This window comes from Hetaerina americana, unplaced genomic scaffold (genome assembly GCF_022747635.1).
Source record: "Hetaerina americana unplaced genomic scaffold, ioHetAmer1.1.p SCAF_59, whole genome shotgun sequence".
In the NCBI taxonomy this organism is placed as follows: Eukaryota; Metazoa; Arthropoda; class Insecta; order Odonata; family Calopterygidae; genus Hetaerina; species Hetaerina americana.
Window position 1 is genome coordinate 2,441,145 of NW_027287194.1, and position 266,215 is coordinate 2,707,359.

At 41.8% G+C, this 266,215-nt stretch overlaps 1 protein-coding gene across 1 annotated transcript; it reads left to right on the forward strand.

Annotated features, from left to right (window-relative positions):
- Nucleotides 1-108,794: 108,794 nt before the first annotated feature.
- LOC139694900 (uncharacterized) lies at nt 108,795-243,399 on the forward strand. The gene is made up of 3 exons (XM_071593402.1): nt 108,795-109,412; nt 240,438-240,740; nt 243,376-243,399. Exons 1-3 carry the CDS (start codon nt 109,056-109,058, stop codon nt 243,397-243,399), a joined length of 684 nt encoding a protein of 227 aa, XP_071449503.1. The 5' UTR covers nt 108,795-109,055.
- Nucleotides 243,400-266,215: the final 22,816 nt, after the last annotated feature.

The window sequence follows — 266,215 nt, forward strand, 5'->3', positions numbered from 1 at the left end:
TGCTAGAAAATTTAGGCTGGGATTCCCTTGCACAGCGGCGTTTACAATATAGATTAAACTTGTTAAAACATTTAAAGATGGGTTCTTTTCCGATGACATCAAGAACATAATACGAACCCCAAAGTATTACGGGCGGAGGAATCACGAATATAAGATTAGTCACCATACCGATTTTGAAGGTTTCTTTTGCAGTCGTACGCGCCATTTTAGAAATATCTAGTTATCTGTAAAGTAAATAATTTTAAAACTTGAATATTTAGGGAGAAAAACCCGACCGCTGCGTGAACCCAACGTGTCACGTCATATTTGCATAGCCTAATTTAGGAGACATTTGAAGCAGGTCGAGATGACAGGCAGGGAACTTTTGATAATGATGCCAATTATTATTCAAATCTCTTGTAGACCAAGAGCGAGCCATCCTTGTGACGCAGCACATTCGTGCATTCATGGGTGGAATACGTAGAATGAAGTGATAGGGAAATGTGAAGCCCTTTGGTGTCACCCTATCCACAAACCTATATAGACGCATATTCCGTGCGAATCGACGCTCGGTTTGACTCGTCCACGCCCTTAAATCACGCATTATCTGTCCCCGCCTCCTGAAATACATCCATCTGCATCAATATGCCAGTGCCCCTTGTCCCTTCCCTTTTCCGCCACCACTTTAACTGCCCCCGGTCAATGCGGTACAGCACTCCTCGATGATCGATCCGCTTCGCTCCCTGAAATCTCTTCTCTTATGACTTAAGTATAAGCCTATATCAATGTGTCCTCTCGTCTTATTCCAAGACTCAATACGTGTGAGCCTTATCCACAACACACCACTCCATAAATCTAACATATTTTTCATTCCTCCAATGAATTTTACGGTTTCCCATAAAGGAGTGTTGTTTTCAGGGTCCGTGATTGCTGAGAAAAGGAGACTCTGTTTGAGCTTATCACTGTCGAAAATTTTGCCCATTTTACGGCATAATATATATATTGATACATATATGTTAATGTCTTAATTTTTAATTATTTCAAAATGAAGGCTACTAACTTTGCATGGTCTCTTGTTGGCGAATAATTCAAAAGATAAATAGTTCACCTAATGATTCATATAAATTCTATTATTTTTACTGACATGTAATTGAATTACATGAAGACATTTATTAAAAATCACTCCCTCTTGTTAATTTGCATGGAAAAGTTTCATGTCCATGTGGTAGTGAAATTTCTCCTTCTTACTTTTCAACTCTGCATTACCTGTCTTGTAATATAGCCTGCCGCATAAATTGTGTTCATTTCATCATTTTGGGTCATTTTAATGCTATTTTTTCGTGTGACAAATAACTAATTTATTAGGAGAATTAACCCTTAATTTGAATGAAGTCTTCCTCCAGTATTTATACAAACCTGCACAATATTCAATAGATTTGTACAAAATATTTTCTCTTTTCTTCTTCCTCTCCGATATCCTCCCTAATCACTGAGTGCTCCCAATGCACTCCCTGCCACACACATCTTTTCGGTGGATCGCGGGGTATTTATGTCGATGTCGAAGTTGTTATATATGTAATCGTATGGCATATCTTTAAATATTTTTCAAAATTATGTGTGAGCCTTTTTTAAGTGGTAGGCAACACTAATTGCCCTATGACGCTTAAATTGATTCCCCTGCTCATCAGGCAGACGAGAAGTTCCATGGAATGTGAACACAACTTGAGAGATGATCAAAAATAAATTATTATCCAACCTATTAACAACACTGATACCCCGGACCGTAAGCATAAAAATGTGTCATGCTACTTAAATTTGAATCTCTAATCACCGCCAGAGTAGCCAAGAAATGCAGACGAGCATTGCTCCACAACGCGTGAGTGCATTAGTTCGGTAGTGAACTTTGCAATCTCTTTTAAAACCTCTTCTCCTTTTATTTGCAGTCAACATCTTGGGAGGATTGCATCACTCTTCTCAGTCCCCTCCGGAAAGTGAGTACCAATCCCTCCCCCTTCAAAGTGGTTTTGCATGCATGTGCAATTTCAGCTATTTCTATTTCTGTAATTACGTTTGTAGATCTCTTAATCCGGATAGACCAGTGTGATACTTAATATTATTTGAATTCTGTACGATGTATTTTCGTCAAATATGCGTTAACATTTACGAAATCACTTCTCAAACTCACGTTGAGCAAGAAAATTCTCGTAAGATGATTTTAAAAGTCACAATTTATTGTAAAAATTACCATTACCATGAAGTTAAAATATATTCATAGGTAATGCATGAAATTGTAGCCTCAAAGGTGAGTATTGCTGTTATAACTTGCCCAACGGTCAGATATTTATTACGTCCTATGGACGGATGAATTCTTTTACAGATAACGCACAGGCTGTTTGATCGACCAGAATACAAAGAACGAACTTCGGAGTTTCTAGGCATCTCTCTAATACTTACAGACAATCTCTAATACATCTAAAAAAATCATATTGCTGGATAAATTCTTCTTAAATGCTACTTCCGTCAGGGGAAAGATATTCTATTTAATTTCTACTCATTAACTATTTCCGCTTGATAAGTTTCAGGTTCAGGAGTAAGGAATACGTACAAATTCCCCGAACAACATTTTTTTCTATTCAGCCACACGTAACTGTCGCACTGCATTTTTCGAACTCCTGGTTTTAGAAGTTGAACGTAGTATACTTCCGTACAGCATGCATTGCGTCGCTGGTGACCTAACAGCCCCCGCCACACGCCCTTGCGGCGGATTGAGGGGCATTCTGTAGATGTAGAGGTCTAAAATACAAAACAGTTTCCAAATCAATTTCGCTGAACTCCAAACCTTCATAAGTTCTTAGAAACTATGTGAGTGCGCAGGATATTTAAAGAAATCGCCATGAACTCTCTTCCATATCATGGAGCGTCAAACTCATTTGGTGCCGTTGATCATAAGGTCATGAAGTGTGCGGAGTGCCTAGTATACTCTGAGGGAATTGAACAGCTTCTCATTTTTCTGGGGATTGTCTGATTAATTGAATCGAACCAACGATGGATAAATAGATATCCCGCCAAAAATTGAGTTACGAATGTTAATAGCTAAGGCAAGATAAACAACAAATGTTTACCAAAACAGCTTCATAGTAACCATACCAAAGTAAACTACAATTGAGTTACGAAGGTAAACAAAAAAATTTGGCAAAAACTGTCAAATTAACATATGGCGTTCGGTTTCCTAACTAGAATTTTCGTTTTTACATAGCTATAAATAGATTTTTTGGACGTTAACTAATCACCATCATAGTTAATGTGGAATTATTTCATTTTCTGGTATTATTTCCTTCCTCAGATTTTTTTACTCTAACCAACAATTCCATGCCATTCCAAATGCCTGTTTACATCACTCCTCTTCCCCTCCAACCTAACATTCTCCCTTCTATCGCGACCTACATATATTCTACGCCAAATCTTCTTCGGACTTAACCAAGCAGCAATTCCTATCAATTGGTCCACCATAAGTAAAACTTTGCCGTTTGTCCACCTCTCCCTCTCTGTCCATTTTATTTTCATTATTCCTTAATCTACCTTCATCTAAAAAAACTTGGTTTATGCCGGCGAATTCATCGTAGAGTCACCTTTAAGATTAACCTTTTCCTTTAAAAAATACTGCCTTAATGTAAAAACTGATAAACCTCCTCTATTACGTCCATCATACGCGTTTCATTTCGTAATTTCTTCTAGAACCAATCATCAATTTCCTAACTTTTTTTGAGAATAATACTTTCAATTGAAAACAAAAAGATTGCTTCGAAGGAAAGGGGAAATGCTTAGTCGAATAACGTAGAGAATAAAGAGAAATTTGAGGAATAAAAATTGCTGCGATTGCTATGATGAGGACACGCGTAAACGATGTGTGGTCCATAAACGAAAGTAATTTGAGCTATTTGGAAAGAATTTTATTCCTCCGACTCCATCCATTTAATAACCTCATAATGTAGTCTCAATTAGATACAACTTCGCGGCACCATAATAATTAATCATCACTTATCACTGCCTTCTCCAATCCTCGACACACTTCTGGAATTCATTCTTTGGAATAGCTTTTATAGCTCTCTCAGCGATACGTTTTAATCTCATCCATGTTTATAAAACGACGGCTCTTTAAGGTTCTCTGTATTTTTGGCAACATAAAAAAGACACACGGGGACATCTGCTTCCATGTCTGGCGAATATGAAGGTTAAGATTTGGTGTACAAGGTCACTCACAAAAAGAGATAGGATAAATCTGGGGAAAAGATTCATTGCAGATCAAAGTACCAATTGCTAAAATTCTTAATAAGAGCCCCTTAATGTAGTGACACACCAATCTAGTGCCTCCGCCAGTTGTGGTATGCTTCCTGGAAAGCATCTACAGGACCCTCGTTCAGGCACCTCGTGATGGCCCCTTTGACATAATCCAGCGGTCTAAAATAGTAATGAAAGGGTTATGTACTTGGGTCGTACTCAAAGGCCCATGTCTCGTCACCAGGTACTCCTATTCTAAAAATGTCGCGTCTCTCTCACCGTAGTCCAAGGCAAGATTGTCACACAAGTCATCTTTTGGCATTACCTTGGGGACCATCACGGCACCCCTTCCTCATGACTAAATCTTCCGTAAGAATGCAATGCATTGTGGATTTCTAAATATTGCACTCTTCTGCTAACATCCTGACACTCTTGGCGGTCAATCAGAATTGAGCATGTGTCTCACTTTTTGCACGGTTTCATACACAGTGTTTTTGATGGATGTCAAGGGGATTCCTCGTCGTCAGCCTCCTCGTTACCCTCCCAGAACATCTTGTGCAAGCAGAAAACCATCACTTGGGACATTGCCACATTGCTGTATATCTCCCGTACCCGATTTGCCGAGCTTGGCACAAATTTTTATTTCATAGCGTTCCTCCATGGAGCGTGAAATCGAAAATACGTGATGCCACATTTTAACAGGGGTCCGGATTTGTAGTGATCAGCACACTCTATCGGCCCACACGCAACTGATGCGGATCGCGTTGCTTTCCCAAAACCTCCCCCTGCCTATCCCGCCACTCTACGCCGGAGGGGAAAAATCATTCTCAGTGTGAGTTGGTGGAAGGGAGAGAAGGATTTGAGGGAAGTTGGCAAGGGGCTGAGGAGGGGAAACAAGGCTGTAGGTGAAGATGAGGAGAAATTAACATAACTAATCTCTGAAACATCATCAAAATCAGTATTTCAATCCTTGGGTTGGTTTACTGCAGCACTATATTCTACTCTAAATGCCCTCAATCCTTGAAACCCTCTCTGTTTTACGTCCTTATTAATTTGTCCTCTGTACCATTCTCTTGGTCTTCCTCGTGGTATCTTCCCTTCTATTTTTCCTTCTATTATATTCCTAATAAACCCATCGCGCCTCAATGTGTGTCCAATCCATCTTTTTCTTATTTGCCGTGGAGTTCTCCATAGGGCCCTTTCCTCTTTTGCTCTTCTATATACTTCCTCGTTCTTTACTTTGCCTGTCCATTTAATCTTTAGCATTCTCCTCCAGCACCATGTTTCGAAGGCTTCTATTCTTCGCTGGTCCACTTTTCCAATGTTCCAAGTATCGAAGCCATAGAGCGCCATGCTCCGCACGAAAAAATTGACTAATGGCTTCCTTGTTTCGGGCCTAAAGGTTCTTTGAACATAGTAATTGACTCTTCTTCATGAATGCGTTCTTAGCTTGGGCTGTTCTTCGCTTGATGTCGGTCAAACTTCTTCCATCCCATGTTATGCTGCTACCTAGGTAGATAAAGGATTCCACTTGCTCTAGTTTCACCACTCGTATTGCGATATCTGCATTCAGCTTCTCTCTTCCACACTCAAGAATTTTAGTTTTTCTCTTGTTGATGTTCACCTTATACTATATTTCCCCGGTACTTGATCCGTAGCACTTACAGTTGCTTGTAGGTGCTCTCACGTTTCCGCCACTACTGCGATGCCATCTGCAAACCGGAGCATGTTGATTTTTGCTCCATTTATTCTTGACTCCTTGGAGATCCCGTGGAGACACGAGGGATGGAAGGGAAATCTTAAAAAGATTAAAAGGCAGAACAAACAATACTGTTAAGGGGACTACATTATTTGATGGCATTCTAATGAAGTCATGCGGGAATAAAGGGTTTTACCAACAAAACACACGCGGTTAGCGAGAGCGCATCCATTTAAGTAGAACTAATTATTTTTAGACCCTGAGGGTGGCAAGTGGAATTTTTGCTATCTATCTATCCCTCAAGTTGCTATCCCGTATTGTCCGTGGGAAGACGGAGTCCTTGAGTCGGCTAGTTCTGGCATCTATTTCCCGAATTTTATATGCATGATCAAAGCGACCAATGTATGTAGGAGTGGGAATAACTTGCGAGACCTCGGTGCTGATGAAACATGCGGATCTGAATGTATTTAGTCATTTAAACCTAATGTTGAATGGTCTTTCTTCCAATGATTCCCATCCCAACAATGCAGAGAGATAACTGACATCACAATAGAGAAGGACTTCCGTTCAACCTGCGTAGTACGTGCTACAGTGGCGACAGTTGAACAGCGATGTCTGATGCATGCAGCTCGTGATGCATCCGGAGCGAGGCCAGCGTTTATGGTGCGCGCCTTTGGGCAAATTTTGCTGTTGTGTGCTCCATTAAGCAGTGTGTGATGCCCTGCAGGAGGAGAACGTCGATGTTCCCCTCTCAATAACAGTTACGCATATATATTTGCGAGCCTACGCTTGTTATGAAAGCAATTCAGAATGCGAGGTACCACTTTAGTTCCAACTCAATAAAATGATTAACTCTACCAATTGCACCAAATTTTGAAGAAGACGCACAGCTGGCATGTCTCCGCAGGCTAACGCTCTTACGTTCGATCTCTTACTTCGTAGTTCCCCGGCACTCTGAAGATATTTGCAGTGGTCGGAGTTATTACTTACTTTTTTAATACTACAATTTAAAGGCTAGTTGGGATGTTTCCTAGTTAGTTGATGGATCAGAACTAGGTGTATGGACAAAGGATTACGGACAAGGCGTGGCGATAGTATAAGAAACTTATTAACACAAAATTTCAGAAGATGGAGGATTTGAAGTCTTGGGAACTCATCAAGATTTAACTTTGTAACGAACTTAATGTGGCCATTCCTAAGCAAGTTGCCCCTACTGAGCACGGTGACATGATCCTAAGTTCGCATGATGCGGCCCTTAGTTCAAATTCTTCGTCGGTGCCCTCATGAAGAGTAACCTTACTCAGCGCACAAAAATGGTATTGTCTGTCGAGAGACCACCGTTGGCGTTGTTCACATTGCATCACATGAGTGCAAGTTTGTTCCGGAAATCCTCCACCTGGAGAATAAGGGGATGAAACTGGACACATTGGAACAATTGGAAATACTGCAGGAGGACCACAATGTTCTCCTAAATGAACAAATTTTTGTGAACCATTCACCCCTCCTCAAGATCCCTTTCACGATTAATAAACTCAAGAATCAAAATCCTACTGCCTCTCCTCTTTCATGACTTCACCCTCCTACCTTCTCCTCTCCCCCCCCCTGTCAGGGTCTCTCACTGCCCACTACCACCGGTCATCATATTTTCCAAGAATTAACTAGTGCACTTCCCCCCCCTTCCCCCCCCCCCTCGCAGCACGTGGCTCATCCCTTCCACTAAAACCAGCAGTGGGCTCTGCTTCCCAGAAAGTTACCTGTTTAACCCATCTTCCCCCCCCACTATCTCCTACTGATAATTCCTTCCCTATGTCCTTAAGCCTTTAACCCCCTGCTATACAACAACCCGCTCCCGATACTCCAGCCCCTTGTCCCCCACTTTGCGGTTTTTCCTGTCATTAACCCCCCATTTTTCGCTCTTTATAACCTCTCCGCCTCTCCTCCCCCCCCCCTCCTCCTCTCCCCTACACGACTCTCCCTCCCCAACCACATCTTCTGTACATATAAATAAGGTCTCCTTACTATTTAGTTTGTCTTGTACCTGATGATGACTCTGTGAGTTGAAACGCGTCGTACGTTAAATAAACTGTGGAAAAGTGCAAATTGTCCTTATTTCATTATGATGAACTTCCACGACCTCAAGCCTGAATCTGTTGAACTTAGGAGATTTACTTGTTGCTTCAACTGACGTAACGTTTCCGGCCGTGACTATATTTTCCTGCCGATAACTTCAGTGCGCGCGTATTACCTTACTTTTGCGCGCGTATTACCTTACTTTTGCTGTATCTTACCCTTAGCCAGCTTATATTTTGGTCACATTCACATCTGTATTCATTGTTCACTTAAACAATTTATTGTTCATTTCACTCAATATCTTTGCGATAGGTTATAACTAGCTTTCGAAAAGGTATTCGTTCTTAGGTATCCGTTACACATATATATCTTAATAACTGGTTAAGGATGATTTAGATCGATTTGTCACATGTGATGAGAAGCTAATTCATCATTGTACTGATGGTATGAGTTCCCTACGATCAAGTGTACGCCTATGGTATCATTATAAACCCATTTTAACTATGATTCACTGAAATCTCTTTTGCGTTCCGATGTTGAAAATTTAGTATGTGTCGAAACTAGTGACGTTAAACCCTGGATTCCTTTATAGAATGATGTATATTTTTTTCTGCTGGATGTATCATCACTGAAATGCGTAAGAATTGAACTGCGAAGTGAAAAGAAAATTTAGGTTGTTCGCGGAAGACGCAGTGATCTATCGGTAGATATCTGGGAATGAGGATCGTTTCATTCTAGCATAGGATTTAGATTGCATTACAATATGGTGTTCTACCTGGGGATTGACACTAAATTATAATAAATGTTCGGGGGTAAATTTCTTTAAAAGACCAACGGGATTTGCTAACAAATTAGCTGGAGTTGACTCAGAAGTAGTTGATACGGTAAAATACCTAGGTGTCACATTCACAACAGACTTAACTTGCGGGGCACACATAGATTAAGTCTGCGGTCAAGTATATAAAAAAATGGGATTTGTTGGACGCATTGTCGGCAAAAGTGACTCGAAGGTCAAGGAACGTTGTTACCACGCTCTTGTAAGGCCTCTTTTAGAATACGCATGCAGCGTGTGGGATCCGAGTGAAAAAGGTCTCATTCGGGAAATTGAGAAGGTTCAACGCCGGGCAGCCCGTTTTGTAAAAAATTCTTACGATAAAACGCAAAGCGTCACCGAAATGCTCATGGATTTGGGGTGGGAATCATTAGAAGAGAGACGATTCAATGCAAGATTGAAATTATTAAATAAATTCAGATCCGCATGTTTCACCACCGAGGTCTCCCAAATTAATCGTACTCCTACATATATTGGTCGCTCGGATCATGCATATAAAATTCGGGAAATAGATGCCAGAACTAGCCGACTCAAGGACTCCTTCTTTCCACGGACAATACGGGATAGCAACTGCAGGGTTATAGATAGCAAAAATTCCACTTGCCACACTCAGCGTCCAAAAATTAATTAGTTCTACTTAAATGGATGCTCTTCCACTAACCTAATGTGTTTTGTTATAATTACCCATTTTTTCCGAATGACGTCATTCAAGTTCTGTTCATCTGTTTTAAGTCTCCCTTTCAATCCCTCGTCCATCTTTCAATCCCCCGGGGGAAGTTACTGCTACCTGCGACGTTGGGTCGCATTCCCTGCCTTTTACAGTCTCTTCGGGGGACAGAGTGTTTTGTGGTGCATGTTCATGTGGTAGTGATGTTTCACATTCTTGCTTGTTGTGTCCTGGCTTGCGTGTTGTAGGATGGCTTTCGTGCTGCATTCTGGGGTGCAGTTTTTTGTTGGTTTGCGCTATATGTGTTTGCATGAGTATTGGATGAAGGGTTTTCTGCATGAGTGTGTGCGCTTTTGTGGGTGTAAATTTCCACGTTGTTGTTTTGAATGTGGCATTGTTCCTTTTTACCGGTTGGTGACCTCACACGCCCTTGCGGCGGCTTTCGGGGTATTATGTAGCTGTAGATAAAGTGTAGTGTAGTGTCAACGTATACGTTGCTTCGTTTATATAGTTTTCGTTTTGTGTGTGGTTTGTTAACCGTAGTGTGTGGTAGTAGTAATTTATTTTAGTGGATTGTGGTGGTTTTTGTCCTTCGACTCTGATTGGTGATAGGTGAGTACTTTCCTTTTTCTACTATCTGTTTTTTGTCCTCTGAAAACAAAACCTTACTCAAGCATCGTTTATTCCGCTCAGGCTTCATATTCCATTCCAAAGCGTAACTTATTCATCGAGCTAATTTAGCTAAACCCTTTTAAGAAACTTTAGCATAGTGTGTACAGGTTAGCTTTTGTTGGCAACTCATGGTTGAATTAGAATGGCTACATCTAGGTCCCCTGTTGCCATGCTGGAAGGCACTGGCGAATGCGCGGCTATAAGGGCCCGTGTCGTCTTGCTGGAGACGATACTTGCTGGTGCGTGAGCTTCGATCCGAGATCGCCGGCCGGATGGCTCCCCTCAGGAGAGATAGTGCTCAGAGTGGAAATACGAAAATCCGCCACGCCAAACGGAATGCACGAATTCGTCCGAATGCTGCACGTGGCCGGGCGATTACAGACCAACCTCGTATCCCATCTCTCAACGAGGGAGTGTCTCCCGTCCGTAGGTCGAACGATTGGAGGGTCGTCTCTCGGGGCAAGGGGAATGTAACGCTGCGGCGAGGATTGGACTCTGCGGAGGTAGATACCATCCCCGTCTCCAACAGGTACCAGGTGCTGTCGGATGATAGCACAACCGTACCTGCAGCCCCTATCCCTACTCCGAGGGCACTGCCTAGGGTAAGGCATCAGATAGCGGGGAGGGAGGGAACCGTTATATTAGGCAGTTCCAGTGTCCGGCATATAACGAATCCGCTGCGCCGCAGAGTCTAACAGGAGGGAGGCGTTGGATTCTTGTTGTCCTGTTGTATACCAGGCGGCGGGATACCCCAGGGCGACGATACTCTACCGAGGCATCGCAGTTAGTAGCGCGTAGGTTACACGAACACGTTTCGGGGGTTTAGCATAGCTGGCAGGCAAGAGCGTAGGTCATATATTGGGAAAAATGAAAAAAAATAAAAAAAATAAAAAAACCAACAAAAAAAATATAATGTAATTTAAAAAAACAACAAAAAATATAATATAATTAAAAAAACAGCAAAACCCATTATTAACCTAACACTCACATTTCCTTAATATATCCCCTCTTCCTTGCACTATTCCTAATACTCCATGCCTCCAGTGGAACCAGTTCCGAAGGAGAAGTAATAGGCTTACTAAAATCGACTTGGACTTGGACTTGGGAAAAATGAAGTAGAATCCAGCGTTTTTTGTCAATTCAGATCAAGGTATGCCTCTCAAATCCCCCAAAAAATTGAACAAACAAAAACTTGCGCTAAAACAACATATAATTCACGTAAATTTAATAAATTTGGTACTTTTTAATACATAACAGCTATTAATGCGAGTGAATGTAATTCTTTTGTCTCTTACAACCACGAATCGTCTCAAAACAGTTTTGTTAGCGTACATAAAACCGAAAAAAAGATAAGTAATTGACCTAATTTAAATTATAACATTAAAATGCCGCATCATTAGCACAAAATATTGGATATGGAGCATATTTTTGTGAACACAAACGCAGGACGTAGTAGTTGGAACGGAAAGTTCGCTCACGGGAGATAAAACATAGAATGATGTTTTTCCAAACAACTCTGACAATTTACAGACCAAATAGATTGAGTGGGGGAGTATTCATTGCAATAAAGTCACATCTTAGTAGCCAATGATATGAAAGCGACGCAAATGACATGGAAAGCGTTTGGTGCAACATTAAGGACTACAGTGGCAGACGCTTCTTCGAGTGTTCATTTTTTATACCCACAGATTAGAACACATATGTCCTACACAATCTCGACGAACAAGTATCCACTCTCAGCAGCAGAAATAGCAACAGTATTATTATAATCACCGGTGGCACAAATCAACCGTCAATTGACTGGGACAGCTACTGCGGAGGAAAATCTGCAATAAACCGAGATTCATGCCAAGAACTCCTCATATATTCACAAAACACTCCTTAGAACAAATTGTTAAATCACCAACACGGGGCCAAGGCATACTAGACATCTTTGCAACTTATATGCCCGAAATCATTACTAACATTGAAATAATAGACGGAGTCAGTGACCCAGAGACTATTCTTGTAGAAATGAAAACTTAGTTCGTCAAAATAAACAAAGAAAAGCGTAAAATGTACCTATACAACACGGCAAATTTTAACGGAATACCAGAATATTAAAAAAATAAAATTACTAGAATACAAGACAAAAACAATGACAACCAATAAAAGAAAATGGAGAAATCATTACAGATAGCGTGAAAAAGGCAGATATTTTAAACCAATTTTTCCAGAGCGTCTGCAATAAAAACACCAACGCACCAAACGATCCTCCACACCCACCCGGGGAAAACATGAGCGATCTTACACTGACCAACAAGGGAATGGTATATCTGCTCCTCAGTAATAAAGCACGCAAGGCACCTGGTCCGGAAGAAAAACCTGCTAGAATATAGTATTAAAGGAATTAGCTGAAGACATTGCCCAATTTTACATATTATTTTTCTAAAATCGATAGAAGAAGGCTCAGTGCCTCGTGACTGGAAACTAGCCCATATAACTCCCATCTATAAAGGCGGCGATAGGGATGAGCCAACCAATTACAGACCCATTTCTTTAACATCGATCTCTTGTAAAATATTGGAACACGTTATTGTCACTAACATTATGAAATTTCTTGATAGTAGGAAAATACTAATCCACAACCAGCACGGATTTAGGAAAAGCAGATCTTGCGAAACACAACTTGGTCTCTTCATTCACGATATACTTAGATCGGGAGAAAACAACACACAAGTTGATGCAGTATTCCTGGATTTCAAAAAAGCCTTCGACAAAGTCCCACACAATAAATTGTTACATAAACTTAAATACTATGGGATCAACGAGAAAATAATTAATTGGATTAGACACTTCTTGTCAAACCGCAAACAAATAGTAGTCATAGATGGGTTGTGCTCAACGGTTAGAGATGCAACTTTGGGCGTTCCTCAGGGAAGTTTAATGGGGCCTCTTCTGTTCTTAATGTACATTAATGACTTAAGTACTCACGTTGGAAGCAATCTGAGGTTATATCCTAACAAAGCGGTGGTAAAGAGGGAAATAAGGAGCCAACTAGATCGCGAGCTACTCTCTAGAGACTTAGATTATATCTCGGAATAGTGCAATAAATGGGGATTAACACTTAATATAGATAAATGCGCAGTTTCGAAATTTTGGAACAAAGGAAGCGAGCCACAGGATGTAAACTACGAAATAGAGGGTTCAGTATTAACTACGGTCAATCAAGTTAAATATTTGGGGGTTAAGTAAGATTTAGTGCTTTGGGGGTTGTTCTAACCCCACGCTTTTCATGGGGAGCACATATGCGGACAATATGTGGATCAGTATTAAAGAAACTTGGCTTTATAAATCGGGTGGTGGGGAAATGTAATGAAAAAGTTAAAGAGAGGTGTTATTTTGCTCTAGTTAGACCTCATTTGGAATATGCCGCAAGTATTTGGGATCCGTGGGAGAAAATTCGGCAAAAGAATTAGATAAAGTCCAGAGAAAATCCGCTAGATTCGTTAAAATTGTTATGATACGAACACAAGTGTGACAGGTCTCTTAGGGGATTTAGGCTGGGAACCACTCGAAGTGCGGAGAGAACAAGCGAGGCTTAGACTTTTAGAAAGGTTCAGAAAGAACGAGTTTAACTATGACACTGAAGGAATTATAATGGCCCCACACTACTTAGGTAGATCAGACCACAAAGATAAACTAAGGGAGATAGATTCCAAGACAGATAGGTACAAATACTCATTCTTTCCCCGAACAATCAGTAATCATAATAGCAAGAAACCGAAGTTACTTTTGAAATATTAAAAACATTTAATTTACAAGTCGGAACAAAATTAAAAATTGCAAGGATGTTAGGTATACTTTCAGGTGCATGTGTATGTCAGTTTGTGGTTTGAGTGTTTGCATATGTGTGTGGTGTAATCGTTCTAGCCTGAATGCATGGAATCCTTTTTTGTGGGTGCATGAATTAGTGGTTTTTGCATGCGTTTTTTTTTTCTTTCCTATATTCCGGGTGGTGTTTTAACACCCCCCGCCACAACCCCTTGCGGCAGTATCCGGGGTATTAAGTAGATGTAGATGTGGAGTAGATATTGTACAATATATGCCAGCGTTTTTTCTAATCCTCGAAGCACTTCAAAAAATCATTTTTTGTGTTCTTGTTCAGCTCCTCCTTTGAAGCAGTTTTTATGTCGGAACTTGTGTCGTCCTTTCAAGGGCCTCTTCAGTTTCGGGAACAAGAAAAAGTCACTCGGTAAAAAAAGTGGCTGCAGTGTCATTGGTGTGTCATTTTTGGCCAAAACGTAGCGCATAATTAACGATGTGTTGGCAGGGGCGTTGTCATGGATCAGAAGCCAATTTTTGTTCTTCCACAAATCCGGGCGTTTGTGGTGGATTGCTTAACGCAAATTGCTAATTACTTGCAAGGAATATTTCTTATTTACCGTTCTAAACTATGGTGAGAACTCATGATGATGCACCGCGCCCCTGTGATCAAAGAAAACTGTAAGCAAAAGTTTCACTATCGACCGAACTTGGCGCGCTTTTTTCGGTCTTGGCTCGTGCTGCAGTTTCATTCTATTGGGATGATTGGGAGTTTTCATGTCATAACCATAAACCCATGATTCGTTAAGAGTCATGACCCTCTGGAGCAAATTTGCGTCGTAACGGTACAAAACCTAATGAGCAATGTTAATGCGTTGCTTTTTTTGTCGAAATTGAGAAATTTCGGTACGAATTTCATGGGGACCCGTGTCATGCCCAAATTCTTGGTAATAGCACGAGCCAATTGATTTGGTTAGGTCCTCAGCAACTTCTCGAACGGTGATTTGACGATTAGCAAATAATATTTTCTTCACTTCATCAGTTTTTTTTCTGTGGTTGATGTTCTCGGGGGTCCGGCACGCTTTTCGTCGTTCACATCTTCTCGGCCTTCTGAGAACATTTCGCACCACCGATAAACGCTACTTCGGTCCAAGATAGCACCTCCATATGTCTACGTCAACATTTGGAATACGTCCGTACACTTAATTTCGTTTTTCACGCAAAATTCGATACAGAATCTTTGATCTATTTTTTGAAGCAGGCACAAGTCAATGACATGCCAAAACACGTCCCAGGAAAACATCCTTCGACAATTTAACGGAAAATTCGAAATTGCCGAACTTTTCGGTATAAGAGTGAGACATAAATACTATATATAATGCCACAAAAAAATCAAATATACGTAACCCGCGGAAATCCAAAGTTCGCGATACTTTTTGGACAGACCTCGTATACTGACTATTAGGTATATTCGTAGGTGCATTCACATGCACCTAAGAATATACCTCATGTCTACACAACCCTTAGTATTTTCCTGGATTGCAATTTATTGCATATAATATTTCTATGGTTATTTGGTTTTTTACTATTTTTATTCCTGATTTTCCGGGGCAAAAACAAGAGTTTGTATCTATCTGTACTGGAATCTATCTCCCTTATTTTATCTTTGTGGTCTGATCTACCTAAGTAGCGTGGGGCCATAATAATTTCTTTCATGTAATCGTTAAACTCGCTTGTTCTGGACCTTTCTAAAAGTCTAAACCTCGCTTGTTCTCTCCGCACTTCAAGTGGTTCCCAGCCCAATTCCCCTAAGAGACCTGTCACACTTGTGTTCTTATCATAAATGTTTTTAAGGAATCTGGCGGATTTTCTCTGGACTTTATCTAATTCTTTTTGCCAAAATGTCTCCCAAGGATCCCAAGTTCTTGTGGCATATTCCAAATGAGGCCTAACTAGAGTGGAAAAACGATGAAATAATAAATAGGACTGGAGTATGTTTGAACAATTCTAAAGTAATCAGCAAATTGTCGATCAAATTTGTGGAAGTATAACCCCATAAAAAGAAGAATCCCGCAAAGTACTTTTTTGACTTTACCATGGATGAGGGAGGTTTTGATGAGGGCCATTCGGTGAAAATATTTTCAAGCGATTGATTTCAAACGATAACACTGAGGAATGAATGGATAGACAATGTGAGGCAAGAGGAAGTACCTAGTGGAGCAGAAGAGGAAAAGTCCGCATGGAGAGAACTCCACGGTAAACAAGAACTTGGTGTATATTTGGAAACATAATAGAAGTGAAAATTGAGGGGAAGATCCATCCTACGAATAAGGCAAAGTGAAGCGAACGATGAAGGGCCTAAAAGAGATAGGCTACGGGTGAAAGAGAGAATAGAATTGGAATACTGATTGCAAATCCAATGGGAGAGAAATCAGAAAACGATGGAGGAGAGAATATTTAATTAGAGAAGCTAAGGGATCAAACGCTAATGAGAAAAAGGCCGTGGATCTGAGGATTGGGGTGATTCACGCCCAGATATGAACTTTTAATGCTCATTTTGATTGCTTTAAAATAACGTATCATTATCTTCGGAAGAATTCAAATTTTTTCTCCGACGACATGAGTCTCCGTCATTTTTTCTTCATGTTTGCTCATTGCCCAGGAGACTTTTCAGTTTTCTACAATTCATGCCACGCAAGCCGCCACAAGGGCGTGTGGCAGGGGGTGTTAGGTCACCAGGAGTGCGTGCACAATCCCGATCGTGACGCCTCTACACAAATATTAGTTTGATCATTTTGCAGGGGAAAAAAGTTAATCACACGAAAGAAGGTGCTTGCATGCAAGACTATTCAATAAAAGAATACCTATATTCAAAGCATGCTGTAGAAACGTTAAAGAGAGGGGTTCATCCAATAAAAAAATAACATGCAGGAAGGAACATTGGTATGATAGAAATGGCCAAAATAAATAAATTTCCAATTCTAATTAATTCCTGCGCGATTGCTGTCGTATCTATTTTTCTCTCAATTTTTTCTGCATCACATCCAGGATTATACAAGCGCCTTAAAAATAATTTTAATTAAAGGCTGTTTTATGAAATTTACGGCCGGGTTGATAGTTTTAGGGGAGGCGAGCCGAAGCCAAGGTCATATTAGGGCTTGGCGGGTCATTTAGTGAGGGTAGGACGTTCAGGGAATGAAGGCGGGATGAAGAGAAACCCGGCGTCGACAATAGTATACTGTTAAATTCCGGCGCCTATGGATCACAAAATTAAGCGTTCAATCCAACAGATGGCGTACTTCACTGACGAGGGCGGTTCAATAAGTACCCGTGTTTTACGATAAAGGGCTTTTCTGAGGAAAGTTTATGTTTTCATCGTATGCTGCCATCTATCAAACGAAGGTGAAACAAATTTGGTGGAATATCGGTGGTTATTCATGCGGAGGGAAAGTGCGGTCGTGCATTCGCCCACGTAGAAGGCAGAGCAGAAGTTACAGGAGGGGCGATATATAAATTTTTTTTAAGTACAGGTGGCGAGTGGTTGGGATTTGGTTCTGAGTGAGGGGGAGGGTCTAAGAGGATGACAGCATTTGCAGCGCGGGCGGTTGCATGGTGCGGATAGGGGCGGGGGAGAAACGGGGGTGCTCGCAGTTGGTTTTGTGGACTTGAAGATGTCTCGCAAGAATGCATGACCGCATTTTTCCTCCGCATGAATAACCACCGATACTCCACCAAATCTCCCACCTTTCTTAATTATCACATCCCTACTCACACTGCTTCCCACAATCAATCTTTTGGCGACTGTTTCTCCGTTTCTGTGATTGAAATCCTTCCCAAATCTGCTAGTATAATAGAGGTGGGAGCCCGCGAGATGGCACATATCTGGGTGGCCCAGTCATTTAAATCGCCCGGGCTGAACCAAGCACACTGAATGCATCATATGGCTAGCTACATATCCCCTCCCACCCCCTTTTTCATTTCCTATTGGTCCCTTACCTCTCCTTCCCCCACCTCTCTCCCGCACATGTCCTCTCCGCTCTTCCCCGAGAACGCCATTCTGATGACGACAGCCAAGCTGTCGAAACGTCAAATAACATACTACCTTGATCAAAAAGTTCCCGGAATAACCACCGTGTGGCGCTCCCATCGTTCCGATTTGAGTTCTGTTTTTTTGGTTAAATTGGTACATCTGTTGTTGATATTCCCTTTAAATCTTAGTGTCATAACTTGACATTTGCAAAAGTTACGTAGCCAAGAGTACATCTATCTCTGTGTGTGTTGGCGATTTTTTACAATTGCAGAAATGGATTTAAATTTGCAACAACGAACTTGTATTAAATTTTGCGTAAAAAACGGAATTTAGTGGCGCACGGACGTTGGAAATGTTGGAAAAGTGTTTCGGCAACGATTCTCTAAAAAAAACGGTCGTTTACCAGTGGCACGAGCGGTTCAGAAGTGGTCGTGAGTCAATCGAAGATGATGAACGCAGTGGCAGACCATCGACATCGAAAGTCGGTGAAAAAATTGATAAAGTAAAAGAAATGTTGGTCAATAACCGCAAATTAACCATCAGAGAAATAGCGGAGGACTTGAACATTGCCTATGGATCCGCCCAAGACATTGTGGTTAATGATTTCGGTTTCCGTCGTGTAGCAGCAAAGTTGGTGCCAAAAGACCTCAATTTCATGCAAAAAAGAGACCGTGTTGACGTCGCAAAAGACATGATTTGCGAGGCTGAATCCGATCCCACATTCATCAAAAGGATCATTACTGGATACGAGACGTGGGTTTATGAGTACGACACGCAATCCAGACATCAGGCAAGTGAATGGCGTTCACCAAATGAGCCGAGACCAAAAAAACCACGTCGTTTTCAGTCAAAAAAGAAGGCAATGCTGACGGTTTTCATGGATTACAACGGTGTAGTGCATCATGAATTTTTGCCAGACAGTAAACAAAGAGTATTATTTGGGCGTTATGAGACGTTTGCGTGAAGCAATTCGCCGAAAGAGACCAGAAATGTGGGCAGAAAACTCGTGGATTTTGCACCATGATAACGCACCGTCGCACAGTGCTATCATTATTCGTAATTTTTTGACGAAAAATGCAACAAATACCATCCAACAGCCACCGAATTCACCTGATTTGGCTCCCTGTGACTTCTTTCTGTTCAATCGAGTTAAAAAACCATTACGGGGAACGCGTTTTAGCAGCCGAGAGGAAGTAATGGAAAAATCGCAGGAAGCACTGATGGACATACCGAAAACCGAATATAAAAAATGTTTCGAGGATTGGATCAAGCGCTGGCATAAGTGTGTTGCAGTCGATGGGGATTACTTTGAAGGGGACAATATAGATTTAGATGAATAAACTTGTATTTTTAATTTTCTGAATAAATTCCGGGAAATTTTTGATCAAGGTAGTATTGTGAGTGTCCTTTCTTTGTGTCTATATTCTAAAAATCTACATCTGTGTTTTCATATAGATTTTCGTCGCCGAAGAGCGTTCCATTTCGAAGATATATACATATATATATATATATATATATATATATATATATATATATATATATATATATGTATAATGTATAACACTTAGCACTAGTGGACACAGACGAAAACAGTTCTTTCCCTCTCTTCCTTGATAAAGGTGGTAACGACCACCGAAAATTCGAAAAATAGTGAGTCTCTTTTTTGTGTGTTTCTGTGTTTTTGTCTGTGTCCACTAGTGCTAAGTGTTATACATTATTATTCACGTCCGTGAGAGTTTCAAAAAGTGTTATGTATATATATATATATAATGTATTTATTTATTTATAAAATATAGTTATCTATAGTATCTATGAGAAAGTTATCTAGCTGGAAGACTATATGAGTTCAGTGTTAGTTTATATTCCGAAAAAGGTAAAGGCTATAAAATATGATGACTGCGGAGCGTCGCAGATTTCGAAAAAGCGTTTGATACAGTGAATTGGGGAAAACTAATGAGTAAATTGCAGAAAATAGAAATAGATTGGATGGAAAGGAGGCTTATTCGCAGCCTGTACATGTCTCAGATTGCTCAGGTGCGGGTGGGGAACGGGGAGTCAGGATTGACAGTGTTTCTAATGTGCATTATCACGGTTGCTCTTCAACCTTTGTGTGGAGGAAATGATTAAAGAGGCATAGGAAGAACTGTAAGTGGGAATATATTTAGACACACAAATACTTTTTATTTTCACGTTTATATACAACATTTACGGCATTGAGGACAGGGTGGAGATTATTTTGTCTCATTTTATTTGAAATTACATGCGGGGAACCTTGCTGCGGTATTAATATTCTGAGCGAGCATAGGGGTTGCAGGACTAGTGCCCACGGAATAAAGGAGCATAATGGACAACCGCAGTAAGTAATTAAAGCGTCGACTCCCTCCATTGCTTTGGGGGAGGGGGGTCGGGAGGGCTTCTTTCTAGGCGCGTATGAAAGAGAGGCAGGCCCAATGAGGAGTGCCGGGGGAGTGTTGGTGGAGGGGGGCGGGTTTGGGAGGGGGGAAGGGGGTAGCTGGGGAAGGGAGTGTGTTGGAGGAGGGACTCGACTGCTCACGGAAAAGCGGGAGCGCATTTTGCGCAAGTCGCACCCCTTGTTCCTCCCTTCCTCTCTTCCTTTCCCCCATTTCCCCTCTTTTCTAACGATGATCCCCGGAGGGCGATCACGTGACTCACCCTTTTGCCGAGGCGCTGACCCTAACGCGAACCGCCCTAATCCAACGAAGGCGCTCCCACCTTCTACCCTTCCCCTCCCCCCCAACCCCCCATGCCACAGTTTTATTTTCGGCCCTCTCTTTTTCCTGTCCGCCGCTCTAAGCGGACAGGCGCTCCTTTTACGACATTAGAAGATCACAAGAGCGTATTTTTTTATATCATTACCTCCCCGGCTCACAGGTCTTCATCCACATTCTCAGGACATAGAAAATTCAAGATTGTTGTGGAAAACACTCTTATCTCGCTTATTTTTCTTTATTGATGGATTTAATTTAGTTTATTCTTTTGCGATCTTTCAAATATCGTATTTTTAGTTGGCGAAGATTTGACAGAAATCCAAGCAATGAGCAAAACCGTTTTCGTTTACACCGCATGACACTTGCGACTCGAGTGTCTCCTCAAATGTGCTCGTGTGTAAATGATATAATATAAGTTTTCCAAATACAAAGTGTTGGTCAAACAAACTGCAGCAGATGCGAGAGAGTGTTTTTGGAGGAAATAACTGAGGAGATTCATTTCTCCTAGTGTTTGAAGCCGGGCGAATTGAATGCCCACTAAGGGAAGGACTTTCCATAATCAAGTTCGTGGGCATTAAGTTGTCTCTTGGAGGTCCTTAAACACTAATTAACCCTTGTGATCCTCTGAACACTTCCTCTCCGGTGAATTCTCTTGTTTACCTCTTATTGTTTCCTTCGCAGTCCCTCGTATCTTAGACTTGATCTTTCTACGGTGTTGATAGGCTATGATATTCTTTCATCTTCGCCGCTAACCGTCTCCTTTCTGTAACGACCTCCGATAAACCCCATGCCACTCAAATTTCCCCGCCCCCTTTTCTTTTCCCTTTCCAGCATTTCACCCTTTTCCTTCACCGTATCGGGAACATGATCGTTAGCAAAAAAATCGGAATTAGTCGAAGAGTATTGGGGAAACTGTACGAAAAAGTTCAATGAGCAATCTAATGTTTTGTTAATTAGGCACCATTTAGAATATGCTTCTGGTACATTACGGGCTCGTCATTAAGTTAGATCGATTGCCGAATTAGACACTCCGATACGTACTTAACTAGAATACTGGAATTCATTAAAGTCGTGCGCAGTTACCTTTGGCTCCGAATCTTAGTTGTTGTGGCAAGAAGCATAGATTGGTAGGCCTTTCATATGTGATCGTGGAGAAGAACAGAGGAAATAAAATAGGCAAAAAGGAGAAAAAGCAAACAAGTAAATGAGAGGGGAAAGAAAGAAGGAAGGTTATTGGGAATAATTAAAAGAAGATAGGACGAGAGAATGAAGGAGACGCTGAGCCGCAACGGGATGCTGAAAGCAGTAATAGGGTGTTAAATACTGGGAAATATTGGTAGGGGGAAAAGATGAATAGGCATTTTGGATGGGATTGAGTCAGAATGATGCAATGCCATAGAATGAGCAATTGGGATATGGGGTTTTACGGATATTTTGTTTCATATATGTTAAGGTTTACGAGTAGTAAGTAGTGTCTAGCTCCATGTTTAGAGGATTAATAGATGGTGAAATTTTTGTCGGGGAGATGGGATGGACTTCATAGACTTGCGGCCTGCCCTTGCGTTGTGTCGGGAGCCTATCAATCGTTCGGGAGTGCATTATGCGGCTGAGGCGTCGCAGAGGGTAGCGACTAGTATTTAGGAGCATATGTAGAGAGTTGAGCGAAGGATAGATCTTGTGAGACCCAACTTTATGATTTAGGGAGAAAAGAACGTTCACGTATATTCTATATTTCAAGGCATTCTATTGTTTCAGGCCCTCAAAAAAATCAAGTCCTCCTCAGATGGAGCTGCCGCAATTTCAGCTGTTCTCATACAAAAGTTACTTCCCTTTGTACTTCCTGTTTTAACTTATATCTTTAATTGGTCTATTCTAACTGAAATGTATCCCTTACTCTGGAAACGTGCCCTCGTCCGTCCCATCTCCAAAAAATCCACACCCACTAACATTGCTGAATACAGACCAATCAGCATTTTGCCTCTTTTATCAAAAGCATTCGAGAGACTCATTCACGAACAAATTTCAAAGTTTCTCAATGAAAATAACTTACTTGATCCTCTACAATCAGGCTTTCGGTCCTCTCACAGCACAGCTACCGCTCTCCTTAAAATAACAGATGACATCCGACTATCCATGGATCGCAAAGAGGTGACAATAATGACTCTCCTAGACTTTACCAAAGCCTTCGACTCTATTGACAAAGATATTCTCTTAGCAAAACTTCAAAACGTGAATTTTTCTTCGTCTTTACTGTGGATTCGCTCATACCTAAGTAACTGATTTCAAAGAGTCATTACACCTAATTCATCCTCTAACTGGCTTCAAATACACAGGGGTGTTCCACAAGGATCCATTCTTGGACCCTTGCTTTTTTCTTTGTATATAAACGATATTAGTAAAGGCATTTTAAATTGCAATCATCACCTTTATGCCGATGATTTATAAATATATCACCATTCCCGCCTTCAAGACCTACCTACAATTTTAAAAAAAATTAATTCAGATCTAGCTGCTTTGTCACTATGGGGAATAAAAAATGTATTGAAAATAAACGCAATCAAAAGTAAGTCCATTATAATCGGATGCCATAAACTACATTCTAAAATAAATATTGATAAACTACCACCACTAAAATTGCAAGGATCTATCATACCATACCTAAGGACAGTAAATAATTTAGGCTTAACCATAAATGAAACATTATCTTGGACTGATCATGCAATTGCTATCTGCATAAAAATTAACTCATCCCTGCATTCACTGAAAAGGTTAAAGCACATTGCTCCCCCCTCCTTAAAGATGCTTCTTGTGTCCTCTCTTCTCATACCCCACTTTGATTACTGTGATGTAGTATACCAAGACCTTTCAGGCGAACTGAAAACCAAACTCCAGGGGACCCATAATTCCTGTTTGCGGTTTATATGTGATCTTAGGAAATACGATCATATTTCCGACTCATTTAATAGAATATCCTGGTTAAAGCTAGAAGGCTGCAGGAATTTACATATTCTTTCACTTTCCTACGGAATACTTTCAAACCACACACTTAAATATCTGTACAAAATTTTCTCTTCATCAGCTCAATCCACCACAGAAATACTAGGGGTAATAATAAACTTCTTGTCCCATACCATCGCACGGAAATCTTTCACAAATCTTTTCATGTTACAGCATGCCGTCTGTGGAAATCTCTCCCAGATGACATAAAAAACTCTCCATCAACAACAGCATTTAGAAGAGCACTTCACAAGTTCATTTTCCTCAGATACTTAACATAACCAGTACAACCTCCCTCATTCCACTCAGCTGCTATACAGATCACTGTGTCTACTAGTTTTTCTGCTTTTTTCCTTTGTCATCTCAAGCGGTAGGAGTTTGCATCATTATTTTTAGAAATATTACGCTTCTCATTACTCCGCATGTGTTGTCAATGTATTTAATTTCTCCATTTCAATTTCAGTAACTTAATAATATGTTTACTATGTAAAAATGATTGTTACAATGTACCTGTATCTTTCCTCTAATTAATATGGTTTTCGCAGGTTTTTCACACCCCCCTCTCTCTTCGTGGGTTTTTTTCCTGCGTGGGTTTTTACTAGCTGAGCAAGGCCACGCTCTCCCTAGCTTTTCCCACAAACCTCATTCTTTGCTTGGACTTTCCTTATTTTATTGTTCTTTATCTTCACTGTCATTTTAATTTGAGTGTATGAGTAGGTGTATTCTTAATTTATATATGTATGTGTATGTATGTATGTATGGGTGTGTATGTGTATGTATGTATGTCGGTCGCGGTAGTCCAGTGGGTAGAGCGTTGGACTTCTGACTGGAGGGTCCCGGGTTCGATTCCTGGGCAAGTATCTGGGCACCTGCAGCTTCACCCAAGCTATGTGATTTTTTGGGTACCAGATCTTCCTGGGAAACCATAACCGGCACAGGGAAAGGAACCGGCCCCCCTACCCTGATGTGTGAATTTCACACGCCGTAGGGCTTAGTACAGGGTGAACTCTACCATCAACTACTAAACCGACTTTCGGGTCGATTACTGTGTTTATGGTTTTTTTATATATGTATGTATGGGTGTATATGTGCGTATTTATGTATGTGTATGCATGTATGTGTGTTTATGCATATATGTGTAGGTATGTATGCATTTATGTTTAGTTATGTGTATGCATATATGTATTTATGTGTATGTGTATGTATGTATATGTGTGTGTATATATATATATGTATATACTTTTTTCTTTTCGATGTGCAAATCTGTGCTAAATGAATTTATGTCTGTCTATATGCATTTATGTGTGCATATGAATGTAACTATAAGTTTAAGGCCTAATTTAATATGTATACGACGATGGGTTAAATGGAAGAAGTGACCATTTGGTCTCAATTTTGCCCAGATAAAGACCTCTATCTATCTATCTATATTTCTAGATTTTAGCAATCAAATAGAGTCGCTCATAAGTTAAAAAGTTGGTAAAATATTTGCAAAGGTACGGGATATGTTTAATAGGCTAGATTAGTAACTAGCCGCGAGAAAATGCCCGTGATAAAAGGTATATCATCGGGCACAGCATGCGTTGCATCGGGAATCCCACAATGAAGTGTTATTGGTCCGCTATTGTTCCTGTTATTCATTTGTGACATCGAATTTCAAGTTTCCATCAAACTTCGTCTATTTGCTGACGATGCCGTGATATGTAGGGAAAAGTATTGCCTTGAAGATGGGATATCGTTAGCTAGCGATCTAAATGAAATTCAAAGTGGTGCGAGACATGGAAGCTAGAATTAAATTTGAATAAAAGTGTTTCAATAAACTTTTGGAGAAAAAGTGTTCACCTTGAAACACTTACACCATGTATAGGGATAACCAACATAAGACAAGTAGAATCGAAAAAAATCGCGTAAACTCGGTATATTGTGCGTTTCATTTATTCGGAGGCGTTCACCTTTCCTCTCAGAGAGAGAGAGAGAGAGAGAGAGAGAGAGAGAGAGAGAGAGAGAGAGACAAAGGATGAAATGAGAAGCTTGACAACAAATAAAACTGGACCAGTAATACCGTAAGGAGAAGTAAATTCTGTAACGGCAGTAAAAAACACAGGGGATCAGGTGAAGTGCTTGCATTTGAGTAACACTTATTATAGCATCGACATAAACGTTAATTCTTTCGAACGAGAGCGGATGCGGACTCAGGCCACAATTTAGTTGTTGTGATGCGTTGCGTCCATTTAAAAAAGATAAGGCAGGGGTGGCTGGTTAGAAAATGGAATGCAGAAGCATTAAATGGATTACAAAGGAAAGAGTAACAGCAGACTGTAGAGAAAATCATAAATGAGGGTAAAGAGATACTATCAATGAAATAAAGGAATGCATCAAAAAAGCGATAGCGAAAGCCGCCAAAGAAACTATATGAGCTGTTAACGGGAAAAGGGCAAAGAAATCTTGGATCACGGATGAGATGATTACTAAGATGGATGAGAGAAGAAAATGGAAGAATGGAAACAGATAATTAGGCAGCAGTAAGTACAAAGAACTAAATAATAAATTAACGCAGGCAATAAATAAAGCCAAAGAAGCATGGTGGAAGACGCAGTGCGAGGATATGGAAAGTTTGCAGAGGATGGGTGAATTTTGTGCACTGTACAGCAAGGTCAAATCGCTATCGGGAAGTAAGAAACGGAGATCTATGCTAACAGTTAGAGATAAGTTGGGTAAGATGATATTTGAACAGAAAAGGTCCATGAGAGATGGAAGGAATACAGATTGGAGGGAAAGAAGGCTAATCCGCAATCTGCACATGTCTCAAACAGCTCAGGTGTGAGTGGCGAACGGGGAGTCCGGATGGGCAGTGTTAGGAGGAGGTGTAAGGCAGGGTTGCCATTTATCACCGTGGTTGTTCAACGTATGTGTGGAGGAAATGATTACAGAGTCATGGGAAGAACCGGAGGTAGGGATAAAATTAGGAGGGGGATCCATAGAGTCCGGATGGGCAGTGTTAGGAAGAGGTGTAAGGCAGGGTTGCCCTTTATCGCCGATGCTGTTCAACCTGTATGCAGAGAAAATGATCAAAGAGGCATTGGAAGAACTCGAGATAGGAATGAAAGTGGGCGGGGAATTCGTAAAATAGTTAGGTTAGCTGATGACCAAGCTCTAATTTGTTAATCAGCCAAGGGGTTGCAAGCATTGCTGAGTGAATTGGAAATTCAGTGGGAAGGATAAGGGATGAGAATGAACATTGATAAAACCAAAGTTTTGCTATTTTCTAGAAAGAAAAAGGTTAACCCAAACATTGAAATAGGAGGGAAAAGCTACAACAGGTAGAACAGTTTACATATCTCGGAAGTGTTGTGGACCAACATGGTCGACTTAGTAGAGACGTATGCAGAAGTATTGCGCTAGGGAAGTATGCCTTTCATAAGGAGGAGGGAGTTGATGACAGGGACGTAGAGTAAGGATGTTAAGAAAATACTCGTAAAAACTTTTATATGGAGCGTGGCTATGTGTGGCGCGGAAACGTGGTCATTGAAGCAGGAGGATAGACGTAGACTGGAGGCTTTTGAAATGTGGGTGTGGAGAAGAACATAGAAGGTGAAATGGACGGAGAAGAAAACAATTGAGGAAGTACTTGGTATGGTGGGCGAAGAGAGCGGTTTGTTGGGAGAAATCCTATGGAGGCAGGAAAAGTGGATGAAGGGGGTGTTGACCGGCAGTGGGATGTTGAAGACTGTGATAGAGGGGAGAATGTTAGGCAAACGAGGAAAGGACAGGAATAGGATGAGTTAGGCATGATGAGGGACTTGATGTAGAGTAGGATGTGGGGTTCTATTTTGTTAGGAGAAACAAAATATTTATTGGTATTTGTGTACATCCAAAACCTACCTTGACCAGTAAATTACATAATGGCTGTGTGTGTATGTATGTGTTATGCTACTCAGAAATTAGATAGCTTCTTTCTTGCCAACTTATTCTTTATCAATTATTTATGAGCATTTTGTGCATTAAATAGTAAGATATTGTTATAATTACATGTATCTATTCCGGCTTATTCCCGCTGAGAGGTGTGGGAAGGGGCGTTTTTGCGAGGGAGCAAGCCTCTGCCCGTGGGATAGCGATGCCTTTCCCTGTATAAGCGATGCCTGGTCAGACATTGGTACATGTTGTGCGTGGAAGTACATGTTGTTCTGTGTTTGCCGTGGAAACGGGGCGGCTGTGGAGCTGCAGCACCACTTCATCCACCCGCCTATTCCCCACTCCTCCGTCCCTCATTATATCCGCCAGCGCTGGCAGTCGGCTTTAGTTTTCTTCAAGCGATCCCAGAAGGGCTTTAAAATGGCGGGAGTCCCCGCCTTTTCACCCGGTCGCTCCCGTGGAAAGCGGATCAGGATGTTGCTCGGGCATCCTTACGTCGAATCAAGGTGATTGTATACGTAAGCTTTCGGTTATCCTGTGGTATTAATTGCTGTCTTCGGTATCCTTATCAATGGATCAATCATACGGATTGGTGGGTTTTAGTCGGTCCAATGACTTCAGTCATATTTCTTTACGGAATTCAGAAGATACATCCATGCTTAAGATCTAGGTTGTTCCCAATTGCATCCTCTTTCAATTTCTTCGTACTTTCTGCTCTATTGGCTCAAATGGAATATGTTTGCTTATATGAAAGCAGTTGCTTTGTAAACGCGCTATTTTTTCATCTGGGATTCCGTTACAGTCTGTATTGTAGCCATGGATAAAACGGATAGGCTTATTATTAATTCATTAAACTTCTATGAGACAGGAATAATTCTAATGCCATAACGAAAACGAAAGAAAATAAAACTGCAGGAGGAAAAACTGTGTGTTTGTAAAAAAATGTTTCAATTGAATAATTGATATCAATTTTTATCTTATTTCAAGGTATATTGTTTCTGTTTATTTATATAATAATTTTATTTATTTGATCAGTTTAGAGGAGCTAGATTTTTAAAAAGTTGTTTAGATAAACGTAGTAGTCCATCCAAGATATTAGAGCGGCTAGGCTGGGAATCACTCACGTAGCGAAGGTTAAATTACAGATAAAATCTCTTGCGTAAATTGGAAGGACGTCTCTTTAGCAGTGACGATGACAATGTTGTGTTTACCCCATCGCACTACGGTAGGAAATATTATGTCATTAAAATGAGAGAGATTAAGTGTAAAATGTATAGATTTTAAGATCTCTTATTTTCTCACGAGCGATAAGAGATAAGCATAGTATGGTGTGTAATCGTCCCCTTCCAAACACACTAAGGGTACTATGTTAACAAAAGTGGACGGTGATTTAAAAATAAAAATGCCACTAAAACTATTTCCACTGCGATAATTTGATCGGACAAAAATGTTGGACGCAATCATGTTTTCACCAGCCATACTTCTCAGGGTCGGAATCCTACATTAAAGTACTTCAGATTACCCGTTGCAGGTCAATTGAGTGATTTCTAATGACTCCGGGGGTAATGATCAAGCGGCGTTAACCACTCGGTGTAATAATAGCGTACAGACCTAGGGCGAGAATAGACGAAGGGAACGATCTATTCAATCGTTTATACACTTGCGATAGAAACGGGACGAAAAAATTAAAATAACGGAGAAGGCAATGAGAACTCGAGTTTTGAATAAGCGGATCGATACGACGGAGTGTGTAATCCTTCACGTCGCCGTTAGTTAATCACACTTCATGTGCACGAGTGAGTTTGCGCAAATGTGAAATCCGGGGAATAAAGGGGACTGCCTGTGTTGTGATGCTTTCGATGTCCTAAATCTAACGAATCCTAAACTCTTGTGAGCCTTTGAAAAGTTTCCACAACCCTCACACTCATACTTCTCCGTAGAAACTGGGCGGTAGTTGTTGATTGGACCAAATCGGAGTATTCCCATCGCATTGCGAACAAACGGAAATTACACGAGCTCGGAAGAGGTCATTGCAACCTTCCGCGTGTTGTTATTCATTGCGATTACGTGCATAGTTTCACGAATTCTTGCATTTCGACCCATTTCCATTTCAGGGTAACCAGGCGATAGCTGCTGTAAATCCGTAACAATAGCATTCCCATTGATCCATCCCATTAAATTGCCACTCATCTGGTTTGAATATTCCAGTCTCACGTTGCCAAATCTGCTGAATCTTGTGTAATTTCATTCCTAGGTAGTTGAATAACTTTTAGCTATTAATAAGGGTGTTATTTTCAAGGATTAGCTTTTTTAACTCTCCATCTGTTCAAATATATACGAGGGTGGTCTGAAAAGTTTCCGATCTCAGAAAATTTCAGGAAAAATGACTTTTATCTTGTAAGGTACCTAAATATGTACTGATATAGACAATTCTACTCGACTCATGTGTGGAGGGTGTGTGGAATGCCGTGTACTACTAAGCCCTGAATAACATAAGGCGAAATATCCTTAAATCCCATATTACAATTCCTTATTTAGTCCTTCTTAAATTCTAGCTTCCTTGATCCCGGTTAAAATAACCATTACATTGTACATAAATCACCTCGTATTACAACGTTTGAGCGAAGAAATCAAGCCAAAGCGGCCGCATTTGGCTCAGAAGAAAGTGTTTGTTCATCAAGACAAAACACCAACTCACAAATCCGTTATTGCAATGGCCAAAATTCATGAATTAAAGTTTCAACTGCTGCCTCAATTACTGGCTATTCGCCAGATTTCGTACCCTCGGATTATTTTCTGCTCGCAAACTTGAAAGAATGGCTTGATGGTCAAAGATTTTCCAGCCGTGAAGAAGTGACGTTGGCTGTTAATGGCTCTTTTGAGGAGCAAGACAGTTCTTGCCATAAACATCACTGGGAAAAGTTTATAGAGCTGGAAGGAGACTATTTCGAAAAATAAATACATTATTTTCCACAATGTTTGTGTTTTCTTTTTTGGATCGGGTACTTCTGGGAGTATCCTCGTGTTTCCTCCTTTTACCTCAATTCCCCAGCAGCCTCCACTCTGTTATACATCATTGTCTTCAGCATCCCATTGCCTGCCTCTTAATTATCGCCCGTGCCCAATTTTCCTGCCTATTTCATATTTTTCTTTCATTCCCGTACATTTTATTTTCCCCATTCTTCTACACGCTCACATCTCGAAAATCACCTTCAAAATATTCCAAAACGCCAACAAGAATGTCCAAGTGATTGAAACGTCGTACTAATTATTTCATATTTCAGAAACATTTACATCTACACAATACCCCATAAGCCACCGCGAGGGCGTGTGGCGGGGGGTGTTAGGCCACCGGCCATGCATGCACAATCGCAATCATGTTACCTCTACTCAAATATTAGTTTCATTAGATTAATCATCCACTCGACTAGCCCTAATCGCACAAAAGAAAGTACTTACATGCCAATCTATTCAGGAAAGGACACGTATGCACAAATCATGCTGTATAACTTAAAAAAGAAATAAAAAGGATAAGATGCAGGATATCGACAAATATATGCACTAGCAATTATAATTATTTCCCACACGATTGCTGTAATATCTATTATGATCTCTTATGGTTAGAGGAAAAACGGCATTTTAAATCTATTCGTTCTACTATAAATCTCTATGATTTTACGTTGGTTGTCTGATCTATCATAGTAAGTACCTGTAATATGTCCGAAACATCCCCAGATAAGAAACCTGCCTCAAATGTACGCAGTAAATTTTACCTGTATTTAAGTTTACGTTCATCTATTTGGTCCAATCTTAATTCTTCCAATAGTGCGGTGAGACTGTTATCTTGTTCATAACATATTTTCACAAGCCTAGCTGCTCTACGTTGCACTCGATCTAGTTCCAAGATTAAGAGCCTACTTCACGAAGGATTCCACACACTTGCGGCACGCTCAAGGTGGGGCCTAACTTACGTGAAATAACAAAGTGCCTTGCAACTCTCATTGCAATTCCAAAGTAATCTTTTTATGAGTCCTAACTATTTATTTGCTATACCGCAAAATTCACGAATGTGTTGTCGTTCTACACATCTCTATAGTTCTATCGCATTACACATCTGTGGTTATAGTAACACCCAAGTATTTGACAGATTCCACGTGTGTTATGTTGGGTCCCTGTATTGTGTGTTTTCTGGTGAAGTACTTTTCCTCCAAAAATTGATCCAAACATATTTATTCAAATTTACTTCTAGAGTTACAAATCAGCTGGTTTAATTCTTCTGGGAAGCTCCATTTATTTAATGATTTCATATGCAAAATATCGTTTTCCTCCTAAAAGTCATCGTTTTGGCATCGAAAATCGTCTCCTTGGCTAAAGCTTCATGCACGAGTAGGAGCGATTTTAACTGGGGAATCAATCAAATAGTAATGAATTCCGCGTCCCCTCGAATGTTCTCTTGCAACAGGCTGAGATGTTTGTTTTCAGAAAGTTAAATTATAAAGGTTTTTCTTCCGAGTTAAGCGCAAGTTATGTAAATATTTGAGGAGATTTTATAAATGCAGTATAAAACACATGTAATCAAGTGAATCTTCCAGAAATCAATCCGCAATAAACATTCCGTACATATTGCTAGTTCTCGCAATACATTTGGCGATCTAAAATTATAAAATATATTTCAGTATTTTATCGTTGCGTGGGACTACTGACCGGAGGGCCCGGGTTCGATTCCCAGTCAAGTCTCTCTGGCACCTGCAGCTCGACCCTAGCTGTGCGATTTTTCAGGTACCAGATCTTCCTGGGAAACCGTAGCCGGCACAGGGAAAGGAACTGGCTCCCCTACCCTGATGTGTGAATTTCATACGCCGAATAGGGCTTAGTACTGGGTGACCTCTACCATCACCTACTAAACCGACCTTCGAGTTGATTTATGTGTTTATGGTTATGTTGTGGTTATTTATTGTCGGAATAATGCATCCTATTTTTCTGATCTTACCATGCATTACATTTTCTTTTTCAATCACAGTGATATTTTCGTTTAATTTTAGATATCATATTTAGTTTTTATTTAACGCATCCTTTCCTTATTTCTTCAACCTGAACGACGTTTGTGTCTGATGATATTCGAACGTATTCAAGGCGGAGGTAATCCTTCGCAGTGGAGTGCTTGTCTATGAAATGCTTGTGATCGATTTACATTTTTTATACCAAAGTTATTTGACCTGCATACGAATCATCATCCTCCAAAAACAAACCGTTTTCATGCACTTTTCCACCAATCACAGTGTACCAAATATAATTCGCTGTGCCTGCGATTTATCTTAGAAAAACTCAGTCCAGAAAATTACGACTAACTTCATCATGTAAATGGATAAAAATCCATGATTTAAGATCTTCCACACTTTGAACTTGATATATTTCGATTTTTCTGGACCCATCTCACAATAGCTTCTAATATGTTTCAAATATGTATCTCGACTCTATTCGAACTCTACCTATTTCTTCGTGTTACTTATAGCGGGATTTAATAACTAAAACGTCCTTCGACGAGGTAATTAAATTAATTACTTGATTAAAATATGTTACGCAAATTTTTAGGAGCATTATTTCGCTGTGAAAAACTTGTACGTGATAGAATGTAGTTAATGATTTTACCTGTAGGTGTCTCCTCTCGCGAGCAACAATCATCATGTGTAATGGCTTTATTCTGTCACCTAGTTCTGAGACCTGAGGCCGAAATAACATGTTTGCTCTTATTAGGCCTCGTTATTCGTATTATTTATTCCGTTCCACGACATCCAGACTTCGCATGTATTAATATTTATTAAGATTCCGTCTGAAAAAACAGGGTGTGGCTACTATTCCGCGTTAGTAGTTCCGTGATTCGACGTTAGATGCCCCCTGGTTCATTACGAAAATCCCCGCTGGTGCTTCGGGTGGGTGCATTGTGATTAGGGGGGAGGGTGGTGCTCGGGGAGGGGATGGGTTGGCAAATATCCTGCCTTCTCGTGATTTCCCACCAGCCGAGTATAGTGTGCATATCCACCCAACGGTTGAGATCCGACTTTCCACCACCCCAATCCCTTCAGAGGCTTCGAGATCTGGAAGGAATATTGAGATCGGCCGATTTTGAGGTCAACATGGGTCGCGACACGCTTTAATTTCCTCCCCTCTGCTCAGGTAGATCAAAAGGGCGGGCACAAATTTAATGCAAATACCGTTCCATTATTCTCCGTGTGCAGTCCATATTTTTATATGAATGAAATACTTTGAGAACAGGGTCAAAAGTCTGAATAAATGGACTGATTTACGATGCAAACAGGGTCGGAAACCTGTTTCATTCATCCAAATTTCGGATTCAATGTTCCAAATTTTTGATCGTTCCAACCCACGTCTATTGTACCGAGGTTTCGGATCAAAATGTGTTAGGATACTTGATATGTGCCCAGATTTCAGATCCATTTTTTCTTGTTTGAATTCTTCACATGTATCTGGATTTGGATCCTTGGCAATCCTGGTTTCGGATCCAAACTGGATGGGAAACCTGGCTTAGGCATCCAGATTTCGGATCCAGTGTTATACATTTTTTATCCCAATCATTTATCTGGATTTGGATACTTTCAAAACCGAGATTTTGGATCCCAAACGTTTTGTGTCCCTGATTTATTTATCCGCGTTTCGGAAAGGGCGAAAGAAAGAGAAAAAACAACTTAGCACTTCCACACACTTTTAATACAACACGACCATGGTTTCGATGCTGCGCATCGTCATCCGGCGATACGCGTTTCGGATCCTATATTTCACATTTTGGATCCTTTCCTAACAAAGCCTTGGGATCCTAACTGGATCAGAAACCTGGCTGTTGAGGAAAAAGGATGAGTGTGGATTAGTGGCTATAGAAAATTGGCTAATGATACGGTAAGGTTATATAAAATAAACAAAGCGGAGGGCTAACTATTATGTTTTAAATGTAGAGTGAGAAGATAGAAATATTCTACGAGAACTCTGAAGATGGTATAAACAGTGGGTGTTAGAGATGATATATATGTTGATATCAAGATGTCGAAGGCCTTGGTAGAAGAAAGAAATGATAAGCGGAGTCGAGGAATGTAATTAGTACTTGTATGTGTACGGGCGGTTTTTTAAATGATATAATACGTGTATATAAGTATCGTATAGTCAAATATGGGCAAAAATAAGAGTTTTGCATTTATGCAGGATGATTTGCCTCATATGTAGTTTAAGATAAAATTACTTCATTTTTTTAACATATCAACCGGTAATTCTATGGCCAATAACGACTGAGTTGTTCTTCCACGCGTGCTCTAGTGATATAGGGGGGTACCATGGTATCGGAATGTCATCGGCCGTAGATTATGACTGCTTGAATAACTGTTTTTTTTCGGAAACCTTTTAATCCAAATATTCGGCTGTCTTGTCGTATGAATTTTGTTTGTTTTCCAAGGAAGAAATGGTTTTCAGACTAATAGCAAGTTATGAGGCGCATTTAAAGAGTCGAAGGGCAGAAAGAAGTGGTAGTGGCGTTGGAGGGCGAGGGAAGGGAAGAGGGGATTGCAGGGAGGAATCCAAAGGAGGCAGGAGAAAAGGGGATCCAGAGAGTTATTATTAATAATGTTATGTTAAAGACTTCGCTTCAATGCCTAGGTATTTTCAAGTGGGATGAAGATGAATGCAAAAGAAAATGGACTATTAAGATCTCAAAAAGGAATAAGGTTATATTCTACTTTAAATTTTAATTTGAACAGTACGTCTATCTTGTAAGTGTTTTGGACCAAGGTGGTCAAAACTTAAATAATATCAGAAAAATAATTACTTTTGGCAGAGAGTATTTTACGTGGAGGAGGGAAAGGATGACCGGCGGAAACTTGCTCACTGAATCAAGACGATAGGGAATAGGATAGGCGTATTGGGCGCAGTCAAGGGAGGAAGGTAGTATCATGTTACGCCTGAAACTGTGTCATGTGGTATTATGTGTAATTTACCCCCTATCACGCATACCCGTAGTGGCTTGGTAGCTTGCTAAAATATCTATCGGGCATGCGTCGTCATTTGTTTTTGCGTCTATTGTGAGGAGACAAGCGAATGAGCCGGATGCGAAACTCTGGACGAGACATCTGTCGGTGGCTAATTTCAATCGGTAAGAGTGGACTTTGGAACAAAATTCAATCTAATCTAAAATCGCCAGAAACGTAGGACGATGATATTATACGTCAAAGCAATTTGGTGTTCCGGTGGAAAAAGCCTTTCGCCTTGAATTCGTGGGCAAATCTCGTAAAAGTTTGAAGTATAATATCATCTCCGAATCCTCCATTTGTTTACGTACGCCGCAACAGCTTTCAGATTTTGCGGGTGTGATCCGAAATTTCGCACGAAGAGCGCTCCAAGGTGAAAGGAAAACCCGGAAATGGATACTTAGTCGGATGCTACGTTGTCGGCTATAACAGGATCCCCCACTGCCGTATTATTGTGTCCTGTTGCATTATTCTGGAGCATCGTCCGGAACTGAAAATTACTGCCACTCCCGGAAATTGAACCATGCGAATACTGCCCTCCCATTTGCTCTTTTTCGCTTAGTGTATACCTACATTCGTACCTCACCGCTTTCCAATTTCAAAGACCGAATCACCCAGGTAGTGTTTTTTTGAAGTTCCGCAAGGCATCCTCTTCCAAATCTGTTAATTCCTTCACGTTTCTCCGCATCTTCCATCAACTGATCCTCGTCGATGTATTCCCCGCCCACCCTCGTATATAATGTTTCCATCGCAGTGATATTTCCATTCCTATCTCCGATCGCACATTGTGCCTTGCTGTTTGCGTGGGACGTTTTTTATTTCCATTCTTCGGTCCTTCGTTGTCTGTAAGCTTCGATTGTCGCCTACTCCTCACATTTCTGACTTATTATTCGGGATGCTAGAAAGGGTTCCTTGAAATGTAACTTGAGTGGCGTCATTTTTCTTTCCATTTTAGGTTCGCCCTGCGCGGTATTCACCTTTTAAGAGGATGGACATTTTGCGAATTTTAATACTTATTCGAAAGCTTTTGAAGCTCGCGATTACTACAATATTACTGGCTATTACGCCGGCGGCAACGATCCCTAGACGATTTCTTTATTTTTGAGTTTCGCTCATGTAAACCAACAACTTATGAAATTTAAAAATAACAATGATGCATTGCCATTCCAAAAGGTGCGCATCGCAGCGCGTGTTGTCCTGGCGTGAACTCTGATTGGTTGACTCCATTCAACGGTAATAATATACAAAAATTAAATGATCAAATTATATAGTGGCAGCATTATTTTGCGTAATATATAAATACGTTAAATTTTATTAAATGATAGAACTTTTACGCAGTAATATAACCAAAGACATTTCCAAATGAAAATCTGTTGTAAAGACATCGCGTATCGAAACTTTGATGGAAATACGTGAATGCGTCTTAACCGTCCATGTCGATTATACTGAACACGACCATGTCGTCAGTTGCATAGAAGTTGTTGCAAGATATAAACAAGCTATATGCGAGTAAAAACTGATAAATTTCTTGAACAATATTAGGTTAAAAATTGTGCATGTGAACGGAGATTTGGCAACAAAGATGTGGCTTCACATATACCATAAATATCCCGGGCAAATGGTTTATTTATGCCATTCACAATGAAGAATGCACTTCATTGAAAATTTTCTTATAAATAACGAATCTAAAATTTTTCTGCTAATTTTGAAACGTGATTTTATAGAAATTAGTGCGTTTTTATCAAAAAATTTAAACTGGGGTTACACCATTTCTTTTTCCCAACTTTCCTTGGAAACTTTTTCATTGAAATGGGAATAGTTTATCCTTTCCGGTTAGCATCTTATAAAGTAAAACAATGAAATAGAAAAATAATTTCCGCAAATGTCAACCTATAGAAGTGAATGAATCATATTACTCTCGAAAATTCGTATTTTTTTCAGCTTTCAGACCCCTCGAAAGTCTTATAATTCGATTTTCATATTTATAGAAGCATCAGAATGTCATTGATAATTGTCGCGAACATATGCAATTCTTCAAATAATTCCAAACTAAAATTTATCCTGCCTTTATCTTCTTTTCCTTTGAGAAAAAAGATGTTTGCTCAAGAACTCAAATAAATAACTTTCTTCTGGAGATTTTCCCTTCTGTTAAAATTACATTAAAATCAAATTGAGTAGCTGCAGGCGTAATGTGGTGGAAATCGAATTTTACATTATTTCACATTAATACAAACAATAATTAAGCATAAATAAAAATATATTAAAACAACCTTGACGTGGTGGAAGGGCTTGTGCGTTCCGATGAACCCTATAGCTGTGCTGGCGGGAGTAATAATAATTGCTCCTGGTAGGCTCCCCCATGCCAGATAGGTCGAAGGTTAGAAGCCAGACGAAAGGTAGTCCACGCAGCGTCTGTTCCTCAGTGAGGCGGCTGCAATGTCGTCTGACCCCAGTGGGGCGGCCAGTAAGTGATGGTGTCACGTTAAAAACACTATTGAGGAAGCAACGGGAAACCACCTATTTATCATTCCCAGGAATAACATGATGGACTATACAGAGATATTGAGTCCTGGCAACTACGGGGCTCGGCCCAATCGGCCAAGTGTCGTGCCCGGCATCGGGGGAGGCAAGGCTTCCGCGGTCGTCATCCCACGAAACCTATGCAAGGGAAAACCAGCAGCAGCAGGACAGAAGACGCAGGAGAAAAAGACCAAATTAGTGAGAATAGGAAGATGGAATATTAAGACAATGATGAGGAGAGGGAAATTGGAGAATGTTAAGCGAGAGATGGAAAGGGGATATATAGATATTTTAGGCCTATGCGAGGTGAGATGGAAAGATAGCGGGGATTACTGGAGTGATTAGTATAGAATAATATACAGCGGCGGGGACGAGAGCCAACGAGGGGTTGCCATAGTATTAAATGAAGAGGTAAGGAGAAGCGTAGTCAATATAGAGCAGGTAACGGATAGAATACAACCAGTAGAGATAAAAGCAGAACCAACGAACTTGGGTATTATTCAGGTATACATGCCACCGAGCAACCATAAGAAAGAAGAGGTCGATAGGATATACGATCAGTTAGAGGTAATAATCGCGTGTGTTCCTGCAGGAAAATATTTGAAGTGATGGACGATTGGAATGCGACGGTAGGCGAAGGAAGATATGGTGACGAGGTCGGGGCCTACGGTTTAGGCAAGAGGATAGACCGCGGGGAGAAAGCAGTTGAGTTCTGCAGGAGACAGGGGCTAGTCATCACCAAAACTTGGTTTAGACACGACAAAAGACGCAGGTATATTAGGAAAATGCCAGGTGACTAAGAAAGGTAACAGCTAGATTATATCATGGTTAGACTCAGGTTTAGGAACTGTAAGAAAAATTCGCAAGGCTTCCCGGGAGCGGATGCGGACCCTGACCACAATTTAGTGGTTATGAAATGTAGCGTCCATTTCAAAAAGATAAGGCAGGGGCGGCGAGTCAGAAAATGGAATGTAGAAGCATTAAATGGTTTGAAAAGGAAGGAATACAAACAGGCGGTAGAGGAAATCATGGAGAATGGTAAAGAGCTAAGTACCATCGAAGAAAAATGGGAAAGTATTAAGAAAGGGTTGTCTGAAGCCACGAAAGACACTATTGGAACCGTTAACGCTAAAAGGACTAGGAAACCATGGATCACGGATAAGATGATTACAAAGATGGACGAGCGGCGGAAATGGAAGAATGTAAATACAGAATAAGGAAAAATTAAGTACAAAGATTTGAACAATAAATTGAGGCGGGCAACAAATAAAGCAAAAGAAGCATGGTGGAAGATGCAGTGCGAGGATATGGAAAGTCTGCAGAGGAAGGGTGAAATCGGTGCGCTGTACAGCAAAGTTAAATCTTTATCGGGAAGTAAGAAAGAAAGATCAACGATAGTAGTTAGAAATAACGCGGATAAGGTGATATTTGACGCAGGGAAGGTCCAAGAGAGATGGAAGGAATATATAAAAGAACTGTATAGTAAAGAGCTTAGACCAACAAAGTTGGACATAGAAAAGGAATATGACGTAGAGGAAGACAGATTAGGTCCAGGCATACTAGACAATAAGATAGAAAGGGCATTAAGGTAGATGAAACTAAATAAGGCCGTGGGGGTGGATAATATTCCCACGGAAATTTTAAATGCCTTAGGAAAATGTGGGAGGAAGAGGCTATATGGGCTGATCCGTAGTATTTACGAGGAAGGAATCTGGCCGGAAGACTTTGTGAAATCAGTTTTTGTTCTATTCTGAAAAAGGTAAAGGCAACATCATGTGAAGACTACGGGACGATAAGTTTGATATCCCACGCAGCTAAAGTTGTTCTCAGGATCATAAACAAAAGGATAGAGAGTAGCGCAAATGATTACTTAGGAGATGATCAGTTTGGGTTTAGGAAGGGGAGAGGTACGCGTCATGCCATTGCAGTAATGAGTTTATTAATCGAGAGGAATATAGAACACAACCAGGAGGGATTTGCCTGTTTCGTAGATTTCGAAAAAGCGTTTGATAGAGTGAATTGGGAAAAACTAATGAGTATATTTCCGAAAATAGGAATAGATTGGAGGAAAAGGAGGCTAATTCGCAACGAAACTGGGCGGGGAATTCGTAAAATCAGTTAGGTTTGCTGATGACCAAGCTTTAGTTTGTCAGTCAGCCAAGGGGCTGCTTAGTGAATTGGAAATTAAGTGCGACAGGTATGGGATGAGAATCAATAATAATAAAACAAAGGTTTTGCGATTTTCTAGAAAGAAAAAGGCCAAGCTTTACATTAAAATAGGAGGGAAAGAACTAGAGCAGATAGAACAGTGTACGTATCTCGGAAGTGTTTTGGACCAACATGATCGACTTAGTAGAGACGTAAGGAGAAGAATTTCGCTGGGGAAACATGCCTTTCATAAGGGGGAGGGAGTTGATGACGGGGACGCTGGGTAAGGATGTTAAGAAAAAACCCGTAAAAACTTTGATATGGAGCGTAGCTATGTACGGCGTGGAAACGTGGTCATTGAAGCAGGAGGATAGACGTAGATTGAAGGCTTTTGAAATGTGAGTGTGGAGAAGAATGGAGAAGGTGAAATGGACAGAGAAGAAATCAATTGAGGAAGTACTTGGTATGGTGGGCGAAGAGAGGGGTTTGTTGGGAGCAATCCTATGGAGGCAGGAAAAGTGGATGAAGGGGTTATTGACCGGCAGCGGTATGTTGAGGACTGTAATTGAGGGGAGAATGTTGGGTAAAAGAGGAAAGGGATGGAAAAGGATAGGGATGCTAAATGGGATGAAGGGAGGAAGAAAGTACTCAGAGCTGAAGAGGGACCTGATGTAGAGTAGGATGCTGTGTTTTGCTAGGGGCCACACATTTTTTAATTAGTAATCACGTCCATCCAAAAACCTACCTTAACCTGTAGATTACCTAAAAATATAAAATAAATTTAAGAGATATGAAGTGGAAATGTGCTACGATCAGTTATTCATTACATTAAAATCAATAGCATGGCTCATTAATTGGATCATTAAGTTTACTGTAGCGATATTCCGTACGTATAGATTTTTATATCAATTAAAAATTAAGTCTAAAACATTTACATCTGCATCTACAGCTACATAATACCCCGCAAGCCGCCGTAAGGGCGTGTGGCGGGGGGTGTTAAGTCACCAACCGCAAAAAGGAAAAATAAAACATGCAAAAAAAACAACACGGAAAATTACACCCACAGCATCGCACACACTCATGCAAAAATGCCTTCATCCAATACTCATACAAACGCATATACCGCAAAACAACTAAAAAACTGCACCCCATGCTTTTACTTTGAAATTAACATTGAATGTGTGACAATTAATGGGCATAATTAGAAATTCAGGAAACTAAAACATTTAGGTAGGGAAAGAAGGGTCAAAAGATTTTTCTCGTCTTCCATATCACCGATACGCCATACGCCATCACCGTTTGGTCTTTTTACGATGCGACGAACAGCAATATTTTGTTAATCGTTTCGGCATTAAGTCTCCGTAGGAATCGAGAAGAGGAATTTATCGAGGTCAACCAACTGATTGACGCTAAAGATTAAGGATCAGCTCAAGGAGTTGCTCGGCAGAGGAACACATATATTTCTCGGCGGCAGCACGTGCGCTGCCATGCCTCCTTTGTTTTCTTGTTTGCTCGTGACGATTGATGAGTCATTCTCTCGCAGCCCCCCTCCCCCTCCGGTCCATGACAGGCCGACGACCTCCGACGGCGACTGGGGTCCACGGACCACCGTCGCCTCCCAGCTCTCACACAGTCGAGGCGTTGTCCAATGTTAGGTTTTTTAACAAAGGTTCTCATAAAAAATCGATGCACAGCTGAGAACCGTCGTATTAGGAATAGATGACATCGAAATATACATAAATAAATTTTCGAAACAGAATTTCGATGAATAATCTTCGATTTTTCTCATTCTTGTATCGGAAATGTTATCGATACGAATGTTTCGATCAAGTTTTTTGGAAGAAGCCTAGTGGTTTAAGCTAGGTTTTCTATTAGCCCAAGTATTAAATACTACTGCACTTTAAAACCTTGATTAGCATTTCGCAATTGTATTCTTAAACCACAATCTAAAGGTTACAATAACTCATTCCCAAGTTCTGCCTGCCCTTTACTTCCCATGAACTCCGTCCAAAGTGGGCACTCTCTATTCCTCCCTCCACCTGGCCACCCCAACATTCGCCCCTCCTTTATCATAGCCATTAGCATCTCATTGCTAATCTGAAGCGCCTCCTCCTCCACCCACTTGCATCCTTCGCATTCCTCCCATCCAGCGTCTGTCTCCCTCCATTCCGCCACCATGCCCACCACTTCATCCTTTCTCTGTTGTTCATCTATTCTTCTCAATGCCCTGTACGTGAAATCAAGCCGCCGGCGTAACTTTGCGTACGGGGATAATCGGAAAAGTTTCCAAACCAGCAAATGAACGAGGAATTTTTTCTTCAAATTTATTTTTATTTTTCAATGTACAGGGTCCGTTCCAAAAGTGATGCAATTAAATTTCCTGCGACGCTTCTATTGGTTGGAGTGGCTGCAAACCACTTGAAGTAGGTGGGGGGAACGATAAGCTTTGCCGCGAAACCGGTCTCAGTGCTCTCCAAGCTGTGGAAGCTGCAGGACGTCCGTTATTGTGAACCTCTGCGCGCCGACCGTGTCACGAAACAAATGGAATCGACGATTGAGCAGCATTATGCGGTTGCTAAGTTTTGTGCTAAACTGAAAAAAATCTCTTGAGGAGACTAAAAAATGATTCGTGAGGCTTACGGGGGCTCTGCTCTGCCCTACTCACAAGTTTCGAGGTGGTCAAAGGCCTTTAAGGAGGGCCGGGAAGAGGTTCACGATGAACAACGCTCTGGGCGGCCATCAACCAGCGAAACCGACTACAATGTTGCTCGTGTTCGACAATTGTAGGACTCAGAGCGTCGATTGAGTATGAACATGGTTGCCAATGAACAGCACTTGACTTGTACTTTTGTATTTCGCTTTCTCACTGAAGATGTAGCGATACAGAAAGTGTTCCCGAGCTCGTGCCCAAGGTGTCTTTCACAACGCGCTACGAATCCACGAGTTCCTGGCCAAACATCAGGTGCCCACGCTGCCCCCCCCCTTATAGTCCTGACGTCACCCCAGCAGACTTTGTTCCCTCGGATTGAGGCAGCCCTGAAAGGAACCCATTTTTCGTCCATTGAAGAGATCCAATCAGCCGTGACGAAGACCTTGTGAGAGGTCCCCGAAGACGCCTTCTAGGGAACGAACCGGTCATGGCAGAGTCGCCGGAAAAATCTGTAGAGGCACTAGGACAGTACTTTGAAGAATTTTGAGAGTTTGTGAAAATCTATTCAATTAAATACTTACTTTTGAAACGGACACTGCATTATCTCAGAAGTCGTTACTTATTCCTTAGCGATGCTCTTAACTCTTTTAACCCTCCCAAATAGTGGTTGACGTCTTTCTCCGCAAACTAGGCGTTTATGTACTTATGGCGGTTAGCTTCTCGACCGACGAAAATCTCTCTCATTCAAGTGAAATGTTAAGGTTAGAAAATAGGGAATAGTTCCGGTGGATCAGATCTGGTGAATACGGTGGTGAGTGGTCAAGCAATTTGAAGTGGAATTCGTGAATGTTAGATATGTTGACGGTCGAAGTGTGAACATGTGCTTTATCCTAATGGGGAAGCACTTTCTTCCTCTTCAAATGCAGTCTATTTTGCAAATTTGGCACCTTCAGGTTGTCAAAGTTCGCTATACTCTTACGTTATTGATTTACCTTTTTCAAGGCAATCAATCACGATTGTTCCAATCCGTGACAATCACGAGGTTTCCACGATATTTGATTGTTTATCAACCAATATTTTTCCCTTCCCCTCTCATATCCTCCCTTATCACTTACGATCGAAAATACGACCGTATTTCCGACTCATTTGCTAGAATATCCTGGCTAAAGCTAGAAGGCCGCCGGCAATGACATATTCTTTCAATTTTCAACAGAGTACTTGCAAACCGCAGACCTAAATATCTACGCAAAAATTTCCTCCCCATCAGCTCAATCTACACCAGATATACTAGGGGTAATAATAAACTTCTTGTCCCACACCATCGCACGGAAATCTAGCACAAATATTTTCATGCTACAACATGCCGTCTGTGGAACTCTATCCCAGATGATATAAGAACTGAAACTGGAAATTGGAAATTCTGGAACTGGCCAGATGATAAAAAAAAACTCTTCAACCACAACATTTACGAGAGCACTGAACAGGTTCATTTCGCTCAGGTACAACACTCAACCAGTATGCCCCTCCCTCATTCCACTCGGCTGCTTTACAGTTCACCCTTTCCACTTTTTCTTTTTTCATTCAGGATTTGTTGCTACTTGTTTTCAGGATTTTTCATTATTATTTTAATTCAATGTTATGTTTCTCATTACTCTTCATGCGTTGGCAATAAAATTGATTTTTTCATTTCAATTTCAGTAACGTAATAATATGCATACTATGTAAAAATGATTTTTATATTGCACATACATTTTTACTCGAAATAATAGGAATTTCCAGGTGTTTCAAACCCCAATTGTCTTCAAGGATGTTTTCCTGCTTGGGTTTTTAATAGGTGAGCAATGCCAATCCCTCTCTAGCTTATCCCACAAACCTGATTCTTTGCCAAGACTTTCCCTATTTTATTGCTCTCTTTCTTCGCTGTCATTTACTTTGAGTATGTGGTTATGTTTAGGTGTATGCTTAATTTAAATATTCGCCTTCGGCCTTCTCCGAGGCCTTCTTCAAGACTTAAAGAAGGCTGAAAGCTCAAACAATCTACAATGTGAGCGTCCTTTTAAGTACCACTATTTTATTTGTGTTCTATTGTTCCGTCCAAATATTAAATTTATACATTATTTTTCAATGTGTAAATATGTGCACAATGTATGTCTCTTTGCATTTATGTGTATGCATATAATTATAACTTTCATGGCTAATGCAATAGGTATAAGACGATGGGTTAAATGGAATACGGGATCATTTGGTCTCAATACCACACACATAAAGAACTCCATCTATCTCTCTCCATTGAACTCACTCCCTGACGCCATTGATTCTTTCTTGATTTACTCCGACACAATTACTGACCTTACTCGTTCCTTTACCTCGATCATTAGATAATATAATTGTCTATACTTGTTATTTTTGTTGATAATCGTTAATATATGTTGATTTTCTAAACACGCGTCCTTGTTCGAACGTTGTTAAATATGCAGTTGTATACAAGTCACATGGGAAATGAGGAAATGAGGAAATGCATAACTAGGTTTTGCTATTGATAGAGGACATGTGTTACCTCATGTGCAGCAGTTTATTGGCGAAATTAGGAATGCCAGCGTCAGATCGTGGAATGCGTTCAATCGAGAATTGGAACGTGGACGTGAATATTATCGCCATAATTTAAACCAATCAGTTCAAACGAATGTACCCCTGCTAAACCCCCAACAGAAGGAAGAATACGATACATTAATGATGGCAATTGAAGATGGAAATGGTGGCTTATTTTTCCTGGATGTCCCTGGTGGAACTAAGAAGACATTCCTCACATCATTGCTTTTGAACACTGCTCTTGCTAGATCGGACATTATGGTAGCAGTTGCTTCTTCTGGTATGACGGTTAAATTGTTGGATGGATGCCGTGCGGCTCATTCAGCGTTAAGGTCGCCGTTAAACCTATGAAATTATGAGCAAGTGACATGTAACATTTCGAAACAACCCGCAATGGCCAAACTTTGGTACCATCTAACATCATCATACTACTTTCCACGTGGGTCCATTTTATAGGACGGCAGTTTGGCCAGCCATGCAATTGACCTCTCTTTAGTTCAATTCTGACCTGAAAACATCGAGCGATATATAACCTCACGGAGAGATGTAAGCATTCGATTTTCCTTCTCACAGTCCGTAATTTAGACAAACTCAATGTCATACACCTGAATACACGTACGTGTAAGTATATGTATACATATATGTGTCTATATATGTTTATATATATGTATATATATACATATATATATATGTGTGTGTATATATGTTTATATATATATGTATATATATACATATATATATATGTGTGTGTGTATATGTATATATATATATATATATGTATATATGTATATATATATGTGTGTGTATATATGTATGTATATACTATATATATGTATATATGTATATATGTATATATGTATATATATATATATATATATATATATATATATAAGTATATATATACATATATGTGTCAATATATGTATATATATATATATGTGTGTATATATGTATATATATGTATGTTATATGTATAGTATGTATATGTCTGTTTGTGCCCTTGTGTTAGATTAGCTATTGAACACTAATTTTACCTCGAATATTTTGGTATCATCCGGAGAGATCAGTACTTTGATTTGGCGTTCAGAGGATCTCCTTTCTCTCTCCCGTTTCTGAGTAACTCCAACAAAGCTCATATCATTGACGCACTCAATACCCATTTGCGTCGGTTTTTACCCTGGGGCTTCTCCTCCCCCCTTGTATATACCTTCTTATCATGGCCAACGTTGTCCCTCAGGATGTGTCCAATTTATGTCCTTTTACTTCCTTTTTAAGGTATCTTTTATCTCCTTATCCGGTCTTCCAAGCGACCACCACCTCATTTCTCCCTCCATCCATCCATTTTCATCATTCTACTACGTTTTAATTCTGAGAGGAACAAGTGACTATTGCTGAGTCACTTGCACTCCATATTGTAAAAAGCCTTTTGGTAGTGGCTGAATTTATACAATGATAATATAGTATTTTGAAATCCTCGCTAATATCTCAAGCATCTGTTTCCGTTGGTAATTACAATTCGAGAGTGCCCTGGGGATAAACCTGACGCGGATCAAACGTTATAAAATAATGCAAGTGCCATAAATTTCATCCTTCACTCCAATCCCCATAAGGCATTCCTGCCTTCATTCCCTCAAACCTATTGTACCAATTTCTTGCTGGTCGTAGGTTTCCCCTCTATATCATGGTCTTCATCATTCTATCGACAGTGAAGCAATACTTTGCCTCCTCTGTTCAATTTTTCCCAATAAATCCTTATCCTTCCCCGCTATGCCTAGCGATTCCTCGTGTATATTCCTAACAGTGCACTTCACAATTTAATTCCTTCTCAACACCCACATCTATTACACTTGTAAACATCTACTTTACAATGAATACATACGATACAGGAAACCAACATAACACACACAGAATCGGCAGTAGTAGTTTTAGGGGAGGCGACCGACATCTGAGGTCATTTGCATCGTTAGGGATGGACAGAAAAGGATGAAGCGTGGAGAGAAATGCGGCCTCGGAATTAACTTATTGTTAACGAAAGGCGCCAAGGGGTCCGCAGCAAAAAATCCCATCCGACGGATGGCGTACTCACTCAAAGTGCCCTCCACAAAGCACCACATGTAGGGATCGAGATAGGACTGAAAAATATTCAACTTCGTCGGGATTTGAACCAGCTGGGTGGGAAGCCAGTACGATAGTCACCGCACAAACCAATGGGCGGTGTTATATCACCAACTGTAAAGCAGATTAAAACCTCGCGCAAAACTGACAAATTCATGCCAATTCACACAGAGGCACTGCATTTATATTCATGCAAATACTATTTTAACTTACTCGCATGTAAAGACATATACTAGCAGCTAACAAATGTGCACATGCAGACGCATCTGCTAAGATACCTTTTGTTTACGCAGCGTAATATCATGTCCACACGTGTAAATTAAATGTCTTAAATATTTATATAATGACTCCGGTTTCTTACTATTATGATTCATGATTGTTCGGGGAAAGAATGAGTATTTGCATCTATCTGTACTGGTATCCATCCCTCTAATTCACCTTAAAGGCCTGCTCGACTTGTCTTCTTAAGTAATAGAAATTATATTCCATGTCTCTAGATCTTAGGTGGTGTTAGAACTCGTGGTCTTGAGACCACCAGGCGAGCGCTTCCCCCAGTCCACTGAAAAGGTCAATTAAAATTCACTTGCGCCAAAAAATAGTCGCGTTTGTAGTCACTGAAGATCCCATTTTTTCAACACTCTTTTCCCAAGGCTCATAAATGAAAGTCTAACGGTTTCGCCTAAAAGCAGAAAGCAAAGCAAAGCGGCGACGATCGGCCCTAGGGTCGTGGACACCGGAGTGAGTTGTAAAGCGCGAAGACCGCCCAGTCGTCATCTTTCTCGCTCTCCAAGAGATGAAATAATCCGAAATACTCTCCCCCGTTCAGTCCGGTTCAACCCCGTTTCGTTCCCACGAGAAAAACCGCTCACAATCGGCAGTCGTGCATCGAGCTGCCGACGGTGCTGATCTATTTGCGGAGCAACTCCAACCAGTGATTTTGTTCGGTAAATGACATATCGATTCCGAGTCGATAGGTCTTTATTTTTGTATCGGTAAAGTTACTTTGAAAGGTTGCATTTCATCGAGTGACCGTGATTATCTTTATCCACTTCTTTTATATGGTATCCTGAAAGCCAACATTAGGGTGTGTGGCAGGGGCTGATAGACATGCAACATTACAAATTAAGATTTCTTTAAGTTCAAATGTGGGTGTAAAATAATCCAAATAATAAATAGATCGTGATAACTGAAGTTGCAGGAACTCCTGTATCTATGTAAGATGCGTGTACTTCCCTGCGTTCGAGAGAGGAGTTGTTTTTGACAAGAATGACCACAAATTAAAGGCAAGCTGAAATAATAGGAACGCGCTTACTTTGAATGAAAAAAGAAAAATCCTTTTTTCTCTCCCTGGCGAGGTCGAATGAAGTCAGTCTGATCAATTACATGATTTGTGGGGAATATGGCATCTTAAATAGGTCGGTTCTACACTTGATCTCTTTACTTTCATTTATACGACCTCTCCTACACTAGGACGATGGGGCGAATGGTACATTTCCAACATAATTACTAGGAGACCTACTGAATTTTTAATTCTGCAGACCCATCGCTTCTCGGGTAATTCCCAACATATTTTATCTCGTGTTCTTGAAACACTATTCCGTTTGTCGTAACAACTTTTTACGGATCTAACTCCCCTACGCTGCGCCCGAAGAGATTCGGTAATCTATCCAACTTCAAGGGGATCCCTACCTATACCAGCAGCATACCCTACATGAGGCTTTTGTTGCGAGGTATAACATTTCCCTTTTACCTTCCATCCATACACCACCCAGCAAGCCGTCCTAATACGATCTCCGAATAGGGTTCTTCTTTCCTAAAACGGCGACAATCGTTTATTCCGTTCGAATGATTTCGTAAAATTTCTTCAATTAAGCATGTAAGCAACTGAATCCACCCTCCAGTTACTGTTTTGTTTGTTTTCATATGCAATATACAAAGTAGAGATATGGGCATCGTCGAGTTGCAATCATTTTGAAGATGAAAAAGTGAGCCGTGGGCCGCATACGAGATATTCCTATGCGATCCTCGGCCGCGTACGGAGTGAAAACTCCTAAAATGTACTGCAATCATGGGTACATTTTCAAAATTCAAACTCCATTAAACCTCATTACGATGAGGTTTAAAATCTTTGAAGCCGACCGAGGTACTGTCATAAAAATTAGGAACATTTTAAGTGATTAATTTTCAATCATAGTCTATATCATTCGTCGCGCACGTTTTTTCTCAGCGTATTCGGTGTATCTCATCACTTCGGTATTTTTCAATTTGGTCGATATGATTCGATAGATACAATTTTTTCACTATACGTGGTCGATAGTTATACCCGATACTTAGCGCCCCCTCGATTCATTTATTCCTATATCGACGGTCGAAATTGGAAAGTGAATATCACGCCTGCGCAGGTATCATATTTTCGGGGGCGGAGGTTGGTATATGGGGCGTGTGGGCATGTTAGGCGCGGGAGGGCTTCACTTTCTCCGCCCGAAACGCTGACCCACTTCCCGTGGACTGGAGTGACTCGGCGTCCCTAAATGCGCTTCCACGAACCACCGCCTTCCTTTTTCACTGCCGGTGCAAGCAGTGAGTATACCTGCTTTACGCTCGGTAGACCTTCAAGAAATGAAAAAATAGTAATCACGGCTTCAACCTGCCCTCAGCCCCACTGCCACTCCCTCATCCCTCCCCTCACCACCCCCACAGCCTCCGGGCTTCGGTTTGGCTGACTGCTCCCTCTTTCGTTCCACGGACGGGAAGGGGAGAATCGTTTTCATCTCGGGACATATTTTAATCGTCAAAATGAGTGGTTGTTTGCGGTGAGAAACTGAACATATAATTAAATTTTACACTACGAATTACGAATGCGTAAAATGGACTGGTAGGAAATGAAACTAAGAAGTATTAGACATGGAAAGAGGGAAATAAAGATAAAAGATTGTTTGGAGAAATCCAAAGTAGGCGGGGAAGCTGAATCTGTAGCAGTGGTTCACAAGGTGGGCGCCACCGCCCCCCGTGAGGCGGTCCTCTAGTCTATTGGGGCGAAAAAAGTGTAAATGCACTCATTGATGAACGCCATGAAGGTGTTATCTTGACATTAAATATTATAAACATTCGAACACACATTTAAAAGACAAAAACCCGCCAAGAGCGATTGACTTCCCGGGCCGGTGCCCTGGCAGTCGAAGGTCAGTGGTTCAAGTCCCGGTCAAGAAAACCTTTTAACGGTTGCGATCTGCTCGATTCTGCCCCCCCTCTTCTCCTGTGTCCGTCCTTCATATGTGTGCTCATATCTATTTATCTACATTTATCCATGTGAATGTGTGGGTGGGGTAGTGGAGAGATACAGCGTTGGACTACCGACCGGAGGACCCGGGAGAGCCTATCTGGCCGCCTGCAGCTCCACCCAGGCTTCGTGATATTTCGGGTACCAGATCTTCCTGGGAAACCATAACCGACACAGGGAAAGCAACTGGCCCCCCAATTCTTATGTGTGAATTGCACACGCCATATAGGGCTTAGTACTGGGTTCTCTACCATCACCTACTAAACCAAAGGTCAGGTTGATTACTGCGTTTATGGTTTATACATGGAAAAGGAATATGACGTAGAGGAAGATAGCTTTGCTCCAGGCATACTCGACGATGAGATATGAATGGTATTAAGAGAGATGAAACTAAATAAGGCCGTGAGGGTGGATAACATTCCCGCTGAACTATTAAAATTTTTAGGAAAATGTGGGAGGAAGAGGCTATATGGGCTGATTCGTAGTATTTATGTGGAAGGAATCTGGCCGGAAGACTTTGTGAGATCACTTTTAGTTGCTATTCCGAAAAAGGTAAAGGCTACATCATGTGAGGACTCCAGGACAATAAGTTTGATATCCCACGCAGCTAAAGTTGTTCTTAAGATCATAACAAAAGGATAGAGAGTAGGGAAAATGATTACTTAGGGGATGATCAGTTTGGGTTTAGGAAGGGGAGAGGTACCCGGGATGCATTGCAGTAATGAGATTATTAATCGACAGGAATATAGAACACAACCATGAGGTATTTGCCTGTTTCGTAGATTTCGAAAGAGCGTTTGATAGAGTGAATTGGGAAAAACTAATGAGTATATTACAGAAAATAGGAATAGATTAGAGGGAAAGGCGGCTAATCCGCAACCTGTACTTGTCTCAGACTGCTCAAGTGCGAGTGGGGAATGGGGAGTCCGGATGGGCAGTGTTAGGAAGGGGTGTAAGGCAGGGTTGCCCATTGTCATCGTTGGTTTTCAACCTATATGCAGAGGAAATGATTAAAGACGCATGGGAAGAACTGGAAGTAGGAATGAAAGTGGGCGGGCAATTCGTAAAATCAGTTAGGTTTGCTGATGACCAAGCTTTAGTTTGTCAGTCAGCCAAGGGGCTGCAAACATTGCTTAAGGAATTGGAAATTCAGTGCGACAGGTATGGGATGAGAATCAATAATAACACAACAAAGGTTATACGATTCTCTTAAAAGAAAAAGGTTAAGCTAAAGATTAACATAGGAGGGCGAAAACCAGAGCAGGTAGAATAATTTACGTATCTCGGTAGTATTTTGCACCAGCACGGTGAAAGTAGTACGGACGTAAGGAGAAGAATTGCACTAGGCAAAGAGGCTTTCACAAGGAGGAGGGAGTTGATGACAGGAACGTTGAGTAAGGATGTTAAGAAAGGACTCGTAAAAACTTTGATAGGGAGCGTGGCTATGTACGGCGCGGAAGCGTTGTCATTGAAGCATGAGGATAGACCTAGACTAGAGGCTTTTGAAATGTGGGTGAGGAGAAGAATGGAGAAGGTTAAATGGACAGAAAGAAAACAAACGAGGAAGTACTTGGTATGGTGGGCGAAGAGAGGGGTTTGTTGGGAGAGATCCTATGGAGGCTGGAAAATTGGATGAAGGGGGTTTTGACCGGCAGCGGGATGTTGGAGACTGTAATAGAGGGGAGAATATTAGGCAAACGAGGAAAGGGAAGGAACAGGATTGGGATGTTGGACGGGATGAAGGGAAGAAGAGAGAACTCAGAGCTGAAGAGGGACCTAATGTACAGGGGGCTGTTGTGTTTTTCTTGGGTCACAAATATTTGAATCAGCAATTTTGTCCATCCAAAAACCATCCTTAACCGGTAGATTACCAAATAAATAATAAATATGTATATATATATATAGGTATGTATATATTCTTCTTTCCTATATATACGAGGGTCATCCGGAAAGTAGTACCCGTTCGTGCCGCATGAAGTGCTGACGACGCGAGTAGCCGCTGGACGAGGTCAGATAGCTTCAGTGGCTTGTCTGCCTTCTCTGAGCCAAGTTGCGTGACGCTAGCATTGCCTGTGTTGTTTCTGTGATTGTTTACAATGTTTAAAAAAATTGAGAACGCCGCCAGTTGTGAAGTGAGGGCAGTGATTAAATTCCTCAATGCAAGAAACGTTCGCCCATGTGATATTCATCGCCAATTAAAGGAGGTGTATGGAGACAATGTAATGGACGAGCCGTCTGTTCGGCGGTGGTGTCGCAACTTCAACATGGGGAGGGGGAACACACACGACGATGAGCGTTCGGAGAGACCGTCTGTCATTACAGACCAACTGGTGAGCTCAGTTGACGAATTCGTGAGGAACGATCGGCGCGTCACAATTGATGACATCTGTGAGCATTTTCCCAATGTTTCTCGAACAATTGTTCATGAAATTGTTAAACACCATCTGCATTATGCAAAAATTTGTGCAAGATGGGTCCCTCGCGTATCTCAATGAGCTGGCGGCGAAGGACTATGCAGCAGGAATACAGAAACTTGTCACACGTTATGACAAATGCCTTAATTTGCTTGGAGATTATGTTGAGAAGTAGTTTAAAGTATCCTCTTTCAAATAAAATTTTTTATGTTTGTTAATATTTACTTTTGTGTCTTTATTTCACGAACGGGTACTACTTTCCGGATGACCCTCGTATATATAGGTAATAATTTTTCAATCTAAGCCCTACTTAAACATAAGCTGTTTCTGTGCCTCAAATTTTTTTCGTAATTACATTTTAAACTTGGAAATCAATTCTTCTAAAAATGAATGATCTGGTCTTCAGTAGTAGTTTACCTCGTCTCGCATTTGCTGCCACTTATTATTTAAGGGTGTCACATGATTGCTCACGTAAAATAATGATTACAATTTCCTTAATTGATTGTTCAATTTAATATTTTGATTGAAATCCTAGATTAGCCTTTGATAACTGATTTCTTTAATAAGAGGTAATTTAATTCGGCCTACTCCAGTTATATTGCCGTTACACAACGTAAGTTATCAACAATACTTTTGTCGCATTGAGAAAATTCTGGGGAGTTACATTTAAAAGAGGGATTTGGGAAACTCGAGACGGGTTACGGGAACATGGACCAATAAACCAGTCGATTCGCGAATTTTTTCGGACGTCTCAGTGTCCATTAGCAAGCGCTTCGTTCCTGTCACCATCACACCTCGATTCCCTTTCTGCAGGCTCAGCATGTGGCGGCCCCATCGGCCATTATTTGGAGGGAATCCGCGGAAGACTCTTTCATTCGGAATGCTCCCTCCCTCTTGTGCCTTGAGAAATCCTCCATGATGGGGAGCTTTTGGGGAAGGGGGGACTTCGAGATTGAACGGAAAGGGTGGGGTCCCTCCATCCAGCATCTTGCGACGTAAGAGAAAATGAGGATCTTCGGAGGGAGATTTATTTTGGGGCCGAGAAATTATTCTTTCCACCTCAGACTCTCTAAGTGCTAGTCACTGTACTAGTTGCACATATCAGGACAATAAGCGGATCTGCTTAAAAGAAACTCTGCTTCATTAAAGGGATGGTGGAGAAATATAATGCTGAAGTAAAAGAAAGGTGTAATTTTAACTCTACTTAGGCCTCATTTGGAATATGCCGCGAGCATATAAAATCTACCGGATTCGTGAAATATTGTAATTATAATAAGAGGAGTTTTCGACGGAGTCCCGCACCATAAACTGTAAAAGAAACTTTAATATTATGGAATCAATGAGAAAATAATTAATTGGATTAGAATAACACCTCTCTTTTACTTTTTCATTACAATTCTCCACCACCCATTTTATGAAGCCGAGTTTCTTTAGAGCTGATCCGCATATTGTCCTGATATGTGCTCCCCATGAAAGGCGTGGTGTCAGAAGAGCCCCAAAATATTTAACTTGATTAGCCGTAGTCAGTACTGAATCCTCTATTTTGTAGTTTTTGTCCTGTTCGCCACTTCCTTTCTTTCAAAATTCCAAAACGGCGCCTGTCCACATTAATCCCCATTTCTGACACCAATCCGAGATTTTGTCTAAGTCTCTAGAGAGTAGCTCACGATATCGTTGGCTCCTTATTTCCCTGTTTACCACCGTGTCGTCAGAAAATAAGTCATTAATGTGTATTAAGAAAAGATGATGCCCTATTACACTTCCCTGGGGGACGCCCGAAGTTACATCTCTATCCGTTGAGCAGATAATAGTAGGAAAACAGGGTCACTACAGAACTATTTAAGTCATTCAATGTTGAAGTCAGGACAAGATTAAACGTTGCATAAACATAATGTATATTCTTATTTGTATTAGTATGTTAGTTGATAATATATGTATTTTTATGCGTGTAGGTTACAAAGGTTTTTGCATGAATGGATAAGGCTATGGGTTTGTGCATAGGCATGAATTTGTTGGTTTTACATCATTTGTGGTTTTATTCTCTTTTACTGGTGGTGACTTGAAAACCACCCGCCACACGTCCTTGTGGCGGCTATACTTTGTGTATATTTTCTAAAATGCGCTTGCATTGCCCGCCCTTTCATCATTTGTTCGTCATCTGAAACATCTGATTGCTTCTTTGATCAAAACCGCGCTAAGGAGCTGACCTAAATCGAACTCATCGCCTCAGCGCAGAAGTGATTTGCACTAGGTGGACACTTGGTATATTATAGTGCTAACATAATGATATATTCATGTATTGGGGTTTGTCCGTTTTTCTTGAGACCAAAAGGAGAGCGTAGAATAGCATTGGGTAATGCGCTGTTCTACTGAACGCCAAGTTGGCTTGGGTCGATTCCAAGTGATGCTTAAGTTACCCTGTACTTGATAAATTAATTTGTAAAATTTATTTCAGGCATAGTTATAAAGTGAAAATTTTTCTAGGAAAATCGCCATTAGGTTAGGCGGTGATATTGGCCGTTTTCTGAAGTGAAGGTTCTCTGGGCACCTGCTGCAAATGAAAGGATTCGAACTTTGGGCACGGCAGTCCGGCAAGTTTGCAAACATGTCACTTGGCTGCATTCGACTGAAAATTTGTAGAGGAGGTCAACAGGGGGGGGGGAAGGCCTCCCCCGCCAATCCCTGCTTCCTTCTTTGGCGAAGGACCTTGCAACTTCTTGAAGTTTCGAATATTTGCTTTTGGGTTAAACGTGGTGACTCTGTCAAATGAAGCGCAAAGCTCCCTTCCAGCTCGCGTCGGTGCGCCTGGCTTGGAAAACGCGGCTGACGAACGAATGCAGCCCTTCGTTCAATAAGTTCCGGGACTAATTAAGAAAGCAACACTCGATTCGCAAATTTCATTTCTCTTCATCAACATATTCAAGAGCTATACAATCATTCAAACGCTTCTCTTCCTTTTCGATATCATGCTTCATCTACATCTACTTAATACCCCGCAAGCCGCTGCAAGGACGTGTGGCGGGGGGTGTCAGGACACCACTCGTAATTTAGAAAATAAAAAGAAAAAAAACCGCATGTAATAACCACAAAATCATATATCCACAAAAAACATGGCATAGTACATTCATGCATGAACACTGACACCCCACACACATGCAAACACTCAAACTACATCTTACATACACATGCACCTAAAAGTATACCTAACAGCTATGTAGTGTTTAACTTTGTTCCGACTTGTTAATTCAATGTTTTTATTATTTCTAAAGTTACTTCGGTTCCTTACTATTATGATTTCTGATTGTTCGGGGAAAGAATGAGTATTTGTACCTATCTGTCTTGGAATCTATCTCCCTTAGTTTATCTTTGTGGTCTGATGTACCTAAGCAGTGTGGGGCCATTATAATACCTTCAGTGTCATAGTTTAACTCGTTTGTTCTGAACCTTTCTAAACGTCTAAGCCTCGCTTGTTCTCTCCGCACTTCAAGTGGTTCCCAGCCTAAATCCCCTAAGAGACCTGTCACACTTGTGTTCTTATTATAACAATTTTTAACGAATCTAGCGGATTTTCTCTGGACTTTATCTAATTCTTTTTGCCAAATTTTCTCCGAAGGATCCCAAATACTTGCGGCATATTCCAAATGAGGTCTAACTAGAGCAAAATAACACCTCTCTTTAACTTTTTCATTACATTTCCCCAGCACCCGTTTTATGAAGCCAAGTTTCTTTAAAGCTGATCCGCATATTGTCCTGATATGTGCTCCCCATGAAAGGCGTGGTGTTAGAACAACCCCCAAATATTTTAACTTGATTTGCCGTAGTCAATACTGAACCCTCTATTTTGTAGTTTATATCCTGTTCCTCGCTTCCTTTATTCCAAAATTTCAAAATGCTTGTAAAAAGATTTGTCTTTCTTGTCCTCAAAATAAGCTTCAATTACAGCGATGACCTGGAGCCCAATCGTTTTCCCTGAAGCATCTTTTTGAGGTCACATCAAACAGCTAGTAGTCTAGCTGGGGGCTAAATCTGGAGATATAGGCACGGTGGGTGGGGAAGCAGATTGAAGCCCAACTCGTTCAATTGGGCCATTGTTTTCATTGACTTGTGGCACTGTGGTGCATTGTCTTGATGAAAGATGATTGTTTTTCTTTTTCATGTGCGGTCGTTTTTTGCGATATCCTCCTTCAAAATCACCAACAACTCAATGTAATAGTCGCTCATTGATAGATTTTCCCTTTTCAAGGTAGTCTATGTAAATTATACCATGCGCATCCCAAAATAATATCCCGTTTAATAAGTCCCGGGACTTATTGAATCATGAGTTATCAGTAAGACTGTACAAACTTATGCTTTGATACTCGCATACTTGCAGATGCACCTAGGATTATTGTCGCAGATTGATGGAAAGCCGCTTTGTGAGACGTCTTATTAAAAACGAGGGTAATTTTTGCATTTGAAAATAATCTTGTTTACTTAATTCTAGAGGCATGATTATCAACAATTGTCATTTCCACTATAGTGGAAATTAAAATTGTTGATTATCATTTCTCTCAAATGTGGAAAGTTTCCACAAAGATATGCCTGAAACTATACGGTTATTTATTTAAATTTACTTGAAAAATTTTACATTTTCGTATGCCTTAATATTGAAGGTTTTTGAGGTGTCGATGTGAATGAGGATAAAAAGGTGAGATGAGCAGAATACGAACCGACACAAACGCTCCGTAAGAGTAGAAGAAATGACTGTTTAGAGAAGAGCAAAGAAAGCTGGAAAACTTGCGGATGCACAAAATTTTGATTGGCGATGTTGAAAGACTGTGATGCAGGGGGAACGCCGTTCCAAAAGCGAATTGGGGGCAAGACAATTAGCGAATTGGGGGCTGAATGGAGCGAACAGCAAGTAGATATTGAAGAACATTTTATGGTAGTGATGGGGTGTCAGGTTGTGTCTTGAGGGGCGAAGCTAATAAACGTACGGATAAACGGTGTGCGTCCATGCAACACCTACTTAAAAACAGTAGACTACCATTAGTCATCAAAAAATGGGGCGAATAAAAATGTATGTTTTTTACGCACTGGAGTAAATAAATATAGTATAAATAAAAATTCCCCATGACTGACGTTTTTGATTAATGATAGAAATAAAATGATTCTCAGCATTTTTTTCTACGTCTACGGAATACTCTGAAAACCACCAGAAAGATTGTGGCAAGGGGTGCATCCATACTAGGAAATGGATCATGAGCGAACAAATGAAAATGCGTACCATGGCTGAGACAACTATAAAATCAGTTCCTCCGAGATAGCAAATCATTTTATGTGTATAGTTTAGTGGGAAAGGAGAGCAAGTGCTGAGAGAAATTCTAAGAGGATAATTGAAATTGCAAAGGATATTGTTTAACAATGGGGTGTTGAAGGCAGTTATAGAAGGGAGAATGTTGGGAGAGCGAGGAAGGGTCTAGGAAGGGTCTAGGTCCCCTGTTTCCATGCTCGAAGGCACTAGCGAATGCGTGGCTTTAAGGGCCCGTATAGTCATGCTGGAGAGAATGGTGCGGGAGCTTCGATCGGAGATCGCCGGCCGGAGGGCTCCCCTCAGGAGAGATGGCGCTCGGGGTGGGAATACGAAAACCCGCCACGCCCATAGGGGTGCACGGATTCTTCCGAATGCTACACGTGGCTGGGCAATTGGAGACCTACCCCGTGTCCCATCTCCCAACGAGGGAGTGTCTCACGTCCGTAGGTCGGAAGATTGGAGGGTCGTCTCTCGGGGTAAGGGGAAGGTAACGCTGCGGCGAGGATTGGACTCTGCGGAGTCAGATACCATCCCCGTCTCCAACAGGTACCAGGTGCTGTCGGATGACAGCACCACCGTACCTGCAGCCCCTACCCATACTCCGAGGGCACTACCTAGGGTAAGACGTCAGGGAACGGGAAGGGAGGGAATTGTAGTAATAGGTAGCTCGAATGCCCGTCGTGTAATGGTTCAATTGAGGGAAAGGGCGCGATGAGTAGGCGCCGATCAACGGGTGACCGCCTGGTGTATACCAGGCGGAGTCCCTCAGGTGACGAAGGCGATCGAGGCGGCGGTCAAAGGCACGAAGTGCTCTAGGCTGCAGGTCGTGGCCCATGTGGGCACCAACGACGTCACGGACCGTGGATCCGAGGAGATCCTCCGTTCCCTTAGGGAACTGAGCTCCGAGGTGAAGCGCGTCCAGGGCGTCGAGGGGGTTCGGCTGGGACTAACGGTCTGCAGCGTCGTTCTGAGGGAGGATCGCGGGTCTCTGGTTTGGAGCCGAGTGGAGAGCATAAACCAGAGACTATCGAGATTCTGCTCGGACATAGGAGCCTCCTTCGTCGACCTGAGGCCAACCCTCCGATTTTCAGGACTCTCCTTAACCGATCTGGGGTACATTACACGGTGGAAGCGGCGAGTAAGGTAGCGGATAGGATACTCGACCACTGTAGGCCTTTTTTAGGATAGAGGGCAGGTCACTTAGTGGCTCAGTAACATCCGGAGGAGGGGTTTTCGTGGCAGTTAAAATCATTTTAAAAACAGGCAAGTTTCATTTGAAAATAATAATAAAGAAAGCTTTATCCTCCTCCTTCTTAGTTCCTCCCTCCCCGGCCGCTGATGCCTTATTTTAGGCAGTGCCCTCGGAGTAGGGGTAGGGGCTGCAGGTACGGTGGTGCTGTCATCCGACAGCACCTGGTTCCTGTTTGAGACGGGGAAGGTATCTACCTCCGCTGAGTCCAATCCTCGCCGCAGCGTTACCTTCCCCTTGCCCCGAGAGACGACCCTCCAATCGTCCGACCTACGGACGTGAGAGACTCCCTCGTCGAGATATGGGACACGGGGTAGGTCTCTAATCGCCCAGCCACGTGTTGTATTTGGACGAATCCGTGCACTCATATGGGAGTGGCGGGCTTTCGTATTCCCACCCTGAGCACCATCTTTCCTGAGGGGAGCCCTCCAACCGGCGATCTCCAATCGAAGACCCCGCACCATTCTCTCCAGCATGACGATAGGGGCCCTTAAAGCCGCGCATTCGCCAGTGCCTTCGAGCATGGCAACATAGGACCTAGATGAAACCATCCTAACTTAACTAGCGAGTTCCCAGCAAAAGCTAACCTGTATACACTATGGTAAAATTTCTAAAAGGGGTTAGCTAAATTTAGCTCAATCAATAAGTTACGATTTGGAATTGAATATGAAGCCTAAGTGGAAAAAGCGATGCTTGTGTAAGGTCTGGTTTTCAGAGGGCCAAATAAAGATAGTAAGAAAAAGGAAAGCACTCACCGGTCACCAATCAGAGTCGAAGGACAAAAACCACCACAATCCACTAAATAAATTACTACTACCACACACTACAGTTAAAAAACCACACATAAAACGAAAACTATATAAACGAAGCAACGTATACGTTGACACTACACTACACTTCACTAAAACCAAAAGCACCAAGAATCAAGCTGGCAGGCAGGTAGTCTCTGGTGGGTCAAACCGGTTACCAAGAGCGCTCAGTAGACAGGTCCGCTCAGGTTGAGGGCCAGAGAGAGAATGACTTCGTTGGTCAGAGGCCCGTCCTCTCATCGTGTCGGGTACCCCTTAATCAGTCCGGGGTCCATTATACTACCGAGGCATCGCAGTTGGTAGCGCGTAGGTTACACGAACACGTTGCGAGGGTTTAGCATAGCTGCTAGGCAAGAGCGTAGGTCATATATTGGGAAAAATTAAGTAGAATCCAGCGCTTTTTGTCAATTCAGTTCAAGTTATGCCTCTCAAATCCCCAAAAAAATTGAACAAACCAACACTTCCGTTAAAACAACATATAACCCACGTAAATTTAATAAAATTGGTGCCTCTACATACATAATAGATAGCAATGCAAGTGAATGTAATTCTTTTGTCTCTGTTCACCACGAATCGTCTCAAAACAGTTTTGTTAGCGTACATAAAACCGAAAAACAAAAAGTTATTAGCCAAATTAAAATTACAGCGTCAAACTGCCGTAGAATTAGAAACAAAATATCGGATATCGAACAAATTTTTGTTTGTACAAACGCAGACATAGTAGTTGGAACGGAAAGTTGGCTCACGGGAGACATAGCAAGCAATGAGGTTTTTCCAAACTGTTTCACAATTTACAGAGGGGACAGACCAAATAGGTTGGGTGGGGGGTATTCATCTACATCTACATAATACCCCGCAAGCCGCCGCAAGGGCGTGTGGCGGGGGGTGTTAGGTCACCAACCGTAAAAAGGAAAAATACCACATGCAAAAAAACAACACGGAAAATTGCACCCACAGCAGCACACACACTCATGCAAAAATCCCTTCATCCAATGCTCATGCGAACACATATACCGCAAAACAACTAAAAAACTGCACCCCATGATGCAGCACGAAAGCCATTCTACAACACGGAAGCCAGGACACAACAAGCAAGAAACTGAAACATCACTACTACATGAAAATGCACCACGAAACACTCTACCCCCAAAGAGTCTGTAAAAGGCAGGGAATGCGACCCAACGTTGCAGGTAGCAGGAATTTCCCCCCGCGGAGAGAGACGAGGGATTGAAAGGGAAACTTACATATACATCTACATCTACATAATACCCCGCAAGCCGCCGCAAGGGCGTGTGGCGGGGGGTGTTAGGTCACCAACCGTAAAAAGGAAAAATACCACATGCAAAAACACAACACGGAAAATTACACCCACAGCAGCGCACACACTCATGCAAAAATCCCTTCATCCAATACTCATGCAAACACATATTACGCAAAACAACTAAAAACTGTACCCCATGATGCAGCACGATGGCCATCCTACGACACGGAAGCCAGGACACAACAAGCAAGAAATTGAAATATCACTACCACATGAAAATGGAAAAAACGAAGGAGGCTCCTATGTCCGAGCAGAATCTCGATAGTCTCTGGTATATGCCTTAAATAAGTTTATAACTTAAAAACAGATGAACAGAACACGAATGAGGTCATTCGGAAAGAATGGGTTATTATAACAAAACACATAAGGTTAGTGGAAGAGCATGCATTTAAATACAACTAATTTTTTTTTAGACGCTGAGGGTGGCAAGTGGAGTTTTTGCTATCTATAACCCTGCAGTTGCTATCCCGTATTGTCCGTGGGAAGAAGGAGTCCTTGAGTCGGCTAGTTCTGGCATCTATTTCCCGAATTTTATATGCAGTATAGTCATTCATTGCAGTAAAGTCACACCTTAGTAGCCAACGATATGAATGCGACGTAGATGACATAGAAAGTGTTTGGTGTAACATTAAGGACTACAACCGCAGAAGCCTATTCGTGTGTTCATTTTATAGACCCCCAGATTCTAACACATGTCATAACTTAGGAAAAATAATATCTTTTCTTTCTACAAAATAAACTTTAATCGTCGACCAGCTTTGTTACTCTGTAACATCATCAGGACTAGTGGTACAATATACATTTTTCTGAGTTATATACCGGGCGGGTAGAGGTGGCGGATGGGAGATGGGGGATTGTAATTAAGGAAAGGAGAGGTTTAAGAAGGGGGGAAAGGGTGAAGGTTGGGAAGGGAGCGTTTGTCTGCGTCATGGGGACTTTTTGGGGTGTAGAATAGGAATGTCCAGGAGGGGTGAGTGGAAAGGGAAGGGGTGGTCATTAGTTATCTTTTCCTTCTTCTTAACCATTTTTAGAATTTCTAACTGCTCTCGGATATCCAGCTGCGTCCCTTTCTTCAGTCTGTGCAGTAATTCGGGGGTGAAATCCGCTCGGTGGCATTCCTTCGAGGGATGAGTATCGAATGGGGACATCCCAGTGTTCTTTATGAAATCCCTCCGGTGTTCTTCCGCTCGAACCGTTATGCTTCTCCCTGTCCGACCAATGTATTCAGCATCACAGTCGCCACATTGCAATTGGTAAACCCCGCTCTGGAGAGTTGGTTTCATGGGGTCTTTGACTGCCGGTAGCACACTCCTTAGGTTTTTATTATTGTAGATGCAGGTTTTATGTTCATATCACTGAGTACACGGCCTATTTTAATGGAGGGTTTTCCTACATAATTAATGCGTCGCCACGAAGCTAGGTCTCTGGGTGGGTGACAGTACATTTCTCTGAATAAAAGTTTTTGAATAGAATATTTTGAATTTCCTAGATCTAACTATTTCTATTAAATAGGAAAAACACAAATTTTCTATTTTCCGCAAGCCCACTTGTACAGACCAGGTCATCCATGCATCATCAAAACATGCATTTCAACAAAAACTTGCAGACTTTCAAAGCATGATGCACAGAGCATTAGCAATCCCTTTAGACCCCTCAGCCTTCACGTTGGAAATAACCAATATTAAAAAAATTGCTTTGGCCAATGGGTACACAGAAAAATTGATTGATGACTTGTTAGATAACAAAAGGAAATAACTATTATTTAGAGAAATGTACTGTCCCCAACTCAGAGACCTAGCTTCATGGCGACGCATTAAATATGACATCAGTACATCCCGTCCAAACTCAAATGCGACAGTAAGGAACCTAGATGGTACATGGTCAGGCATAAACCAGAGACTATCGAGATTCTGCTCGGACATAGGAGCCTCCTTCGTCGACCTGAGACCAACCCTCCGATCTTGCAGGACTCCCCTTAACCGATCTGGGGTCCATTACACGGCGGAAGCGGCGAGTAAGGTAGCGGATAGGATACTCGACCACTGTAGGCCTTTTTTAGGATAGAGGGCAGGTCACTTAGTGGCTCAGTAACATCTTGGGATAGCGCGTATAATATTATTAATAAAAAAGTAAAAGTACCCGACAACCCTGGCATTGATTTAAAAAGACATGTGACCCGCCCTTTCCCACAAAGGCGCCCTAAATTACAGTCAGTCACAAATAAGGACGTTATTCAACATCAAAATAATTTAACTATACTTGTTATAAATTACAGAAGCCTCAAGAACAAATCAGCGGATCTACAACACATAATCCAAACTCATTCCGCTGATATAGTATTAGGCACAGAGAGTTGGCTGTGCAATGACATAAATGACCAAGAAATTTTCCCAATAGATTTCAAAGTTTACCGACACGATAGAGATACAAGACCCGGAGGAGGGGTTTTCGTGGCAGTTAAAAGTCATTTTGAAAGCAGGCAAGTTTCATTTGAGAATAATAACATAGAAAGTGTTTGGTGCACCTTAATACGGACCAATCAACCCAACATAAATTTATGCTCTTTCTACAGACCTCCAGACTCAGATTTGAAAACACTTCACACCCTCAACGATCAAATTTACAATTTTACACGTAAATATAATAACAGCATAAACATAATTGGTGGTGACTTTAATCTCCCTGGTATAGATTGGGACAACAATATCGTTAAATCTGGGACCCGCGATCGCGAATCTTGCAATTCCATGATAAAATTGGTTCAAAGGAACTCCCTCCATCAAGCAGTACGCATGCCCGCCCATGGAAAGAACATATTGGATCTATTTCTTACAAACACGCCTGAACGTATTATTAGTGTATCAACTGATGAGGGCTTGAGTGACCATAAAGCAATTAATGTCCACTTGGACATAGAAATAAAAAAGATCATTAAACAAAAAAGAAAAATTTATAATTACCATAAAGCAGACTTTGAATCCTTTGCCAATCAATGAAACTCTTCACTACCCGAGTTCAAAACCCGCTTAAGTCATGTCAACGTGGAAGAAACTTGGACAGAATTTGTCAATATCATGCAAAAAGGAATCGTAGATTTCATACCTATAAAATACGTTAAAGCAAATCGCGACCCCAGGTGGTACAATAAAGACGTTAGAAAAGCCCTTCGAAAGCAGAGAATGCTACACTCTAGGGTAAAGAGGGCAGGCGTGAACACATCATCCCCTGAGAATAAACAATTATGGGACACGTATAGATCCTCCAAAATTGAAACCAAAACACAATTACGTAGCGCTTTACTGGACTTAAACGCAAAGTACTTTGCGAGCACTTGGACACTGACCCCAAAGCTTTCTGGTCATATGTTAGGGAAGTAAATGGGAGTAAACAAACCGTGGCTTGCTTAAGGGATTGTAGCAATATAATTCATACAGACAGTGAGGGTAAAGCTAACATCTTAAATTCATTCTTCCAAAGCGTTTTCTCGAATGATGTTGCCACCGCAAATCTCCAAGAAACAATACATACTCCACCCATGGAAAAAATAACAGTGGACCAACAAGGAATTCTAAAATTGCTTAATGAGATTAAACCCAACAACTCCCCGGGTCCCGAAAATATACCAGCTAGGGTGATAAAACATTTAGCTCCAAACATTGCCCCGTACCTTGAATTTATATTAAACAAATCCCTCACAGAGTGCAAAGTACCTAAGATTTGGAAAACCGCGCAAATAACGCCTATTTTTAAAGGTGGTGACAGGGAGGATCCCAGTAATTACAGACCTATATCTCTCACTTCTATCTGTTGCAAAATCTTAGAGCACATAATTGTCAGTTCAATAATGAGACACCTTGACAATATTAACTTTTTAAGTGACAATCAACACGGATTCAGGAAAACCCGCTCCTGCGAGACCCAATTAGGATTATTTACACATGACTTACTTTTATCGGGTAGAGAGGTAGGCAAGTGGATGCCATCTTCTAAGATTTTCAAAAGGCATTTGATAAGGTCCAAAATGGTAAACTCATTCATAAATTAAAGGTCGCGGGTATAAACAAGGGCGCAATAAGTTGGGTAAAAGATTTTCTTTCGGAGCGGGAACAGAGGGTAGTCCTTGATGGCGCTAGTTCCGACAGCGTTCGAGTCACGTCGGGGGTACCTCAGGGAAGTGTGATCGGGCCGTTGCTTTTCTTGATTTTTGTTAACGATTTGAACCGCGAAGTGAAAAGTAAAATTAGGATGTTCGCGGATGACACGGTGATCTATCGGGAGATATCTGGGGATGAGGATCGTTTTATTCTAGAGCAGGATTTAGATTGCATTACTAAATGGTGTTCTAACTGGGGATTGACTCTAAATTATAATAAATGTTCAGTGGTAAATTTCTTTAAAAGATCAACGGGATTTGCTTACAAATTAGCTGGAGGTGACCTGGCAGTAGTTGATACGGTAAAATACCTAGGTGTCACATTCACAAAAGACAACTTGGGGGACTCACATACGTAAAGTCTTCGGTCAAGCATATAAAAAATTGGGATTCATTAGACGCATTGTCGGAAAAAGTGACTCGAAGGTCAAGGAACTTCTTTCTTTCTGGTCATATGTTAGGGAAGTAAAAGGGAATAAACAAACCGTGGCTTGCTTAAGGGATTGTAGCAATATAATTCATGCAGACAGTGAGGGTAAAGCTAACATCCTAAATTCATTCTTCCAAAGCGTTTTCTCGAATGATGTTGCCACCGCATATCTCCAAGAAACAATACATACTCCACCCATGGAAAAAATAACAGTGGACCAACAAGGAATTCTAAAATTGCTTAACGAGATTAAACCCAACAAATCCCCGGGTCCCGAAAATATACCAGCTAGGGTGATAAAACATTTAGCTCCAAATATTGCCCCGTACCTTGAATTTATATTAAACACATCCCTCACAGAGTACAAAGTACCTAAGATTTGGAAAACCGCGCAAATAACGCCTATTTTTAAAAGTGGTGACAGGGAGGATCCCAGTAATTACAGACCTATATCTCTCACTTATATCTGCTGCAAAACCTTAGAGCACATAATTGTCAGTTCAATGATGAGACACCTTGACAATATTAACTTTTTAAGTGACAATCAACACGGATTCAGGAAAACCCGCTCTTGCGAGACCCAATTAGGATTATTTACACATGATTTACTTTTATCGGGTGAGAGAGGTAGGCAAGTGGATGCCATATTCTTAGATTTGCAAAAGGCATTTGATAAGGTCCCACACGGTAAACTCATTCATAAATTAAAGGTCGCGGGTATAAACAAGGGCGCCATAAGTTGGGTTAAAGATTTTCTTTCAGAGCGGGAACAGAGGGTAGTCCTTGATGGCGCTAGTTCCGACAGCGTTCGAGTCACGTCGGGGGTACCTCAGGGAAGTGTGATCGGGCCGTTGCTTTTCTTGATTTTTGTTAACGATTTGAACCGCGAAGTGAAAAGTAAAATTAGGATGTTCGCGGATGACACGGTGATCTATCGGGAGATATCTGAGGATGAGGATCGTTTTATTCTAGAGCAGGATTTAGATTGCATTACTAAATGGTGTTCTAACTGGGGATTGACTCTAAATTATAATAAATGTTCAGTGGTAAATTTTCAGGAAGTTCTCTCGGGTTTCCCACCGGGTCAGCGTGGTGTGCACCGACGTTTCGACGGCTAACTCTGCCATCGTCTTCAGGGTGAAGTGCAGAGCAATGAATTCGCCATGTATTTATACCCTGTCGTAGGGTCAGGTGTCCTCCGATTGGTCCGATGTGTTCCCAAGTGCCGAGCCGCCCCGGTGACGTCTCGTACTTTCAATTTTTCTCAGCACAGGTCTCCACGTGCTGCTGATCTGGAAGCCAGTGTCCCTGTTGAAGGTATTCTGTCCTTCCAGTCGGATTTCCACGGCTTCCTTCGCCACTCGGTCCTAGTAGCCGTTCGTGTGACAAAGTCTTTTGGTGCTCCCCCAGTCAATCCGATGACCATGCGTGATGCTGTGTTCGGCGACTGCAGACTTCTCAGGGTAATGGAGTCTGATGCATCGCTCATGCTCCGTTAGTCGCTTTTCAATTGTGCGGCCAGTCTCCCCAAGGTATACCTGGCCGCACTCACACGGGATCCGGTATACCCCCGGCGCCTTCAAACCCCGTTCGTCTTTTGTCGTGCCAAGGAAGTTCTTCAATTTTCCTTGTGGCTTGTGGATGGTTTCCACTTTATGTTTCCTTAGTATCCTGGAGATCTTATGGGATACCTTGGAAACAAAGGGGATGCTGACCCTGGCAACGGGTTTTTCTCTTTCCTCTCTCTGACGGTCGTTTCTGGTGAAGGCCTTTTTAAGGGCCAAATTGACCTCCCGGCTTGTGTATCCATTCTGAAGGAAAGTATTTTTCAGGTGATGAACTTCTGCCTCCAAACCTTTCTGGTCTGACACGCATTTTGCCCGGTGGATGAGCGTTGACATAACCCCTCGTTTTTGGGCAGGGTGATGGTGGCTTTTCCCGTTCAAATAGAGATTGGTGTGGGTAGGCTTCCTATACACCTTGTGGCCTAAGCTCCCGTCCGCTTTCCTTTCAATTAGGATATCCAGGAAGGGCAGCCGACCGTTGCTCTCAATCTCCATGGTGAACTGGATGCTGGGATGAATGCTATTCATGTGGCCAAGGAAGTTGGTGATGGTGTCCGGTCCGTGCGGCCATATGATGAAGGTATCGTCCACATACCTGAAGAAATGCCTCGGTTTTTGTGGCCAGGTATACATTGGGGAGACTGGCCGCACAATTGAAAAGCGACTAACGGAGCATGAGCGATGCATCAGACTCCATTACCCTGAGAAGTCTGCAGTCGCCGAACACAGCATCACGCATGGTCATCGGATTGACTGGGGGAGCACCAAAAGACTTTGTCACACGAACGGCTACTGGGACCGAGTGGCGAAGGAAGCCGTGGAAATCCGACTGGAAGGACAGAATACCTTCAACAGGGACACTGGCTTCCAGATCAGCAGCACGTGGAGACCTGTGCTGAGAAAAATTGAAAGTACGAGACGTCACCGGGGCGGCTCGGCACTTGGGAACACATCGGACCAATCGGAGGACACCTGACCCTACGACAGGGTATAAATACATGGCGAATTCATTGCTCTGCACTTCACCCTGAAGACGATGGCAGAGTTAGCCGTCGAAATGTCGGTGCACACCACGCTGACCCGGTGGGAAACCCGAGAGAACTTCCTGAATACAATACGCCGGGAAAAACTGAGATCCTTCAGTGGTAAATTTCTTTAAAAGATCAACGGGATTTGCTTACAAATTAGCTGGAGGTGACCTAGCAGTAGTTGATACGGTAAAATACCTAGGTGTCACATTCACCAAAGACTTAACTTGGGGGACTCACATACGTAAAGTCTGCGGTCAAGCATATAAAAAATTGGGATTCATTAGACGCATTGTCGGCAAAAGTGATTCGAAGGTCAAGGAACGTTGTTACCACGCTCTTGTAAGGCCTCATTTAGAATACGCATGCAGCGTGTGGGATCCGAGTGAAAAAGGTCTCATTCGGGAAATTGAGAAGGTTCAACGCCGGGCAGCCCGTTTTGTAAAAAATTCCTACGATAAAACGCAAAGCGTCGACGAAATGCTCATGGATTTGGGGTGGGAATCATTGGCTGAGAGACGATTCAATGCAAGATTGAAATTATTAAATAAATTTAGATCCGCATGTTTCAGCACCGAGGTCTCGCAAATTATTCGTACTCCTACATACATTAGTCGCTTGGATCATGCATATAAAATTCGGGAAATAGATGCCAGAACTAGCCGACTCAAGGACTCCTTCTTCCCACGGACGATACGGGATAGCAACTGCAGGGTTATATATAGCAAAAATTCCACTTGCCACACTCAGCGTCAAAAAAATAATTAGTTCTACTTAAATGCATGCTCTTCCACTAACCTTGTGTGTTTTGTTATAATAACCCATTCTTTCCGAATGACCTCATTCGTGTTCTGTTCATCTGTTTTTAAGTTTCCCTTTCAATCCCTCGTCCCTCTCCGCGGGGGGAATTCCTGCTACCTGCAACGTTGGGTCGCATTTCCATTCCTTTTACAGACTCTTTGGGGGTGGAATGTTTTGTGGTGCATGTTCATGTTGTAGTGATGTTTCAATTTCTTGCTTGTTGTGTCCTGGCTTCCGTGTTGTAGGATGTCTTTCGTGCTGCATCATGGGGTGCAGTTTTTTTAGTTGTTTTGCGGTATATGTGTTTGCATGAGTATTGGATGAAGGGATTTTTGCATGAGTGTGTGCGCTGCTGTGGGTGTAATTTTCCGTGTTGTTTTTTTGCATGTGGTATTTTTCTTTTTTACGGTTGGTGACCTAACACCCCCCGCCACACGCCCTTGCGGCGGCTTGCGGGGTATTATGTTGATGTAGATGTAGATGTACAACGGCGAAGTCAGATCGGCATTAGGAAGGCAAAGAAAGCTACAGTCAAATTTTAAAAAGAGTTTAAAAAGTGACGATATAGTTTATATGAATACATCCAAACAGCAACTAAAACAATGTCGTAGTAAGACGAAAAGTATTATGCGCACAGCACTACACTCTTTTAAATCTAAAATGCTTAGCGAATATCTTGCGGAAAATCCAAAGTCATTCTGGTCCTATGTTAGGGAAATACAGGGTAAACGTCCCACTGTTCACTCTTTGAAGACTGAAAATGGAAAAATCATTACAGATGAAAAAGGCAAAGATTTTAAACCATTTTTTCCAGAGCGACTAAAATAAAAACACAAACACACCAAACGATCCTCCACACCCACCCGGTGAAAACATGAGCGACATTAATCTGACCAAGCAGGGAATAGTACATCTGCTCCGTAGTATCAAAGCACACAAAGCACCTGGTCAGGAAGAAATACCAGCTAGAATATTAAAGGAATTAGCTGAAGACTTTGCTCCATTTTTACACATTGTTTCTCTAAAATCGATAGAAGAAGGCTCAGTGCCTCGCGACTGGAAGCTACATCTACATCTACATAATACCCCGCAAGCCACCGCAAGGGTGTCTAGCGGGGGGTGTCAGGTCTCCAACCGTAAAAATGAAAATTAACACATGCAAAAAAAACAACACAGAAAATTAAACCCACAGCAGCGCACACCCTCATGCAAAAATCCCTCCATCAATACTCATGCAAACACATATTACGCAAAACAACTAAAAACTGTACCCCATGATGCAGCACGATAGCCATCCTACGACACGGAAGCCAGGACACAACAAGCAAGAAATTGAAATATCACTACCACATGAAAATGCACCACAAAACCCTCTACCCCCTAAAGAGTCTGTAAAAGGCAGGGAATGGGACCCAACGTTGCAGGTAGCAGGAATTTCCCCCGCGGAAAAGGACGAGGGACTGAAAGGGAAACTTAAAAGCAGATGAACAGAACACGAATGAGGTCATTCGGTAAGAATGGGTTATTACAGGGCTCGTCCGGAATATAAGTGTACTGATTTTTTACCGCCGCTCCAGGCGCGCCCAGCACCGCTCTGACGAGCTGCGATTGGAGGGGGGTATGTTAGCAAGCGACGCTGAAAAACGCAGTCGGCTCTGAGCTGAGGTGTAGTGAGGAGCTCTGTTAACGCGAACCTCCACGCTCGACCCACGTCACGGAGTCAAGCAAGAGTCAAGTCAAGTTTTTGGAGCAGGGTTATTCCATCAAATTTGCGGTAAAGCTTGGGAAATCGTCTACCGAAACTTTCGGTATGATTAACCAGGCTTACGGGGAGTCAGCCATGTCCAGAAACATGATCTTTCGGTGGCACAAGATGTTCGTGGAGGGCAGAGAAGAGGTCAACGACGAACCACGGCCTGGACGCCCATCAACGACACTCACCGACGAAAATGTACGAAAAGTTCGCGATGTACTGAACTCTGATCGTCGTGTTAGTATTCGAATGATAGCAGAGCAGTGTAATGTTCCAAAAACAATAGTGCACGAGATTATTAGGGAGCAATTACAGATGCGAAAAATTTGTGCAAAGTTGGTGCCGAAAGTGCACAGTGAATATCAAAGACTCAATCGTTTGGAAATCGCGACACAACTTGCGGATCACTGCAAAAATGATCCACATTTTTTCCGGACTTCTTTCTGTTCCCGAAGATAAAGAGGAGTTTGAAAGGAACGCGATACGGGACATTGGACGCCGTCAAAGAGGCCGTGACGACGTGTCTTCGAGAGGTTCCCGATGATGCCTTCGCGGGAGCGTTCCAGGAATGGGAACGCCGCTGGAACAAGTGTATCGACTCAAAAGACTCCTATTTTAAGGAATATTAGCTTAAGATATGTAAAAGTATAATAAATTTTTTTTCTTGAGCTCAGTACACTTATTTTCCGGACGAACCCTGTATAACAATACACATAGGTTAGTGGAAGAGCATGCATTTAAGTAGAAGTAATTAAATTTTTGACGCTGAGTGTGGCAAGTGGAATTTTTGCTATATATAACCCTGCAGTTGCTATCCCGTATCGTCCGTGGGAAGAAGGAGTCCTTGAGTCGGCTAGTTCTGGCATCTATTTCCCGAATTTTATATGCATGATCCAAGCGACTAATGTATGTAGGAGTACGAATAATTTGCGAGACCTCGGTGCTGAAACATGCGGATCTAAATTTATTTAATAATTTCAATCTTGCATTGAATCGTCTCTCAGCCAATGATTCCCACCCCAAATCCATGAGCATTTCGTCGACGCTTTGCGTTTTATCGTAGGAATTTTTTACAAAACGGGCTGCCCGGCGTTGAACCTTCTCAATTTCCCGAATGAGACCTTTTTCACTAGGATCCCACACGCTGCATGCGTATTCTAAATGAGGCCTTACAAGAGCGTGGTAACATCGTTCCTTGACCTTCGAGTCACTTTTTCCAACAATGCGTCTAATGAATCCCAATTTTTTATATGCTTGACCGCAGACTTTACGTATGTGAGTCCCCCAAGTTAAGTCTTTTTTGAATGTGACACCTAGGTATTTTACCGTATCAACTACTGCTAGGTCACCTCCAGCTAATTTGTAAGAACATCCCGTTGATATTTTAAAGAAATTTACCACTGAACATTTATTATAATTTATTGTCAATCCCCAGCTAGAACACCATTTGGTTATGCAATCTAAATCCTGCGCTAGAATAAAACGATACTCATCCCCAGATATCTCCCGATAGATCACCGTGTCATCCGCGAACATCCTAATTTTACTTTTCACTTCGCGGTTCAAATCGTTCACAAGAATCAAGAAAAGCAACGGCCCGATTACACTTCCCTGAGGTACCCCCGACGTGACTCGAACGCTGTCGGAACTAGCGCAATCACGGACTACCCTCTGCTCCCGCTCTGAAAGAAAATCTTTAACCCAACTTATGGCGCCCTTGTTGAAACCCGCGACCTTTAATTTATGAATGAGTTTACCATGTGGAACCTTATCAAATGCCTTTTGAAAATCTAAGAAGATGGCATCCACTTGCCTACCTCTCTCACCCGATAAAAGTAAATCATGTGTAAATAATCCTAATTGGGTCTCGCAGGAGCGGGTTTTCCTGAATCCGTGTTGATTGTCACTTAAAAAGTTAATATTGTCTAGGTGTCTCATCATTGAACTGACAATTATGTGCTCTAAGGTTTTGCAGCAGATATAAGTGAGAGATATAGGTCTGTAATTACTGGGATCCTCCCTGTCACCACTTTTAAAAATAGGCGTTATTTGCGCGGTTTTCCAAATCTTAGGTACTTTGTACTCTGTGAGGGATGTGTTTAATATAATTTCAAGGTACGGGGCAATGTTTGGAGCTAATTGTCTTATCACCCTAGCTGGTATATTTTTGGGACCCGGGGATTTGTTGGGTTTTATCACATTAAGCAATTTTAAAATTCCTTGTTGGTCCACTGTTATTTTTTCCATGGGTGGAGTATGTATTGTTTCTTGGAGATATGCGGTGGCAACATCATTCGAGAAACCGTTTTGGAAGAATGAATTTAGGATGTTAGCTTTACCCTCACTGTCTGTATGAATTACAATGCTACAATCCTTTAAGCAAGCCACGGTTTGTTTACTCCCATTTACTTCCCTAACATATGACCAGAAAGCTCATATAACTCCAATCTATAAAGGCGGCGATAGGGATGAACCAACCAATTACCGACCCATTTCTTTAACATCGATCTCAGTTAAAATATTGGAACACATCATTGTCGCTAAAATTATGAGATTTCTTGATAGTAGGAAAATACTAATCCACAATAAGCACGGATTTAGGGAAAGCAGATCTTGCGAAACACAACTTTGTCTCTTCATTTACGATATACTTAGATCGGGAGAACACAACACACAAGCCGATGCAATAATCCTGGATTTCAAAAAAGCCTTCGACAAAGTCCCACACAATAAATTGTTACATAAACTCAAATACGATTGGATAAACGAGAAAATAATTAATTTGATTAGAGACTTCTTGTATAACCGTAAACAAATTGTAGTCAAAGATGGGTTGTGCTCAAAGGATAGAGATGTAACTTCGGGCGTCCCCCAGGGAAGTGTAATAGGGCCTCTTCTGTTCTTAAAATACATAAACGACTTAAGCACATACGTTAGTAGCAATCTAAGGTTATTTGCTGACGACACGGTGGTATGCAAATAAATAAGGAGCAAACTAGACTGCGAGCTACTCTCTAGGGACTTAGACAATATCTCAGAATGGTGCAATAAATGGGGATTAACACTTTGTATAGAAAAATGCGCAGTTTTGACATTTTGGAAAAAAGGTTGCGAGAAACAGGATATAAACTACAAAATAGAGGGTTCAGTATTGACTACGGCAAATTAAGTTAAATATTTGGGGGTTGTTCTAACACCACGCCTTTCATGGGGAGCACATATCAGAACAATATGCGGATTAGCTTTAAAGAAACTTGGCTTCATTAAACGGGTGGTGGGGAAATGTAATAAAAAAGTAAAAGGGAGGTGTTATTTTTCTCTAGTTAGACCTCATTTGGAATATGCTGCAAGTATTTGGGATCCTCGGGAGAAAATTTGGCAAAATGAATTAGATTAAGTCCAGAGAAAATCTGCTAGATTCGTTTAAAAATGTTATAATAAGAACACAAGGGTGACAGATCTCTTAGGGGACTTAGGCTGGGAACCACTTGAAGTGCGGAGAGAACAAGCGAGGCTTAGACTTTTAGAAAGGTTCAGAATAAACAAGTTTAACTATGACACTGAAGGAATTATAATGGCCCCACGCTACTTAGGTAGATCAGGCCACAAAGATAAACTAAGGGAGATAGATTCCAGGACAGATAGGTACAAATACTCATTCTTTCCCCGAACAATCAGAAAACATAATAGTTAGAAACCGAAGTAACTTTAGAAATATTAAAAACGTTGAATTTACAAGTCGGAAAAAATTAAACACTATAGAGATGTTAGGTATACTTTCAGGTGCATGTGTATGTTAGTTGGTAGTTTGAGTGTTTGCATGTTTGTGGGGTGTCAGTGTTCATGCATGAATGTATGCCATGTTTTTTTTTGTGGATGTATGATTTTTTGGTTATTGCATGCGGTTTTTTTCTTTTTCTTTTCTAAATTACGGGTGGTGTCCTAACACCCCCCGCTACACGCCCTGGCGGCGGCTGTCGGGGTATTAAGTAGATGTAGATGTAGTTTGAGTGTTTGCATGTGTGTGGTTTGTAATGTTCTTGCATGAATGTATGCCATGTTTTTTTTGATGTGTGAATTTGTGGTTCTTACAATCGGTTTATTTTCTTTTCTTAATTACGGGTGGTTTCCTAACACCCCCCGCTACACGCCCTCGGGGTATGAAATAGATGTAGATGTAGAGATTGTGTAGTAATTTCAATCTGCAATTGAATCGTCTGTCTTCTAATCATTCCCAGCCCTACTCCATAAGTATTTCATTGACGCTGGGGGTCTAGATGGTGCGGGGGCTAACGTACTGGCTTCCCACCCAGAGGGCGCGGGTTCAAATCCCGGCGGTGTTGAATATTTTTCAGAGGTATCTCGATCCCTACTTGAGGTGCTTTGTGGAGGGCACTTTGAGTGAGTACGCCGTCGGTCGGATGGGACGTTAAACTGCGGACCCCTTGGCGCCTTTCGTAAAGAGTAGGCTAATGCCGACGCCGGGTTTCTCTCCACCCTTCATCCTTTCCTATCCATCCCCTATGGCGCAAATGACCTTAGCTGTCGGTCGCCTCCCCTCAAAACTACTACTACGCCGTCCGTCCGTCGGAAGGGACGTTAAACTGCGGACCCCTTGGCGCCTTTCGTTAAGAGTAGGCTAACGCCGGGTTTCTCTCCACCCTTCATCGTTTCCTGTCCATCCCCTATGGCGCAAATGACCTTAGCTTTCGGTCGCCTCCCCTCAAAACTACTACTACTTCATTGACGCTTTTCGTTTTATCGTAACAGCTTTTAACGAAACGTGTTGCCAACGTTAAAACGTCTCGATTTCCCGAACGAGGCATTTTCGTCGTCGTAGAAACATAGAGTTCAAGGATATTTCGTGTCTTTCTAGTCATGGCCGGAAATATAGCTGTGCGCAGTGTCTGCATCCATTTCAGACCTACCTTAGCCGGTTCGACAACTGATGACTATGATGACCACAACCATCTCGGTGATGGTGCCTTCAATAAAAGAGGCGGGTTATTCTCCTCTTCATCATATTTTATCTCCCTGGTGACGCACTTGACGACAAGGTCAGGAGCGTTGACTATTTTCGACACGGGCGACAGTTTGTAATGGCATGGATGGGTGATGTAACTGGGTGAATCAGTGGCCGGCTTAAGGGCGAATGGGTCCGGTTAATCTTCCAATTGGCCGTCCGGCGTGACTCCGTCAGCGGAAGCGGGACGAGGGCCCGGTCGAAGAATCCGAAAGTGCTCCACGCATCTATCCACCAGGAGAGCGAGCCCCCTTTCCCTGTCGACCCACATCACCCCGTCGCCTCCCTCCCTCTCCAGGGTAGTCCCTCTTTACGGCCAGGCACGCGAAGGGGCATTCCTCGGAAGATCATATCCCCCCACCCCCGGCAGACGCAGCTGCGCCCGAGAGACGTACATGGAAAATCCAATGCAGCTGCGTGCTCCTTTCTGTTCCTGGGAGGAGTGATGGAAAGAAATTCGCTAATTGACATTTGATAAGACGATGAATCTGATCTTTGTATTCCAGTCCATTTCTTAGATTCGGAGAACTAGTTCCCCATCGCGGGTAGAGAGGCCGCTTACCGAAAGACGCGAATGAACTGGGGTTCATATCCTTAAAATACATGTCACCCAGGACGTCTGGCAGATTATTAGTCAACCCCAAGTGCACATCACCAAAAAAACGTTTTTGCTACTTTTCAGTTACTTATCAATGTGTTAAATAATTCAAGACCGCGCTGTTTTTTCGATAGATCCAACTCCACCATGTCACAAGTAAATCAAAACATAAATCCGCATTCCCACAAATTAATGATATTTTTACATTCATAGATTTAAAAAGAATTTACAAAACTCACGACATTTTAAGATAATCATCTACATCTACATCTACTTATTACCCCGCAAATCACACAAGGTGCATGCGTGCATGCAAGGTGCGAGAAAGATCATGCATTTAAGTAGAACTAATTATTTTTTAGACACTGAGGGTGGCAAGTGGAATTTTTGCTATCTATAACCCTGCAGTTGCTGGGTTATAGATAGCTCCCGTATTGTCCGTGGGAAGGAGTCCTTGAGTCGGCTAGTTCTGGTATACTCCTTACCAGACCTTACTCATGCCTTTACTTCCTTGACATATGACCAGCAAGCTTTGTGGTCAGTGGCCAAGTGCTCGCAAAGTACTTTGCGCTTAAAGTCCAGGAAGGCGCTACGTAATTGTGTTTTGGTTTCAATTTTAGAAGATCTATATTTGTTTATTCTCAGGGGATGATGTGTTCACGCCTGCCCTCTATATCCGAGAGTGTAGGATTTTCTGCCTTTGGAGGGCTTTTCTTACGTCTTTATTGTACCACCTGGGGTCGCGATTTTCTTTGACATATTTTGTAGGGATGAAATCTGTGAAGCCTTTTTGCATAATATTGACAAATTCTGTCCAAGTTTCTTCCACGGTGGCACGACTTAAGCGGGTTTTTAACTCCGGTTGTGAAGAGTTTATTTGATTGGCAAAAAGTTTAGTCAACTTTATGTTAATTTTAAATTTTTCTTTTTTGTTTAGCAATGTTTCTTATATCAATGTCCACGTTGGCATTAACTGCTTTATGGTCACTCAAGCCCTCGTCAGTTGATACACCAATAACTTGCTGGCGTGTTTGTAAGAAATAGGTCCAATATATTTTTTCCACAGGTGGGCATGCGTAATGCTTGATGAAGGGAGTTTCTTCGAAACAATTGTATTAAGGAATTGCAAGATATCCGATCGCGAGTCCCAGATTTAAGGCTATTACTGTCCCAATCGATACCAGGGAGGTTTAAGTCGCCACCAATTATGTTGATGCTTTTATTATTTTTACCTGTAAAATTCTAAATTTTATCCTTAAGGGTATGAAGTATTTTCAAATCTGAGTCTGAGGGTCTGGAGGAAGAGCCTAAGTTTATATTGAGTTGATTGTTTCGTATTTAGGTGGTCCAAACCCTTTTTCTATGGTATTATTTTATAATAAAACTTGCCTGCTTTCAAAATGACTTTTCACTGCCACGAAAACCCCTTTTCCGGTATTAAGTATGATGGTCGTAAACTAATCGTCATCTGGAAGATTTGAGCGGAAATTGTTAATTTAGAGAAGGAAGTTTTTGATCGAAACGTTGGATCGGAAATCCGTTCTTTAAGGAATTGGGATGAAGAGATATTATGAGACAATGGAATATCGTAGCGAGAGGAAGAATGGACTGGAAAAGGCAGATAAAGTAGGTGGAGGTAATATGTTGAGATGAATGAAATGCAGGCAAGGCGACGCTGGAGGGAAGAATACGTTGGATTTGGAATTTGCGGGTGTGAAGTAAGTGAAACTGGAAAAGAAATAAGGTTCAAACATGAGCAAGTCAATTTGAAATGTAAGTACGTGGTAGCTGTAAGTTGATATCTGAAGCGTTTCCTTAGTAAGTATATTACACAAGATGAAGGCCAATTTTCTGTAGAATCGAATTGGAATCATCTGTCTTTTGGAGGCCGAATGCAGCGGACCCTTCCCCGCGCGCCTCCCCTCCCCAATCCGTTTAAAGCCTCTTCGGGATTAGGGGCGGATCCCTCGGTGGGGCCATATTTTCTCGTCTCACCCCCAATATCCCCCACGCCACTCCCAACCCCTCCACCCTGCCTCTTGCACCTTCCCTCCAAACCACATTTACCGACCGTTCTTACAATTTGTTCTCTTTCTTTAAAAAAAAACCTCCTTAACGAAGCTAGATACACATTCCCCTCTTTTCCTTCCCTGTTTGTTAACGTCACGTCGTGAGGGTTGCCTTCGTCGAGTTCTTTTCGGTTTCGCGCTTTCAACACTTTTTTGTCTACGCAATAGAATATTTGGTTCAAAACTGGTTTTTAATATTTTATGCAAGGCTACATTTCATATTTTATTGTATTTCATCAATTGAAAATTGATAACAAAAACTTTAGACGCATAAGCCTTAATTTTTAAATACAATTATGATTTTCAGTCTATTTTATTGCAGTAATCAACCGGCCAGTTTTACGTTAATAATTAATTAAAAGGCTCAGCTAGGGACACGAACCTTCCACCTTTTGAAAGCTAATAAAAACCCTGAATGCTTCAATAGTTTTTTTGGCCCTGCAAATTATACAAACATACTTTTTAATCATTGAAGCATACATTTTTTTAATTTATAGTTTAAATTTGTAAGATTTTGAACTCCAATTATTGCTGTAGCTAAATAATTATGGATTTTTTATTATTTATATATTATTATTATTAGGTGATCTACCGGTTAAGGTAGGTTTTTGGATGGACACAGCTACTAAATAAGTAAACATATTGTGACTCCTAAAAAAACATAAAATCCAGGATCCTACTCTACATTAGGTCCCTCTTCATCTTTGAGTACCTTCTTCCTCCCTTCATCCCGTCCAACATCCCTATCCTGGCCCTTCCATTTCCTCGTTTTCCTAACATTCTCCCCTCAATTACCGTCTACAACATCCCACTGCCGGTCAATACGCCCCTCATCCATTTTCCTGCCTCCATAGCATTTCTTCTAACAAACCCCTCTATTATCCCTACATACCAAGTACTTCCTCCTTAGTTTTCTTCTCGGTCTATTTCACCTTCTCCATTCTTCTCCACACCCATATTTCAAAAGCCTCCAATCTACGTCTATCTTCCTGCTTCAATGACCACGTTTCCGCGCCGAACATAGCTACGCACCATAATAAAGTTATTACGGGTCTTATTGTTTAGCTTACCCATTTTCTTTCTACAAAAACGAATAACCTTTATCTAATTAATAAATTCTCATCCCATACCTGCCCCACTGAATTTCCAATTCACTCAGTAATGCTTGCAAACCCTTGGCTGATTGACAAACTAAAGCTTGGTCATCAGCAAACCTAACTGATTTTACGAATTCCCCGCCCACTTTCATTCATGCCTCCAGTTCTTCCCATGCCTCTTTAATCATTTCCTCTACATACATATTGCAAAGGAAACACTTGGTTTTTCCACATAAAATATTTATTCACGACCTAGGTTTCGACGCTCAGCGTCATCTTCAGGATGCTGAGCGTCGAAACCTAGGTCGTGAATAAATATTTTATGTGGAAAAACCAAGTGTTTCCTTTGCAATATGTATCGTTTCCACAAAGTGACGCCTGAAGCTATCTCCTCTACATACATGTTGAACAGCAACAGTGATAATGGGCAACCCTGCCTTACACATTTTCCCAACACTGCCCATCCGAGACCTCCGTTTCCCACCCGCACCTGAGCAGTCTGAAACATGTACAGGTTGCGGATTAGCCTCCTTTCCCTCGATTCAATGCCTATTTTCTTCAATTACCTCATTAGTTTTTCCCAATTCACTTTATCGAACGCTTTTTCAAAGTGTACGAAACAGGCAAATACCTCCTGGTTGCATTCTATATTCCACTCCATTAAAAATCTCATTACTGCAATGGAATCACGCGTACCTCTCCCCTTTCTAGATCCATACTGGTATTCCCTAAATAATCATTTGCCCTTGTCTCTATCCTTTTCCTTATGATGCTGAGAACAAATTAAGCTGCGTGGGGCATCACATTTATTGTCCTGTAGTGCTTATATGATTTAGCCTTTACCTTTTTCGGAAAAGGAACTAAAACTGACCTCACAAAGTCTTCCGGCCAGATTCCTTCCTCATAGATACTACGAATCAGGCCATATAGTCTCTTACTCCCACATTTTCCTTAGCACTTCAGTAGTTCCGCGGAAATGTTATCCACCCCCACGGCCTTTTTTAGTTTCATCTCCCTTAATGCCCTTTCGTTCTTATCGTCAAGAATGCCTGGGCCTAAGCTGTCTTCCTCTACATCATATTCTTTTGCAATGTCTAACTTTGTTGGTCGAAGTTCTTTTCTATACAGTTCTTCTATATACTCGTTCCATCTCTACTAATAATAATCTATCCGTTACCTGCCCTATGTCGACTACGCTTCTTCCTACCTCTTTATCCAATACTATGGCAAACTTTCGTTGGCTCTCGTTCCCGCCGCTGTATATTATTCCATAATTATCACTCCAGTAATCCCCGCTATCCTTCTATCTCACCTCGCATGGACCTAAAATATCTTTATTTCCCCGTTCCATCTCTCGTTTAATATTCTCCAGTTTCCCTGTCCTCATCATTGTCCCAACATTCCACGTTCCTATTCTAACTAATTTTGTCTTCTTCTCCTGCGTCTTATGGCCTGCCGCTGCTGGTTTTCCCTTGCAAGGGTTTCGTGGGATGACGACCGTGGAAGTCTTGCCTCCCCCGCTGCCGGGTACGACACACGGCCGATTGCGCCGAGCCCCGTAGTTGCCAGGACAAAATATCTGTTTTGTCCACCATGTAAATCTTGGGAATGATAATTGAGGTGGTTTCCCGTTACCTTCCTCAATTGTGTTTTTAACGTGACACCATCACTTACTGGCCGCCCCACTGGGGTCAGACGCCATTGCAGCCGCCTTACTAATGAACAGACGCTGCGTGGACTACCTTTCGTCTGGCTCCTAACCTTCGACCTATCTGGCATGTGTGACCATACCAGAAGCAATTATTATTACTCCCGCCAGTACAGCTCTGGTGTCATCGGAACGCACACGCCCTTCCACCACGTCAAGGTTGTAGTCCGGGGAGGGACTAAGCCTTATACGGCGTATAAATATTCATACATCAGGGAGGGGGGGCGGTTCTTTTCTCTGTGCCGGTTATGGTGTCCTTGGAAAACCTGGTGCCCAAAAAATCACAAATATTCGTTGGAAAATGTGGGAAGAAGGGGCTATATCGGTTGATTCGTAGTATCTACGAAGAAGGAATCTGGCCGGAAGTCTTTGTGAGATTAGTTTTAGTTCCTATTCCGAAAAAAGTAAAGGCTACATCATGTGAGGCCTACAGGACAATTAGTTTGATATCCCATGTAGCTGAAGTTGTTCTCAGGATCATAAACAAAAGGATAGAGAATAGGGAAAATATTTACTTAGGGGATGATCAGTTTGGGTTTAGGAAGGGGAAAGGTACGCGTGATGCCATTGCAGTAATGAGATTATTAATGGAGAGGAATATAGAATGCAACCAGGAGGTATTTGCCTGTTTCGTACACTTCGAAAAAGCGTTCGATAAAGTGAATTGGGAAAAACTAATGAGTTAATTGAAGAAAATAGGCATTGAATCGAGGGAAAGGAGGCTAATACGCAACCTGTATATATCTATGACTTCTCAGGTGCGGGTGGGGACCGGGGAGTCCGGTTGGGCAGTGTTTGGAAGAGTTGTAAGGCAGGGTTGCTCATTATCACCGTTGCTGTTCAACCTGAATGCAGAGGAAATGATCAAAGAGGCATGGGAAGAACTGGAGGTAGGAATGAAAGTGGGCCGGGAATTCGTAAAATCAGTTAGGTTCGCTGATGACCAAGCTTTAGTTTGTCAGTCAGCCAAGGGGCTGCAAGCATTGCTGATTGAATTGGAAATTCAGTGCGACAGGTATGGGATGAGAATTGGTATTAATTAATCAAAGGTTATGCGATTTTATAGAAAGATAAAGGCTAAGATAAACATCAAAATAGATGGGCAACAGTGAGAGCAAGTAGACCATTTTACGTATCTCGGAAGTGTTGAGGACCAACACGGTCAAAGTATTAGGGACGTAAGGAGAAGAATTGCGCTAGGAAAAGAGGCTTTCACAAGGAGGAGGGAGTTGATGACAGGGACGTTGAGTAAGGATGTTAAGAAAATACTCGTAAAAACTTTGATATGGAGCGTAGCTATGTACGATGCGGAAACGTGGTCAATGAAGCAGGAGGATATACGTGGAAGTGAGGCTTTTGAAATGTGGGCGTGGAGAAGAATGGAGAAGGCGAAATTGACAGAGAAGAAAACAAATGAGGAAGTACTTGGTATGTAGGGCGAGGACAGGGGTTTGTTGGGAGAAATCCAATGGAGGCAGGAAAAATGCATTTCAATCCTGATTGAAATCTCTTTATGGGTAAACTAGAACACTAGAATTTCTGCAACAGCAAACCCTCAAACCACTCTTCTGGGCCCGCTATATCGATGATATTTTCCTCCTTTGGTCCCACGGACGGGAAACTTTATCCTCTTTCATTTCCTCTCTCAACTCCTCCTCCTCAGTATCGTTCACTTCCTCTATATCCGACTCGAATATCACTTTCCTAGATATCGACATTTACCTCCAAAACAAAACGTTTTACACCTCAGTCCAAATTAAACCAACTAATAAGCAACAATATCTTCATTTCGACAGCTGCCATCCACCTCACACAAAGCGCTCCATCCCATTCTCACTCTCAATCCGAGGCTTCCGTCTCTGCAACAACACCCCCTCCCAACAGAAATACTTGGATCAGCTACATGACTCTCTCAGAAAATGTGGGTACCCTGAACGACTATTAAACAGTAAAATCCTCAAACCGTCAACTCAATACACTCCTCCCCCCAGATCAAACTACCCAAAATGCCCTAATCTTATCACCACTTTCTTCCCCGAGACACACAAAATTAAACATTTAATCCGTGACCTCTTCCAAATTATTAATAACACTAAGTCCACATCACGTTTATTCCCACATTGTACCTCTATTTAGTTTAAACGCCCGTCGAACTTGCAAGATATCTTCAAGTCAACAAAACCAACTGCGAGAACCCCCGTCTCTTCCCCCCCTATTCTACCCTTGCAACCGCCCACGCTGCAAATTTCTCCACCACACTTTCCCTCCGCATGTTTAACCACCGATATTCCTCCAAATCTCCCACCTTCCTTAATTATTCCATCCCTACTCACACTGCTTCCCGCAATCAATCTTTTGATGAGCGCTTCTCCGTTTCGGTGATTGAAACCGTTCAAAAACCTGCTAGTATAATAGAGGTGAGAACCTACGAGATGGCGCATATGCGCCACCCAGATATGCGCCATCAATCACAACTACAAATGACGTCATCCACCTGGGCTGAACCAAGCCCACTGAATACATCATATGGCTGCCTACATATCACCTTCCCCCCTCCCCAATTGTTAATTTCCCATTGGTCCCATACCCCTCCTTCCCTCACTTCACCCCCGCGATCCCCTCCAGGGAAAAACTAATGAGTATGTTACAGAAAATAGGAATAGATTGGAGGGAAAGGAGGCTAATCCGCAACCCGTAAATGTCTAAGACTGCTCAGGTGCGAGTGAGGAACGGGGAGTCCGGGTGGGCAGTGTTAGGGAGAGGTGTTAGGCAGTGTTGCCCATTATCACAGTTGCTGTTCAACCTGTATGCAGAGGAAATGATTAAAGAAGCATGGGAAGAACTGGAGGTAGGAATAGCGGTGGGCGGGGAATTCGTAAAATCAGTTAGGTTTGCTGATGACCAAGCTTTAGTTTGTCAGTCAGCTAAGGGGCTGCAGGCATTGCTTAGTGAATTGGAAATTCAGTGCGACAGGTATGGGATGAGAATCAATATTAATAAAACAAAGTTTATGCGATTTTATAGAAAGAAAAAGGCCAAGCTTAACATTAAAGTAGGAGGGCAAAAACTAGAGCAGGTAGAATAGTTTACGTATCTCGGTATTGTTTTGGACTAACACGGTCAAAGTAGTAGGGACGTAAGGCGAAGAATTACACTCGGCAAAGAAAAGAGGCGTTCACAAGGAGGAGGGAGTTGATGACAGGGACGTTGACTAAGGATGTTAAGAAAACACTCGTAAAAACTTTGACATGGAGCGTAAATATGTACGGTGCGGAAACGTGGCCATTGAAGCAGGAGAATAGACGTAGACCGGAGGCTTTTGAAATGTGGGTGTGGAGAAGAATGGAGAAGGTGAAATGGACAGAGAAGAAAACCAACGAGGAAGTACTTGGTATGGTGGGCGAAGAAAGGGGTTTGTTGGGAGAAATCCTATGGAGGCAGGAAAAGTGGATGAAGGGGGTGTTGACCGGCAGTGGGATGTTGAAGACTGTGATAGAGGGGAGAATGTTGGGCAAACGAGGAAAGTGAAGGAACAGGATAGGGATGTTGGACGGGATGAAGGGAGGAAGAAAGTACTCAGAGATGAAGAGGGACCTGATGTAGAGTAGGATGATGGTTTTTTTTGTTTTCTTAGGAATAATAAAATATATATATATTTATATATATATATGTGTATATATATATATATATATATATATATATATATATATATATATATATATTAGGACACTCTCAAAATCCCCTCACACCCCCAGAGCCATACCCACTCCATGTCATCGAGCAAGATGCAAAACATGCCCTATTTTCACCACTCCACCCCACTCCATCCCACCATTCAACTCTCTCCCGCCCTTCCCCTATTCCTCTTGCACTTCCAAGAATGCTGTTTATCTTCTTACCTGTAAACTCTGCCCGTCCTTTTACATAGGCCAATGTTCCACACCACTTAACATTAGGATTAATAACCACCGCGCCTCGTGCAATCCCTCCTCCCCGTCCGCGGGTCTCCCCATCCCTAAACATGCTTCCCATCATAATACCCCCTTCAACCAGTGTTACAATGTTTCCGTCCTAGCGTCCCTTCCCACATCCGATAACCCTATAGAATTAAAAACCCTTGAATTGGCATTTATTTACATCTGTATGGCCTATCAACATCCGGGCCTCAATGTCGTTCACTGATGGGAGTGGCCTAAAATTGTTATTTATTTATTTATGCAGTATAAGTCCGAAAACAGCGCATTCTGGCCTTTACAACGAACTATTAACAACGATAACAATGATCACATTTACAAACACCCAAGCCCTAGGTGGAGGAAAACTCACCCAGGCGGGAATCGAACCCGCGACCCTTGGAATGGTAGACGAGGACGTTACCCCGCCGCCACCGGGGTCGGCGGTACTTCCACCCCTTCCCTCTCCTTTTCCTCTCCCCAACCATTCCTTCCACCCCTCCTTCACCTCCCGTTCTCCCCTTCCCCTGGCCCCCTTCCCTTTCTCTCGCACCCCTCACCTCAACAATTCCAGCAGTCATTACTTATATATCTTCAGAGGAAGACGGATTGTTTCCGTCGAAATTGTATTGTACTATATATATATATATATATATATATATATATATATATATATATATATATATATGTATATATATATGTGTGTGTGTGTGTGTGTGTGTGTATTGTAAATTTTGAGTTCGCTCAAGATTTACATCTCTTTGAAAATATGGAAACATGTTAGTGTTTTAATCGTTAGCCGATAAGTGGAATATCAATAGTGGGAAATACCTTTAGTAATGATCATTAGATATTTTAGTCCCCTGCAGGCCACCACTAAGGTGTGTGGCAAGGGTTTGAATGTACGGCAGACTCATTTTGACCCGAATATGACCTTACCGCGGTCGATCAATGTTATAAGGATCCCTAATCGTTAGTGGCAAAAATGACATCTTAAATCTATTTGTTCTACATCTTAAATCTCTCTACTTTTACAGATATTTGCTCCTACCGTAGCGAGACTGGGGTAATAATACATTTTCAACGTCATTGGTAAAGATACTCCCTTGCAGTTTACGCTAGACATGTAATCTGTAATTTTACCTTCGCTCCATTAAGTGTTTCCCACCCTAGCTGCTCCAATATTTTCGATATGGTACTAAAATTATCTTAAAAACGTTTTAAAAATCTAGTTCCTCTACGATGCACGCGATTCAAATCGACAATTAATCCAACTTCATGAGATTACCCCATGCACACACTAGCAGCATATTCAATAATTGAGCCCTAACCAGCGAAAGGTAAAATTACTCTTTGACCTTCTCAACGCATTTACCAAATAATCTTCCATCCAAAAAATCCTAATTTGCTTGTTAGCTCGTCCGCTTATATTTCCTGCCCATGTGTTTCACCCAGGAGAGATCGTGAGCGAGCGAGGGTAACACCCTGGTATTCCAGTCTTAACATTTCATTTCGGCGGTCCCGATACAGTAGCCCTTCGGAAGGGAACGCCCTATTTTAAGTTCAATTCCGATTGCCAAGTTTCGAATCAGCGTTGGGTAACCTTAAAATCATATGATAAAGCTACTGCGCCAAAAATATCGCGGATATCACGGTAAACCATTGCATCGTCGGCAAATAAACGTACCTTACTAGTGACTACGGAATGTAAATCGTTAACGTAGAGTAAGGCTTGCTATGCGGTACTTTGTCGAAGGCTTTCTTAAAATCCTGAACTATCACGTCGACTCTCACACACTGCTTTCTTCCGAATTAAGGATTTCATGAACAAAAAGCGATAGTTGTGTCTGGCAGGATCGGAAATTAACAACGGAAATCTATGCATGTTGGTGCATGGAACAAATTGAAAGTATAACATAGCACCGTTTAAGAAAACATGATTTAAAAAGTAGATAATTTATCTGGTATGCAATTTATCGAAAGAATAAGGAAAAACACATTGGAAAACTGAAAAATAATTATAAAAAAATAATTTGTCATATTAGCCATGACCTGGGATCGAACCGGCGACCTTCTGGTACACGGTTAATCTCAACAATGGCGGCTTACAAAATTATGTTATTTTGGCCATTTAATGAATGTCAAAAGCACTTTAAACAAAGGAGAAGGAAAGAAGAAAAAAGAGCAGCTGCCGTGGACCCCAACCACGGCCTCGGGACTTTGGCATGGTCACTATGGCTTGGACACCAATCCACCGTGAGCATGGGTCTGGGTCCTCCACCCCAAGCGCCACTTGGAGAACTGGGGGGAATTTATTCGCCTTTTATGTCTTTCTTACTGCCCGTTATGCGCCATGTCCTCGCCTTTTTACTCTTGAGACAATGTATTTCTTCTAATGACATCATTAAATCATACTTTGTACATTGAGAGGGAAGGTAAATGGATCATCCTCAATGCTAGAATAAGTGTAATACGTATTTATTCGCCTAAGAAATATTTTAAATTAATTGCGATTTTCTGTGAATGTTCATGATTAAATATGGCAGAAACTCAGAGAAGACAAAGTGCCATCTAACTGAATTCCGTTGACATCCAATTGATTTCAAAGCATTTTTATTTCATTTTAGTTGAGTGGTCCGCCACTCATATTTATTATTTATTTTGAACGCGGTTGCCATGGAAAGACGTGCCTATTGTCGCCTCCATTCAAATTAAAGCGTCAACACATTATAAACGGTGTGTACTATTTTCGATGAGTACCTGCTCATCCTTGCTGTGGAGAACCTAGTTGTTACATCATGTCTCTTATCTTTTCAGCCGTTCCATGGACATAAGGGAAGGTAGCATGCGTCGTCGGCCTCTCTTTTCCAGGCTTTTTCTCGCTCTGTTTCTTGGCCACAATCCCGTCTTCCATGAACTGCTTTTCTTTTTTGGCGACCCTTTGTTGATCCAAATGTTCCGGATATCAGTTTCTCCTCATGCGCTGAGATCAGATGACTCTTATCTGATGTGAAGGATTCGGCAATTCCCGGAATGACCGGCTCGCTCGCCGATTAGGACGATGATTCCCGGAATCAGCATGGACCCTTAATCAGATAGACGTCGCGGAGGCCTAAGGATTAAAAATGCCCAGTGTTTATGATAATATTTCGTGCATTAAAAATTCAACCGCGTATGTCACCTAGTTCGCAGTTCTGCGAGATTAATCAGGTAATTTCTGAAAAGGAACGCACGCAGCAGGTGGACCTCATTCGAATGTGGATGGACCACATTCGGAAAATAAAATTGTCCCATTTCCACTTTTTTCAAGTGTGGAGGAGGATTTAAATGCCTGCATAATTTCTTGTAATTTAACCCCACGGCATGCGAAACCATAATTATATACCATCTGGCACTTCTAAGGGAAAATATAGTATTTTGCAGTTCCCTCCGCCGTGTTTTCACCGGGCACTGCGCCGTGGAGTTGGCCCAAGTTTCGCCGATTTACTGCGGCACCGTCGGGGTATTAAGTAATTAATTAATGTATTTATTTATTTATTTATTCATTTATTCATTTATTCATTTATTCATTTATTCATTTATTCATTTATTCATTTATTCATTTATTCATTTATTCATTTATTCATTTATTCATTTATTCATTTATTCATTTATTCATTTATTCATTTATTCATTTATTCATTTATTCATTTATTCATTTATTCATTTATTCATTTATTCATTTATTCATTTATTCATTTATTCATTTATTCATTTATTCATTTATTCATTTATTCATTTATTCATTTATTCATTTATTCATTTATTCATTTATTCATTTATTCATTTATTTGTTTATTTATTTATTTATTTATTTATTTGTTTGTTTTACAATTACGTTGCAATTAGGTGATTTTCCTGGTGGCAACGATCAATTTTGATGAAAGATAACTCTTACAACGAAAATTACATACGTACAGGCACTATAAAAACAGATGAGAGACAAAATATTTTTACATACAAAGACACTTCCGTACACATCACGCACAAAATGCCGTCCACATCACATATGAATTTTTTCATTACTACAATGAAGTTTATTACCCAGTGGCTGCTTTACATTTATACTTTAAACTTCTAAAATTGGATGGAAAGGGCTCAAGCAAACCTCCAGGCAGCTGGTTCCAATCAATTATAGTTCTATTCAAAAAAGAGTATTTTTTCTTATTTGTTTTTTGCGTCCTTATTTTTTTTGAAACTATGGTCGTTTTTTCCCTAAAAATTAGGCTTTTCTATCCCTTGCCCTAAATCTTCCCACGCTTCGTCCTTTTTAACAATTCTATACATCGCGCCTAACCTACTCCTTTTTCTTCTATTTTTCAAACACCACCATTTCAGTATATCTAACATTTCTGTGACACTATCTGTTCTTTTGTACCTTCCGAGTATATATCTTGCTACCTTTCTTTGAACTTTTTCTATCTTTTTATTATGTCCCACCTCATATGGATCCCATACTATGGAGGAGTATTCTGGGATAGGGATAACCAGTGCCTTATATGCTTTTTCTTTTGTGGCTACGCTACTTCCTTTTAAATTTCTCATCACCCAATGCAATACTTTAAATGCCTTCCGTGTCAAATTATCTACTTGGACTCCCCACCCAAGATCCCTAGTTAAATAAATGCCTAAATATTTGTATTGACTGGTACATGGGATTCTTTATCCGAAGAGTGTGTAACTTTCCTTTTCTGCATTCTTTTTATTTGAAAAATTTATATGCTTAATTTTACTTATATTAATGCCCATATTATTATTTGTAGTCAAGTCACCGAGGCGATACATGTCAATTTTTAGTATTACGTGGTCATTTACATGCTCTATCCGTCTGTATATAATGCAGTCATCAGCAAAGAGTCTTATTTGGGAATGTAAATTGTTTGGTAGATCGTTTACGTAAATTAGGAAGAGTAATGGCCCTAGAAAAATACCTTGTGGAACTCCTGCTAAAACGCTCGCCTCATTTGAAAATATATTCCCTAATTTTACTTTTTGAGTTCTGCCTCTAAGAAAATTTTTAATCCATTGTTTTGCCCTCAAGTCCAATGGTAACGAATCCAACTTTAACAATAATTTATCGTGAGGCACTCGGTCAAAAGCTGCCGAAAAATCAACAATTACTGTATCCACATCCTTTCCTTCGTCTATTGCGTCGCCGATATATTGGCTAAATCCCAATAGCTGCGTTTTACACGAGTATCTCGTTCTAAACCCATGTTGGTGTTTGAATAGCCATCTATCTCTTGTCCACCATTCCCGAATGTAGTGAGTGATTCTTTTTTCCATTATTTTGCAAACAACTGAGGTTATGCTAATCGGTCTATAATTGTTGGCAATTGTTTTATCCCCTTAATCTGCCGAGGGAGCAGGTGCTACCGTGCACCGTACCGTGGTTGGAAATTCTAATTCTAATCCCTTACCTTTCGTGGGGAAAATAAAGTGTTTAACTTGTTCTACACCTAATCTCTAATTTTTTTGACATGATCTCTCCTACCGTAGAGCGATGAGGCCAATAATGCATTTTCGACATTACTGCTTAGACGTTCGTCCAATTTTTGCAAGAGCTTCAATCTGTAATATAACCTTCCCAGCCTAGCTGCTCTAATATTTTGAATGCGCTACCAATTTAATTAGAACAAAGTTCCACAAATCTAGCTCCTCTGCGCTGCACGCGATCCAATTCGGCAATTATTTCCACTTCGTTATGATCCCATATACCTGCAGCTTATTCTAATAAGCCCTATCCAGTGAAATAATACACTTATCTTTGACATTTTCATCGCATTTATCTAGTACTCTACCGATTATTTTCATGCTAGTTTATACCACATGCTGCCGTAGTCTGTGGTACGGTATCAAACATTTTAGAGGATCTAGTAGGTTGCGGGTCACTCACGGACAGTAAAATTACAGAAATAAGTGTTGAACAGATTTAAGATGTCATTTCTTCCACGAACGATATGGGAGCAGAATAACGTTGTCCGACCGCCGAAGGGGGGAAAGGTATTTCGGGTCCAAAGTAGTATTGTGTGCGACCACTCCCTGCCACACACCCTAGTCGTTACTTGCGTGGTATTGAGAGACTAAACGATGATAAGGACGAGCAAAAATTTGAGCCACTTACTCAAACGTGTTGACTGTGACGTCAGTAGACCGAGAGACATCATCATGGTCCCTCTCTTTCTCTTTGGGTCACTTGATGCGACAATTCTGTTGATTTGCGGCGGCCGGGGTTGAGGTTGACCGCTGCCGGAACATCGGTCGACCTTCCGAGGGCCAATCCCGGGCCCGACAGCAACTTCTCCTTGAGGGCCCCGCAGTGCATACAAATGGCCGGGTGTGACCCTGGTGCGGTTCACAGAGGGGGTCACGCCCTCCCTCATCCGCGAGCACATCAAAAGGAAGCGAGCAATTCGAAATGCAGTCGTTATCATCAGATAATGTAGATATATTTTAGATATTTTTGTGCCATGCAAGCCACCGCTAGGGTGTGTAGCAGGGGGTGAATATACAGCAGACTAATTTCGAACCGAATATTTAACCCCTACAGTGGTTGGACAACTCTAATCTGATCTCTTATCGTTCGAGGAAAAAATGACATCTTAACTCTATCTGTTCCACTCTTAATCTCTCTAACTTTATTGATATGAGATCTCCTACGGTAGTGTTATGGGATAATAATAGATTTTCAACATTACTGCACCCGTAAAAAGAAACACAACCACATGCAAAATCTAAACATATGCAAAACAATACCCACAATGACCATTCATGCAAAAAGTCTTTCATTCTACACACATGCAAATACATAGACTATCATCTAACAAACAACGGCACCTTAGGATGCACTATGCAATTCATCCAATAATGTGCAATTTAAGAAGTAGGAAGGCAAAACTCTGCTACCACATGAACATGCAACATGCAACGCTCTCCTCCCCAAGGAGAAAGGTAGAGAATGTGACCCAAGGCCACATGTAGCGGGAGGGTCCCCCCACGGAGAGAGACGAGGGATGGAAGGGGAAACAGACAAAGCGGAGCAAGCAATACTGTTAAGGGGACTACATTATTTGATGGCATTCCAATGAAGTCATGCGGGAATAAAGGGTTTTACCAACAAAACACACGCGGTTAGAGAGAGCGCATGCAATTGACTAGAACTAATTATTCCCTAGACACTGAGGGTGGCAAGTGGAATTTTTGCTATCTATCTATCCCTGCAGTTTCTATCCCGTACTGTCCGTGGGAAAAAGGAGTCCTTGAGTCCGCTAGTTCTGGCATCTATTTCCCGAATTATACATCCATGATCGGAGCGACCAATGTATGTGGGTGTGCGAATAATTTGCGAGACCTCGATGGTGAAACATGGGGATCTGAATTTATTCAGTAAGTTAATCCTAGCATTGAATCGCCTTTCCTCTAATGATTCCCACCCCAACTCCATAAGCAGTGACGCCTTTCGTTTTATCGTAAGAATTTTTAACAAAATTGGTTACCCTGCGTTAAACCTTATCAACTTCCCGGATGAGGCCTTTTTCACCCGGATTCCATACGCTACATGCATGTTCTTAATGAGGACTTACAAGAGCGCGTAAATATAAATTACCTTCCAATTAATGCAAGACATTTAATCTGGTATTTAAACTTCGCTCCGTGAGTGATGTCCAGCCCAGCTGCTCAGATATTTTTGATACGCTACTAAGTTTATCATAACAGTGTTTTACAAATCTATCCCTTCTACAATGCAATTCGACCATTAATCCAACTTCGTGAGGATCCCATGTACTTGCAGCATATCTTAGAGCACTAACCAACGACATATAACATTTCTCTTTGACAAACATGTATTGAAGAAGCATACCTAACCAGAATCTTTGACTTCGCGGGCAGTTCCTGAGTTTTTCACCCTGCTCCACAAATATATTTGAATAACTCTTGATAGATGATCATTTCTGCCAATTAGGGTAACTTAGTACTTTGCTCCGACAACACTAGTGGACCTGCAGTGCAGCCACCGCAGGAGTTAGGCAACCATCCCTTCAGCCGCACTTATTTCTGAGAAAAAACAGTTAAGAATAAGTGGAGAAAACTGCTGAGGGCGCGATTGGTTTGTACGGCGACCATTACGGAAGATTTTCCTTTGCCGTAACAGGGTTGTAATTAATTCAGCATTCTCTTCGCCCCTCCGCTTTTTTTCGCTGGAAAGTGTCATTTGTGAATGCAATCCGCGGGGGATCGTTTGATGGACCGTCAACGTCGCGGCATTCTTCGATCGCTCCGCTTAAGCGAGCGCCGGGAAGAAAATAAAGTGGCGGAAAGGGGATGGGTGGGTGGGGGATGAGACGATGACCCGAAGATGGAAAGAGCAGAAAAAGCGGGTGGAGGTAGTAAGTGGGGCGCTCCCCCTTTCCCGGGGGCTATTACGAGAATCACTGACGATTGGTCTATAATAATGGGAGGACAGAGAGGGGAGAAAGGTAGGGATAGAGGAAGAGACGTGATGAAAGAACGCCTTGGGGAAGGGAAAATACCCGGACTGCTGGGCGCCCGACCCCTGCTTATAGCAAGGGAGAAATCTTAGGGACTGTGGGAGGGATAGGGTATACTTGATATTACATGCATAGTTATGTATGTTTATATATTTATGTATACATCTGATATTATACGTCCATTTATCATTTATGCATGCCTGAGTATTTTTGTAAAGGTTATCTACCGGTTGGATGGACACAACTACCAATAATTAATTAATTACTACTAGCAAAACACAACATCCTACTCTACATCAGGTCCCTCTTAATCTCTGAGTACTTCCTTCTTCCCTTCATCTCGTCCAACATTCCTATCCTGTTCCTGCCCTTTCCTCGTTTGCCTAACTTTCTCCACTCTATTACAGTCTTCATCATACCACTTTCGATCAAAACGCCCTTCATCCATTTTTCTTGCCTCCACAGGATTTCTCCATACAAACCCCTTTCTTCGCCCACCATAAAAAGTAATTCCACATTTCTTTTTTTCTTGTTCAATTACACCTTCTCCCTTCTTCTCCACACCCACATTTCAAATGCCTTCAATCTACGTCTATCCTACTGCTTCAATGACCACGTTCCCGCGCCGTACATAGCTACGCTCCATATCAAAGTTTTCACGAGTCTTCTCCAAACACCCCCACTCAACGTCCCCGTCATCAACTCCCTCCTCTTTGTGAAAGCGTCTTAGCGTAGCGCAATTCTTCTCCTTACGTACCTACTACTTTGACTGTGATGATCCAAAACACTACCGAGAATCGTAAACTGTTCTAGCTGCTCTTCTTTTTTCCCTCGTATTTTAATGTTTAGCTAAGCCTTTTTCTTTCTAAAAAATCGCTTAACCTTTTTTTTATGAATAATGATTTTCATCATAACTGGTCGTATAACCTATCGGCCTCTTCTTCCTTATGGTTGCATGGTGGCATGTATACCTGAATAATAACCAAGTTCGTCGGTTCTACTTTTATCACTACTAGTAATATTCTACCAGTTACCTGTCTTATGTTGACTAAGCTTCTTCCTATCTCTTGATTTATTACTATGGCAACCTGCTCTAGTGCTTGCCCTCTGACCATTTCACCTTCTCCATTCTTCTACACAACCCACAACTCAAAAGCCTCCAGTCTACGTCTATCCATCTGCTCTAATGACCACGTTTCCGTGCCGTACATAGCTACACTCCATATCAAAGTTTTTACGAGTATTTTCTTAAAATCCTTACCCAAAGTCCCTGTCATCAATCAACCTTCTCCTACTTGTGAAAACCACTTTGCCTAGCGCAATTCTTCTCCTTACGTCCCTGCTACTTTGACCGTGTTGGTCCAAAATACTACCGAGATACGTAAACTGTTTTACCTGCTCTAGTTTTTACCCTCCTATTTTAATGTTTAGCTTAGTCTTTTTCTTTCTAAAAAATCGCATAACCTTTGTTTAATTAATATTGATTCACATCCCATACATATCGCACTGAATTTCCAATTCACTAAGCAATGCTTGCAGCCCCTTGGCTGACTGATAAACTAAAGCTTGGTCATCAGCAAATCTAACTGATTTTACGAATTCCCCGCCCACTTTCTGCCTTACACTTACTGCCTTACACCTCTTCCTAACACTGCCCATCCGGACTCCCCGTTCCCCACTCGCACCTGAGCAGACTGAGACATGTGCAGGTTGCGGATTAGTCTCTTATCCTCCCGATCTATTCCTTTATTCTGCAAGATAATTATAAGTTTTTCCCAATCCACTCTATCAAACACTTTTTCGAAACTACGAAACAGGCTAATACCTCCTAGTTGTATTCTATATTCCTCTCGATTAATATACTCTTTACTGTAATGGCATCACGCGTACCTCTCCCCTTCCTAAACCCAAACTGATCACCCGCTAATTAATCATTCGCCCTAATCTCTATCCTTTTTTTCAGGATAGAGATTAGGGCAATTTCAGTCAGAGACATGTACAGGTTGCGGATTAGCCTCCTTTCCCTCCAATCTATTCCTATTTTCTGCAATATACTCATTAGTTTTTCCCAATTCACTCTATCAAACGCTTTTTCGAAACCTACGAAACAGGCAAATATCTCCTGGTTGTGTTCTATATCTCTCTCGATTATCTCCATATTTCCGATCCTCTCCTTCAAAGGCCTTTGTTAGAGTTTAGGGTCTTCTTAGCGTTTTCAGAGCGCGGAATAAGTTCTTAAATACGCACCACTTTCAGTTTCTTTCGACTCTCACTCCTGGCTCGTTCATTTCGTCTTCCTTGAGTAATATAAGATTCCCGTAGTTCCCGAGGGGAAACTAAATTCGAAATTACGGTAGGCCTTTGTCTCGCTGACTGATTGAAATCATATTAGAGGCACTTAAGACTCGAAATTGAAGCAGTCCCACGCGTCGTAGTAATGTTCGCGGTATGTCTTGGACAACACTTGGTTCATATTAATAACGCCTGATGAAATTTCTCTTCGGAGCGATTGCGATTTTGAAAGTTTTTATTTAAAAACCCAAAAAGTTTTAATTTTAAGGTAGCCCTGATACCTTCACCTTTTACATCATCTTTAACTTTGAATTTGGCAATGCTTTAATTTTCGAAAATTAATTACGAAATAAAATATTTTCGTCGAAGTTAATAAGGAGTTCAGTGTTATCCCAAAGTCTTAGGGCTAATTGCTTACAATTGGAATGGTTAGTGCAAAGCTCTGGTATCATTTTCGAAGGAACAAATTACGCTAGCTCTAAAGAAATATTCCAGTATCAGATTTCCGATTGCAAAGTCATGCTCTTAGGGGCCTAAATGTAAGATGTTGAATGATAATGAAATTAACAAAAAGATTTTGTACGAACTCAAAAATTTTGACAATACAAGGTTGTGCAAAATTTGTGTGTTTAGTGTTAAAAACCATTTAATGATTTTTTCGAAATTATGAGTCACTTTACAATCCATTAGTTATTTGTTTAATATTTCTACTTTCTTATTTAGTATCTCCGGCGAATTTCGGGACTAGTGTCTTAGGTGCTTCCTTTGATTGTACTCTTTATACTCTTTATAGTTTCTCCGTTTGTTTTAGAATTTGGTTCAATTTATCAGTTCAGATAATATTTTGTGGCAATAATTTTAGATTTTTTATTATTTGTATAGTATTTGTCTCCATGGTAGTTTTTCGGTCATTAAATGTTTCAAAGGTTTCGTATTGTTTAATTTTAGCTTAGCATCAAGTAGTTGCTTATCATAAGATTAGTTTTTGTCGATTCTTTTGATGTTTTGTGGTTTATAATTTTTTAGGTATGTTTTTATTTAAATGAATGGGTGACTACTTTTGCCTAGCTTCGGCAAGCGGTATACGATTACCCAGTCGCATGAATGTTGACAGTTATAGTTTTACTAAGGGCATCACTAAATGCATGCATTGTCCAAACACAACATTACGCCTGAAGGCGTCCACTAGAGGTTTCCGTAATGTTTTGATCCCAAAAAAAAATACTTAGCAAACACACAAACGGGACATGAATACGAGATCTGTACAATAAAAAGACGAACTGGTGCAATCTGGCGGCCATGACGCCCCACTCACCAGCCAGCGGCGCTAGTTGCCCGAGACCCAATGAGCAGCCGTCTCTGTTGTTGGCGGATCGTCGAGCTGTGCGCCAGTTATGCTAGTTTGTGTTGTCCTTGCTTTGACTGTTTGTCGTCGAAAATGGAAATTGGCGAAATCATAGGGCATCGAAGCAGCATGAGGTTTTTCGGTGAAGTGCAGTGGTAAAAGTTATCAGGATATTGCAATTGTAGACAGCTTTTTATGATGGTGATGCTCTGAAGAACACATCCGTTTTCAAGTGGATTGAATCAAACCAAAAAACAAGAAAAAGCCGATCGAAACTCAAAGTCATGCTCCTGGTTTCCTTTGATGTCGAAGGTGTTGTTGTTCATCGTGAATTTCCTCCGAAAGGACAAACGGTTAATGTTGAGCTCTATGTTACAGTTCTTACGCGTTTGAGAGATCGCGTGCTTCGTGCGCGACCAAATTTGACACAAGGCGATGAATGGATCCTTCACCATGGCAACGTACCTGTACATTCAGCTTTGATTGTCCGTCAGTAGCATAGGCAAAAATGCAATTTACCATCCTTGATCGTCCTCCTGAATCGCCAGATCTCGCCCCCTGCAGCTTTTTCCCATTCCCAAAAAGCAAACATGTGATGAGGGGACATCACTGGGAAGATGTGGACACAAGCTAGAATCGACGGGAATATTAAAAAGCCTAACTGGCGAGGACTTCCAAGCGTGGTTTAAAGAGTGGGAAAGATGATGGCAACGAATTGAGAGTACGTTAAAGGAGAAAAGTATCATGGATGAAGACTACATTTTGCAAAATAAATCTTTTAAGGTCTCAGTTTGAGTATTTATGGGAGATAAATCGTACAGTGACAGTTTTATCCCGGGAAAGTACATGCGTATCAGATTAAGCAAAATAATCTAAAAATACTATTGTTTTCGTCATTAAAGTAAGCACCAAACCAGGGCAAATGCACTTAAACAGCTCCTGGGAAACACCAAAGACAAAACACCCACAATTGAGAAGTCTGGTATTATCAATTTAACTGTGGGACATGCCAAGCATCTTACATAGGCCAAACACGCAGAACATCATCATTCTCTGCCTGGCTTCTGCCGAGAACAGACGTGCTCGAGCTCGCTCCCGAGAACCGGTTCGACCCTACCTGAAACTACCTGCGCGCCTGCTGTTACTTCTGTACCTCTGTGTTTGTTCTTCCCTAGTGAAGTGTAGTTTAGTGTTAGCTTTAATTTTGTGAAATAATTAAGTTTATTTAGTTTTTGTGTTCCTTGTTATTAGTTTTTAATTGTTTGGTGGTATTCCTAGTGGGTACTCTTAGTGGCTTGCAGTGGTTTTTGTCCGTCGAATCTAATTGGTTATCGGTGAGTGCTTTATTTTCTTTACTATCTTTTTTCTTTCCATTCTTTACTATCTTCCAAAGCGTAACTTATTGATTAAGCTAAATACAACTAACCCCTCTTAGAAATTTTAGCGTAGCGTATACAAGTTAGCTTTTGTTGGGAACTCGGTTGTTATTTAAGATGGCTTCATCTAGGTCCCCTGTTGCCATGCTCGAAGGCACTGGCGAATGCGCGGCTTTAAGGGCCCGTATCGTCATGCTGGAGAGAATGGTGCGGAAGCTTCGATCGGAGATCCCTGGCCGGAGGACTCCCCTCAGGAGAGATGGTGCTCGGGGTGGGAATACGAAAGCCCGCCACGCCCATAGGGGTGCACGGAGTCGTCCGAATGCAACACGTGGCTGGGCGATTAGAGACCTACCCCGTGTCCCATCTCCCAACGAGGGAGTGTCTCACGTCCGTAGGTCGGACGACTGGAGGGTCGTCTCTCGGGGCAAGGGTAAGGTAACGCTGCGGCGTGGATTGGACTCTGCGGAGGCAGATACCATCCACGTCTCCAACAGGTACCAGGTGCTGTCGGATGACAGCACCACCGTACCTGCAGCCCCTACCCCTACTCCGAGGGCACTGCCTAGGGTAAGACGTCGGGGAATGGGAAGGGAAGGAATTGTAGTAATAGGTAGCTCGAATGTCCGTCGTGTAATGGTTCCATTGAGGGAAAGGGCGCGCCGCGTAGGCGCAGATCAACGGGTGACCGCCTGGTGTATACCAGTCGGAGGAGTCCCTCAGGTGACGAAGGCGATCGTGGCGGCGGTCAAAGGCACGAAGTGCTCTAGGCTGCAGGTCGTGGCCCATGTGGGCACCAACGACGTCACGGACCGTGGATCCGAGGAGGTCCTCCGTTCCCTTAGGGAACTGAGCTCCGAGGTGAAGCGCGTCCAGGGCGTCGAGGGGACTCGGCTGGGACTAACGGTCTGCAGCATCGTTCCGAGGGAGGATCGCGGGTCTCTGGTTTGGAGCCGAGTGGAAGGCATAAACCAGAGACTATCGAGATAGTCTCTGGTTTATCGGACATAGGAGCCTCCTTCGTCGAGCTGAGGCCAACCCTCCGATCTTGCAGGACTCCCCTTAACCGATCTGGGGTCCATTACACGGCGGAAGCGGCGAGTAAGGTAGCGGATAGGATACTCGACCACTGTAGGCCTTTTTTAGGATAGAGGGCAGGTCACTTAGTGGCTCAGTAACATCTTGGGATAGCGCGTATAATATTATTAATAAAAAAGTAAAAGTAACCGACAACCCTGGCATTGATTTAGAAAGACATGTGACCCGCCCTTTCCCACAAAGGCGCCCTAAATTATAGTCAGTCACAAATAAGGACGTTATTCAACATCAAAGTAATTTAACTATACTTGTTATAAATTGCAGAAGCCTCAAGAACAAATCAGCGGATCTAGAACACATAATCCAAACTCATTCCGCTGATAAAGTATTAGGCACAGAGAGTTGGCTGTGCAATGACATAAACGACCAAAAAATTTTCCCAATAGGTTTCAAAGTTTACCGACACGATAGAGATACAAGACCCGGAGGAGGGGTTTTCGTGGCAGTTAAAAGTCATTTTGAAAGCAGGCAAGTTTCATTTGAAAATAATAACATAGAAAGTGTTTGTAGCACCTTTATACGGACCAATCAACCCAACATAAATTTATGCTCTTTCTACAGACCTCGAGACTCAGATTTGAAAACATTTTATACCCTCAACGATCAAATTTACAATTTTACACGTAAATATAATAACAGCATAAACATAATTGGTGGCAACTTTAACCTCCCTGGTAATGATTGGGACAGCAATATCGTTAAATCTGGGACCCGCGATCGCGAATCTTGCAATTCCATGATAAAATTGGTTCAATGAAACTCCCTCCTTCAAGCAGTACGCATGCCCACCCGTGGAAAGAACATATTGGATCTATTTCTTACAAACACGCCTGAACGTATTATTAGTGTATCAACTGATGAGGGCTTGAGTGACCATACTGCAGTTAATATCCACTTGGACATAGAAATAAAAAAGATTGTTAAACCAAAAAGAAAAATTTATAATTACCATAAAGCAGAAGTATTCTGTATTGTCGGGTTACACCGCTTCGTTGTTTGATTCTGACAACAGTTTCGCCGAAGTTGCATTCGGCGTCTTCAGGTCGAAGATGAAGGACTCGGAATTTTGCCACCCTTATATAGGTGGTCCCGTCTAGTGGCTGCTTGCTGATTGGACCAAGAATGGTTGCCGTATGAACCCCCTCGCCTACTACGGTGGCAGAGATCATGTAAATAATATTAGAGATATCAAGTACGAAACTGATAGATTCAAGTGTCATTTTTATCCAATAGGTGACGACGCTTTTAAAATCAGGGTGGCAGGACAGGCTAGCGAGAGAATGTATGCCTCGCGAAGGATGGCGTTTTAATTTGGGTTGATGGTTGAGTGTTGGACGGAGGGAGAGAGGGCGGGATATTTTAAATCAATGGATCTAAAACGTTTGCAAGAGATTGGGAGGAGGGAAGAAATAGGTCGGAGGGTGACGAAATGAAATTCTGTCGACCGTTTCGATTTCCGGACTTGACGGAAAGTCGTATCCTCTCTCTCTTCGAATTCAAAAAACCTCATTCTTTTTTTGGCTCGCTTGTGAATTGCGAATCGACTGCCAAACCTCGTTCGCTCCGTTCCGTCCGTGGACGAACGGAGCGAACGTCTAAAAGAACTATCTCGATTTTCTCTCTCACTAATATTTGATATTTAGTGCCTCTTAGTTCTATAGTGGTGCGTAGGTTTTAAGGGTCGCTCTGTTTCGAGTGAGCCCTGAAAGCACGCTCCGAGTTAAACAAATATTACAAACCACTTTTCCACATGGCCAATATTAAAATTAAGTGTCGTTCGATCATTCACCGACATTTAGAAAAAAGATATACGCAAAGGGAAGGTAATTTTTATAGAGTACGCAACCATTGTTTGGAGGCAATACTTCTGACAGAGCGACGGGGAATTATTGAAGCCCTATTATAATGCAAAGATAGTAATGAAGTGATCGCAAAGTGAAAGGGGTGCCGACTGCTGGAGGTAAAACAAGAATTAGTCAGGTAAACTCTGTTATAATTCTTGAGGCATGGAGAGAGTGGGTGGGTACTCTAGAGCCAGGCACTACATATATGAGTACTTACTCTGTGCTAAGCAGAAAATTAATTTTATCACTGGGTAGTTAAAGGTGAAAATTGGTAGGGTTGTTTCCACTCATTAAATGATTTATCTTTTGAAATATAAATATAGCATCAATATTAATTATTTTTAAATGGAAAATGTACCTGTATATATTCTGCAATTGCACCGTCAATTTCATGGGCGACTAAGGTTTGTGACACCTACTTATCCTCCGGCTCCGTTCCCTGCCTGCTGCGGTGTGTCGCAATCCCTACCTCTTTAAGGGCGGAGGCCATGAGTTTCATGTCCATGTGAAAGCAGAGCCACATTATTCGTTAGATTTTTGATAAATTTGTATGAGCATATGTATGTTGGTTGATGTTACATGTAGTTGCAATCTTTGGATGAATACGTAGGTTTTGCATGCGGCTTCATTTTGTTTAACGGGTGGTGGCCTATCAACCCCTGCCCCTTCCCCTGGTGGCGGTGTACGATTCATCATAAAGATGTATATATGGTACAGTTTAATGTGTAGATCTCTTGCATTACAAAGCAATCAGAATTTCACAAAAATACTCTTGAAATAATATGTTTGTGTGTGAAAATATACGAGTATACATACATATATATATATATATATATATTACTATTAGGTGATCGACCGGTTAAGGTAGGTTTTTGCATGGACATAGCTACCAATTTAATAATTTGTGACTACTAGCAAAACATAATCTCGAATTCTACATCAGGTTCCTCTTCATCTCTGAGTTCTTTCTTCCTCCTTTTATCTCGTCCAACATCCCTAACCCGTTCCTTCCCTTTCCTTGATTGCCTAACATTCTCCCTTCTATTACAGTCTTCAACATCCCACTGCCGGTCAATACCCTCTTCATCCACTTTTCCAGCCTCCATACGATTTCTCCCAACGAACCCCTCTCTTCACCCACCATACCAAGTACTTCCTCATTTGTTTTCTTCTGTGACCATTTCACCTTCTCCATTCTTCTACACACCCACAACTCAAAAGCCTCCAGTCTACGTCTATCCTCCTGCTCCAATGACCACGTTTCCGTGCCGTACATAGCTAACCTACATATAAAAGTTTTTACGAGTATTTTCTTATTATCCTTACCCAAAGTCCCTGTCATCAACCTTCTCCTACTTGTGAAAACCACTTTGCCTAGCGCAATTCTTCTCCTAATGTCCCTACTACTTAGGCCATGTTGCTCAAAAACACTACCGAGAACGTAAACTGTTCTACCTGCTATAGGTTTTGCCCTTCTATTTTGAGGTTTAGCTTAACCTTTTACTTTCTAGAAAATTGCATAACATTAGTTTTTTTACGATTGATTTTCATCCCATACCTGTCACACTGAATTTCCAATTCAATCAGCATTGCTTGCAACCCCTCGGCTGATTGGCAAACCAAAGCCTGGTCCTCAGCGAACCTAACTGATTTTGCAAAATCTCCGCCCACTTTAATTCCTACCTCCAACGCTTCCCATGCCTCTTTAACCATTTCCGTTGCATTTAGGATGAACAGCAACAGTGATAATGGGCATCCCTGCCTTACACCTCTTCCTAACACTGCCCATCCGGACTCCCCGTTCCCCACTCGCACCTAAGCAGTCCAAGACATGCACAGGTTGCGGATTAGTCTCTTATCCTCCCGATCTATTCCTTTATTCTGCAATATACTAATTACATTTCCCCAATCCACTCTCTCAAACGCTTTTTCGAAATCTACGAAACAGGCAAATACCTCCTGGTTGTATTCTATATTCCTCTCGATTAATATACTCTTTACTGTAATGGCATCACGCGTACCTCTCCCCTTCCTAAACCCAAACTGATCACCCCCTAAGTAATCCTTTGCCCTAATCTCTATCCTTTTTTTATTGTCCTGAGAACAACTTAAGCTGCGTGGGATATCAAAATTAATGTCCTATAGACCTCACATGATGTAGCCTTTACCTTTTTCGGATTAAAAACTAAAACTGTTCTCACAAAGCCTTCCGACCAGATTCTTTTCTCATAGATACTACGAATCAGCCCATATAGTCTCTTCCTCCCACATTTGCCTAATCATTTCTATAGTCCCGCGGGAATGTTATCCACCCCCACGAACTTATTTAGCTTCATCCCCCTTAATGCCCTTTCTATTTCAACGTCGAGTATGCCCGGACCTAAGCTATCTTCCTCCAAGTGATATTCAATTTTTGTGTCCTACTTTGTTGGTCTAAGTTCATTTCTACATAGTCCTTTTATATATTCCTTCCATATCTCTTGGATCTTTCCTGTGTCAACTATTACCTTACCCGCCTTATCTATACCTGTTATCATAGATCTTTCTCTCTTACTTCCCGATTAACATTTATTTTTGCTGTACAGCGCACCGATTTCACGCTTTCGCTGAAAAATGTCCATATCTTCACACTGCGTCACCATGCTTCTTTTACCTATTTGTTGCCCGCCTCAATTTATTATTTATTTCTTTGTAATTCATTTTGCCTAATTCTGTATTTACATTTTTCCATTTCCTCCTCTCATTCATCTTTGTAATTATCTCATCAGTGATCCATGGTATCCTAGTCCTTTTCGCATCAACGGTTCAAATAGTGTTTTTTGCGGCTTTAGACAACCCTTTCTTGATAATTTCCTATTTTTATTCGATAGCACTTAACTCTCTACCATCCTCCATGTTTTCCTCTACCGCCTGTTGGCATTCCTTCCTTTTCAATCCATTTAATGCTTCTAAATTCTATTTTCTAACCCGCCGCCCCTGCCTTATCTTTTTTAAACTAACGCTACATTTCATAACAGCTAAATTGTGGTCAGAGTCCGCATCCACTCCCGGAAAGCTGTGCGACTTTATCACACATTTCTTAAGCCTGTGTCTAGCCAGAATATAACCTACCTGATTAATCTCTGAGTCACCTGGCATATTCCAGGCATACCTGCGTATTTGTGGTGTCTAAACCAGGTGTAAGTGATAATTAATTCCTTTCTCCTGCAGAACTCAGCTGCTTTTTCCCCGCGGTCATTCCTCGTGCCTAAACCGTGGTCCCCCACCTCATTACCATCTCTACCTTCGCCTACCATCGCATTCTGATCCCCCATCTTTATCAAATGTTTCCCTGAAGGAACACATGCGATTAAATCCTCTAAATGATTCTATATCCTATCGACCTCTTCTTCCTTGTGAAGAATAACCAAGTTCGTCGGTTCTGCTTTTATCTCTGCTAGTAATATTCTATCCGTAACCTGTTCTATGTTGACTCCGCTTCTTCCTACCTTTTAATGTAATACCATGGCAAAGCCTCGTTGGCTTTCGTCCCCGCCGCTGTACATTTTTCTATAATTGTCACTCCAGTAATCCCCGCAATCCTTCCATCTCACCTCGCATAGATCTATAATATCTATATTTCCCCTTTCCATCTTTTGCTTAACATTCTCCAGTTTCCCTGTTCTCATCATTGTCCTAACATTCCACGTTCCTATTCTTCCTAATTTTGTTTTCTCTCCTGCGCCTTCTGTCATGCTGCTGCTGGTTTACCCTTGCAAGGGTTTCGTAGGATGACGACCGCGGAAGCCTTGCCTCTCCCGCTGCCGGGGACGACACACGGCCGATTTGGCCGGGTCCCGTAGTTGCCAGGACTCAAAATCTCTTCACTGACCATCATATTTATCTTGGAAATGATAATTGAGGTGGTTTCCCGTTTCCTTCTTCAATAGTGTTTTAACGTGACGTCATCACTAATTTTCCGCCCCTCTGGGGGCAGACGCCATTGCAGCCGCCTTACTGAGGAACAGACGCTGCGTGGACTACCTTTCGCCTGGCTCCTAACCTTCGACCTATCTGGCATGGGTGACCCTACCAGGAGCAATTATTATTGCTCCCGCCAGCATTAGCAACATATAAAAAGTGTAGTTATGCTAATGGTCAAAATTAATGTATATTGATCTCATCAGTCGTAAAAACAATGGTGACAGAATCTATTTTAAAAGCCAGGATAACCTGCCAGGCTCGTAAAAAAATTGCTACGAGAAGTGAGTAAGCGTGATAGGTATGCTGCAGGAAATTGGTTTGGAACCTTTAAATTCGCCAAGATGACCAGCAAGACTATAGAATTTTAGAAAACTATGCAAGGATACCTGAGTTTTCTTGCGACACGGTGAGAATCATAATGGTACCAAATTATATTGGTTGATTCGACCAAGAAAATAAGAAATGGATTGACACTGCCATTTATTTTTCCTTGCGTGGCACGTAGTCTTGACAATTTCGAACCCAGGAAAGGTGCCAGGAATAATGAAATAGGGGAGTAAAATTGAATTTTATTGGTCAAACACACCATTCTTTGGACGATGCATGTAGGTATGTTTCTACATCTACGCAATACCCTGCCAGTCACCGCAAGGGTGTTTGGCGGGGGATGATGTGTGTACGTATGTGTTTTCAAGCCAAAGTGTTTTTTCATTGGCTAAAACGTATTCAAATGTATGTATAAACTAAATACTCAGTCAAACACCGTCTTTGTAGCGTGTGGCAGGGTATTTTGTTATGTTATAATCATCATCTTATAAAAGCAGCGCCTTGCTGTTGCAGCCATTGGTCTCTCTCTCTCTCTCCATTGCCGCTATTTTCATTGTATTTAATTGTATCTTGCTAGCCTTATAGTAATTTTTACATCATCTATGCATTTCTTTCTCGACCTTCCTCTTCATTTTTTCGTATTACTTTCCCATCAAGTTTATTTTCTAGGAAAATCTTGTTTAAGATCCTTAAGAGCTTGTCCAACAAATTTAATTTTCCTTTTCTCCATCTCTTTGGCTAAATTCCTTCCCTCTTTAATTCCTACTCAATACTTCTATGCTGCTTTCTTTTTCGTCCATGTTGTTCTTCTCCTTTCCTTCTCCAAATGCACATTTCCATTTCCTCCTGACCGAGCCTTTTTGCTCTTTCCTAATATCCAAGCTTCGCATACATAAAATAATGTACTCCTAATAAACGTTTTTGCAATGTATTTTCTTTTTTCCAATGGCACGTGCTGGTTTCCTAAAAGATTCTTTTTTTTCATGTGTCTTCTTCGCCAAAGGTTTCCTTCTTTTCAGTGCAGAAGTGCATCTGCCGTTGTCCCTTGTAATTGTACTTCCAAGGCAGCAGAAATCTTCGGCTTGGTTTATCCTCGATTCCCCTCTCGTTATATTTACCGGGGGTTCTCTCCTATTTCTATAAATTATCATTGTTTGGTTTTCTTCACATTTATTTTCAGTTTTCCATTTATTCTGTGGATAGAGTTTTGAGCATTCTATTCATATCGTTGGCTGATCTTGTCACGGTCATGATATCGTCAGCAATCCTAATGTATGTATCTTTCTACCATTTATCTTTATATCATTTCTTTTCTCCTTCATCGTCTCTGTAGACTCTAAAATATATAAGATAAATAAATAGATAAGACGATTGTGGACATCCTTGTCTTACTCCTTTTCTAATCTTTTTTTAGAAAATATTTCTAAATTCTTGATATGCCTGTAGAACTTTTACATTTTTGTAATTTACCGAAAACACATGATAAACGATTGTTTCTTTACAATAGAGTCAAGTTATCGATTTGGATGAAAGTAAAAGATATGAAAAGGGAATCGGCTCGTGGTCGTAGATATTGTGTTTCCCTTTGATTATTTCTCTGCCACCCCCCTTTTTTCCTTCCGCAAGGGTGCGAAGGGTGCCGAGGGGAAGGGAGGCTCTGAGGGCCCAAGATTATGATATCCTCTTGAGAGGATTAACATTCTTACCCGCCCCCCCCCCCTGGACATTTCAGGACGGGCAGCTATCCCGCCGGGCGCCATCTTGGACCGCGTTTCGCGAGGCTGACGCAAAGTGAGAGGGCGACGCCGGCCCTGGCGAAGGTCAATGGATGCCGCGAAGGGAGAGGGGGGAGGCCACCCCTGATGCGGAGGTGCAAGCATAAACCAGAAGAGTGGTGGAGCCTGCGTTTACAAGGGCAGTGATGAATTGGACATGGGCGGCATTTGACTATAATTCAATCGTGCTTCAGCGCACTACGCGGGTGATCTGGTGAACTCTGGAGTGCCCTGGAGGTGGAGGCATGATGACGGGGCTGCTGGAGCTGGAGAGGACGAGCGTTGGAGGTAAAGGTGGGAGCGAAAGCGGGAGTGAGGCCAGGGGTGGCACCGTCGTACAGGGGGGGGTAGAAAAGGGCCCAGGTGCTGTCGAGGAGGTAAAGTCACCCACCTCCCCGAGCACCAAACCAGTGGTGCCGAAGCTACCAAGGACAACGCCGACCACAAGACGCGGTGCGGGTTGCTCGAGGGCGGCGGTCGGGTCAGAGGTCAAGGGTGGTGCGGATGAGAGAAATAGATTGAAGCGGAGGCAATTGCACCAGCAGCAGGAATTGGCCGCGCACGCAAGGCGCCTGGAGGAGAAGGTCAAAGGGCTGGAGAAGGTGAGTGCCGATTGGATAGTCGAAAGGAGTACCCGGAAAGTGAAATATAACATCGAATTTTGGGGGGAATTCTACATAGACGGATGTATCGGAATATGACTGGTAATTCTACGTTGGAATTAGTTAAAGCGTGAGCATAAATTTGCAAATAACTCTTCACGTTTAAAGAGGTTTTGGGATTTGGGAATAATATTCTGACATCTTACATCCTATAGACTTCCGGAAACAAGAGTGCATACATATATATATTAATATATATATATACCCATATATATAATTATTATTATTCGGTAATTTATCGGTTAATGTAGGTTTTGGGATGGACACAGCACCTTAATAAATAATATATTTGTGACTCCTAGCAAAACATAAAATCCAGGCTCCTACTCTACATCAGGTCCCTCTTCATCTTTGAGTACCTTCTTCCTCCCTTCATCCCGTCCAACATCCCTATCCTGGCCATTCCTTTTCCTCGTTTGCCTAACATTCTCCCCTCAATTACCGTCTACAACATCCCACTGCCGGTCAATACGCCCCTAATCCATTTTCCTGCCTCCATAGCATTTCTTCTAACAAACCCCTCTATTTTCCCTACATACCAAGAACTTCCTAATTTGCTTTCTTCTCTGTCCATTTCACCTTATCCATTCTCCACATCCACATTTCAAACGCCTCCAGTCTATCTCTATCCTCCTGCTTCAATGACCACGTTTCCGCGCCGTACATACCTAAGTTTCATCTCAAATTTTTTACGAGTCTTTTCTTAATATCCTTACTCAACGTCCCTGTCATCAACTCCCTCCTCCTTGTGAAGGACCCATTGCCTAGCGCAATTCTTCTCCTTACGTCCCTACTACTTTGACCTTATTGGTCCAAAACACATCCGAGATACGTAAACTGATCTACCTGCTCTAGTTATTGCCCTTCTACTTTAATGTTAAGCTTAACCTTTTACTTTCTAGAAAATTGCATAACATTAGTTTTATTACGATTGATTTTCATCCCATATCTGTCACACTGAATTTCCAATTCAATCAGCATTGCTTGCAACCCCTCGGCTGATTGGCAAACCAAAGCCTGGTCCTCAGCGAACCCAACTGATTTTGCAAAATCTCCGCCCACTTTCATTCCTACCTCCAGTTCTTCCCATGCCTCTTTAATTATTTCCTCTGCATACTGGATAAAAAGCAGCGTTGATAATGGGGAACCCTGCCAAACACCTCTTCCTAACGCTGCGCATCCGGTCTCCCCGTTTCTTACTCGCACCTGAGCAGTCTGAGACATGTACAGGTTGCGGATTAGCCTCCTTTCCCTCGATTCAATGCCTATTTTCTTCAATTAACTCATTTGTTTTTCCCAATTCACTTTATCGAACGCTTTTTCGAAGTGTACGAAACAGGCAAATACCTCCTGGTTGCATTCTATATTCCTCTCGATTAATAATCTCATTACTGCAATGGCATCACGCGTTCCTTTCCCCTTCCTAAACCCAAACTGATCATCCCCTAAGTAATCATTTGCCCCACTCTCTATTCTATTGTTTATGATCCTGAGAAAAACTTTAGCTGCGTGGGATATCAAACTTATTGTCCTGTAGTCCTCACATGGTGAAGCCTTTACCTTTTTCGGAATAGGGACTAAAACTGATCCCACAAAGTCTTCCGGCCAGATTCCTTCTTTATAGATGCTACGAAGCAGCCCATATAGCCTCTTTCTCCCACATTTGCCTAAGCATTTCAGTATTTCTGTAGGAATGATATCCACCCCCACGGCCTTATTTAGTTTCATCTCTCTTAATACCCTTTCTATCTCATTTTCGAGTATGCCTGGAACTAAGCTATCTTCCTCTACGTCATGATCATTTTCTATGTCTGACTTTGTTGGTCTAAGTTCTTTACTATACAGTTCTTCTATATACTCCTACCATCTTTCTTGGATCTTTCCTGTGTCAACAATGACCTTACCCGCCTTATCTCTAACTGTTAGCATAGATCTTCCTTTCTTACTTCCCGAAAAAGATTTAACGTTACTATACAGCACACCAATTTCACCCTTCCTCTACAGACTTTCCATATCCTCGCACTGCGTGTTCCACCATGCTTCTTTTGCTTTATTTGTTGCCCGCCTCAATTTATTGTTTAACTTTTTGTACTTCATTTTGCCTAACTCCTTGTGTACATTTTTCCATTCAGTTCCCTCATTTATCTTTGTAATCATTTCATCCGTGACCCATGGCATCCAATTTTTTTCGCGTAAACAGTTCCAAAGGAGCCTTATACGGCTTTATAAAACCCTTTCTTGATACTTTCCCATTTTTCTACGATAGTACTTAGCTCTTTATCGTCCTCCATGATTTTCTCTATAGCCTGTCGGTATTCCTCCCTTTTCAATCCATTTAATGCTTCTACATTCCATTTTCTAACCCGCCGTCCGTGCCTTATCTTTTTGAAGCGGACGCTACATTTCATAACAACTAAATTGTGGTCAGAGTCCGCATCCGCTTCCGGGAAGTTGTGCGAATTTATCACACTGTACCTAAACCATTGTCTAACCATGATATAATCTAGCTGATACCTTTCTGAGTCACCTGTCATTTTCCATGTATACCTGCTTTTTTTGTGGTGTCTAAACTAAGTGTTGGTGATTACTAACCCCTGTCTCCTGCGTTGAGTTAAATTTGGATAATGTGATATTATTCGCGGATATTGATTCAGGTAATGTATATTGTCACAAAATTGTTTCATATTATTTCGCCATTAGCCAGGAATATTCTTCATTTGCTTCTCTACCTTTTTGTGAGCACTTTCGCCTTATTTAGCATATTGTGGCTTATTTCGGTTAAATTTCAATACGAAAGGTTCGTACTGAATTTCAGTTCCATTTTCCTAAATTCCCTGGGGTGATTCATCATTATGACGTTAAAGTATCTCTCATATTTCTCGTCTGTTTTTATTTATGAGGCATGAATTTTAAATATCTTCATGTATATGAAATCGTGATAAGTTTTTTTATACTCGGTGGATCCCTTAGAGGTTTCTTCGCTAAACTTCCCACCCTGCCCCCTAAATAAGTTTGTGTAATTATTCAAACGAATTTTCAAAAATAAATGAAACCTTTCATTCGAGGGTAAATATGCGGGTGCAAATGTGTAATTCAATTTTGTTTGGCGACCGTATTCAGTTTAGTCTGGGTGAGACACTTGAGGTGGCTGTATTTCATCGCAACGTTTGCTTGGAAAGCCAAAACTAGAAAACTCCACGTTATATTCAGGATGGAGTCACCTCGGAGGCCTTGCCAAAAAAAATGGAAGCAATAATAATATTCTTTATCCCTCACTTATCTCCTTTTGCATAATTCACAAATGATAATTTATATCTCCGCAAATGTAGCTCGTTCCTTCGCAACTCTTTTTCCTTTCTTGACGTATTATGTGCGTCGCATTTATGTAATTGTTTCTCTTATTTTTCCAATCGTCTTCTCACCGCAGGTATTTAATATCAGAGGCAGCAATGTAACTACTCCACGGTATTAACTCCTTATTTTTGTCTTGGCATCTTCTTTTCTTTCAAGACATTTTTATCTGTGCTGTAAGCTCTTGTTTATGTAAACTGTTTACCGGTCTCATATCGACAAAGTTAAATCCAACTCTTTTTGTTGGTGAGTGGGTTGCATCTTATTCGGGTACATTTTATCAAAATCTTCCTTCGCATCCGTAAATACATTTTGAGGTCGGTCGATCCGTCAGTGCACGCCCTTTCTCCTCTTTGAGTTTAACAGCAAAAATGCATATTATATTGTTCCTCGGCTTTTTTATGAACTCTGAAACTGGAACTCGTATACTCTTGCACCTCTCTTTCCCATTTCCCTGAAATATGTTTTTGTCTTGACATTAGGTACACATATCGAATTACTGCTTCCACGAAAGAATTCGATTATGCCTCCTTAACTTATTTCACTCCCTTTTAAACCTATCTGGGTTTCTACTTTCGTCTAAATATATCACATCGTCCTTTCTATCGGCGCTATTCATTGTGATCAGTATTTAAATGGGCCCTAAACGCGAGAGTGTAAATCGTGGGCATTCAGCTACAAGTTGGGACGAATGCAATTTGATAGAAAGCAGCTTTTCATGGCACTTGTATTTACAATTTGTGACAAAGTTATCAACAATTTCAGAATGGAATGAAAATAGTACTCCCCGATCGCGAATCTTCGAGGCACAAGGTCATATAATCTCAATTCAGTCTGCATGTACATCTGCATAATACCCCGCAGGCCGCCGCAAGGGTGTTTGGCGGGGGGCGGCCGGTCGTCTCCACCCGTATCAGAAAATAAAAACTCATGGAGAACCAGCATATTCATGCAAACCCAAACCCGCAGTTGCGTATTTATTCTTGCAGTTACCATTTTGGCTCATACGCATGCAAACACATACACTCTCAACTAACATACACATGCACCTTAGAATGCAGTAAATTCACTGTACTATTCGGCTACCACCCTACTTAACCTTAGAATGCAGTAAATTCACTGTACTATTCGGCTACCACCCTACTTAACCCAATTCACCCGATCCGATTTTGAAAACATTCAGTGATGATATATTGTCTTAAAACAATTTCTAAAACTTCAGAGCTATCAGGTTGATATCTTGGTCATTTAAGAGTCTAAAAACCATTGAAATATGATTTATAAGTTGGTTCGTTGATGATTTTTATATTAGGAATGAGATTTGAAAGTAGTTAATAATTAAATAATATTAATGACGGATTATTAGTCATAGCCTCAAAACACGTTTGCTATTTTCCGTTTCTATTGTGGCATAATTTTTAAACTGGACTTTTATGATTGTTTCCATCATTGAATGGAATAAAAAGTCAAAATGTATGCTATCAGTAAACCTTGACACGTTATAGGTTATATCAAAAACCTAACTCCAGCCTAAATATTATGTTTATCACTCGGATAATTGTATTCCCCTGGAGGCTCCTTCCATTATTCTAGAAATCGTTTAATTCCCGTCGATGATCAGTCGTGGTGTGACGTCGACACTTTTGGCCGTAATACATTTTATATTGTCGTGCAGCGTGATTATTTGAAAAAACCTGCCCTCTGTCGATGGCTTTGATTGAATTCTGCGGCTCGTTGGAATTTTGCAATAAAGTTTATTGTTCAACGATGATACTCAGTTTTGAAACAATGTTTGGATAGATCACTCTTCGAAGAGAGATCGCCATTAGAGAGGTATAAAGAGGACGGTTTAGCGATCAAATTAGGGAATTGTTAAAATAACAAACGGAGGAATCCAAGGTGTCACTGTAACGAGCAACTCTTGGTTCAGTACGGTGGGGGAACTTGGCCGTTGAAGCAAAACGATAGGAGTGGGTAGGAGGCTTTTGAAATTGGGTTTGTTGAAGGATGGAGAAGATGAAGTGGTCAGAAAGAAAAACAAGCGAGGAAGTGCTTGACTTTTGTGGGAGAGGGGGGAGAAATCAAAAGGAGGCGAGAAAGATGGATGCGGGACATTATGATTGGCAATGGGATGCATATTGAGGGCTGTGATGCAGAGTTGATAGATATATAAGTAATAGAGCGTTACGCTGAATGGAGTAGTCAGGGGTTGAAAAAGGATAGACGTGTTGAACGGAAAGAAGTTTTTGCAATTGAAGAGGCGTTTATTCCACACATGGGTGTCAGGTTGTGTCTTGCTAGGCCTGGCTAATAAATCCAGACACGTTCACTCTGTAACTATTCATAAATCGTCTTAATCGCTAGGCCGTCAAATAATGAGTCGTGGTGCTTTCGGGTGGCGGATTGAAATGAACATATTTATGAACACAAATTTCTAGAGAACCTCCTTTCTGAAATCACTTATGAATTCACGTTGACAGGAAATATCGTTAAATTGTTTGATCCATCAGACTATTTAAAAATCCATAATATTTAACGTTATGCATTTAAATATACTTATTTGTTAATATCACATGCCATATTTTACCTGCATAAATCACTCAAGTAATGCTTTACCAGGTTTCCAAAAAAAACTCAATCAGATCGATACACAGAACTTTAAAAGCAGGCATGACCATTTTTACGTAATATACGCTACCTTATATCGACCTAAAAAATCTTCAAAAACGTAATAAAAAATTGCTATTAAAATATCGGTACTCAAACAGGTAAATTTAACTCTCCCGGATATTTACAAATGCATCAGGAGGGTTAATTAACTATAAATTAAACGATGCAGATGAGAAATGGTTGACATTCAGGTATTTTTGCTATTTTGGGTAATATTTGGCATTAGGGTAAAAGGGAATTACGGCAAAATATAGAAAAATCATCGGGAATACAAGACAATTAAGCAAAATACATGGATAAACGTCTTTATTCGGGCAAAATTGAGACCATAAGGTAGGCCCCTTTTTCCATGTAACCCTTAAAAAATACGGTAATTCACAAACGAAACACTATTATTCCCTGAGTAATGTCAATTAGGCTTCAAACGGAGCGCATGCGATGAATTCGTTTAGGCTCAATTCCACGAATTAAAACATTATCTTCGGTTGGAAGAACATTTCAATTCAGATGGCATGTTTCGTCCTTTTCAACAACTTATATTTCCATGGCGTTCGTCACTTTTGATATGGAAACGGTTTCTCAGGCGGTCAACACAATCAATCTTGCTCTGTCAAAATACTGTATAGGTTTTTAAATATGATTTTATATAATAGAGGAATGCATTCCTACGTGAGAGCATGGGATATACATAATGTTTTAATCGGTCCGTCGGCTAAGCAGGGAAAATACATCGCTCTTATTTTTTTTCCTGCGTTAGGTAGATATACTAAATCTTCCGTAAAATTATCCGTTTTCACTTGGAAATCGCGAGGAAGAGACACATTGTGACGATGTGCTGTCTGTTGGATTGCATACTGCATTTATCTATATTTCCAGATTCTCTTAACTTTTTATTTTATTCTATTATAAGGCTGTGCAGATGTTTGTAAAAAGTCTGGAAAAAAATGCTGGTGGCGCCTCTCCCGGCCAAATAGTGAGATTTTTATGCCCCCGCTGGCGACAGGGAAGTCGCATCATGCGGCAGGGAAAGGGTTACTTAGGGATCGTGCTCTTTTGAAAGAGCGGTCGAGGGTTTTCGAGATTTTCGGACTGCGGAATAAGAGTTGAGAGGGACACCTTGACAAGGCAAAGGGAGAGGCGCCATGGTGTCACACGGGTTAACACCCCATTCGGCGGACAGCGTGCCGATCTCGGGGTCAGATCTTTGAGCGGCAATCGTAGAAGGGTTTAGTCTATGTCTGAATGCTCGATTTTATAATAGGCTCCCGCCTTGTAAAATAAGACCACCTTCTTCTAATTTATTGTCTATAATAATGTGAACCAGGTGGACTTTTCTAGAAACATGAAGGCCCGGCTAGACTTAACAAATTGGAGGTCGGAAACTAGAGCTGGTGTAACAGTTGACTTGATTAGGAAATATGTTGCAATTATATGGTTGGTATAATATATGACGCGGTGGTTGAATTATATGGTATAATATGGTGTCTTATGAAATTAAATAATACTTGGAATTTAGTTAGACGAGGAAGATTTTACAAAGAGGCGACAGTTGGCGATATTACGGCCAAAGAAAAAGATATGAAGTAATGGCCAGTGATGACTTTGGCATGGAGCGTAGTTTTGTATGACTCGGAAAAATGACTTGCCTGACAAGAATCAAGGGCAGTTGAAAGTGTTGGGCACGTTAGTGTAATGAAGGAGAGAGGGTTGTTGGGAGAAATGTAAATTAGACAAGAAAAGTGGAAGGAAAGCATTTTGATTGGCGACGGAATGTTGGACAATGTGATTGAAGAGAGAATTTTGGGCGGTGAGGCTTTGGAAAAGTAAAGAACAGTCTTGTTAAGCGGAATTAAGGTGAGCAGAAAATATGGATATTTGAGAAACTGGTGTGCTGAAATGTCTATGTTGCTACATCTACACAATGCCCCGCAAGCCGCGACAAGGGCGTATGTGGCGGGTGGTGTTAGGTCACCACCCTAATAAGAGAATAAAACCACACGTGACTCATGTCAATCTACACCAACAAAGTCATGCATAGAGGCTGCATTCCGAAAGTAGTGGAATTGAATTTTCCGCGCTGCTTCTATTGGTCAAAGTTGGATCGAACCACTTGGAGTAGGATGTATTTTGCTAAGCTTTGCCGCAAAACTGTAGTCTAAGTGCTCTCCAAGCTGTGGAAGCGGCAGGACTTCAGTCATTGTAAACCTCTGCGCGCCGACCGTGTCATGAAAACAATGGAATCGAGAATCGAACAACGTTACTTGATTACTAAGTTTTGTGCTAAACTGAAAAAATCCCTTGAGGTGCCTAACAAAATGATTCGTGAGGTTTACGGGGACTCTGTTCGGTCCTACTCGCAAATAAATTTTGAGGTGGTCGAAGACCTTTAAGGGAGAGGTTCACGACGGCCGCCGAGAAGAAGTTCACGAAGAACAATGCTCAGGGCGGCCGTCAACCAGATAAAGCGAAAACAATGTGGCTCCTGGTTCGACAATTGTTAGACTCTGACCGTCGATTGAGTATCAAGACGTTTGCTAATGAACTGGACTTGTCGTCTATTTGCATTGTTTTGCATTCTTACTGAAGATTTAGCGATGAGGAAAGTGTGCGCCAAGCTCGCGCCCAAGGTGTTCGGTCAGAAGACCAAAGAGCAACCGAGCGGAAATTTCGAGTGAACTTTTGCAACGTATTGAAAGTGAATCTGATTATTTGGATTTACGTCATCACTGATGATGATACCTGGGTTTTTTAATACGACACAGACACAAAACGACATAGCTCTGAGTGGCTGAGAGTCCCCCAAGCCCAAAAACACAAGAATGAGCCAATCAAAAAAGAAAACAATGCTTAATGTATTATTCGACGGTAGAAGAGTGGTCCATAAGGAGTTTGTTCCTCTAGGGCAGGCAGTTAACGCTGCCTACTCCGCGGAACACCAGAAGTAACATCTACTGCATTTGAGCTTTAAACTCCATTTATGACTACTCACTGTACCCGACCATTCAAAAAGTCTTTGATCTAACCCAGGATATTATTATATATTCCATATGCTTCAAGCTTTGTGAGTGGTTTACTATGCAATACATGGTCGAAGGCTTTCTTAATATCCTGAAATATCACGTCCGCTCCAAAATTGCTTTCTTCCGAACTAAGGATATGATGAACAAACAGCAAAAGTTGCGTTTCGCAGTATCTACTCTGTCGGAAATTTATACATGTTGTATTCATCTCGATAGGTTGGCATATGGAGTAAATTGAAAATAAAAAATAGCCCTGTTTAAGAAAAGGAGGATTAAAAAAAGATAATCACACCTAACTTGAAACTTATTGAGAAATCGAGAAAAAAAATACATTCAAAAACGGAAAAAGAATTATAAAAAAATAATTCATCATATGAGCCATGACCTGGGATCAAACTGAAAATAAATTTTTAAATTTAAAAGGCTAAAAAATAAATTTTTTTTGAGAAAACCGAAGTATTTAAAACTGTATTTTTTTATAAATGGTTTATTGAATTTTATATAGAACTAGCTGACCCGGTGAACTTCGTACCGCCTAAAATTCAAGGAACAGTTTTGTTACACCATATATAAATCAAGAACGGCTGGAATAATTTTAATCATATATGACCTTTTATAAGGAAAAAAAATCAATAAAACCACAAAAATTAGTATTACCATAGCTTGTCAGAAAGAAATTTTTTTAATTCAATCTATATATTCACTCGGGTTTATGTTCCTGAGTCAAGCACCTTCCGATAAAGAACATTTTTGTTTTGTTATCAAGAACAAGCGCATGGTTTACCAACGCGTTAACACGATACACATTATCGACCATGAGAAAATTATGCGTTTGTTAGATTCAGACAACAACACTCAACGATTAATCTTTTGATTTGTTAAATTAAATTGGGAATTGAATTCGTTTAAACTCAAAGAGCATATCGGTAGGGATCGTGAGAATCCTCGGAATGAGAACTTCCTCATCTTTGAATTTTCCTTTGATTAAAGTCGCGTGAATCACATTGGTCGTTTTTTGTCGCCAAACGCGTTCCATTGCATGATTTTGGTTGGCTTAGGTTCCACAGTATCATGACCTCCAAGCCGACTTTCAGCAGTAAGTTGTGCGGTGGTAAACCAAGCACATTCAAGGAGTTCAAAAATTCAGATGCATAGTTGGTGACTTCGTCTACGTTTGTTACAAAGTCAATACATTTGAATGAATGCAGAGTGCCAACGATTTAATTCTGAATTACGAAATTTAAGTCATCCACATCACTGTGCTTAGCCCCCATAATTGCTCGCTCACTCGAACATTTATGTTTTTGTGGTTATCAATGATGATCGGGTATACTTTGTTATTTAGCTCATATTTCGATGAAACGAAATTGCAAAAATTCCGAGGATATCTAATCAATCCGCTCGATTTGTCGTCAGGAACACGGCCATTACCGATAGTCAACAATTGCTGGTAAAAATCTCCAGCAGATGGATCGTTCAGCAATGCAACTCTCATGTTCGTTGTCAGTTGAAGTTTCTTTAAGTAGCGCCACAGAGATGATAATTTGAGGTAAGCGTTTATTTCATCGGCAGCAGTCGATCCTGGACATACTGGCAGTGCCTGGCGAAAATCGCCAGACAGTGCAATAATTACGCCACCAAAGCATCTCGAGTCATTGCCAAGATCTTTCAATGTCCGGTCAAGTGCTTCCAGTGCGCGTTTGTGCGCCATCGTGCATTCGTCCCATACTACCTTGATCAAAAAGTTCCCGGAATAACCACCGTGTGGCGCTCCCATCGTTCCGATTTGAGTTCTGTTTTTTTTGTTAAATTGGTACATCTGTTGTTGATATTCCCTTTAAATCTTAGTGTCATAACTTGACATTTGCAAAAGTTACGTAGCCAAGAGTACATCTATCTCTGTGTGTGTTGGCGATTTTTTACAATTGCAGAAATGGATTTAAATTTGCAACAACGAACTTGTATTAAATTTTGCGTAAAAAACGGATTTAGTGGCGCACGGACGTTGGAAATGTTGGAAAAGTGTTTCGGCAACGATTCTCTAAAAAAAACGGTCGTTTACCAGTGGCACGAGCGGTTCAGAAGTGGTCGTGAGGCAATCGAAGATGATGAACGCAGTGGCAGACCATCGACATCGAAAGTCGGTGAAAAAATTGATAAAGTAAAAGAAATGTTGGTCAATAACCGCAAATTAACCATCAGAGAAATAGCGGAGGACTTGAACATTGCCTATGGATCCGCCCAAGACATTGTGGTTAATGATTTGGGTTTCCGTCGTGTAGCAGCAAAGTTGGTGCCAAGAGACCTCAATTTCATGCAAAAAAGAGACCGTGTTGACGTCGCAAAAGACATGATTTGCGAGGCTGAATCCGATCCCACATTCATCAAAAGGATCATTACTGGAGACGAGACGTGGGTTTATGAGTACGACACGCAATCCAGACATAAGGCAAGTGAATGGCGTTCACCAAATGAGCCGAGACCAAAAAAACCACGTCGTTTTCAGTCAAAAAAGAAGGCAATGCTGACGGTTTTCATGGATTACAACGGTGTAGTGCATCATGAATTTTTGCCAGAAGGCCAGGCAGTAAACAAAGAGTATTATTTGGGCGTTATGAGACGTTTGCGTGAAGCAATTCGCCGAAAGAGACCAGAAATGTGGGCAGAAAACTCGTGGATTTTGCACCATGATAACGCACCGTCGCACAGTGCTATCATTATTCGTAATTTTTTGACGAAAAATGCAACAAATACCATCCAACAGCCACCGAATTCACCTGATTTGGCTCCCTGTGACTTCTTTCTGTTCAATCGAGTTAAAAAACCATTACGGGGAACGCGTTTTAGCAGCCGAGAGGAAGTAATGGAAAAATCGCAGGAAGCACTGATGGACATACCGAAAACCGAATATAAAAAATGTTTCGAGGATTGGATCAAGCGCTGGCATAAGTGTGTTGCAGTCGATGGGGATTACTTTGAAGGGGACAATATAGATTTAGATGAATAAACTTGTATTTTTAATTTTCTGAATAAATTCCGGGAAATTTTTGATCAAGGTAGTATGATGATGTTAGATGGTACCAAAGTTTGGCCATTGCGGGTTGTTTCGAAATGTTACATGTCACTTGCTCATAATTTCATAGGTTTAACGGCGACCTTAACGCTGAATGAGCCGCACGGCATCCATCCAACAATTTAACCGTCATACCAGAAGAAGCAACTGCTACCATAATATCCGATCTAGCCAGAGCAGTGTTCAAAAGCAATGATGTGAGGAATGTCTTCTTTGTTCCGCCAGGGACATCCAGGAAAAATAAGCCACCATTTCCATCTTCAATTGCCATCATTAATGTATCGTATTCTTCCTTCTGTTGGGGGTTTAGCAGGGGTACATTCGTTTGAACTGATTGGTTTAAATTATGGCGATAATATTCACGTCCACGTTCCAATTCTCGATTGAACGCATTCCACGATCTGACGCTGGCATTCCTAATTTCGCCAATAAACTGCTGCACATGAGGTAACACATGTCCTCTATCAATAGCAAAACCTAGTTATGCATTTCCTCATTTCCTCATTTCCCATGTGACTTGTTTACAACTGCATATTTAACAACGTTCGAACAAGGACGCGTGTTTAGAAAATCAACATATATTAACGATTATCAACAAAAATAACAAGTATAGACAATTATATTATCTAATGATCGAGGTAAAGGAACGAGTAAGGTCAGTAATTGTGTCGGAGTAAATCAAGAAAGAAACAATGGCGTCAGGGAGTGAGTTCAATGGAGAGAGATAGATGGAGTTCTTTATGTGTGTGGTATTTAGACCAAATGATCCCGTATTCCATTTAACCCATCGTCTTATACCTATTGCATTAGCCATGAAAGTTATAATTATATGCATACACATAAATGCAAAGAGACATACATTGTGCACATATTTACACATTGAAAAATAATGTATAAATTTAATATTTGGACGGAACAATAGAACACAAATAAAATAGTGGTACTTAAAAGGACGCTCACATTGTAGATTGTTTGAGCTTTCAGCCTTCTTTAAGTCTTGAAGAAGGCCTCGGAGAAGGCCGAAGGCGAATATTTAAATTAAGCATACACCTAAACATAACCACATACTCAAAGTAAATGACAGCGAAGAAAGAGAGCAATAAAATAGGGAAAGTCTTGGCAAAGAATCAGGTTTGTGGGATAAGCTAGAGAGGGATTGGCATTGCTCACCTATTAAAAACCCAAGCAGGAAAACATCCTTGAAGACAATTGGGGTTTGAAACACCTGGAAATTCCTATTATTTCGAGTAAAAATGTATGTGCAATATAAAAATCATTTTTACATAGTATGCATATTATTACGTTACTGAAATTGAAATGAAAAAATCAATTTTATTGCCAACGCATGAAGAGTAATGAGAAACATAACATTGAATTAAAATAATAATGAAAAATCCTGAAAACAAGTAGCAACAAATCCTGAATGAAAAAAGAAAAAGTGGAAAGGGTGAACTGTTTGTGGCTCATGTCGGGACAAACGACGCCTCGGAACGTGGATCTGAAGAGATCCTGCGCTCCTTTAAGGAGATGCACTCGGAGGTGAAACGAGTCGAGGCAGAGTTGAAGGTCCCAATTAAATTAAGTATATGTAGTATTGTGCCGCGTTCAGACCGCGGAAGGCTCGTTTGGAGCCGCATTGAGGGTTTAAATGAGAGATTGCTGGGATTTTGCCGGGGAATCGGAGCGGACTTCGTTGATCTGAGGCCCGTCCTCTCATCGTGTCGGGTACCCCTTAATCGCTCCGGGGTCCATTATACTGCCGAGGCATCGCAGTTGGTAGCGCGTAGGTTACACGAACACGTGTCGAGGGTTTAGCATAGCTGGTAGGCAAGAGCGTAGGTCATATATTGGGAAAAATAAAGTAGAATCCAGCGCTTTTTGTCAATTCAGTTCAGGTAATGCCTCTCAAATCCCCAAAAATATTGAACAAACAAGCACTTGCGTTAAAACAACATATAACCCACGTAAATTTAATAAATTGGTGCTTCTACATACATAACAGATAGCAATGCAAGTGAATGTAATTCTTTTGTCTCTGTTCACCACGAATCGTCTCAAAACAGTTTTGTTAGCGTACATAAAACCGAAAAACAAGAAGTTATTAGCCATATTAAAATTATAACATTAAATTGCCGTAGCATTAGAAACAAAATATCGGATATTGAACATATTTTTGTCAGTACAAACGCAGACATAGTAGTTGGAACAGAAAGTTGGCTCACGGGAGATATAGCAAACAATGAGGTTTTTCCAAACGGCTTCACAATTTACAGAAGGGACAGACCAAATAGGTTGGGTGGGGGAGTATTCATTGCAGTAAAGTCACATCTTAGTAGCCAACGATATGAATGCGACGTAGATGACATAGAAAGCGTTTGGTGCAACATTAAGGACTACAACGGCAGAAGCCTATACGTGTGTTCATTTTATAGACCCCCAGATTCTAACACAGATGTCCTACACAAGCTCGACGAACAAATATCCACTATCAGCAGCAGACAAAGCAACAGTATTACTTTAATCGCTGGTGACACAAATCTACCGTCAATTGACTGGGAAAACTACTGCGTGGGAAAATCTGCCAAAAACAGAGATTCATGCCAAGAACTCCTTCATATATTCACAAAACACTCCTTAGAACAAATAGTTAAATCACCAACACGGGGCCAAAGCATACTAGACATCTTTGCGACTTCTATGCCCGAAATCATTACTAACATTGAAATAATAGACGGAATCAGTGACCATAAGGCTATTCTTGTGGAGTTAAAAACTAAGTTCGTCAAAATAAACAAAGAAAAGCGTAAAATATACCTATACAACAAGGCAAATTTTAACGGACTAAGAGAATATTTAAAGATAAAATTACCGGAATACAAGACAAAAACACTGACAACAAATACAGAGAACACTTGGAATAATTTCTTAAATATTTTACGCGAAGGAATAAAGACGTACATCCCGTCCAAACTCAAATGCGACAGTAAGGAACCTAGATGGTACAACGGGGAAGTCAGATCGGCATTAAGAAGGCAAAGAAAGCTACAGTCAAATTTCAAAAAGAGTTTAAAAAGTGACGATATAAGTTTTGTGAATACAACCAAACAGCTACTAAAAGAATGTCGTAGTAAGACGAAAAGTATTATGCGCACAGCACTACACTCTTTTAAATCTAAAATGCTAAGCGAATATCTTGAGGAAAATCCAAAGTCATTCTGGTCCTATGTTAGGGAAATACAGGGTAAACGTCCCACTGTTCACTCTTTGAAGACGGAAAATGGAGAAATCATTACAGATAGCGTGAAAAAGGCAAATATTTTAAACCATTTTTTCCAGAGCGTCTACAACAAAAACACAAACGCACCAAACGATCCTCCACACCCACCCAAGGAACACATGAGCGATCTTACACTGACCAAGCAGGGAATAGTACATCTGCTCCGTAGTATCAAAGCACACACGGCACCTGGTCCGGAAGAAATACCTGCTAGAATATTAAAGGAATTAGCTGACGACATTGCCCCATTTTTACATATTGTTTTTCTAAAATCGATAGAAGAAGGCTCAGTGCCTCGCGACTGGAAGCTAGCCCATATAACTCCCATCTATAAAGGCGGCGATAGGGATAAACCAACAAATTACCGACCCATTTCTTTAACATCGATCTCTTGTAAAATATTGGAACACGTTATTGTCACTAACATTATGAAATTTCTTGATAGTAGGAAAATACTAATCCACAACCAGCACGGATTTAGGAAAAGCAGATCTTGCGAAACACAACTTGGTCTCTTCATTCACGATATACTTAGATCGGGAGAAAACAACACCCAAGTCGATGCAGTATTCCTGGATTTCAAAAAAGCCTTCGACAAAGTCCCACACAATAAATTGTTACACAAACTTAAATACTATGGGATCAATGAGAAAATAATTAATTGGATTAGGGACTTCTTGTCAAACCGCAAACAAATAGTAGTCATAGATGGGTTGTGCTCAACGGAGAGAGATGTTACTTCGGGCGTCCCCCAGGGAAGTGTAATAGGGCCTCTTCTGTTCTTAATATACATAAATGACTTAAGCACACACGTTAGTAGCAATCTAAGGTTATTTGCTGACGACACGGTGATATACAGGGAAATAAGGAGCCAACTAGATCGCGAGCTACTCTCTAGAGACTTAGACAATATCTCGGGATGGTGCAATAAATGGGGATTAACACTTAATATAGATAAATGTGCAGTTTTGAAATTTTGGAATAAAGGAAGCGAGGAACAGGATATAAACTACAAAATAGAGGGTTCAGTATTGACTACGGCAAATCAAGTTAAATATTTGGGGGTTGTTCTAACACCACGCCTTTCATGGGGAGCACATATCAGGACAATATGCGGATCAGCTTTAAAGAAACTTGGCTTCATAAAACGGGTGGTGGGGAAATGTAATGAAAAAGTTGAAGAGAGGTGTTATTTTGCTCTAGTTAGACCTCATATGGAATATGCCGCAAGTATTTGGGATCCGTGGGAGAAAATTTGGCAAAAAGAATTAGATAAAGTCCAGAGAAAATCCGCTAGATTCGTTAAAAATTGTTATGATAAAAACACAAGTGTGACAGGTCTCTTAGTGGATTTAGGCTGGGAACCACTTGAAGTGCGGAGAGAACAAGCGAGGCTTAGACTTTTAGAAAGGTTCAGAACAAACGAGTTTAAATATGACACTGAAGGAATTATAATGGCCCCACACTACTTAGGTAGATCAGACCACAAAGATAAACTAAGGGAGATAGATTCCAAGACAGATAGGTACAAATACTCATTCTTTCCCCGAACAATCAGTAATCATAATAGCAAGAAACCGAAGTCACTTTAGAAATATTAAAAACTTTGAATTTACAAGTCGGAACAAAATTAAACACTATAGAGATGTTAGGTATACTTTCAGGTGCATGTGTATGTTAGTTGGTAGTTTGAGTGTTTGCATGTGTGTGGGGTGTAAGTGTTCATGCATGAATGTATGCCATGTTTTTTTTTATATATGATTTGGTCGTTATTGCATGCGATTTTTTTTTTATTATTTTTCTTTTCTAAATTATGGGTGGTGTCCTAGCACCCCCCGCCACACGCCCTTGCGGCGGCTTGCGGGGTATTGAGTAGATGTAGATGTAGATGAACTGTAAAGCAGCCGAGTGGAATGAGGGAGGGGCATACTGGTTGAGTGTTGTACCTGAGCGAAATGAACCTGTTCAGTGCTCTCGTAAATGTTGTGGTTGAAGAGTTTTTTTTTATCATCTGGCCAGTTCCAGAATTTCCAATTTCCAGTTTCAGTTCTTATATCATCTGGGATAGAGTTCCACAGACGGCATGTTGTAGCATGAAAATATTTGTGCTAGATTTCCGTGCGATGGTGTGGGACAAGAAGTTTATTATTACCCCTAGTATATCTGGTGTGGATTGAGCTGATGGGGAGGAAATTTTTGCGTAGATATTTAGGTCTGCGGTTTGCAAGTACTCTGTTGAAAATTTAAAGAATATGTCATTGCCGGCGGCCTTCTAGCTTTAGCCAGGATATTCTAGCAAATGAGTCGGAAATACGGTCGTATTTTCGATCGTAAGTGATAAGGGAGGATATGAGAGGGGAAGGGAAAAATATTGGTTGATAAACAATCAAATATCGTGGAAACCTGTGTTTTTTCGAGACAGGCAGTAAGTCTATTGATGTCATGCCTGTTTCCGACCGTAACATAGATTTTATGGTAGACTACCAAATAATAACACCGATATGCTAGTTTTAATGGTATTTGTAGCCAAGAAGGTCTTTTATGTGAGCAGCATTTATCACAATCTGAGAGCTTTTGGCCCGGCGCCCGTCCAGAAAGGGGATCCATGCAAATACGACGGTTCGCTGGATTTCTTATGAGCGTGCCAAAATAAAAAAGGATGCTGTAGCGAAAGAGATGAGAGTAAAAAAAGAAGGCAGATCTACTAGGAAACAGGGAACGAACAAATTCCCTGGATTTTTCTTAATCTTGAGAATCGTTTCTGGATTATGGAAACGTGTGGCTTTTGGATTACATCGGGAAATATTGGTAGGTAGGTTGCCACTTTTCTCGCAGGCTCTTCGTTCCACTTTTTTATTTCACCCTGGCACTGGTATGTAGTATTACGGCTGTTCCGTGTGCACACTCTCCGAGGTGCTCCTCTCACCAGCTCGCCTCTCATGGTGTGATTCCCTACCATATGAAACGATCATGCACCATTCGGGAAAGAGTTTTATAATAATTAATGCGCCTAAGATTCGACAGGAACCCACCTCCTTGTAACTAAGTAAGCGAGATATGGGATCGTGTTAAATTATATATTAATAAAAACCATAAAAAAAGTAATCAACCCGAAGGTCGGTTTGGTAGGTCATGGTAGAGTACACCCAGTACTAAGCCCCACAGCGTGTGAAATGCACACATCAGGGTAGGGGGGCCAGTTCCTTTCCGGGTCATGGTTTCCCAGGAAGATCTGGTACCCGAAAAGTCATAAAGCTTCGTCGGACCTCTGACAGACGTCAGTGTTGCTTGCCCGGGAATCGAAACCAGGAAACTCCGGTTGGTAGTCCACCGCTTAGGATAGGATTGCTCCCAACAAACCCCTCTCTTCGCCCATCATACCAAGTAATTCCTCATTTGCTTTCTTCTCGGTTCATTTCACCTACTCCATTCTTCTCCACACCCACATTTCAAAAGCCTCCAGTGGGCGTCTATCCTCCTGCTTCAATGACCAAGTTTCCGCGCCGTACATAGCTACGCTCAATATCAAAGTCTTTACGAGTCTTTTCTTAATATCCTTCCTCAACGTCCCTGCCATCAACTCCCTCCTCCTTGAGAAAGCCTCTTTGCCTAGCGCAATACTTCTCCTTACGTCCCGACTACTTTGACCGTGCTGGTCCAAAACACTGCCGAGATACGTAAACTGTTCCACCTGCCCTAGTTTTTTCCCCCTATTTTAATGTTAAGCTTAGCCTTTTTCTTTCTAGAAAATGGCATAACCTTTGTTTTAGTAATATTGATTCTCATCCCATACCTGTCGCACTGAATTTCCAATTAACTCAGCAATGCTTGACCCCTTGGCTGACTGACAAACTAAAGCTTGGTCATCAGCAAACCTAACTGATTTTACGAATTCCCCGCCCACTTTCATTCATGCCTCCAGTTCTTCCCATGCTTCTTTAATCATTTCCTCTACATACCTGTTGAACAGCAACGGTGATAATGGGCAACCCTGCCTTACACATTTTCCCAACACTGCCCAACCGGCCTCTCCGTTCCCCACTCACACCTGAGCAGTCTGAAACATGTACAGGTTGCGGATTAGCCTCCTTTCCCTCGATTCAATGCCTATTTTCTTCAATTAACTCATTAGTTTTTCCCAATTTATTTTATCGAACGCTTTTTCGAAGTGTACGAAACAGGCAAATACCTCCTGGTTGCATTCTATATTCCTGTCCATTAATAATCTCATTACTGCAATGGCATCACGCGTATCTCTCCTCTTCCCAAACCCAAACTGATCATCCCCTAAGTAATCATTTGCCCTACTCTCTATCCTTTTGTTTATGATCCTGAGAAAAACTTTAGCTGCGTGGGATATCAAACTTATCGTCCTGTAGTCCTCACATGATGTAGCCTTTACCTTTTTCGGAATAGGAACTAAAACTGATCTCACAAAGTCTTTCGGCCAGATTCCTTCCTCATAAATACTACGAATTAGTCCATATATCCTCTTCCTCCCACATTTCCTTAAACATTTCAATAGTTCCCCGGGAATGTTATCCACCCCCACGTCCTTATTTAGTTTAATCTCCCTTAATGCCCATTCTATCTCATCGTCTAGTACGCCCGGATCTAAGCTACCTTCCTCTACGTCATATTCCTTTTCAATGTCTAACTTTGTTGGCCGAAGTTCTTTAATATACAGTTCTTCTATATACTCCTTCCATCTCTCTTGGATCTTCCCTGTGTCAACTATTACCTTACCCGCCTTATCTCTAACTGTTAGTATAGATCTTCCTTTGTTACTTCCCGATAAATATTTAACTTTGCTGTACTGCGCACCGATTTAACCCTTCCTCCGCAGGCTTTCCATATCCTCGCACTGCGTCTTCAACTATGCTTCTTTCGCTTTATTTGTTTCCCGCCTCAATTTATTGCTTAATTCTTTGTACTTCCTTTTGCCTAACTCTGTATTGACGTTTTTCCATTTTCTCCGCTAATCAGTTTTTATTCCTTCCTTTTCAAACCATTGAATGCTTTTACATTCCATTTTCTAACTCGCAGCCCCTACCTTACCTTTTTGAAACGGACGCTATATTTCATAACAACTAAATTGTGGTCAGAGTCCACATCCGCTCCCGGGAAGCTGTGCGAATTTATCACACTGTTCCTAAACCTGTGTCTAACCAGGATATAATCTAGCTGATACCTTTCTGAGATCAATGAGGCAGGAGGATAGACGTAGGCTGGAGGCTTTTGAAATGTGGGTGTGGAGAAGAATGGAGAAGGTGAAATGGACAGAGAAGAAAACAAATGAGGAAGTACTTGGTATGGTGGGTGAAGAGAGGGGTTTGTTGGGAGCAATCCTATCGAGGCAGGAAAAGTGGCTGAATGGGGTATTGACCGGCAGGGGGATGTTGAAGACTGTGATAGAGGGGAGAATGTTGGGCAAACGAAGACAGGAAAGGAACAAGATAGGGATGTTGGGCGGGATGAAGGGAGGAAGAAAGTACTCAGAGATGAAGATGGACCTGATATAAAGTAGGATGTTGTATTTTGCTAGAGGTCACAAATTATTTAATTAGTAATTATGTCCATCCAAAAACCTACCTTAACCGGTAGATTACCTAATAAAAAATCTTCCCTGCGCCGTGCTAGATCCAATTCAGCAAACAATCCAACTTCGTGAGGATCTCATAGACTACTTTCATTACCTAAATGTGGGCTAACCAACGACGGATTATATTTCTCTTTGACCCTTTCGTCACATTGACCCAGTACTCTTCTAATAAATGCTAAATTTTGGTCAACGATCTTACACGACAAATGATGCATTGTTTCTTTTTGTGCGCAATATATGTTATCGACATATGTTTTATTCGTATACAACGTCTTAAAAACATGGTGCCGCTTGATGCACTGAATGGTTGAGGCCTTAACTTTGTAGAATTCCATTTTTTAACTTTGGAAAAATAATATCTTTGCTTTCGACAAAATAAACTTTATTCGTCGACTAGTTTCGTTACACTGTAACATCAGATTAGTCCTGATGATGTTACAGTGTAACGAAACTAGTCGACGATTTAAGTTTATTTTTTAGAAAGCAAAGATATTATTTTTCCTAAGTTAATGGTGCCACTTGCTTGGAGTGTCCCTAGATCGATATAATTCTGATGTTGTACATGAAGAAAATGAAATAGTTCATGACTTTCCCTGAATCTTCAGCCGTTCGGAGCCGAGTCGCCTTTAAAGGGAGGGAGGCACGCACACTTTAGGGATGGATTTCGTTGGAGGCAGTCCGGTATGGGTGAGCGTCGGCCCTGCTGCCCCTTGACGAAGTTCGTCGTAGGTACTCTCTGTTCGATAAATCATAGACTTGCGGGGCGTGATGAAAGGATTTAAGGAACCTATCCTTAATTAGGGGAACTTGAAAAAGTCAGCCTCTCCATTTTAATCCGACGCACAGTTATAAAACATGGGGAATTGTTTTTATTATTCGCTACGGGCATTTCAAGGAAAATAAAAAAGATATGGGAATAAAGAAAGGCATTCGATGGCAGTGGCTCGGGAGGAAAGTATTTATTACCCCTTTTACCGTTATTAAATAACTTTTTCCGCCATTGTAAAATTGAAGGGCTTAGCAACGTTTTGTCTCACAGAAAAAAACCTCCTCATGATCGATCGTTTTAAAATCCCATATTAAATTAGTATGAGCGGGAAATTGGCTATTGCTCAAGTAATTATTAAATTCCATCTACTTAGAAGAGGGCTTTCTTCTGAGAAGATTTCATCTTGGATACGGAAAGGATGGTTTTTTTGAAATGCCGTTTTCTTTCGTTTGGAAGTGCGAGACAGCGATTTAGCTCGTTTTTTGTATTTCGGAAAATTCAAACCGACGGATGATTCTCGATGGATGAATGGAACTCGATGGATGTTTCAATGATTTAAAATAATCTTTGCGCTTCCTTTTGTTTCAATTAGATGTATGAGTGGATGTTCTTGTAGCTTCATTTTGCCGAGCAGCAGTGCCAAAAGTAGATATGAATAATAATTGAAAATGCTTGACTCTACTCATTCTGCTCCCTCTTTATATTTTTGGTGATGATTTTTGTTTTAATTTAATTATTCTCCTTATTATTTACAAAAAATTAAAATTAATCTTCAAATATCTTGTTTGATCTGTATTTTCCTCCGATTCCTCTGACATTATTAGAAAAGAAACTTTTATCTTTGTATTATTTTTTGTTTTTAATTTGTATTCAAAGGAAGAAGCTGTCATAAATATATCGATGGTCTAATATTTTTTACGTTCATTTGTTTACGCTAAGTGTGGTGACTTTGATTGATGATACGACAATGACTGTTGAATGGTAATGGATATGCAACAAAATGTTGTGTAATTAAGTAAAAGCTAGTTGACACTTACGACACTTTTGAATTAATTAAAAAGAAATAAAGATAATCCATTACTGCTCTGTAACACTGTGGGACTAGTTTAGTTAAATTTAAAGTATTTAATTGACATTGAATTTAACCGTGAACCCTACTAAAACAGGATTCCGGTTAACGCCATCTTTTTAAACTGGAATAAATATGTATGTTGGTACTTAGAATTGCTAATTTATGAATTAGCTCCAATTATATGATGCAAATAGTTTGAATACGCCACCCGTATAACCATTCCTTGCTTCTGCATGTTGTTTTACCTGGAATGGATGTAAATATACTCCATCAACGCGTGAAAACTTTCTTTAGTCATTATTAACGTTTAAGAGGTGGCAGCACTAGCTTTCTTTTGGGGGCGGATTCAGAAATTTGTGACCCCAGCAGTCGGAGACTGAAGTTCTGTAAGTAACCGCTGCGGCATTCCTCGAAGGTCCCTTTCAATTATCAAAAATGCAAAGACCATTTGATTTCGAGCAACGACTTTGCGGGTTGCGGCGCCAATCCAAGTACCACGAATGCGCACTTTGTTACAAACCATATACCGTAAGTGTCCAGGGCGTCATCGTATTACTTTGAAAGCCTTTATCGATGCCCAGAACTGACAGTTGTCGAAGAGCTAACTAGCTGGAAGAGCTCGGCCGTAACAAGGGCGATAAGGTTCATTAGCTCGTTGAATGAGCTAATTAAATTTATGTTGGCATGTCACACAGTCGTTAAATGAGAGTTTAAAAGTTTGCTGTTTGCACAATAAGGGGGAAATCTCATGCTACGATAAGAAGGGAACTGTCGCTTTTTGGAAAAAGATATTATTTGCTAGTGTTATTCTAAAGGTTATGGTATTTTTTTATTATATTTGCATAAGACCCTACTATCTATCAGCATGGCGTGTCGCAAGGGGTATTAGGGTACCAGCCAAATATATGAGAGAGACTCTCCATTCTCGGGCATTTTGGGCGGTTTAGTTTGGGGAGAGGAGTATATTGGGTTGACGGTTTGAGGATTTTACTGCTCAGTAGTTTTTCAGAGTACCCACATTGTCTGAGAGACTCATGTAGCTTGTCCAAGTATCTCTGTTGGGAGGGGGTGTTGTTGCAGACACGGAAGCCTCGGATTGAGAGTGAGAATGGGATGGAGCGCTTTGTATGACGTGGATGGCAGCTGTCGAAATGAAGACACTGTTGCTAATTGGTTGGTTTAATGTGGACTGAGGTGTAAAACGTATTGTTTTAGAGATGAATTTTGATATCTAGAAGAGCCAGATATAGATGAAGTGAAAGATACCGAGGAATAGGAGTTGAGAGAGGAAATAAAAGAGGATAAAGTTTCGCATCCGTGGGACCAAAGGAGGAAAATATCATCGATATAGCAGGCCCAGAAGAGTGTTTTGAGGGTTTGTTGTTGCAGAAAGTTATGTTCAAATTTATCCATTGAAAGGTTGGCATATGCTGGAGCCATACGCGTTCCCATTGCAGTGCCTTTTATTTGCAAACGTATTTTGTCGTTTTGGCAAGGACGATTTGGCTCAGTTCGACGAGGAAATCTGTGGATGGGGTGTGTGGTGTGGATCGTAGGGAGAGGTATTATTGCAGGCCTTCTAAGCCTTCTTCGTGGGGAATGGAGGTGTACAGAGATGTAACGTCTATCGTGGCCATGAGAACGGTTGGTGGGGGTTGGAGGTAGTGGTTCATTGATGTTGAAATTGTCTCAGTGGTTGCGTTGATGCAGGACATAATGGGGCGTCCGGGGTCATTTGTTTTGTGTAATTTTGGTGGCAAATAGAAGGTTGGGGGTCTTGGAATTAGTTGGAGAAAGAATGAATATGTCCGCAGGTGAGAGGCCCTCTTTGGGTCCAAATCTGAATAGGAAAGTTAGTGTTGCGCATTGGTATGTAGGATTAGGATCATGGACCAGGAGGCATGGCAAGCGTTTAATTGGCGCAAAGCCTCAGTGACGCAGCATAACTCTGAACATTGTAAGGTTGCACTAATAAAAAACAATTAAGAAGGACCTAAATTTTGATGTTTCATACCTAGTGTGTGATCAACACTTGCCACACACCCTAGCGGTGACTTGCAGGGTAATATGTAGAATAAAATAGATACTTGTGAGTATAAGAAAACTACCAAGGCCCTTAGAAAACCAGTAAAAATGAATTAGTAAACTATTAAAGAGATTTTAGAGTTTTCTTTGACCCTTCCTCTAATATCTGATCGATAACAAGTACTCTCTTAGGATTAATCGTTATTCATCATTTAGGTATGTAATTGATTAGCTCTGATGAGCATTACGTATTAGTTCGGTGTAGGCCCAAGGCAGTTAGATATCGATAAAATTAGCATTGTGGGGGATATCAGTGGTAGGCCTCCAGTCGCTTTCTTAGCCTCACTTACCACGGCAAAACATATCTCCCGACATTTATTTTGTTAATATATGGAACTTAATTGAAACAAAGGGCGAAGCTTCAAATTTCGATTCTATTGTAAGCAATCACCGAATGCATTGGCAGTGACAGCTATCGTCGCCCGTTGCCATCTGTAATATTCAGCACACTTGCTGAGAAAATGTTAAGCGTAGCATGGCATTTGCTTGAGTTGGTAACACTGTGAGTGGGTGGTGAGGTTATTTAGTCAGCGAGGAGTGCAAATGATCAAGCAAAAGTGGTGTAATTGCTATTATCGTTGAGTACTTTGAAGAAACAATTTTCAAAAGAATGCCATGAGAAAATTTAATAAAAGAGACTAATTTAATTACTTCTTCGACAGAAAAAAAAGGAATTAGATTCTCGCTCATTCGGAAAGCCAAGTTAATCATTAAAGTAGGTGGGAATTGGTTTTACAAATCTAGCTCCTCTACACTGCTCGCGATCCAATTCGGCAAACAATCCAACTTCGTGAGGATCCCATATTGTTGCAGCATATTCCAAATGAGGTCTAACCAATGAAGGAAAATATTTCTCTTTGACCTTTTCATCGTATTTACCAAATATTCTTCTGATAAATCCTAATTTATTGTAAGCTTGTCCACTCATATGCCTTGTTCCACCTAAGAGAGATCGTGAGTGAGGGTAACGTCTGGGTGCTGAATTGTGAGTGCACATTCCATTTGGGTGTTCCTGATGCTATTGGTCTTTGGGAGGGAATTGCTCTTGTTCCAAAAACTTATGACTACACACTTCTTAAAGTTTACTTCTGATCGCAATATGTCGCCCCAGATTTGTATAGCATTAAATTCACGTTAAAGCTGCTGCATCATTAATAGTTAATTAAATAATTAATTTTGAAAAACAACATAAATTAAACAACAAATATTTAACCGAAACTCCGTTAAAGACACTAACAGGCTTCCGCTTCCTGAAAAAAACAAGCTCGGATGCGTTTTCATGCATCTACATCTACTTAATACCCCGCAAGCCGCCGCAAGGGCGTGTGGCGGGTGGTGCTAGGACACCACCCGTTATTAAGAAAGAAAAAAAGCGCATGCGAAAGCCACTAACAAAACATGGCATACCTTCAAGCAAGAAAACGTAAACCCCACACACATGAAAGCACTCTGACTACCAACTAACATATACATATACCTACAAATTCACCTAATATCTTAGCAATGTGTAATTTTGTTCTCACTTGTAAGTTCAACGTTTTTAAAATTTCTAATGTGACTTCGGTTTCTTACCATTATGATTTCTGGTTGTTCGGGGAAAGTATGATTAGTGGTAATTATCTGTACTGGAATCTATCCGAATCTAAAAAGTTTTAACGAATCTAGCGGATTTTCTCTGGACTTTATCAAATTCTTTTTGCCAAATTTTCTCCCAAGGATCCCAATTACTTGCGGCGTATTCCAAATGAGGTCTAACTTGAGCAAAATAACACCTCTCTTTAACTTTTTCATTACATTTCCCCACCACCCGTTTAATGAAGCCAAGTTTCTTTAAAGCTGATCCGCATATTGTCCTGATATGTGCTCCCCATGAAAGGCGTGGTGTTAGAACAACCCCCAAATATTTAACGTGATTTGCCGTAGTCAATACTGAACCCTCTATTTCGTAGTTTATATCCTGTTGGCCGCTTCCTTTGTCCCAAAACTTCAAAACTGTGCATTTATTTATATTAAGCAATCATTCCCTTTTTATTGCACCATTCCGCAATTGTGTCTAAATCTTTAGAGAGTAGCTCGCTAGGCTGGTTCATCCCTATCGCCGCCTTTATAGATAGGAGTTATATGGGCTAGCTTCCAGTCCCGAGGTACTGAGCGATTTCTATCGATTTTGGAAAAACAATAGGTAAAAATGGGGCAATGTCTTCAGCTAATTCCTTCAATATTCTAGCTGATTCTAGATGTTCTATTCCCTGCTCGGTCCCTGTTATATCGCTCATGTGTTCCTCGGGTGCGTGTGGAGGATCGCTTGTTGTGTTTGTGTTTTTACTATAGATACTCTGGAAAAAATGCCTTAAAATATTGCCGTCAATATCTGTAATAATTTCGCCGTTTTCCGTCTACAAAGAATGTACATGGACGTTTTCCCTGAATTTCCCTATCATAGGACCAGAATGACTTTGGATTTTCCTCAAGATATTTGCTTAGCATTTTAGATTTAAAAGAGTGTAGTGCTGTGCGCATAATACTTTTCGTCTTACTACGACATTCTTTTAGTTGCTGTTTGGATGTATTCATATAAACTATATCGTGACTCTTTAAACTCTTTTTGAAATTTGACTGTAGCTTTCTTTGCCTTCTTAATGCCGATCTGACTTCCCCGTTGTACCATCTAGTTTCCTTACTGTCGCACTTGAGTTTGGACGGGATGTACGTCTTCATTCCTTCGCGTAATATATTTAAGAAATTATTCCAAGTGCTCTCTGCATTGGTTTTCAGCATTTTTGTTTTGTAATCTGGTAATTTTATTTTTAAATATTCTCGTAGTCCGTTAAAATTTGCCTTGTTGTATAGGTATATTTTACGCTTTTCTTTGCTTATTTTGACGAACTTAGTTTTTAACTCTACAAGAATAGCCTTATGGTCACTGATTCCGTCTATTATTTCAATGTTAGTAATGATTTCGGGCATAGAAGTCGCAAAGATGTCTAGTATGTTTTGGCCCCGTATAGTGATAGACCAATTTGGTCTAAGGAGTGTTTTGTGAATATGTGAAGGAGTTCTTGGCATGAATCTCTGTTTTGGCAGATTTTCCTACGCAGTAGTTGTCCCAGTCATTTGACGGTAGATTTGTGTCACCAGCGATTATAGTAATACTGTTGCTTTGTCTGCTGCTGATAGTGGATATTTGTTCGTCGAGCTTGTGTAGGACATCTATGTTTGAATCTGGGGGTCTATAAAATATACACACGAATAGGCTTCTGCCGTTGTAATCCTTAATGTTGCACCAAACGCTTTCTATGTCATCTACGTCGCATTCATATCGTTGGCTACTAAGATGTGACTTTACTACAATGAATACTCCCCCACCCAATCTATTTGGTCTGTCCCTTCTGTAAATTGTGAAACCGTTGGGAAAAACCTCATTGTTTGCTATATCTCCCGTGAGCCAACTTTCCGTTCCGACTTTGTCTGCGTTTTTAATGACAAAAATATGGTCAATATCCGATATTTTGTTTCTAATGCTACGGCAGTTTAATGTTATAATTTCAATTGTGTCAATTACTTTTTGTTTTTCGGTTTTATGCATATTCGCAAAACTGTTTCGAGACGATTCGTGGTTAACAGAGGCAAAAGAATTACATTCACTTGCATTGCTAGCTATTCTGTATTTAGAGGCAAATATTTTATTAACTTTACGTGGGTTATATGTTGTTTTAACGCAAGTGTTTGTTTGTTCAATTTTTTGGGGATTTGAGAGGCATAACCTGATCTGAATTGACATAAAGCGCTGGATTCTACTTTATTTTTCCCAATATACAGGGTTCGTCTGGAAAATAAGTGTACTGATTTTTTCCCGCCGCCCCAGGCGCGCCCAGCACCGCTCTGACGAGCTGCAATTGGAGGGGGGTATGTTGGCAAGCGACGCTGAAAAAGGCAGTCGGCTCTGAGCTGTGGTGTAGTGAGGAGCTCTGTTTACGCGAACCTCCTCGCTCGACCCACGTCACGGAACGCGATGCCGAAGTTTTTGGAGCAGCGTTATTCCATCAAATTTGCGGTAAAGCTTGGGAAATCGTCTACCGATACTGTCGGTATGATTAACCAGGCTTACGGGGAGTCAGCCATGTCCAGAAACATGATCTTTCGGTGGCACAAGATGTTCGTGGAGGGCAGAGAAGAGGTCGACGACGAACCACGGCCTGGACGCCCATCAACGACACTCACCGACGAAAATGTGCGAAAAGTTCGTGATGTACTGAACTCTGATCGTCATCTTAGTGTTCGGATGATAGCAGTGCAGTATAATGTGCCAAAAATAATAGCGCACGAGATTATTAGGCACCAATTACAGATGCGAAAGATTTGTGCAAAGTTGGTGCCGAAAGTGCTCAGTGATGATCAAAGACTCAATCGTTTGGAAATCGCGACACAACTTGCGGATCACTGCAAAAATGATCCACATTTTTTAGAGAACGTTGTTTCGGGTGACGAGACGTGGATCTTTGAGTACGACCCGGAGTCGAAGAGACAAAGTGCGGAGTGGCACACCCCATCATCACCCCGTCAAAAGAAAGCTCGCATGAGCAAATCTCGGATCAAGGCGATGCTCATTGTCTTTTTTGACAAAAGGGGAGTCGTCCACTACGAATTTGTACCTGAACGACAAACTGTAAATGCTGCATTTTACGTCCAAGTGCTCGACAGGCTTCTAAAACGAGTCGCCCGCGTCCGGCCAGCGATCAAAAACATCTGGCGGCTGCATCACGACAATGCGCCGTCTCACACCGCGCTTGTCGTGTCGGACTTCTTGGCCAAGCACGGCGTGGCAACGCTGCCGCACCCGCCCTACAGCCCGGACTTGGCACCACCGGACTTCTTTCTGTTCCCGAAGATAAAGAGGAGTTTGAAAGGAACGCGATACGGGACTTTGGACGCCGTCAAAGAGGCCGTGACGACGTGTCTTCGAGAGGTTCCCGATGATGCCTTCGCGGGAGCGTTCCAGGAATGGGAACGCCGCTGGAACAAGTGTATCGACTCACAAGTGTCCTATTTCTGTGGAATATTAGCTTAAGATATGTAAAAGTGTAATAATTTTTTTTTCCTGAGCTAAGAACACTTATTTTCCGGACGAACCCTTTATGACCTACGCTCTTGCCTACCAGCTATGCTAAACCCTCGAAACGTGTTCGTGTAACCTACGCGCTACCAACTGCGATGCCTCGGCAGTATGATGGACCCCGGAGCGATTTAGGGGTACCCAACACAATGAGAACAAAGGCCTCAAATCAACAAAGTCCGCTCCGATTTCCCGGCAAAATCCCAGCAATCTCTGGCTTAAACCCTCAATTCGGCATCAGACGTGCCTTCCGCGGTCAATACGCGGCACAATACTACATATACTTAATTCAATTGGGACCTTCAGCTTTACCTCGACTCGTTTCACCTCCGAGTGCATTAAAGGTGAACGGAGATTTTAAAAAATTACTGTTTTGTGTATTTTCTTCGTTTCATGTCTTGACGCACGGCGAAGAAACGGTCTGGACTCATGCGTCACACTCTGTCTCCTCCCTTTTTTAGGTCCCATCTCCTCTCAATTCGTAATCTCCCTCGAACCATCTCGCCCCCCTCCATCGGATGCAAGGCCCCCACCCACATCGCCTTTGATTCCATGCCTTCAGCGGGGGAGATGTCTTCAAGTGCCTCTCATTGCGGCCACGGTTGGGTGCCGTCTCCCTCTCGCCGTTACCGGTGTGAACCGGTTCGGACCTCCGCGACTTCAGCGCTGATGACGCGATCCGGGAAGGGCGCGCGTGATGTTTGAACTGGGAACGATAAACGGACGCGCGGGAGCGCCATAAATAATGCATTTAGTGCGACCATAACATTCTCCTCGTTCGGGCGTTAGAAGTGCCCCCCCCCCCCAACTCCGACCGACTCCGGCCATCTCTCCTTCGTGCAACATTCCATTCCTAGCCTTCCAATCACGACGCCAACCGCGTCTGTTGATTGCTGATGTCTAATCCATGAAACATACGTTCGGCAAACAATAAGATCGACAAATATAATGCTGTTTTTTATCAAATTGCTCGGTAACAATTGCATTAATATTAAACATCGGTGACCTTCATTGCGATAATTGCCATTTCACTTTAAATAAACAGGATGTGGCATATTTCTATCGTGCCTTCTTTCGATAAGTTTTGCGAAGCGAAATTATCACCAAAAGATACGAGTTCGTTATTTTTTTCAACCTTATGATTAGCTGAAGCTTATGAACTTTTATGGATTTAGTATATGTTAGAAATGCTCTTAATAAAATGTGTTACGTAAGGCATACCTCTATGGAATTTTCATAGCATGTGGAGGTGGAATTACTGACTTTGTAATTCCAACACACTCTATTTTTTACACGCCAACCAGGTTTCGACGTTGAGCGTCATCAATAATCATCGTTCAATGATGACGTCCAGCGTCGAAACTTGGTTCGTGTTAGAAATGGAGAGTGTTGGAATTACAAAGGCAGAAATTTCATTTCAATACATTACAAATACTCAATCGTTTACCTGAAAATCAGGAATCATAATAGTAAGAAATGAAAGTCACTGCAGAGCTATTAAAGCCATTCAATTTAGCAGTAAGGACAAGATTTAGCGTTGCATAGACATAAGGTATATTCGTAGGAGCATTTGTATGTTAGTTGATAGTATATGTATATGCATGCGGGCAAGTTATAAAGGTTATTACATGAATATATATATGACTTTGTGGGTGTGGATTGGCATGAAGTTGTGAGTTTTTAATGCAGTTTTATTCTTAATTAATGGTGGTGGGCCTTACATTAGGTAATTTCGTATTCATTTTTCAATAGTCAGGTTTTCCTTGTTCTTCCCATTATTTGTTTCTCTAACTGCTCATTTTCCACCATTAATAGAATGCGTTTTTGATGGTAGATATGGTTGTGATCATTTTTAATGAAGAATTTCATGTGCTGTCAACTTTCATTTGAGTTGTTACCAACCCATTTAAATTAGGCAACCCAAAACGTCTTCCTTTGGTGGTGGAAATTTGTTTTGGGTAAGTTTGCTAGTTCAAGTTGTTAACGGAATTAATCAATTATTTGTCGTTAGCTTTCATCGAGTTGTCCTATCCCATCGACGAAAATAAAGAACGCATTCTGGGAAATGTGCTGGAAGCTCCGCGCGCTTTCGGCGTTGAATACGACCTCGTGTAATTACGTGCATTTCTGGTGTGCGGTGCCCGCAAGTAACCAGCTTCTCTCTCCGTGGCTAGATGTGCATTTCCTTTGCCCTCCCCCGCAGTGGCGTGGTCTCGTGGCTTATTCATCGAACGAGCAGGTCTTGCTGCAATTGGTATCATGTACGCTTTTGCTAATTTATCTACAGAATAAATCTAGGAAAAAAGCCAATACATAAATATTACAGAAAAATTACGTGTCCCGAGTAAGAAACCTTCCAGGATTTGAGATTCACTCGTTCCGATGGATAATACGGACCCGTAACTTTACAACTTTGTCCTTGTTTAGACCGGCAAAGAGTTAAAAAGTTTATGAAACCGGGAGTGATTTTAAATATATCATTATTAGAACTTATTGGAGAAATGAAATAATAGTATAATGAAGCAAACACGAGCTAAACACATCTACATACATTGTACCCCGCAAGCCGCCGCGAGGGCGTGTGGCAGGTGGTGTTAAGTCACCAACCGCGTACAAAAGAATAAAACTGCATTCAAAAACCCACAAATTCATGCCAATATACCCCCAAAAAGTCGTATATATTAAACAAATACCTGAATATTTTCTACAAATGCAGATACATTTATACTGAGTGAATACATAAAAATATGGAGTGTATTTCTAGCCAATGAAATCCGACTCCAAATGACGCATTTAATGTTATCGGCTCATATCAGCCATGCGCATTTCATCATATATTTCTAAAATATCTAGTCGATAGGTGCGCCTTATGCATGGTGCGTAACATTGTCTGTTCGTGTGCTGCTGTGCATGTCTGGTGTGGATACAAGGTGTGATCAAAAAAAGACCGGACTGGCTGTATTCTGCGCAAACCGTTCAACGCATCGAAACGAGACAAAGTGCGCCATCTAGCAAAAAAGCTACGGAAATATTTGGAATGATTCAGCAAGACTTTTTTGATGAAGCTAGGAGTCGAAGCCAGTGTTTTGAGTGGTGCCGTCGTCTTAAATCAGGCAGAACCGCGACAGATGAAGATTCGCGGCCTTCCACTTCGACAAACCCCAACCATGATTATTTGGTGAACGATTTGGTGCGGGAAAATCGCCCTTTAAATATTAGGGAGATAGCCGAGGAAGTGAAAATTGGTTTTGGATCCTGTCAGACAACTTTGACAGATATTTTGACATTTTGGCCATGACACGCGACTGATGAACAGATACAAAAACGAGTGGAAATTTGGCAGGAACTCCTGGATCGAGCCAATTCCGACCAAGAGTTTCTTAAAACCTTCTTTTTGTTTCCAAAGTTAAAATCAACCTTGAAAGGGTGCCGATTCGACTCTATTGCGGGCATTATAACTAATTGTACGGCGGACCTGAAGAGGATCCCTATGGCGGCTTACCAGGTAGGGTTCGAGAGCTGGAAGAAACGTTGGCAAAGGTGTGTCGTCGGCCAAGGCATGTACTTTGAGGGCGACAAGGTCATTTAAGCTGTATCCGTCGAAATAGACAAGTTCAATGAAATCAGTCCTGTCTATATTTGATCACACCTTGTACACCCCCAGCCACACACACCCTTTAGCTTGCAGGGAACTATGTTGCTATAGACGAAATATCGGAAAACCTAAACCTAGTACTTAGTAAACTTAATAATGTCTCGAAGTTCCAAGTTGGTATCTCAAACATACAGGTATATTTGAATCTAATGCAAAATCTGTGCATTTTCACAAATCGTTCAATATATGCGACCCTTCTTCCGTCACGCCGCAATCTCTTCAACTCGGGTCAAATGTCAACTAAATTATTTTTGCGGGATACAAAGTTGCTACTTCGATTCTAATTATTTCTTCGTACTTACTTCATAGGCAAACCGATCCAAATCAATTATCCTGCATCAATCGTTTCTGTTAAACGCTTTATGTATACATAAAATCGAAATTCTCTTCAGTTACATTAATATGATGCGTTTTGATCTGTACACTGATCATCATCTCTTCAGATATTGATATCTGGAGAAAAATGAAAAGATCAAATATGACTCAGCTACATCTACAAAATACCCCGCAAGCCGCCGCAAGGGCGTGTGGCGGGGGTGTTAGGTCACCTCGTAAAAGGGAACAAAACGAAATTCAAAATCAACATATTTTTCAAAACCTACACCCATAGTGATGCATACATTCATGTAGAAAACTTCTTCATAAACGCCTACTTACTTAAATACGGTTGTCATTCAAAATAAAAATAATCTACCAATCCTTGTACTAAATTGCAGAAGTAAAACAGCGGATCTCGAGCACATAATCCAAAGTCATTCCGCTGCTATAGCATTAGGCACAGAGAGTTGGCTGTGTAATGATATAAACGACCAAGAAATTTTCCCCTTAGATTCCACAGTTTACCGACACGATAGAGATACAAGACCCGGAGGAGGGGTATTCAAGGCAGTGAAAAGTATTCTTGAAATCAGATAATGCGTATTTGAAAATAATAACATAGGAAGAGTTTGTTGCACCTTACGCGATCTTATCAACCCAACATTAATTTATGTTCTTTCTATAGACCTCCAGACTCAGATCTTAAAACACTTCATAACCTCAATGAACAAATATACAAATTTACACGTAACAATAATAACAGCATCAACATGATTGGTGGTGATTTTAACCTCCCTGGTATCGATTGGGACATCAATAGCATTAAATCTGGGACCCGCGATCGCGAATCTTGTAATTCTTTATTAGAATTGGTTCAAAGAAACTCCCTCCATCAAGTACTACGCATGCCCACCCGTGGAAAGAACATATTGGATCTATATCTTGCAAACACGCCTGAACGTATTATTAGTGCATCAACTGACGAGGGCTTGAGTGACCATAAAACAGTTAATATCAACTTGGACACAGAAATAAAAAAGATTGTCAAACCAACTAGAAAATTTGTAATTGCCATAAAGCTGACTTAACCTTTTGCCAGTATATTAAACTCTTCACTTCCCAAGTTTAAAACGCGCTTGAGTCGGTGACATGTGTTTGTAAATATGCGGAAATGCATCCCAGATTAAATCGCTATAAAATACGTTGAAGCAAATCGCGATCCCAGGTGGTACAATAAAGGCGTTAGGAAAGCCCTTCGAAAGAAGAGAATGTTACAGTTTAGAGCAGGGGTGGCCAACCCTGAGCCTAGCATGCGCCAATTTTTTCACTGACGAGTTCAGATGCGTCAGACAACTGAAGCAAATTTTTTACCTTTTTACTTTCACGTTTGGTGTTATAAAATAGGGATAGGAGTAGGATACGCTTTCCTTTATGGAAGGAAAAGGAATACTGGGTGCTTTCCGAAAGTAATGCAATCGAATATCCCGCACCGTTAGGAAGGTTAAATTACAGATTGAAGCTCTGGCATAAATTATAAGGATGTCTCTCTATAGATGACATTGAAAGCATATTATTACCCCCATCGAACTACAGTAGGAGAGATCATGTCAATAAAATTAGCGAGATTAAGTGTAGAAAAAACATAGTTAACATACCATATTTTCCACGAGCGGTTAGGGTTCATAATAACATTGTCTTACCGAGGTAGGGTCATGTTTGGGTAAAAACTTGTCAGTTGTGTATTCACCCCCTTCCTCACACCCTGGCGATAACTTGCGGCTACGTAAATAAATTAAATTAATGATTTATTTCAAGTTGTCAGCTACGCATAATTTTCATAGTTTTCCAATCCGTGTGGCGTCAATTCATTCACGTTTTAATATATTTTATGGAGATGAATTTAGTGAACGAATTAAAGGACAAATCGTCAGTAAGACGGGGAGGTTCTGCGCTACAAGCCTTCGCGGTGGCATGCGGTAGGAAGTATAATGACTAAAGGCATGAGAGTGTTTGGGGGGTAATTGTATCCATAGCTCCTCAACTATGAATTAATGTTTTCCAATATTGTCGTGTCAACATTTTCGGGAGGGCTGGAAATGATTGAAATAATTATGTACCGAAATACTGTGAATTCAATATGTTATGTCAGTATGACCTCACCTACCAATGTACTCCGCCTATTCCTCTAAGGCTATTCTTTCCATGCCTGCTCGAAATGTATTGAATATTTAATTATCTACTGGTTGCGTGGCGCAATATCGAGTTACTATTGGCTCTCAATAAAAACTCATATTATTTCACCTGTGTCAACGGTTAATGCGAATGATTTTTATGCTTATATGAAATATTAGAATTGCGTATTGGTTAATGAATTGGTTAATATCGGTAATGATACTCATCCAAATGGCAAATGCTATTATATTGGGATTGATCACTTTTCCATTCTTTTCCAAAGTAATCTATTTCTTTGATATACTATAATTATTATTGGGTAATCTACCGGTTAAGGTAGGTTTTTGGATGGATATAACTACTCATTAAATAGTTTGTGACCCCCAGCAAAACACAACATCCTACTCTGCATCAGGTCCCTCTCCAGCTCTGAGTACTTCCTTCCTCCTTTTATCCCGTCCGATATCCCTATCCGGTTCCTTCCCTTTCCTCGTTTGCCGAACATTCTCCCCTTAATTACAAACTTCAACATCCGGCTGGCGGTCAATACCCCCTTCATCCACTTTTGCTGCCTCCATAGGATTGCTCTCAACAAACCCCTCTCCTCGCCCACCATACCAAGTACTTCTTCATTTGTTTTCTTCTCTGTCCATTTCACCTTCTCCATTCTTCTCCACACCCACATTTCAAAAGCCTCCAATCTACGTCCATCCTCTTGCTTCAATGATCACGTTTCCGCGCCGTACATAGCTACGCCATATCAAAATTTTTAAGAGGATTTTCTTAAAATTCTTACTCAAAGTCTCTGTCGTCAACTCCATCCACCATACGAAAGCCTATTTACCTAGCCCATTCTTCTCCTTACGTCCCTACTACTTTGACCTGGATGGTCCAAAACACTTCCGAGAAACGTAAACTCTTTTACCTGCTCTAGTTTTTGCCCTCATATTTAATGTTAAGCTTAGCTTTTTCTTTCTAGAAAATCGCATAACCTTTGTTTTATTCATAATGATTCACATTCCATACCTGTAGCACTGAATTTCCATTTAACTCAGCAATGCTTGCAACCCCTTGGTTGACTGATAAACTAAAGCTTGATCATCAGGAAACCTAACTGATTTTACGAATTCCCCGCCCACTTTCATTCCTACCTCCAGCTCTTCCCATGCCTCTTTAATCATTTCCTCTGCGTACAGGTTGAACAGCAACGGTGATAATGGGCAACCCTGCCTTACACCCCTTCCTAACACTGCCCATCCTGACTCCCCGTTTCCCACCCGCACCCGAGCAGTCAGAGACATGTACAGGTTGCGGATTAGCCTCCTTTCCCTCCAATCTATTCCTATTTTCTGCAATATACTCATTAGTTTTTCCCAATTCATTCTATCAAACGCTTTTTCGAAATCTACGATACAGGCAAATACCTCCTGGTTGTGTTCTATATTCCTCTCGATTAATAATCTCATTACGGCAATGGCATTACGTGTACCTCTCCCCTTCCTACACCCAAACTGATCTTCCCCTAAGTAATCATTTGCCCTACTCTCTATCCTTTTGTTTATGATCCTGAGAACAACTTTAGCTACGTGGGATATCAAACTTATTGTCCTGTAGTCCTCACATGATGTAGCCTTTGCCTTTATCGAAATAGAAACTAAAAGTTATATCACAAAGTCTTCCAGCCAGATTCATTCCTCATAAATACTACGAGTTAGCCCATTTCGCCTCTTCCTCCCACATTTCCCGAAACATTTCAATAGTTCCGCGGGAATGTTATCCACCCCCACGTCCTTATTTAGTTTCATCACCCTTAATGCCCTTTCTATCTCATCGTCGAGTACGCCTGGACCTAAGCTATCTTCCTCTACTTCATGTTCATGTACTATGTCTTAATTTGTTGGTCTAAGTTCTTTACTATATAGTTCTTCTATATATTCCTTCCATCTCTCCTGGATCTTTCCTGTGTCAACTATTACCTTACCCGCCTTATCTCTAACTGTTAGCATAGCTCTTCTTTCTTACTTCCCGATAACGATTTAACTTTGCTGTAGAGCGCACCGATTTCACCCTTCCTCTGCAGACTTTCCATATCCTCGCACTGCGTCTTCAACCACGCTTCTTTTGCTTTATTTTTAGCCCGTATCAATTTATTTTTTAATTCTTTGTAATTCATTTTTCCAAACTTTGTACTTACATTCTTCCATTTGCTCCGCTCATACATCTTTGAAATCATCTCATGCGTGATCCATGGTTCCCTAGTCCTTATAGCGTTAACGGTTATAATAGTGTCTTTTGCGGCTTTCGAAAACCCTTTCTTGATACTTTCCAATTTTTCTTCGATAGTACTAAGCTCTTTACCATCCTCCATGATCTTTTCTACCGCCTGTTGGTACTAGTTCATTTTCAAACCATTTAATGCTTCTACATTCCATTTTCTAACTCGCCGCCCGTGCCTTTTCTTTTCGAAACGGTCGCTAATTTTCATAAAAACTAAATTGTGGTCAGAGTCCACATCCGCTCCCGGGAAGCTGTGCGAATTAATTACTCTGCTCTTAATCCGGTGTCTAACCAGGATATAGCGTAGCTGATACCTTTCTGAGTCACCTTGCATTTTCCACGTATACCTTGAATCTTTTTTGGTGTCTAAACCAAGTGTTGGTGATGACTAGGCCCTGTCTCCTGCAGTACTCAACTGCTTCCTCCCCGCGGTCATTCCTCGTGCCTAAAAGGTAGTCCCAGACTTCATCCTTATCTCTTTCTTTGCCTTCCGTCGCGTTCCCATCCCTCATCACTATCAAATGTTTCCCTGCAAGAACACATGCGATTTATCCTATAACTGATCGTATATCCTATCGACCATTTTCTTCCCTATGGTTGCTCGGTGGGATGTATACCTAATTAATAACCAAATGTGTCGATTCTTCTATTATCTCTACTAGTAATAATCTCTCCGTTACTTGCTGTATGTTATCTATGCCTCTTACTACCTCTTCATTTAATACTACGGCAACCCCTCATTGGCTCTCGTCCCCACCGCTGTATATTATTCTTAACTCATCACTCCAGTAATCCCCGATATGTTTCCATCTCACCTCGCATAGACCTAAAATATCCATATTTCCCCTTTCCATCTCTCGCTTAACAATCTCCAATTTCCCTGTCCTCATCATTGTCCTAACATTCCACGTTCCTATTCTAACTAATTTGGTCTTCTTCTCCTCCGTCTTCTGTCCTGCTGCTGCTGGTTTTCCCTTGCAAGGGTTTCGTGGGATGACGACCGCAGAAGCCTTGCCTCCCCCGCTGCCAGGCACGAAACACGGCCGATTGGGCCGAACCCCGTGGTTGCCAGGACTCAAAATATATCTATTGTCCATCATATTTTTTCTTGGGAATGATAATTGAGGTGGTTTCCCGTTGCCTTCCTCAATAGTGTTTTTAACGTGACACCATCACTTACTGGCCGCCCCACTGGGGTCAGACGCCATTGCAGCCGCCTCACTGAGGAACAGACGCTGCATGGACTACCTTTCGTCTGGCTCCTAACCTTCGACCTATCTGGCATGGGTGACCCTACCAGGAGCAATTTTTATTACTCCCGCCAGCACAGCTCTAGGTGTCATCGCACAAGCCCTTCCACCACGTCAAGGCTGTAGTCCGGGGAGGGTCTTTATATATATATATATATATATATATATATATATATATATATATATATATATATATGAAAATAGGAATAGATTGGAGGGAAAGGAGGCTAATCCGCAACCTGTACATGTCTCAGACTGCTCAGGTGCGGGTGAGAAACGGGGAGTCAGGATGGGCAGTGTTAGGAAGGGGTGTGAGGCAGGGTTGCGCATTATCACCGTTGCTGTTCAACCTGTATGCAGAGGAAATGATTAAAGAGGCATGGGAAGAACTCGAGGTAGGAATGAAAGTGGGCGGGGAATTCGTAAAATCAGTTAGGTTTGCTGATGACCAAGCTTTAGTATGTCAGTCAGCCAAGGGGCTGCAAGCATTGCTGAGTGAATTGGAAATTCAGTGCGACAGGTATGGGATGAGAATCAATATTAAGAAAACAAAGGTTATGCGATTTTCTAGAAAGAAAAAGGCCAAGCTTAACATTAAAATAGGAGGGCAAAAACTAGAGCAGGTAGAGCAGTTTACGTATCTCGGTAGTGTTTTGGACCAACACGGTCAAAGTAGTAGGGACGTAAGGAGAAGAATTGCGCTAGGCAAAGAGGCTTTCACAAGGAGGAGGGAGTTGATGACGGGGACTTTGAGTAAGGATGTTAAGAAAAGACTCGTAAAAACTTTGATATGGAGCGTAGCTATGTACGGTGCGGAAACGTGGTCATTGAAGCAGGAGGATAGACGTAGACTGGAGGCTTTTGAAATGTGGGTGTGGAGAAGAATGGAGAAGGTGAAATGGACAGAGAAGAAGACAAATGAGGAAGTACTTGGTATGGTGGGAGAAGAGAGGGGTTTGTTGGGAGAAATCCTGTGGAGGCAGGAAAAGTGGATGAAGGGGGTATTGACCGGCAGTGGGATGTTGAAGACTGTGATAGAGGGTAGAATGTTGGGCAAAAGAGGAAAGGGAAGGAACAGGATAGGGATGTTGGACGGGATGAAGGGAGGAAGAAAGTACTCAGAGATGAAGAGGGACCTGATATAGAGTAGGATGATGGATTTTGTGTTTTGTTAGGAGTAATAAAATATTTGTTTGGTAGTTGTGTCCATCCAAAAACCTACCTTAACCGGTAGATTACCTCAAAAAAAAAAAAAAAAAAAAAATATATATATATATATATATATATATATATATGTATATATATATATATATATATATATATATACATATATATATGTATATATATATATATAATGGGCTACCCAATATAACACAAATAGAAAAGAATGGCAACATTTAAAAGAACACATACACGGTAAAATGTGCGAGCTTTTTGCCCTCTCAGAGGCCTTCTTCAAGAGAGACTGAAAATATGCTGTTGCTTTGGAGAGGGGTAAGAAGTATGGGCGGGGGGGGAGGTGTGGAGGGAATCTGGGAGGGAAATTAAAGATGGCGGTTAAGGGTGGGAATTTTGAAAGAATGGAAAGCTAGTATGTAGGCGGATTCACGAGTTCTCACCTCTATGTTGGTGGCTGAATCAGGTAGGGATTCTAGGATGCTGAGAGCAAAACACTGGTCGAATGAAAGGTTGTGGGAATTGGCGTGTAAAGGGCCTTTTAAATGTTGCTATTCTATTCTATTTGTGTTATATATATATATATATATATATATATATATATATATATATATATATATATATATATATATATATATATCTATATAAATATATTATGTCATTGTCGATAGTACCACGATCATCTCAAAACATGTCATCTCAGCATTGATATTTTATTTATATTATTCGATGTTCCATATTGAGCATCTCGCTTGGTCCTGCGCTCCGCACTTCTCAGTGCCGGGGACGATGAAGCAAGGAAGAAGAAAGTATCGCGAGTGGGATGATATAAAATCCCCAATTTTCTCATCCAATAGACTGTAATCCCGTCACTTTTCACCATCCCGCCGACAATCGCCTTCAGCGTGTACCTCTAATCCACGTACAGTTGCCGGGTTTATGGCCAGGGGCGGGATCTTCCCAGCTTCTGAAGGGGGCTCCGGAGAATTCTCGCGCGTGCCCAGATTCCCATAGGCACAGTATGACCTTGAACTTTGTGGTCTTTTGGAGCGGCAGGTGGGCCATTCGCTACCGCTTACCTTCTGATGCTAAACCTCTAGGTTACGAGGAAGGATAATCGTTAAACCACCCGAAGTCGTAAATTGACCCTAAGGCTGCCTACGATGACTAAACTTAAACACTTTTAATGTGCTTGCTATAGCACCACGTGATGTGAAAATGAAATAATATATGACGTGGTGTGATTATTTCTTGACATAGTTTGGTATGTCATGAGTCATTTGGCATGTGACATTACAAGCAACACGACGCGAGAAGAATGCGTGGCGTGAAATTGTTGGAATGAAACGTGACGGGTGACATAACGTGAGGCACGTTAATTGATGTGATCGGAGATTGTCAATGAATTACGAATAACTTCTTTGGAGATGGTCTTCATGTGTTATGGTAGAGCTCATCTTTATTCGCAATATATCTTTATTTATTTATACCAATTAATGATACAATTTGTGTAAAATATTTTTTATGCAAATAGTATGTAAAACAAGATTACTAAAATCATTTTACATAATATTAGCCCCCTTTGAGCCACTATGCTTGTCAAATCTACTTAAAAGTAGCCTTGTTGGCTATACACGCAATCCCCTACCATAGGAGTTATTTCATGTTATCTCAATAGTTTCAGCCTCAACTTTGTGGAAGTTCATTTTAATAAATGAAAAAGAAACACTTTGTTCCAATCCACCACTTTATTTCAGGTACGACTAGTTTCGACGCTACGGCGTCATCCTTAGGTACCTGAGGATGACGCCGTAGCGTCGAAACTAGTCGTACCTGAAATAAAGTGGTGGATTGGAACAAAGTGTTTCTTTTTCATTTATTTGTTATTTCATGTTATTCACTCCATTTGTCTTTTGCCTAATCTAATATTAATATTTTACCAACTTTCCATCGACTTGATATTTTCTTTATGTCGGGGTATTTCTTATGCATTATTTTCAAAAGTGTTGGCACTTCAGCTCATAAACGTTTCTCTCCATATTCGTTGAGTTTATTTGAAAATCGGTGGCAATGCTTAAGTCATTTCATGCGAACGTACATTCTGTTTTCAACATAATTTTAAATTCTTTATTCAGAATCAGCACATAATACACGATTCTGCTTTTGGTCGTCCGTGGACACCGTCGGGACGAGTATAGCTCAGATCCTTCGAATCACCAAATGTTCAGTGGTAATGGTGTGTGCACTGTCATCTTATCAATACCATAATACGATCTGCGAACATGCGTACACTTAACCGACGATGGTATAATTTCAGCACACTTTACGTACACGTTGTCCTCAGCTATTGACGCTGACGGTCGTCCGACGCGCGGCTCGTCCTCCACTTTCTTGGTCATCTTTGAAAGGCTTATACTACGTAAAACATGCAATTTGTGACATCCTTGGCGAACCATGAGTAGCCGATTTCCGTAGCCGATTTCCCAGTCCAACAAAACATTTCATGGCGTAACACTGTTCAATTGTTCGTTGAAATTTGCGCTTGCTCCGAATTACTTGACAGGGGTTCAGTAAACAAACGATGAAGCCTGAACGAACCTTTGCAGGCGATTGAAGCTTGGTGGATGTTGAAGGTTAGACCCTCACCACCGGGTCCGCGTGGTTCAACGTACAGTCGCGTCAGAAAAACATTGCTCCCGATACATTTCATGCAAACCTCACGTCACAATCCATCGATCCGTAGCAAGTTGAGGTAATTATTCATAAGCCGCATCCATGTTTTCAAATGCAACATCATTCCCTAGATGATTGTCTTTCTCGAAAACCTTTTGAAACAATTATTCGTGTTACATATTAAATACAGGGAGTGCTCCGAAAGTAATGCAATTATTTTTTAAATTTATTTATTGAACAGATTGCTCAAACACTTAAAATACTTCAAAGTAGTGCCCTTGGACATTACACATTTTTTCCAGCGACTCTGCCGTGGCAGGTACGCGCCCTGGAAGGCGTATTCGGGGACCTCTCCAAGGTCTTCGTCACCGCTGATTGGTTTTCTTCTATGGACGAAAAACGGGTTCCTTTCAGGACAGCCTTAATCCGAGGGAACAAACAGAATTCTGCTGGGGTGACGTCAGGACTTATAGGGGGGGTTGGGTAGCGTTGAGACCTGGTGTTTGGCCAGGAACTCGCGGACTCGTAGCTCGTTGTCGTGATGGAGTTGCCAGGTAGCAGAGATATCTTTTCTCGCCCTGATGACCCTTTTTCGGAGTCTTTCCAGCGCCTCCACGTAGTAGGCAGCGTTGACTGTCTGTCCCTGAGGAACAAACTCCTTATAGACCACTCTTTTACTGTCCAAAAAGACAATGTTCACTTTTGATTTGCTCATTCTTGCCTTTTTTTGGCTCGGGGGACTGCTCGGTGTGCCACTCAGAGCTTTGGCGTTTTGTTTCTGGGTCGTATTAAAAAACCCAGGTTTCATCACTAGTGATGACGTTTTCCAAATAGCGAAGTTCATTTTCAATACGTTGCAAAAGTTCACTTGAAATTTCCGCTCGGTTGGTCTTTCGTGACACGTTCGGCGCGCTGAGGTTTACAATAATCGGTGTTCTGCCGCTTTCACACATTGGAGAGCACTGAGACTGTTTTTGTGGCAAAGCTTAGTATCCCTTGCGCCCACCTCAAGTGGTTAGATCCCACTTCGACCGACAGATGCGGCAAGGAAAATTCAATTGCATTACTCTCGGAACGCACTTTTTATATAATTATTTGTGTGCATTATTTTTATTATCCCTGAAAGTTTAACCTAATCAAATTAATAATTTGACAACAGCATGGAATACCGCTTATATTGCTTCAGAAATAACCAAAATGTGAGATATTAATAGAAAGTTAATGTGAAATAATGTCATATGAAATTTTTCCAAGTTAGCTATTCAGCTTTTGAACATTTACTTGGAATTCAAAACTAAAACATTATACATTACTTAAACATTAATAAGTCCAAACCTTTGCTAATAAAACACGGATGCAACTGAAACTAAATTGGTTATTGTAGACACTTGCATGATATTAAAGAACAATTTAATATCTGTCAGCCCTCTTCGACGACGAGTGAGATTCCATGATCTGGGTAAGGGGTTCAGCTCATTCATTCCCCTGTGCTCCCTGGAGTTTTCTAAGTTAATCACGCCCCCGTCAATTAACCCAACTTGGATGAGGCTTGACTGGTGCCCAGTGAAGACACCCGGCATAAAAATAATTCGGGGCCTTCAGACAGTGGACCTTTCCACTCCACCATTGCCAGAGTTTATAGGATACGATAATATTTTTAAATCTTTAATGTCTTTAAGCCTGTCCGTTGATCATGTAGCCTTAATAACTCGGTAATGTGGCATCAGATTGAAATAAGGTGTACCGCAAAGCAAAAGGCAGGTACTAGTGTATGCCAGATTAACTAGACTTGGCATTAGGGTAGGTGAGCCTATTTTCGGCTGATAGAGTGAATATGTATCAAAATAAAAGCTGGTAAACGATTAAAAAAAGACTTTAATCATTCCAACATTTCATCATGCAACGAAAAAGAGCAGCAAGAATCAAACACGATCATCCCTGTAAGATTTAACAAACCGATAGGTATCAAAACTTCAAGTGAACATCGTTATTACTATTGAGTTGTCATATTTACCACTTGCGCTAGCAGAGTCTATATTTATTGATTGCTATGCTTTCCTGGAGATTTAAAAATGTGTATCATTATTGATGAAAATTATTGAAAGTTTACAATGAGAAATGAAGGAATATGGCATACAATGCTTTATATAAGGATGACTTACGTTAAATAATATTTCAATCGGATTCAATTCCATTGCCGGGAATTGAATTTATTTATTTACGCATCTTTACAATTATTTACTACATTTATATTGCCACAGTGAACAAAATAAATTAGCCATTTGCAGGCAATAAATATATTTTGTTGCTTAGTAAAAAAATGCATTTAAAACGGTATTATTTCAGCCGACTATATTTTCTAACAAAGATGAGGGGTATTATTCAGATTAACACTTAACTTATCATTGATTCATTTCAACCTAGCCCATATATAATCTTTATGTAAAATAAATAATCGAAACGAATCTAAGGCCATAATTACCGTCCACATAATGATACAGGCGATAAAGTAGATACAATCTTGAAGACATTGACGACTTGAAGTATGCAGGATATATGCGAAGGAGATGAAATTTTTTTTAAAGTAATCTACCGGCTAAGGTAGGTTTTTGGATGGACAAAACTACCAAACAAACATTTCATTCCTCCTAACAAAACAAAAAAACCAGCATCCTACTCTATATCAGGTCCATCTTCATCTCTGAGTACTTTCTTCCTCCCTTCATCCCATCCAACATCCCTAACCTGTTCCTTCCCTTTCCTTGTTTGCCTAACATTCTACCCTCTATCACAGTCTTCAACATCCCGCTGACGGTCAATACCCCTTCCATCCACTTTTCCTGCCTCCATAGGATTTCTCCCAACAAACCCCTCTCTTCGCCCACCATACCAAGTACTTCCTCATTTGTTTTCTTCTCTGTCCATTTCACCTTCTCCCTTCTTCTCCACACCCACATTTCAAAAGCCTCCAGTCTACGTCTATCCTCCTGCTTCAATGACCACGTTTCCGCAACGTACATAGCTACGCTCCATATCAAAGTTTTTAAGAGGATTTTCCTAACATTCTTACTCAAAGTCTCTGTCGTCAACGCCATCCACCATACGAAAGCCTCTTTTCCTAGCGCAATTCTTCTCCTTACGTCCCTACTGCTTTGACCGTGTTGGTCCAAAACACTATCGAGATACGTAAACTGTTCTACCTGCTCTAGTTTTTGCCCTCCTACTTTAATGCTAAGCTTAGCCTTTTTCTTTCTAGAAAATCGCATAAGCTTTTTTTTATTAATATTGACTCTCATCCCATACCTGTCGCACTGAAGTTCCAATTCACTAAGCAATGCTTGCAGCCACTTGGCTGACTGACAAACTAAAGCTTGGTCCTCAGTAAACCTAACTAATTTTACGAATTCCCCGCCCACTTTCATTCCTACCTAGAGTTCTTCCCATGCCTCTTTGATCATTTCCTCTGCATACAGGTTGAACAGCAACGGCGATTATGGGCAACCCTCCCTTACACCTCTTCCTAACACTGCCCAACCGGACCACCCGTTTCCCACTCGCACCTGAGCAGTCTGAGACATGTACAGGTTGCGGATTAGCCACCTTTCCCTCCAATCTATTCCTATTTTCTGCATTATACTCATTAGTTTTTCCCAATTCACTCCATCAAACGCTTTTTCGAAATCTACGAAACAGGCAAATACCTCCTGGTTGTGTTCTATATTCCTCTCGATTAATAATCTCATTACTGCAATGGCATCACGCGTTCCTTTCCCCTTCCTAAACCCAAACTGATCATCCCCTGAGTAATCATTTGCCCTACTCTCTATCCTTTTGTTTATGATCCTGTGAACAAGTTTAGCTGCGTGGAATATCAAACTTACTGTCCTATAGTCCTCACATGATGTAGCGTTTACCTTTTTCGAAATAGGAACTAAAACTGATCTCACAAAGTCTTCCGGCCAGATTCCATCCTCATAACTACTACGGATCAGCCCATATAGCCTCTTCCTCCCACATTTTCCTAAGCATTTTAAAAGTTCCAAGGGAATGTTATCCACCCCCACGGCCTTATTTAGTTTCATCTCCCTTAATGCTCTTTCCATCTCATTGTCTAGTATGACTTGACCTTGACAGGACTCAAAATCTCTGTATAGTCTATCATGTTAATCTTGGGAATGATAACTGAGGTGGTATCCCGTTGCCTTCCTAAATAGTGTTTTTAACGTGACACCATCACTTACTGGCCGCCCCACTGGGGTCAGACGCCATTGCAGCCGCCTCACTGAGGAACAGACGCTTCGTGGACTACTTTTCGTCAGGCTCCTAACCTTCGATTTATCTGGCATGGGTGACCCTACAAGGAGTAATAATTGTTACTCGCGCCAGCACATCTCTGGGGTTCATCGGAACGTACAACCCCTTCCACCACGTCAAGGTTGTAGTACGCGGAGGGATATATAAATATATATTTTTTTAAGGTAATCTACCGGTTAAGGTAGGTTTTTGGATGGACACCACTACCAAACAAACATTTTACTATTACTCCTAAAAAAACACAAAATCCATCATCCTACTCTATATCAGGTCCCTCTTCATCTCTGAGTACTTTCTTCCTCCCTTCATCCCGTCCAACATCCCTATCCTGTTCGTTCCCTTTCCTCGTTTGCCCAACATTCTCCCCTCTATCACAGTCTTCAACATCCCGCTGCCGGTCGACAACCCCTACATCCACTTTTCTTGCCTTCATACAATTGCTCCCAACAAACCCCTCTCGTCGCCCACCATACCAAGTACTTCCTCATTTGTTTTCTTCTCTGTCCATTTCACCTTCTTTATTCTTCTCCAAACCGACATTTCAAAAGCCTCCAGTCTATGTCTATCCTCTTACGTACATAACTACGCTCCATATAATAGTTTTTACGAGTCTTTTCTTAATGTCCTTACTCAAAGTCCCTCTCATCAACTCCCTCCTCCTTGTGAAAGCCTCTTTGCCTAGCGCATTTCTTCTTCTTACGTCTACAAATCATAAAGGGAGATTTTGAAAAGTTCCTCACGACTGTTCATTCTTAACTATCGTGGGAACTTCCTTTTTTTTACAGTCCCCCCGAGTTAACACCAAAAGAGTATTTCCTATCCCCTTAAGTGAAATCCTCCCTCATAGGACACCGCCATGGAACCCTAATTGCCGTCAAAGAAGCAGGCACGCGTACCCTCAAGGACCTTCCGGAATCCGCCTTCCAGGGAGCCATTGAGTCGTGGAAAAGCCGCTGGAAGGTGTAGCGACGTTCAAGAGATGTACAGGGTTCGTCCGGATAATAAGTGTACTGAACTCAGGAAAAAAAATGCATTACACTTTTACATATCTTAAGCTAATATTCCTCAAAATAGGACCCTTGTGAGTCGAGGTAGAGCTGAAGGTCCCAATTGAATTAAGTATATGTAGTATTGTGCCGCGTATTGACCGCGGAAGGCACGTCTGATGCCGAATTGAGGGTTTAAGCCAGAGATTGCTGGGATTTTGCCGGGAAATCGGAGCGGACTTTGTTGATTTGAGGCCTTTGTTCTCATTGTGTTGGGTACCCCTAAATCGCTCCGGGGTCCATCATACTGCCGAGGCATCGCAGTTGGTAGCGCGTAGGTTACACGAACACGTTTCGAGGGTTTAGCATAGCTGGTAGGCAAGAGCGTAGGTCATAAAGGGTTCGTCCGGAAAATAAGTGTTCTTAGCTCAGGAAAAAAAAATTATTACACTTTTACATATCTTAAGCTAATATTCCACAGAAATAGGACACTTGTGAGTCGATACACTTCATCTACATCTACATCTACATAATACCCCGCAAGCCGCCGCAAGGGCGTGTGGCGGGGGGTGTTAGGTCACCAACCGTAAAAACGAAAAATACCACATGCAAAAAACAACACGGAAAATTACACCCCAGCAGCGCACACACTCATGCAAAACTCCCTCCATCCAATACTCATGCAAACACATACACCGCAAAACAACAAAAAACTGCACCCCAGGATACAGCACCAAAGCCATCCTACAACACGCAAGCCAGGACACAACAAGCAAGAATGTGAAACATCACTACCACATGAAAATGCACCACAAAACACTCAACCCCCCAAAGAGACAGTAAAAGGAAGGGAATTCGACCCAACGTTGCAGGTAGCAGGAATTTCCCCCCGCCGGGAGGGAAGAGGGACTGAAAGGGAAACTTAAAAACAGATGAACAGAACACGAATGATGTCATGCGGAAAGAATGGGTTATTATAACAAAACACATAAGGTTAGTGGAGGAGCATGCATTTAAGTAGAACTAATTATTTTTTAGACACTGAGGGTGGCAAGTGGAATTTTTACTATCTATAATCCTACAGTTGCTATCCCGTATTGTCCGTGGGAAGAAGGAGTCCTTGAGTCGGCTAGTCCTGGCATCTATTTCCCGAATTTTATATGCATGATCCAAGCGACCAATGTATGTAGGAGTACGAATAATCTGCGAGACCTCGGTGCTGAAACATGCGGATCTGAATTTATTTAATAATTTCAGTCTTGCATTGAATCGTCTCTCTTCTAATGATTCCCACCCCAAATCCATGAGCATTTCGGTAACGCTTTGCGTTTTATCGTAGGAATTTTTTACAAAACGGGCTGCCCGGCGTTGAACCTTCTCAATTTCCCGAATGAGACCTTTTTCACTCGGGTCCCACACGCTGCATGCGTATTCTAAATGAGGCCTTACAAGAGCGTGGTAACAACGTTCCTTGACCTTTGAGTCACTTTTGCCGACAATGCGTCTAATGAATCCCAATTTTTTATTTGCTTGACCGCAGACTTTACGTATGTGAGTCCCCCAAGTTAAGTCTTTAGTGAATGTGACACCTAGGTATTTTACCGTATCAACTACTGCTAGGTCACCTCCAGCTAATTTGTAAGCAAATCCCGTTGATCTTTTAAAGAAATTTACCACTGAACATTTATTATAATTTAGAGTCAATCCCCAGTTAGAACACCATTTAGTAATGCAATCTAAATCCTGCGCCAGAATAAAACGATCCTCATCCCCAGATATCTCCCGATAGATCACCGTGTCATCCGCAAACATCCTAATGTTACTTTTCACTTCGCGGTTCAAATCGTTAACAAAAATCAAGAAAAGTAACGGCCCGATCACACTTCCCTGAGGTACCCCCGACGTGACTCGAACGCTGTCGGAACTAGCGCCATCAAGGACTACCCTCTGTTCCCGCTCTGAAAGAAAATCTTTAACCCAACTTATAGCGCCCTTGTTTATACCCGCGACCTTTAATTTATGAATGAGTTTACCATGTGGGACCTTATCAAATGCCTTTTGAAAATTTAAGAAGATGGCATCCACTTGCCTACCTCTCTCACCAGCTACAAGTAAATCATGTGTAAATAATCCTAATTGGGTCTCGCAGGAGCGGGTTTTCCTGAATCCGTGTTGATTGTCACTTAAAAAGTTAATATTGTCAAGGTGTCTCATTATTGAACTGACAATTATGTGCTCTAAGATTTTACAACAGATAGAAGTGAGAGATATAGGTCTGTAATTATTGGGATCCTCCCTGTCACCACTTTTAAAAATAGGCGTTATTTGCGCGGCTTTCCAAATCTTAGGTACTTTGCACTCTGTGAGGGATTTGTTAAATATAAATTCAAGGTACGGGGCAATGTTTGGAGCTAAATGTTTTATCACCCTAGCTGGTATATTTTCGGGACCCGGGGATTTGTTGGGTTTAATCTCATTAAGTAATTTTAGAATTCCTTGTTGGTACACTGTTATTTTTTCCATGGGTGGAGTGTGTATTGTTTCTTGGAGATATGCGGTGGCAACATCATTCGAGAAAACGCTTTGGAAGAATGAATTTAAGATGTTAGCTTTAACCTCGCTGTCTGTATGAATTACATTGCTACAATCCCTTAAGCAAGCCACGGTTTGTTTACTCCCATTTACTTCCCTAACATAAGACCAGAAAGCTTTGGGGTCAGTGTCCAAGTGCTCGCAAAGTACTTTGCGTTTAAATTCCAGTAAGGCGCTACGTAATTGTTTTTTGGTTTCAATTTTAGAGGATCTATATGTGTCCCATAATTGTGTATTCTCAGGAGATGATGTGTTCACGCCTGCCCTCTTTACCCTAGAGTGTAGCATTCTCTGCTTTCGAAGGGCTTTTCTAACGTCTTTATTGTACCACCTGGGGTTGGATCTTTATTGTACCAACTTGTTCCAGCGGCGTTCCCATTCCTGGAACGCTCCCGCGAAGGCATCATCGAGAACCTCTTGAAGAAACGTCGTCACGGCCTCTTTGACGGCGTCCAAAGTCCCGTATCGCGTTCCTTTCAAACTCCTCTTTATCTTCGGAAACAGAAAGAAGTCCGGTGGTGCCAAGTCCGGGCTGTAGGGCGGGTGCGGCAGCGTTGCCACGCCGTGCTTGGCCAAGAAGTCCGACACGACAAGCGCGGTGTGAGACGGCGCATTGTCGTGATGCAGCCGCCAGATGTTTTTGATCGCTGGCCGGACGCGGGCGACTCGTTTTAGAAGCCTGTCGAGCACTTGGACGTAAAATGCAGCATTTACAGTTTGTCGTTCAGGTACAAATTCGTAGTGGACGACTCCCCTTTTGTCAAAAAAGACAATGAGCATCGCCTTGATCCGAGATTTGCTCATGCGAGCTTTCTTTTGACGGGGTGATGATGGGGTGTGCCACTCCGCACTTTGTCTCTTCGACTCCGGGTCGCACTCAAAGATCCACATCTCGTCACCCGAAACAACGTTCTCTAAAAAATGTGGATCATTTTTGCAGTGATCCGCAAGTTGTGTCGCGATTTCCAAACGATTGAGTCTTTGATCATCACTGAGCACTTTCGGCACCAACTTTGCACAAATTTTTCGCATCTGTAATTGGTGCCTAATAATCTCGTGCGCTATTATTTTTGGCACATTATACTGCACTGCTATCATCCGAACACTAAGATGACGATCAGAGTTCAGTACATCGCGAACTTTTCGCACATTTTCGTCGGTGAGTGTCGTTGATGGGCGTCCAGGCCGTGGTTCGTCGTCGACCTCTTCTCTGCCCTCCACGAACATCTTGTGCCACCGAAAGATCATGTTTCTGGACATGGCTGACTCCCCGTAAGCCTGGTTAATCATACCGACAGTTTCGGTAGACGATTTCCCAAGCTTTACCGCAAATTTGATGGAATAACGCTGCTCCAAAAACTTGACTTGACTCTTGCTTGACTCCGTGACGTGGGTCGAGCGTGGAGGTTCGCGTTAACAGAGCTCCTCACTACACCACAGCTCAGAGCCGACTGCCTTTTTCAGCGTCGCTTGCCAACATACCCCCCTCCAATCGCAGCGCGTCAGAGCGGTGCTGGGCGCGCCTGGAGCGGCGGGAAAAAATCATTACACTTATTTTTTGGACGAACCCTGTACTTAGAAGAATTTAGAGAGGAATTGTACCGATATCGGAAATATATCTCTGTTCCCGATAGTTTTCATACAAACCACGTAAAAGGATTCACCATTCATCAACTCCACATGCATTCCTTTGGTTCACTTCATTTCGTCCGACTACTTCCTCCCTCCTTTTGTCTCGATTTCCTAACATTCCCTCCTTTTCGTCACTATCTCCCAGCTTCCACTGACATTCAAAATCTCTTGCATCGGCCTTTCTTACTTTCTTCGGATTTCTTCGAGCGAACCTTATATATTACATTCCAGCAAACTATAATTCCTTCCATCCATTTCACTTCCTTTACATCCTTCTCCACGAGCACATGCAAGAAGCGTCGAAACTGAATAACTATATTCTTTATATGTTTTCCTTATTAACAATTTATTTAGGCATTACTTAATGGAATATTTTCAGGTTTATTTAATGGGAAATGAAACCTTTTACAATCCCATACGATATCGTTTCCTAACAATTGATTCCAACGCACATACGTCATTTTCAACAGTAAAAGTACATTCCACTAAAAATTACGTAATAACGTTTAAAATCGCTTGATTGAAATTAAAATGTCGTCTGGAAATGTTTACTGTTTCGTTCTAATTTGACATTGGCACAATATTATCGAGCATGGATGGTCAAATTAATAACTACAGTGAGTAACTACATACCTGTATACCACACCTCCAAACCGTACCATACATTACCTCTTCACTGGCCATTGAAGGAATCGCGTGCTATGGTCAACGTGCATTCGAATACCTGAGATCATTCTCTCGCTAATGAGCCCTCCAGCCCGGCTTAAGGTCCCCGCACACATCTCCCTTCGCCCGTTTTCTCCCGCCTTGGAAGGCGACAGTCGTGGCGGACGCGCCGCGGGCAATCGTAATGGCGTCTCTTCCTCTTCCGTTGTCCACCACCAACTCCCCCATTCACCATGACGCAGGTGCAACCCTCGCTTCAGGGTCAATCGACGTTCAACGGCGGTCACCGCACTCCTTAAAAAAAAGAATAGGCATCGCTATTGAGCGCTCAGCCATTCGCAGCAGGTATTGAATGAGTATTCCCCTCCTTCTCGGTCGAGCTCTCAGGAAGAGAATTGTTGCGTCATTTGAAATTGAGATTGCTATTAGGCCGGCTTCTCATTGGTCCGATGCTTTACCGGCCGCCGTAAAAAAGGCGTCACATATTTGGTTTTAATTAGCAATGAAAAATCACTATCGTTTTTATAACTATTCTTATAGCTCACAGGGGCGATTATTGTGCTTGCGGACTCGTGACCAGTCGCTTCGTGGCCCACGCGTCACGCCGCGTGGCGCGGCGTGTCTTTAAATGGCACATTTCACTGCTTCGCCGGAATGGAAAAATTATGATAATGGTTTCGGCACCCCTTTCCCACCCACGCAAAATTGATACGCATCTGCAAAAAAGACTTCTTCACCACATTGGTCTGACTGCCTGCAGTAGGGTTACAAAACTGAAATCTGTGTTCCTCTTACCTTATGTCTTACAGCTTCGAATAAAAGAAAAGTAGAAGATTTTTAGTAGTATTCATATATGATCGAATTAATTCTGAAACAAAATATTTTATGACAGATTTAATTTATTGGAAAACTTCCATTTTGAAAAATGTATAAAAAATTACTTGCACTTAGTTCAAACTTTTTCCTTTTTCATAACCCGTGTTTTTTGGTTACATGAGTCATTTTCAGTTCTTATTAGGTCACTTAAAGTTTTAAGGTCAGCCTAACTTGACTCAAGTAGTTGAAACCTTGGTTGTGGTAAAAAATAAGGTAAAATAATTAACTGTCGCATAGATTCCAATAATTTTGACTTACTGGAAATCAGTATTCCTACCGCAAAATTAATTCGTGGTTATGCGAGATTGCAATAAGAAGTTCACAATAAAATCATTACAATAACAAAGGATAAATAGGAAAAGGCCTGACAAAGCATACGACATGACCTTTCGACCCACAACATTTTCTATTACTCCAATAGGTTAGCCAAATTAACGACTGATACCTGCAGTATTACCCAATATCGTTGTAAATTTCGTAAACAAACTCCATTTTTCCATTAATGACCTTCCACCCCCTCAGCCCGGAGTTGACCTGGCCCTTACGTTAGATTAAGGTTTAGAAGCAAGGTTTGATATAGTTTGAATGTTTTCATAATATCTTACTTTAAATCAGAAAACTTCAGGATAAACAAATCATCGTTGAGTTTTAAAATAATTCTCTCCCTTACAGTTCTCTATTCTATACGTGCCTAGTTTTAAAAAACACTGGAACTTCTAGGAATAAGGTCCTACCCCTTTCTTTTTCCGACATTCTTGGGTAAGACGGCCTTGAGTTTTCCCTCGAGTCATGGATGTTAGTCATTTTTCTAAGTTTTCTTGTCACATTAATAATTAAGTTTTCGGTTTTCTGTCTGTGAAAAGCTACAGGACGGGAAATTAGCTTCCTTTAAAGAAATGACCCAAGACTTCGGTAAAGCGATTTAAAATTTCCTAAGACTTGGCCGGGCGGAGCAGACCACTGAAATATTTTGGCCTCTCCCGACCAGGGGGAACCAAGCACTCAACTCAGACCCCCCCCCCCCTCAAACAACAGGCCACTGCGGAGGCGTCCACAAGAATACAACCGGCCTCTACATATATCCCCTCAGGAGCATGTGGCGGGGGGTGATAGGGCACCAGGAATACATGTAAAGATATTACCTCATTCATATATTTCAATATATATTTGCCAATAAACTAAGTCCTCCCGTTGTAAAACACAAAAATGTCCGTAAATATCATGCTAGAACTGATGTGTTGACTGAATCATCAAATGTTACTAATTTCGTTTAATTTATTTGGGTAATTCTTGTATTTTATCTATTTACTTATGTACCCTGCAGGCCGTCGCTATGGTGAATGGCAGGGGGTGAATACACACAAGACTAATTTTTACCCGAACATGACACCACCGAGGTCGAACACTTCTGATCCCCTATCGATCAAGGAAAAAAGGGCATCTTAAATATATCTGCTCTACTCTTAATCTCTCTTAACTTTATTGACATGATCTCTCCTGCCGTAGTACCAGGGGGGTAATAATATATTTTTAGTATCACTGTTAAAGAGACGCCCCTTCTGTCTGTAATTCCACCTTCGGTCGGTGGGTGATTCCCATCCTAGCTGCTAATATTTTGGATACGCTTCAAAGTTTATCGTGACAACGTTTTAATTATCTATCTCATCCACGCTGCTCGCGATCCATTTAGGAAATTAATCTTACTCCATGAAGCCCCCTTAGAGATGCAGCATATTCTAAGTTATGTCTAATCAGTGGCGGATAACATGTCTCTTTCACCTTTTCATCTCACTTACCAAGTGCTCTTCCAATCAATCCTGGTTTTTGTTAGCTTGTCCACACACTCCCCGTATGTGTTATAGCAAGGAGAGATCGTGAGTGAGGGCAACGTTTGGGTATTTAATTGAGTCTACACACTCCATATCGGTGTTCCCGATGCAGAAGGCGTTCGGGAAGGAATTTCTGTTTTCAAAAATTCATCTTTACGCACGTTTTAAGTTTAATTCTAATGCCCAAGTGCCGCACTTGTGTTGTATAGCATTAAGGTCATCTGATACAGGCTGTGTGTCCTCAAGATCACGGTAAACCACTGTATCTAGCTAATGATTACGGAGTCAATATCGTTAACGTAAAGTAGGAATAAAAGAGGTCCGATGACATTTCTCGAAGGATATCCTAAAAAACTTCTAATACATTCGAGCCAACTCTATCTACAGGGACGCACCCAAAAGTGGTAGGACTCATTTTCTCTGGCGCGGACGGACGGTGGAGGGGGGTCTGCCTGGTAGGGTAAGGTGAAGGGGGCTCTTAGCAACAGACCAACACAAACCTCAGTCGCCTGCGGGCTGTCGTTGAGTGAGGACACCGTTTTTAGTGAAGCAAGTTTTTTGTCCGCGTCGAAAAACAAAATGAATCTGAATTTAGAGCAACGTTATTCCGTAAAGTTCTGTGCGAAACTCGGGAAGACGGCAACTGAGACCCTCGATATGATCAAGCAGGCTTATGGGGACACTGTCTTATCCCGTTCCACAGTATTTGAGTGGCACAAGTTGTTTAAAGAGGGTTGGGAGCTCGTTGAAGACGGCCATCGCTCCGGACGGCCGTCGACGGCAAGAACCGACACGAATGTGGACAAAGTGAGGACACTGCTGAACACAGACCGACGCTTAACCAGTGAAGAAATTGCAGACTAGTTGGGTCTGTCTGTATCCAACGTCCAACGCATTATTTCACAGGATTTGGCCATGCTCAAAGTGTGCGCCAAGATGGTGCCGAAAATTCTGAGTGTCCACCAACAGCTCCTGGCCAAATACGGCGTTGCCACGTTGCCGCACCCGCCCTATTCTCCCGATCTGGCACCACTTTGACTTCTTCTTCTTCCCCTTGATGAAAAGACAGCTCAAGGGACGACGTTTTGACTCGATAAAGGCCGTTCAAGAGGCTTCGACGAGTGTCATCATCGGCATCCCCAAAGAAAATTTCCAGCGGGCGTACGGGGAATGGGAGCAACGTTATACTAAGTGTGTAGCAGCTCAAGGAGCATACTTTGAAGATTATTAAGTCGATGTAAGTATATAGTCAATAAAATTCTTGTAAAAAAATCAGTCCTACCACTTTTGGGTGCGAACCTGTATCCCTACTATTTGTACCCGACCATTCAAAAGGTCTTCATACCAACCCCGGACATTTTTATCTAAGCCATATAATTATAAGCCATAACATAGCTTTGCGAGTAATATACTTTGAGGTATTTTATCGAAGGCTATCTTAAAATCTAGAAAAATCGCGTCCAATGGTACATTGATCCCTCCCGAAATAAGAATATCATGAACATAAAACGCAAGTTGTGCCTCGCTGGATCTACCAATTCGGAAACCGTGCTGATTTTCCATTAATGACTTCCGATTATCGAGGTGCCTCACGATCCAACATATTCCATAACCTTGCACGAAATGCGTTTGAGGGAAATTGGTCTGTGATTATTCGGTTCCTCCTTGTCTTCGTTTTCAAATATTGGTTTAACGTTAGCCGTTTTTCAATCTCTGAGAACCTTGTGATCTGCGAGCGACTTCTTTAACATCATTTCAAGATACGGCGCAATATCCAAAGCTAGGTCCTAAAATATACGAGCGGATATTTCATCGGGCCCGGAGGATTTACTAGGCTCGATATTTTTCAGCAAACGTTCTCAGCGATTTCAGTTTTGGGCATCGGTTGACCGGCACGATTTGGTAAGCTATCGGAGGCATTGGGTGGGAAACTGGTGAAGGCGCTTTGAAAGAAGGAATATAATAAGTTAGCATTTTCCAAACAGCTGGTTACTCATTCGTCTTTATCATTTTTGAGTGAATTAACAGCTGACTTATTTCCCTGACCTTCTCTGACGCTAAACCAAAATGCTTTTGGATTCTCTTTCAAATATTCCGCCAAACGTTTCTTCTTGAATTCCCTTGGCGCTTGCCGCAATCCATTTTTCGTGTTCACCCTAGATATTTTTTGTCGCAGGAGACATCATCCCCAATAGTTTTCATCTGGGCGTGACATAGCCTTTGGCGTCGCCATCCGCGATGTACCATCTAGGTTCCCTTTTATCTTTTATAAATTTACTGGGAATGAACTTGTTGACTGCTGACCGCGTGATCTCAAGGTAGTGATTCCACGCATCCTCATTGTTTCGGTGATTATTATCTTTCTTAAAAGTAACCAATTGATTCTGTAGCTCGCCGCTAGGCCATTGTAGCGCCCTTTTTTATACAAGTAAATTTTCCTGTTAGGCCTCTTATTTCGGACCCCATGATGCGAAAACTTAGCATTTACTTACGCTGTGATCACTAATCCCTTTTATAGTTTCTGTAGTAACGACTTTTTCGGGAATATTGGCTGCTAACAAATGAGGAATATTATTATTCCTAGTTGGTGAAGTGACAAGTTGATCCAATGACTTCAACGTAAAAGAATTCATTAGTGATTCCCAGATATATTTGTCTTTACTCCCAGTTTTAATACTATATGTGCTCCAGTCAATAAATTGGACATTAAAATATCCACCGATTATAACGTCGCGATCATTGTGCTGCGATAATAAACCTTTGATTTTCTAATTTAGTTCTTGTATTGAATTGTCCTTTTCGACTGGCAGTTTTTAAAAACCATATAATCAAATTCATTTGCATTGAGGACTTTTAATTGAGCACCAAACGCTTTCCAAACCATTACCCGGAATAACCTCAGCCCTGCTGGCGTCAGAATTTTTAACTACAATAAAGACACCACACCCGATTCTATTTGTCCCGTCATTTCTATAAATGAGAAAAGATTTTCATTTTCATACATTTCCAGAAAAGAGAAAAAAAAATTGACCGTCGACAATGCAACTGGGTAACCAGCTTTTTGTCCCAATCATTTAAACCTCTGCCTGTGCTTTCAATAAGGTAATGTTATCTTACCTTATCTTATCTCTTCTGATACCTTGTTTTCTAAACTTTGGTAATTTGCGGCCAATACAGATAATGATTCCTTAACATTATGGTTTTATGAATTTTAAACGAAGATCGTCCTCGTATCAATATTGAATACCTAATATAATATTCAGCTAGATGCTATCTGATTCGTGTTAAATGAAATATTGCTAGGACTGAACCTCAATTCATTTAAAGCTAAATAATTTGGCAAAGAAGACTTTATAGACCTACTTTTGACCTACACGCTGACCTACACTTGAATCTAAATGGAGCCCTGCAGTGGTCGAATATCCTACCCTCTACACACTTGGCGGCCTCAGACGTGTAGTGAACACCAGAACGGTTCAGGAGGTTCTTACACGATTGGATCATCGTCTGAAGGTCGACGTAGGACGCCCCGATATCCCTGCAGAAAGTGCGCAACCTCTGATTGATGCCTTCCACTCGGCTCCAAATCAGCGGTCCACGATCAATCCTCAAGGGAACAAGGCTGCAAATCGAGAGCGTCACATCAACCCCCTCGACACAGCCCACCCGCTTCACTTCCGAGTTCAATTCCCTGAAGGAATTCAGGATCTCCTCAGATCCACGGTCCACGGCATCGTTGACGCCAACATGAGCCGCGACCCGAAGCCTGGAACACTTCGTGCCCGAAGCCGCCGCTCCAATCGCCTTCGTCACCTGGGGAACGCCGCCACTAGGTATGCGCCGTGGCGCCACTAGGTAGGCGCCGGCAGGCGCTGGCTCACACCCTCATGGTCTGCACTCACTTTGGGTCTGAACTAGTCGGATCTTGGCAGTCGAGGCTACCAATATAATTTGGCGTCACAATGATTCCCTCGGTGTCGCTAGAAAACTCTCGTACCCCGGACCTTTCTAAAAATCGTAACACTGACTCGTGACTCCAGCCTCTTTTTGAAAGAAAAGCATACGTGTCACGCGTGCTTTCTTCTGGTTGCAATTTTTAACAATCCTAGTTGATTTTCTCTGAGCTCAAAGAATCCAAATCTTTAATTTACGATTTTTCTTTTGATACTTGCTCTTGTCATGATCCCAGATACTCGCCGCGTATTCTGTATCCATGAAATAGTAAAACTTCCCCTTCTTACTTCACAATTCTGTATGGCCTGTCTTGCTATGGTGGAGGCCTGGTGTCGTATCAATAGGCGTGGTTCATTTTTATTCCCTTTTTTCGCTAAACGATTGACTAATTTATTTGGTGAATTAACCTTTATATTGAATTAAATCAGCCTCTAGCATGTTTACAAGTGGGCACGTTATTTGATAGTTTTTTTAACGAATACTTATCCCTTTTACCTTTCTCTCCCATATCCTCCTTTATCACCAGCCTTTCCCACCTGGTGCTTGTACCCCCTGCCACACACCTTTTCGGTGGATCAAGAGGTATTTATATGGATATTGATATTGAATGTCACCCGGCTAAAGCGTTGCTAAATACCAATCACAATCCTGGCTTTTTAAATTACATTTTCACTCAAATCGTTTGTAGAAACCAAGGTTCTTCAAGGCTGTTCCACATATTCTTCTAATGTGTGCCCCCAATGAAAGGTTGCAGGATGCAAGTTTAAAACACAAAGTATTTTAACTTTTTTGAGATTCAGTGTGCGTTCTGAAAGTAATGCAATTGAATTTCCCGCGTCGCTCCTATTGGTCGGAGTGGCATCAAACTAATTTGAGTCGTCCATAAGGAGTTTTTCCTCAAGGGCAGACAGATAACGTTGCCTACTACGTGGATATGCTGGACAGACCCCGAAAAAGGAGGACTCACCAGGACGAGAAAAGACATCTCCATCAATCTACCTGGAAAATCCATCACGACAACGCGCTACGAGCCCGCGAGTTCCTGGCCAAACACCAGGTGCCAACGCTGCCCCCTATAGTTCTGCTGTCGGCCCAGCAGACTTCTTTTTATTCCCTCGGATCAAGGCAGCCTTGAAAGGAACCCGTTTTTCGTCCATAGAAGAGATCCAATCAGCCGTTACGAAGACCTTGCGAGAGGTCCCCGTAGACTCCTTCCAGGGAACGAACCGGTCATGGTGTAGTCGCTGGAAAAAATGTTGAAGCCCTGGGACAGTAGTTTGAAGAATTTGAAGTGTTTTTGCAAATCTGTTCGATAAATTACTTAAAAAAATAATTGCATTACTTTCGCAACGCACCCTGCATTGAACTCGGCTTAACCTATTTGATAATTATTATTATGTTTTTATTTTATCCCAAAGCTTCAGAGATGCTTACTTTCTGATGCCCCATCCCACGCCGTTTCCTGGACTCAATGGCGGGAAAGTGGCACGCCGTCTGTCGCCTAGCAATCAAAGATTGTTGAAATACAGCGCAGGCGGATGAATCATTATTTTGTCTCTAGGGAGCTGAAGAGAGTTATAGAAGGATGGGGTTTTTGATTTATTCCTCTACTCGTTATTTTTTAACGAAGTGGGCCAGATCGCTTATGTGAATTTGCCTATTACCATGTTCATTTGCGGGGATCGAGATGGTGCGGGGGCTAACGTACTGGCTTCCCACCCAGAGGGCGCGGGTTCAAATCCCGGCGGTGTTGAATATTTTTCAGAGGTATCTCGATCCCTACTTGAGGTGCTTTGTGGAGGGCACTTTGAGTGAGTACGCCGTCCGTCGGATGGGACGTTAAACTGCGGACCCCTTGGCGCCTTTCGTAAAGAGTAGGCTAATGCCGACGCCGGGTTTCTCTCCACCCTTCATCCTTTCCTGTCCATCTCCTATGGCGCAAATGACCTTAGCTGTCGGTCGCCTCCCCTCAAAACTACTACTACTACTACGAAGTGGGCCAGATCGCTTATGTGAATTTGCCTATTACCATGTTCATTTGCGGGGATCGAGATGGTGCGGGGGCTAACGTACTGGCTTCCCACCCAGAGGGCGCGGGTTCAAATCCCGGCGGTGTTGAATATTTTTCAGAGGTATCTCGAACTCCTACTCCAGGTGCTTTGTGGAGGGCACTTTGAGTGAGTACGCCGTCCGTCGGATGGGACGTTAAACTGCGGACCCCTTGGCGCCTTTCGAAAAGAGTAGGCTAATGCCGACGCCGGGTTTCTCTCCATCCTCTCTTGTCCATCCCCTATGGCGCAAATGACCTCAGTTGTCGGTCGCCTCCTTCCCCTAAATGCAACTACTACTACATGTTCATTTGCGAAATGCACACTCCTGCCGATTGACAGCATTATTCACGCAATACTCACCCAATAAACCAACAATCATTCTGTTTTCATTGTAGCATTACCATCCCCTCAAATTCACCCCTTCCATTATCAGTCCTTGGTGCGCGACGTCTTCGGCCTCAGGTTATCACGGGCAAACTTCGTCGTCCGATTAAAACGACGTGGTTTGGGCGAGTCAGTTTGAAGGATAGCATTCAGAAGGGGTTTTGGGAATGTTGAAGACAGCCATAACCACAGACGATCATTGTGTGACGAAAGAGCCACGCAATCATTAGCTGGTTAGGACTCCGTCAGAATAGCAATTTGCCAGTGTATGGGATCCTCACGAAGTTGGATTGATTGCCGAATTGTATCGTAGGCAGCGTAGAGGAGGTAGATTTGTAAAGCGTTGTTTGTGATAAACTTAGTAGCGTATCCAAAATAATAGAGCAGCCAGGTTGCAGGTGGAAGCTCTTGAATACATTGGAAGGACGTCGTCTCTTTAGCATGATTTTTGAGAATTCATTATTACCCGCATCGCTCTACGGTAGGAGAGGTCTTGTCAATGAAATTAGATAGATTGAGTGTAGAATTGAAAGAGTTAAGATGCCATTTTTACAACGAACGATAAGACATCAGATTAACGCTGTTCGACCTCGGTAGGGAGTAAAAGTATTTTGAGTCAAAATTAGTCTGCAGTGTATTCAAACCCTAGCGGTGACTAGCAGAGACTAAAAATAAACATTTTAAACTTCACCTCCGACCCTCGCTGTTTGGCCCGCCTTAGTTTCGGCCTCTTTGCTTGTTGATCATCTTCCTGAGGGGAGGTAGAGGAGTTACTCTGCAATGTTTTCAAATTTTCATCCATCAAAAATACCTATGTCGTTACGTCAGGGTCCTGATTATTCCCAATTGTTGTGTTGTTCATCGAGACCATTTTATCCGTTTTATGTCATTTTTGAATGGCCACGATTCTGATTCCTTAGCTGAGTAGCCATATAATAGGGCCGCACCTATTAGGACCTCTAAACAAGCAATTAGTGTATACTAATGCGTGTCAGCAGAAATGACGAAGCCAAAAGAGCTCCTGATCTTATTCTGTTTAGAATCTGAGCTTACGTAAGGATTTTTAGCGCTCGCAGGATGATCCCTGGTGAAAGGGCAAACGACCAGTGACGGCTGCGGGGGTTGACAGCCACCCGGGAACCCTTATCACCTTGCGGATGTTGAAAATAGGCATGGATGTCACGTGCCGTGAGCTCCCGAGTGGTAAGTTTTCGGAAAGCCGCGGTAGGTTGCGACTGCCAATTACTTCTACAAACCCGAGAAAACTTCTGGTTTACCACCTTTGGGGACCCTTGACTGGAGGAGAGGGCGGAAGGGAGGAGGTGCCGCGCGGATTCCGAGCATCCCCCCATCCCTCCCCCCCATTCCTCCCCCCCATCCCTCTACCCCCATCAATCCCTCCGTTTTGGGCGAGGAAGTGGGGATGGGCAAATGCCTCGCGTCTCTACGAATCCAACAGCGCCTGAATTGCCGTATCCTCAAGGGTTAAGGTAGGTTTTTGGATGGACACAACTAACTACCAACAGATATTTTATTGCTCCTAACAAAACAAAAAATCCATCATCCTACTCTATATCAGGTCCCTCTTCATCTCTGAGTACTTTCTTCCTCCCTTCATCCCGTCCAACATCCCTATCCTGTTCCTTCCCTTTCCTCTTTTGCCCAACATTCTACCCTCTATCACAGTCTTCAACATCCCACTGCCGACCAACACCCCCTTCATCCACTTTTCCTGCCTCCATAGGATTTCTCCCAACAAACCCCTCTCTTCGCCCACCATACCAAGTACTTCCTCATTTGTTTTCTTCTCTGCCCATTTCACCTTCTCCATTCTTCTCCACACCCACATTTCAAAAGCCTCCAATCTACGTCTATCCTCCTGCTTCAATGACCACGTTTCCGCACCGTACATAGCTACGCTCCATATCAAAGTTTTTACGAGTCTTTTCTTAACATCCTTACTCAAAATCCCTGTCATCAACTCCCTCCTCCTTGTGAAAGCCTCTTTGCCTAGCGAATTTCTTCTCCTTACGTCCCTACTACTTTGACCGTGTTGGTCCAAAACACTACCAAGATACGTAAACTGTTCTACCTGCTCTAGTTTTTGCCCTCCTATTTTAATGTTAAGCTTAGCCTTTTTCTTTCTAGAGAATCGCATAACCTTTGTTTAAGTAATATTGATTCTCATCCCATACCTGTCGCACTAAATTTCCAATTCAATCAGCAATGCTCGCAACCCCTTGGCTAACTGACAAACTAAATCTTGATCATCAGCAAACCTAACTAATTTTACGAATTCCCCGCCCACTTTCATTCCTACCTCGAGTTCTTCCCATGCCTCTTTGATCATTTCCTCTGCATACAGGTTGAACAGCAACGGTGATAATGAGCAACCCTGCCTTACACCCCTTCCTAGCACTGCCCATCCTGACTCCCCGTTCCCCACTCGCACCTGAGCAGTCTGAGACATGTACAGGTTGCGGATTAGCCTCCTTTCCCTCCATACTATTCCTATTTTCTGCAGAATACTCATTAGGTTTTCCCAATTCACTCTATCAAACGCTTTTTCGAAATCTACGAAAAAGGCAAATACCTCCTGGTTGTGTTCTATATTCCTCTCGATTAATAATCTCATTACTGCAATGGCATCACGCGTACCTCTCCCCTTCCTAAACCCAAACTGATCATCCCCTAAGTAATCACTTGCCCTACACTCTATCCTTTTGTTTATGATCCTGAGAACAACTTTAGCTGCGTGGGATATCTAACTAATTGTCCTATAGTCTTCACATGACGTGGCCTTTACCTTTTTCGGAATAGGAACTAAAACAGATCTCAAAAAGTCTTCCGACCAGATTCCCTCCTCATAAATACTACGGATCAGCCCATATAGCCTCTTCCTCCCACATTTTCCTAAGCATTTTAAAAGTTCCACGGGAATGTTATCTACCCCCACGGCCTTATTTTGTTTCATCTCCCTTAATGCCCATTCTATCTCATCGTCTAGTACGCCCGGACCTAAGCTGTCTTCCTCTACGTCATTTTCTTTTTCAATGTCTAACTTTGTTGGTCTGAGTTCTTTACCATACAGTTCTTCTATATACTCCTTCCATCTCGCGTCAACTATTACCTTACCCGCCTTATCTCTAACTTTTAGCATAGCTTTTCCTTTCTTACTTCCCGATAACGATTTAACTTACAGCGCACCGATTTCACCCTTCCTCTGCAGAATTTCCATATCCTCGCACTGCGTCTTCCACCAAGTTTCTTTTGCTTTATTTGTTGCCCGCCTTTATATATTGTTCAATTCTTTGTACTTCATTTTGCCTAATTCTGTATTTATATTCTTCCATTTTCGCCGCTCATTCATCTTTGTAATCATCTCATCCGTGATCCAAGGTTTCGTAGTCCTTTTAGCGCTAACGGTTCCAATAGTGTCTTTTGCGGCTTTAGACAACTCTTTCTTGATCATTTCCCATTTTTTCTTCGATAGTACTAAGCCCTTTACCATCTTTAATGATTTTCTCTACCGCCTGTTTGTATTCCTTCCTTTTCAAACCATTTTATGCTTCTACATTCCATTTTCTAACTCGCCGCCCCTGCCTTATCTTTTTGAAACGTACGCTACATTTCATAACAACTAAATTGTGGTTTGAGTCCGCATCATCTCCCGGGAAGCTTTGGGAATTTACACACTGTTCCTAAACCTGTGTCTAACCAGGATATAATCTAGCTGATATCTTCCTGAGTCAGCTGGCATTTTCCATGTATACCTGCGTCTTTTGTGTTATCTAAACCAAGTGTTGGTGATGACTAACCCCTGTCTCCTGCAGAACTTAACTGCTTTCTCCCCGCGGTCATTCCTCGTGCCTAAACCGTAGTCCCCGACTTCATCCTTATCTCTTTCTTTGCCTTCCGTCGCATTCCAATCCCCCATCACTATCAAATGTTTCCCTTAAGGAACACACGCGATCATGTCCTCCAACTGATCGTATATCCTATCGACCTCTTCTTCCCTATGGTTGCTCGGTGGCATGTATACCTAATTAATAACCAAGTGTGTCGATTCTTCTATTATCTCTACTCGTAATAATCTATCCGTTACCTGCTCTATGTTATCTACGCCTCTTACTACCTCTTCATTTAATCCTACGGCAACCCCTCATTGGCTCTCGTCCCCACCGCTGTATATTATTCTTTACTCATCACTCCATTAATCCCCGATATGTTTCCATCTCACCTCGCATAGACCTAAAATATCCATATTTCCCCTTTCCATCTCTCGCTTAAAATTCTCCAATTTCCCTGTCCTCATCATTGACCTAACATTCCACGTTCCTATTCTAACTAATTTGGTCTTCTTCTCCTCCGTCTTCTGTCCTGCTGCTGCTGGTTTTCCCTTGCAAGGGTTTCGTGGGATGACGACCGCGGAAGCCTTGCCTCCCCCGCTGCCGGGCACGAAACACGGCCGATTGGGCCGAGCCCCGTGGTTGCCAGGACTCAAAATATCTCTATAGTCCATCATATTTTTCTTGGGAATGATAATTGAGGTGGTTTCCCGTTGCCTTCCTCAATAGTGTTTTTAACGTGACACCATCACCTACTGGCCGCCCCACTGGGGTCAGACGCCATTACAGCCGCCTCACTGAGGAACATACGCTGCGTGGACTACCTTACGTCTGGCTCCTAACCTTCGACCTATCTGGCATGGGTGACCCTACCAGGAGCAATTAGGGGTCATCGGAACGCACAAGCCCTTCCACCACGTCAAGGTTGTAGTCCGGGGAGGGATATATATATATATATATATATATATATATATATATATATATATATATATATATATATATATATATATATATATATAACACTTTTTGAAAGTCTCACGGACGTGAATAATTATGTATAACACTTAGCACTAGTGGACACAGACAAAAACATAGAAACACACAAAAAAGAGACTCACTATTTTTCGAATTTTCGGTTGTCGTTGGTTGTCGTTGCCACCTTTATCAAGGAAGAGAGGGACAGAACTGAAGGGAATACGAGGGCTGGAGCGTTGGATGGAAGGGGAAGGTGGGGAGAGAATTCCGAAGGGACGGGTTTGGAGGGGCAGCGTTAGAAGGGTGGGGAAAATGTAGAAGGTGATGGGGGTGGAAGGGGGAGGAAAATATAATTAGAGCAGGGTAGTTAGTGTCTAATATTGATTCCTGTCCAGTTCCAGGACTCCAAGAGCCAGATGAAGGATTGCTCTAATGTCTTGAGTTTCAGTGGAGGATCAGAGGGTGGGAGGCATGCTATGATGGATACACTATAGCATTTATCAAAGGGAGTGTTGTGTTCAGAGGCGTGTATGGGGATAGGGAGCATATCAATTAAGGAAGAGTTTTTGCATGAGGCTCGGTGGTTGTTGATTCTGATATTGAGGGGTGTGGTGGACTGCCCAATATAATAGGCAGGGCAAAGTTTGCACTTCAGAAGGTACACTAATTTGCTAGATGTGCAAGTAGAGGAGGGAATTGGTGGGAGAGAGTTAAAAAGCGGGTGGGAGAGGGATGGGATTTTGGTTTTGAAAATAGGGCATGTTTTGCATCTGGGTTTATTGCATGGCGTGGGAGTGGTTTTGGGACGGGTTGGGGATTTTAGGAGTGGATTTGTGGATTTGAGGAGATCGGATAGTTTTGCGGGGCGTTTGAAAGTAACAGAGGGACATTTGGGAAAAAGGTTGGCTGTGGCATTATGATTTTTTAGGATAGGGTAGAGGTCTTTTAGGATTGATCGTATAGATTCTAAGCCCGGGAAGTATGTTGTGCAAATTGAGAGAGGGTGGGGTTCCGCGGTGGAGGAAGGTTTGGGAGTGTACGCATGTTTTCGGATTCTTTTTTTCAGGAGGGATTCGGGATAACCTCTTTTGAGGAGGGAACAGTGTAGACTTGAAAGGAAATAATCAAGGGAATCAGGGTCACTGCAAATTCTGTGTCCTCTTATGGATAGGGAGTAAGGAATGGAGCGTTTTGTGTGAAATGGGTGGCAACTATTGTAGTGTAAGTATTGCTGTTTGTTTGTGGGTTTAATATGTACAGAGGTGTGAAATGTTTGGTTTCTTAATGTAACATTTACATCCAGGAAGGTGATTTGTGAGGAGGAAACTGTAGAACCAAAGGAGACAGAGGACAAAGCATTGACGTCTGAAATGAAAGCTTTCAGGGAATCGGTACCATGTGGCCAGAGGAGGAAGATATCATGGCGTGCATCACATTAGGCATTATTCCCAATGGTTTACGTACAAAATTCCCACTTTCGGGCTTACCTACCCAACTGCGTCCTTCCTTGAATATACTAACATTCCAACACTCATTTTCCTCTGTCACTTTATACGAAATCAGTACTATCATCTCATTGCCGCATATCAAAACTCAATAAACTCCCTGATTAAAATCATTTCCTTGGCCGCGCCACATCTCCTACACAGAGTAGAAGAGACTCTTAGGGCGTCCGCGCGCTCGCTACAACATCGGCGTCAAAAATTACTCAGGAAACTTTCCAACCTCTGCATGTCGCACTTCCGAGAAGGTCTCCAATTACCGCTATGCCTGGCCCCCCTCCCCCCTCCTCCCACACCACTACACCTCTTCAAACCGGACCTTGCTTCTACATCTACATCTACTTAATATTCCGCAACCCCCCGCAAGGGCGTGTGGCGGGGGGTGTTAGGACACCACCCGTAATTTAGAAAGGAAAAAAAAACCGCATTTAAGAACCACAAATTCATGCATCCACACAAAAAAAATATGCCATTCATTCATGCAAGAACACTTACACCCCACACACATGCAAACACTCAAACTACCAACTAACATACACATGCACCTGAAAGTATACCTACAGCTTTGCAGTGTTTAACTTTGCTCCGACTAGTAAATTCAGTGTTTTCAATATTTCTAAAGTTACTTCGGTTTCTTACTATTGTGAATTCTGATTGTTCGGGGAAAGAATGAGTATTTGTACCTATCTGTCCTGGAATCTATCTCCCTTAGTTTATCTTTGTGGTCTGATCTACCTAAGTAGTGTGGGGCCATTATAATTCCTTCAGTGTCATTGTTAAACTCGTTTGTTCTGAACCTTTCTAAAAGTCTAAGCCTCGCTTGTTCTCTCCGTACTTCAAGTGGTTCCCAGCCTAATTCCCCTAAGAGACCTGTCACACTTGTGTTCTTATCATAACAATTTTTAAGGAATCTAGCGGATTTTTTCTGGACTTTATCTAATTCTTTTTGCCAAATTTTCTCCCACGGATCCCAAATACTTGCGGCATATTCCAAATGAGGTCTAACTAGAGCAAAATAACACCTCTCTTTAACTTTTTCATTACATTTCCCCACCACCCGTTTTATGAAGCCAAGTTTCTTTAAAGCTGATCCGCATATTGTCCTGATATGTGCTCCCCATGAAAGGCGTGGTGTTAGAACAACCCCCAAATATTTAACTTGATTTGCCGTAGTCAATACTGAACCCTCTATTTTGTAGTTTATATCCTATTCCTCGCTTCCTTTATTCCAAAATTTCAAAACTGCACATTTACCTATATTAAGTGTTAATCCCCATTTATTGCACCATTCCGAGATATTGTCTAAGTCTCTAGAGAGTAGCTCTATGCATAATCCATCCAGCTTCCATGTATAATCTGCCTCCACCGAACCCTCGAGGGCCTTTTCCCCAAAGACACCCCCGCTCCAGACCCTCCAGACCCACCACCCCCATCCCGCCAGACGAAGACACGGACGCCGCAAGCCACGTGGTTAACCTTTCTTCCAAACCCCTTAGCCCAAATATGGCCTCCCTTTTGAACAAGGGCCTCTCTTTTACCCCAACCCCCAGAGTAAACCACGTGACAATCCTCGCGGACGTATTGCATTTCTGCCGGAATATCCGGTGGAAGGCATTTTGGGAGCTGTGGTGTAGTGTGGAGCTCTTTTAACGCGAACCTCCACGCTTCGACCCACGTCACGGAGTCAAGCAAGAGTCAAGTCAAGTTTTTGGAGCAGCGTTATTCCATCAAATTTGCGGTAAAGATTGGGAAATCGTCTACCGAAACTGTCGGTATGATTAACCAGGCTTACGGGGAGTCAGCCATGTCCAGAAACATGATCTTTCGGTGGCACAAAATGTTCGTGGAGGGCAGAGAAGAGGTCGACGACGAACCACGGCCTGGACGCCCATCAACGACACTCACCGACGAAAATGTGCGAAAAGTTCGCGACGTACTGAACTCTGATCGTCGTCTCAGTGTTCGGATGATATCAGAGCAGTGTAATGTGCCAAAAACAATAGTGCACGAGATTATTAGGCACCAATTACAGATGCGAAAAATTTGTGCAAAGTTGGTGCCGAAAGTGCTCAGTGATGATCAAAGACTCAATCGTTTGGAAATCGCGACACAACTTGCGGATCACTGCAAAAATGATCCACATTTTTTAGAGAGCGTTGTTTCGGGTGACAAGACGTGGATCTTTGAGTACTACCCGGAGTCGGATCAAGGCGATGCTCATTGTCTTTTTTGACAAAAGGGGAGTCGTCCACTACGAATTTGTACCTGAACGACAAACTGTAAATGCTGCATTTGACGTCCAAGTGCTCGACAGGCTTCGAAAACGACTCGCCCGCGTCCGGCCAGCGATCAAAAACATCTGGCGGCTGCATCACGACAATGCGCCGTCTTACACCGCGCTTGTCGTGTCGGACTTCTTGGCCAAGCACGGCGTGGCAACGCTGCCGCACCCGCCCTACAGCCCGGACTTGGCATTACCGGACTTCTTTCTGTTCCCGAAGATAAACAGGAGTTTGAAAGGAATGCGATACGGGACTTTGGACGCCGTCAAAGAGGCCGTCAAATGCCATCCCGTGACGACGTGTCTTCGAGAGGTTCCCGATGATGCCTTCGCTGGAGCGTTCCAGGAATGGAGACGCCGCTGGAACAAGTGTATCGACTCACAAGGGTCCTATTTTGAGGAATATTAGCTTAAGATATGTAAAAGTGTAATACATTTTTTTTCCTGAGCTCAGTACACTTATTTTCCGGATGAACCCTGTACGTAATACTGTTAATAAGCACTCTACTGGCGACACTGAGAGCACAAACAATGTAAACCTATAGTGCTCAAATGCAGGGTAGTGGGTAATTACCTATTAGAATTCTGCTCATGCAGGGCTGACAATTCATAATTGCATTGCATTACAAATTAATTCACATGACACTCGGTCACTCGCTCCAAGGGCGCGTGGTGGTTAAGGTTAGGACGCGAGGTTTTGGAGAGTTCCTCGTTTACGCGTGTAGCAGGGGGTGTTAAGTCAGTAGACATCGGTATAAAAGAAGTATGGATCAAGAAATTTTCATGTACTCGTAGTGACAAATATATTAATTCATCCTAGTTTACGTGCCTCAGTTTTCAGTTAATGGGATTTAGAACCCCTGGCTTTGAGAAATTAAGTATATTGCGTACATAGGGTTAAATAAGTAGAAGATAAGACTTAACATTTGGGGCATGTCGGATCTAATGTAAAATTGAATAAGGATTAAAATGAAGGCTAACAAAAGATACACCTTAATGTGTAGCATATACCACTAGCCCCTTGGGGACCGTCCAAAACCTCAGTATGAATCGATGGATCACCTTGTCTTGAGAAACCTAGCCTTCCAAATGGCGTGTCCCACGGTAATCACCGACAAATGAACCGATGGTTGAAACATCAGGGCTCAATTACTGTGCCTGGGTCGAATGAGTGGTTTCGTCTCTTGAAATCGGCACTGACTTTCCGTGCGTTCCTCAACCATCCCGTGACGGTGTCCCGTTCATGGGGGAAGGGAAGTGGGAGGAGTCGTTTGGTGAAGTCCACTCAATTGAGAAACGGTTGCCAGGCGGAGGAATCCCCATTCGCTTCGACAAATTGTCCTCTTCCTCTCTCTCTCTCTCATCTCCGCCGACCCCATCCCCCCCCCCCCGGCGTAGTGGCCAACCGAGACCTTCCTACGTGTCGCCCAATTACCGTGCCTCCCCGTCCCATCCCCCTCCCGATCGCAACAAAGCCCTCCCTCCTTACGACGCTTATGCGTCTGAATCGGGTTCGTCGACGGAAAGTCCGCCTGAGGTGCCGTCGAGGTCTCCCTCTTCCGAAAAAATGAGTTAACAGTCCATATTTGTCAACAAATGTTTTCCGTTAGGAAAATCCGAGCGGAGGTCGAGGCGGTGGATCTTTTTTAGAACCTGGAATTATTTAGGTCCAATTTTTTTTAAAAGTTCTCTTGCACTCATGATAGGGATTATCTTAAAAAAGGTATCTTTATATTACTTATTATATAAGGTGTGTGGAAGGAATTGGTTGCACACCAGGCATGCCACACCAAACACTAAAATATATGGAGACCGCTTGTGTGTATGCATAAATAATGAAATAAATATAAATACACAAATATATATATAATTATATATATATATATATATATATATATATATATATATATATATATATATATAGCTGTGCTGGTGAGAGTAATAATAATTGCTCCTGGTAGGGTCACCCATGCCAGATAGTTCGAAGCTTAGGAGCCAGACGAAAGGTAGTCCCCGCAGCGTCTATTCCTCAGTGAGGCGGCTGCAATAACGTCTGACCGTAGTGGGGCGGCCATCAAGTAATGGTGTCACGTTAAAAACACTATTGAGGAAGGCAACATAAAAACCCCTAAATTATTATTCCCAAGATAAAGATGATGGTCACTAGAGAGATTTTGAGTCCTGGCAACTACGAGGCTCGGCCCAATCGGCCGTGTGTCGTGCCCGGCAGTGGGGGAGGCAAGGCTTCCGCGGTCATTCATCCCACAAAACCCTTGCTAGGGAAAACCAGCAGCAGCAGGACAGAAGACGCAGGAGAAGAAGACCAAATTAGTTAAAACTGGAATTTGGAATTATAGGACAGTGATGAGAACAGGGAAATTGGAGAATTTTAAGCCAGAGATAAAAAGAGAAAAATAGATAATGAAAACTTCGTTGCAATTTTCCACAGTTAAAACTTTATTGCCGACCATGGTTTCGATACACTGTATCATCTTCAGGTGAGGAAAGGAGGACAAGGAGAGCCCAATAACTACAAAAGCCCCTTCTTGTAGCTTGGTATATATATCCCTTCTCCTTGTACTTTTCCTCACCTGATGATGATACAGTGTATCGAAACCATGGTCGGCAATAAAGTTTTAACTGTGGAAAATTGCAACGAATTTTTCATTATGTCTCAATTCCAACCACATAACGCCTGACTCTTCACTTTTCGTAGAAAAATAGATATTTTAGGTCTTTGAGATGGAAGGAAAGCGGAAATTACTGAAGTGATAATTACAGAATGATATAGAGTGGCGGGGACAAGAGCCAACGAGGGGTTGCCATAGTAATAAATCAAGAGATAGGAAGAAGCGTAGTCAACATAAGACAAGTAACTGGTAGAATATTACTAGTAGAAATAAAAGCAGAACCGACGAACTTGGTTGTTATTCAGGTATACATGCCACCATGCAACCATAAGGAAGAAGAGGCCGATAGGTTATACGACCAGTTATGATGAAAATCATTATTCATAAAAAAAAGGTTATGCGATTTTTTAGAAAGAAAAAGGCTTAGCTAAACATTAAAATAGGAGGGAAAAAACTAGAGCAGATAGAACAGTTTACGTATCTCGGTAGTGTTTTGGACCAACACGGTCAAAGTAGTAGGGACGTAAGGAGAAGAATTGCGCTAGGAAAAGAGGCTTTCACAAGGAGGAGGGAGTTGATGACGGGGACGTTGAGTAAGGATGTTAACAAAAGACTCGTAAAAACTATTATATGGAGCGTAGCTATGTACGGTGCGGAAACGTGGTCATTGAAGCAGGAGGATAGACGTAGATTGGAGGCTTTTGAAATGTGGGTGTGGAGAAGAATGGAGAAGGTGAAATGGACAGAGAAGAAAACAAATGCGGAAGTACTAGGTATGGTGGGCGAAGAGAGGGGTTTGTTGAGAGAAATCCTATGGAGGCAGGAAAAGTGGATGACAGGGGTATTGACCGGTAGTGGGATGTTGAAGACTACGATAGAGGGGAGAATTTTAGGCAAACAAGGAAAGGGAAGGAACAGGATAGGTATGTTGGACGGGATGAAGGGAGAAAGATGGTACTCAAGAGATGAAGAGGGACCTGATGTAGAGTAGGCGGTTGTGTTTTCATAGGAACCACAAAATATTTATTTAGGAGCTATGTCCATCCAAAAACCTACCTTAACCGGTAGATTACCTTATAATAATAAGAAAATATATTCATATATTATTAGCTATTATATCGATTTTCGAATTCACACAGCAATTAAATAAATATTTTGTGACTCCTAACAAAACACAAAAATCCATCATCCCAATGTACAATAGCTCCGTCTTCGTCTCTCGCTACTTTCTTCCTCACTTAATCCCGTCCAACATCCCTATCCTTTTCCTTCCCTTTCCTCGTTTGCCACTCATTTTCCCTTCTATTACATTCTTCATCATCCCACTTCCTGTCAATACCCCCTTTATCCACTTTTCCTGCCTCCATAGGATTTCTCCCAGCAAATATCTCTTTGCGGCCACCATAGCAAATACTTCCTCATTTGTTTTTTTTCTCCGTCCATTTCACCTTCTCCATTCTTCTCCACATCCACATATTAAAAGCCTCCAGTCTACGTCTATCCTTTTGCTTCAATGACCAAGTTTCCGTCTTTCTGAAGACGACAGCCGTGCTGTCGAAACGTGAAATAACAAATTGTGCCCTTTCTTTGTGTCTCTTTATTCTAAAAATCTACGTCTGTGTTTTTATATATTTGTGCGTCGCCGAAGAGCGTTCCATTTTGAAGATTTTATATATATATATATATATATATATATATATATATATATATATATATATATTAATTATATTAATATATAATATATATATATAGTACAATACACCGTAACACACAATATAGAAACACAAAAAAAGAACACTCACACGTATTTTCTTGATATTTCGACGGAAACAATCCGTCTTCCTCTGAAGATATAGAAGTAATGATTATTACTTAGATATATAGATTAAATCGTTATAGATTTATAGACGGATTGTTTCCGTCGAAATATCAAGAAAATACGTGTGAGTGTTATTTTTTTGTGTTTCTATATTGTGTGTTACTGTGTATTGTACTATTCGTCACTTCCGTGTTACGTCTACGAAAGCATATATATATATATATATATATATATATATATATATATATATATATATATATATATATATATATATATATATACATATATAATCCCTCTCACCCTACTTTCCAGCCTGTACCTTCAACCCTGTACGACCAGAAGCTACATCGAATGGTTCCCTCCCTCTTTATTAACAAGGGCATTAGTTCTTAGGGTGTTCGCGCACCCTGGCCTCCCTTTAATGAATCGTTCACACCGCACACGTTCGGCTTTAATTGCTCCCAGCATCCCCTCAATACGTATATCATCTCGTTACCGCCCCCTCGACATTCTTGCTTAGCGGCGTAATCCTTGAGTAATCTCTTCGGCGAACAATAAAGTACCTTACCAAGTACCGCAAGTTTCTTCCTCCTGATATATCCCAATTTTCCGCAACCCTTTTCAAATTTTCATGTAGGTTTTTTCAAGTTATGTGTACCCATTATTTAGTTACCCTGAACATTTTATAAATATAAATAAATATAAATAAATATATATATATATATATATATATATATATATATATATATATATATATATATATAAATATATATATATATATATTCGACCTTTTGGACGTTTCAACAGTTTACTGATATGATATCTCTAAGTTTTATGATTCTTTCCATGCATGTTTGTCCATGGTATATTTATGTTAGCGACGATAACTCGAAAAAACTTCTCAGTTCATATTTTCGTTAATACTCTAAGCCATGTAATTCTAGCTTGCGAGCAATTTACTTTTAGGTATTTTGTCGAAGGCTATCTTAAAATCTAAAAAAATCGCGTCCAATGGTACATTGATCTCTCCCGAAATAAGAATATCATGAACATAAAACGCCAGTTGTGCCTCGCTGGATCTACCAATTCGGAAACCGTGCTGATTTTCCATTAATGACTTCCGATTATCGACGTGCCTCACGATCCAACATATTCAATAACCTTGCACGAAATGCATTTGAGGGAAATTGGTCTGTGATTATTCGGTTCCTCCTTGTCTTCGTTTTCAAATATTGGTGTAACGTTAGCCGTTTTTCAATCTCTGAGAACCTTGTGATCTGCGAGCGACTTCTTTAACATCATTTCAAGATACGGCGCAATATCCAAAGCTAGGTCCTAAAATATACGAGCGGATATTTCATCGGGCCCGGAGGATTTACTAGGCTCGATATTTTTCAGCAAACGTTCTCAGCGATTTCAATTTTGGGCATCGGTTGACCGGCACGATTTGGTAAGCTATCGGAGGCATTGGGTGGGAAATTGGTGAAGTCGCTTTGAAAGAAGGAATATAATAAGTTAGCATTTTCCAAACAGCTGGTTACTCTTTCGTCTTTATCATTTTTGAGTGAATTAACAGCTGACTTATTTCCCTGACCTTCTCTGACGCTAAACCAAAATGCTTTTGGATTCTCTTTCTAATATTCCGCCAAACGTTTCTTCTTGAATTCCCTTGGCGCTTGCCGCAATCCATTTTTCGTGTTCACCCTAGATATTTTTTGTCGCAGGAGACATCATCCCCAATAGTTTTCATCTGGGCGTGACATAGCCTTTGGCGTCGCCATCCGCGATGTACCATCTAGGTTCCCTTTTATCTTTTATAAATTTACTGGGAATGAACTTGTTGACTGCTGACCGCGTGATCTCAAGGTAGTGATTTCAAGTATGCTCAGGATTTTTGTTATTACTCTCTTTCTTAAAACTAGCAAATTTATTCTATTGCACGCGCTTTAGGCCATTGTTGCCCACTCCTTTAAACGAGTTAATTTTCCTTTTAGGCCTCTTATTTCGGACTCCATGAAGCGAGAACTTAGGATTTACCGCCCTATGGTCACTAATTCCTTTTATAGTTTCTATAGTTGGGACTTTTTCAGGAATATTCGTTGCTAACAATTCAAGAATATTATCGCCCCTAGTTAGTGGAGGGATAAGTTGATTCAATGAGTCTAACGTAAAAGAATTCAATAGCGGTTCGCAGATATCTTTGTCTTTACCGCCCGTTTTAAAACTATATATGCTCCAATCAATAGATGGGACATTGAAATCTCCACCGATTATAACGTCGCGATCATTGTGTTGGGCCAAAAACCTTTGATTCGCAGACCTAATGTTCGTATTGAATTGTCTCTGTCGACTGGCGGTCTGTAAAATGTGCATTCATAAATTCTTTTCGATTTAGTACTTTAAATTGTGCATGATAAATATATATAGGAGGGGATTAAATTGAGCACCACCCATTTATACGATAGACTGCCTCCATACTAAGGAAGTCGTTACTGGAGATCAAGAAGGGGAAAACATTGATTAAGGTACGGCAAAAGAGGGCTGGTAGGGGTCCATTCAAAGTACAAAGAAATACGTAGCAACGTTCTTTTGACCTTAGTTCTCTCGTGCCAACAATACCTTCGGTGAATACAAATTTTTTATTTCTTTCCCCGAAGATTTCAGTTCAATGGGGATCTTATGATAAGTGGTCGGTGATTGTTGACCGCGCCATGGAATGCGTGGTTAATTTTATTATTACAAAGTCAAATAAATTTTATGGTACATTTTATTTTCTATTTTTAAAGTGGGACAATTAATTCATGGAAATGAAACTGGATTAATTGTACAAATCATCATCCTTTATATTTCCAACCATGAGATTGGTTGATTGCGGCCCTTCAATTCATATCTAAACAGTCTTTACTAATTCCCTAAACACCCCCTGATAGCCTCTCTGCTTCTTATGCCTTATTTATATTGTCCTATTTTCAAAACCACAATCTCATCCCTCTCCCACTCGCTTTTTAACTCTCTCCCACCAATTACCTACACTTAGTGTACTTCCAGCAATTTAGTTTATCTTCTGAAGTGCCGACTATGCCCTGCCTTTTACATTGGACAGTGAACACCCCCCCTTAATTTTAGATTCAATAACTAACCGGCCTCATACAAGAATTCTTCCCTGATTGGTATCCTCCCAATCCCAACACACGCTTCCGAACACAACACTCCCTTTGATGAACGCTAAAGTGTCTCCATTTTAGCATTCCTTCCACTATTTGACCCTCCACTGTAACTAGTAACTAATAATAATATAACAGGCGTTCATCTGGCTCGTGGATTCCTGAAATTGGCCAGTTATCAATATCATACACTAATTACTCCAATACAAAGATATTTTCATCCCTCCTACGCTTCCAAACTCTTCCATTTCAATCCCACCTTCCGCTCACAAACCTATCCCAGCTTTCCCCTCCCTTCCAGCAACCTCATACTCTCCTATTGAAGCCCTCTCCTTAGTTCCTTCTCTTCCCAAAGTAAGGTGGTTGTCGCCATCGAAAATTCCGAGTACGTGTATTTTTTTGTGTTGCTGTGTTTTTTTGGTTCGCCAAAGCTATCATTACATCGGTGTACATTATTATTTACATCCGTGAGCATTTCACACAAGATATATATACAGATGTATACATGTGGGTGTTGGTAGCCCAGGAGTAGAACGTTTGACTACGAACCGGAGGGTCCCGGGGTCGATTCCCGGGCAAGCCTCTCTGGGCACCTGCAGCTCCACTCAAGCTATGCAATTTTTCGGGTACTATATCTTCCTTGGAAACCATAACCGGCACAGGGAATGGAACCGGCCCCCCTACCCTGATGTGTGAATTTCACACGCCGTCGGGCTTAGTACTGGGTGAAATCTATGATCATTTACCAAACCGACCCTCGAGTTGATTACTGTTTTCATAGTTACATGTTATGTGTGTATGTGTGAACCCCTGCTGGGCGTCCCGCTGCGTACAGCTGTTTTTGCATCAAGAGCAGTATAATATTCTTTAATATATCCCGCATCGATTTCTTCCTGAAGTATGATGCGTTGAACCCCTCTAGCGGGTCCATCTCCAGCTAACTCCTGATTTCTCTGCCTTATATAAGGTGAATTTCCTCCCACGTTCCTCACTATCCTTCTTGTTAAGCCATTTCATCTTCTGCCCTTCGTCACACTCCGTAAATTCCGGTTGAAATTATGGAACGACAGACACGTCCCTCCCTCAAGCTGGCAACTTCACGTGAGTTCCTGAGGGAAGCTGATGAAACAGGATAGAATAGGTTTAGATCTTCGGGAACGAACACAGTCCCTACACGACTATTGCCATGTCTGCATCCGCTATTTAAATGAAGTTTTTCAAAACCACTTAATTCTAAATTCTCGAAGAAGTTACCATTATTTAAGGAGGGACCGTTGAAATTGTTTAAGACCACTGAAATGGAACAACCATTTTTACAACGATGTGGTAATCACTTAAATCCATGTCAGAAAGCACCAACTCACACTTTGTCATTAATACAAGAGGGCGCAAAGTATGCATGGGTTCGATGAAACCCATATGCCTTCAATTTTGTCATTATTGGCGATGATTTAAGTTTGAATCCTATCTTCTTCAAGCACTTCTATTTACGTTTACATGCAGTCATGGCTGATGTTCAAACACACGCACTTGTAAGGTGGCTTGCGGAGTATTGCCTAGATGTGACGATATTTTAAAAATACATCGATGTTTCGATGGTATCGACGTTTCGCTGGCATCCTTGATGTCACCACGCTCTCTGCCCGCGTCACTGCCCTCTCCCTCCCCCTTCCAATCCTCGCCCCCACCCACATCCCAAGGAGCGAATCTTCGCCGCTGACCACAGCGTTGACAGCGCCGCTCCATTTGTTACCGCGGCGATTCCTGCGGTGACTCGCCTCTGCTCTTCCTCCACACCGCCTCCTTCCCCCTCCACCCCCCCTTCCCTCTCCACACCCTCTTCCGCTCCCTCTCCTCCGCATCCCCCGCTTCGTGTCCACCCGCCGTGTTTTTGGGATGTGACAACCGTTAAAGGGGTGGGGGTGAATCCGCCGGCAGTGGAGTGGTAATCGGGAGATAGCGGTTTCCGTTCTTCATTTTTTTATCCTCCCCCACAGCCACCTGCGAGACGGGGCGAGGTTCCCTCGGCCGGGAAGCTCCCCCTTGGAATGACGTAACCGCCCTGCGAGAGGGGATGGAGCTAGTTTCGCCCTTCTCACTCAGGATTATCCATTTTTTTTACCGTCAAAAGTCGGGAGTAATGTATCACGCGGCTGCATTTCACAGTCCCTGCAGTCAGCCCGGTTGGGTTTTGTTTCTCCCGGTGGCGCCCCATGGACATTCCATTCGAAGTCCTCGAGTTTTGCTCATTTGCGCCTCGCCGCAGAAATGAAATTATGAAAATTGGAGGAAGACGGCTAAATAGATGGATGCCCCCGATATTGACTTTCGTCTTAAGATGCTTCGCCGGATTCACTTGTCCTTTGCGAAAGGAGCGGTTAGTGCGGAGAGCATTGGCATCCCAAACTGCAGCTCCCACCTGGTGATTGAGCGAGGGGATGGCGAGTTCTTTCGAGATGTGAGCAGTGAATGCGACGCTCAGACGGACGGGGGAGGCGTCTTCGGTTCGAGGTTTTAGACGGCCTTCGAAATGATCAATCGAAGCAAACCGGATCCCAATCCGGAGTTTGATTTCTTTTCCTATTTCTTGCCTTTTCGAATTCGAGTGAAAAAATCTCCACCCGCGGCAGCAAGTCCGGAGTCAAAAAAGAAAACGGATGAACGCGAGACTGAAGGGGAGAGGAAGCTCCCAGGGGGATAATGAATTTAAACAGTTCAGCCACCCTCGAGAAATACGAAAAGACCGGGGCGTAAAAGAAGGAGAGGGAGGGAGAGAGAGCGGATGTTGTGGAGGTGAGGACGGTCTGAGGGAAGGAGGGCGGGAGAAGGACGTAAGTTGATGAAAGGGTTAGGAAGAGGTGGGTGGGGTTGGGAGAAAAAGGATTAGAGAAGGGATAGGGGAAGGGATAAGGACGTTAAGGGAGATCAGGGAGCAGGGGCAGGGTAAGAGTTGCCCAGGGAGGGATTGGGCAAGAATAGTGGACGTCTAGGAATGGACAGGGGGGCGGGGGAGGGCAGGACGAAGGGCAGGTCGAAGGGGGGAGTGAGTTAAAGGGTGGTGGGAGGAGAGGATGGAGGTTAGGGTAGGGGTGTTCCGGCTGGGAAAATAAGAGCTCTCCCCGGAGGATGAGCAAAGCGTGTAAGACCCGCTTCTGTCGTCATGGAAGACGAGCGTAAAAATGGTCACTGTTTGAGCGTAAAAAGAATAAAAGAAAAATTTGAGGAGGAAAGTGGCGCATGGCGACGCCGAATAACTGCGGAAGAGAGGGTAAGAACCCTTTTCTAGCGAACCCCCACAAGGGAAACGGCTTGGTTGACGTAATAAAAGCCGGCGCGCGGAAACATACTGAAGGGGTGTCGGAAGTAAGGACGGAAACAATATGAGAACCTTTGTGAGTCGTAAGCGGGAATGGAGGACAAACAGGGATAAAAAGGATAATGGGCGCTTGTGGACGTAACGAAGAAGTGGCCGAATGCATAGATGGACCACGGAAAATTCCTGCATCTCTACAACCATTTAAGCGTGGCCCCATTTAAAATATGCTGCTAGTAGATGGAATCCCCACGAAATTGGATTGATTGCCGAATTGAATCACGTGCGGCATAGAGGAGCTAGATTTGTAAAACGTTGTTTTGATAACCTCAGTAGCGTATCCAAAATAATAGAGCAGCTAGGTTGCAGGTGGAACCTCATGCATGATTTTAAGGACGTCTCTTTAGCAGTGATATTTGAGAATGTATTGCTGCCCCCATCGCACTACGGTGGGAGAGATCATGTTCATACAATGAGCGAGATTAAGTGTAGGACAGATAGATTTAAGATGTCACTATTTCCACGAACGATAGGGGATCAGAATAACAGTGCCCGACTGCGGTAGCGTCATGTTCGGGTACAAATTATTCTGGTGTGTATTCACCCCGTGCCACACACCCTGGCGGCGGCTTGCATGGTATATATAAATAAATAAAATAATTAAAACCACAACCTGTAGAGCTCTTTTAGCAAAGAAAAGATTGTGATTTACCATATTTAAGTGGACCTAATGTTTTCGGTTTAAATAAGTTTGAAGCTGAGAATGAGAAAGAATTGTTCATCGATGCGAAGTCAGTGAATTTCGCAAAACTTGAAAAGATACTAAAGTATCCTAGAGTGAGATGGTATTGGCTGGAGCATTGGAAATGCCAATGCCATTGGATGATATTGTTGAACCGACGCTAACTAACAACCCAATTCTGAGAACACGATTCATAATGGAAGGAATAGATTCCTTTCTGTTGTTGCATTAGCGTGAATAAACAATTTCTACTTATATAATATCATAAAAGTAATCGGATGAGTATGCGAGCGGTCAGAATATTATCTAAGGCTTCGAAACTCAAAGTGAGGTGAACCTCATGAGAAGATAGGTTAACCGAAAGTTGGAGAGAGTTGGAGAGCAAACAATGGGAGGTGGAGCTTTCCAGCTAGAATGGAAATAGGGTTTTACGAGAACAAAGATTCAATAGTAATGGGCTACATACATTCAATTATTGATTTCCGAAAAAGAATAAAAATTGTTTCGTAATTTGATGTTTTGATTTCTGAAGGAAAATTTGGTATGAGAGTAAGCGAAAAAATTGTCCTGTGTTGCAATAATATATTTTGACCTTATGTTTATGCATAAGAGCAAGAATCAGTGTTGACACGAAACAAGAATCTTATAGTACTTATTAGTTTAATAAACTTATTTTTGCTTAACTTAACAATCCACTCTGGTCTAAGCATGGCACGGTTCTGCCAACATCCTCACATCAATGTTTAGCTTAGACTTTTTCTTTCTGGAAAATCGCATAACCTTTTGTTAATTAATATTGATTCTAATCCCATCCCTGACGCACTGAATTTCTAATTCCCTCAGTAATGCTTGCAGCCCCTTGGCTGACTGACAAACGAAAGCTTGGTCATCAGTGAACCTAACTGATTTTACGAATTCCCCGCCCACCTTCATTCCTACCACCAGTTCTTCCCATGCGTCCTTAATCATTCCCTTTGCAAAAGGGTTGAACAGCAACGGTGATAATAGGCAAATCTGCCTTACACCTCTTCCTAACACTGCCCAACCGGAATCCCCGTTCCCCTCTCGCACCTGAGCAGTCTGAGGCATGTTAAGGTTTCGGATTAGCCTCCTTTCCCTCCAATCTATTCCTATTTTCTGCAATACACTAATTAGTTTTCCCCAATACACTCTATCAAACACTTTTTCGCAATCTACCAAACAGGCAAATACCTCCTGGTTGTGTTCTATATTCCTCTCGCTTAATAAACTCATTACTGCAATAGTATCACGCGTACCTCTCCCCTTCCTAAACACAAACTGATCATCCCTTAAGTAATCATTTGCCCCACACTTTATCCTTTTGTTTATGATCATGAGAACAACTTTAGCTGCGTGGGATATCAAACTTACTGTCCTGTAGTCCTGACATGATGTAGTCTTTACGTTTTTCGGAATAGGAACTAAAACTGATCTCACAAAGTCTTCCGGCCAGATTCCTTCGTCTTAGATACTACGAATCAGGCCATATAGCCTCTTCCTTCCAAATTTGCCTAGACATGTCATTAGTTCCGCAGGATTTTTATCCACCCCCACGGCCTTATTTGGCTGCATCACCCTTAGTGCCCCTTCTATCTCATTGTCTAGTATGCCTGGACCTAGGCTATCTTTCTCTACGTCGTATTATTTTTCATTGTCTAACTTTGTTGGTCTAAGCTCTTTACTATACAGTTCTCCTATATATTCCTTCCAACTCTCTTGGATCTTCCCTGCGTCAACTATTATCTTACCCGCCTTATCTCTAACTGCTATCGTTGATCTCCCTTCTTACCTCCCGATAAAGGTTTAACTTTGCTGTACAGAGCACCGATTTCACCCTTCCTTTGCAGACTCTCTATATCCTCGCACTGCGTCTTCCACCATGCTTCTTTTGATTTATTTGTTGCCCGCCTAAATTTATTGTTGAATTCTTTGTTTTTAATTTTGCCTAACTCTGTATTTACATTCTTCCATTTTCGCCGCTCATCCATCTTTGTAGTCATCTCATCCGTGATCCATGGTTTCCTAGTCCTTTTAGCGTTATCGGTTCCAATAGTGTCTTTTGCGAATTTAGACAACCCTTTCTTGAAACTTTCCCATTTTTCAATGATAGTACTTAGCTCTTTACCATCCTGCATGATTTTCTCTGCCACCTGTTTGTACTCTTTCCTTTTCAAACCATTTGATGCTTCTACATTCCATTTTCTAACTCGCCGCCACTGCATTATCGTTTTGAAACGGGCACTACATTTCATAACCACTAAATTGTGGTCAGAGGCCGCCACCGCTCCCGGGAAGCTGTGTGAATTTATCACACTGTTACTAAACCTATGTTTAACCAAGATATAATCTAGCTGATACCGTTCTGAGTCACCAGGCATTTTCCATGTAAAACTGCGTATTTTTTGGTGTCTGACCGAAGTGTTGGGGATGACTGACCCCTGTTTCCTGCAGAACTCAACTGCTTTCTCCCCGCGGCCATTCCTCGTGCCCAACCTGTAATGCCCCACCTCATCACCATCTCTTCTTTCGCCTACCGTCGCATTTCAATCCCCCATCACTATCAAATGTTTCCCTGCAGGAACATATGCGATTATGTCCTCTAGTTGATCGTATATCCTATCAACCTCTTCCTCTGCATGGTTGCTCTGTGGCATGTATACCTGAACAATAACCAAGTTTTTTCGGTTCTGCTTTTATCTCTACTAGTAATAACCTATCCTTTACCTGTTCTATGTCGACTACGCTTCTTCCTACCCATTTTTTTAATAGTATGGCAACCCCTCGTTGGCTCTCCTCCCCGCCGCTGTATATTATTCTTTACTCATCACTTCAGTAATCCCCGATATGTTTCCATCTCACCTCGCATAGACCTAAAATATCCATATTTCCCCTTTCCATCTCTCGCTTAACAATCTCCAATTTCCCTGTCCTCATCATTGACCTAACATTCCACGTTCCTATTCTAACTAATTTGGTCTTCTTCTCCTCCGTCTTCTGTCCTGCTGCTGCTGGTTTTCCCTTGCAAGGGTTTCGTGGGATGACGACCGCGGAAGCCTTGCCTCCCCCGCTAGTGAGCACGACAAACGGCCGATCTGGCCGAGCCCTGTAGTCGCCAGGACTTAAAATCTCTTTAGTGACCGTCATATTTATCTTGGGCATGATAATTGAGGTGGTTCCCCTTTGATTCTTCAATAGTGTTTTTAAAGGGACACCATTACTTACTGGCATCACTTAGAGGCTTTTGATATGTGGGTGTGGAGAAGGTTAAATGGACAGAGAAGAAAACAAATGAGGAAGTGCTTGGTATGGTGGGCCAAGAGAGGGGTTTGTTGGGAGAAATGAGAGAGGGACCTGATGTAGAGTTGGATGTTGTGTTTTGCTAGGGGTCACAAATTATTTAATTAGTAATTATGTCCATGTAAAAACCTACCTTAACCGGTAGATTACCTAATAATAATATGTATATATTTATGAATATGTATATATAATTTTTTGTATGCAGGGCTTATTGTTTCAGTGGTGGCAACCTTTACCGCACTTCTTTGGCTCGCCATTCGCCATTGTTCCGCGAAGTGATGTAGTACGAATTCGCAATTGGAGGCGGCTTCGGAGTGGTTCCTGGCGAAGGGAAGGTATATGATGATGACGCGCACCCGTGAAGAGATAATATTTTTTTGAGACTTGAATTTTGGAAGTTTGACGAAGCTGCTTGAAATCATCATCCGATGCCTCGTAACGTCGATCGTTAGCGTCAATTCCGGAATGACGTAGACCGAGTGCCAAACAGGGCTGTCATACTTCCCAAGGGTGCCTGGCCCGCCATCCTCTCCCTCAGCCGCACACCTGCTCGCCACACCCCGCCACGGCTCATTGCAGTGTGTGTTATGCCGTCAGTCATCACTCCTGCCGTATTTTTTTCTCCTACTTATTCGACCTAGGTTAGTCAATTTACCAAAGTTATTGTCCATATTCACGCACATATCGGGAGACGGTGTTCAGTGGGTAATAATTGGGGTGTTTGACTGAACCATTCATTTTTACTCTGGTGCTTATTGTGTTCGGACACTTGATTTGATTATGCTGCATTTGCGTATCGTAAAAGAAATAAACCCATTCCCGCTAGCGACGTCCATGTTGTTTTTTAAGCTTCTCCTCCCGCCCCTCGTCTCTTGGGGCACGCCCCAGCCGTTTGCGGTGAGCCACATCCCGTACCAGTCTTTGGGGGTAGGGACCATGATTCCATGTCTATGTATTGCTGGAATTTCCCCTGTTTACTTTTCAATTCTGCATGACCTGTCTGTTTTGGTAGAGGGCTCTCGCATAGTCGTATACTGTTAGCCCTTCCCACCTGGTAACTACACCTCCTGCCACACGCCATGTTGGTGGATCGCCGAGTATATTTGCAGATGTAGAGTTAGAAATGTGCTATTACCTGCCAAACTTACTGAAAATGCTGGCCTCATATTAGGTGTAGCTTCTATTTTAGCGGGAGTGAATTTTACTCACGGGTTAATGTTAAAAGTTATGGGCATATATTAAGGTTAATATCTAATTAGGGTGAATTCAGATTTATTTTCGCCAATAATTATGTTCACGTAAAATCTTATAAAGCTTAGGTAGCGCCAATTCTTTGCTCGTAGAGGCCTGAGGCCACAGAAAAACTGAAACTTATTGTAAGATCAATAAATGCAATAACGACGTTGACTAATCCTGAGAGTTGCTAAGAATAAGTAACATTGATGGTCAAAATTCACCTAATCTACCACTTTTGTGACCAATCAGTTGTACTTGCCAAAAATGCTTAGCCTTTTTACCAAAGAGCAGCAGAGGCTATCAGAAATTAAGACAAAGGGAAATTTAAATGTTTTTGGTCCATTTTTATTCTATTTTTTCTTATAACAAATGACTAACTCATTAGATTAATTTAAGCCTTGTTTTGAAGTAGGTCTTCCTCCTGCATGTTTGAGAAATTGCACGTTATTTGATAAGTTTTTTAACAAATATTTTTCCCTTCCTCTCCCACATATACTCCCATATGTCACTCACCCTTCCCATTTGATGCCTGCAGCACACCTCTTCGGTGGGTCACGGGGGTATTCATATGGATGGAAGTTATCCTGATCCCTTTTGAAGCGAAGGAAAAACGATTACTTGAATTCGTCTATGGCGGGGTCTTCCTCTCATATTTTCTCGTCGATTGAATCAACCAATTTAATATGATGGCAAAGTAATTGTCTCTGTGTTGCTAGCAAATAAAGTTGTCCTGTACCTATCAAATAGCCTATTAGTCTTGCCTGCAACTTTCGCGAATCAGGATGCATTCAACCTATTCCCTCCGGTATGCCAGTCACGATGTATCTCCCCCTCTCATATCAACTATCAACAAGCTTGTCGGTTTTTCTCCGAGCTTATATACACATTCATGTATTTTATATGAATGTACTTAGTTGAGTTATTTAATTTTTCCAATTTTTCATATAAATTTTACCAGTTTTAGAATAAATGTTTAATTATTCATAGCTATTCTCCCTAGCTTTCTATCTCTCAGCACCAGAATACTCTAGGTGATTTCCTCCTCCCCCCGCTATAACTTTATTATTTGATTGAAATTTTAAGTGCATTATTACCCCATCATACTATGGTTGGAGATATGATGTGAAGAGAATTAGAGAGATCCAAAGTGAAACTAGCATATTCATGATGGTATTTGTCTCACGAAGGATAGGGGAACAGAATAGCTGTTAAGTCCGCACTAAGGTGGCCAGAGATATTTTTCTTTTTCACTCACAGTGCCTTATTACGTTGTCATTATTTCATCTAAACTTAATTATTGTCCTTATTGTTGTTAATGACTCCTCTCGTATGATTAGAAAAGTATTTCTCACTTAGATACCGTTCTTTCAAAGAAACTGCAGGAGATGCCGCAATAGTAACTTTTAACGGAGTCATCCGCTAATATGCATTTCTATGCAACAATTTCAGAGTGTTAAATCATTCGCCTTGACTGGGATTAGAAGCCAGATCCCTCAATATCCGGTCGAGTGCTTTAGCCAGTTCAGCTATCGAGACAAAATTGTTCTTTGGAGATAACTGCGGATTTGAATAAATAAAGGAGGCAAAAGAAATAAAATTTGTCCTGTACCTACCTTTCAATATTTCTCTCTTTCACGCTCTGTTGACCTGATCTGAAGAAAAAACTCGCGAAATTTGAATTTAAACGTAGAATAATTTATGGTCTTACGGCCGAGGGCCTGGATGTCATTAATCCTTACCATTCGCTTTCCAATCTGACTGCTTCGATAAAGATGTAAAAAAGAATTATTTCATAGTGCAAGCAGAAGAAACCATCGCGTCATATAACCATTGTTTGGAAAAGAATGGCAAAAAAATCTTCGTTGATATGATTTTTGCGAGTGGAAAACTTCTCTGAATGAAAATACGGGAAAGCGATGGAAAAAGAGGAGAGGGAAAAAGGGTTCCGCGCATATTTGCTCTTCCCGGAAACGGCCTTTCTACCCAAAGAGATTAATTCTCTCCTTCTGTGGATCGATGAATTCCACTGCGCCTGTGTTTCGCAGAGGTGAGAAGGAACCCGTGACCTCGGAACAGGTCCACAAAGGTGTCATCTGATTGATCCGCTTTTGGTTTCAACTGCATCTCCGATACGCGCATCTCAAATTGTTCGAATGTGGAGCTTAAAACACTTGTTATTCCTGATTTAATTTACGCCAATCGCTTATATTTTTGAGTCGCCGAACGTAGTCTTTAGTATAGGGGCCGCGTTTGCCAAAATAGGAGTCTCTGCTGTCTACATCCACACTAGGCTATCTTTCCTGCTCCTTAATCGATGAGTGATCAATGTCGAACTGTTGGGCCTTAATAGTTATTATTTGATGTTATGAGTAAATAAAAGAGCGTCCAGTACATTTGTTAAATTGTTAGTCTTGCTTTATTCCTTCATGTTCAGAGGCACTCCTACTTAGATTTTCAATCCGAAGTTACAACACCATTAGCCAAAAGGTGAAGTGGACACAGACTCATCAAGGATACATTTCATTACCTCTTTTAACAAAACACCACCATACATTGAACACCAATATGAATATTCCTTCAATTCCGCCTGTCTCTTTCCTCCCTTCATTCCGTCTGCCCCTGGCCGATGGGAAAACAAATGAGGGGGCCCGAGGCATGGTGGGGAGGAGAGAGGTGGGGAGGAGAGAGAAAGGGGGAGGGTGATTGTTGGGAGGAATCAAAGCGAGCCAGGAGAGATGGATGCAGAGCGTTTTGATTGTTAACGGGATGTTAAAGATTGAGAGAGAGGAGAGAAGGCTGGGACAGGGGCAGACGGAATGAAGGGAGGAAAGAGACAGGCGGAATTGAGGGAATATTCATATTGGTGTTCAATGTATGGTGGTGTTTTGTTAAGAGAGGTAATGAAATGTATCCTTGATGAGTCTGTGTCCATCCGAAACCTTTCTTAAAAGGGTAAGATATCAATTATGTAATAATTGATTGGATTTGAGGTGTCACGTTAGTTTTCCAAGGCAGGTTTGATTGTAATACTTGGAACTTGTGTGCAACCTGACGTTGTCTATCTGCACATGTGAATTTTAATAAAAAAAAAATAATAATACGTATTTACTTTATTTCTCAACCACTTTCTAGCTGGCTAATTCGTTTGCGAATTTAACAACCGTCTGTCGCCTAAATCGCACTTGTAATGGATTTTTTGGTAAGAGAGATTAATTACACGCACAGGTTACCTCCAATTGGCTAACGATAATTCATCGATGAGTCACAGAATAGCGCTGAAGCCGGCAAACTCCCTGATCCTCGTGAACAAAGAGCGATTCGAGCGTGGGAATATTTGGGGTCGTTAGGGTGGGCGCCGTGGAAACCGCGGACGTCTCGCCACGGGCTGTCGCTGCTTCCCGCACCGTGCGAAGTGGGTCGCTGTCGTCATCAATCTGTGCCAGCACTTTTTCTTTCACTGGTTGATTCATCGATGCGGTTCACGCGCACGTTAGAGTGGGGTGTCCAAATGATTGGCTGCTCGGTAACAGCATCTTGGGTTTGCAACATCTTGTTTGAATTCTTTTGACTCCATTTTTGGCACTACTTTATGCTATCTTGTGCAAGGCTGCAAAATTAAGACTAAAACTGTTTACCGATCACTGTGTCAAAGCCCTCCTGAACTTTGCATTTTTATATGCGATTGAAAGCATAAAACTTTATTATTCTTAAATAGCTTACTGTTTAATTTATGTGTTTAATAAACACAAATATAACACCACCATATTTTATAGCCTCGCCCCAGACGTAACCTGAACTTACACTAAAATAAACCCCTCCTCAATTCCGCGTACTTAACTTTTCTCTTATTCCCAACCAACATACCTAACATTCTCCCCTCTATTACAGTCTTCAACATCCCACTACCGATCAATACGCCCCTCATCCATTTTTCCTGCCTCCATAGGGTTTCTCCCAAAAAACCCCTGTCTTTGCCCACCATACCATATACTTCCTCACTTGTTTTCTTCTCGGTCCATTTCACCTTTTCCATTCTTCTCCACACCCATATTTCAAAACCCCCAGTCTACGTCTATCCTCCTTCTCAAATGATCACGTGTCTGCGCCGTACATAGCTCCATATCAAAGTTTTTACGAGTCTTTTCTAAATATCCTTACTCAACGCCCCTGTCATCAACTCCCTCCTCCTTGTGAAAGCCTCTTTGCATAGCGCAATTCTTCTCCTTACGTCCCTACTACTTTGACCCTGTTGGTGCAAAACACTTCCGAGATACGTAAACTGTTCTACCTGCTCTAGTTTTTCCCTCCTATTAAAATTTTAAGCTTAGCCTTGTTCTTTCTAGAAAATCGAATAACCTTTGTTTTCTTAATATTGATTCTCACTCCATACCTGTCGCACTGAATTTCCATTTCCCTCAGCAATGCTTGCAACTCCTTGGCTGACTGACAAACTAAAGCTTGGTCATCAGCGAACCTAACTGATTTTACGCATTCTCTGCCCACTTTCATTCCTACCTCCAGTTCTTCCCATGCCTCTTTAATCATTTCTTCTACATACAGTTTGAACAGCAACGGTGATAGTGGGCAACCCTGCCTTACACCTCTGTCTAACACTGCCTATCTGGACTCCCCATTCCCAGCTCGCACCTGAGCCGTCTAAGAATGGTACAGGTTGCTGATTAGCCTGATGTCTCTTCAATCTATTACCATGTTTGGAAATACATTTATTAACACTACGCAATCCACTCTTTCAAACGCCTTTTCAAAATCGACGATACAAATTAATCCTTATTTACATTCTTTGTTCCTCCTGAATAGTGCCCTCATTACTGCCCATTTGTACCTCCTTTGTTTGAGCCCAAACTGATCATCTCCTGAGTAATTGTTTTCACTTCTCTCGATCCTCTTATTAATGATAATCCTAACTTATACCTTGGCTTCATAGATATCCTTCCATCAAGCAAGCGCGCTGTATTTCAATTTCTGTCCATTTTTCTACCTGTTAGTTCAAATTCAGTGCGATCAGAGGAGTTCTAGGGAAGGACATCTCACTCCCTCACATAATCGGGGGAGAGACATTTTATCTTCTCGTTGCCAATAGAAGAACATCTGCTTATTCCCAATTCCGAAAAAAACTTAAGTTCCGACGATAAAAGCCGCAGAGTAATAAGTAGTTCGTTTTTGGAACCATTGCACTGGTACGATTGGAGCCTTCGCGAAACGTTCCTTCTGGGAAAAGCGTGGGACAAGTGCTGCGGTGGATTTGGCGAAAGGAAGGTGGTGCATTGAGGTGGGTGGCTGGTGCGTAACGCCCTGGCTTAGTCTTGGGGAAGGGAACGCCTTTCTGAATGGCTGAGGTGTCGCCGTTTGCGGTATCGTGCTAACAGTTCCCAGTCCACCGATGCCAAGATCACTCGCCCCCCGGTGGATTTAGTCTGCAGCCATTCTCTCCATGGTAACCGTATGACATCCTCATTAGGGCGAAGCACATTATCTCTGAACGAGGACACCGGAACACTCGAAGAACAATCAAGCGAATTGTTTCTGCTGTCTCGGAGACACGATCCTTTTATGTCATATTTTAAAGAAATCTTTATTTGTTATGAATTGACGATCACATTCTGCTCGTCAAAAATTTTTGCTCATTGCTCCTTGTTAATATTTTTATAATGTTTCTTCAAACAGTTCTTTATTGATAAGCCACCTCAGGATGATAAATTAAACTCTGATAAGCGACAATGTTTTAATGTTCACGTGTGTAACATATACACATGCCTATAAATCCACAAAAATATCTCTCGATCCAGCAAAGGGTATGTGGCAGGGGATTCACGCAGCAGGTGGAAAGGGTAAGGGAGTGGAAGGTATTTTAAGGGGTTACAAAAAGAGGAAAAATATGCACTTAAAATCCTTAAAAATTGTTCATGGTTGGGCAAAGCCGTATGTTGGAATAGGCCTTAATTCCAAAAAAGTGTAAATTTTACACTCTACAATCGTTCTCGGGTACAGTAAATAGGAGCGAAGAAAAATTAACGCGATGGACCTCCACAATATTAAGATAAATCATGTAGAATAGGAAATACCTACCTAAAGCGACGATAACTACCACATCTGCGTGGCAAAGTATTAATTTTCCGCGGAATACCTCAGTTACGTCACGGAGATCAAAATACATGTATTTGGGTACACCAGTGCACTTTTTGATGCTTGAATAATTTCCTCTGCGAAAACATTAAACTCGATGTTTATGGATGCATGTTACTCTGATTAATTTTAGACTGTCACTTCGAATTTTTGCGTCCGACGGACTTTAAATTTGAAGAAATATCTGAACATTGTCAAACGCGGAAAAAATAAGTTATCACCTTCTAGTGGTATCTAACGGGTCGTGTTTGGAATCCGGATGGAGTAAGGCATCTCGCACAGCTGGGCGATATTCAATTTCCAATATCGAGCGTCGTTGCAAGAGAAATTTCAAAACGTAGTGCATCGGTCACACCCGCCACGTGCCCTTGGCATGTTTCTTGGGCTGTTGTGTAGATGTAGAATGATTTTAAACTAGTGTTAAATTGACAGGCTTGAACACATCGAAATGGCACGGAGGAAATTGACTGCCCTTTAGATCGATATACGTGGAATTCCTTATTTCATTTCTTGAGAAAATAATGCGTGCCATCAATAAAACTATGCGGTAATTACTGCTGCCTCACCCTTCTGGAAGGTGAAGGTGGCAACTTTTCCCAATGACTGGTGGCCAAACGCTCCCTGTCACACAAGATTGTTGTATCTTATGGGATGATGTATTCAGACGGAATGCATATTTTCTGTATCTCTCAATCGTGTTGGTTGCATTTTTGGCCCTCCGTAAAAAAAGCCTCCTTCTGTTTCCATGGCGAAATAGAAACGCGACCCGACAAAAAATATTAATGATTCGTCCGTTTGCACGCCACTTGATGGCCACGTTATTGATTTCAAAGACGCGGTCTGCATGGGGGAAAAATTTAATTATTTTTTCAACACTCGATGCGGTTTCTGAGATATTTGGAGGGACTATCGCATGTTGCCCCCGGCATCAATCTTGGCGTCGTAAGCGTTGTCGAGAGAGTTCCCTATATTTTTTAGAATCGATTCCCGCCATCCGAAGGCGCCAATTAAGACTAATGGGTTGGAAGGGGCGGGGGGAAGGGAGGAGGCGAAAGGGAGGAGACGACGATTAGGGGAAAAAACGGAATTATTTTGAAAAATTCCGACACAATGCCATCTTTCAATCTCCGTAGCATTCTAGAAAGTTTCCGGAATGGGAAGAGTTAGGGCGTCAATTAATGCCACCCTCCTTAATTATCTCCCCGGTTTACCTGATTTATTCCCGAATGGAAGTTCGAAGGAGTGTTTCAAGAAATGAAACTAAGTCATTCGTTTCATTTTTTCCCGGATCTTGTAGAATTTTTCAAAAGGTTAATTGATTTTCATCATCGCTTAAAATCATTTGGAAATCCTATGAGTGACGAAGGATTTATTCGTGATCGAGACATTCCAAGTGACGATTTATTCAAGTTTTCTGGTTACTTTAGACACACCTTGAGACATACGATTGGAATAGGTAATTAATATAATCGCAGTTTATGTTTTCCGTATTCGGGTGAGTCGTAACATTTCATCCTGCTGTAGGGTTCGTTGTAATTTAAAATAAGATACTTTATCGAAAGAGGACATTTTTTCATATATACCATTTTGAAACCGAATGGAGAAAACGAAGAGGAAACCCACTTATATGTATATGGTTATTTCTTCGTAGTATTGCTCCTAAAATACATTTTTAGATTACGTATTTATAAAACAAATATATTATGATTTTTATAAAATTTGCTCATCAAAAAAACTTAAAATTAAAACAGGGCATCACTCCAGTTGTTAGCGGTTACATCGAGTTGCACCAAACCCAATATGCAGCAATGTTTTAACGAAAATTGTATCACAACACTCACATTGTAACGTAAAAGTTTTTACAGTGACATGTTGAAAAGAATTTATTGCTTTGGGGGGGGGGGAGTAAATTTAAAATAGTCGTTTCTTACTCGGTAGCCATTCCATAGTCCTTGACTGATGATCGGTGTAATTACAAAATAAATATTGGTTATTCTTGAACAGCAGTCACTTTTACAGTGTTTTTAAGCATCTTTTCAAAGCGAAGTGAGGAACTATGTAGAGACAATTTACTTCTAGCGCACAAATAGAACATCCATTGCTTAAAAAATTCCAATCAGAAATTTTTCTGGTAATTTTTTCGCACTGAAAAGATTGATTGATGACGTGAGGATTTGAACATTCTTCCTTTCATGTAGGGTAGGTGTAAAATTTAGCGATCTTTCCTCTTAATATGACTGTAAAAATCTTCCGTTTGAAAAAGCGATTGCTCATTCCGGTTCCCCCGTGCCTGTAGAAGTGACAAAGAAAAGTGTTTTGCGGTACTTTTATTTTGAGATATCTCATTTCCAGTTCATTCCTTCGATCGATGAACCGTGAATTGCTTGGGCACCGACGACGTTTTAAAGTCTAAGGATACTGATGTCGGTTGATATGAGACGACAATTAAAACGTCATAATATCAGTTCAGGGAATCCAATTGGCTGAGTGCGATATCTGGAATGGCATCTGAGCCTTGCGAATCCCCTCTCTCTCTCTCTCTCTCTATGAGAGTATTCCCATATTTCACCCGTGTTTTCACTATATTGACCCAAAAGGTATGTGGTAGTGTTAATTTGTAATAAAATCTATCCCCTTGCCCTCACAAATGGCTTGATCTTCTGTAGAGATGATGAGAAAGTATATTTCCGCAAAAATAAGTATTTAAATACTTACATATGAATATAAAGCGAGGTGTAGTCGAACAATAAAAAAGGAATTGATAACACTTACGGGCCTTATTTTATTGAATGAAATTCCTTCATTGCATTGAACAAAAACACACTTAAACGACAAAAAATCATTTATTGCCACATGGCCATAATTAAGTTGCTGATAATTGTCAAATAATGGTGCTCAGCTTAGAAACCGTCTTTTCTTGTGCAATTAAATTATTTATTAGAATTTCAGTGTGTGTTTTGAAGCTTCTTAAAGAAGTAATGACAGATTTCGTGTAAATGATTTGTAAACATTTTTAAGAAAGAAGGAAGGTGATAAGTACGGTACCTGTTCCCCATTGAATGAGATATTACAGATATTTTCAAAACTTAAGGCGTCGAATATTTGAAAAATGTCGATGAAAAACTATTGGCGTATCCCTGGAGGTTGAGCTTCAAACAATAAAGCGCAGCTGGCAGTTAAATGCATTGTCTGTAAATAAATGTAATAATTTCCTGTTTTATTTCCTAAAAATTCAATTAATAACGCGATATAACATAGGTATACATTGAAGGTTTATTCAAAAAGTATCGCGAGTTTTCAATTTTCGTGGGTTACGTATGACTGTCGATTTTTTGTGGCGTTATGTTGGTATTTCTGTACCTCACCTACTCTGGCACACACTCATAGTTCGGCCATTTTGAAGGTTCAGTTAATTGTTGACAGCTGTTTTGCTGGGACGTGTTTTGGCTTGTCTTCGATGTTTGCCTGTTCCAAAAAATGGATCAAGAATCTGTATCAAATGCTGTGTGAAAAACGAAATAAAGTGTGCGGACGCATTACGAATGTTGACTGCGGCATAAAGAGAAGCTACCTCGGATCGAAGCAACGTTTATCAGTGGTATAAAATGTTCTCAGAGGGACGAGAAGGTGTGAACGACGAAGAGCGTGCCGGACGCCCGAGCACGTCAACAACAGACGAAAACATTGATGAAGTGAAGAAAATAGTATTGGCCAATCGTAGAATGACCGTTGGAGAATTTGCTGAGGGCCTAAACATATCGATTGGCTCCAATTCGATTTTTACCAATGATTTGGGCATGACACGGATCGCCATGTGCGAAATTCGTACCAAAATTGCTCAATTTCGACCATAAACAGCAAGGCGTTAACATTGCTAATGACTCTGTCCGCGACGACCCAAATTTGCTCCAGAGGGTCATAACTGGTGACGAATCCGTGGTTCATCGTTATGACGTGGAAACTAAAGCTCAATCATCCCAATGGAAGCTGCAGCACGAGCCAATACCGAAAAAGCGTCGGTCGAATGTGAAAGTTTTCTTCGATTGCAGGGGCGCAGTGCATCATGAGTTGTTACCATAGGGTAAATACGTCAATAAGGAGTTATGCGCAATTTGCGCGAAGTAATCCGCCACAAACGCCCGGATTTGTGGAAGAACAAAAATTGGCTTTTGCACCATGACAACGCTCCTGCTCACACATCGTTACATGTTCGCGAATGTTTGGCCAAAAGCAACAAACTAATGATGCCGCGGCTACCGCATTCTTCAGAACTGATTTCCCCAGTGACTTTTTCCTGTTCCCGAAAATGAAGAGGCCCACGAAAGGACGACGACGCTACGCTACGATGGACGAGATAAAGACTGCATCGAAGGAGGAGCTGAACAAGATCATAAAAAATGATTTTTTGAAGTGCTTCAAGGATTAGGAAAAACGTTGGCACAAGTGCATAATATCTAATGTGGATTACTTTGAATTGGACTAAGTAGTTATTCATGAATATATAAATAATTCTTGAAAAAACACAAAAGTCGCGATACTCTTTGAACAGACCACGATTAATGTAGTACTATAATTTGACGTATAAAGAATGTCCATCGATGCGGGTCATATAGATCGATTTAATTTTGATTGAATAATAACTTGTACAGTATTTAAATATTCAATTTATAATGATGTTTTTTATCAGAATTCTTTGAAGGTCAAAATATGTGAGGATGTACCAAAATATTGGTGGCTCTAATAAATTGGTGAGTTATGTTTTAGCATTCCCATTGCGACTTAGTGTAGGAACCTAATAATCGATGTATCCATCTACACAATATCCCGCAAGATACCGAAAGGACGTGTGGCGGGGGATGTTATAGCACTAGCCGTAAACGTAGAAATTTATTCAACCGAATATATGTTAGCCCATATGCAAAAGCACTCGTTCATATAGATATGAATGAACAATAAAAGTTGTTTAAATAATTCATTGAATTTTATTAATTAAATTGATATAATATATTCGGGTGCCTGGGTTTGATTTATAATGACTGCGTATCGTTTTAATGGAATAACGAGCAATATAATTTGCCTGTGGCAGTTTCTCTTATTTTATTTCCCCGGTGGTCCAGTCTATCCATATACGTAATATGGGGCCATAATAATTCTCTCTGTGTCTCAAGAAAACCTCAGGTGCCCTATACCTTTCTAAATGCCTTTTAGGTCTTGCCTGTTCTCCCTCCGTGAATCAAAAAAGAGGCTCACTCCAAATCTTAATTTATCCTACATGCCCTCCACCTTCACTTCCATTTCGGAGCAATTTTTCACAAACTCGGCGAATATTCATTGAACCTTTTCCAGAACCTTACTTTTTAACCCTGCATCCCAAGCAATTCCAAGTATTTCAATAGTAGTCTAGCAAAAGCGTAGTAAGCACTTCTTGTAGTTACAATGATTTTGTCTATATATTTATTTAACCAAAGCCAATCGAAATGGTTCTTATTGTTAAATGCAACCTCATATTTCGAAAAGGTTTCATCAAACTGAAAACGTGGCCAAATTACTTCCTTCCTGAGGATAAACTGACCACTTTTATGAACATAATTTGGTCCATTTACACATTGTTCAAAAAGGAGATCATTTTAAATTCATCATTTTCTTGTGAATTTCATCGTCCGTTCTAATTTTATCAATAATAATGACAACGATTTTTTATTCATCAACCCTTCATTTTATCCCGTATATCACTGAATGTTTATTGCCTGCCATTTACCTTGAGCACAAAAGAACGACCACTGATTTGGAATCATGATCGAACGACGGTGGCAAGTGGTTGTGCTCCATTTGACGGAAGGAGTAAAATGGCGCCAGGATGTTCACAGACGTTTCTCGCCGCGACCATTCTTCTTCCGCGGCGATCGTAAATATCACCTGGGGCATATTTTTTATTGAGTGCGGAAAGGAAGAAATAATAAAAAATTCAACAAAAAAACGCGGAATCGCCCGCCGTTTCCTTCCCTTCTCCCCCTCCCTTATGCTCTCTCTCGCTTTTCTGTTCGCCTCGTCCCTCCACGGATTCAAGGGATTAAAAAAGTAAAAGAACAGCTGCCTGTGAACACAAACTCCCTCTTTTAAACTACCTCCCAGAGACGAACGTTTATATTAGCGGCCTCACGTTTTATCATGAGTCGTGTGCGTTTGTACTTGTATTTTTTCCGCCTCTTTCCCCTCCCGCGAGCGTTCGCTCCGCCGCCCGTGGAAAAGGGAGAACAAAGGAAGGGCGGCCCCGCCACCAACCAATGCACCTGTGTGTGTGTGTATTTCCAGCGAAGGAATAGGGCGTGCACCCCAGCCTCCATTGCCCCCCCACCGCATTCACCGGTTTGCCCCCTGCCTTTCGCGCTCCAATTGCGCTCCGGCCCCCATCCTTCTTCTTCATGCAGTCACTCGACCAGAACACCCGGGGTATTCAACACGAGGGTGTCCTCCCCCCCCTCATCAACCCTTCCCCCAATCATACCCATTATAAAGCGCATTCTCCCAAAGCAACCATTACCATCGCTAACGTAGTACATTGGTTATTTTTTGCGTGCGGGCACAGGGACTGAGCTATGCCGCAATTCTAAACCTCGCCCAACGCGACAACCAACACGGCACTGACCCACCTCAATAGACCATCCCACTGCCTGTCAATACCCCCATCATCACCATGTCCTGCCTCAATAGGATCTCTCCTAACAAACCCCTCTTTTCTTAGTCTCTGAGTCGTAGAGTCTTTTCTTAACATCCTTAATAAACGTCCCTGTCATCAACTCCCTCCTCCTTATGAAATACCCTTTGCCTAGCGCAATTCTTCTCCTTATGTCCCCACTACTTTGACCGTATTGGTCCAAAACACTACTGAGATACGTAAACTGGTCTATCTGCTCATATTTTTGTCCCTCCTAATTTAATGTTTAGTTTAGCTTTCTTCTTTCTAGAAAATCGCATACCCTTTGTTTTATTAATATTGACTCCCATCCCATAACTATCGCACTGAATTTCCAATTCACTCAGCAAATTTTGTAACCCCTTGGCTGACTGACAAACTAAAGCTTGGTCATCACCAAACCTAACTGATTTTACGAATTCCCCCCTACTTTCATTCCTACCTCCACCTCTTTCCATGCCTTTTTAATCACTTCCTCTGCATACAGGTTGAACAGCAACGGTGATAATGGGCAACCCTGCCTTACAACTCTTCCTAACACTGCCCATCCGGACTCCTCGTTCCCCACCCGCACCTGAGCAGTCTGAGACATGTACAGGTTGTGGGTTTGCCTCCTTTTCCTCTAATCTACTCCTATTTTCATTAATACACTCATTTGTTTTTCCTAATTCACTAAATCAAACGCCTTTTCGAAATCTACGAAACAGCCAAATACCTCATGGTAATGTTCTACCACGCACACCTGAGTAGTTTGAGACATGTACGGTTTGCGGATCAGCCTTATGTCCCTCCAATCTATTCCTAATTTCAGCAATGTACTCAATAGGTTTTCCCAATTCCCTCTATCAAACGCTTTTTCGAAATCTAAGAAACAGGCAAATACCTCCTGGCTGTTTTCTATATTCCTCTGGATTAATCTCCATCGATCGAATCGATCCATCTCTCTTGGATGTTTCCTGTGTCAACTACTCCCTTACCCGCCTTATCTCTAACTGTTAGCATCTACATCTACTTAATACCCCGCAAGCCGCCGCAAGGCCTTTGGCGGTGGGTGTTAGGACACCATCCGTAATTTAAAAAAGGACAAAAAACCGCATGCAAGAACCACAAATTCATACATCCACAAGAAAACATGGCGTACATTCATCCAAGAACACTTACATCCCACACACATGCAAACACTCAAACTACATCTACATCTACTTAATACCCCGCAAGCCGCCGCAAGGGCGTGTAGCGGTGGGTGTTAGGACACCACCCGTAATTTAAAAAAGAAAAAAAAACGGCATGCAATAACCAAAAAAACATACATCCACAAAAAAACATGGCATACATTCATGCATGAACACTTATACCCCACACACATGCAAACACTCAATCTACATCTTACATACACATGCACCTGAAAGTATACCTAACAGCTTTGCAGTGTTTAACTTTGCTCCAACTTGTAAATACAATGTTTTTAATATTTCTAAAGTTACTTCGGTTTCTAACTATTATGTTTTCTGATTGTTCGGGGAAAGAATGAGTATTTGTACCTATCTGTCCTGGAATCTATCTCCCTTAGTTTATCTTTGTGGTCTGATCTACCTAAGTAGTGTGGGGCCATTATAATTCCTTCAGTGTCATAGTTAAACTCGTTTGTTCTGAACCTTTCTAAAAGTCTAAGCCTCGCTTGTTCTCTCCGCACTTGAAGTGGTTCCCAGCCTAAATCCCCTAAGAGACCTTTCACACTTGTGTTCGTATCATAACAATTTTTAAGGAATCTAGCGGATTTTCTCTGGACTTTATCAAATTCTTTTTGCCAAATTTTCTCCCAAGGATCCCAAATACTTGCGGCATATTTCAATTGAGGTCTAACTAGAGCAAAATAACTAGAGCTCTCTTTAACTTTTTCATTACATTTCCCCACCACCTGTTTTATGAAGCCAATTTTTTTTAAAGCTGATCCGCATATTGTCCTGATATGTGATCCCCATGAAAGGCGTGGTGTTAGAACAACCCCCAAATATTTAACTTGATTTGCCGTAGTCAATACTGAACCCTCTATTTTGTAGTTTATATCCTGTTCCTCGCTTCCTTTGTTCCAAAATTTCAAAACTGCGCATTTATCTATATTAAGTGTTAATCCCCATTTATTGCACCATTCCGAGATATTGTCTAAGTCTCTAGAGAGTAGCTCGAGATCTAGTTGGCTCCTTATTTCACTGCATACCACCGTGTCGTCAGCAAAAAAACCTCAGATTGCTACTAACGTGTGTGCTTAAGTCATTTATGTATATTAAGAACAGAAGAGGCCCTATTACACTTCCTTGGGGGACGCCCGAAGTTACATCTCTATCGGTTTAGCACAACCCATCTATGACTACTATTTGTTTGCGGTTTGACAAGAAGTCTCTAATCCAATTAATTATTTTCTCATTGATCCCATAGTATTTAAGTTTATGTAACAATTTTTTGTGTGGGACTTTGTCGAAGGCTTTTTTGAAATCCAGGAATACTGCATCGACTTGTGTGTTGTTTTCTCCCGATCTAAGTATATCGTGAATGAAGAGATCAAGTTGTGTTTCGCAAGATCTGCTTTTCCTAAATCCGTGCTGGTTGTGGATTAGTATTTTCCTATTATCAAGAAATCTCATAATGTTAGTGACAATAATGTGTTCCAATAATTTACAAGAGATCGATGTTAAAGAATTGGGTCGGTAATTGGTTGGTTTATCCCTATCGCCGCATTTATAGATGGGAGTTATATGGGCTAGCTTCCAGTCGCGAGGCACTGAGCCTTCTTCTATCGATTTTAGAAAAACAATATGCAAAAATGAAGCAATGTCTTCAGCTATTTCCTTTCACATTCTAGCAGGTATTTCTTCCAGACCAGGTGCCTTGTGTGCTTTGATACAACGGAGCAGATGTACCATTCTAGGCTTGGTCAGTGTAAGATCGTTCATGTGTTCCCCAGGTGGGTGTGGAGGATCATTTGGTGCCTTTGTGTTTTTACTGCAGACGCTCTGGAAAAAATGGTTTGAAATTTTTGCCTTGTTCACGCTATATTTAATGATTTCTCCATTTTCCGTCTTCAAAGAATGAACAGTTGGACGTTTACTCTGTATTTCCCTAACGTAGGACCAGAATGACGTTGGATTTTCCTCAAGATATTGGCTTAGCATTTTAGATTTAAAAGAGTGTACTGTTGTTCGTATAATACTATTCGTCTTACTACGACATTCTTTTAGTTGCTGTTTGGATATGTTCAGATAAACTTATCGTCACTTTTTAAACTCCTTTTGAACTTTGACTGTAGCTTTCTTTGCCTTCTTAATGCCGATCTGACTTCCCCGTTGTACTATCTAGGTTCCTTAATGTCTTATTTTCCTACGCAGTAATTGTCCCAGTCAATTGACGGAATGTTTTTGTCAAAAGCGATTATAATAATAATGTTGTTATGTCTGCTGCTGAGAGTGGATATTTTTTCGTCGAGCTTGTGTAGGACATCTGTGTTAGAATCTGGGGGTCTATAAAATGAACACACGAATAGGCTTCTGCCATTGTAGTCCTTAATGTTGCACCAAACGCTTTCAATGTTATTACGTAGCATTCATATCGTTGGCGACTAAGATGTGACTTTACTGCAATGAATACTCCCTCACCCAATCTATTTGGTCTTTCCCTTCGGTAAATTGTGAAACCGTTTGGAAAAACATTGTTGGCTATATCTCCCGTGAGCCAACTTTCCGTTCCAACTACTATGTCTGCGTTTGTACTGAGAAAAATTTGTTCAATATCCGATGTTTTGTTTCTTATACTACTGCAGTTTAATTTATATTTTTAATTTGGCCAATTACTTATTGTTTTTCGGTTTTATGTACGGTAACAAAACTGTTTTGAGACGATTCGTGGTTGACAGAGACAAAAGAATTACATTCACTCGCATTGCTAGCTGTTATGTATTAAGAAGCACCAATTTTATTAACTTTACGTGGGCTATATGTTTTTTTTACAGAATTGTTTGTTTGTTCAATTTTTTTTAGGGATTGGAGAGGCATAACCTGAACTGAATTGACAAAAAGCGCTGGATTCTACTTTATTTGTCCCAATATATGACCTACGCTCTTGCCTACCAGCTATGCTAAACCCTCGAAACCATAGCATAGATATCCGTTTCCTACTTCCTGATAAAGATTTAACTTTGCTGCACAGCGCACCAATTTCACCCTTCCTCGGCAAACATTCTATATCCTTACACTGTGTATTCCACCATGCTTCTTTCGCTTTATTTCTTGCCCGACTCAATTAATTGTTTATCTATTTGTTCTTAATTTCGACTTCTGCTTTATTTGTGGCCCGCCTCAATTCATTGTTTAATTCTTTGTACTTTTTTTGCCTCAGTATTTACATTTTTTTATTTTCTCCGCTCATCCATCTTTGTAATCATCTCATCCGTGATCCATGGTTTCCTAGTCGTTTTAGCGTTAACTGTTCCAATAGTGTCTTCTGCGGCTTTAGACAACCCTTTCTTCACCCTTCGCCATTTTTCTTCGATAGTTATAAGCTCTTTCCTATCTTCCATTATTTCCTCTACCGCTTTTTTGTACTCCTTCTTTTTCAAACCATTTAATGCTTTTACATTCCTTTTTCTAACCCGCCGCACCTGCCTTATCTTTTTGATACGGACGCTAAATTTCTTAACAACTAAAATGTGGTCAGAGTCCGCATCCGCTCCTGGGAAGCTGTGCGAATTGATCACACTGTTCCTAAGCCGGTGTCTAACCAGGAAAAAATCTAGCTGATAAATTTCTGTGTCACCTGGCATTTTCCATGTATACCGGCGCCTTTTGTGTTGTCTAAACCTATTGTTGGTGATGACTAGGCCCTGTCTCCTGCAGAACTCAACTGCTTTCTTGCCGCGGTCATTCCTCGTGCCTAATCCGTAGTTCCCCACCTCATCACCATCTCTTCCATTGCCTATCGTCGCATTCCAATCCCACATCACTATCAAATGTTTCCCTGCAGCAACACGTGATTTTTTTCTTAACTGGTCGTATATCCTATCGACCTCTTCTTCATTATGGTTGCTTGGTGGCTTGCTTCCTAGTGGTGCTTGGTTATGTACACCTGAATACCCCCCGCCACACCCCCTTACGGCGGCTTGCGGGGTATTAAGTAGATGTAGATGAATAACAACCAAGTTCCACTGTTCTGCTTTTATCTCAACTAGTAACAATCTATCCGTTACCTGCTCTATCTTGACTACACTTCTTCTTACCTCTTCATTTAATACTATTGTAACCCCACATGGGGCTCTCGTCCCCGGCGCTGTATTTTATTCTACGAGGGTCATCCGGAAAGTAGTACCCGTTCGTGAAATAAAGACACAAAAGTAAATATTAACAAACATAAAAAATTTTATTTGAAAGAGGATACTTTAAACTACTTCTCAACATAATCTCCAAGCAAATTAAGGCATTTGTCATAACGTGTGACAAGTTTCTGTATTCCTGCTGCATAGTCCTTCGCCGCCAGCTCATTGAGATACGCGAGGGACCCATCTTGCACAAATTTTTGCATAATGCAGATGGTGTTTAACAATTTCATGAACAATTGTTCGAGAAACATTGGGAAAATGCTCACAGATGTCATCAATTGTGACGCGCCGATCGTTCCTCACGAATTCGTCAACTGAGCTCACCAGTTGGTCTGTAATGACAGACGGTCTCTCCGAACGCTCATCGTCGTGTGTGTTCCCCCTCCCCATGTTGAAGTTGCGACACCACCGCCGAACAGACGACTCGTCCATTACATTCTCTCCATACACCTCCTTTAATTGGCGATGAATATCACATGGGCGAACGTTTCTTGCATTGAGGAATTTAATCACTGCCCTCACTTCACAACTGGCGGCGTTCTCAATTTTTTTAAACATTGTAAACAATCACAGAAACAACACAGGCAATGCTAGCGTCACGCAACTTGGCTCAGAGAAGGCAGACAAGCCACTGAAGCTATCTGACCTCGTCCAGCGGCTACTCGCGTCGTCAGCACTTCATGCGGCACGAACGGGTACTACTTTCCGGATGACCCTCGTATAATTATCACTCCAGTAATCCCCGCTATCCTTCCATCTCCCCTCGCATAGACCTAAAATATCTATATTTCCCCTTATTATTTCTCGCTTGACATTCTCAAATTTCCCTGCCCTGATCATTGTCCTAACGTTCCACGGTCCTATTCTAACTAATTTAGTCTTCTTCTCCTGCGTCTTCCATCTTGCTGCTACCGGTTTTTCCTCGCAAGGGTTTAGTGGGATGACGACTCCGGAAGCCTCTCCTCCCCCGCTGCCGGGCACGAAACACGGCCGATTTGGCCGGACCCCGTAGTTGCCAAGGCTCAAATTCTCTGTATTGTCCACCATATTTATCTAGGGAACGATAATTGACGTTGTTTGGCATTACCTTCCTCAATAATGTTTTTAATGTGACACCATCCCCTAATGGCCGCCCCACTTGGATCAGACGCCATTGCAGCCGCCTCACTGAGGAACAGACGCTTCGTGGATTACCTTTCGTCTGACTCCTAACCTTCGACTTATCGACTGGCATGGGTGACCCTACCAGGAGCAACAATTGTTACTCCCGCCAGCACAGCTCTGGGGTTCATCGGAACGTACAAGCCCTTCTACCACGTCAAGGTTGTAGTCCGCGGAGGGATATATAAATATATATTTTTTTAAGGTAATCTAACGGTTAAGGCAGGTTTTTGGATGGACACCACTACCAAACAAACATTTTACTATTACTCCTAAAAAAACTTAAAATCCGTCATCCTACTCTATATCAGGTCCCTCTCCATCTCTGAGTACTTTCTTCCTTCCTTCATCCCGTCCAACATCCCTATCCTGTTCCTTCCCTTTCCTCTTTTGCCCAACATCCTCCCCTCAATTACAGCCTCCAACATCCCACTGCCTGTCAACACCCCTTCCATCCACTTTTCCTGCCTCCATAGGATTTCTCCCAACAAACCCCTCTCTTCCCCCACCATACCAAGTACTTCCTCATTTGTTTTCTTCTCTGTCCATTTCACCTTCTCCATTCTTCCCCACACCCACATTTCAAAAGCCTCCAATCTACGTCTCTCCTCCTGCTTCAATGACCACGTTTCCACGCCGTACATAGCTACGCTCCAAATTAAAGTTTTTACGAGTCTTTTCTTAACATCCTTAGTCAACGTCACTGTCATCAACTCCCTACTCCTTGTGAAAGCCTCTTTGCCTAGCGCAATTCTTCTCCTTACGTCCCTACTATTTTGACCGTGTTGGTCCAAAACACCACCGAGATACGTAAACTGTTCTACCAGCTCTAGTTTTTGCCCTCCTACTTTAATGTTAAGATTAGCTTTTTTCTATCTAGAAAATCGCATAACCTTTGTTTTATTACTATTGATTCTCATCCCATACCTGTCGTACTGAATTTCCAATTCATTCAGCAATGCTTGCAGCCCCTTGGCTGACTGACAAACTAAAGCTTGGTCATCAGCAAACCTAACTGATTTTACGAATTCCCCGCCCACTTTCATTCCTACCTCTGGTTCTTCCCATGCCTCTGTGATCATTTCCTCTGTATACAAGTTGAATAGTAACGGTGATAATGGGCAACCCTGCCTTGCACCCCTTCCTAACACTGCCCATCCAGATTCCTTGTTTCCCACCCGCAAGTGAGCAGTGTGAGACATGTATAGGTTGCGGATTAGCCTCCTTCCTTCCAATCAATTCCTATTTTTTGCAAAATTTTTTTTAGCGTTCATTTTTCGAAGAATTATGCAGACATTCATATTAACGCACTCTAGGGCCACCAAAAAAAATAATTACTTGGTAATAGTCGACGATCAATATATTAGAGCGAGCAGATGTTTTTCCTCCTGGTAGTAGATTGAAAAGTGGTTTCCCATGGGAGACGCGTCGCGCGAGAAGCTGAGCGCCAAGCGTCAAGGGAGCAGCGAATCGTCACCTCACGCACGTTTGGCCGTGACAACGCGCGAGGGAGCGCGTTCCCACCCCATCATGATTTCCGCCCCCTAGGGGATCGTCACGTTAGCTCTCCCGGCGCCCACTCCCTCTCCATGGGTCACCTCCTCTCTACCCTGCCCCCGGGGCCTTGTCGCCGTCAGACAAAAAGGTCGCTAGGGTCAGAATGAATGATCAGGGTTCTCTGTTGAAGCTGCAGAAGTTTGGGCGCACCCCGATGGAAATCAAAAGTGATTTCGTTCCGACCTCAAATGTGGCCTCTTCGTTGCGAAAACATTGCCTGCCTTGTTAAGGTGATTCAAGAAAGTGATTCATCCCTTTTAAGAATTGGATGAACTAATTGAATGATTAGGGGCAATGTTTTGTTATGAATAATGGACTCATAAATGAAAGACCTAAATACGGTGTGGATGATAAGGGGTGAGGCTGTATCTCAAGTAACTCCGAGGGACCTGAGGCCAAGATAAGGGGATGATTGTTTAGCAGAACAGCAACTATCTCGTCGTGGAATGGTGTCAGCACTAGAGAAAGGAAAGCCTTAAAGGGCTCCAGTCGGCAAATATTCAGTGAATAAGGAAGGAGAACAAAAGTGAGATTGCAGGCATAATTCTCTCTTTAAGCTTTGGAATCTACAATCTCACGGATTTCCGCGTCTTTCTTCAGGAATTAAGTGAGTTGAAAGGGAATCCAAGGACGGGTAAATAAACACTACGCCCCAGTTTTGCGCAACTGCGTTCGTCTGCTGTTTCGTCCGCTCAAGATTGGCGTCGTGATAATGGAAAAGCAAACTTGATGTCATTTTTTCCCAGGCTGGTTACGTCCTTGGGAGAAATTTTCCAATTCAAAGCGGCTTTGTAAATTTTGAGAATAATTTTACATCTACATAATTCTCCGCAAGCTACCGCGGCGGCATGTGGAGGAGGGTTATATTTTATTTTTTAATTTTATTTTTATACAACATACAAGCCACCACTAGAATGTGTGGCAGGGGGTGAATATACAACAGAATACTTTTACCCGAACATGACCCTGCGGTGGTCGAACAATGCTATTATGGTCCCCTATCACTTGTGGAAAAAATGTCATCTAAAATCCATTTGTTCTACCGTCAATCTCTCCAATTTTATTAGCATGGCATCCCCTAACATTGTACGATTGGGGTAATAATACATTTTCAACATCTATGCTAAAGAGACACCCTTTCAATTTATGCAAAAGCTTCAATCTGTAATTCAACCTGCGCTTTGTAAGTGATTCCCAGCCTGGCTGACCTAATATTTTGGATACGCTACTAAGTTTATCACAACAAAGTTTTACGAATCTATCTACTCTATGCTGCTTGCGATCCAATTTGGCATTCAATCCAACTTCGTGAGGGACCCATAAACCGGCAGCATATTCTAAATGAGGCCAAACCACCGAACGATAACAATTCTCTTTGACCTTTTTATCACATTTACCAAGCACTCATCAAATAAATCCTAAATTGTTGTTACCTTGTCCGCATATTCCACGTATGTTTCACCCAGGGGACATCGTGAATGACGGTTACTCCTGGGTATTTAATTGAGTCTGCACATTCCATTTCGGCGTTCCCAACGCAGTAGCCGTTCGGAAGGGAATTACTATTTTTCCAAAAATTAATGACTACGCACTATTTTAGGTTTGATTTTAATTTACAAGTGTCGCACTAGCGTTGTATAGCGTTAAGGCCATCCAGCAAAGCTGCTCTGTCCTCACGGATACCACGGTAAACCACTGCATCGTCGGCAAATAAACGTGTGTTACTAGTGACTTCGGAATCAATGTCGTTAACGTAAAAAAGTAATAAAAGAGTTCCGATGACACTTCCCTGGGGAACACCTTAAGTAACTTCTACTGCATCTGAGTTAACTTCATCTATGATTACTCTTTGTACCCGACCATTCAAAAAGTCTTTAAACCCAGGGTACCCTGGGATCCCAGGGACCCAGGGTATTTTTATCTATGCGATATGCTTCCAGCTTTGCAAGTAGTTAACTATGAGGTACTTTATCGAAGACTTCCTTATAATCTGGAGAAATCGCGTCCAATGGTACATTGCTCTCTCCCGAAATAAGAATATCATGAAAAAAAGCGCAATTTCTGTCTCGCTGGATCTACCGATTCGGGAACCGTGCTGATTTTTCATTTGTTACTTCTGATTAGCGAGGTGCCTCACGATCGAACTATCAACTACATGTTTCATTGCCTTGCACGAAATGGATGTCAGGAAATAGTTATGTAATTACTCGGTTCTTCCTTGCTGCCGTTTCTAAATGTTGGTGTTATGTTAGCCGTTTTCCAATCTGTGGAAACCTTGTCATCTACCAGCGACTTCTTAAATATTATTTCTAGACACGGCGCAATATCTGAAGCTAGATCCTTAAATATACGAGTGGATATTTCATCGGGCCCGGAGAATTTATTAGGGTATAATATTGATCAGTAAACGTTCTGTTAAATTATATGAGATTGCAATTTTGGGCTTCGGTTGACCTTTGAATAAGGTGATGATATTCTGCGACTGTGTTTTTTAAACGTAGGCAATTTAATGCCCATACAAATAACGATTAATGGCATTACGGTTTTTTGAATTTTTAACGAGGATCGTCTTCTTATTGATATTGAATTCCTTAGAAAATTTTCTGTCCGAAGCTCTCTGATTGGTATTAAATGAACTAATCCTAGCGCTCCTAACTTCATTTAAAGCGAAATAATTTGGCAAGGAAGACTTAAGAGACCCCCTAATTGACCGTACACTGACCTACACTTGAATCTAAAAAAGTCTTGCAGTGGTCGAATATCTTTAATATGACATGATTCTCCAAAAGCAACAACCATTCATTTTTGCAAATCCACCTATCATCATTCTATTTCAACAATCAACCATGCGAAAACATGAGCACGTGGATGAGGGGAGCAACGCATGCCGTAACGCCAGGCTCTACCTTCAGCAATGCCTAGATTGTGACGTAACGGTATCGGTGATTAACGATTTGTTCAGCACTGGAGCATGCGATTCGTCGAGATGGTGTGCGTCATATGCCTCATGTAACTTGTCATTGTCGAAACTCGACATTGGCGCGTACTTGTTTGATTTGGGAGTCCTGATTTAAGGAGTGAGATGGTCTCTGCAGTTTTCACTTATCACTCACTAGCCTTTCCCACCTGGTGCTTGCACACCCTGCCATACACCTTTTTGTTTGGTGGATCGCGGGGTATTTATGTCGATGTCTAGTGTTGCATCCATGGCGAGCGCCAACTTGCACCACTCATTCCGCCCCTCCACCGTCCATGGCTCCTTTTTCGACGAGAGCAGCGAAGCGTCTTGGTGCTTCGTCTTCCCTTGCTCCTCGCTTTGCCGACCACGTTCCCCCCGCACTCTGGCCCCCTGCTTGTTCGATAATTTCTTTTCCCAGCTCGTTTGATTGCGCACCGTCAGCAGAAGCGGAACAGAGTTAACTGGGGATATCCCGGGAACACCTTAATTAGTTAGCAGGAACTGCGATGACTGTAGTTTGAAAACTTACGGAAGTTAATATACATTGCTGCTAATTTCGGACTTGTCTTCCTAAGAATTTAAAGATCGCAGTAATCAACGGAGGTTAATTGACGATTCTCAATTGGATTTTAACTCAACGACTTCCCACTTATCTTAACTGGAATGAACACGTAGAATTAGGTTTCGGTGTGTGTCGTACGGAACGCTAATAACGTCATAAACTTCTTGTTAGTCATACGCATTTGCTTTTTTAGTATTTCTCTCAACTTCCCTTCTTATATGGTAATTCCTGCGTGGGCTTCCCTCGTGTCGTTTTTCTACTGCGCCGTTACAATATTTTTCACGACTCATTTTCTTTCTCTTTCCCCTCACCGAATAAGTGTTGAGATTGCAGGGAATCGGGTTGATGCGGTGATTGGTGTACGGGGTTCCTCAACAAAGGGTAAGGATTCGAATCCTTATGGTTGCTGAATTCCTCATACAATATCACGATGCCTCAAGTGACTTCATGTAGTATTCCAAGTACAGTGTACTCCATCCGTAGGGTAGGACATTTATATGTAGTGTGGGGTGCCTTTGGTGAAGCGTAGGTTAATGTACAGGTACATGGTCTGCTCCAAAAATAAGTAGAATAAATTGGGGGAAAAATTTATTGCAGCTCAAAGTGCAAATGACTATAACTCTTCAAAACAGCACCACCCTGGTGCATCAACACACCGATGTCAGCGCTTCTGCCACCACGCTTCTGATGTCAGCGCCTCCCACCACGCTTCTAGTACGCTTTCTGGAAGGCGTCGACGGGAACCACGTCAAGGCACCTTGTCACGGCCTCCTTGTTAGGCCTCTTCGTCATCCAGCGATCCAAAATAGTTGCCTCTCAAGCCCCTTTTCATTCTTAGGTGCAAAAGTAAGTTCGGCGGTGATAAATCGGGGCCCTAGGGCGTCTGGGTCAGCGTCCAAGAGATCATGCGAAGCCTTCTGATCTTCCGACGGCACCTAGGGGACCATCTTGGCACAAACCTTTCTTATGTCTATATCTTCTTTAAGAATGCGATACAATGTAGGTGCTGGAATATTTCCTCGTAGATACGTGTCTCTCTCCACCCATTTTCATTCAATTCCATGAAGGCCCTACCCTTAAGCAATTATCCACCAACCCAACTAACGGCGGCCGTGACCTCAGCATAAAACATCCATCATAGAAACTACCACCACTGTGGAATCTTCAGCAAATGGAATTTTCGGAAATCTGACCAGTTGATGGCTCCAAGCAAAGGTTCGGAGAAAATCCACCAAATGTATGAAAAATTTCCGCGAGAAATGGAGCATTCTCAGAGAGAATCGTTTAGGATGAGAAATGTAAGCGATAAATGGGCGTTGGAGGAATCAGGCTGGGAGACGCTTGACTCACGAAGATACACGTGGCTGGCTGGACTTAGAAAGACTCGTAGAAAGATAAGATAAGTGAGATATACCGGCATAGACAAATGCAAGTATTCGTTTTTCCCTCCCACATGTAAATATAACAAAATCGTGCCCATGAGTCTGAAAATATTAACTTAAAGGCAAAAATTAAATCATATATGATCTCTTATTATTTCCTTGAGGTGTATATTTGTTGTTCTGTATTTCAAAGAATGTGTGAACTACATATGAGTCATGTGTCTATGGCGAGTGCCCTACCGCACTCAAGCCTTAAAAATTGATCTAGATTATATCTCTTAGTACTGGTTGAAGTTTATCAGTCTTATTTGCATCGAACGCTATATGTATCTTGACCACTTCATGGCACTGGAAAGCTTCATCCTTATTTTGTCATGAAAACCGTTTTGTTCAAACAGATCCCTCTCCTTGCGGACACTATACTAAAAATACCACTTATTTACTTGAAATTCTCAATCCACAATCCGTAGAATTAATGGTATAGGTGATATATGCGTTAGTTTGGAATCAGAAAGTATCAGGACAGATAACAGCGCTAAGGGTAGAGGAGAACAAACGGCAGTCTCTGGACTTCCGAACACTTCGAAGGCGACATTGAGAGCGCTTGCGATGCTGACGGCTACATCTAGTGGCGAGCAAGTGAATCACTTCACGAGAGACATGTGAAAGTTGAATTTCGATATTTTGAGGCCATATATTTCTTAAGAGTTGCTCATTATCCCAGAAGTGTTATTTGAGTTCAACCTCCCTCCAACCAACACACCGACTTTCGGGTTGATTATTGTGTGCTTTCCTTAGCATCTATTGGGCGAAAAATTTTCCTCCACCGGGAAAGGTGAATAAATATCATTTGTTATGCCACGGAAAGATGAGAGTTGTGACAAGGGAGAGACCGTAAGACAAACGAGGAGCGAGAGCAAATAGGATGGGCATATTTGATATTAAAAAGGACATTAAAATCTCTACATTAGGATATGTAGGGATTTTAAATTTGCGTCCATCTCAAATAAACCTCAGATTACTGAATAATAGTCAATCGATCCGGTTGAAAATTAAAATTGATGATATTTTGTGCATAATTAATAAATAACCTTTGAGTCCACTGATTATAATTCAATGAAATGAGGGAATCGATTCTTGTTGATTACTTAAGCAGATAACTATTCTGCATGTCCATAGGGCAGGGGAATTTCCCCGTCCTACTTTTTTATTGCAATTTACACGCTATTGGATGAATTTTTAGTACATTCTTAGGTGCACGTGTGTGTCAAGTGATAGAAAATGAATTTGCATTAATATATACGCCACTGTGTGTGCATTGGTTTCCATAAATATGTCAGTATTGCATGTAGTTTTATTCTCTTCTACGTGTGGTCACCTAACAACCCCCGCCATACGCCCTTGCGGCGGTTTTCGGGTTATAATGTAGATGTAGATTTATCTATAAGATAATGTTGAGTAAATACTGCAGGAGGTTCAAAGAATAAGGAAATTTTAAAATCTCAAGACGACTAATATTATTAATACCCATGGAAGGAGGAGCGTGCGTGAAACAATTTGTACATCATTTTGTTTTTTTTTTCTATTTAACGCAATTCCGATTGATAAAGATTTTAGCCGTTTAAAGCTGTTTTCACGTATTACAGGAATGTGTATGCGTAAATTAAAACTAGAGCGAAAATGTAGTTTCAGGGCGTTCAGTTGACGACATAATGTTAAAGAATCAGAATCAGAAAGGAGAATGTTGGATAGGGGCGGTCAGAGAAGGAAAACAGAAGACTTATGGCAAGGATTGAAGGCAAACAAGATGCATAGATGACATTTACTTCAGTGTTAGGCTTTGCCCTTAGCCCAACTAAATACCCAAGTCAAATTATTATTATAATATGGTAATCTCCCGGTTAAGGTAGGTTTTTGGATGGACACAACTACCAAAAAAATATTTTGTGACTCCAAAAAAAACACTAAAATACAGCAACCTACTCTACACCAGGTCCCTCTTCATCTGTGAGTATTTCCTTCCTTCCTTCATCCCGTCCAACATCCCTATCCTGTTCCTTCCCTTTCCTCGTTTGCCTAATATTATTCCCTCTATTACATTCTTCAACATCCCACTGCCTGTCAAGGCCCCCTTCATCAGATCTCTACTAGCAATCCCCCCTTTTCTTAGTCTCTGAGTCGTAGAGTCTTTTCTTAACATCCTTAATCAACGTCCCTGTCATTAACTCCCTCCTCCTTATGAAATCCTCTTCGCCTAGCGCAATTCTTCTCCTTATGTCCCCACTACTTTGACCATGTTGGTCCAAAACACTACCGAGATACGTAAACTGTTCTACCTGCTCTAGTTTTTGCCCTCCTATTTTAATGTTAAGCTCAGCCTTTTTCTTTCTAGAAAATCGCATAACTTTTGTTTTATTAATATGGATTCTCATCCCATACCTTTCGAACTAAATTTCCAATTCACTAAGCAATGCTTGCAACCCCTTGGCTGACTGACAAACTAAAGCTTGGTCATCAGCAAGCCTAACTAATTCCACGAATTCCCCGCCCACTTTCATTGCTACCTCCAGTTCATCCCATTACTCTTTAATCATTTCCTCTGCATACAGGTTGAACAGCAACGGTGATAATGGGCAACCCTGCCTTATAACACCTCTTCATAACACTGCCCATCCGGACTCCCCGTTCCCCGACCGCACCTGAGCAGTCTGAGACTTTTACAGGTTGCGGATTAGCCTTCTTTCTCTCAAATCTATTCCTATTTTCTGCAATATACCCATTAGTTTTTCCCAATAAACTCTATCAAACGCTTTTTCGAAATCTACTGAAAAGGCAAATACCTACTGGTTGTGTTCTATATTCCTCTCGATTAATAACCTCATTACAGCAATGGCATCACGCGTAACTCTCCCCTTCCTAAACCCAAACTGATCCTCCGCTAAGTAATCATTTGCCCTACTCTGTATCCTTTTGCTTATGATCCTGATAATCCCTTTAGCTGCGTGGGATATCAAACTAATTGTCCTATAGTCCTCACATGACGTGGCATTTACCTTTTTCGGAATAGGATCTAAAACTGATCTCACAAAGTCTTCCGGCCAGATTCCCTCCTCATAAATTCTACGGATCAGCCCATATAGCCTCTTCCTCCCACATTTTCCTAAGCATTTTAAAAGTTCCACGGGAATGTTATCTACCCCCACGGCCTTATTTAGTTTAATCTCCCTTAATGCCCTTTCTATCTCATTGTCTAGTACGCCTGGACGTAAGCTGTCTTCCTCTGCGTCATTTTCTTTTTCAATGTATAACTTTGTAGGTCTAAGCTCTTTACTATACAGATCTTCTAAATATTCCTTCCATCTCTCTTGGCTCTTCCCTGCGTCAACTATTACCTTACCCGCCTTATCTCTAATGGCTATCGTTGATTTCACTTTCTTATTTCCCGATAAAGATTTAACTTTGCTATACAGCGCACTGATTTCACCCTTCCTCTGCAGACTTTTCATATCCTCGCACTGCGTCTTCCACCATGCTTCTTTGTCTTTGTTTGTCGCCCGCCTCTATTTATTGTTCAATTCTTTGTACTTCATTTTGCCTAATTCTGTATTTATATTCTTCCATTTTCGCCGCTCATCCATCTTTGTAGTCATCTCATCCGTGATCCATGGTTTCCTAGTCCTTTTAGGGTTAACTGTTCCAATAGTGTCTTTTGCAGCTTCAGACAACCCTTTCTTGATCATTTCTCATTTTTCATCGATAGTACTAAGCCCTATACCATCCTCCATGATTTTCTAAACCGCCTGTTTGTATTCCTTTCTTTTCAACCCATTTAATGCTTCTGCATTCCATTTTCTAACTCGCCATTTTGAAACGTACGCTACATTTCATAACAACTAAATTATGGTCTGAGTCCGCATCCGCTTCCCAAAAAGCTGTGGGAATTTATCACACTGTTCCTAAACCTGTGTCTGACCAGGATATAATCTAGCTGATATCTTCCTGAGTCACCTGGCATTTTCCATGACTACCTGCGTCTTTTGTGGTGTCTAAACCAAGTGTTGGTGATGACCAACTCCTGTCTCCTTCCAACTGCCTTCTCCCCGCGGTCATTCCTTGTGCCTAAACCGTAGTCCCTTACGTCATCACCATCTCTTCCTTCGGCTACCGTCACATTCCAATCCCCCATCACTATCAAATGTTTCCCTGCAGGAACACACGCGATCATGTCCTCTAACTGATCGTATATCCTATCGACCTCTTCTTCCTTATGGTTGCTCGGTGGCATGTATACCTGAATAATAACTAAGTTCGTCGGTTCTGCTTTTATCTCCACTAGTAGTATTCTATCCGTTACCTGCTCTATGTTGACTACGCTTCGTCTACCTCTTCATTTAATACTATGGTAACCCCTCGTTGGCTCTCGTCCCCACCGCTTTATATTATTCTATAATTATCAATATAGTAATTCTATCGCTGTCCTTACATCTCACCTCGCATAGACCTAAAATATATATATTTTCCCTTTCCCTATCTCGTTTAATATTCTCCAGTTTCCCTGTCCTCATCATTGTCCTAACATTCCACGTTCCTATTCTAACTAATGTGGTCTTCTTCTCCTGCGTCTTCTGTCCTGCTGCTGCTGGTTTTCCCTTGCAAGCGTGGGATGACGACCGCGGAAGCCTTGCCTCCCCCGCTGCCGGGCACGACACACGGCCGATTGGGCCGAGCCCCGTGGTTGCCAGGACTCAAAATATCTCTATTGTCCATATACTATGATGAACGTGTAAATTATCCTAATCCGAAGTATTTTATTATATGTGGGCGGGTGCCTCTGGTTTTTTTATTCATGTGCATGGCAAATATATTCGTATGTGATCATCTTATCGCCCAAAATAACCGAGTTCTTATGCTCTCTTCAATTTTTAGCGTTCCTCTACTTTATTTCATAGCCATAAGAGCACGTGCAAATATTATATACTAATTTTTACAAACGGATATAGATACTGGATAGAGATATAGAAAGTAAAAGTATGAAAATAAAGTTTATAGGGAAGGGGGAAAGATTCCAAGACAAAAATATCCTTGGATGGGACTTACTTAAACCACTGACCTCGATTTGCCAAGACGAAATTCAACCAAACTATAGCTCTCTCTATGTATGTATTTATGTATAACTATATATATATACACACACACATATATATAATGGGTCGCGGTAGTCCAGTGGGTAGAGCGTTGGACTGCTGACCAGGGGGTCCCGGGTTCGATTCCCGGGCCAGGCACTCTGGGCACCTGCAGCTCCACCCAAGCTGAAGTGATTTTTTCGGGTACCAGGTCTTCCTGGGGAACCATAACCGGCACAGGGAAAGGAACTGGCCCCCCTACCCCGATGTGTGAATTTTCACACGCCGTATAGGGCTTCGTACTGGGTGAACTCTACCTTCACCTACTAAACCGACCTTCGGGTTGATTACTGTGTTTATGGTATATATATATAAAATTATATATATAATTATATATATACTACCTTGATCAAAAAGTTCCCGGAATAACCACCGTGTGGCGCTCCCATCGTTCCGATTTGAGTTCTGTTTTTTTTGTTAAATTGGTACATCTGTTGTTGATATTCCCTTTAAATCTTAGTGTCATAACTTGACATTTGCAAAAGTTACGGTCGGTTTTCGGTATGTCCATCAGTGCTTCCTGCGATTTTTCCATCACTTCCTCTCGGCTGCTAAAACGCGTTCCCCGTAATGGTTTTTTAACTCGATTGAACAGAAAGAAGTCACAGGGAGCCAAATCAGGTGAATTCGGTGGCTGTTGGATGGTATTTGTTGCATTTTTCGTCAAAAAATTACGAATAATGATAGCACTGTGCGACGGTGCGTTATCATGGTGCAAAATCCACGAGTTTTCTGCCCACATTTCTGGTCTCTTTCGGCGAATTGCTTCACGCAAACGTCTCATAACGCCCAAATAATACTCTTTGTTTACTGTCTGGCCTTCTGGCAAAAATTCATGATGCACTACACCGTTGTAATCCGTGAAAACCGTCAGCATTGCCTTCTTTTTTGACTGAAAACGACGTGGTTTTTTTGGTCTCGGCTCATTTGGTGAACGCCATTCACTTGCCTGATGTCTGGATTGCGTGTCGTACTCATAAACCCACGTCTCGTCTCCAGTAATGATCCTTTTGATGAATGTGGGATCGGATTCAGGCTCGCAAATCATGTCTTTTGCGACGTCAACACGGTCTCTTTTTTGCATGAAATTGAGGTCTTTTGGAACCAACTTTGCTGCTACACGACGGAAACCCAAATCATTAACCACAATGTCTTGGGCGGATCCATAGGCAATGTTTAAGTCCTCCGCTATTTCTCTGATGGTTAATTTGCGGTTATTGACCAACATTTCTTTTACTTTATCAATTTTTTCACCGACTTTCGATGTCGATGGTCTGCCACTGCGTTCATCATCTTCGATTGACTCACGACCACTTCTTAACCGCTCGTGCCACTGGTAAACGACCGTTTTTTTAGAGAATCGTTGCCGAAACACTTTTCCAACATTTCCAACGTCCGTGCGCCACTAAATCCGTTTTTTACGCAAAATTTAATACAAGTTCGTTGTTGCAAATTTAAATCCATTTCTGAAATTGTAAAAAATCGCCAACACACACAGAGATAGATGTACTCTTGGCTACGTAACTTTTGCAAATGTCAAGTTATGACACTAAGATTTAAAGGGAATATCAACAACAGATGTACCAATTTAACAAAAAAAACAGAACTCAAATCGGAACGATGGGAGCGCCACACGGTGGTTATTCCGGGAACTTTTTGATCAAGGTAGTATATATTATATCTTTGAAATGGAACGCTCTGAGGCGACGCAAAAATAAATATATACATACATACATATGTATGTATGTATATATATATATATATATATATATATATATATATATATATATATATATATATATATATATATACACATATATATATACACAGATGTGGATTTTTAGCATATAGAGTCACAAAGAAAGGGCACCCCCAATTTTTTTATTTGACGTTTCGACAGCTAGGCTGTCGTCTTCAGAATGGCGTTCACGGGGTTGAGCGGAGAGGACATGTGGGGGGGAGAGGTTGGGGAAGGGGAGGTAGAGGACCAATTGGAAATGAACAAGGGGGGGGGGATATGTAGGCAGCCATATGATGCGTTCAGTGGGCTTGGTACAGCCCGGGCAGTTTAAATGATTGGGCCACCCAGATATGCGCCATCTCGCGGAAAGCGACAAGCCTTTCATTTTATAACCTGCCATATCCTCCGTGCGAAACACCCATTTTCCCCAGGCGTCAACCTAAAGAGTCCCCGACCCAGTACCCGACACCCGAAAACGGAAACAAAGTAGTGAACCTTTCGTCCGTGCCCCTCGACAATAGCGAGCTTTCGCTACTAAGTAAAGGCCTCTCCTTCTCCCCCACCCCTAGAACTAACCACGTTAACATCGTCACCGACACGCTAAACTTCTGCCGGAATTAACGCTCGCACGCCCATTAGATATCCCAGCCTTTCCCTTCGAACTCTCCCACCATTAACCCAGCACTTACCCGATTCCGTCTAGCCTCAGAAAACGAATCCAAAGCACTCCCATCAAACCACCCAATTGAAATCTTTATCAATCTTCTTCTGACAAAGATTTCCGATAAAAAATTCATAGATTCCCTTAAGCCACCAGACAACCTTTCCCCCTCTGAGAGACAAGCTCTCAGAAGTTTAACGTCGAACAAAGATATACGAGGGTCATACACAATTTCTCACAATTCATTAGTGTGTATAGAAATATAGAATATATATATATATATATATATATATATATATATATATATATATATATATATATATATATATTATATATATATATATATATATATATATACACACACACACACACGAGGGTCATCCGGAAAGTAGTACCCGTTCATGAATTAAAGACACAACAGTAAATATTAACAAACATAAAAAATTTTATTTGAAAGAGGATACTTTAAACTACTTCTCAACATAATCTCCAAGCAAATTAAGGCATTTGTCATAACGTGTGACAAGTTTCTGTATTCCTGCTGCATAGTCCTTCGCCGCCAGCTCATTGAGATACGCGAGGGACCCATCTTGCACAAATTTTTGCATAATGCAGATGGTGTTTAACAATTTCATGAACAATTGTTCGAGAAACATTGGGAAAATGCTCACAGATGTCATCAATTGTGACGCGCCGATCGTTCCTCACGAATTCGTCAACTGAGCTCACCAGTTGGTCTGTAATGACAGACGGTCTCTCCGAACGCTCATCGTCGTGTGTGTTCCCCCTCCCCATGTTGAAGTTGCGACACCACCGCCGAACAGACGACTCGTCCATTACATTCTCTCCATACACCTCCTTTAATTGGCGATGAATATCACATGGGCGAACGTTTCTTGCATTGAGGAATTTAATCACTGCCCTCACTTCACAACTGGCGGCGTTCTCAATTTTTTTAAACATTGTAAACAATCACAGAAACAACACAGGCAATGCTAGCGTCACGCAACTTGGCTCAGAGAAGGCAGACAAGCCACTGAAGCTATCTGACCTCGTCCAGCGGCTACTCGCGTCGTCAGCACTTCATGCGGCACGAACGAGTACTACTTTCCGGATGACCTCGTAATAATCACGACGGCGGACAAAGGGTCATTCGTTGTCGTGCTAAACAAAGAAGACTATAACGCTGAGGCATTTCGCCAATTAAATGACCTTTCCTGCTAGGCCCCCCTGCCCCAAGACCCAAACCATTCTTATCAAAAGGATACTCTCTCTTTTCTATCCAAGTTTGGTCCCAAAGAAGGTCTCTCCCCCAAAGATGTATCCATTCTTTCGCCACCTAATCCCAAGACCCCCCATTTCTATTTGCTACCCAAAATCCACAAAACCAATAACCCCGGAAGCCCTATTGTCTCCAGCATCAACTCACCCACTGAACGAATCTCCGCATTGATAGGCCACCACCTTCAACCAATAGCCATTTCACTCCCTTCTTACATTAAAGACTCGCACCACTTTCTGGAACGTCTACACTCAATCCCAATTCCGCACAACACGACCATTCTCATGGCCACGATAGACGTCACATCTCTGTACACCTCCATTCCCCACAAAGAAGGCTTAGAAGCCCTGAAACATTACCTCTCCCTACGATCCACAGCACACACCCCATCCACAGATTTCCTCATCGAACTGAGCCAAATCGTTCTCACCAAAAATGCTTTTCAATTCAATGACAAAATATATTTACAAATAAAAGGCACTGCAATGGGCACGCGTATGGCTCCTGCATTGGCCAATCTTTTTATGGGTAAACTAGAACACGACTTTCTGCAACAACAAACCCTAAAACCACTCTTCTGGGCCCGCTATATCGATGATATTTTCCTCCTTTGGTCCCACGGATGCGAAACTTAATCCTCTTTTATTTCCTCTGTCAACTCCTCCTTCTCAGTATCGTTCACTTCTTCTATATCCGACATTAATATTACCTTCCTAGATATCGCCATTCACCTCCAAAACAATACGTTTCACACTTCAGTCCACATTAAACCAACCAATAAGCTACAATATCATCATTTCGACAGCTGCCACCCACCTCGTACTAAGCGCTCCATCCCATTCTCACTCTCTATCCGTGGCTTCCGACTCTGCAACAACACCCCCTCCCAACAGAAATACTTGGACCAGCTGCATGAATCTCTCAGAAAATGTGGGTACCTTGAAAAATTACTAAATGGTAAAATCCTCAAAACGTCAACCCAATACACTCCCCTCCCCAAACCGAACCGCACAAAATGCCCTAATCTTATCACCACTTTCTTCCCCGGAACACACAAAATTAAACATGTAATCCGTGACCTCTTCCCAATCATCAATAACACTCAGTCCACATCACTTTTATTCCCACACTGTCCCTCTGTTTCGTTTAAACGCCCGTCGAACTTGCGAGATACTATATCTTCAAGTCCACAAAACCAACTGCAACCACCCCCGTCTCTTCCCCACCCCTATCTGCACCATGCAACCGCCCACCCTGCAAATGCTATCATCTTTTAAGACCTCCCCCTCACTCAGTACCAACTCCCAACCACTCGCCACCTGTACCTCAAAAAATATTATATATCGCCTCTCCTGTAACTTCCGCCCTGCCTTCAACGTGGGCGAATGCTCGACCGCACTCTCCCTCCGCATGAATAACCACCGATATTCCACCAAATCTCCCACCTTTCTTAATTATCCCATCCCTACTCACACTGCTTCCCACAATAAATCTTTTGACGACTGCTTCTCCGTTTCGGTGATTGAAATCCTTCCCAAATCTGCGAGTATAATAGAGGTGAGAACCCGCGAGATGGCGCATATCTGGGTGGCCCAATCATTCAAACCGCCCGGGCTGAAACAAGCCCACTGAATGCATCATATGGCTAGCTACATATCCCTTCCCATTCCCCCGATCATTTCCTATTGGTCCCTTACCTCCCCTTCCCCCACCTCTCCCCCGCACATGTCATCTCCGCTCTTCCCCGAGAACGCCATTCTGAAGACGACAGCCGAGCTGTCGAAACGTCAAATAAAAAATTGTGAGTGTCCTTTTTTGGTGTCACTATATTCTAAAAAGCCACATCTGTGTGTTTATATATTTATGTATATATATGTGTGTATATAAATGTATATATATACATATGTTTGTGTATATATATATGTATATATATACATATATATATATATATATATATATATATATATATATATATATATATATATATATATATATATATATACTAGCTGAATACCCGGCTTTGCACGGGTTAGGGAGAAACAATAATATAAATATACTACATAAATAAAAACAACAAATTATAAAGTACAATAATACACTACTTCATATAAATTTAAGAATCTTTTTTATTTAACACCTGTTTATAAACTACATTTTTTGTTTCATATCCAGGAGAAAGAATATATAAATTTTTAGGCGAACCTACTCTGGAGCAAGCAACATAAAGTTGCCCGTGGCTAAAACATGGCGATCTTAGATCAACACCACAAAACTTTAAAGACTGTCCCTGTGATTTATCAATGGTAATTGAAAAAGCTAGCCGGACTGGAAACTGTAATCTTTTAAAGTTGAAGGGAAGATCAGTTGGGATTACAGGTATCCGTGGAATAAAAATTATTTCACCTTTTCCTTTTCCAGTTAAAATGACTGCCTGGATTATATTTTTCATTAATTTTGTCACACACAATCGTGTCCCATTGCAGAGTTTTGGTGGATCTAAATTTCGCAATAAAATGATTGGGGATCCTACTTTAAGTATAAGACGATGTTGTGGCAATCCAGCTGGATCAAGTGAATTTAGGAATTCCGTTGGATAATTGACGCTTTCGTCAGCGTCCACTACGGTATCAACCGATTTATATTCAATCACGTCTCCTGGCAGCATGGCTAGTATCTCCTTGTTAATTTCATTAACATCATCGTTCTTAGGAGCAAGAATGGCTCTTTCTCGCAACCATTCTAAATTTTTATAATTTTGATTAACGTTAGGATAGACTGCTTGTATCATACCGCGGACAGTTTTCACCGATACACATAAATCGGATGACAATTTTATCATACCAGATGCTTCAATAACTAATCTATCTTCTCCAATCTCCAAAAGTTTATTTGCAAAATTTTGAGCATTTCCATCTCTTAAGAGGATTCGCATGTTTTGTTTAAGGCTAATTTCTTGGACATGATTCCATAGAACAGAATGTTTTAAACAGGCATAAATTTCATCGGCTGGAGTCGATTTTGGAATGACAGGCAGAGTTTGACGGAAGTCTCCACACAGGAGTACCAGAGCTCCTCCCATTAAACTGCAGTTTCCTCTAAGATCTTGAAGTGTTGCGTTGAGGGCCTCAAGAGATTTTTTATGAGCCATCGTACACTCATCCCATACTATCAATTTACATTCTATAAGAACTTGTGCCTGGCCGCTTGTTTTATTTGTATGACATGTGGGATTTTCTTGTCAGGAAATATTAAGCGGCAACTTAAGGGCAGAGTGGGCTGTTCTTCTTTGGGTTCCATTCTCATGCAGACGATTTCCGACGATCTTCTAAAATATATATTGTCCCATTATCCTATGGTATCCCATTATCCCATGGTATAATGGTTCTGCCGCTTTCATATCAGTGATATTTTCGGGGGTTGTCCTTTTAAGTTATTCTGGAAGTGTGTCGATATTTTTCCGTTTGTATTCTTGCGTGTCACAGATTTTTTAAAGCCTTTTTTAGCCGTCTGTACCGAATTTTGAACAGCATCTTATCGTCCAGTTGACTTATTTCACCCAGGACCCACGCTGCAGCATCGAGATCTCTCCTTACTAGTTGTATCTATTTCATTTGGTTGTTTTAAACATGGACATTTCAACATTCCCATCCCGTATTGCGAAATAAATTGCGTGATCATAATCGAAATGGTTTCCTACCAGCTGAGTGATACTTATGCACTCTTAACGTTTCTTCTCGTATCCCCCGATGCTTTTCTTGCCTTGCCAGCATGCTTTTATCATTGTCCTTCAATACTCAAGTTTTTGTACGCTATTTTCTCTTATATGGACGCCAGTACCTTTTCCTTGATACAGGGCTTCATCTTGACGGATTTTCTTCTTACTACAGTATGAATTGTACGATTTCACAGTTTTTCCTCTGGAAGTATGCTTTCCCATTCTTTTTTCAGCGCCCGTTTGAAGATGTCTCAATTTGTTTTCGATTTTTCGACTGGCCGTCTGTTATTCCTTTGCCCTTCATCAGCATGGTCTTTGATCACGAGAAATAAGTTTCTTTTTTTATTATTTAACATCTGCCCTCTTTTTATATCTTTGTTTTCTTCCCCGGCAATGGTTGTCAAACAGGGTGTCCTGGTGTAATGGTATGTCTCAACTAATTGCTACGCTTCGAATTTAATAAGTCTTTCCTCTTGATCCTTGCCTTTAGTCCGTATTTTCATGGCCTTTTTCGTTTTTTAATCTCTTATACGATAGTTTGCCAATAAACGAAGACTGTTTACCTCTCTTCTTACATATTTCATGACATCCACGAATCTCCATGGACTTCTTTAACGTTCATTCAGTCACGTTTTCGGGTAATTTTCACACACACAGCCGCCGGTCCGAAGATCTCCGCCTTCTGATAATTTCATTTCGATAATTCTCAAATTATTTAAGCACATTCCTGACTTCTCCGCTTTCGGGTTTTTCAATCTTTCGAAAAATCGAAGAGATCTAAAACCTCGGGCACTTATCCTAAATTGTTTACCACTTTTGACTGGTATACTTTCTCGAGTTTTCTCCTTATAGTAATTTGAATGAGAGGCTTAACTACAGAACATTTAATTGTGAACGTTTCATTCACTCTAAGTATTATAAAATTTCTGAAAAAAATTGATAAGCTGTAATCTTCGGTGTAACAATGTTGAGGCTTCCTGTGACCTTCCAGTGCGCGTAATCGCAACTGTTACCAAATATATATATATATATATATATATATATATATATATATATATATATATATATATATATATATATATATATATCTGCCTGGCAAGTGGAAAGATCCGGAGTTCAAGTCCCGGTCTAGGAAATAATTTTACACTCGTGATTTGCCTGATTCCGCCTTCCCCACTTCTAATTTGTTCGTCCTTTATATGTGTTCCTATCCCTTTTCCTTATATATATATATATATATATATATATATATATATTTCTATGTGAATGAGTATCTATTAGTACATATTTATATACATATATATAATAAAAAAACCTCCTTCCATTAATTTCGCTGCAATACCTGAAGATGCAACGGCTAGAGCAATTTCTCCATGAACCCTGATTTCAGCGAGAACTAAATTAATTAAAAATGTTTTTCCCGTGCTCCAGCAGCATCAAGAAAAATGATACCTCCTTCTTGTTTATCTACTTGATCCATTATTGTTTCGTACGCGAATTTCTGATCTTCATTAAGAAGTGGCTTTTTATCCGCGATGTATGCTTCTAAGTCTAAGACATTGTAGCTAGTTTCACGTATATAATCTGGATAAAATACACCCTGTTGATCTTGTACAAGTGCAAAAAGACCAAGTTCCACTAAAGTCTTGTTAACCATTGGTGATACACTTTCCCTCCAAAATAATCAAAGTTTTATTAAAAATGTCGGAGTTAAACGTAATATCCAATGTAGGATTTTCACTTCGAACTTTAGCCAGTATATCCTCACTCATTGATTCTTTATATTTTTCCCATATTGTTTTTGGGTTAGATGGATTACAGGAGGTTATTATGATGGCAAACAAAATTCGGATTTGTCCTGGAAGAGAAATCAAACTGGCCTCTCGCAATGAGTCATCCCAGTGTTGATCTCCTTCTAGCAACCCTAAATTCTGGCAAGCTTCTCTGAATATCTCACATATTTCTCCGTTTACCGTTCTTAATTCTGCAAATGAGCGAGGTCCTCTAATGGTATGTAGAAGCATTCTTAAAAAATAACATTCGGCGTTGTTAGGATGGACTGCGTAGACTCGGCCCAATGCGTCACATGAATAAATATTATTCTCAGGATCAAAGTTGCCCATTTTTCTTCTACAAAAGACTTTCCTTGATGTATTCCACGTATAATATCTCGGCAATTCTGAATACAATAGTGTTCTTGCAAAAGTATCCTGCTGGCATAGTTGGAAAAATGCTGTTTCTATGACAGCAAAAAAGTAAACAAATTACATACATACAAACAAACACTCTCCTTTATATATATATATATATATATATATATATATATATATATATATATATATATATATATATATATATATATATATATATATCATTGGTTTAAAGAGTCATAATCAACGGGGAATAAATTTTGACCCCTTTAAGTTTCTGTCATAATTTGTGTGAGCATCTTAAAAAAGAAATGTTTTAAAGTCGTAGAAGAATTCAGATCGCTGAAGACGTTGTGAGAGAATATATTTCGAGTAGCCTCAAAAGCGCTTTCAGGAATATTGAGGATTTGATTCGATACCACTCAAAATTTGGTCTAAAAATAATTTCCAAAAATGTATTGAGAACATTTTGAAAAAATCGCTTGTTTGCGGTAGGTTTCGCCAAGTCACTGCGAAATCGCAATTATCTCTCTGAAAAATTGGGGTTCACTAAGTCCCTCTACTTTGTCCAGGACTGGCCCTAAGTGACCTTTCCCCAGTGCCCCAAAGTGAAGGAACTCCTTCGTGAAGAATGCTATTCAGGAACAGGGTGAGGTGAACTGAATATGTCCGAATTTGCAATGCCCACCAGAGGCCCCAATCTCAATGAAACTTGTGCCACTTATTCATTACACATTAGTATATAACATTACATTAAATGTTTTCCAAATTAACTGTTCCAATAAATAATAAATTCCCAACTCTCCATTAAGCTGCCCTCAAATTAGCTTTTACATGGGTCCAGCGACCAAGCACTGTTACATTACTAAACCGCAGCTAAAACAAGTACACTACAGTACACACAATTACAGTACTAAAGCCATTCACCACGGTGAACCATTATTTAAGCGCATTCACCTTTTATGTCAAAATTTAAAAAAATTCTATCCAGTGGAATTGAATATTTTAAAGTTCTCATTTGCCGAGTCCCCCTCAGCATATCTTTTTTGCTCACATCATGGAGAATAGTTTTTTTCAGTAAAGGAGAGGACTCATGGTATTAAGACAATTGGCAGGTTATTCATTGAATTTTGTTTGCGAATCATTTTGTAACCCTGACAGAATCAGCTAAAGATACGAGCAAAGTGCTCGAAATCTTGCCAACAACTATGGCCAAATGGAAACTGGGAATACGTGGAAATAAAAGAATATATACTCTAATTTTGAGAAAAAATAAACGTATACCGATCTATTTTATGGCATGGGAATGCAAAAGAAGTCAAATGGAAGAATACTATTTCATCTCTGGGGACAGTATTCAAAATTGATAACAGATCGCTGTGTAAAGAAGGATACGAAAGTAAAAATAATGTTTCAGGCAAAAGAATGAGCTTGGAAATTGGAAAATCCTTTGCAAAAAAACCCTTATTGGGAGCAACTTGTTACATGCAAATGAAATCTGTATCATGGGATAGATGGAAAACCCTATAGTTTTGTATCAATAGAAATGTATTTGATGAAGAATAACTGGAAAAAATAGGACGAAAAGAAAAGGAGCGTAGAAGTTCTACAGGAATTCAAGTACGAGAGGAATTTGATAAAAGAGCCGGAAGAAAAGAAAATCAAATATTATTGGACGTGTTCTGAGGCACAACAAGTTTCCGAAAGATATATGGATGGAAGGGAAAGTACTCCGACGGAAAGGGAGACGAAAGCGAAGAAAGAAAGTCCTGGTTGACATAAAAAGCATAATGCGAGATACATTATATCTGGGTTAGGAAACGCCGGCACTGGAAAAAGACGTATGGTTGCATCGAGTAGGCTCCCTGCATTCAGAGCATGATGCGGAAGGCCTTCACCGTAGACACTATTTCCATCCCCCTCTCCCCCTTGATTCTTTCCCTCCCCGAATCTCCATGCATCCACCTATCACCAGGAATATGAGAGCTCATTTGAAGTTTTTCTCTTGTTGATGAATAGAGATCCAAATTTGAGTGAATACCTTCCCTTCCCATCTTGTCGGCATTTTCTTCGCATTAAATTAGCCCCGTTGTTAGTTTGGGTGTCTAATTCCTAGGCTTGGGTTGGTTTTGCGTGGAGCGAAAGTCAAATCTAAAAATCTCGCGAAGGGAAGAGATTAAACTTCGCTGTGCGTTGCTGTTGGTAAGTATGCCGTGTAATTTGCGACGATTTGTTGAGCGAATGAGATCGTGGGAGGAGTGGGAATAAAAAAGTTAAAATACTATGAAGCGAAAAAAACATGGAGTCGATAGTTTTTATTCAAGTACAGGATAATGTAAAGGAAATAATGTCACCTCACCGTCAAAAAATATACCACTCCGATTAGTAGAAATGGAAGCCGGGAAATGTTTTCTCTTCGCCATTACTACTAACTTTCCTATAACTTATGGATCAACAGTGGTTGAAATTAAAGATGGAAGTCCTGTAATTAACCAAGCATTAATCGTCATTAAAATAATCTAGCCATTAGTTGTAGAAAAATATCGAGGTTCCTAATAAAAATGTATGCAAGTAGTTTAATTTTTAAAATTCAATTGTGGGCATTTCAAAAAGTTAAAATACACTTCCTGACCACGTTTCTTCCAGGAAATCTTCGTACTCTCCCCATTAATGGCTAATTAATGTCGGAGTGCGAGAGTGATTCGTGGGAAGGGGACTCCTAATTTCCTCCGCTTTCTTCGCAGAAAACGCGCGAGGTGCTGGGGGCGGAGAAGCGGCGGCCCATCAACCTGAGCGCGAGGCAGTCCAAAGACGCTTCGCCCTTCCTCCGCCAGGAGGCGAGGGAGCGGGAACTGCAGCGCCAGGTCCGCATCAGGGAGCGGCAGATCGAACTACTGAAGCAGAAGCTGCGCCAATTCACGGGAGTGGCGGGATGCGGGAAGAACGGAGAGATCGTTGTGCAGGACACCCTGGAGCTGGAGCAAGTGATCACCCGCGTCAGCAAGGAGAGGCTCCAGCTGGAGCGCCACCTGCAAGTCGCCTCGGAGGTAGGTGCTGCCGCACACGCGGCCGGTTTGGGAACTAACTCCAATCGACCATCTCTCTTCGCGGTGACGCCGTCTCCTTTTCTTTTTTCGATTTTGTTTTGTTTACCTTTCCCCGTTTGCACGCGTGGTGGTTGTGCGCGTGGAGGGAGGGGGACGCGGCGTGGAGTTAAGGCGGAGGGGGTCGGGAGGAGGATCGCCGGCGGGAGAAGCGAAATGTTCGCCGTACAGAGAGACAGAGGGCTCCGGCGTACGTACGTACGTACGTGCAACCTTGAGGGGGGGGGGGGAGGAGTTCGCTCATTGGTCAAAGTAGGCGGGAGGGTAGAGCATTGCGTCACGGGTTTGGCGGGTTGCGAGCATCCCATAGAGTGGGGATGGGCTTGATTGGGGTGTGGGGGGGGGGGCGATAAAAAGTACCTTCTCACATGGGCGCTGAATATATGTTCTTTCCTCATCGCCGCCCCAACATCCACCATCCCGGTCTATCCCGTGACTCATTCTTTTTAATTATCACGAAACCCAACGGAACGGGAGAAGATTGGAGACAGTGATTGGAGGCGGTCATTTTTATTTTTTAAATTTAATCTTATCCGGAGTGTTTGTATTTTTTCCGATGAGCCGGAGTGTGTGTAATTTAGAGAGAGACGGAGGGAGGGCGGACAGCGCGAGTGTGTCGTCTGGTTGGGGGTGGAGGAGAGAAAGGGGATTTGGCGCGTAGCGGTGACTGCAGGGACGTTTTGGGGGGTGGCAGAAGGGATGATATAAACAAAATTAATAAATTCAATGCTCCTCGCTGCTGCACTCATTCCCTCGCCCCGCTCCGGGGAAAAAATCAATTCCAGCGTCACGGAGTAAGGGGCACGGATCACTGCGATCTAATTCACGTATTGGGTCCCGGGAGCAGGCGGAGGGGGGAAGGGAAGGAAGGAAATGGGCGTGCGCGCCAGGGGTGCACTTCACTCCCCCGCCGCCTCTCCCGCAGAGGCCCGTTCGTTTCCCGCCACCGTCCCCTCGGAAGGCGACCCCTTTCGGCCGATCGAATCACTACGCGCGGCCTCCCGCTGCGTCCGTCCGTCGGAAAACCGCGCCTGCCTCCGGGTGTGAGCCGGAAGAAAATGAGGAGATTCCGGTTTTTGTGCGTGAGTGGGTGTGTTCTCTCCCCCCGTTTCCTCCCCTCCCCCGCTTTGGTCTTAACGTTGCCGGAGACAAGCTTGGATGCTCGAAGGGATGTGAGTGGCTTTAAGAAAGATGGCCGGGTAATTAGCTCGGGGCCTTATTAAAAGGGAGAGGAGTAGGGGGAGGGGAGGGAGTCCTATATAAAGGATTGAGTCGACCCTTTCGGGAGCGAAATGCGCCTAGGGAATTCAGACCTTCGGCGTCCCGTTGGACGGACGGCCAACTGGTTTTCCCGCAATGGGGGAAGTGTGATTCCGTCCGTATCGATTGTGATGGATTGTTTTGGGCGATGGTTGGGAGCGAGAAATTCCTCGGGCTTGATTGAAAACTGTTCAAGTCAGCAGGGAGTTGTGTGTGGTGACAAATATTAAAAAAACCCCTATCATTCCGGGAACCGAGATGGTGCGGGGGCTAACTTACTGGCTTCCCACCCAGTGGGCCCGGGTTCAAATTCCGGTGGTATTGAATATTTTTCCGAGGCATCTCAATAATTAATTGAGGTGCGTTGTGGATGGCACTTTGAGTGAGTACACCGTCCGTCGGATGGGACGTTAAGCTGCGGCCCCTTTGGTGCATTTCGTTAAGAGTAGGCTAACTCCGACGCCGGGTTTCTCTCCACCCTTCATCCTTTCCTGTCCATCCCCTATGGCGCAAATGACCTCAGCTATCTGCCGCCTCCCCTAAATACTACTACTGCTCCTTTTATTTTGTGCCGCTTCCTTTTATATTTTTCGTTGCCCAATGAAGTACTTTAAATGTCTCCCGTGTCGCTTTATCTACTTCGACTCCTCACCCAAGATCACTAGTTCAGTAAACGCCTAAATTAAATCGCCTCAGCTTTCGGTCGCCTCTCTCAAATACTACTACTACTACCCAACCGTTCCACTCATTTCCGCTCCCATCAAAGGCTAACTTCTCATTGCTTGAATCTTTCGAATGAAATCTAAGCTTGCATTTGAATGCGCCCCCGTTGTCTTAGAAATAATGCATATTATAAGTGGTTGGCATTTCTGTGACTCTTCTTCGTACTGTATTATACATGTAAAGTCGTCAGGTTTATGAGTCACGGAGGTTCAAAATGGGTGCAATCGCAAATATTTGTTGAATTCATCAAGGGTGAAGCTTCGATTATTAATCATTGGATATATTAACACGTTTCTCGCATCATATTCTATTTCAACAAAATCTTTTTTGCGTTTCCTCCACAGCGTAATTATTTCCAATTTTGGTCTGCACGTAAATTTTAAGTAACAGCAGAAAGCATTATAATTTTTAGATGAGAACAGGGGAATGCAATAATTGTAATACTAATTCTATGCATAACGATAGACATTATGTCTATGGAACAATTTTGTTATCAAAAGCATGCATAGATTACAAAAGGTAAGAAAAAATACCAAATATTTAATTTCCGAAGGGTTTGGAAACCTCTAATGGAATATAATGCATCTTTTCATAGCTGCAGCCTAGAAGAATAAAGTGATTAAAAAATCCTTTTAGGTGCAGAAATTAGGTCTCTTTTTTTCACGAGATATAGAATATTCATTAACATGACAGTGATTGGGATAGTGAAAAAGTTTTACATTAAAAAATTCAAAAATCTAAAAAATATGGACGTAAAGTAATAAACATATCAAATTGAAGATGTCAGTATAGTGACCGGAGAAAAAACTGAATTGTCCGTAAAGGAGAACAAACGAAGAAATGGTATATATATATATATATATATATATATATATATATATATATATATATATATATAATATCTTCGAAATGGAATGCTCATCGGCGACACACAAATATATAAAAACACAGATGTAGATTTTTAGAATATAGAGACACAAAGAAAGGACACTAACAATTTGTTATTTTACGTTTCGACAGCACGGCTGTCGTCTTCAGAATCATTCATGCTTCTGATTATTTCATTCATGATTCTGAAGACGACAGCCGTGCTGTCGAAACGTAAAATAACAAATTGTGAGTGTCCTTTCTTTGTGTCTTTATATTCTAAAAATCTACATCTGTGTTTTTATATATATATATATATATATATATATATATATATATATATATATAGTACAATACACAGTAACACATAATATAGAAACACAAAAACTCACCAAGAAGGCCTTTCTTCCCTACGTTACTTCCTCTCCAAACGCCCTACCCCTCAAATCCCCAGTACCGATTTTCTCATTGATCTTTCCAATTTCATTCTCACCCGCAACTCCTTTTCTTTCAATAATAACCATTACCTCCAAATAAAGGGCTGCGCCATGGGTAGCAGATTCAGCCCTTCATATGCAAACCTCCAGCTCGGTGTCCTGGAAGAGAATTTCCTTTCCAACTATCCTCTGCAACCTCTCCTGTGGCTCCGATACATTGACGACATCTTTCTACTATGGCCACACAGCATAGATTCCCTCAATTCCTTCATCTCCAAACTCAATGATTCCTCATCTCTGTCTTTCACCTCGATCATTTCATCCTCTCAGATTACCTTCCTCGATGTTAATATTTCCCTCAGCAACAACAAATTCCTTACCTCTGTTCACACCAAACCTACTAATAAGCAGCAATACCTTCATTACAGCAGTTGTCATCCCTCCCATACCAAGCGCTCCCTCCCTTAATCTCTTTCTATCCGCGGTCACCGCATTTGCAACCATCCCTTAACAAATACCTTAACAACCTTCACCACTCCCTCCTCCAACGTGGATACCCTGATTCTCTCCTCCATAAAAAAATACTTAAACATTCCTACACCCCCAAGCCTGCGTCAACCACAGACTCCCAGCCTCTCTCAATCTGTACTACCTACTTCCCAGGCATTCAGTCTCTCAAATTCATCCTCAAAGACCTATTCCCCATCCTCAAAAATCACAACACTTCCTCCAACCTTCTCTCCAATTGCCCCTCTGTCACCTTCAAACGTCCCGCCAACCTAGCAAATATCGTCAAATCCACCAGGCCGCTCTCAAAATCCCCTCACACCCCCAGAGCCATACCCACTCCATGACATCGAGCAAGATGCAAAACCTGCCCTATTTTCACCACTCCACCCCACTCCATCCCACCATTCAAATCTCTCCCGCCCTTCCCCTATTCCTCTTGCACTTCCAAGAATGTTGTTTATCTTCTTACCTGTAAACTCTGCCCGTCCTTTTACATAGGCCAATGTTCCACACCACTTAACATTAGGATTAATAACCACCGCGCCTCGTGCAATCCCTCCTCCCCGTCCCCGTTCCCATCATAATACCCCCTTCAACCAGTGTTACAATGTTTCCGTCCTAGCGTCCCTTCCCACATCCGATAACCCTATAGAATTAAAAACTCTTGAATTGACATCTGTATGGCCTATCAGCATCCGGGCCTCAATGTCGTTCACTGATGGGAGTGGCCTAAAATTGTTACTTCCACCCCTTCCCTCTCCCTTTCCTCTCTCCAACCATTCCTTCCACCCCTCCTTCGCCTCCCGTTCTCCCCTTCCCCTGGCCCCCTTCCCTTTCTCTCGCACCCCTTACCTCAACAATTCCAGCAGTCATTACTTCTATATCTTCAGAGGAAGACGGATTGTTTCCGTCGAAATATCAAGAAAATACGTGTGAGTGTTCTCTTTTTTTGTGTTTCTATATTATGTGTTACTGTGTATTGCACTATTCGGCACTTCCGTGTTACGTCTATGAAAGCATATATATATATATATATATATATATATATATATATATATATACATTCAAACACGAAATCCCGCCAAACGGCGAATAAATACTCATATATACAGAAACAGATATAAGGAAAAGGGATAGGAACACACATAAAGGACGAAAACAATAGAGGTGGGGAAGGAGGAATCGAACGGATCACAAGAGTAAAAATATTTCCTTGACCAGGACTCGAACCTCGGATCTTTCCACTTGCCGGGCGGATGCTCTTAACCACTTGAGCTATCGAGGAAACGTAATTTACCCTATATATATATATATATATATATATATATATATATATATAATGTATATATATATATATATATATATATATATATATATATATAATGTATATATATATATATATATATATATATATATATATATATATATATATATATATAATGTATAACACTTAGCACTAGTGGACACAGACAAAAACACAGAAACACACAAAAAAAGAGACTCACTATTTTTCGAATTTTCGGTGGTCGTTGCCACCTTTATCAAGGAGGAGAGGGACAGAACTGAAGGGAATACGAGGGCTGGAGCGATGGATGGAAGGGGAAGGTGGGGAGGGAATTCCGAAGGGACGGGTTTGGAGGGGCAGCGTTAGAAGGGTGGGGAAAATGTAGAAGGTGATGGGGGTGGAAGGGGGATGAAAATATAATTAGAACAGGGTAATTAGTGCCTAATATTGATTCCTGGCCAGTTCCAGGACTCCAAAAGCCAGATGAAGGATTGCTCTAGTGTTTTCAGTTTCAGAGGAGGATCAGAGGGTGGGAGGGATGCTATGATTGATACACTATAGCATTTATCAAAGGGAGTGTTGTGTTCGGAGGCGTGTTTGGGGATAGGGAGCATGTCAATGAAGGAAGAGTTTTTGCATGAGGCTCGGTGGTTGTTGATTCTGATATTGAGGGGTGTGGTGGTTTGCCCAATATAATAGGCAGGGCACAGTTGGCACTTCAGAAGGTACACTACATTGCTAGAAGTGCAAGTAGAGGAGGGAATTGGTGGGAGAGAGTTAAAAAGCGGGTGGGAGAGGGATGGGATTTTGGTTTTGAAAATAGGGCATGTTTTACATCTGGGTTTATTGCAAGGCGTTGGAGTGGTTTTAGGACGGGTTGGGGATTTAAGGAGTGGATTTGTTGATTTGAGGAGATCGGATAGGTTGGCGGGGCGTTTGAAAGTAACTGAGGGGCATTTGGGAAAAAGGTTGGCGGTGGCATTATGATTTTTTAGGATAGGGTAGAGGTCTTTCAGGATTGATCGTATAGATTCTAAGCCCGGGAAGTATGTAGTGCAAATTGAGAGAGGGTGGGGTTCTGCGGTGGAGGAAGGTTTGGGAGTGTACGCATGTTTTCGGATTCTTTTGTTCAGGAGGGATTCGGGATAACCTCTTTTTAGGAGGGAACAGTGTAGACTTGAAAGGAAATAATCAAGGGAATCAGGGTCACTACAAATTCTGTGTCCCCTTGTGGATAGGGAGTAAGGAATGGAGCGTTTTGTGTGATATGGGTGGCAACTATTGTAGTGTAAGTATTGCTGTTTGTTTGTGGGTTTAATATGTACAGAGGTGTGAAATGTTTGGTTTCTTAATGTAACATTTACATCTAGGAAGGTGATTTGGGAGGAGGATACTGTAGAACTGAAGGAAATAGAGGACGAAGCATTGAGGTCGGAAATGAAAGCTTTCAGGGAATCGGTACCATATTGCCAGAGGAGGAAGATATCATCGATGTACCTGAGCCACAATAGAGGTTTCAGTGGTTGTTTTGACAGGAATTTCTTCTCTGCGAGACCAAGAAAGAGGTTTGCATAGGAAGGGCTGAACCTGCTACCCATGGCACAGCCCTTGATTTGTAAGAAGAATTTGTCGTTAAAGAAAAAGGAGTTGCGGGTGAGGATGAACTCGGAAAGACTAAGGAGAAAATCTGTGCTGGGTATGTGTGGCTCAGGGCGTTGGGAGAGGTAATGTTTGAGAGCGGAGAGACCTTCTGAGTGGGGAATCGATGTGTATAGGGATGTTGCATCTATGGCGGCCATAATGATCTCAGTATCTGGAGGGAGGGAGGTTGATTTTAGCCTTTCCAGGAAATGGTAAGAATCTTTGGTGTATGACGGTAGGGAATGGACTATCGGTTGGAGATAGTGGTCTACAAATGCAGAGATTCTTTCAGTTGGGGAGTGACGGGAGGATAAAATCGGACGACCGGGATTCCCAGGCTTGTGAATCTTTGGAAGGATATAGAAATGAGGGGTGCGTGGGTGGGGAGGGGAGAGGAGGTCCAGGTCTGAAGGAGATAGACCCTCATTTGGCCCGTTGGACACGAGAAATTCAATAAGTTCCTTCTGAAGTGCGGGGTTTGGGTCTTCGGGGATTTGCCGGTATGCGCACGTATCCGAGAGTTGCCTGTCAACCTCCGTTATGTAATCCGATCTATTTAAGACAACAACTGTTGAACCTTTGTCCGCGGAAGTAATGATGATATTAGGATCCTTAATTAGCCTTTTTAGTTCAGTGGATTCGGTTGGAGACAGGTTGGGTCGAGGATTTAGGGTCTTGAGGAAAGACGGGTTGGAAATTCTGGACAGGAGAAGGTTTATAAAAATTTCAATTGGATGATTTGGGGGGAGGGGATTGGGTTCTCGGGCAGAAGCCGGCTCTAACTCTTCCTTCATTGACATGCTCCCTATCCCCAAACACGCCTCCGAACACAACACTCCCTTTGATAAATGCTATAGTGTATCAATCATAGCATCCCTCCCACCCTCTGATCCTCCTCTGAAACTGAAAACACTAGAGCAATCCTTCATCTGGCTTTTGGAGTCCTGGAACTGGCCAGGAATCAATATTAGGCACTAATTACCCTGTTCTAATTATATTTTCATCCCCCTTCCACCCCCATCACCTTCTACATTTTCCCCACCCTTCTAACGCTGCCCCTCCAAACCCGTCCCTTCGGAATTCCCTCCCCACCTTCCCCTTCCATCCATCGCTCCAGCCCTCGTATTCCCTTCAGTTCTGTCCCTCTCCTCCTTGATAAAGGTGGCAACGACCACCGAAAATTCGAAAAATAGTGAGTCTCTTTTTTTGTGTGTTTCTGTGTTTTTGTCTGTGTCCACTAGTGCTAAGTGTTATACATTATTATTCACGTCCGTGAGTCTTTCAAAAAGTGTTATATATATATATATATATATATATATATATATATATATATATATATATATATATATATATATATATATATATATATATATATAATGTATATATATATATATATATATATATATATATATATACACGAAATCCCGCCAAACGGCGAATAAATACTCATATATACAGAAACAGATATAAGGAAAAGTGATAGGAACACACATAAAGGACGAAAACAATAGAGGTGGGGAAGGAGGAATCGAACGGATCACAAGAGTAAAAATATTTCCTTTACCAGGACTCGAACCTCGGATCTTTCCACTTGCCGGGCGGATGCTCTTAACCACTTGAGCTATGATATAAATTATTTTATTCGGTTCAGAATATTACAGAGTTTGTTAGCATTATGCATAATATCAGGTCACAGATTATGGGTACATAATGTTTTTCTTTAGTATAAGTGTATACATGGATACATACATGATACATATACCACATACATATCCACTTGTACATACATACGCACACATGCACATCCACACGCACATACATAAGCATATGCATACAGACGCAGACTCGTGAATTTGACCATTAACATTTAGAAAGAAAAAAAGAAATGAAGACAAGGTCCACAGAAATTAGGAGGGAGATTTTAGCTAGCAATGGAAAATTATGTATTATAAGAAATTATCAATGGCAGGGTTGAAATTATCGATTCAATCAGTCATTCAGCAAAAAAAAACTCTTCAACGATGGACGAAGTGTGTCCGGCACCGGGTGGCTACCGGACATCACTTCCCAGAGTTCTGACCGTGGCTAGCGTCGCTCCGGTCGCGACTCGACCCCGGGCGACGAGTGCTTCGCCGTTTCCCGGGACGCCTCGTCCAACGGGTCGACGAGCGAGGACGCGGCATTTCGCCACATCCCTCCCCCCCGGCCTCGTCCGAAGAGGAAGAGCCAGCCGTGGTCTCCACGAAGACAGGGTAACTCGGCAGCGTTCCACAGGGGGCCCTCTTCGAAGGAGCCGCCAGGGGGCAGGACGTACCCTCGGGGAGAGTCGGAGTGGCGGACTGGGGCTCATCTGCGGAAGGGTTGTGGTCGGGAAAAATCAGGGGAGATAGTTGCTTGTGGTCCGTATCTTGAGAAGCGCTGGGAAGATCGTCGACACCTTGGCTGTCCTTAATGGGGAAAGAAGATGGGGTATGTGGGATTTTTGACTTTGGGAAACTTGTATGCGGGTCGACTTCCGGGGTCGGTAACGCTTCCTTTACAGTCAATGATAAAGGGGTCGAGGGATGAGCTGTTGGGGACGGGAAAACATCGCAATCAGATGCATCCTGCTCACCTGTCACCAGAGGTTCTCGGGGTGTTTGAAACCCGTGATGCAAGGATTGCGTAGCGAGGGCGTCGATGGCGTGAGCGGGAGGAGGGGGGGCGAAAGACCATCCCTCCTCATTTGACGAGCTCACGGAGACGGGGGCTGGAGGTCGTGTGATATTAGGCGAGGTGGTAGGTATGTGAACCATTTGTAGAACGGTATTCGAGACCAGGAGCTTGGGTTTGTCTGTCCTCTTCTTTTTCGGTTCCCTTTCCTCCGTTGACGATTTTCGCTCCCGCTGACATTTCCCTCCAATTAAAGGGAGATGTGGGGGACCGACGGGAGCAGCCGGGACGGCACCCTCGATGAGTAGAAGCGACCGCGCTCTCTCCTCCACAGCCACTTCGGGCTCGTCCATCTCCACGGCGGCGTTAGGGTTGGAGGGCATCGTCATTGCCTCCACATAGCTCTTACCTCCCTGGTTCCGGGGGCAGGTCTTGCGCTCGTGGCCTTCTTGGTTACAGCGGGCACAAGTGCGGCGCTGACCCTCATAGATGATGATGGCCCGGTTGCCGCCGATGTGGAGGTACGAGGGGATATTTCTCTCGACCGTCATCCGCACAACCCTGGTGCCAGTAAGCACCCGCGCCATCTTGTCTCCCTCCCACCTGTTCTCCCACGAGCGATGGATTTTACCAAAGCGTTGGAGCTCGCCTGTTATGTCTTCCAATGGGGTCTCCACGGGGAGACAAAGAACCCTGACATTACACGGGCTGCCGGAAGTCTCGTTAATTGTTATTGTCGTCCTCTGGTCACTTAAAGACGGAAACGGTAGTTTCCGCGGAGTATCGTCTAAAATCCTAGTCATTGTAGCTTCGGTTGCCAACTTCAGGAATATCAAATGGCGATTGTATCCAAATTGGATCGCCACTATCTCTTCGGGTGTGAGGCCCAGCGACTCTAACGTGAAGAGGTGGACCTCCAACGGGGTAGGGGGCTTCGCCTTCTCGTCAACTTGCAAGGCGAGCGTGTTTAAGCGGCGCACAGCCATTTGAAGAAATCAAATTCAGCACAACAGCATGAAGAAGGAAAGCGCAACAAAAAAACGAGCACTTTAAATGGAAATAAAACACTCACGAACGCTCCCTCCCCGCCACACGCACCCGGCGGATGCAAACAAAAGGAGCCTAAGCTCTACACCAGGAGTCAAGGTCAGTCTTGATCCAGTAAACAAAACGAAAGCACGGCCTTCCCGGCGGAAGAAGACGAGAGTCAAACTGCACGCTTCTTGATGAACTAGGCTGTCAACCGCCGCTCGAAACAAAACACGATCGGAACCTCGATTTCCGAGAGAGTCCGGCAGTGCCGCTCTCCAAACCGCGGCGGCCGAAGCCTCGGACGCCGGCGATTTTAGACACTCGGTGAACACAGGCACGTCCTGCTATCAAGGCAGCTATCGAGGAAACGTAATTTACCATATATATATATATATATATATATATATATATATATATATATATATATATATATATATGTATATATATATATATATATATATATATTTATATTTATTTATTTATTTATATTTATATTCGCACAGGTGGTACCTTTATTGTATTCAGTAATTCATGATTCATGGTCATATATATGTGTGTGAGTGGGTGGGTGGGTGTGTGTATGTATGTATGCTAATATATACATGGAGGACGTGGTCGTCGTGGAATAGAACGTTGGACTATTGATAGGAAGGTCCAGGTTCGATTCCCGAGCACGCCTTTGGGCACCCTCAGCTTCCCCCATGCTGTGTGATCATTCGAGTAGCATATGCGTGGCAAGGATAGGATCTGGCCTCCCTTAATACCGTGATGTGCGCATTTTTCACGCCGCCGGGCTTAGTATTGAGTGAACTTAACCATCACGAATCAAATCGACCTTGGGGTCAATAATGGCGTTTATGGTTTATATAAAATAAGAATGCTGGACGGAATGGAGGAAAATAGTATGAAAGGTGATGGGCAATATATCTACTAAGAAATAAGATATTGTTTCATAATCTTTAGCGGGTCTTACAAATCATCTTGAGGATTAGATTACCTGAAGGCAGCTCAAATTAAAATTAATAAATGTTCTTGATCGTTCGGTGTGGTTCATTTATGCCATTTTAAATAGCTTATATAGAAAATGTGTCGGATCAATGTGAATTGCTATTATTATATTATTTTAAATTTAGATAGAGTTAATAATGTCGTAGACTAACTGAGTGTTAGGGAAGCGATTCGTGCCCAACCGTAATCGTGGCACGAAAGCATCAACGGTACTGGACCACACCTCTTCAGATCGAGAGACGAAATTTCGAATTTTCCTTGCAATGACCGCGCCGAGAAAATTAATTCCGAGCTCCTTCGCTTTCTTCCGCCTTTCAAGCGTTGCCCTATCCTCATCCCCCCCTCCCCTTCTCTCCTGCCCCCCCCGCTACCACAACAACCTCCATCCACCCATGCGCCCCCACCCCAAAACAAACTGTTTGGTGGGAAATCTCATCCGCCCCCTCCTCCCTCCCGCCCTTTTGTGCTCGGCCAACCGACCCCTTTCTTCCTTCCATATCTTGAGAGGAGGGGAGGCAGCACCCTCGCCGCTTTGCTGTTTGCCCGCATCGACTTTCAATAAGGGTGGAAACATCTTGCGGGGAAGGGGGGTGAGTGAGTGAGGGGTGTTGGGGGAGGGAGGCAGAAAACAGGGAGGGGGTTGATTCGGGGGTTGGGGAGGGTGTCCTTCCTCCACGGGGTGGCGAAAGGGACAGTGGGTGGGCGGCGGAGATCATCAAGACCACGGTGCTGCTCGTGCGTGTGCACGGCAGGTGAGGGAATGTGAAAGAGCAAGCATGGCCTGGCGCGGCTCCCCACGCCTTAAAAACAACGCGGTGTATCCAACCGGGGAATGGAATGAAATGAAAACATCCAAAGGCACGATATGATTTGACAACCGAAGGCGAAAATGATTCTTGGGAATACTGCTTCTCGTAGTCGACTTTTAAATTTTCTTTTTGGTTTCACCCATATTGACAAATGGTTGAATGAAGCTAATTGGACATTTTCATTTTGAATATTTTGTCTAATGTTATCTTCCATTCCAAAATATTTTTCACTCTTAAAATTGTTTTAAGTAAACGAAATATTTGCACGGAGTTTTTGAAGATAGGGAGCCAATTAATGTCTAAAAAAAATTATCTTTGAGTCATTTTGGCTAAGATTTCGGAACATTAGTCAACAAGAATGAGAGAAGAAGAAAGAAATGGGAATAGAGGGAAATATTGAAGGAAGCTCGGTGGAAAATCAATTCGGACTTGGGAAATGTTGAGGGGCAAGAGATGGAACACACAGTTTGAGGTTTAAAGGAAATTATACGAGTAAGTAAGATATTATACAGGGTCGCACCAAAAAGTGGTAGGACTGACTTTTTTACAAGAATTTTATTGACGATATACTTATATCGACTTAATAACCTTCAAAGTATGCTCCTTGAGCTGCTACACACTTAGTATAACGTTGCTCCCATTCCCCGTACGCCCGCTGGAAATTTTCTTTGGGGATGCCGTTGATGACCCTCGTCGAAGCCTCTTGAACGGCCTTTATCGAGTCAAAACGTCGTCCCTTGAGCTGACTTTTCATCAGGGGGAAGAAGAAGAAGTCCGGTGCAGCCAGATCGGGAGAATAGGGCGGGTGGGGCAACGTGGCAACGCCGTATTTGGCCAGGAGCTGTCTGTTTGCCTGTTGGTCGACACTCAGAATTTTCGGCACCATCTTGGCGCACACCTTGCGCATGGCCAAATCCTGTGAAATAATGCGTTGGACGTTGGATGCAGACAGATCCAACTGGTCTGCAATTTCTTCGCTGGTTAAGCGTCTGTCTGTGTTCAGCAGTGTCCTCACTCTGTCCACATTCGTGTCGGTTCTTGCCGTCGACGGCCGTCCGGAGCGATGGTCGTCTTCAACGAGCTCCCTACCCTCTTTAAACAACTTGTGCCACTCAAATACTGTGGAATGGCTTAAGGCAGTGTCCCCATAAGCCTGCTTGATCATATCGAGGGTCTCAGTGGCCGTCTTCCTGAGTTTCGCACAAAACTTCACGGAATAACGTTCCTCTAAATTCAGATTAAATTTTGTTTTTCGACGCGGACAAAAAACTTGCTTCACTAAAAACGGTGTCCTCACTCAACGACAGCCCGCAGGCGACTGAGGTTGGTGTTGGCCTGTTGGTCTGTTGCTAAAAGCCCCCTCCACCTTACCCTGCCAGGCAGACCCCCCTCCACCGCTCCGTTCGCGCCAGAGAAAATCAGTCCTATCACTTTTGGGTGCGTCCCTGTATGTAGCATTCGTGGGGTTGGAGGTCTTCGACGATGTACAATGGAATATGATGTTCAAAATACTAGAAGAGCTTGGAATGGAATACAAACGATGGAAGAATTTACTGGTTAAATAAACTTGGTATATTTTCACACAAAAAACTTTATTCTAATACTACTGGTGTCCACGAATATGCGACGTCGTCAGGCATGAAGTCATACCTGATGAGGTCGCGTATGAATTAAATCCAGTAGTATTGCAAGAACTTTTTGTGTGTGAAAAAATACCATGTTTATAAATTAAGCGATCATGAATTTTCACATAGTTGAGTCTCAAACCATTGAATTTGACCTAAAAATAACCAATCATTATTTTGTATATGAGTCAGGTTCCCACCTTGAAAATGACAAACGAAAGGAGAATAGGAGCTAAAATAAACTAAGACGTTCGCCAACGATGCTACTATTCAACGTGTATCTTGAAGGGGGGACAAAATAAGTACAAGAATTGGAGTTCAAAGGACTGTAGGGGATTAGCGAAGAAATTAACATTGTCCAGTTTGCAGATAATTTCACAGTGGCAGGAGAAAAGCGGGAGGACCTCCAAGCCACTCTAGGCTGCTATGGACGAAATACTAAATTGGGATTATAATACGAGCACCAACAAGAGGAAAATGGAAACTGAAATCCTGGATTGTGGAAGAGGTGAATGCAGATATTTCCATTCGATGAGGCAAATTATGGCAGTGAAATCCTTTATCCACACAGGATACAGTGAAACTTGAGATGAAAGAAGTTCGACCGACCCCAAGAATAAAATACCTCGAGCCAACAAGAGGAAGAAGGTAATTACAATATTTAAGAACTTGACGTTGTAAGCAAAAGGGAGCAGTTCCTCAAAACGTTCGAGTGGGGCATAGCACTCCACAGATCAGCGGCAAAGCAGATTGGGAAAGTGAACCAGCGAAGAAGAGAAGCCCATGGCACTGAAGAGTAGAATGCTGAGGATGAAATGGGTCGAGAAAATTTTACGAATGAGAAAGTTTCCAAGAGAAAATGACCATATGCAGAGGACCATACTGCAAGGAAGAACTGTTTGGATTGGACAACCTAGAAGCACATTTGATAAATTGGAAATAAAATGGAATGGGAAAATTGAAAAAGATCCCGCGAGAGAGAACGAGTTTAATACAAATAGGAAAAAGTAAGATGGATATAGAATGGAGAAGCTATCAGGGGCTGAGTGAGTTAATTAATATTGAACGGTGAAGAATTGAGGGCTATGTTTGTGCAATTTCTTTTTGCATTTAGAGGTCGAAATTTCTCCACAGGAGATTATGAAGATTACGTTACACGCGCATTTGCGCTTCCTTCATGGCATTTAATGCTCTTCTAGGTCTTACCTCCGATAACGGAGGGAATCGGCGAGTTTTTTTGTAAATTGTAGTTCCTGTATATTATATACACATCCAGGGTGGTATATATATATATATATATATATATATATATATATATATATATATATATATATACACATATGAACACAGTAATCAACCCGCAGGTCGGTTTGGTAGGTAATGCTAAAGTTCGCCCAGTACTAAGCCCAAAGGCGTGTGAAATTCACACGTCGAGGTAGAGGGACCAGTTCCTTTCCCTGTACCGGTTATGGCTTCCCATGAAGATCTGGTACTCGAAAACTCACATATCTCGGATGAAGCTGCAGATGCCCGGGAACCGAATCCGGGCCATCCGGTTAGTAGTCCAACGCTCCACCTCTAGACTACCGCGACCCACAGTTTACATACATAATATATTTATATATAATTTTCTATTATTAATTATAATCTGAATATATATATATAAATATTCTCAGATTTGAAACATCAAAACTACGTATCTGAGTGTCCTTTCTTTGTGTTTCTATCTTTTACAAATCTATATCTGTGTTTATATATCATAGAATCAAAGAATCATATATCGAAGAATCTGTATCAAACTTTGTGTGATAAACAAATTAAGTGCGCGAATGCATTCCGAATGTTGACTGTGGCATATGGAGGAGCTATCTTGAACCGAAGCAACGTTTATCACTGCTACAAAATGTTCTCAGAGGGCCGAGAAGATGTGAACGACGAAGAGCGTGCCGGACGCCCGAGCACGTCAGCAACAGACGAAAATTGATGGAGTGATGAAAATAGTATTGGCCATGACACTTGGAGAAGTTGCTGAGGACCTAAACCTATCGATTGGCTCGTGCCATTCGATTTTTACCAATGATTTGGGTATGACACGGGTCATCGTGCGCGAAATTCGTACCAAAGTTGCTCAATTTTGACCAAAAACGGCAGTGCATTAATATTGCTAATGACTCTGTCCGCGACGACCCAAATTTGTTCCAGAGGGTTGCGAATGGTGACGATGGCGACGACTGGTGACGATTCATGGGTTTATGGTAATGACGGGGAAATTAAAGCTCAATCATCCCAATGGAAGCTGCAGCACGAGCCAAGACCGAAAAAAGCGCGCCAAGTTCGGTCGAATGTGAAAGTATTGCTTACAGTTTTCTCGATAGCAGGGGTGTTCTGGCCACAGGGTTGAACGGGAAATAGGAATATTACCTGGAAGTTATGCACAATGAGCGCGAAGCAATCCGCCACAAACGCCGGGATTTGTGGAAGAACAAGAATTGGCTTCTGCACCATGGCAAAACCCCTGCTCACACATCGTTACTTGTGCGCGAATTTTTGGCCAAAAGAAACACACTAATGGTTACGCAGCCACCGTATTCCCAAGATCTGATTCCCCAGTGACCTTTTCTTGTTCCCGAAACTGAAGAGGCCCATGAAATGACGACATTACGCCACGATTGATGAGATGAAGGAGGAGGAGGAGCTGAACAAGATAAAAAAAAAATGATTTTTTTAAGTGTTTCGAGGATTGAAAAAATCGTTGACACAAGTGTATAATATGTAATGGGGACTACTTTGAAGGGGAAAAAAAGATATAAATGAATAAATAAATAATTGTCGAAAAAACGGGAAATTCGCGATACTTTTTGAATAGGCTGCGAATATCAATTATGGCAGCTTAACAAATTATGTTATTTGTGTATCTCACATCTTTTCCACACCATTTGATTCATTCCACACCTTTCCTTTGACTCCTACTCCTCATTCCCCTTTTCAAATTTTCCCACACTGTTCTGTTCACTAAGCAGTCATCCTTCACAGCACGTGACCTTATCCTCAGCCCCTCCTTCACCTTCCCTGTCATTTTCATCGAAGGCATTTTTGTCCTCTTCTTTTTAAATACTGGTGCATTCCACACCCAATCGGTTCCTTTAGTTTTGCCCATCTTCCTCTGCAGTCATGCCTTAAATCTTCCCAAACATCTTTCGTCATTCTTCTTAGTAGTCCAAATCGCTGGCCAGTTGAAAGATTCAACCTCAACAATATAAAGCCCATGCCAAATCCTTTCCTCGGGTTGAATGGTATCTGAATTTGTTGAGATCATCCCATTCGTTTTTCTCTCCTTTCGATGGCGATCGTTCTCCTAATCTCTTCCGTATAGTTAGCGTCAATGACTGTGCGACTGCGCATGAATGACTTCAGATAGAGCACCCACTTCATTGCATTGCAATCTTAATCCCTTCCTTCGCATGACGGAATCTCGTCACCATTTATCCTGTCCCCACTAACCCTCTAACCAAATTCAGCAGCTAACTTTCGCATTTCATTCAAAATCTCTTAAATATTTCCTACGTTTCTGCCTTCATCACCTGGATTTAACTTTCATTCATTTCAAGCTATTTCCGTTACCTTGTTTGCAGGCACATAGAATGGTGGTAGTTTGTCAAGCAGAATACCTGCCTCACGCCTAAATCGATCGTTATTTCTTCAGTTGCTTCATCTATTCATTCGATTCTGGCCAGGATGCGAGTCAATTGCTCTCAAAATTGTAGTTTGGTAAAGGAGTATATTTCAATTTGCTTTATCAAATGCCTATTTCATAGCCAAGAGTTACTTATATGTTTGCCCGGCATCCTTCTCTTCATCACCGAGACCATAAGGCGCCCAATCGCAATTCTTGTCAATTTTCCTTCAGAAACGAGATCAGCCCGAAGTTTTCTTAGGTACAAAAAGTATTTCCATTGCTCTTAGTAGCCTAGTGTGCTGCAATTCTTTCATCTATCAATTGTTGTTTGCTGATCAATGTGAGTGAACACGATAGGGATAAAAAGCACGTCCATTTTTCCAAGTAACCTAATATGTTGCAATTAATTCAAGTAGCCTTTATATTGGTCTCTTCCTTGTTACTAGCGGCTCGTATCTTATGCGTCGGGAGGTACAGGGTCAGTAAAATAAGTATCGGGACTGGTTCGCTGTAGCCTCAATGGAGCAGTGGATGGGGTTTCAACCGGTCGGTTCGGTACACCACTCAGGCACACTTTATATCAGTCGCCTCTAGGCATGCATGGAGACAGGAGGTGGGTTTTTTTACGTGTGATTGTTTGTGGTGTCGTCGCGCCAGCATGGAGCGCACCGTTGAGGAACACAACGCTGTGAAGTTTTGCGTTAAACTCGGAAAAACCGCGTCGGGGACCCTTGAACTCATTAAAAAGTAAACAGGCTTATAATGATGATTCCTTAAGCCGCACAAGACTTTTTGAGTAGCAGAAAGTGTTTAAGGAAGGCCGGGAGCTCGTCAAAGACGAGCACCGCGTCGGACGACCGCTCGAACTGATGCTCAGGTGGCCAAAGTGAAAAAGGTTTTGGACTCTGAGAGGCGTTTGACCATCGCCCTTATCAGTGAGGAGACCGGCCTTTCAGTCGGAACCGTCCACACCATTGTAAAGGAGGACCTTGGTATGAGGAAAGTGTGCGCGAAGCCGGTGCCGAAAGTCTTGAGCGAGGAACAAAAACTGTCGTGGGTGGAAATTTCGCAAGACATTTTGGACTGCTTCTAGGAAGATTAAGTTTTTCTCGACTGTATTATTGCCTCAAAGGGCAATAATACTGTCGAGCCTTTTACGGTGGTTGCCTGACACCACCATTGCGACCCACATGCCATTGCGACGGCTTGTGGGGCATTGTGCACAGGTGCATTACATTAAGACTTTGGAATATCACGCTAGAAAATTCAAGGGTAACGCAAGTAAAACATTGCCACAGATTAAAAAGTACTTAGAGGCTGGTTTACTGACAGCCCCTGCCACTTACCCTCTTGGCGGCTGGCAGGATAAATTGATGTACGTAGATGAAAAAGTACATTTCTTTTTTATTGCCATTGGGGTGGAAAAATGTGCAGGGCTGGTATTCCTAATTTTTACCTCGTTGGATTAAAAGATAAGCTGGAAAGCCCCATGTTTTTCTTCTAGTTTCTTTCGTGCCTTGCAACTTTATTCGAACTTTTACCAACCTTTTTTCCCTTCTTTTTTTCATTTTGGAAACGCTAAATGGCAGGAAGCTGATTAAGTCAGATTCGCAGATGATCAAGCATTAGTTAATTAGTCAGCCAAATGTTTCAACTGATCGTTTTGTCAATCAAAGGATCAATGAGTGAAATATAGGATAGAGATTTATCTTGTGAAAACGGAAATTGGATTTCTAACTAGCTGACACCCGTGAATAATCATGGGATTCTCGTAACACAGCTTTATAAAAATAAGAATGTCCAGAAGTTTAAGGGGAGTGTTCTTTTTTTCCTCGCTTCCGAAGAAATTGAGCTGATAAGAACATGATCAATAACATATTGAGGCATGGCAGAAAAATAAACTTTAAAAGCCGCGTGAAATTTGAAAATTTAACCTGGAAATTCAATCGTCAAGAAGTTTCTATTTTGATCACGTCGCTATGGTAAAATAAAAAAAGGCTAATGTCATCCGAATTATCCGTCTTCTATCTCAAAGGCAACTAGATTTGCCCGCTCACATTTTAAGGAAGCGTGAAGTTGCTTTGATCAAGTAAACTCCAAAATAAGTTACGAAACTCCTGTTTCACCGTCCGGGCTTTACAAAAGGTAGTAAATCTGACGAGTTTCACATTTTCATCAGTCATGAAGCAAGCCGAAATATTTATAACGATCTCTAATCCCACCATGATTAAAGGCATTAATTATATAATGCACGAGCAGCGTTCAATAAAAAACGGAAATTTGCGTTATTTGGAAAGAATTTTAATCATCCGCCTTTACCAATGTTATCCGCTTCAAAGTAGTCCCCATCGGATATCATACCCTCGCAAGCTGGCGCTTTTTCTAATCCTCGAAAAACTTCTGCACATTGATCTTCGGGAGGAATTCGTTCTAGCTCTCCTTCAGCAATGCCCTTCTAATTTCATCTATGCTCCTAAACGAGGTACCTTTAAGGTTCTCTTTATGTTTGGGAGCAAAGAGAAGTCACATGGGGCAATGTCAGGCAAATATGGAGGCTAGGAAGTCATTACGGAGCTGCGTTTGGCCAAATATTGACGATGAAGCATTGACAGGTGTAATATTGTGGCGATTCAGAATCCACCCGTTGTTTCATCTGCAATACCGGTGTTTTTTCGTGCTGCTTCACGCAAACGGCTTTGAACTTAGTACTCTTTATCAAATATCTGCATGTTTATAAGTATAAATATATATGTATGTATGTATTTGTATATATATATATACAAATACATACATACATATATATATATATATTTATACTTATTGTGTTAAAGTTATGTGAAAAAGTGTTATATATATATATATATATATACATATATATATATATATATATATATATATATATATATATATATATATATATTTATATAACACTTTTTGAAAGTCTCACGGACGTGAATAATAATGTATAACACTTAGCACTAGTGGACACAGACACAAACACAGAAACACTGAAAAAAGAGACTCACTATTTTTCGAATTTTCGGTTGTCGTGACCACCTTTATCAAGGAAGGGAGGGACAGAACTAAAGGGAATACGATGGCTGGAGCGATGGATGGAAGGAGAAGGTGGGGAGAGAATTCCAAAGGGACGGGTTTGGAGGGGCAGCGTTAGAAGGGTGGGGAAAATGTAGAAGGTAATGGGGGTGGAAGGGGGAGGAAAATATAATTGGAGCAGGGTAATTAATGCCTAATATTGATTCCTGGCCAGTTCCAGGATTCCAAGAGCCAGATGAAGGATTGCTGCAATGTTTTCAGTTTCAGAGGAGGATCAGAGGGTGGGAGGGATGCTATGATGGATACACTATAGCATTTATCAAAGGGAGTGTTGTGTTCGGAGGCGTGTTTGGGGAGGTGATATTGAGGGGTGTGGTGCACTGCCCCTTATAATAGGCAGGGCAAAGTTTGCACTTCAGAAGGTACACTAATTTGCTAGATGTGCAAGTAGAGGAGGGAATTGGTGGGAGAGAGTTAAAAAGCGGGTGGGAGAGGGATGAGATTTTGGTTTTGAAAATAGGGTATGTTTTGCATCTAGGTTTATTGCATGACGTGGGAGTGGTTTTGGGACGGGTTGGGGATTTGAGAAGTGGATTGGTTGATTTGAGGAGATCGGATAGGTTGGCGGGGCGTTTGAAAGTAACAGAGGGACATTTGGGAAAATGGTTGGCGGTGGCATTATGATTTTTTAGGATAGGGTAGAGGTCTTTTAGGATTGATGGTAGAGATTCTAAGCCCGGGAAGTATGTGGTGCAAATTGAAAGAGGGTGAGGTTCCGCCGCGGAAGAAGGTTTGGGAGTGTAGGCATGTTTTCGGATTCTTTTGTTCAGGAGGGATTCGGGATAACCTCGTTTGAGGAGGGAACAGTGTAGACTTGAAAGGAAATTATCAAGGAAATCAGGGTCATTGCAAATTCTGTTTCCTCTTATGTACAGGAGGTAAGGAATGGAGCGTTTTGTGTGATATGGGTGGCAATTTTGTAGTGTAGGTATTGCTGTTTGTTTGTGGGTTTAATATGTACAGAGGTGTGAAACGTTTGGTTTCTTAATGTTACATTTACATCCAGGGAGCTGATTGGGAGGAAGAAACTGTAGAACTGAAGGGGACAGAGGACGTAGCATTGAGGTCGGAAATAAAAGCTTTCAGGGAATCGGTACCATGTGGCCAGAGGAGGAAGATATCATCGATGTATCTGAGCCGCAATAGAGGTTTCAGTGGTTGTTTTTACAGGAATTTCTTCTCTGCAAGACCAAGAAAGAGGTTTGCATAGGAAGGGTTGAACCTGCTGCCCATGGCACAGCCCCTGATTTGCACGAATTTATCGGTAAAGGAAAAGGAGTTGCGGGTGAGGATGAACTCGGAAAGATTAAGGAGAAACTCTGTGCTGGGTATGTGTGGCTCAGGGCGTTGGGAGAGGTAATGTTTGAGAGCGGAGAGACCTTCTGAGTGGGGAATCGATGTGTATAGGGATGTTGCCATAGTAGTCTCGGTATCTTAAGGGAGGGAGGTTGATTTTAGCCTTTCCAGGAAATGGTAAGAATCTTTGGTGTGTGACGGTAGGGAATGGACTATCGGTTGGAGATAGTGGTCTACAAATGCAGAGGTTCTTTCGGTTGGGGAGTGACGGGAGGATAAAATCGGACGACCGGGATTCCCAGGCTTGTGAATCTTTGGAAGGATAGAGAAATGAAGGGTGCGAGGGTGGGGAGGGGAGGGGAGGTCCAGGTCTGAAGGAGATAGACCCTCATTTGGCCCGTTGGACACGAGAAATTCAATAAGTTCCTTCTGAATTGCGGGGTTTGGGTCTTCGGGGATTTGCTGGTATGCAGACATATCCGAGAGTTGTCTGTCAACCTCCGTTACGTTATCTCATCTGTTTAAGACAACAACCGTTAGACCTTTGTCGGCAGAAGTAATGATGATATTACGAGGGTCATCCGGAAAGTAGTACCCGTTCGTGCCGCATGAAGTGCTGACGACGCGAGTAGCCGCTGGACGAGGTCAGATAGCTTCAGTGGCTTGTCTGCCTTCTCTGAGCCAAGTTGCGTGACGCTAGCATTGCCTGTGTTGTTTCTGTGATTGTTTACAATGTTTAAAAAAATTGAGAACGCCGCCAGTTGTGAAGTGAGGGCAGTGATTAAATTCCTCAATGCAAGAAACGTTCGCCCATGTGATATTCATCGCCAATTAAAGGAGGTGTATGGAGACAATGTAATGGACGAGTCGTCTGTTCGGCGGTGGTGTCGCAACTTCAACATGGGGAGGGGGAACACACACGACGATGAGCGTTTGGGGAGACCGTCTGTCATTACAGACCAACTGGTGAGCTCAGTTGACGTTTTCGTGAGGAACGATCGGCGCGTCACAATTGATGACATCTGTGAGCATTTTCCCAATGTTTCTCGAACAATTGTTCATGAAATTGTTAAACACCATCTGCATTATGCAAAAATTTGTGCAAGATGGGTCCCTCGCGTATCTCAATGAGCTGGCGGCGAAGGACTATGCAGCAGGAATACAGAAACTTGTCACACGTTATGACAAATGCCTTAATTTGCTTGGAGATTATGTTGAGAAGTAGTTTAAAGTATCCTCTTTCAAATAAAATTTTTTATGTTTGTTAATATTTACTTTTGTGTCTTTATTTCACGAACGGGTACTACTTTCCGGATGACCCTCGTAGTATCCTTCATTAGCGTTTTTAGTTCTGTGGATTCGGTTGGAGACAGGTTGGGTCGAGTATTTAGAAAATTGAGGAAAGACGGGTCGGAAATTCTGGACAAGAGAACGTTTATAAAAATTTCAATTGGATGATTTGGGGGGAGGGGATTAGGTTCTTGGGCAGAAGCAGGCTTGAATTTATGTAAGGCGTTGTGGAAGGGTCTGGAAACTAGCTGGAGTGACGTTTGGGAATCCCAAAATGCCATCCACCGGAGATTCCGGCAGAAATGCAATACGTCCGCGAGGATTGTCACGTGGTTTACTCTGGGGGTGGGGGTAAAAGAGAGGCCCTTGTTCAAAAGGGATGCCATATTTGGGCTAAGGAGTTTGGAAGAAAGGTTAACCATCCACCTCAAATAAACCTCAGATTACTGAATAATAGTTAATCGATCCGGTTGAAAATTAGAATTGATGATATTTTGTGCATAATTAACAAATATCCTTTGAGTCCACTGATTATAATTCAATGAAATGAGAGAATGGATTATTGTTGATTACTTAAGCAGATAACTATTCTGCATGTCCATAGTGCAGGGGAATTTCCCCGTCCTACTTTTTTATTCCAATTTACACGCTATTGGATGAATTTTTAGTACATTCTAAGGTGCATGTGTGTGTCAAGTGATAGGAAATGAATTTGCATTAATATATACGCCACTGTGTGTGCATTGGTTTCCATAAATATATCAGTATTGTATGTGGTTTTATTCTCTTCTACGTGTGGTCACCTAACAACCCCCGCCATACGCCCTTGCGGCGGTTTTCGGGTTATAATGTAGATGTAGATTTATCTATAAGATAATGTTGAATAAATACAGCAGGAGGTTCAAAGAATAAGGAAATTTTAAAATCTCGAGACGACTAATATTATTAATACCCATGGAAGGAGGAGCGTGCGTGAAACAATTTGTACATCATTTTGTTTTTTTTCTATTTAACGCAATTCCGATTGATAAAGATTTTGGCCGTTTAAAGCTGTTTTCACGTATTACAGGCATGTGTATGCGTAAATTAAAACTAGAGCGAAAATGTGGTTTCAGGGCGTTCAGTTGACGACATAATGTTAAAGAATCAGATTCAGAAAGGAGAATGTTGGATAGGGGCGGTCAGAGAAGGAAAACAGAAGACTTATGGCAAGGATTGAAGGCAAACAAGATGCATAGATGACATTTACTTCAGTGTTAGGCGTAGCCCTTATATTACGTACACTCTATCATATTCGTGGAAGCTCATAGAAATACCTAAGTCAAATTATTATTATAATATGGTAATTTCCCGGTTAGGGTTGGTTTTTGGATAGACACAACTACCAAAAAAATATTTTGTGACTCCAAAAAAAACACTAAAATACATCAACCACCAGGTCCCTCTTCATCTGTGAGTACTTCCTTCCTTCCTTCATCCCGTCCAATATCCCTATCCTGTTCCTTCCCTTTCCTCGTTTGCCTAATATTATTCCCTCTATTACATTCTTCAACATCCCACTGCCTGTCAAGGCCCCCTTCATCAGATCTCTCCTAACAATCCCCCCTTTTCTTAGTCTCTGAGTCGTAGAGTCTTTTCTTAACATCCTTAATCAACGTCCCTGTCATTAACTCCCTCCTCCTTATGAAATCCTCTTCGCCTAGCGCAATTATTCTCCTTATGTCCCGACTATTTTGACCATGTTGGTCCAAAACACCACCGAGATACGTAAACTGTTCTACCTGCTCTAGTTTTGCCCTCCTATTTTAATGTTAAGCTCAGCCCTTTTCTTTCTAGAAAATCGCATAACTTTTGTTTTATTAATATGGATTCTCATCCCATACCTTTCGAACTAAATTTCCAATTCACTAAGCAATGCTTGCAACCCCTTGGCTGACTGACAAACTAAAGCTTGGTCATCAGCAAGCCTAACTAATTCCACGAATTCCCCGCCCACTTTCATTGCTACCTCCAGTTCATCCCATTACTCTTTAATCATTTCCTCTGCATACAGGTGAACAACAACAATGATAATGGGCATCCCTGCCTTACACCTCTTCCTACCAATCCCCAACCGGACTCCCCATTCCCCACTCGCACCAGAGTAGTCTGATACATGTACAGTTTGCGGATTAGCCTCCTTTCCCAAAAATC

Excerpts from the sequence above, each read along its gene's own strand:
- LOC139694900 (XM_071593402.1), top strand. The coding sequence starts at position 109,056 with ATGATGACGGGGCTGCTGGAGCTGGAGAGGACGAGCGTTGGAGGTAAA. Across the intron at positions 109,413-240,437 it reads AGGTCAAAGGGCTGGAGAAG|AAAACGCGCGAGGTGCTGGG; the intron begins GTGAGTGCCGAT and ends CTTTCTTCGCAG. Across the intron at positions 240,741-243,375 it reads ACCTGCAAGTCGCCTCGGAG|CTGCAGCCTAGAAGAATAAA; the intron begins GTAGGTGCTGCC and ends ATCTTTTCATAG.